Source organism: Delphinapterus leucas, chromosome 7, assembly GCF_059928025.1.
Source record: "Delphinapterus leucas isolate spDelLeu-1000000601 "Yukka" chromosome 7, BTC_Dleu_Yukka2, whole genome shotgun sequence".
Classification (NCBI taxonomy): Eukaryota; Metazoa; Chordata; class Mammalia; order Artiodactyla; family Monodontidae; genus Delphinapterus; species Delphinapterus leucas.
This window is the reverse complement of record NC_143135.1, coordinates 101604201-101888633: the sequence shown is the minus strand read 5'-3', so window position 1 is coordinate 101888633 and position 284433 is coordinate 101604201. Positions and strand designations below refer to the sequence as shown.

Genomic DNA, 284433 nt, shown 5'->3' with positions numbered 1-284433 from the left:
TTGATCTCTTTGCCCCAATAATTCCACCCATTATAACATCTGTCCATCCTTCTCACCTCATCTACAAGTTTTCTGGACACGACCCCATCTTCCTCTAGGATTTTCGCACCAGGCTCTCAGCCCTCTCCTCTCTTTCTCATCACCTCCTTCATCCTTGGTGACTTCTGATCCTTCCAAGCCCCTGACCCCTTCAGTTTCACGGCCCCTTCACTCCAGTGACCTCTGTCTCTACCTCTTCTGCATTTTGAAACTCACAACTCAGAATTACTAAACATTCAGATTTTCAATTGTCAGAACCTCTCTCTATCCTTACGCATTTTGTCACTCCCTCCTGACCTACTATCTGGTTTTCCCATAGCCTTCCATCTTTTCCATCTTTTCCTGTTTTCCCACCTCCCTCCCTGGCTTCACTCAGTCTGAACACAACGACCACACATTTTACCTCTAGCATTGCTAACATTCCAGAATTTCTCAACTTTTTGTCCCTCTACCTGCTTGACTTTGCAGCCCCCTATTCTCAGGACCCACTATGCGCTGGATCCACTTCAATTCAAGCACGCTCATCCCAAAACTAAGAGTTACTTTATCGCCTTCTCGCTCACACCCTTCCCCACGCTTTCAGTCATCACCCCTAAGAAGATGATTCCACATCCTTACCTCCAGTTCTAGACCATGCCTGGCCTTCAGGCGCATAGTTCCGGCTATATATTGAACATCTGTACCTGGGTTTCCTGCAAGATTTCTAACTGACCACCTAGAGCATAGCTTACCTTCCTTCAAAACCTCTTACCTTTTTCTGTGTTGCATGAACTACAGTTGATATCATGCTCTTCTCACTTATCTTTCCCTAAAGGCTCAGGGTCAGGTTTAATCCTCCCTCCCCCGCATTCTCTACATCCCATTGGTCACCAGCTCCTATTGACTCTGCTTCTCTTTCCTTTGCTTCTATTATCACTAGCCTTGTTAAGCTCCTCATTTAATCTCACTGAGGTTACTGCTGCCTCCAAACTCATCTCGCTGTCTCCAGTTAATCTCCAGTATAGTCCTACTCCTTTGATTGCCATATTGATTTTCCTAAAATATTGCCACTCCTTTCTCTAACATCTCTAATAATTTACTGTTGCCCAAGGGTCAAGTCCATACTCCTGAGCATAGCAATCATACGCCACAGTAGACCCTAAACTATACCTTTGGTCTTATTTCCCACTAGTCCTTGCCTCTCTGGTGTGACCTACTCTTTTCCACTTCAGTGTTCATGCTGTTCCCTCTGTCTGAAATAGCTTTTATCTACACCTGTCGAAATCCTCTTCACCCTTCAAGATCATCTCAGATACGGTCCCTCCCAACTACTGGTGAGCTTTCCCCTGTGTTTCCCTAACATTTTCTTTATTTATAATTCATTCATTCAGCTAATATTTATTAAGCATCTACTATGTGCAAAGAACTTAAATATACATTATCTTATTTCATCCTTACGCTAATCCTGTGAGGGAGATATCATTAATATTTTTGTTATATAAATAAGAAAACCAAAGCTAAGTGAGTTTAAATTTCCTGCTCAATATCATAAAGTCAGTAAGGGTGGAGCAGGTTTGCAAACCTAATTCTAATGCTCTTCACATCAGCCTGGAGTTACCATTCCTTTAGTACAATCTGCCTTGCATTGTATGGGAAAAAGAAAGAGAGAGAGAGAGAGAGAAATGGAAGGGAGGGATTGGAGACCAAGGTGGTCACCCAAGGAAATCAGACGTGTTCTTCTTAGACTGAGATCTTGCTTGGAAAGGGCAGAGGGGAGGGAGACAACAGAAAGAGGAGGACAGAGTTCACATTGCTGTGAGTCTAGCTTGAGCTTGGCCACATGGTAATCTGCTCTCACAGAGAGGCAGTTTCATTCCCCTCCTTTTCCCAGTAGGAGTCCAGAAGCAAGCTCAGTGTTATCTTCCAGGAACGCTTTGCCTCATGTGGGTGCAGCCACAGTATTTACAGGGAAACCTGGCACAAACAGAGCCGCTTACTGGTCTCCAAAGAGGGAACAGTGAGAACAAATCACCAACCCTGGTGAGACCGGTGCAGGAAAGAGTTTGAAACTAGGACTAAAAGGCAGAGGAGCATGTGTCAAAATCTGTTACTTAACCTGCTAACGAGATTATTGGTGTGCCCTCTGTTCCCATGGGTGGTGGAGATCTACCCTTTCTGGGGGGACTTTGGCTCTCCATGAACAGCCCAGCAGCTGCCCACTGGGACCTGAGCTCCAGCTGCAGCATCCAAGGACATCTGCACATTTCACAGGGAGGCTCCTCCCCACTGGACACCTGTGGTGAGGGGTATAATGAGCATCACTGCATGGGTCCACGCGGCACCTGGAGTAGCAGGACTGAGCCAGGGGACTCTGAGGTCAAAGGTCAAGGAGGGGAGGAGAAAACGGCAGGGAGAATAGGTCTGTGACCCAGGGGAAGATGAAAGGAGGGGAACCCAGGAATATTCTTTCTTGCTTGCCTGTCTCATGGGCTACTCCTCTCACTGAGCTGGGCATCCCTAAATACAAAGGCCCCCGTGGTTCACCCTGAGATTCAGGAAGAATTCAGCAAGAAGATGCCTCTTTAAGACCAAGTTGTGGTTCAGACGAAGTGTGACGGAGTGTGTTTATCTGACTCTTGGACCCACCTAGCCACACTTTTCAGGTGCAGGCAGCCCAGAAGGAAAAGCTGGCTTAATTCAGAGGCCAAATTCTTCCCTCGATCTATGCATGTAACATATGCAGCGAGCAGACTGGAATGATTTTGATGTGGATAATCTGACCTGACAGTCTTGTCTGCTAGTTCCAGATGAGGACATCTTTCAATACTCTGTGTGTCTGTATGTGTCTGTATGTGTGTGTGCGCGTGTGTGGTATGTTCCATCAGTCTTGACAGCCTTCTTTCTCAAACCAAAGTGGGACCCCAGGACCCCCACCCCTCCACTGGCCATGGCTGTTCCTCCAGGTGGCCCAAGCCAGTCTCCATGCTACAAATGACAAGAGCTCTCAGGGACCACTCAGCAGCTGAAGGGAAGTAATGGGCTCAGAAAAATCATAGAACGTCTATGCCTTGTCTTTCTTAGCACAGTGTGGAGAGAAATAAAGCAGTAATGGCTTGGGAAGGTGGGAGATTAATTGTCTTCTCTGGGCACATTCATTTCATATTCATTGTCACAGTACCGATCGTAATGAAGTTACTTAGTATTCATGCAGATGTCACATCAAGTTCCTCCATAGATGTTTTACTGTAATTTAGCATAAGTTAATGGATATCTATATTAAAGTGTTCCCAATTAAGCCAATGGCCTTTCTAGTTTACAGGCCAGATTGGATTGGATAGCCATGAAGTGTAAGCAAACTAAACCTCCCCAGATCCCAGCTTCAGAGGTCAAATCTGAAATGAGTTTAGCTCCTTCTTGTGTCTGTTTCACAAGAATCCTAGTGGCTCAAATATAGCTTTGTAATTGACTGATCCAGACAGATGAGCTGGAAAGTGGGTGATTGATGGGCCCAATATATTTGAGCAACATCAACACTGGGGAGAATACTAATTACACAAGTCAGGCCAGCCAGTAGAGCGGACACAAAAATAGAGTCAGGATTAGCGAATTGCATCTCCAGCCCACAGAGCCCCGAGACTTGCGGGAACTGTCCTGGGATGCAACTGGTGGTCATTTAGCATCTGTCTTTGAACTCTCCTAGATTAGAAGCTGCCACGTTAGAAATGGCTTATTGCAGTCAGCGGAGGTACTTTTCAAGGCTTTTCAAGGGATTGGGTTCCATTAAAAAAAAATACAAACAACTTTTAAATGAGGTTTGGTCAAGCAAAGGAACTTTTTTTTTTTTTCCTTTATGCTTACCCAGAAGTAGAAAAAGAAAAGGACCAAAACATTCAAACAGAAATACAAATAGCTGTCTACACCTTCACTGGAGATAGGACTGATTCAGTTAATATATAAGGTTTCTTTTTTTTTAAATGTTATCAAAAGGTCAGAGCCAGTGGCCTTTGAAGGCAAATCTCATCTGACAGAGGTGGCCTTCCAGAGCTTAAGTCTCCAGATCCGTTAGCACTGAAGCATTTCTTCTGAGTGGGCTTTTGGATGGTTGGGGCCCAGCCAAGTCACAAAGAAACTGTGGACTTTGGCAACACAGCCCAGGACCGAGAGACACCAGCGGGACCAATGGAGATTCCTCACACATTACTTGAGAATCTTAGTTCATCCAACAAGAAATTATTAAATGGCACTCTTCCAGGCCCTGGGGACACAGTGGTGAGCAAAACAGAGCTTACTCATTCTAGAAAAGGAAGTGGGTAATAAATCAATATCCAGACACTCCGCCTTCTGTCTGCGGAGAGACTGGGAGATGCGTCACCACCTGGCTCTTCAAGACTGAGGTTCTTTTGAACAGTGGTCCCCTCACAGCAACAGCTTTCTCAGCAAGGTTCCTACACTAAATTAATTTCAAGCCCTCAGCCTGGACTTCCGGTCACCAAGGCTGATCCATGATCAGGACTGGCTGTCCTGGCTGCAGGACATGACTGCAGTTATGAGAAAGTATAGGATAAGTCAGGGGAAAATAAAGAAGAGGGAATTATCCATGGACCACGGGGCTATCCTCCCAGGCCATCTGTGGCAAGACAGCTGCCCCACATCTGAGTGATTCTGCTTGAATCAACAGTGCCCCCCATCCGTACAATAATTGTTTCTGCTTATGTACACTCTGGGAGCCCAGGCCAGACCCAGCACAGAATATAGGACAACTCTCATAGCTTTGAGAGCCTAGTTGAAAAGGAGAGTTGGTGAAATATTGGAGGAATTTCTGGCTCTCCTAAGGAGAAGATCAACTATAGTTGCAGCCAGAGAACAGACAAGTAGGTTTTTCCAGCAACAGGAGATGGTGGAATGAAAGAGAAACATGGTGGAGCTTTGGATTCTTTAAGAACAAGAGAGGTGATTCTATTCCCATCTCTCTGGCAGCGTTTTCTTTTAGGAAAATCCTGTCAAGAGGAAGTCACATTACCTAAATGTTCTGAGTTCTCTGATTCCAAAGCGAAGTCAGTTATTGTTCCTGTCCTGAGCTCCCCATTCTCAGGACATTACAATTCTCCCCACACGTTGGAGCAGGTGTAAATTTTGTAAAGATTCTGGAGCTTACTGATCCTGGTACCACACGTGTGCCAATGAAAGTGAACACTGCAAAGCTCAATTCTCTTCATTCCTTGATCTTTAATTCAAGTGTCCCCTTCTTCAGAGCAGCTGTCCCTTTCTGCCCCTGACCCAGATGTCTCTCCTCAGGCTCCCATGTATCACATGGGAACATGTATCACACTGTACAGTGATCTCAGTTTAATTCCCAGTCTTCCCACCATCATCTGTGTGTCCCCAAAGCCGGGCTAGGCTTGGCACACTGTAGACATTCTGCAAGTATTATTAAATGAATAACCAGATGGATGGATGGATAAACAGATGTTGGAGTCACTGATTATTAGCTTCTGCTAGCCAAATCTTTCTCTGCACTTTTATCCTTTTTTAAGTGACTGACCTTCAAAGGTAGCCAGCCTGAGGGAGAAAAATAGGTCCCCATTTTCCAAGTAGGATTTTTATCAGCCCAGACAACACTAAGCCATATTTTTAATCAGGATTTAGACCTGGTTCTTTTTTTTTTCTTTTCTTCTCTTCCAGGAGTAGGAATTGAAATAAACCCATAGGTAGAATTCGCAAGAGGACAAGCTAGCTAAGTGTGCCTGCTGGTTCTGAGCAAACGGGTAGGCAGAGGCAAGGGTAGACAAACGGGTAGGCAGACAAGAGGCTGGAGAAGAGAAAAGAGGAGGCTGCCCGGAGACTGACCCATATAGTGCTAAACAGGGAATGTGGCATCTGCAGTGGGAACATGAGGCCAAAGGCCATATGAGGAGCAGACATTGTTATAAATGCACCTGGAGCCTTTGCATTCAGAGCAAAAGAGAGAAGAAGTGACAAGAGGGTGGTTGCAACATGATTCACCCATGCTGCCACTGCTAATTACTGAAATTTCCCAGGTACTCTGAAATCAGCCCATATGGAAGTCAAAACAGCACACCCATGAGGAAGTTCTGTCCTCCACCCCAGAAAACATGTGCAGCTAAAAATCTTCCTTTAGGCTGGATCTAGGTTTTCCAGAATATAATGAGGAGGTATCGTGATGCAGCGAGGGATGAGGAGTAAGGGCTGAGTCGTCTTGGAGGGGGGGCAATCTCACCACCCTGCCTTCCTCCCCTCCCCTAAGCAGGCTTCAAGGCCGGGGAAATAAGCGGAAGAAGGGAGGTAACCTGGTATTTACGAAGTACCTATCCTCCTAGGTGCTTTGACACATCATCTCTTTTTATCCCTCCGTAATGCCGTGTAATAGGTGTCACTCTCGTACCGATGAGGACACAGACCCGATGACATCAAGCGACTTGCCTAAGGTCACACAGTAAGTAGTTAAACCAGGATTCAAATTCAAGCTCAGATGATCTGGACTCCCTGTGGGGTGTCATCCCTGTCACCCCACTCTGAGGAGGCACAAAGAGCTCAGCCCGTCCGGCTGAGACCATAAAGAGCAGCAGAGCAAGGACCCCAGGCGGATACAGAGTGCTGCAAGAGCGCGCTGTAAGGGGTGTGGAAGCACCACAGACAGTAGTGCTGGGTCCAGGAGGGCGACACGGAAGACCAGAAACCAGCAGAGAAACCGGAGGGCCCAGAGATCTGGGAGGCAGGAGGAGGGGCCGACACTCGACATTCTGTTTGTGAGTATAAAAGCGGAGCTGCCACATACCCCGTGGCTTCATACACTTCTCCTGTCAGGGCCCATTCTAAGGTCTGAGCATCACTGAGCCCTCAAGAGGACAAGTACAGCAAGGAGGAAAGAGGAGGACAACTCATTTCTAGGGCTTCTGGGCTTATATGCCAGGGGGTCCTTACATTCTCCTCACTGATCCTCGCAGCTCTCTGAAATGGATACTCTCTCCCAATTAAGCAAAGATGCTTAGCTCAAGAATAAAATAACAACAAGGTCCACATTTATTAAGTACCTAGTACATGCCATACCTGTGTATACCTGTATATCCCTTATCCCATAACTCTGTGAATATCTAAGGATAATTCTATTACCATTCCTGTTTTTACAAATGAGAAAGCTGAAAGTTGGAGTTTTCTGTGATTTCCCTAAGATCCTAAAAATAATAAGCGGCAGAGCAGAGATGTCTTCCCATGTCTGTCACACGAGGGGGCGGGACTTGAGAGCTGATTTTGACTCAGGGAGATGCGAGTCTCATAGGAAATACATCACTTCCTTTGCTGATCCCTCCTACTTCCTGCAGGCCTGTCGAGCCTTCCCGTGACTTAAAAATAGACAAGTTATTCACAGAATTCTTTAGTGTTTTCACACTGGGAATGAGAAACCAGGGAGGAGGTCTCAGGGGAGAAGGCAGGGCCTCTCCTTCACCCCTCATGCCTGGGATATCCTCAGCTCTTTATAAGGTATTTTCATACCTGTTGGCTCTTCAGACTCTCACAAAAACCTAAGGTAGGTAGAGCAGGTATTTCCATCCCCATTTTACAGATGAGGAAGCTGAGGCCCCAAAAGGTTTTGCAACCTGACCAAATATCCAGTTGGCATTAAAGCCATGTCCTTGGCCTACGTCTCTCTGGCTCCTGACCCAAGACCTCTGCTGTCTCTGATCTGGCAGGGGTGCTCATCACTGGGACACACAGTGACCAGCTGAGAATGCATCCCAGCCTCCAGCCGTCTCCACACTCCCAGTCCCTCTTCTTCCAGCCATCTCCGGCACCAGGCCTTTGACCACTGTTCAGCCCCAGCCCCACTGTTCTGTGGCCCAGGAGCCTGGAGGTGCTAAGGGCCTTGGAGCCCCTCAGTCACACTGGCCCTTTTAATGAGGAAGCTTCTCTGCTCCTGCTAAGCCTTAATGTAACCCTCAAGTCCAACCTCTGTGGGACCAGGGAGGAAAAAACTGGGGACAGTGATTTGCTCTGGACTGGGAGGGGATATACCTCTGCGTTTGAGATTTAGAGGTTTTTTGTTTTTGTTTTTATTTTTTTGTTTTCCAAACCACCGCACCCTTTTTTTTTTTTTTTTAATAAGCAGATATTCATTTTTTATTTATTTATTTATTTCTGGCTGTGTTGGGTCTTCGTTTCTGTGCGAGGGCTTTCTCTAGTTGCGGCCAGCAGGGGCCACTCTTCCTCGTGGTGCGTGGGCCTCTCACTATCGCGGCCTCTCTTGTTGCGGAGCACAGGCTCCAGACGCGCAGGCTCAGTAGTTGTGGGTCACGAGCCTAGTTGCTCCACGGCATGTGGGATCCTCCCAGACCAGGGCTCGAACCCGTGTCCCCTGCATCGGCAGCCGGATTCTCAGCCACTGCGCCACCAGGGAAGCCCCTGAGACTTAGAGGTTTTTTAAGGCCAATCCTTCAAAGAAAAAGTGTTCGTCGTGCTCAATCTCAGACTTAGCATTATTCCTGATCGAGGAGAAGTTTCGGGTCAAGTAGGGCCCAGAAGCTGGAACTGGCCGCATTTCCTAACCAAGTACAGCAACTAATACTCTGGGCTACATGAGAGGCTGTGCTGGCTTTCTTCCCTGGGTGCACAGACCCTCTCCCCTCTGCTCCCCATAGAGAAATGAGCCCCTCTTGGAGACCAGAGAGGCAAGAGGTATAATGAAAAGAACACTAGCAAGGGCCGCCATAGCCAAGAGGGGCCAGACCTGTTGCCCAGGGCTGAGAGTGGCTTTTTTTTGGAAATCTGATTCTTTACTGAACAGGGAGCAAGTGATACTGACTGGGGGCTGGAAATGGGGTGTGAGGAGGGCTGGATGAGGGAGACTGTGATCCCCCAACACATTCCTGCCAGGTATACCCAGAGCCAGGCTAACCAAAGACACCTGGTTCCCTTTGGTACTTTTTTGAGAAGAAAGACCCAAGAATCAAGCCTTATTTCCCACACAAAGCCCCCCAGCCTCTCCAGCCCAGTGGTCTTTCCTCTCAACTCCAGAGTTGTTCCAGCGCAGCCATTTTACCTGCCCTGTGAGCCATCACCTGCTTCACCTTGATTAGGCCCAGCTGTGTCCCAGGCATCAGGAGTGAGGCCAGCATTCACCCAGGCAGGCCAGCAACTACAGTACTGTGACAAGCACAGGCTTGAGTGGAGTCTCCTGACTTGTGCCTAACCAGCTGTAAAATAGGGAGGAAAGAGGGCACCTTCCTCATTCAATTATTATGAAGACTAAGTGGAATCATTCATGTCAAGTGCTTATCACAGAGTCTGACATAAAGTACATGCTCAGCTGGGAGTACTCGCCACTCTCTCTCGGGCAAAGCAAAGTCAGGTCCAAGCCACCTACTTGTTGGCAGAGCAGAATAGGCAACCCATGCAAATCAGCTGCATGCAAATCAGCCTTCTACACTGGACCAGAGAAAGAGACTATTCTCCCTTCAAATAGGCCTTGGGGGAAACTAAGCCAGATCACCAAACCAGCTCTCCAGAGCAGGAGGAAAGGGCTCCCGGCGGTCAGGCCTGCTTCACTTGGAGTGGACTGTACTTCAGTCCACTGAAGGAGGCTGGAAACGCATCTGAACAGGGACATTGTGGCAGGAACGTGACTGAACCACGTGAAACAAGGTCTCTGTTGGATACAGCCATCCTTCCTGTCCTTTCCATATCTACGCCGTAGATAAATTGTTAGCGCTCGGGTTCTGCCTAAATAAATATATTGCTGGTACAAAAGTATGCTCTGATGGATGATGAAAAAGGAAGACAAGATAGTATGAATTTTACCATCTGAGGAATAATTTCTTAAAACATATTTAGACCCCACGTGGCATAGGAAAAAAAGGATCGGTGAGGGGTTAAGTATATTCCTCACACAGGCAGCCAATCTGCAACTGAGGAGGCTGAAAGAAAACAGAGAGCAGCCCTTAGCAAGCTGGGAGCTGTCCGAGGTGCTGACAACAACCGTCTGTAGCCTGCGTGCCCAGAGCACCAGGAGGCAGAAAGGCGGGGCTCAGATGAGTAACATGTTTCCCCAGAACTGGCCAGCTGGAGACAGAAGCTGATTCAGAAGGATTAAAAGGGGTACAAAATAGGAAACATAGAGATTCCTACCCTCAGCAGGATGCATCGCCCCGTCACAACACTGCAACAGCAACTGCCTCCCTGTATTGCCTGTGTGTCCAGGTCAGCTCACACCTGTCATGAAGCAGACAGCTGAGCTGTAGTGCACTGCCCCTGAGTGGACATACAAGGTACCTGGAAGAAATGGAAGACAAGGGAGGGTCCACGGAACAACGTGAACAAGGGTTCAAGCAAGTCCTACAAGGGCTCCAGCCAGGTTGGCCGAGGGGCCTGGACATGCTGCTCTCCCCTGTCTCCTGGGACCCACGGCCCGGCACCGCCGTGCCCCTCCACAGGTCTGCCCTGTAGGCAGAACAGAGAAAAAGTGGCACAGGAACGGGGCTGGCAACAGGGAGTGCGGTGAGCAAGAAAGAAGCAGACACAAGAAAGTAACTGCTCAGTGCTGAGAGCGTGAGGGGGATGGGGGAGAAGGTAATCTGTGTAATTGCCAATGTGTCAGTCACAATTACTCACCAGCAAGAAAAGTAATAAAGTTTCATTATTCACACCTTACGTGGAACAAGCTATTCAATGCTGCCTCCCTCTGAGCCAAATAATGTGATAATTTTGGAGATCATAACTTAATTGAACAAGGAATTAATAATCTCACGTGTGGACATTTTCCTTTCGTGTGTGTGAACCAAATCCCGAGGTTTTCTTCCCATTCTCTGGGCCACAGAGCAGTCAGTCATGGAAGCAAGACGCAGGCAGATTTCTCACCTCAGGGAGAGACCCACAAGGTGAAGTCTCTCTTTGTCTGGGGTTTCTTTAGCCCAGAATATGAGCCTTGGTGAGAGAAATCCAGTTAAATATCCATAAGACACTGCTTGATATTAGTGGTTCTCGAAGTGCATGGTCCCCAGTCCACCAGCACGAGCATCACCTGGGAACCTGTTAGAAATGCAGATTCTTGGGCCTCCCAGACCTCCTAAACCAGACACTCTAGGGCAGGGCCCAGAAATCTGTCTGATAGCCTTCCAGGTGGTTCTGGTGCCCAGTAAAATTTGAGAACCACTGTTTTATATAGTCTAGGTGGCCTGGAACCCAAGAATGAGGGGTTTCTGGGAGTCTGGGCAGCCAGCCCTTCCCAAACATGGCTCCAAATCAGAAAGTGATGAAGAAGAAAGTGAGGCATGTTGCACAGACCATAAGACCAGGGGTCAGGGACGCAGGTTTTCATCCAGGATCCCCAACTTGGGGCAAATTACATAACCTCACTGAGCCCGTTCATCTGCAAAATAAGGATAACAGTTCCTGCCTCTTCACAAGATTGCTGTGGGCATAAAATGAGCTAATGGATTTGAAAGTGTTGTGAAAACTACAAAGTGCTACACAAAATTGAGGGATTGTTATTGTGTCAATACAGGAAGAGGCTGTGACAGCGTGACACGTACTCCCTTCTGCTACGGATGCAAATCATTTCAGGGTGAACTGGCTCCGCCTGCACTGCCTCCTTCCCACGCTTCTCCCTCAGGGTTTTCTCGCCTCGTCTCTTTCCAGCTCCCTTTTTGTGCACACAGTCATACCTGCTCTGAGCAGAGCCCGTGGAAGTGTGACTTGGGGAAGGGGGAGAGAGGGGATCTGCTCAGGACCTTCTACTTTTACATATGAAGGATTTCTAACTGTCTGTGAATAGAAATATTGTGCTGAGGCTTGAGAGTTCACGTTCTTGTAGCATACTACCTGCTTCAAACCCTGGCTCCACCATCTACCAGCTGTGTGGCCCTCAGCAAGCTGCTTAGCCACTCTTTGACTCAGTTTCCTCCTGTGTAAAATGACAATAATAATAGATCATAGCTGAGGAATTCCCTGGTGGTCCAGTGGTTAGGATTCCACACTTCCACTACAGGGGACGTAGGTTTGATCCCTGGTCAGGGAACTAAGATCCCGCATGCTGCGCGGCACAGCCAATGAATAAATAAATAAATACATCATAGCTGATAGAGACATGTGAGGATGCTCAATAAAGAGCAGAAAGGATGAAGGAATGAACAGATGAATGAGTATTAACTGGATGCACAGACAGCTGAATAAAGAGTGAAAATGAAGTAGCCACTGTGTCATATATGAGAAGAAAGTTCTGTTCCATCTATATGAGCAGAAAGGTCCATTCCATATATATAAGAAGAAAGGTCCATTCCATATTTGGGTGTGGGGAACACTGGGCAGGGGTGGAAGCTGACATTTCAGGCAGGACACATCAAGGAGAGAGTGCCTGTCTCCCAGTCGGTCAGGGCCCTCAGAGTGGAGTAGAGTGGAGTGGAAAGTGAGGTATGTCAAGGGATAATCAGACCTGCAGTGCAGCGGGTCACAAGGTCAGGTCAAGGGCAGGCTCACCTTTTGGGGCCTCTGTGTGCGATAGCACTAACAGGAGTCTGGGACCTGGTGGGGAAGAACACCAACCCAAACCATCAGGCAAAAAGACCAATCAGGAGTCAAAGAAGAGCTCCTTGACTGGGGGCAGGGCATGCGTCTCAAAGTTCACCTGTGTGAGGTGAGGTGAGGCACCTGTAAGAGGAAGCCAGGCAGCTAAGCCAAAATCAGAAATCCTACTCAGGGGCCAGCTCCAGAGGGAGGTAGGGAGGTAAATCATCACTGGATAAGAAGGATCCTGGGGGCCTGGCTAAGGGACTGTATCTCAGTGGAGTCCTCTCTAGCTCTGGGTCAATGCCCTACTCACTTTCCAGCAAAATCATTGAAATGAGTCTTCACAGCCAACAGGGAGCAGATAAAAGATGGAAGGACTGAAAGAGGGAGAGGTTCCCATCAATTACTAGAATACCTGCTTCAGTTCTTCGCTAAATATTAAAGAAAGCACGCCCCTTAAATTCTTGTCTAGTTACTCAACTGCAGTGGCCTTATCTATAAATAAGAATAGCACCTGAATAAGACATCTGGGGAGGAGTGAACCCCACCCCCGCCTTGCCCCATATACACACACACAGAGGGCTTCTGTTCTACCCTACACAGACTTTCAGATAAGTTTAAGGACTATCATTGGGTCCTGGGAAGCTAACTCACTACCACTTTTCCAAACCCACTTATCTACCTTGAAATGGGGACCTTTATCATCCACAAAACTTTACATTCTGTTCCATATCAAAGCTGGCATCCCAGGAATAACCTGATGCCAACAGGATCCTTCTGACCATGTGTCCGGTGGGAAGGATGGGCCTGGAAGAGAACAAGGCAAAAAAAAGAAACAAAAAAAAAGCAGATGACACACTTGAATGGGGTAATCTGGAGAGAGTTTAATAAAGGGACTGTTTGCAAGACTGTGTTCAGGAAGTAACACAAGAAAAAAAGAGCCTGGGCTAGAAAGAGAGGTGGCCCTTACCGCCCCTGCCTATGGGAAAGAGGGGTGGGAGTGTGAGAACCAGGGGTGAGACCAAGGAAAGAGAGCATCTCCTAGAGTAGCCGCCTTAACAAGGAACTGCGAACTCCAGTCAAGAGACAGACCAGCCCCGATGATCTCACAGAGAAAGCTGGAAGAGGAATTGGCTCAACCTCGTTGTCCTACTTCCCTCTGATGTCCTGCTGAGGCCTCCTCATCGTCCAGACCCAATCCAAAGCCTATGGCAAGGAAGTCTGCTGATGGAGTCCACACACTTCAGATTCCCAGGGCAAAGGAGCAAACAGGCAGTTACTTTCCAGCACAGCAGTTACTCCATCCCCAGAGAAACAGGGCAAAGCCCTTTCTCATGGCTGCCTTTGCTCCCCACTCCATTTAGCCATTTGGAAAGAAAAGTGTCATGAGTGACCCAAGAAACACCCCTTTGGCCCAGAGGTCCCTCAGCTGGTCCCCGAGCCCTCACCCCAGAGCTTCACCCAGGAAGCTCGGGAGGCTGGAAGCTGCCACTCATTCACGAGCCCGTGTGGATCCCCGCTGTGCTTCCCAGGGTGTGGACACCTGCCTGGCTCCTGCGAGCACAGCCCTGATGCACCCCCACCCACATGTGCGTGTCCCCTGTCAAACCAAGTCTGCGCGGCAGGCCCGTGCTAGAGAAGAGCGCTACGTCCCCCAGAGAGCAGCTCAGTAGAAGGACATATGAGACACACACCTTTTGCACAGGCCTGTTCCAGAAGCAAGAAATATGCCTCATGGGGGTGGGGGCAGGTGCTAAGGAGGGGCAGAGATGAAAGGGGAAAACTGAAAAAAGAGAAGCCTTGGAATTAGAATCTGCATCCTGCCTCCCGTGGCCAGCCTCCCTGGCTCTCCCCTAGGATGTGCCCTTTAAATGCTCATTACCAGTGATTCACAAATGGTGTGGTTTTGATGCTTCTGCTGAGTCATCAAAGTTTGCCTCCCTGCTACAATTAGACACTTTGACAACATCCTTAGCCGCTCAGATTTTACGCAGAAAAGACCCTGCCCAGGAGCAAGGCGTCCCGACGGGGCAATGAGGAGGGGACCGGCTCCAGGCTGCAGTCTAGACTCCGGGCATCTGAAGACTGGGGGAAGACGGGTGTGCTCCGTATCACCCTTCCAGCATAGGCGGGGAGGATGGCCACCAAGTTTCTGTTTTCTGGTAGGGCGAGACAAAGAGGAAACAGATGCGCCCTGCCCCAGGGCAGATGCGGGTGAGCCCTCAGAAGGTCTACAGAGGGTTGTTGGAGGGAATTGTGAGAGCACCCACCACTGCTGTGAGAGCCGTGAGGGTGAGATGTACCGCTTTCCTGCTCCCAGGGCACTTACTAACTGCCCATTGTGCGCTCTCAGGGTCCAGAGTTTAGACATGTGCTCAGAATACAAGGGTGGGAGCAGAGGGGAGGCACGGGTTGAGTATGTCTACACTGTCACTGAGAGGTGAGCTGCTCCCCCCCAGAGCCCTGGGTGACGCTCCTATAGCCAGAGGAAGGAGAGTATATTTCCTTCTGAGATCTTCCCATGGAGAGGGTGAGGCTGGCTGGGCCTCGAAGGACAGGGAGAAGGTGCTGGCAGGATTAGAGAGGGGAGAGCAAGGGCTCCATGAAATGAGTGATCAGAGGATGCAGCCAGGAAGCCCTGGAAAGACAGGTGAGGTGTGTTCCGAGAAACACCACGGGACTAAACTTGCCTGAGCAAAGAATGCTCCCCGACGTCCCCAGGTTAGAACCATGTTATGGTCTGGTTATATCATAGTATTGTGGGGTTTTATCCCTCAGAATTTCCATTTTCTCATTAGACCCACTCAACAAGCCTGCGAGGTAGGTAGGGCTGCTACCATCCCCATTTTTAAAAAGGAGACTGGGCCCTTGTCTTAAGTCCATTTGGGCCGCCATACAACTTACCCCAGACCAACCTTGTGGCTGCAGCCGCAGGCACGGTTTGGCAGGCTGGAAGGCTGAGATTAGGGTGCCAGCGTGGTTGGATTCTCGGTGAGGACCCTGTTCCTGGTCATGGCCTCACATGGCCTTTCCTTGGGCTGTGCAGAGAGATCTTGTCTCTTCCTCTTTTTATAAGGACATTAATCCCATCATGGGGGCTCCACCCTCACGACCTCCTCTAAATCGAATTACCTTCCCAAATTCTACATCATAATACCATCACAGTGAGGATTACAACTCCAGCCTGCACATTTGGGGCAGGGGGACACCCAGCCTTGCCAGGTGGTGGGAGAGATAGCGTGAGGATCCAGGCCTCCTGATTCCTGACCACACTGCCACCCACCCTGTCCTGTCGCTACACCAAAGAGAAGAGCCCTCCACTGGGCCCCGCGAGTGCTCTCTGATCATCTGACATCCCTCTCATCCTGCCAACAGCCCCCAAAAAGAACATCCCTCCCCCCTGCCCAGCCGCCAATGCCATCTCCCTCCTCTTGAGCTAATGAGGCAGGAGGCCCCACTCGGTGTCCCAGTGACAGCTGCTAGGAGCATGTTTACCGAAGCCAACCGCTGGACCTGACAAGATGTGTTAATTAGGAGATGATGTAGTGCGGTAGGACACATCGGCCTCATGGCAGCTGGACGGGCAGCATCAGTCACCATGGAGCCAAGGAGGCTGCCACGACATCCCTAATTAAGGCGAAGCTTGTCCCCCTCACCAAGTGACAGCCCCAGACTTGGTGCCACTGGTTGTCCCAGCAAGGGCCACCCCGAAACCTGCCCGACCAATAAGCTTTGGCTACAGGGCTGCCTGTGGGACCACAGACAGGATAACAATGCTTCCACCAGGCTTCCAAGGCCCTTAGCAATCTGGCTTCAATCCTGCCACTCCTTCTTGTGCCCCCAGTGATTCTAAGCATCGTGCAATCAATCACCTTTCCCAAGCAGGCCCACTCACACATCTGTGAACTCATTCAGTTCTAAGGTCTGAAATTCTCTGCTCTCCACCTCCTTCTCCTTGTATGGAAATAAAACTAAAACTTAGGGACTTCCCTGGCGGCACAGTGGTTAAGAATCCGCCTGCCAATGCAGTGAACACGGGCTCGAGCCCTGGTCCAGGAAGATCCCACACGCCGCAAAGCAACTAAGCCCGTGCGCCACAACCACGTGCCTAGATCCCGTGCTCCACAACAAGAGAAGCCATCGCAATGAGAAGCTCGAGCACTGCAAGAAAGAGTAGCGCCCGCTCGCCGCAACTAGAGGAAGCCCACACACAGCAACAGAGACCCGACAAAGCCAAAATTAATAAATAAACTAATTTTTAAAAAGACAAAGAGTTACTTTAAATTTTAAAAAAAAACTAAAACTTAGAGGTTCAGCTCAAATACTGCCTTCTTATAAAAGTTTTGCCTCATTCCTTCACACACACGTACAAGTACACACACACACACACACACACACACACACACACCCCTTCCTTTGAAGGTGGGTTCAAACTTTTTGTTATTCTTTTTTTTTTAATTTTTTATTGAAGTAAAGTCGATTTACATTGTTGTGTTAGTTTCAGGTGTACAGCAAAGTGATTCGGTTATATACATATATAACTGACTATATATACATATATATATATATATATTCTTTTTCAGATTCTTTTCCCATATAAATTATTACAAAATATTAAGTAGAGTTCCCTGTGCTATACAGTAAGTCCTTGTTGTTTATTTTATATATATAGTAATGTGTATATGTTACTCCCAAATTTCTAATTTATCTCCCCCCCGACCTTTTCCCCTTTGGTAACCATAAGTTTGTTTTCTGTGTCTGTGAGTCTGTTTCCGTGTGTAAATAAGTTCATTCATACCATTGTTTTAGATTCCACATATAAGTGATATTTGTCTTGCTCTGTCTGACTTACTTAGTGTGATAATCTCTAGGTCCATTCTTGTTGCTGCAAATGGCATATTTCATTCTTTTTTATGACTGAGTAGTATTCCATTGTGTATATGTACCACATCTTCTTTATCCAAAAAATTTTGTTATTCTTTAATGAGACATCAGCAGGCTGATATGCACAAGTACAGCATTACCAGGGCCAGTTGTTAAAATACTGGAATATTTTCATACTGACAGATAAGGAGCTGCTGGCCCAAGCCCCCTCACCCAAGCTGCTTCTACTATTCCCAGACCCTCTTCCATGGCACCCCTAACTGTCCAGCCCCTAAAGGGTTAATTCTTGGAACAAAGGGCTCTGCTTTAGCCCTGTGGCCTGTGTCCACTCTGATTGGTCAATACACTTGCCCTGTCAGTTATTAAACATTTGAATATCAACCCCACTCATCAGCCTGCAGGATTGATATTCGGTCTACATCAAAGCAGGGTGTGCTCTTTCTTCCATTAGAATGTCAGTCTCTATTCCCCTAGGGGTCCATGGTTACACATATGCCCAGGGCCACTGTTTTCAAAGAACTTGGTGGTAAAAAGGCACACACACACACCCTAAAATCCCCAAAATGCTACTGAGTTGAGGCTCTGCTTTTCTGCCTCTAGGTCTCAGTTCCACGAGGGTCCATCCTTAGACCCAAGGCTGCAGAAATATGTCAGACAGGGCCAATGTATGTGCCCTAAACCCGACTGATGGCTCCCACCCCACAGCCTTCTTTCTGTTCCAGAACACAGTCCCCCATTCATTGGATAAGCACATAGAGAATACCAACTGTGTGCCCAGAAGTGGGATATAGAAATGAAAGAGGCACATGCCCTCACCACAGAAGTTCAAACTGCACCGGGTATAGACAAGAAAACAAGTACAGTACAACAGGAAGGCTGTTACAATAGAGATAAAATAAAGGCTGAGCGGTGTCCTGTGGAGTCTCAGAGGAGGAACTGCTCCTAATCCTGCACAGGGAGGTGGGGGTGGTTCTCAGAGTGGGAGAGAAGAGCTGGCTCTCTTTAAGGATGGGTAGGAATTTCCCAGGCAGCAGATGGGGGAAGATGTTGAAGACACAGGGAATTTCGTGTACGAAATATACAGAGGATACGAGGACACAGAAGGGTCAGCAATGACCAGAGTGGCTGGGAACAGGAGGGGCAGGACATCAGCCTGAAGACAGGGGGTGAGATTGAGGACCGTGCCAACGAGTTTATCCTGTCTGCAGAAGGGGCTGATGGAGGTCTTTATGCCAGGAAGTGACAAGATCAGATTCATCTTGTAGCAAGATAATGTGAGTAACAATATGGAGACTGAATTGGAATGTAGAAAGATTGGGCGGCCTGCAGAATTTGACTGAAATGGAATTTGTTTGTGAGTAATTGATTTCTTACAATTGCTCTGAGGTTTTTTACAGAGCCTTTTTAGAAGGAAATATCACTTGTTTCAGGTCATATATTCAAATAGCTTGCATCAGTCTACCTAAGGGTAACTGAGAGTAGACCTGGGTAAGAAATTCTGAGACCTAGATTCTAGCCCAGGCCATGAATACCTCGCTGTGTGACCTTGAATAAGAAACTTAACCTCTCTAAAAGCAGTCACTGGAATCATACACTTAAAGTAGTCCCGTGCTCAGATCATAGGGCACAGGGTAGGAGCTGCTACCCAGGGCCCACTGCTGCAGGACTAAAGGCATTATGCTTCAGTATTATCAGGGGCATGTAGTGCTTCTGGCTGAAGAGGTGGGAAAACCTACCCTATTCTCTGCAACAGGGTAGGGTCTGACTTCCCAGGGCCTGGCAAGCTTTCAAGATAAGAGTGTAGGATACCTGTGCTTTCTAATAATCAGTGACCTTTGTGATGAGTCACTAGGAAAGACTGTCATTTCCTAGTGAAATGAACAGTCGCCTCTGCTTCACCGCCACTACCCTATCCCACCCCAATTCCCAGCATCCTTACCTTGGTAGGTCTTGACAAAGTACAGGCCACCCCCCTAAGCCCTGGATCAGCATCCAAGGGCCCCTTCCGGCAGCCCCGCCCTCATGGTTGGCCTGAAGTCAAGCATCTTGTGGTTGCCCCGCATTACATCATGACAGACGCTATTGATGCTTGGGAATTACTCAGCCCTTTGAAAAATCACAGCCACTATATTTGTCTCCATTAATATCCATGGCAGCACCTCAGTGAATCAATAGGATACTTAATGCTGAATTACACGACATGCCCAGGCAGTCTGCCTCTGTGGAGCCTAATCTGTCAGGTGAAGAGCATGGGACAGTGTTCCAAGCCCAGTGTGACCGCACCCAGACTAGGAAGCGGCGACCTGGCATAAATATGCATGTGTTTATCTGCTAGAAATGAACCACAGATTCTTGGTCTTTCCAATTATAATTGGTTTTTTAAGCACCTGGTTGTGCTTTTCTTTCCTTTCTTGTTTAAGTGAATCATGCTTTGTGGTATAAGAAAGACCTGGAGATTGGCTTTTTTCCTACTTAGAAATCAGAGGAGAAGAAAAGAATCACCTGTTTAGGGAAAATAACAGATGACCCAGCTGCACAAACGTACCCCCATTCTCTGACTCCCCCCTCCAATGTTCATTCCGGCTCCCTCCAACCCCATGTCCTTGACCTTGATTCCTATTGATTTGACCCACGGTGCCATTTTCCTTGTTAGTAGCCTGACCTGTCCTCCAGGGATCTCCAAGCACTACATCACCGTCCATCACCAGTGAGGACAGTCCTTCCCAGGCTACGGTTATTGCAGGTGAAGGGAAGGGTAGCTCTTCTGTCCTCCTCATTTCAGTTTCTGCCTCTTCGATTCGGACCAGTTCAAGTATATTATTTATTGAATTCAGACAACTGCTCACTTATTTTCTCAATAGGCTAAAATAACTACCTGCCAGCCCCTCCTGAACTGAGGGGAAACAGGGGCATAACTTTTATTGCTGGGTTCAACACAGGCCCCCCTTCACGGCAAAGGACTTTTCCAGTTGGTTGGTTCACTTTCTTGAGGGCCTAGCATTTCACCGTACATCTTTGTCTGCTAGACTGATACTTCGTCAGTGACTTTCTCCTTGCCTCCTTTGGTTGCTGTGCTCTTTTATTTTAAGAAAGCAAAAGGAATGCCCTGCACACAGCCTAGCCCTGACCCCAGGCACCCTTTCTATCCTTTCTGGCCTATCCCTTAATGCCCCTTTTACCTTCCTTCTCACTCTAGTCTGATTTACCCTTCGTCTTCCTGATTGAAGGTTCACACAGATGCTTGTCTGATCATTCCAGTGGCTGCAAAATCTCATCAGCGCATCAGGCGGCCAACATCCCAAATTGCAACCCAGTCCCTTCAAAGGCCTTGAAATTATAGTACAGGAGCAACAAACTGAGAAGAGCACATTGGAGGGAGTGCCCATGGAGATGCGAGAGAGCGAAGATTCGTCGTCTTCCCCGCCCCCCGCCCCCGCTTTATCCATTTGCACAGAATCCAGGCTGAGTCCATTTGCTTTGGGGACGCTGCTCCCCGAGGGGCTTGGCTCGTACGCCACCAAGGAGGGGGCGTGTTTTCTGGCGAGGCAGACTGCGCATGTGCAGAGAGCCTTGGCTTCCCTTCCACGTGACACATTATTCCATCTTCCACCCTGGAGGTGGGTTTTAGAGAGGCAGAGAGGAAGCAGGCTGTCCCGCTAGCAGGTTTTGGCTGTGTCACCGTAGACAAATGACTACCTACTTCTGTTTTCTTATCTCTAAAATGGAACAGAGGTTGTCAGGAAGATCAAATGAGATAGTTAGTGGGTAAGACTTTATAAATTATAAATGTGATATAAATGGACTCTGAGAGTCACATTGCCTGGGTTTGAATTCTGCACCCACCTCCCTAGTTGTGTGACCTTGTGCAAAACAATCTCTCAGTGCTTCGGTTTCCTCATTGTAGAGCGGGACCCAGATAGTGCCTGCCTTGTGAGATCTGTTGTATGGATTAAAAGCAGTAATAGAGATAAAGCACTTGAAACAGTTTCTGGCATGTACTTAGCACTCTAGAGAGTGTGGCTGCTGTTATTATTTTCCCCTTTTAGAATTCTACCTCCTGGGAGTCAAGATCTAGCCTCCCCTAAAGTGTAATGAAAGTGCCAAGTTAACCGCCTAGGGACCTGATAAGGGTGTGTGAGCTCTTGTTGTGGTCACAGAGGGCACTGATTGCTGTCCTGCCAAGGGGTTATCAGTAGCGGCCCTGCCTCCAGAGAGACCAGGAGTATCATCACTCAAAAGCCAGACCCCGCTGCGCTCCTTCCACCTTCACCAAGATCCTCGTCCAGAGAACGGAAACTCAAGGTTCAACGTGAGATAAAATATGTCACCACTTTTAACAACATTTAGAAGGTGCCTCTAAAGAAGAGTAATTAAAACAGCACCCGAATTTGTGATAACTTTTTCTCTAAGAACACAGGGTTCTCCACTGGCCGGTTTAGCATGTGAACAATTATTGTATGCAAAGTACCTTAAAGATGCAATCCGAACCACAACTCCCAAGAGAGCTTAGCAACTATAGCAAAATAGTGACACAGACGCAATCCCAGACATGTCCTCTAATCTGTGCTGAGACCCTGATTCCCACACCTGCCAGCGCCCGGCCAGCACATGGACAGTACCTCAGAGCTGTCTACTCCAGAAAAAAACACAACTGACAGCCCCAGGGACTGCAACCCCAGGTCCCCAACTCCGCAGCCAAAAAAGAGCATTTTCCCCCCGTCTTGGACAAGATAATTATCTTCATAAAGTTTAAGAGACATGATAATGGATCTCATTGTATATAGCACATTAAGTTTAGAATTTAGTGCAAGACAGTAAAACAAATCTAAAAATATAAGGCACTACAGTAGAATCAATAGGGATTGTTAGGAGCAGAGTGTTATATCGGAGGCGATAAAGCCTTGGAAATCCAAGAAAACAATGTTCTAGTAAAACTACGGTAAATGACTGATTTAATTACTTGGTACATAAGTTGGTATCTCTATGGGTTTTATAGTTTCATGGTATAAAAACCATGCACATCAGGGATCCATCCAAGATAATTCTTATAAAGAGTATATCCAAGAGTAGTATCACTTTGGCAATTCATGCTTTTAAATAATAGTATATTATTTTCTCCATAGACCTACTTTTTAAGCCTCTCACATGCATTTAAGATTTCACTTACCATTAGATGATCGCTCTGAAGGTTCTCAAGTCTTTGAGCACGTGAAATCACATCACCCACGCCCTTCTCCTACTTCATAGAGCAGTCAGGCTCGGGAATTCCTACGGGAACTTGATATTCCGAACTACTTTTCATTTAGCTGGGTATAATTCCAAATGTTGGTTTAGAAAAATAGGAAACCATTTTACTTGAAGTTCTCATCCCCTGTTCAGATAAACCAAATCAAAAGGGGCTCTCCCCATCCCCGACTCAGAGTTGTTCTGAATAGTCAAACAAAGATTAAACTCTTGATTTAAGTAGCTACATCTGAGCAGTAATTAACATGTACATCAATTTTTTTTTCCTTTGATATGATGTGGTACTGGAATTTAAACCCTGATGAAGGTGCCAAAATTAACTGCAATGGGAAATGAATAATAATTATTTTAATATGACTTTGCCCTTGGCATTAGCTCACATTGAGCCCTTTTCCAGACTGTGCTCTGCCCTTAAGAAATCTGCAAGTCAGGCACACAGGTCAGTTCCAAGGATCTATGAGTCCAAGGGGAAAAAAAGGAAAAACCTTGGCTCTATGCCCGTGTCTCTATAGGTTCCCTGTTAGTTGGACACACTCGTCTCTTCTCTAAGAAAAAAGCAGAGGTTGTCTTCTCTGGGTTTGGATGATTTATAAGAAGTTAAGGAAGGAATTTCAAGTGGGGTGTGAGGTAGGAAGAAGACATCGAGACCTGTATAGGCATTTGAAGCAGGAGGGAAGAGGATGAATGTGGAACCAGAGAAGGGACTAATTGTAGCTTCTCCTCAGTGAAAACATCCGTTGATTTAACTTCCTAGGGCAGTGATTCTCTATTCCTGAGAGCAATGAAAATTTGAGACCTGAATGAAAGCCCTGGGCTCACTTCCCGGAAGCGCGCACACAACACACCTGTGCACACACGTAAGGACACCATTGTGTATGGGGTGTGTGGACCCATCCAAGGGCCCAGAAGCCCCACATTGAGAACTCCTGTACGCTAAGGACTTAGTCTAATACTCTTACTTAGTGACTGTCCATGGAATTAACAGTACCTCTGAATCCTGGGCTTGTCAAAAGTATGGGTTTTTTAGATCTCATCAAATTTCCCTTTTATGTACGAGCAATATTTCGCAAACATTAGTTTTCTGCTTCCCTTCTATTTGTCATATCCATTCACCATGTCCATGCCACAGTACAATACCTGTACCATTACTGACAAAGTTTTTCTTCAAACTAACTTATTCTTCAAAAGAATGTTTGATACTGGATACCACATTTCGAAAAGGTCATGGAAATGCAGGCTATGATGGTGCATATCTGGTGGCACAGCTCCAAGAGGCCCATAGTGAAGGCAATACAACTGCTGGACTGGATACGAAGGAAGGTACCATTGGAGATATGGCGATACTGCACATAACAGAAAGTTTCCAAGTGAAGCGACAAGCTCTTTGAAGTGCAGCTGAAGCAGCAGAGGTGATTCTACGTGTGCACAACATCATCAAGGCAGCACCAAGGAAACGTGTCCCTGATCACCACCCCCGTTAAGCATTCCCATATGCTGTTGAGCCCTGGACCAGTTCATAGTAAAGTTGTGTTTGAAAGACTTCGACCTCCTGAAAGAAGACTATAGAATTGAAGTTTACCTGTGACTGTTATATCCTTAAGATTGGACATTTAACTGACCTTCTATTTTAACATGGGTCTAATTTATTTGCTATTTCATTTTCCATAAAATTCAGTTGATTTAAAAGTTCATTTCTCATACTGTGCATCAAAGTAAAAATTTGAACAATTCAAAAAAGAAAAGGGGCTTCCCTGGTGGCGCAGTGGTTGGGAGTCCGCCTGCCGATGCAGGGGACGCGGGTTCGTGCCCCGGTCCAGGAAGATCCCACATGCCGCGGAGCGGCTGGGCCCGTGAGCCATGGCCGCTGAGCCTGCGCTTGCGGAGCCTGTGCTCGGAAACGGGAGAGGCCACAACAGTGAGAGGCCCGCATACCGCAGAAAATAATAATAATAATAATAAATTAATTAAAAAAGAAAAATAAAAGAAAAGGTCATGTATAAACAAGAGATCAGCCAATGAAGAATGATCAGGTGAAGAGGAGTCCAGAATCCAAAGTACTAATTGAAATAATAGGGAAAATTTAGAAAGAACTAAAGGTAAATACAACAGCTGATAACAAAAATTCCAAGAGGGAAGTAGCCTTGTTTTGGGTTTCGTGTTGGTTTTTGGTGCAGGAGTCATTACTAGAAGAACCAAGCGTGAACAGTAGGAAAGGGAATAATCTTCCCAACAATTAGGAGTGCCTCCTTGCAATCCAGTCTCCACATAGTATCTTTTTAAAATATGAATCATGTTATGTCACCTTCCCATTCAAGCCCATCTGATGGCTTCCCACCACACCTGGAATAAAATCCAAAGCCCTCACTATGGCAGGTGGGCCCTACACCATCTGGCTTCCACCTTCCTCTCTAGGTTCATCTTCTCCCCACCTTCCTCCAGCTTGATTGTTCTCCAGGCCACTGGCCTTCTTTCATGTGACAAACTCATCTCAAAGCCTTGCCATGTCCTGTTTCCTCTGCTTCAGATGCTCTTCCCTGGATCTTGGGAAGATGGATGCTTCTTGTCTTTTAGGTCTCAGTCCAGTTGTCAGGTCTTTAGCAAGCTCTTCCCTAACTGTTCAATCTCAAGTGGTCCCCACACCCAGGCACCCTCTGCCACTGTTTCATTGTCTCCAATGCATTTGTCAGCACCCGAAACTCCTGTTTATTTACTGTTTATTTTCTAATACTTGTTTCCCCTGCTAGAAATCAAGATCCATGAGGACCGCCCCTTGCCTGGCTTGCCAGCGTCTGGAATAGTGTCTGACACAAAGTAGGCATTTATTAAATATTCCTTGGGTGGACAGATGAGGAGTCAAACAGCGTAACTTCCTTGTGAAGTGATTCATGAGTCTTCCATCAGTAGAGGTGGGTGAATCCAGTCACAGCCCTTATCAGGGATGCTCTGAGAAGCTCCTAGCGTTGAGTAGGTAAATGAGTTGAACTCTAATTTTCAGTCCTGAGGTTTGCATATTTCATAGGCTCACGTCACAGAGGGGAAAGAGCATGACCAAGTCCGACGGGCCTGGGATTAAGTCTTAGTGTTGCTACTTATGCATGGGGGACTCTGGGCAGGTCACTTAATCTCCCTGGACTTCAATGTACTCCTCATGTGAAAAATGCAAATAACGAGACCTATCTTGCTGGGCTGTGGGGCGTATTTAAGAAGATAACACGTGTGATGTACCGAACTTGGTGTCACGTGCCTACTCGGGGTGCAGCATAGTTATGCTGCATAGCTTCCTCCACAACCTGTCAACCTTTGACAAGAAGCCTGATTTGTTAGCAATAGTCAAGCTGGAAGAATTTGTGGAGGGCATCTTCATTTCCTGAGAAAATAATATGCCGCTTCAAATTCTTTTTGAAAGTGAATAAGTGTCAATTCTGAAAGACAGACATCAAAATGAATGTGTGGCCTTGTATCTCTGACCCAAAAAACAGTTTAACCATGCTATTGATGTAGCTCTGAATTTCTCTGTGGTGGGTCTGGGGGTCCCCTCTTCTCTCACTCCTTCCCTGAGGGTTAAATGACCGACAGGGCTATGTTTCTCCCTGACCCACCATCTAATTGCTCATGGACCAAATCCACATCTGTTTGGTGATGAGAGCACACTTCCAACCTGCAAGGGACCCAGATCCACCCATCCTGTGGGCTGAGACTGTGGCCTCAACCTGGGCAGGCCAGGAGGACCTGGTCTGAGAATTCACTTGGTAAATCAGGGCTATTAGCCCAGGAACGCCTCCTTAGAGGGCATTCTCCTAAGTCCCCAACTTTAGTCCAGACGGCCCTCAGGCATCCCTTCTGGAAGAGAGCACCATATAGTGAAATGAACACAAAGGGTTAAGTCATGCTGAGATAAGACTCAGTCGCTCTAGTTTCTAATTTCATCTTCAAACCCCCGACCCGAGCCTCAGTTTCCTCATCTGTAATATGGGAACCCTGTCACCTGTCCCATATGTTGATCAGCAACTAATGGGATAGTGTATGTTCAGTGCCCAATTCTCGAATGTTTGCACCCGTCCTTCTCCTTACCATCTCATCACTACCTCCCCCCAACCCCTCCGGAGAAGCGGTGACACCTCTACGCCTAAGAAACTTAACAGGAGGGTAGTCACGGCAGCCTAAATCCCCCCTTTCCACGTGAAGTTTGATTTTGGCCATGTTTAAGAAGAATGCCACGACCTTTAATACTATGCACCCTGAGTTAAAGGAATCCCCAAACCCAGCAACGTGTCCCCCCCCCCCACCCCGCTTTCCTTTTCCTGCCTCTCCTCACCCTGTGCTGGTCCCTCCCATCCATTCTCCCAAGCCTCCATTTCACAGTGCTCCTTGTAGCCTTCCGCTAATTGGCAGTGCCATCTCAGGAATATTATGTCTCTGCCTTTGGCTATGCCGTCACTTTGAAGAAGGAATTCCTGGGAGCACTCGCTCCTTCATCTGCTGCTTCCACCCCTCCAACTTAGAGCCTGAGCCACGCGGTAATGCAATCACTGTGTCTATGAGACATGAGCGAAGAAGTAGCACAATGTTTCATGGCCAAAGCAGTTATGCATCTCCCCACCAAGACCCAGGACTAGTCTCTCCATTCTGTCCTGTCACCAGGGACATACAAAGGAGTCTGATCCCCAGACATGTGACCGTGGGCCTTAATGAGAAACGCAGGCGGTAGCAAAAGAGACCACAACATCCATTACCTGGAGATGACCACACCTACCAAGAGAGCATTCCATCCTGGAGCCTGTGCAACACAGGTAGTGAGGCTCTCCCTCTGGACCAGGCCAACACCTTGCTTGTTGGTGGAGTCTGGGTAGAAGGCTGACGGGAGAGGTAACCAGGTGACCTAGGACTTTAAATATCCACCTCCTCTGGCTCCATTATCATCTGGGAGCAGCCTAGCTCAATCTGTACTCACTGCCGTGGTATCATCAGTTCACCCAAATAGTTGTGCATCTTCAACCTGAGCACCTCTGGGACTGGGGAGCCCTCTATCCCCCAAAACAGCCCACCCAGGGTGCTGGCAGGCAGGGCAACACAAAAGTTAGGAGCAAAGGTTTTGAGTCAGACAGGCTTGAGTTCCCATCCTGCCTCTGCTACATGCTGGTGGTAACTTTGCACATTACCTGACCACCCTAAGCTCTGGTTTCCTTTACTCTAGACTGGGGTAATAAATAGACCTACCTCTTAAAACATTGGAAGAATTAAAGGAAATAAGAAGAAGAGTGCTTTGCCTAGTGGGCATTAATGACAGTCATCATAGAAATAATAATAAACATTTGTTGAAGACTGTGTCAGGAAGTGGATTAGGTACTAGGAATACAGGGGTGACAAAGACATGGTCTCAAGGTAGAGAAGATGGTCATAAAAGCAGGTGACAGGGAGTATGGGACCATAGCTCTGTATTACAGCTCTTCCTTATAATGCAACAAAATCAGTTTCCCTGACTCTCTACTCACTGGCTCAAGTTCAGCCCCCCTGGAACATCTAAAAGTCACTCCAAACCCTCTTCCACATGACAGCCTTTAACCTCCTGAAGACCACAAATCATGTCCCCCTAAGTTCCCTCTTTTCTAGGCTAAACAGTCCCAGTTCCCCTCTAAAAATAATAAGCCCGGCTTATCTTTCTACATGCCTTTCTCCAAGGAACAAAAGGTATTTTACCAGCTCATTCATCTTCTCAGTACAATGGGCCCACAAAGAAAGGAAGATTTACCTGCCCTACCCAGGTCTGATACCGAGAGAAATTTAATTCCATTTGGGATCCCTCCAGGGTCCTTCAGCTGAGACACGTCAGACCCCAGCTCAGAGGCACTATCCAGTGATTGTGGCCTTATTTTCTATTTCACCAGCTTTGGCTGGTGAGACATCACTGCTCAGCTCACAGCATCAGGCAACCAGAAACCCAGAGGAACCTTTGAGATCATCTGGGCCAGGGGTTATCTGCCTGGGCTTCATCATAGATTCTCCTGGGGAATATTTAATAAAGACACCATTGGACAGCCCCATTCACCCACAAGAAATACTTTTTTTTTTTCCTGGTCACACCGCGTGGCATGCGGGATCTTAGTTCCCTGACCAGGGATCGAACCCACGCCCCTGCACTGGAAACCTGGAGTCTTCACCACTGGTCCACCAGGGAAGTCCCAAGAAATTCTGATTTAATTGATCTAAGGGCCTAGGCATCAAAATAGTTTCCAAAGCTCCCCACGGCATTCTAATACACAGCCAGCATTAAAAATCCACCCATCTAGCTCACCATTTCCTTTTGCACCTGAGAAAACTGTCCAAAGAGTAGACATGATCTGTCCAAGGTCACAAACTAGTTAGAGGAGAAGGCAGGATTAGAAGTCCTGGCTCCTGCTTCCCAATCTAGTATCTTTTTCACTAGGCTATCTGGAGGTTAACATCCTGACTTCAAACTAGAATCCAGGAGGTGTGCCATGAGATGCTATAGAGAAGTAGACAATGGACCTTACTCTTCCAAGCCCTAAACCCACCGTGTTAATCCCGCCCTCTTTTCTAAGTCTTTCTTCTCCTCCCTCACCTCTGTACTCCAGTCTTAAAATGTGTTGTCAAAGTGACATCCACAAAGGGAGAGCTCTATTCAGTTTTCAGCCAAAAGAATTACACAGGAAAGAACCTCATCGTAAATCAAAAGCCAAAAGCAATTCTTAAAACCAAATTAAGGTCCTAAGCATTCAGCAAAGCCTCTTTAGAAATCAACCCTTCAGGTTCAGTCCTCTGCTAGAAAAAGGCTATGCAGGGGTGGGGGAAGAAAAGAAACAGTATTAAAATTCCAGAAATGTAATCTGAAATAAATAAGTGATATTTTCTGGCCAAGGTAATGCCAGGGTTTTAGTTTCCAATGTGATAGAGCTACTTTACATTTTAATAAATGCACATTGAGAAAATAATATTATTGCTCTGATATTAGGAGATTATTTGTGAACATAAAATATTAGAACTTGTCAGGAAGGCATTTATTTTCTTTTTCCTTCTTTCTCTACTGCAATATTCTTTCACCTAATAAAAGATGATTGCAAAAATAATTATATCAAACAGTAGCCAACACACACAAAATAAATGGGAAAAAAAAAGAAGGTTATCTGGCACTGGATTGCAAACACAAGAAGGGAAAAGCGTGTGTCAGAGCAAGGGAGGATAATTGCACATCAATCCGATTACAGAGTGGGTGGAAAAAATTAAGGCAACTGATTGGCTGCTGAATGTTCAGTTCCCAGATGGAAATCAGAACATGGATCAGAACTCATTAGTCAAATTATCCATTTCCTGTATCCATGTGGAAAAGCCAAAAATGTAGATGGAGTTCTGTGTCTGAGAAAATACTCTAACCTTAAAATGCTGCCACATGTGAGCCCGTAATCTTGGAACTTTGGGATACATAGCCAGTTTCCGATGGCTCTTGAACCCCTGAAATTATGTGTATTCATACATATACACTTACCTGCAGAGAGATTCTATGGTTTTTAATATACTTCTAAAAAAGCTGTTTATCCAAAATAATTAAAAATTAAGAACCACTGAACTGCTCTATCCCCTTCATTTGAAAAATAAAATAAAAATAAAACTGTTCCCAGAAAATAGTTGGGGAGTTCTGCAAAAAGTTAAACATAGAGTTACTCTGTGACCCAACAATTCCACCCCTAAGTATGTACCCAAGAGAACTAAAAACCTATGTTCACACAAAAACTTTACACAAATGTTCATAGCAGCTTTAGTCATAATAGCCAAAAGATAGAAACTCAAATGTTCATCTAATGCTGAATAAATAAACAAAATATGGTATGTCCATCATACATGGAGTATTATTCAGCCATAAAAAGGAATGAAGTACTGATACAGGCTACAATATGGATAAATGTTGAAACCCTTATGCTAAGTGACAGAAGGCAGTCACAAAAGGCCACATATTGTATGATTCCATTTATATGAAATATCCAAAATGGTCTTTTTTTTTTTTGGCTATGCCATCTGTCTTGCAGGATCTCAGTTCTCTGACTGGGGATTGAACCCGGGCCCTGGCAGTAAAAGCACCAAGTCCTAACCACTAGACCACTAGGGAATTCCCCAACAATAATCAAATTCATAAAGACAGAAAGTGGATTAGTGGTTGCTGGCGGGTGGGTTGGGGATTGGAAGTGACTGCTACAGGGTACAGGGTTTACTTTTAGGGTGATGAAAATGTTCCAGACTTAGCTAATAATAATGGTTTCAAAATGATGTAAATATACTTAAAACCCACTGCACCGTACATTTTAAAAGGGTGAATTTTATGTTAGGTGAACTATACCTCATTTTTTTGACTGTCCAAAACAAAAAATATATACTATCCCCATTAACTTATGCACAAGTTCACCAAGCAGTAGCAGAGCCAGGTCATCGGAGAGCACACTGAGAGCGAGTATGAGATAAGGAAGATTAACTCAAATTGATGTCATGTGTATTTATTCACTCAAATATTGATGGATGCTTATTATTTATACATGCCAGCACACCTGGGCCCTGCCGACCCCGACCCCATAGTGAAGCAATAGACATACTCCTACTCTCTTGGACTGACATTCTAGTGGGAGGGAGATAGTCCACCAAACTCACAACAAATTGTGTAATTACAATAGTGGTGCAAGATGTGAAGGAGAAGCACAGGTGACATGAGTGTGTAACAGACCAGACAGGGCAGGGGGCAGGAGGCCTCCTTGAGCAGGTGGGTCTAAGGGGGTAGGAGCCCAGCACATTTAAGGAACTAAAGGAGATCCATGTGGCCAAGGGCACCAGAGAAGGGCAGAGGGGTGTTTCAGGGTCTAGAGAGACAGCAGTGGCCTCTAGACCAGATAAAGGATTTGGGTTTTGAGCCTAAGCTGATGGGTCTAGCTGAGACGTGATCTGTTCCGAAAGCATCAGACCGGCCAATCTGGGGGGAACGGATGGAGAGAGGCAGCATCATTGTACAGAGGGCAGTTGGGAGGCTACTGTGGTCTTGTCAGCCAGAAAAAGGGTCCAGGGCCAATGTACCCAACATGCATGCAGGCTGGAGGGTACTGATGGCAAGGAACCAGGAAAACCAATTTGTGCAAATGCTGTTACAACATCTGGGCTCTGCCACACCTTCAAGAAAGATATGAGGGCTGCACATAGGAAAGTGAAAAATGGAGTTGATGAGGTGGGAAACGTGAAGATGCTCGGTTATCCGCAAAGTCCAGTTTGAAGAAGCACAGGCTGAAAGGGAGTGTAGCTTCCGTGTATGTGTGCTCACCAGAAGTGAACAGAGACCATGGAGTGAGTTGAATAGAGAACCACCCTTGACATTTGAAAGAAGCCTAAACCTGCAAAAGACGTTATCCCTGAAAGGTGTTAGAAGTTGAAAATGTATGTCGGTTATAGAAGGAAAGTAATGAGAAGGTTTCGAAGGTGGTAGTAACAATAACAGTAATAATAGCTAGTACTCACTGAGCATTTCGAGAGAAGAACTGGGCCAGACAGGTCACACGTGTTATCTCACTTAATTTTCCCCCGGGGACCTCCACGTGAGGGATGTCCTGTTACTATGGTGACCTCTCAGATGGAGCCACTGTGACCTCAGTGATGTCACTTTCCTGAGGTCGCAGGCCTAGGAAGAAGGGGAGCCAGACCTGCACACGGCAGCCTAGTCCTCCCATCTGGGCCTCCATCACAGGTGGTGGAGTCTATCAGATTCCTCCTGAATCTTAGAGATTATGGCTAAGAGTCCCAGCCTTCAGCCCCTGCCCAAGTCAGTCTACGAAGGCCAAGAAGACCTTAGGCTCTGTGAGGACCTGGTATTCCCTGAGGCCAAAGCTCCTGCCAGGCCTGCAGGGACCCGGCAACCAATGAAGCTGCTCTCAGGGAGACGGAGAGCCCTCCAAGTGACCACAGAGAAGCGGATTTCTCCAGCAAGTCCTGGTTCCCCTTTGCCCCATCTGCAGTCCAGGCCCTTCCAGGCTCTCCTTGTCTCCCCTGACCCCACTGGCTTATAGGGCCAGAGCCTCACACTTGCTTTACAGCCTGTAGCCCTTCTGTCTACACTGAGTAGACAGAATAGACAAGGTCAGCATCTCATTACCATGACCACCCGTTATCCTAGGGATACCCCCTTTGCCCTTGTACCCAAAGGTTCATTTGTTAATACGAAGCATCACTTAGGGAATTGTTTAACAAGATCCTCTTCCAGATGGGACCTCAAGATGCCCCACCCTCTTGCCACCTTTCCAATGACCTTCTGAAGGGGATATAGAGTGGCCTAACCGTCTAAGAGTGCAGGCTTTGGAGTCAGACCTAGATTTGCAGCTGAATAAATGAGTGACCTTGGGCTGATTTATTTAACCTCCTTGAGCCTCAGTTTCTTTGTCTGCAAAATAGAAATAATAGCATCTTCCAACAACATCGGACTGTTCTAAGGTTTCCCTGAAACTACCTACATAAAATCTTACCTTTGTGCCTGTCACATAGTAATACTCAATGAATGTTCGCTGCTCTTGTTAGTAATGGTTAACAGAATAAAGGATCACGATAGGGGGGAGTTAGAACAGCGATTCTGTGTGTTAGACTCGCCTAGGGAGCTTCTAAACCACTCAGTGGGAGATGCACCCCATACCAATTAAGTAGGAACCTCTGGTGAGGGAACCAGTTGTCAGGGTCTGTCAAAGCTCTCGGATGGGGCTTCCCTGGTGGCGCAGCGGTCGAGAGTCCGCCTGCCGATGCAGGGGACACGGATTCATGCCCCGGTCCGGGAGGATCCCACATGCCATGGAGCGGCTGGGCCCGTGAGCCATGGCTGCTGAGCCTGCGCGTCCGGAGCCTGTGCTCCGCAACGGGAGAGGCCACGGCAGTGAGAGGCCCGCGTACCGCAAAAAAAAAAAAAAAAAAGCTCTCAGATGATTCCAATATGCAGCCAAAGTTGAGGATCCCCAGAATAGGATGACCCGCGATCCCGTTCCTCCCCAGCTCTACCCAGATGAATGTAAGTCAAGTGAGCACCGGAGAGCAGGGGTTCCCCCAGAATGCCCAGAAGGTGCTGAGCTGAAAGTGAAGTCTCCCCTTACTCTAGTTTCAGACACACCCACCCACCTGTCTCTCCGAGCTGCTCTGGGCCTCAGAGTCACTTCAGGTAGGTTGGGAAGGAGACCTTCCTCACACGTCTCCCAAGGCAGGAAAAACTCTAGTCAGCCAGCCATGTTGTCCCTCTAGGATAGACCAAAGAAAATCATAAGAGATGCTACATAAACAATGTGCAATTAACCCTGCCACCAGCCCCGGGGAAGACACACATTAGCTGTCTTGGCACAAGGCTAAGCTGAGACCTGAAGGAAGCCACCTGGGGTTGCACAAGAGTGGCAGCTAAACCTCAGTCCTTCAGAAGCTGCCCCTCCCTCGCAGTCCCCTTCCTGGGGTCCCGGCCTCAGCAGGAGAGACACACACCCAAGGTGGACGGACGGCTGTCAATTTAGCCCAAGTAAATGTGGAGTTAGAGTTGGCGGTAACTTTAGCCCCATCTCCATCTCCATGCAAGATCTTTCTTGTTCTCCTACAACACTAATGGCATTTCTCTTCTATAACTGCCCCTCTGGCTGAGTGCTACCCACCCCGACAGTGATCATTTGTTTATCAGGGGCTCAACGCATCCTCAGCCTGTCTCAGGAGCTGCCCTACTGGCTCCCTACCGTCCTGCCCCAGGCTTCACATCCTCACTGTGCATCCTCATTGCCCATCTCGGCCTCAGAAGCACACTCCCTGCACCAGCGCAGTGAGGCCCCAGGAAACTGCAAATCACATGTGCTAGTTACCAGCTGACTAGCTCGCGGGGTACCCTGCCTCTGGACCAGCCTCCCCTACCGGTTGAACTCCCGGCCCCTCCCGGCACCGCCATCCCCTTAGGCAGGAGGGCTGAGGAGGGGCCTGTCCTTCGTGGCTGGATCCGTCCTGGATGATTACAGGCTGAGAAAGGAGCTCTGTGATTAAGGAAGCCATTTGAGGGAGGGGAGAGGCGGTGAGATCCTAAAACACCTGCCTGGGAACCACTCAAGTAAGGGCAGACATGCGCCTCCCACAGACTGAGGGAGGGCTCCAGGGGCTAAGCGCAGTTGAAAAGCAAGGTTAGTGAATTTAATGAGGTGATGTTAGGCAGCTTAATGCAGCTCGATAGCCTGGGGCTAGAGGAGGGGCCATAGCAGAAAGAAGTTAAGGCTGTGGTAATTAGATTTCACAAATGCCATTGTTATTGAGCCTGCCAGGTGGAAGGGAGGCTCCCCGAGGCCACTTCTGAGACGCCCCACCCAGCTGCCTCCCACCTCTCTCTCCCACCCGGCCCGCCCACCCTCACCCCAGCACGAGGTCCTGGACCCGCACCCGGCCCAGACCGCGCCCCCCGCCCGCCCCTTGGGGTGGTAAAGGGCGTCGGGGGAGCGGCAGCTACCACTCTTCCTCCTGGTGGTGAGAGGCCAGCATGGCAGGCCCGTCAGGCGGCAGAATGCCTCAGGGGACATTGTGACAAGGTGTCAGTCCCCAGCCTTGCAGGGCTTACCCAGCAGTGACTGTCCTGAGCTGAGTGGCGATTGGCCTCAGGGCTCCTATTGGTAGCAGTGCCCTCACTCTTCACCTGTGCACCCTGCAGAGCTAGGATGCAGAGAGGAAGTGGCCAGAAGGGAAGGGAGGGGTGGCCCGCCTTGGAAGGATTTGGCCTTCAAGCAAGAAATGGAGGGCTCAATTTCTCCATCTGTAAAATGGCTCATTGCACAAGGCCCCAGGATGTAGACTGCAGTAGTGAAGGCTCATGTTGACCTTGCTGCTGGAGGTTTAGTGCTCTGAGGACAGGGGAAGCCACCGGGTGCCCACGCGATAACAGGGAGCTATTAATACTGGCTGTGATAGTTCTTGAACCAGGAAAGCTACTTATCTCCGGGCGGGCGAGAGGGAGCCGAGTTCCTGCTCCCAAGGGACAGCCCCACCAGTGGAGAGGCTGCTCCCTCCAGTGGAAGGCAACGGTTATGGTCAGCGAGCTCGGCCCCCTCTCCTCTCCCTTCCGATCTCGTCTTCAACCCTTCCTCTCCCAGCCTGGAGCTTCACATCCCTACCAGAGAGCAATCCCAACCATCACAGACTCACAGGATCTGACACCAAAATTTGATAAAGGGAGTTGAGTTGATTGCCTCGGTTTCCTTTCCTGTAAAAGGAGGCGATGGGCCCACCTCAGCCCTGCTACCCCATTGTTCCCCTGTGCTGGGGGAGCCAGAACCCCGCCTCCTGATGGCCTCCTGGCGGGGCTGGTACTCCTGAGCCCATGACAAGCCCTGTGGCTGGTTCACAGCCGCCCGCCTGCCTGCCCTTGCTGGGAGAGCCCCCTTGGAAGCGAGCAACTGCTTATTGAGGTAAACACACGCGTGAAATTACAAAGCTCTGGGATCCAGGCAGGTTCTCAAGCGGCTTATTTCAGCTAGAAATTACCTGCAGCCTGCCCCCTCCCGACACATCCGGGGCCCTCCCCCAGCCCCCAAATCCCTCCCTTCTTTGCTCAGTCTAAGCTTTTAAAGGAGAAAAAAAAGGTGTGGAGGCAAGCAAGCCTGTTGATGCATGGCAGTTCCGGCAAGTTTTAAGACCTCTGCAGAGTTTGAGAATGTCGCTGGAATGTTAAACATGCCGCTGGGTTCCCTCCGCCACTGCCTTGAGCCAAGTCCTGGGGACTGGGACTCTGCAGCAGCCTTCCCTGCTGCCTATGCTGGAATGTCCAGGGCCTCAGGCTGGCATCAGTCCGGGATGTGTAGGCCCTGTGACCAACCGAAGCGGGTGAAATGTGGAAGATGGTTTCCAGGGAGCCTGGACTCTCCTCCCCCGTGGCCCTGTGAAATTGACAATGTTGATGGTAATAATCCCTAATGTTTCTTGAATCATTCATGTCTCAGACCCTGTTCTAAAGGATTTGCACATCCTAACTTGTTCAATGCCCACGACAACCCTATGAGACAGGTATTATTATTTCCCTGTATTTTACACATGAGGAAACTGGAACACAGAAAGGTAAGGTAAAGTGACTTGTCTAACGTCAGAGCCAGTAAGCAACAGACCTGAAATCTGAACCCAGGAATTCTGGCTCCAGAGCCCACGCTCATAAATACTATGCCAAGTTGTTTCTTCATAAAAATAGTATTTTTAAATTAGTATGACTGGCTCTGGTTTGAGCACTTTTATGCTGGGCACTGTGCAAAGACTTTGGCGTACCTCATGTCAGGGAATGCTCTCAGTAGCCCTACAAGACAGATGCTATGATCTCCCTTTCCAGATGAAGCATTGGAGGCTCAGAAAGATTAAGTAAGTAGGCCAAAGTCACAGAGGTGGTGAGTAGATGACGGGGATGCCTTCCCGAGTTTGTCTGAATTCAGAGCCCGAGCCCACTTGGAGACAGTACCTCCCAATGCTCCCTTCCAAAGGGGACAGTCTGAGTGCCTCTTTCTCCTGAGCTGAAGAACGAATGCAGGGTCTCTGGGTGTCCCTCTGCCTGTGTGCCTCTGATTTGACTCTGGAGAAAAAGTGCAATGAGAGAAATCTCTGCTTAACTCCCAAGAGGAACCATGTCCCCTGCCCTCCCAGCCCTTGGCTCTCCACCGATATGCCCTGTGCTTGTCACCCTCATCCTTTCCCCCAGCCCCCAGCATCCCTGCTCAACCCGGGCAGGGATGTGCAGCTCCAAGCAAGCGTGATGGAAATGTATGGCCAAGAATGGTGATGTATTTATTAAGTGAATCCGACAACTTTCATTAACCCAAGCAGACATTATTAAAACATGCCGGTTGTCTCTGGGAGGTGAAGTGCCCAGTGCAGGCTGGGAGCCAAGCCCCTACTTGTATGCTCCAAGCCACTGAGTGTGGGCTGGGCCTCCCTCCTGGCATCCTGCATCTCATCCATCACTTTCCATGAGGTGGGCCCCATCCTGAGCCCCCATGGTACTCCCTTACAGCAGTCACCACAGGACACCTCCGTCTGGCATCCCTCTGAGACAGGCATCCTAGACCCAGGTGGCCTGAGGCCCAGAGACCACAGGTACTCCATCCCTCCCACTGCCTGCACCTGAAGATGGAGCTGCCTCGGGGCCCCTGGGCGACTACATTAATGCAGCGGCTGAGGAGGCGTCACTGGACATGTGGTTTGGTGTGGTCCCCACTTTCTGGCCCACTAGGTAGAGTTATCCCTGGGGGCCCAGTAGGGGCAGGTGGGAAAGCAGGGGTGCCAGAGAAGATGCAAGAGGATGGAGAGGAACCGAGTAAAAAGAGCAGGACCAAGAAAGGCGGGAGACAGACTGTTGGGACGGGACCCCCCCTGCGCTGTGCGCCGCCTGTGATCGTGGGTCTTTGCTGAGGTGCAGGAAGTGGTGATAATCCACGATGCAATTTACAGCGTGCTGTTTTCATAGGCCATCTCCTCTGCTCCTCATAAGTCCTGCTGGGAGGGTGATAGATCGGCCTGGTTTCCCTCGTGTGCCGATGGTGAGAGGAAGCTCAGAGTGGTTAAGTAACACAGGCGAGGTTGCGAAGTCGCTAAGTGGCAGCTCCGGGACGGTGCCCAGGCCTCCGACCCAGCATCCAGCCTTGTTTCATGGCCTCACCTCGCAGACCGCTCCTTTTACTGAGTTCCAAACACTGGTGTCTGGCAGAGTCGAGACACTGTTTGGAGTCTGCCATTCTGCACAACCTCAGAACCACGCGCTGTGCTCCAGGCACTCAGGCCACGTGCTGTGCACACCTGCCCACCCACAGGAGCTCAGGCCGCAAGGCCAGCAAGGACCGTGCTACCCTGACTGGTCACCCGGCTCTCCATCACCTTATCTACACAGTGAATTCTCTACAGGCCCGTGGAGGAGACTAACTAAATGCTGTGCACGTGTCCAGCACAGCCTGACACACAGTAGGTGTTCAGCAAGCAACGGCTCCTGGCATTCTGCTAAAAGACCAGGGCAAAACCTATGCAGTGCGGCCAGGATTTATTGACTGCTCTGGTCTCATCCTGGTTTGGGAACAGCGTGTTGCAGACTTTCAGGGATGGTCTCCTCCCATAAGTACACTCACCCTTGTCACCTCCATGTCCTTGTTTTTGGTTGAGAAATGCAGTCGTCATAATACTGGACACCCTGAGGAGACAGCACAAGGATGGGGCTGTATCTTATTCATCTTTTATTCCCACTGCCTAACATCTTTCCTGATGTGACGGATTATCGATACATGTTAATAGGTGGATAGAAGGGAGGGAGGAAGAAAAACTGCCCAGTAAATAGAAAGTGGATGGATGATAAGAATCTTGATATTCTGTGGCTGCTCTACCATCTCAACAGATTCAGTTGCCTCTTCACAACAGGACAGCACAGGTGCTGCTTGGTCTCAGAGTCAGTGGGGAGAGGGGTATCCAACTGGGGGACATGAGTAAGAGCCTTGTGCTGGGGAGTATGGGTCCTATGCCTACTCCCTGGCCTGTACCACATTTCTCTTCCCATCAGCAGGCCTGGCCAACCCAGAGCTGCCAGCCCTCCAGAGCCAGGAAAGGTGACGGCCACAGCTCCCCTGCCAGCACGGTGGCTGCCTAACGTCAGGCAGCGCCCAGGGAGCGGCAGGGCTGTGCTGCTAGCAGCAGGCCCAGCCACCTTAATGCTGTGATACCTGGCCCAGCACAGCTGCACAGGTGGCAGAGACCCACACCCATTCCTTCCCTCTCAGCTTGTCTGTGGAGAGGAGGTAACTGAGGGAGGCTCCCCCCTACTTCCACACCCCTCTCTGCCTTGGCAGGGCTCCTGTCCCCACCCCACCCCTTCCTCCCGTGACCTCTCCTTCTCTAGGCTCCGGGGCCACTGCTGCTCCCTTATTTATGGGGAACCAGGGCTCTCGCCACAGGGGAGGGGGATATTACTCTCCAAACCAGCTGCTGTGAAATGCTGCCAGGAGGGAGCCAGAGCTGGCTGGAGTCCTTACCTGCCTGCTCGTTGGTATTCGCTGTGAATTTACTGTTTTAATCAAAGCACTAAGTGAAACAGGGAGCTCCGGTATCCTCACCCTGGCGCGGCGGGGCTCGGCAGCCGTGGAAATCTGTAGAGGATTCTGAACATCACGGCCCATCCAATGCAAAATGGATTCCCTAGTCGGAGTGTGGCCAGAGCCCTCCCCCGCTGGGCAGCAGCGTGATGTAGCTTGTAGAGAAAGGATCTCAGGCTGGTCTCTAGGTCTCAGCCACCCGGACTCAGTAATTATGTACTGAGACCCCTGCAGACACAGCTGAGTGAGAGAGGCCTGCATCTCCCTTGGCCACGCTTCCTCGGGCTGCCCCTCGCCGTGACCTTAACCTTTCCCAGAGCAGTTCTCGAAAAGCTCATTCTCTCTTACTTGTCTTTCTAGCCCACAAGGACTACCCCAGAACAGAACAGCAAGCTCAGGGTAAATGGGCTTCTCAAGACCATGGTTCCCAGGTCCAACGGAGGGTCCCAAATGGGAACCCCAGCTGAAGTGACTCAGGTCCAAGGCTAGGTGGAGGCTTCACGCTGATGGTGGAGCCACATTCCTGTGATGGAACTGTGAAGTCAGAACACCTGGATGCAGGCCCTAAGTCTGTCACTTACGAGCTGTGTGACTTTAGGCAAAGCGCTTGCCTCTCTGTGCCTGTCCCACGTGGTCAGATGAAGATGGCTTTGCAGGGCGGTTGTGAGGACGATCAAATGAAATAATGTACGTAGATGTTCTGTGTAATCCATGAGGCGTTTGACCGAGGTACGTTGTTATTGTGGCATCGCTGGCGCAGGTGGAAAGCACAGAGGGCCACAGGCCAGGCCTCGGAGAGCAGAGTTGGAAGGCCTGCTTCCTCCCCAGTAACCCCACGCACCACAGGCTCCATAACCCCCAGACCTAGAAAGCTCGGAGGGCTGAGGTCTCCCTGCTGGAGCCACCTCTGATGGTGCACACACAATGCTCCCCCTCATTCAGAGCGGCGGCTTCATCATTCATCAAAAGGCAAACAGAACGGCTACTGGGGCTGACCTCTCCGTCACCGCTCCTGGGGAAAGACTTTGTTTTGTGAGGAGGGAGGGGAGCCAGTCCCCATCTCGGTAAACAAACTCAGCCTTTCAATTAGCTCCTGTGCGGTGTTGATCCTGCACTGGGAAAGGCCACTGCCCTGCCGGGCCTCGCCAGGCCTCGCTGGTTGCTTCTGTGACTTTGCCAGGAGAATCAAAGAGGCAGCCTTGGGTAACCTTGTTTCATCTCAGATGCTTACAGGATCCCTTGTCTCCTGAAACGCGTGCTGTCCTGTGTGCACAGCTCTCGGGCTGAGATGTCCACTTTTAATACAGAGGCCTTAAGGAGAGCCAGATCCTGAGGAAGGAAAGATGGAGCTGGGAGGGAAGGATCTGGCCTTCGTCCTGTGTGCCAGTGTGGAGACCGCGCTGAGGGGGACGGCGTGGGCCACCCGCTGGCTATGCCTCGTTCTCTGCTCTTTCCTCTGAATTCAAACAGCTCACATGTGCATCTCGAGCGCACTATTTTAGAAGATGGGTCACATTTCGGGAGGACATCGGGAACAGAACTCCAGAAACAAGCCTAGCGGCAGAGGTTGTGGTTTGGGACTGAGCAGGAGACTCCAAACTGGTGTCCAGGACGTTAAGGGGGCAGGATGAATGGCATTGCAGGAGGACAGAGAAGAATGGATGGGCAGCGCAGACAAGGTGGGGAAGGCAGGAAAAGGGCAGGCCTGCTTTCCCAGATTATCCTTGGCGCCTGGGGTAGAAGGACTGGCTGAGCAGTGAGGTAGAAGGCTTCTGTTTACAGCCATCTATCTCCCATAATTAGCCATTTAGGAAGAAAATAGCCTTCAGATTCAAAGGTAAATTGACTTACATTGGGATAATAACGTTTGATTGAGCACGGGAAGTTCATCTTTAGAGCGTGAGAGCAAACAAATTGCTTTTCTTCCCTGGTGCTTGAGAAGAAACAAGATGAGATTGCAGGTGCTCCCAGACCTGTGTTCCCATCTCCTGTAGTCATTATCTGGCCCAGGGCTCGGCCACCGAACCGAGGGTGCCCACGGCTCAGTCCCCGCTGGTTGTTTCCTGATCCTTGTTTTGGAGAGTTTTTAAACTATATTGCATCACACTGATGCAGCAATCCCTTATTATTGTCTACAAGAGCATGAAGAGACATAAATTCCCTCCCTTAGATAGAGGCTGGTTCATAAATACATTTCTTTAATGCTTCCTAGATAGGAGAAATTGCTCTGAGCTTTGGTTTCCTGGAACACAGTGGGAGCAGGGGGAGGGAGGCAAAGGTTTTTAAACTTTGCTTCTGACTCTGGTTGTGAAATCTTGGGTGATTTTCTGTAGACGTCACTGCATTCTGAGCTTCTTAGGATGGAGGATTAGGGAAGGGATGAGAAAGTGAGGAGGGAGCATATACATCATGAAAATATGTATCTGATATAGATACAAACTGATTGGGACTCACGGAATAGGAGCGCTCCCTGGAGAAGTCAGGTAGTTTTTTGGGTATTTTTTCCAGAGGAAGAAAGTTTGAGTCAGCCTTCGAAAGGTAAGCATGGAAGTGAATTATCAGAGATGCACACAGACCCCCAGGGCCTCGTTGGTCAGGTCTCTTCTGGCACCTTGGTTTCTGGCAGAAATTCAGGTTATACTTAGGTTACTAAGAGAAACCAGGAATCACCTCAGTAGAGCTTCGTCTCAGCTATGTCTTTCTTCCACTTATTCTGATGATGTATTTTTAGAATAGGGGTAAAGGGATGTGAACAGCCCATAGATTAGAGCGTGTGTGCAGGTATGGGGGTGTGTGTGTGTGTGTGTGCGCACGCATGAATGCACTACTACAAGTGGATATGAAAGGTTTAATTCCTTGAGTCTAAACATGGAGGAGCAAAATAAAGAAACACATTTTTAGGCTAATAAAGACCTGTGTTTGTCATCTACTATGTGGAACAAAGTACCCCCAAATTAGCTTAACACAACACACACTTCTTATCTCAAAATCTCTGTGGCTCAGCTGGGTCCTCAGCTTCCATGGAAGCCAAGGCTGCAGTCAAGGTATCGGCCAGGCCTGCCGTCACCTCAAGGCTCTCCTGGGGGAGGATCTGGTTCCACGCTGAGTCCCGTGCCTGTTGACCCCATTCAGGCCTCTGCAGGCTGTCGGATTGACGGCCTCCACTCCTCGCTGGATGTTGGCCAAAGACCAACCTCAGTTCTTGCCCCATGGGCCTCTCCAACAGGGTGGCTTTCTTCTGCAAAGCAAACCTCAAGAAGACAAGACAAAGAGTATGTGTGCCACCTAGACACACCCAGAAGTTACAGTCCTTTATGACTGAGTTATAGCTGTGACCTCTCATCACTCTGGCCATATTCTCTTCACTAGAAACAAGGCACTAGGCCCAGCCCACACTCGAGTGGAGGGAGTACACATGGGCTCGAAAACCAGGAAACAGGATCATTGGGAACCTGCCTTGGTCACACAGGCCCTGGGCTTCCAAGTCAAAACCCCTGAATGTGGACCGAGACAATGCAAGCCCAGCCAGGGGTTGAATTCAGGAACAGAGCCCCAGTCTTCTGGTTCTCTCCCCACAGCCTTTTCAACTGCAGAGAAGGCCACACATCAGCACGGTGGTCAGTGGATGGGCTGGAGCCAGGGGAGTGTCCTGGAGAAGACCACCCAAAGCTTATCTACTCAAGAGCTGCAGTAGGTCCCCTGCAGAGGCCCGTGGCGATCCCAGAAGTCTTCCCCAGGCTTGACAACCCCCTAGAGGTTTTCATATGAAGGAAAAAAGAGGTTTTCTTTTGAAAAAAAGTGGGCCTCAGTTTCTACACAGGTCCCTATCTGCCTGACCCAGATCCAGCCAGATGCCAGGAGAGAAGGGGTGAAGCAGAGAGCCACAAAGCAGGTATAGAGGAATCAACAGCCCAAGAAGAGTGGCCACCTTTTCAGTTTAAGAATTCAGGCAACAGAGGAGAGTCAGGGGATGAAATCGCAGGCACAGCAAAAAGCGCCTGCCTCGGAGAGAGCCACCAGGGGCCAAGACACCAAGCAGGAACAATGCAGCTGAGACAATGGACGCGCTGAAAAGCCCTGGAAACAGGGTGCACAGAGTCCCGCTGCTGGGACGTCTTCACAGATTAATAAGGTTTTTGAGGATTTCCGAAAACGTTTCTATGAGTTAGAGCCTAAGAGGGGCCAATGTGGGGCTCTTTGAAGCGTCCTTTTCAGCAGCTTGAAACGGCAAATGTCTCTGCACCCAGCAAGGAGGGGCAAGGCCTGGGCGAGCCAGGAAAAGCTATTGTGTCTCTGGAAAATGGGAGCCCACAAGGGGACTTTATAACAGCCCCGAGCAAGCCATTGAACTTGGAAGGCGGGCACATGCCTTAGCCCGGGAACAATCCACCCCAACAATGCGAGGGAGGCCGCCGCTGCTCAGATGCAGAAAATGCGTGATCTTCAGACTGAGGGGGGTGGCATGCTCAGAAGCCTAGAGTCGGCCCCAGAAGGCCGAGATAACGTTTACAAGGCAAAGCAAAAATTATTATTCCCGCTGTAGAGGTACAGAAACTGAAGCTCAAAGACATTTCATGATTTATCCGAAGTCTCAGGAATAAGTGATAGAACAGGCAATCATTCTTTATCGTTGGCATTCAATAGTTAGTAGCAGATATCCAAAGCACCAGTGGCATAAGCAAGCTAGGGGTTAATTTTTCTCTCACATAACATGAAGTTTGGAGGTAAGTAGGCAGCCCATCCTTAGCACTGGCTTCCATACTTGGTTCATACCTCATGGTCCTAAAACGGCTGCTGAAGCTCCAGCTATGGCTCCACATTTCAGGCAGGAAGGAAAAAGAAGAGGAAAAAACAAAATAGATGTACCATCCCAGGTAAATCAGCCATCTTTAAAGAATGGTTTCTGATTATATCTCATTAGCCACCTCTAGCCGTTCAAGGGGGGCTAGGAAATTCGTATTTTTTAGTTTAGTTACATTTCCTCCTCAACAATATAAGGATTCTGATGGTAAATAAATGGGAGAATGTATATTAGATAGGCAAATTTTTTTGCTGTGAGATCCAAATTTCCTGAATCTAAATCCAAAATTCTGTCCACTACCTACACTGCCTGTGGTGACCATGGACAGAATGGCCCAGACTACTGACTAATACCATGTCCCCGACTCTAACACAAAATCGGTGGCTGCACTGAACTATCCAGCACCCAGAGCATCCCACTGCCCAGCACTGGTGTTGCACCAAGGACCCCAGGAAAATATGACTGTGCCCCCTAAATCCTGGCCCCGTTAGCTGTGGGCCAGCCCAGATCTCCTCCCGAAGACGTGCTGTCTCCTCCGCTCGAATGAACTCATATCTCTACTTCTGTTAGGGCCGTGCAGAACCAGGCACAGGCCTTTGCTGCCACAGGAGGAATATTGTGGGATGTTGTGGAGGAATGAAGTAGCTGTTGTGTTCCACTCTAGACAGAGCTGGATTTCCAAGTGATAACGGTATTGGCCAAGTTACATAGAAAGGTGTATGCAGGCATCAGAGCAGAAGAATGGCAGTCAGTTGCATATATGTTTATTAATTCCCCAGCGATCGGGGCAAGCTGCCACATTCTGCCCCATTGATACCAACTTGTATTCCATGTCAGGGAAGACAAGGGTCCCATTTTTCACTGGTGCAGCAAACAGAGAGCCCATAACCAGTCATTGGGGTAGGAACGTGAGCAAGCAGAGTGGGGCCACTTTGAGACTGAAATAGTTTGGAGCTCCCACTGGAAACAGTGACTCTGACGGGAGGACAATGTGACAGGGTCATTCTTCCCACCAGCTTCCTCTTCCCCCAATTCCAAATTTCTCCCCATGACATTTCAAGTTACAAGGCTCCCATCTCAGAACTTTGACTTTGAATGCCTTTTCATACTGGCCTTGAAGAAGATGGTGTCATCAGTGACCTTTGTAAAAGACCACGGGGACTTAATTAAAAACCAAACTTGGCCACTTAATTCAGACGATCCTGTCGACTCCTGGGTGCTGGAGGGAGCTCAGGCTTGTCGGCTTGCAGCCGGCTGCTGGCACTGCCCCTTGGTGTCCCCACATTGTGGAGCTGCAGAGTGACAGGCAGGCTCTGGCCCGGGCCCCAGGACCACTGATGCCGCTCTTGGCGAGAGCGGTGCCCAGCCACTGAGAGCTGAGGGGCTCTGTGGAGAAGGGGAGGAGCCCATCGGGGAGACCGAGGCATCTGTGCAGGGAAAGGGCCTCAGAGGAAGAGATTGGGGGCCACACGGGCTTCCGGTGATGGCGAGTCTAGAGCAAGGGCATTCCTCCTATGTCCTAGCTTTCCTCTGAGTGACTCAGCGGAGGGACTGGAACGCATATAATGACCCCATCCTGCTCCCTCCTCCTGCTTTGAAGATTCCAGCGATGGGCAGATGACTGTGCCCACACGTGTCCCCTGGGCCCTGGAAACCGTACCCTGGGCTCTGCCTCTCTCTCTCCCAGAACCCATCCCCAGAGGCCACCGAACTCATCTGGAAGGCCAGGTTGGAGGGTGGTTTCTGCTTTTTATACTTTATTGGTACTGGCTTTTATTCCTGCTTCCCAAAAGAGGAAAGCAGGGCACGTGGTGCGAGAGATGCTGTGAGGAGCTGTGTGCTCCTAGGAGAGAGTGGATGGAAGCATCTTCTCACCACTGCCAGTGTGTGCCTGCCGGGAGACGGGAGGCAAGTTCCTTCCCAGCCACATGCAATAACTGCACACTCAAGGCAACTAAGAAACATGGAAAGAGCTTCTCAGAGGTCAAATCAGCTGCTTGATCCTAGGTCCAAGGTCCTCAGGTTCCCATCTCTCCCCTACAGAAGGAAGAGCACGTAGGGAAAGGAGGCCTCCATTCTGGTACTTCTCCCCCCACTAACTGGCTGTGCAACCTTGGACACGTTACTTAACCTCTCTGGCCCTCAGGTGCCACCTCTGTAAAGTACAGCGAATAATATTCTGCAGGTGATGATCTTCTAGGTTTTGTTGCACTTAATTCATTCGTTTGAGAGTTTGCGAAGCATCTAGCATATGCCAGGCACACATTAGATCTGAGCATAAGACAGTGAACAGAGCATTCTTGCTGCACTCCTTCATGGACATAGATGCTGGACGTCAGAGTTACTGGGACTTTCTGGAAGGGAACCCTTGAAGTTGGTGAACAGCTTCTGGAGAAGACAGCTCAGCCCCGAGGCAGGATCCGCCACCTCTGCTTAAATGGCTTTCCCTGTGGTCCATCAGAGCCTAGGGCAGAGGGGTTCATCCTGGGAGGTTTTCCTGCCTTTCTAGGGGCCAAGACCTCGGCTGCTTCCCCCAGCTCCTAAAGGAAGAAACCCTTTGCCAGTCTATGGCTCTGGCTCTTAAATCATAGCTTATTACAATTCTTTATGACCACACACACACCAAAGAAAGCTTTGGAAAAGCAGGTGGTGTCTGTGCCTGGAGAAGCTTCTGGGAAGAAGCTTCTGGGAAGAAGCTCCTGGCTCACTCTGTTACTACCCGTCACCTAAGGCTTTGTCATTTCTTGTCATTCCCCTGTTACTCTCAAGGGGGCAGTGTGGCCTGGCTGAAGGGACTGAAGGGCGGGTGGTCAACGAGGTCTTTGGGAAAGGAAACCTCATTCTAGTCCTGTCTTTGTCACATACTGGCTGTGTGACCTTGGGCAAAGCACTTAATCTCTTGAGTCACAGCAGCGTCGTCCATAAGATGGTACTAACAGCATATACCTCTCGGGTTGTGGTGGAGATGAAATGAGATGATTTATGTAAATGCTTGGTAAATTAATGAGGCTCAAATCAAAGGTCAAGTGTTACGATAGGAAGACCCTGACAAGGGAGAAAGAGGCCGAGACTCAAGTCATCAGCTGAGCAGGTATCTATCCAAGGCCTCCCTGTCCAGGTGTCGCCTCCTGCGTATTCCCGTCCCTGTGTCCTCCCACCAGGCATGCCTGGACTCGGCTCGTCCCAGGGGCTCTGCAGCTGCCCCTGCCCTGTCCCCACCTCCAGTCTCTGGGGGCCAAAGAGGAGGCTAACTTGGGCTCCTTTGTCTGCCCGCAGTGGGCGTCCATCCCTGTCAGGCCCCTCCTCCCTGCTCGAGTGATTTAAGAGCCTTGGAGGGAGAAGAGGAGGTCGATGACGTAGCTCTCGAGTGCTCTCCAGCCGGGCTGGCAGCCCGCAGACCTTGTCATGGGGGCCACAGCTGCGGGGACACAGTGCCACGGGCAGCCGAGGGGACCCTGCGTCCACGTGCAGTGCCTGCTTGGGAACCACGTGCTACGACCAGGTTCTACAACGGGTCGACAAGGCGCTACGACCCGTTGGGCCCAGGGTCCCAGAGCAGCTGCAAAGTGGCTTTTGCCAGGAAACGCCTCTCCCCCAGAACCCGACCCCGCTGGCCCGGAGGGCTGAGAACTGCACGGCGGAAGGCTTGCAGAAAACACCACGTAGACCCTAAACGCAAGTTCCTTCTCTGTGGCTTCAGAATTCTATATGATCTTTAGGACAATGATTTTTTTTTCCTAGGTTCTAGTCAGGGCCTCTGTCTTTCTATGAGGACCCCTGGCTAGACAGAGAAGGGGAGTTAGCCAGGAGGATGTGTTAGAAATCAGAGAATTGTCGAGCTGGCAGGGGCCTTAGAGAGTTTCTGCTGCTGCTTCTTTCTACCCTTAAAAGTCCCAGTCATGAGGCCTCTGGGGCCCAGAGAGGTCAGCCGACTGGCTGGTGGTCAGCCTCCAGCGGTGGACAGCCGGGAAAAAGGACTCTCCCCGCCCTGTAGAGCTGAGCCCTACACTTCACCTTCCTCCTTAGCTATTAGCAACTCCCCATCCCTCCCAGCCCACCCCTCTGTCTTCCTCCTTCCCCATGTAAAGGAGTCCCACATCCTGGTATGTGGGAGACTGCACTGCACAGCACTGTGCCCGGCATGGGGGTGGGGACTTGGGAGTGGAAGGGACACACACTGTGCCAACACAAGACGGAGGGAAAGGATCCGAGGGATATGAGTTCTTTTCCCCTTTAAGGTAGAAGGAAAGACAGGAGTTCTGCACATGAGCCACTCCTCCATCTCTCCCTATGATTTGCCTGTCAGTCGATGAGCAAACACCTGCCCATCCACAGGGCACAGGTGATGAAGTGAGGACCTGGCCTTTTCCTCCAGAGGAGAACAGTCAGATTGCATCTCCTGATGCCCCAAGTACCACTGCAATGATGACAAACAATCCGGCGGGTTAACCTGCACAGCTTCCTGGGGGGACGGATGAGACCGATGACTTCCCAGCTTTTGTCGGGGGGGGTGGAGGAGCGGTCAAAAATCCTTTTGAGAATCTGCTAAAAGCTATGGAGACGATCGTTCTCCTTCCCTAAAGCTTTTATGCACATTCACTCAAAATTAAGAAATTGCACGAGTCCTGCAAATCACCCCATCTGTGCATGCCCAGACCCCAGCTGAGGACGCTGTTCTAGATTGTCTCGCGCATACAGGGCAGTGTGGCCACAGGGAAATGACCAGCAGGCACGCAAGTGGGGCTGACAGACAGCAGGGTGCAGGGCCAGGCGGGAGTTCCACTGCCCATCCTGAGCCCAGAGGGGAAGCGGCAGCCTGGCAAGTGTGGGCCTGCTGCCGTGTCCACTTAGCACCCTGCCCTGCTGCCCCCATGAGCAGTAGGGGCTGCGGCTGGGGCCGGGGCCAGTGTGACACTCGGCCCGCTGCCGTCAGCCAGAGAGAGCCAGCAGAGTGGAAATGCCGGCGCCCCTGCAGCCCCCCAGGTAACGGTGCTAAATAAAGGTAATTTTCACGTCACCAGCTAGCAGTGGCTGAGCGCACGAGCAGTGGCCACAGAGTCAGTCACTTACTGGGTTTGCTGTCAGGCAACCGCTCTGAAGAGCCACCTGGCCCGTGGTCCGCGTCCACACAAGGATAACCTGCAGAAAACAGCATCTTGGTGCCATGGAAAGCCTAGCCCACAACATTTGCTTCTTCAAAGCCCTGGCGCTTTTCCTGTCGGAGAACCATTCTCCGCAGAAAGGGTGGGCTCCACGGGCTTCTGGCCGGGGAGCCGTTTGTGCAAGCATCCTAACGTGGCTGGACCACATGCCTCCTCCCCTCGGCCCCTCCTGGCTCCTAGGCATCCACAAGGAAAGCCTGCCAGGCCCTCTGCTCTAGCCAACAGCCTGCTTCTCATTATTTCAGGCCCTTTGCCCGTGGCCACACCCAGCTCCCCGCAGCAGCTTTCACTTCCCAGAGCACACACAGCTCAACCTGGGACTGGTTCCAAACGCATTTCCTCCCCAAGGCCTCCACAGATGGACCTGCCAGGCCTAACTGCCCTGGTTCATTTGGCCCTGACCCAAACAAAAGGGCTACTTACGCCCAGCCCCGGGGAACACTGCTTCCCGTGCAGTAGGCTCACCTGCCATGCTTTCTTTGCCATGGTCCTTCCCATCCTCATGTGTTCTGTCTGCCTCACTGAACCAGACTCCTCAAGGAAACTGCCTCTTCTAGACCCCAGTCTTCTGTGGGAGGCCACACAGTGTAGGGGAAAGATCATGAGCTTTGGAATCAGCTGAGACTGTCAAATCCTGGCTCCCCCACTTCTTAGCTGTGCGACTTCAGACTTTGCTCTGCCTCGGTTTTTCTCATCCGTAGAAAGGAAACGAAGATGCATGCTTCACTGTGTTCTTTACAAGGAGTAAAACAATAACTGTTGGGAAAATACCTGGAACAGGGTCTGAGACATCATAGGTGCCTAGCTCATTTAAGTCCCCATCCAAGGGGCCTGACAGCTGTTCTAGAATTTTATTTCATGGCCCACCGAGGGCTGCAGACAAGCCCTTAGCCATCGCAGGGACTCATCTCTGGAGAGTCCAAGGCAAAGAGCCCCCAGCCCTAGCATGCAGGCCCCAGAATCTGTCAGTGCCCTGAGGAGGTGGAAGGGGAGGGGGTCTCTTGGCCCAGCAAGGGGCCTGGGGCTGCTTGGGCTCCAGGAATGGTGAGCTGTGTGACCTTGGGCAAGACACAGAACATCTCTGAGCTTCCTTTTCCTCATCCTAAGGAAAATCACCCTGTCAACTTCAAGCATTACTGTGAGGAACAATGTGAAGTAGGGCGGTGTCCCGGGCCGTATAACCAGTTGGGGTTTACCCTGCCCAGACTCGCTCCCTGCCAGAAACACATGGAAGGTCACCCTGGGATTTATGCCTGGAGGTTAAGGAATTCTCTTGTTAAAGTGTTTATACCCTTGGGTTACGGCTGGTTACAAGCGTCAAGCCAATTGCTAGGCTTGAACACCTTAATACTATATTAATGTATTAGATCACTTTCTAATAAGGCAAGTGCCCCAGGAGGTGGGGTAAAATGAGACACACAGGACAAGCAAACTGTGGTGAGAGAAGACACAGGGAGAACAGGGGAGGAAGAACCCGGGTGGGGTACCCAGCTCGGGAGGGTCCTGAGAAGCCTGAGCTCCGGGCTCTCTGGTAGGTGGAGAGAGGGGACGAGGTGGAGACCAAAGCCAGGGAGATGACAGGGCAAGAGAAGGTTTTACTCCCTTGAAAACTTCTGGCCATATGTCCTGCTTCACTCCGTCCCCATCTTCCTCCCATCCCCCACTCCACCTACACACTCCCAGGGAACATTCCTCCCATCCCCCACTCCACCTACACACTCCCAGGGAACATTCCTCCCATCCCCCACTCCACCTACACACTCCCAGGGAACATCACGATCTTCAGTTACCGGGTGCAAAAGCCCCAGTTGTTACTTCTTCTCCCCCGTGGACGTGGACAAGCAGGCACACTCCTCCCCCCTGCCCGGGAGGACGGAGACTACGGTCTGTGTCCCCAGCTTCCTTGAGCTGGGGACAGCAGCCCCCGCCCCCCAGGCACAGCTCAGGTCCTAATTACACCCTCCATCACTTTCCCACTGAGGCTGAAATGGGGACAGATCGCTCACCAAGCAGTGGCAGCGACCTTCACAGGCCGTTTCACCTCCATCCAGCCCCCGACTCCCCCGGGACCAAGTTCTCTTTCATCTAGAGCGTTCTATCTGTGCCACAGCAAAGCCAAGTGCAGCCATCAGAGACTAGGGGGCAGGAAAGGTGGGCTTTGGCCACACAAGAGGGCAACGAAAAGGGCTTTACCCACAGTGGCTCATTTCTGGAAGACCTGGGGACTTAGGACTGGCTGATAATTGCCAACCCGGGGACTTGGGGACCAGAAAAGTGAGTGCAATCTTAGACTGCATTCATGGCAAAATGATGCTCAAAACGGAGGGACGTGACGTGTCCCTCGCCTTTGTTCGGTCAGACCACATCTGGAATTTTGCATTCAGTTCTAGAAGTCGGTTTGAAAAGGGATGTTAACAAAACAGACCAGGGTGGTTTAGGTTGAAGGATCATGTCATATGAGGAAGAGGCAGGATATATGCAGTGGTTGAGAGCACAGATCTCCAGAGTCAGCTTCCTGAGCTCACATTTGAGATTCAATAAATGCTCAACAAATAAACCAGCATTAGTATTAGTATGAGTAATTACTATGAGTATTACTATTTGTGCCTGTATCAGTATTAATATCTGTATTTGTATTCATGCTCATGCTGGTACTGGTGTTAGTGTGGTCACGCAAGGATACCCTGTGCTGCAGTTGGACCCTGGTCGGGATTCGGGGGGAGCCCCGCTCGGAGGATGAGGTGCAGTGGAGAGAGGGGCTCTGGGTTGTAACTGAAACAGGACTCAGCTAGCAGCAGGGCCCAGGGATGGCACCAGCCCAAGCCCGGCGGGGTGAGGACACGGGCAAGGTGAGGCGAGGCGGCAGGACACAGTGGGCCGAGGTGCAGGGCGTTTCTGCAGAGCACAGGTAGCGGGTGCCCCAGTCAGGACCCTGAGGCTGGGGGGGTCAGGGGCTGCACTCCCACCCTCCAGGGAGTGTCCACACCACTCGGGGCCCAGAGAGGACACGTGTGCTTTAAGTTCAGAGACGTGGGAGTTCTTCCCCCAGCACTGCCACTTAATGAGCTGTGTGACCCAGTGCAAATTACTCAACCTCCCTGAGTTCCCGTTTCCTCATCTGAAACTGAGAGTGGCTGCTTCAGGGGGCTGTGGGGAAGGGGAGGCACTTAGCAGGACCTGCGCACTGCACCGTGATGGAGTGCCAGCTCCCTTTGCACGGCAAGCAGGGAGGAGCCCGAGCCGTCGGCGGTACAGCTGATGCTGCCCCCACCTGCAGGCCCCTGCCCCCTTGGCCAGAGTGACACTGGTCAGGGACAAAGCGGCCTGAAAGTCCTGCAAGAGTCAGAGGACAGCTGCGCGCCCCACGCGGGCTGGTGCGTCGGTTCCCTCCACGCAGACCCAGCCTAGGCTCTTCAGCTCTGGAGGGCTTGGAGGGCCCTTCATCTGCCGCTGGGTTATTTGTTGTCCCTGTTGTCTCGAGGAACAGAAGAGAAATATTGTCTCCAGCTGGAACTGCAGGAGGCAGACACCTCAAGAGGCATCGGCTCGGGGCGGCAGTAATTGCTCTGATTGGAAGGCGGTTCGTCAGGTTGCTAGGAGGGACGGGGAGGCGCAGCCAGGTTGCCGGTGCCCAGGGATTCTGGGAAAATCCTGGGGGCCTGTGGCTCCCTTGAAGAATGGGCACCGGGCTCCACGCACCAAATTGCTGTTATTTCTTTCTGCCTACAGCAAGCTCCCTGCTGGAGTGACGGATGCCCTGGGTTTCCTGGGCCTCCCTCACCTCAGTTATCTCAGGAGACAGAATTCTAGCCCCGCTCATAAATCCAGTCACTGGACACATATATCCTGAGTGCCTACTAATTGCCAAGTTGCGTTCTAGGTGCTTGGGATGTGCCAGAGAACAAAACAGATCCCTGAACTAAGGAGACAGACTCTAAACAAAACATAATAGATAAGTAAATTATATAGAATGCTGCAGTGTTTTAGGTGATGGGATACAGGGTAGACAGAGCAAAATAAGCTGGTGCGAGAGTGCCAGGGCAGGGCAGAGTTCCACAGGGCTCCTCTCCTTCCCTTCCCCTCCCCACCCAGGGACGCCCAGCAAGTTTCCACCAAACCACTTCTGGTTGCTGTTTCAGGGAAGGAGAGCCCCAGCCTCCTCCAGACTCCTGTTCCCACCCCGACCTGCCAGGGCAGCCCTCCCAGGTGGCTTACATTTTACAAAGCACTTTCAACATGGAAAATCCCATTTAATCCTCTCCCTAAGGACACCCAAGGCCAAGGGTGCTTATTCCCATTTTGTGGATTAGGAGACAGGGGCTCCCAGAAGCTGAGTAACAAAGACCAAGGTCACACAGGTGTAGTAAGTGCTGTTGCCCAAATATGGCCAGGACGTGGACTCACATCCCAGCTCTCTGCCACCCTTCAGCGTGGCTCTCACTCCCCAATCTCGTGCCACCCAGAACAATCCCATGAGCCAGGAATAATAAAGCCCATTTTGCTGATGGGAAACTAAGACTCAGAGAGTCTAAGTAACCTGTCTTAAGTCACACAGCAAAGCAAATGGCAGAGCCAGGACTTTTCCCAGATCTGCCTCCAATCCCAGGGCTCTCTCCCTGCCCCACAGATCCTACAGCTTCTTACATCAGCTTGTCCTTCCTTTCTCCGAGCCGTCTCTGCACCCAGACCCTGGCTCTCTTTGCATTCAATCACCCCCATGAACACTAAAAAAAAAAAAAAAAAGATAGATGGCAATAAGAATTGTGTTCAACTATTTTACTTAAGTCATAATCATTCCTAATCTAAATTTGCAGGAATGTATTACACAGTCTAATCATTCACATATATTGTACTGCAGCTTCAATTTAGTGAAAAGTAAAAGCCATTCAGAAGGCAGAAATACGTTCAATGAACATCTCCCAGATTACAGTCCTGCAGTTGACAAAGCACAGCCAGGTTTTTTTGACTCAGGGGTTGGTGCTGTCTGCTCTGGTTTGGGTGCGTTTCCAGAAGCTCCGCCATGTACGGTTAAAGGCTGAAGGAGTCCAGAGCAAGGTGAAGACGCTCCAGCCTGCGGGGTCAGGGCAAGGAAAGGGCTGTGGGTTTGGACTCACTGCCCCTGATGGCCCAGACACCCGGCTGGGGTGTGCTAACCACTGAGCATCACCGCCCCACCCCACCACTGTCCCTCCAGCTCTGCTCCAGTCCAGACTAAACGTGCCTTCACCTGAACAGAACATGCTCTTTCTGACCACCGGGCCTTTGCACGTGTCATTTCCTGAGCTGGGAACACTCTGCAGGCCCATCTTATCTGCCTGTCTCCCATTTGTCCCTCGGGTTTCAGCTTAGATGTCATGTCCTCTGTGAACCTTCTCCAAGAACCACTGTATCTGGTGGTGACTCTCCTGCACATCATCATGGTGCCAGGCTCCTGTCATCAGAGCAGTGGCCACTCTCTATCTGGCCGCTGTCTGGCTGTCTCTCCCACTAGACCACCAGCTCCCTCATGGCAGGGACTCTGTCTTGTCCCTAAGCCTAGTCCTGGTAGGAGCTCAGTGAATATTCATGGGGGGGGATCAACAGTCCTGAGCATTTGCACACCGATTTGCCCTCCTCCGACACTTTCAGAGACCTGGCCACACGCCTGCCTCGAGACTTCCCTGTGAGCTCGGCTGGGTGTCCTCCTTGTCTGACCGATTGACCTCAATAAGCCCCCAGCAGGTCAGTGGCCAAGTGATGTGAAAGCCGGGCCTGACCACTGGCTCCGAGCCTGCCCCTGCACTGCCTTGTGATCGTTGCCTGTCAAGACGGGGAAGGGGCAGCGGCCAAGTCCGCACGGCCCAGAAAAGGTGGGAAGGCTAGATGTGGCATCATAAAAATTGACTTTGAGGCCAAAAGACCCGAGTTCAACTCCCACTTCTGCTTCATCTGTCGTGTGACTCTGAACATCTGATTAATCTCTGAGCCTCTGTTGTCAGGTTTATAAAGAGGAATGAAATACCTGCTACCTGTCTCAAAGGGTTGTATAAAGATCGAATGACAAGCAAAGGGTGAGGAGGGTTACATATTTCAACGTGGCAGTGCCCGTGTGAGCATAGAAGCCACAAGACACCCCCCAACTCATGTACAACAAGGGGGGCTCAGCCGGACAACCTTGTACTTGATCGTGAATCTCCAGCTCCAGTCAGGTTACCTAGTTGCCCAGTTACTCCATAAAGATTTAGACCAGGGAGGTGGCAGTGCTCAGCAACGTGAGTCTTACTGATCTGGGCTCTGAGTCCCTCACGAACTGGGACACGTGGACGGGGGCCCCTCTGATTCAAGACCCTCAGGTGCCTCTTCCGGGCCAAACACCTTACTGTGTTTTCCCAAACACGCACTGTCACCTGAGCTTATCCCTCACTTCCCATCATTGAAATGCGGCCCCATTCCTGGGGCTGAAAGATGCTCTCCAACAGAGAGTTTGTTTTTAAAGAGAGGAAGTAAAGAATAATGTTCCTGTTCCAAGCTGCTGAGGGAATTGGGAAGGCAGACGGCCATTACTCAGGCCGGAGTCTTGCCAGGCCTTATGATATCATATTTATTTGCCAAGAAAAACACCTCCTTCACATCTCTCAGCCAGTGAGGGGGCGCTAAGGCCCGACCAGTCACAGTTTGGGCGGAAGGTTGAAGACACACAGACCTCGTGGTCTCGTGATAACAGCAGCCATTTCATTAATAAAGTACTGTTTAGCTGGATGGACCCCCAGAGTTTGCCAAGCATTGCGGACAGGTGAGCAGATGGGCACGAAGGACTAGGCCCAGATCCCTTCCTTCCCTCGAGCCCTTTTTGCCATTTGGCGTGAAGGTGGAAAATCAAGCAGTTTCCTACCCAGTCCTCTGCTTCTAAACACTGTTAAGAAAAATGGGACAGATGAACCTATTTGCAAAGTAGAAAGAGAGACACAGAGGTAGAGAACAAACATGTGGACACCAGGAGGGGAAAGGGAGAGTGGGATGAACTGGGGGATTGGGATTGACATACATACACTATTGATACTATGTATAAAATAGACAACTAATGAGAATCTACTGTGTAGCACAGGGAACTCTACTCAGTGCTCTGTGGTGACCTAACTGGGAAGGAAATCCAAAAAAGAGGGGATATGTGTATACGCATAGCTGATTCACTTTGCTGTACAGCAGGAACTAACACAACATTGTAAAGCAACTATGCTCCAATAAAAAAAAAAATAGATTGCAGGAAAAAAAAGGGATAAAAGCACATCCTGTGAATAAAGGTCCACAGACTGTCTTGGTAAAGGTTCATTCCTTTATGACACACTCCCAAGACCCCCACAAAAACTGAGTCCAGAGTTGTCTGATAGCTGATATATTGAGTTCAGTGGCCATTACTGGGGTCTGGCCCCCTGTTGGTTGTGAGACGCTCGTGGGACAGACATCTGGCCTGCAGCTGTAACAAAGTCATGATGAGATCTTAACCCAGATCTTAACCAAACCCCTCCTACATCAGCTTCTGTCCAGTGGGAGGGAACGGGGGGAGCCGGTAAGGCCGAATCTGTTATCCTGAGCACGTGGTACCGGACGAGAGTTGAGCCCATGTGGAATATTTGGAAGAGGCACCTTTGCTGTACTCTATTCTGCTGGCTGGACGGCAAGACTGGGCCAAGCCCGCGATGGGGGCCAAGGCAGAGAAACGTGCACAAAATGGGTTTTCAGGCCCCTGGGGACCACGTAATGGGAAGGGAGGAAGTGGGTCATCTGAGAGTCCAGGAGCGTGAGTTTTAACAAGCTCCAGGGTCAGCAGGAAGGGAGACCATCAGTAGGAGTTGGCCGGACCACGTAGACCTATTGTACAGGATCTAGATCTGGGCAGCAAAGGGGCGGGAACCCCAGCGCCTGGGCTCTGGACCACAGGCTGGATACTCTCTCCCTAGTAGCCAGACCGTGCTCCCAGGGTCCATGTGTATTATTTTTTTGCCTCTCTTGAGCACACAGCCCATGCCTGCAAGCGTGCACCGGACGCCCTGACCCCCGCCAATCTGCGGTTCTCGAATTTCTGTCACGAGGACGGCTTGGTGGCGGTTCCACCATCTCATTTTCCTGGAGGTCCTGAGGGGCAGCCACCAGTTTGCACACGCTAAATGTCAGCTACGTTAAACTAACACATTCACATCATTGAAAAACCCTGTTTACACATAATAAACATGGGGATAGACGCCACAGAGGAAATAATAGAGTATTGATTAAAACAATGGCCTGTAATGCCTTCTGAAAGGCTGGCGATCCCCAGCAGCTTCCTCAGCGGCCCGCTCACTGGCAGCCTCCCTCCCGGGCAGCCTCTGGCCGCCACTCCCCAGACGGAGGAGGTGGGCGTTTCCGTGGGCCCTTCCCTGAGGAGCCCTCGCTGCAGGCCAGGCGCTGTGCTCAGTGATTGATCTCGTTTTATTCCCATAGCAGCTCCTCCGGTGGGTGGTATTGTTATTTTCATTTTCCAAAGAAGGAAGGAGAGAAGTTAAATGTCTTGCCTGGGGTTGTGCAATTAATAAATGGCGGGGCTGGGAGTTGAAGCTGGGTCTGCTAAGTCCATAGCACATCCTATCCACATTAATTTAGCCTCCTTTGTGTATTGGTTTTATATCTAAGTATGTAGGTACGTAGACGGGAATGAGGGAGAAGCCCCTTGTGTTAGGCCGTACATTAGGCGCTGGGGGTCTGGACAAGACTGTTATCGCTGACTTGGCGGTGTAGGTGGCACGGCGGTCTGTGAGCAGCTCCACCTTAGCTATGATCCCAGATCTCCTGGGCTGGGAGGAAGGCCGGCAGTTTGGCAAACCTGGAGGTCTCAGAATCTCAGAAATGGAAAATCTCATTTTAGAACGGTAACTCGTTGCCCTAGAGCGGCTGGCAAGCCGAGAGCAAGGGCGTATTTTCCCTGGTAACCACAAACCCCCCAGCGCTGAAGGAGTCCACAGCCAGCTGGGGACAGCAGGAGGGTCTGTGACCACAGGTCGGTGGGTCAGATGGAGGAGGCTCCCGCCGAGAGGGCACAGAGCAGGCCAGAGGTGTCAGGGTTATTTTCCATGATGACGAGTAGCTGGTGTTGGGCAGCGGAAGATGGGGGTGTCTGGTGGCCAAGAACGGACAGCAGTATCCCCCTCACCCCCCGTCAGGCATCAGAAGCTCTTCTCTGTGCTGTCATTTACGGATTGTGTGACTTTGGGCTGACGCTGTCTGCGCCTCCGACCAGGAATAGGGATAATCCTACTTCTTTGTCAATGTTGTAAGGACTTAGTAGGGAAATAAGTGTGACCGCAAGAGGTGCTGACCTGTCATGCGGTCAGCTCTCGATGGACCTGAATGCAGAAGGGATGCTCGGTCCTCATGGGACCCAGGCCTGTGGAGACCCCAGAGACCTCTCTGCATTCAGCTTCCCCCTTCCCCACCTGACCCGGAGCTGAGGGTGTCCGCCTGTCCCTGCCGAGCAGCTGGATTTGGAAGGTAAATGCACAGAGTTTGCATCTGCCGAAATCCTTGCTTTGCAGTGTTTTGCTTTCTTCTGCTGTAGCGGAGGATTTCCACTAAACCCTTCAACTGGGTCTGGATTATTGCTTCCGGCAGCATCAGGGGAGCGCGTTCTGATACCAGCTCACACAGGCAAAACACGGAAAGCAGAAACACAAACCGGGGCTTAGGGAAGCTGGTGAAGGCAGCCACGGGGGCAGCTGGCAACACTCGGCAGCCTCGCAAACAGGCATCCTCAGAGCGGGCAGTCGTCGGGAAGGAACCCTCGTGTGACCCGAGCAGGGAGGTCACTGAGAGCTCAACCCCTGGTTGGAGAGATGAGAAGCCTGAAGTTCAGGGAGGTTCAGTGATTTGGTCAAGGTCACCTGGTAAGGCCAGACCAGGGCCAAATAAAGGGGAGAAGTCTGGCTTTGGAATCAGACAGACTTGGGTTACAACCCTTCTGCCACTTGGCTGTGTGACCTTAGGCAGTTTGCTAAGTCCCGAGAATCTGCTTCCCCATTTGTGAAATGAGACTATGAATACCTACCTCATAGGACCAGTGGGCCACAGGCCAGGTCTGGTCTATCATAGGCCCTCAGTAAGTGGGAGCCCTTTTCCAGAACACTCTCCGCTCTCCCTTGGGGTGTCTGCGTCATCAGGACACCAGCAGCTCTCCGTGTGAGATGCTAAGTGTCTTACTCTGGTCCTGAGTCCCAGTCCTGTCTCAAGAGGAGACTCCTGGGTTAGGCCCTGGCCAGGAGTAGGGCAGAGGTTCTCCCAGATCAGAAGGGCCCAGGGCTTGTTCTTCCTTCCTGGACTCAGAGAGGAGACCGGGCAGTGCCATCCCAGGCCACTTGTGGTTCCTCTTGTCCCCGGTGCACAGAGCCGTGCCGGGCCCTCCCTGCAGGAGGCTCGCCAGAGGGCCGTGCGTGAATCCCAGGAACCGTGTAGGGCTTTGCCTGGGCCGGTTGGAGACTCTCCATGGCAGGAGGAAAGGAGATTCCAGGCTCCATCCTCCACATTCGCAGTGCTCCACAGTGAGCCTCAGGCCACCTTCCCAGATTTCCCACAGACCCACCTCCCTGCCACACTCAGGGCCGCCTCTTGCCCCGCCCTACACTGAACCTTCGGCCAAGCCTCTCCTCCTGCCTGCAGTGCTCTTCCCTCCTGTACCGATCAGTCCCCATCATCCTCTGTGGCCCGGTTCTAGTCCCAGCTCCTCCACAAAGACCTCCCTGGCCAGGCCAACCACGATGGCTGTTGGCTACCCTTTGTGGGTGCCCCTGTGTCCCCAACTATGGGGACCTCGGGTGAGCTGAAATGGAGTCTGGTGCATCTGTATACTTTCAGCTTTTGTTCAGTGTCCAGCCCATTCAGTAAGTATGTGTTCATCTCTTAACACAGACCCGTCACAGTGACAAGTGTCAGGTATAAAAAGATGACGTGGCCCCCGTTTTCAAGGACTTTACCATCCAAGGAGACAGGCAGACACATGAGCAGATACCCGTAACACCGTGACAGAGGAAGGGCACCGGAGCGGAGAGGGTGTTACCACTGTTGGTAACCTGTGGGAATTGTCCAGATCCAGGTGCAAATCCAGGTGTGGAGAAAGACACTGAGGCCATCGTGCTCAGGGAGCTTCTGCCCAGGACTGAAGTTGCCCGGGCCCCCTGTGACGTGGCCCGTTCCCTCTGTTCCTCGCCCCCCCATGCTCTGTCTCTCTGGCCCACCTCTCTGGCTCCCTGCTTAATCCCGAGACCCACCCCGTTCACGAGAGAAGTTACTGTTTCAGTGAGAGCACAGGTCCTGGGGACTCGGAGCGCCCTGATGAGGAAGGCCCAGTATAAATCTAGTAAGTGAATCAGAGGGATGAACGCTCAGAAGCAAAGCAGGAGGGTCTGGGGAGGGAAGACCTGCAGCCCGGGCTACCTGGGGAAGTCATAATTGACAGAGCAGCCTCAATTCTCCCAGCCCCGGATGGAATCGTAGAAATTGCATTTTATACTCACCTGTGTTCAGGAACTAACTACCCTCCCAGATGATCAATTCCAAGAGCTCTTGGTGGAATCCGCTGGGGGCCACATTGCCATCAACTGTCTTCGTCTCATCCTCGGGGCCATGGTGGCTGGCAGGAAGGAAGGCCCTGCAGAGGCCTGGTGAGCTCTGGCACTGAGACCTCCGCTGGTGACCGAATCATGGCGGCTGTGCTGGGAGACAAGCACCGGCTTTGGGTTTGATCCAGATCTGGGTCCCCTGCCCTCTGGCTGTGTGGCTCCAGACAATGGTGCCCCTTTGCCGATCCTCAGTGTTATCCGAGTTAATGGAGATAAATTGCATGAAAAGAACGCAAGGGTACAAACGTGCTCGTGGATGTGGCTGTCCCTTTCCTTCTCAGAGTCAGTAAGCCCAGACCCACTGGGATACGAGAGGCTGGAACTTTCACAGTTTCTAAAGCGTGGGCCTGTTTTAGAGACAGAAGAAGCAGGACATGTGCAGTCTGAGGTACAGAAGGCTGCAGGACAGGAACAGTTTGTCACTGAATGCAGAGGACCCTCCCCGGGGTGGGGGGGGGCAGCGGATTCTGGGCCCCAGGAGCATCATTACAGCCCCTCCCCCAGGGCCTGAGAGCAGCAGACACATGCGCACACGTGCTCACTCACACACCCGCACACTGTCACACATGCGAGACACTCACTGTTCACAGCGTGTCCACCCCACAGGGACACACATGCCTATCTTCCCAGCCATCCTCCCCTCACGGGGGTGCACACACACACTCCCCCTGTGTGAGATGCCCAGGTGGAGGTCACACCAAGGTCAGATCACCGTCTTTCCTCTCCTACACGTGTGAAGCAAGGATTCCTCCGGGGAACTCCCATTTCGCCCTCCCCCTTCTTCTTGAGATGCTGAGGAAGGAGTAGTGAGTGAAAACAGGGCCCTGAATGTGCAGAGAGGCCAGGGGGCCCTTCCTGGGCTGCTAGCATCCCAGGTCCCAAACTCCCAAGGGTTGTTTCTCTTGCAGAAGAGAAAGACCGTCTGCTCAACTTCTGAGTAGTCAGTTGGAAAGGTGATTGGCCTTGTTCTGTGTGGCCCTGGGGGCAGATGTGGGATGAATGAGTCACAGCTGCAGGGCAGTGGAGGACATTTAAGCTAAATATAAAGGAACTTTAAAATTATTTTAGTTTTCCAAAAATGAAAAGCACGGCCTTGCAAAGTAATGAGCTGCCTGTCACCAAAAGGATCCAAGGGGAATCCATGGGACTACTCCTCAGAGATGCTATAGAGGGGTTCCTGCACCTGCTGCGAGGGTGAAGCTGAGTGACCTCAAAGGCAAGGAGTCATCACTCAGCATCTTGCCCAGCTACTCTCCCTGAAGGCAGGGATGAAGCCTAGAACAGAGGAAGGACGGCCAGTTTCTAGGATGCTGGGCTCCAGTAAGACCCTCCCCCACCCTGGGTATTGGACCCTCACTGATCAACAGGTGGCCCAGACCTTCTTCTTCCCTGGGTTCTGCCCCCTGCCCCCTGCCATCGACCTGAGTGCAGAAGTCCAGAGACTGAATCTGTTCCAGGTGATGAAATTTTGATGAATTTAGACCCAAACTCCCTCAGCTTATTGATCCTAGAGAAAACGTTCATCCTTTAAAGACCACCCAGCTGCGTACTAAATCCATGGGCCACACACCAGCTCGACAGAAAATGCTGCCAAGACAAACATGTTGCAAAACCTTTATGGAAAGGGGGCTTTATGACATCCAGGTCCGCTCTTCCCTCCAGCCGGCAGGACCTCCCTGACACGTGGGGAAGTGCCCACAGAGGCTGAAGGGCGGTTAGAGGCGGTCACGGTTTCTGAGCCCACTTGGCTGCTGGCTGCTGACAGCAGTAGGACTGGTAACTAGCATTTACCTGCCCTGAGCCTTAGTTTTCTCCTCTGAGAAATGGCAGACTAACAGAGCCCCCACCAGTTCTGTGTGGAGTAAATGACCTAACTGTGTGTCACGGCGCCCGGCGCATGGAGCAGCTCGCTAAGCCTGGTGCCTTGTCCTCCGGTTTACGTTCCAGCTCAGAAAACCTCATCTGTGGCTCAGAAGTCTCTGGCACGGCACCTCAGCTGATTAAAAAGGCCCCAGAAACAAAGCAAGCGGGAAGAGAGGAAGCAGACTGACAAGCACACATGTGCGTGTGTGCCCACATTCAGACCAGCGGCCACTCCGGCCCCAGCCTCACGCAGGGCCAGGTGTGGTGCCTGACACACACCCTGCCAGCGTGAGGTCAGCTCTACGGACAGCATTTTGCAGATGGTGTTGCTGAGGCCCAGTGACTTGTCCAAGTGATGACACTTCCTACCACTAAGTGATGTGTCTGAAACAGAAGCTCGGGAGGGCAAAGCATTGACTGTCTGTTCACCACAACATCAACAGCAAGCAAAACCGACTCAGAGTGAACGCTCAACAGATGTGGAAGGAAGGAATGAGTGAATGAATGGTGGATAGAAAAAAGAACCAGAGATGAAATTCTGAATGACTTGAAACTTAGCCACATAAGTCTGACCTCCATGTAAGGCTGATTCGGGCACGTTTCTGAAAAAGGAAGGGCCAGTGAAGGAAGAAGATGCACAGAGTCCTGTTCTCAAACCACCAAACAAACTCTCAGACCTAAGACCTCCCCTCAGCCCCCAAGACATAAGGGTAGATAGTCCCCACCATTTAAGTCACTCATATGTGTTTATTGAGTGCCTACTATGTGCCAAGCTCTGTGCTAGGTAGTAGGCTTGCAAGGATCAATGGAGATGGTCCCCACCTACAGTCAACACGGGTGGTGCAAAAGATAATAAACCATCCTTGCTTCCACACAAGTCTCATAACTACAATACTTGCAAGGTAGAGGGGTGCCCAGCTGCATGAATGGGTGAGAGAGGGCCACATGGAGAAGGAGCTTCCTGTGGGTGGGGTGGGAGGTCTTGAACTATAAGTGGGACGGGATGGATGTTTGCAGGGAGTACAGGAATCCCTAGTGGAAGGAACAGCGAGGTCCAAGGCACAGAACTAGTCATCACAACTAGCCCTTTGGTGGAGGAGAGGGCAGGTCAGGAAGCAAGACTGGGGAGGGACGCAGGAGTGAGCATCCCCGCCATCCAGGACTGAATGACGCAGCCCTGCCCCTGGTGGCTCTGGGCTGATCACTCCCCTCCTCTGAGCATGGGTTTCCTCCTCCATACAAGGTTGAAGGGGATGATTTCCAAGTTCCCTTCCGGTTCTAACATTCTATGACATTTCTGACTAATGCACAAGATCAAATATGTACACAAGACCAAAGGCATAAGAAAATACACAAAGAAACGTGGGTTAATCTAGTGCAAACAGAGTAAGACCCGAATAGTGTGGCTACGCTGGCAACTCCTGTTATACCTGTGGAGTCCTCCCCCAGGTGTACATTCTAGTTCCCAGAACCCTGTGGTCCCTCCCCAGCCCTCAAGGAAGGGGAGGTTCCCAGTTGTCCCCTGGGAAGTCTCACCCATGTGAGCCAGATGCCCCCAGTTGGTGGCACAGAAAGAAGCAGTCAGGAGGGCCTCCCCCTCTTCGTGTTTGGCCAGGGGCAGGTGCTGAAAGTACACCTCAGCCCACCGGGCTCCTGACACTGAGAAAACACTGCTTCGGTCAAGAGTAGTGGAACCCTTTCATAGCCCTCAGTCCCCTAGGGTCCGCATCAGCTCTAAGCTACAGTCTCCAAGGAAGGGGAGGTCTTCAGACTCAACAAATCCTAAAGCCAGAGGGCTCTTAGGGATCTCTTTGGTGAGAGGTTATTAGTTTGGACGGGAAAGCACCAGCCCCTCGGACAATACATGAAAGCCACAGTTTTCTCCCCAGAAAAAATGTCTGCTTACACCTCCAGAAGAGTGTAAGAGCCCCTGATGGAGGTCCCCTTGAGGTCCTCAGACACCAGCTTAAGTCTCCTATCCTAGTTCAAACTCTGTATTTTGCAAATGAGAAAATTGAGGCCCAGAGAGAGTAGGTGACTCACCCAAGATCACCCAGCTAATTAGAGCAAAGCCAGATCCCCAGGAAAATTGGGCCAGCGTCTGACCCAAGCAGGGAGGCTCCCAGCAGGGCACAGCATCACTGGTACCTGACCTGGAGCTGGGCCCCTAGCAGAGGCCATGGCTCAACTCTGGCAGGCAGTCGAGGAGAGGGGACCACCTGTCTCCCCGGTGGGCAGGTGCTCTCCTCTGGGTAATGGCCGGTCCCCAGAGCTTTCGGCTTCTGCTGCCTCTCTGTCTGTGGCCTTCCCTGTGGCCCTAGCCAGGAGAAGGGACTTGGGCCACGGCTCCCTGGCTCAGCACCCTCCAAGTATCCAGCAGGCTCCATTCCACTCTGCACACAGAATGCTCCTTAGGCAAAACCGGGAGAACTGCATCTCCTTGCTGGCATTTGCAGAGCTAGCTGCCCACATCCCCCCATAGTGTGAGCAGGAGACCTGGGCTTGTGAGTGCTAAAATGCTATGGGGTGGGGGTAAGGCGGGGGTGGGGACAAGATTTAATAGAACTCAGGCTGTGAAGTCAGACAGACCCAGATTCAAACCCTGGCTCAGCCACTATATAGATGAACTGTCATCTGGCAAGTTATTTAACCTCTCCAAGCCTCAGCATTCTCATCTGTACAATAGGATCACGATGGTACCTCTTCAGAGGACCGGTGTAAGAATTAAAGGAGATAATTTCTATAAAGTACTTAACACCATACCTGCTAAAACATTTTTGCTGCTTTTGTCACACTTCCCAAGGGGTCCTCAGTGTTGCAGAGCCTCACCTTCAGAACCTCACACCCAGCTACTGGCTGACACCCTGGTAACAAGGGTAGGGAGAAATTCCCCCTTCCCGCTCTTCGAAGTATTTGCTAAAGAGTGCAGCAGGAGGCCTCCACAGAAGTCTGGGAAGAACTTGCCACCCATTGAGAGGTCGTGAGTTTGCACCCACCCTTGGAGATTTCAAAGCAAGTCAGTCCTGACCTTTCCGGAACGGTCAAACGGCAGTCCCGCCAGGTGGCGAGAGAGTGAGCACATGGTCTCCCATGGCCCTCTGCCATGTGTTTTCTCTGCCTGGACCCGGCAGCTTCGGCTCAATGGTCAGCCAACACGGGATGAGGCCTGGAGGTGTGGTGACTCCCCTGAAATGAATCGGAAACCACAGGTGGAGGCCCTCAGTCACATCTATGAAAGGCCTGGAAGCCAGAAACAGGGTAGACAGCCCTCTCCTCAAATGTTAAGTCTCAGCCGGTGGTGAGCTGGTCACCCTGTTCTCGGGAAGGAGAGTGGGCGGGGGAAGAGCCCTGATGGTCCCTCTGCCGATTGCCCCGGTGTGAATACTCCCACCGTGGCCGATTTGAGGCTGCCTATGTGGCATCATGGAACACAGTTGTCGGTGAAAAAAATGTTGCCTGCCATACCAGTAAACAAAGGATGTTGCAACCATCAAGCCATCACATTACAGCTGCCCCTACAGTGAGCCCTGAGGGAACTCAGGATGGAAGCAGGATGCCCACCATCTAGCAGTCAGCCACGGCAGTCATCCCCGACGGTGCGCCCTGGGCATACTCAGGATGAGACAGCAGAGGATATGGGCCTCACAGAGCTGAGGTGCATATCAAAGGAATGAGCCCAGACTTTTGCATCTTCCCATATAGAGAAAAGCAGAAAAGTACTAAATTCCTTAACTTGAGATGTCTGGTTTCCTTTAACTTACTGTAATCTTTTGATGTTCAGACTACCTGGTCTTTTTTGCAAAAACTCCCAACTATACTGGCTCCCCACCGGCCTCTTCCGAGCAGTCTCTCAGAGCTATCTGAGGGGCTGTGTCTCAGGTTTAAATCTTCAGTTTTGTCTGCCAAATAAAACGTAATTCTCAACTTTTCTGTCGTGCATTCTTTTCAGCCAACGCAGTAATGGGAAGAGATACCCACGTCATCCCTCCCAAGCTGGTGCTAGGTCCCCACTCCACCGGCTGAATGCAGCCTATATCCCAGGCCCACAGGACAGGCCAGGGGACTAGGGTCCTGGGCTCCAGTCCCACCTGAGTCCTTGTGAAGAACAGGCCCTGGGCAGCTTGCCCTGAGGCCAGTTCTTCCTTCTACTGAGTTGCCACCTGCCTCCCTGTAATCTGCACCCGCGTCCGACCTCTTGCCAAAGCCCTGCTGTCAGTCTCCCCTCTCCTACCTGCCCGACCCTGATCCTCACCTGTGCCTCTTTCGGCCAGACTTCCAGTCCCTGGCTGGCCTGGCACCATCCTCCAGGTGCTCCCAGCTTTGTCCGTGTGCCCCTTAAAGGAGGGCTTACAGAGCTGCGTGCCACCTTCCCTGTGTTCTGAGCAGTGCCAAGTGGAAACTTCCATCCTCTGATTGAACTGGATGTGTCGTGAGAGGCTTTTTATCTGGGTCTGTCTGAATATTTGTTCTGACTCCTGACTAGTTTAGAAGACCCCCGAGAGCGGGTCTTAACCTCCTTTCCCTGCCCAGTTCCTAGTATTCACCCTGCACTCACTCTGCAGTTACTCACAGCAGCTGGCGAGGTTGGCATTGACCATCTTCAGGCCTTTTGCTCTTCTGATTCTGCACAGCACCAGCCTGGGACCTATACCACCATGCCAGCCAGGAGTGGCAGCCCCATCAGGACCACCACCACCCAGGGAGCTGGACACAGCCGCCCCCGAGCTGCTATGGGCATCATCTTTACAACAGTTTGGAAGAAGCCTTGATTCAAACTACAGAACCAGAGCCCTCAGGCAAACCTCCTGCCTAGAAAATTTTATTCTTTTTTTAAAAATATTTATTTGTTTATTTGACTGCATCAGGTCTTGGTTGCGGCACTTGGGATCTTCATTGCAGCACGCAGGCTTCTCTCTAGTTATGGCACATGGACTCTAGAGTGCACAGGCTTAGTTACCCCGTGGCATGTGGGATCTCAGTTCCCCAGCCAGGGATCAAACCCACGTCCCCTGGGTTGGAAGGAGATTTTTAACCACTGGACCACCAGGGAAGTCCCTAGAGAACGTTATCCTTGTCTTGACTTGTAGCACACCCCAGCTCTTTTCTTTTTGGCCATGCCGCGCAGCATGTGGGATTTTAGTCCCCCGGCCAGTGATCGAACCTGTGCCCCTGCATTGGAAGCACAGAGTCCGAGCCACTGGACCGCCAGGGAAGTCCGCCCCTGCTCTTTGTAACGGTATATTATGTTACTGTTCTAGCTAACTCTCACGTATGGGGCACTTGCAAGGCACCCAGCCTTGGTTGCGTGCCTTTGGACAGGTAATAGGGACACACCTCTCCTTACCTCCCAGCGCTCTTCATCAGTCTCCCATCCTCACCACAGGTCAGGAGGTCTGCATTCCACAGATCAAGGAAACGATGAAGGTGGACCCTCAGATCAAGAGCCCAGGGACAGTGGAAGGCTCCACACTACTGTGTGACAAGCCCCACGGACCGTGGGGTCAGTGGCCCAAGCTTCCTGGGCTGGCTTCCCTTGTCTCAGGAGCAGGGAGATGACCTGGCGGTCCCGTCCAAAGCCTGTAAGCCAGGACAGCTCAGGACTTCCTGCTCAGCAGGTCCCTGGGTTTAAAGGCCCCTCTGTGTCTTAGACTAGCCCACCTCACTGTGCCCTCTGGCCAGAGAACCTTCTCCAGATTAATCAGAGGTATAAATCCTCCTGCAGGTCAGATCTGAGCCACCAGCCTCCTTCCCATGGCTGTGATGTCCTCTGTGGACTGGCCGGAGCCCGAGTCAAGGTCCCTGGTGGTTTCTTATGGGCAACAGGTCACACCTGTTGGGATCATGGATCCCACCGCCCACGTGTACTGAAACTTCTGAGCTCCATTTCCCCCAGACAGAGGAGAAGTGGTCCAGGTCTTTCCTGGTACCACCCATGCCTGCTCCCAGAAGTAGTAAACAGCCCATGGGTGACCCAGCCAGCATGTGGTGAACAAATACCATTTTCTCTTGAGGGGAGAATGGTTTAGGTGTCAGCTGGAGTCTGGAATTCCTTCCCATTCTCCCACCTTGATATGCAAGCATGCGCCTTCCTCTCCCTCTCTCACACCGTCCCAGCGACCTCGCCCTCTCCCTGGCAAGGCAGGGTTGCCAAGTTGATAGCCCCGAATGGGGTCACCTCTCCGGGGCTTGGCAACTGATGTGTGCAGAGCTCTAGCAGCCCCTGGCACGCCTATTAGCAATCAGCCTCCTGCTGGGCTGGCCTCGTGATAAATAAACTTTCATGTTCTTACTAAGTGATGGCTGGTGGTTCAAAATCGCTACCCTGGAACTGTTTGAGGTTGATTCCTTAATCAAAGCTCTCAAGCTCTCCTCCACCCCCCCACTGCTGAAAGGTTATCATTAAAGAGAAGAAAGGCGCTTTGATTTCTGTTGCTGGGCTGCCAGCTTGGATCTGGGACTCTGGGGGGAGGTGGGGAGGCTTGGTTTTACCCCAAGCCTTGTGTGCAAATCTTAGCTCTGCCAGCACCAGCTGGGCGACTTGGGGCAAGTTGCAGAGCCTCTCTGATCCTCTGTACCCTCCTCTGGGGCTGTCTCAGGTATGGTGAGGCTCAAGGAGACCTTGTGTCTGACGGGTGCTTCTAAGCCTGCCAAGCCCTGTAAGTGTGTTAGTCCTGATACCCAGTCACAGCCATATTCTCAGACCCATGTTCAAGTCCCTTAGGGGCAAGGGGCTTCCATGGAGCTTTCTGGAAATAGTGGACCTTCCATAAGGCACCTTGGACAAGAACAGGGGATTAGAACCAGCCTGTGGCATTCACCCTAACCCACTCCCAGAGGTATCCCCCAGAAACGGCTCAGCCGGTGGACCTGCCTCACTCTGTCTTCCTCGCCTGCCCCTCTCCTGTCCACATCTGTGCTTTTTGACGGCAAGAGAAACATGGGGCTAGGGACCCCATGTAGCTAGATAAATAATTACTAAATAAATAAATGAATAAAAATAAACAAAGAAAGCCTCCAGGGAGCTAGAATTGCTGCCATGCTGACAGGTAACTGGCAGATTTGATTTAATTACAAGGTACAGAGCTGTAATGGGGTGTGTGGAGCTCAAGGAGGATTGCAGTAAAGGGAGGACAGCAGGGTTCCCTGCCGTCCCCGCCGGCTCCTCTGCAGACCCTACCATCAACTTTACTGCCTCGCTGGGTGGGCGGGAAGCTGGGCACTGCCTTAGGGGCCGAGATCTGGCCAAGCCTGACCCTCCCCTCCTCGCCAGCCTCACCCGCAAAACGGCCCAAGTCACGATGCGCTAGTGGACAGCCCTAGGTCAGAAGTGTGGACGGAGGGGCAGAGTCAGGAGGGCTACACACTCACCCACACTCTCCCCCTCTGCTCCAGGGGAAGGTGTGCAGCTTCTGGATGGACACAGCCCACGCAGGCAGGCAAGGCATGGTGACCGGACTGTGAACAAGGCAGCTGTGACTGGCCTGGCCTGGGGACAATAACGTGCCACCACCTGGCCTCCCCCCTGTCCTGCTTTTCTACCCAGAAAGTAGAGGAAGCGCCCTCCAGCTCACTGAGGCCTAGTCTACCCCCTTCCATCCCAAGACCCTAAAAGACCCTCCCCTCCCCGCACTCCTCGGACACATTTCCCTTCTCTCTGCCCTCTTCCCTTGTGCCAGGTGAGAACTGACGAGTCCCTCCACCCCAGCCCTGTCCAGTGGGATGTGGGCTTGAGGACAAAGTCTGGCCATCCCCGCCTGACTCCAGTGAGAAATGCTTTAAATCCAGCTCATGGCCTTTATGGGACCCTCCTGGTTCTTCCTCAGCCTTTATGATTTTATTTGGGCCATAAATGGGTGACGGGGGGGTTGTAAGCGCAAAACTAAACAGCAGCACTGCTCCTGCCGTCCTCCACCCCCACTCCCGCCCCTCCATGCTTCCCTGCCCTGCCCTCACCCCCTGCCTCTCTGGAGGCCACCCTTCCTTCTCCAGGCATGGACTCCCCAGGGACCTGGCTCCCATGAGGGCTTCTCAGAGCCCCCAGACCACCTGGCAGTTCTGACCTAATTGGCCAGCACCCTCTGTACACACGTGGTCCCCTTCCTCCCACTGGGGTCTGTGCGGGTCACCTGAGCTGTGTGTGCAGCATCTAGGCTGCATCCTGGCAGAAGGGCACAGCCTGGGCTCTGGGATCAAATGGATCTGGATTTTAATCCTGACTCCTCCCCTTCCCAGGTGTGTGAGTTCAGAAAAATTACCTAACTTTCCTGAGCCCCACCTGATCAATGGGGCTACGAACCTGTGTGAATAGCAAACCACAAATCAGTCTTACATTCACAGCCTCTTATGGGGGCTCTGCCTTCTGACTTTAGATCTGGTATTGAAGAGAAGGGCAGGGGACGGGGTGGGAGCACGTGGATGTGGGGAGACCTTGCAGGCCTCCCACTGCCCTCAGCCTTAGTCATTGGGGACTTTTTTGGTCCTACTAGAAAAAAGAGATGAGAGATGCCCTCTTTCTGCCTGGCCTCCCAGCGTAATTAACTGCATGTACCAGGCTGAGCATACCCAGGGGCAGGGCCACAGCTCTCGAGCATCAGCCCCGTTCAAACATTAGTCACCAACCCCCAGCTTGCTCTTAGGAAAAGTCTAAAAGCCTTCCAGGCCTATGGCCTTCAGCAGTCCCCGTTCCTCACAGCATAAGCAGATTGATGGCAGGCCAGGGCGTGGAGGGGTGGCCTTCATGATCTCGTTTCTCTGTCATGCTCCTCCACAGAGCAATTAAGCACTGGGATTAGATATCCTAAATCAGAGATGGCTGAGGTTTTCTTGTACATGTGATAAAACTGCTTCCCATAAGATTTCTCCACCAACATTATTAAACCTCCCCCCGATTCCCTGCACCTCTCAGGAAAAGATTATACTAGTAGCGCGAAGAACCTCGTTTATAGTCAGTTTTCTTGGCCTCCACATTTACTAGCTGTTTGACCCTGAGTGAATTCTTTTGGATTACCAGTTTCCTATTATTAGGAACAATAATAGTACTTACCTTACAGAATTTTTACGATAGAAAATAATGCATGCAAAGTACTCAGCCCAGAGACTAATCAATCATAAGTAATCAGTAAATGGCAACTTTAATTGCACTGGTGAATTAAGTGAGCTTGGCCCCACGGTGGGTGATACCAGCCAGTGGAAAGGGGCAAGGCGAGGCCATGCCCAGCCCCCAGGGGAGGGACGGGCAGCCAGTGTCCCAATTCCAGGGTGCAGAGGGGTGTGGTGGACCCTGCTGACCCTGGGGGCTGCACTGATGCCCAAGTGGCCCAGAGGAAGGCCACGTCCGGAGTCAGCTGGTGGCCGCGTTGGAACTCTAAGCAATTAATCAGCTGGGAGAAAGACCCCCCAGGCAGCATCTGAGGGTAGGTGAGGAGTCGTATCTCACAGAGAAGGGAGACCAGCATGGAAGCCACCAGGCACGGAGTCAGTCACACAGGTGTGCCCAAGCTTCACCACTCACAGCTGAGGGACCCTGGCAAACTCCTTACCCATCTAAAATGTCCAGTTCTTTATAAACAAAGACAGGAATAGTAATACCTAGCTTCATAACGTCTGTGTGAGGGTGAAACAAGAAGAGGAAGGTAAATGCCCAGGGCTGTCTTTTTCCTGCCCACGAGGTACAGACTCAGGGCAGTGAGCAGAGATTTGGAGAAGCCGGAGGACTGGGGACCACATGGGACCCTGCAGACACATGGGATCTGGGGCCAGGAACAGCACAGACAGTCATGGGCACCAGAGCTGGTGGTGAGGAATTTGCGGATATGCTGCCTGCCTTGGCCACACTGGGGTAGGGCCATGCCAGGCAGTAAATGGCATGGCGGAGGCAGCTGAGAAGGCGGGGGCTGGCAAAGGGCTGCCGCGATGTTGGTCCTTGCTATTGTAGGGAGCCGCATGGCACTTACCATCTGGGGCCTGAAGGAGCCTTGCTCCCTGCAGGAGGTAGTGAGGATGGGCTGGTGGCCACAAAAATATTTTGGAATTATCACAACGATTGCCAACTCTTCCTAAAAGAGGGTCACTAGATATGAGCTTTTTTTTTGGCGGTACGCGGGCCTCTCGCTGCTGTGGCCTCTCCCGTTGCGGAGCACAGGCTCCGGATGCACAGGCTCAGAGGCCATGGCTCACAGGCCCAGCCGCTCCGCGGTATGTGGGATCTTCCCGGACCGGGGCACGAACCCGCGTCCCCTGCTTCGGCAGGCAGACTCTCAACCACTGCGCCACCAGGGAAGCCTTAGATGTGAGCTTTTTCTGTAATTCATTGTTTTAAAAAATTTAATTTAAGACCACGTGTGTTTCAGATTTCTCTTAGAAGAATTTAATTGGTATGTAATAGCATAGTTAATTAAATACAAATCAATTGTTTAAGAGAACTAATTGATACTTAACATGAACAGTGAAAAACTTAGTTCTGATATAATTAACTCATTAAATAAGCAATGAAAGAGCAATTATGTCTTTACAACAATGTAAAGTTTATAGTGCTTTAATAAACTTAGCATTAGCAAGCAATCCAATTCAAAAATTATGAAACAGGTATTATTGGTCTATTAAACATGTATTACTTGTCCTAGAGGCCCAGAGCCACGCACTAGACAGGATTAATAAACCTTTACTATTCCACTCTTCAGGACTCTTTCCTAGAGAGGTTGATCAGAAAACTGTGATCTTTGCATGATTTACGGGCACCTTTATTGCCTGAGATGTGAGCAATTATGCTGAAAACAGGACTAGGCAGACCCGATGCAGAAAGCAGTTTAGCAGAATCATAGTGAGAACTTGCCAAACGTGAGACTCCAGCATCCTGCCACCAGGGGGCTACCACCGGGCAGAATGGCTTGTGATGAACACTTACGAGAGAGGCCATGGGTACAGACACCCAACCAAGGCAAACCCCAGACAAATCTGCAGCCCCCCAGGTCCTTTAGGAGGGCCACCCCACCACCTGAGCTCCTTTTTCCTCCTCGGGACCCCTACAGCAATTATTGCCGTTCATGTAGAAATGACTCCAGCCCTGCCTCATGACGCTTCTTTAACTGAACCATTGCTTGTCTTTGACTCTACCTTTTCACAGGTGTATGCCTTACATAACCAACTGGATCATAATCTCATTGGGAGAGGAAGCTTGTGTTACATACTTTTGTTTTGAGCATCGTGCCTCTCGAGTGTTTGTGGGTTGGATTTTATAGCTGCCACATTTTGTAAATACTTGCTGGTTATGGAGGGGTGGTAGCCGTACTATAGCAGAGGTTACCTGTATCATCCCACTGCTTTTTACATAATTCATCACATTATGAATTGGTCTACAGACCAAGATATTTGCTCTCTGAGGTCAGTGAAGCTGGTTAAAAATGCATTTCTTCGGATCTGAACTTGTGCTCATGTAATCATCCAGGACCTGTTCACTTGGGGATCCTTCAAATACAGGAAGTCCAAAATGCACTGTTGTCACATGTAACCTCATAGGCTTCCTTTGTCAATCACTTCCTTTTTTTTTTTTTTTTTTTTTTGGCCGCTTTGGGTCATCGTTGTGGTGTGTGGGTTTTCTCTAGTTGCAGTGAGCAGGACTACCCTTCGTTGCAGTGCACGGGCTCTAGGCACGTGGGCTCAGTAGTTGCAGCATGCAGGCTCTAGTGTGCAGGCTCAGTAGTTGTGGCTCACAGGCTCTAGAGTGCAGGCTCAGTAGTTGTGGCACGCAGGCTTAGTTGCTCCGCAGCATGTGGGAATCTTCCCGGACCAGGGATCGAACCAGTGTCCCCTGCGTTGGCAGGCAGGTTCTTAACCACTACGCCACCAAGGAAGCCCTGTCAATCACTTCTGACCCAGCCCCCTCACTTCCTGCAGTCTTCCCCACTAAAGACCTTGTGGTTGCCATTGTCCCCTTCCTCTGCCTAAGCCACTCTGATGCTTAGCCCCATTGTCTCGGTCAAGAACATCTCTCCGAGTCACCATTTCCTCTCAGTCGCCAGCACCTCTGGTCCTGTGACCTTGCCTGTGACACCCCCTGGCTGGTCCTCCTGACTCACTTCACTCCTCCAGCCCAGCTGACTTGTCTCTGCCACACTGACCTTCAAAGATGCCACCTAACAGCTCATTATATCACCTTGGACAGGGTATTTCACCTCCCTGAGTCTCCCCTTTCATAGCTGTTTAAAAAAAAAGAAAAAAAGGAGGGGAATTGATGATCTCTAAACCCCAGTCTGATATTCTGTTTCTGTTTCCTGAACTCTCCCTCATCAGTACTTCATTCGAGGAGGCCCTTTTCATCAAATGCTGTCTCATTGGATTTGCATGGCAACCATGTGAGAAGGGTTTTACTACCAGTATCCATATTTCGTAGATGAGAAAACTGAAGCCCGGAGAAGCCCTGAGGACTGTTAAGGGCTGAAGTGAGGCTCCAGCCGGCAGTGGTGGCTTTACAGCACACGTGGCCTCCCCTACCCCCCAGGGCTCCCCTGTGACTCCAGCCAGGTCCAGCTGACGTCTTCTCCACCCGCTCTCTGGAACCATCTGGGGAGCTATTTTCAGCCCCTGCACTGCTCTCCTGGGTCAAGGTGGTGGGGATGTGGAAGCTCGGAATGTCCCTCTGAGAAGCCCAGGGTCCTTTCACCTGCTTTCTCCTCTCAGGCTGTCTTGGGAGAGCAGGAAGAGGGGGCACATGTCAGCCCATCGCCTCCCGCCAGGAGTGTTCCACAGTCTCCCAGCTGCGCTCCCTTGTCTGGTCTTACCTTCTCCCAGCCACATCTGCCCCAGTGCTAATATGGTCTTTATAAGATGCAAGTCTGGCCTTTCTTCTGCTAAGCATTCTGTAGGAAAAGTCCAGACTCCTAGGCAAGGCTCACCAGGTCCTCCAGGTCCGGTCCCTGACTCTGTCTCCTGCCTCATCTCACTTTCTCTTCTCCCGAAATCTTTGCTGTATCCACACCAAACTGCCTACCCATCATGCTCTATTTCTTGTTAGGTAGGCTTCTGGGGACCTGCTCCATCTAACAGCTTCAGGTGGTAAAGTGTTAGTCCTCAGCAGGCACCCCTGAACCACTGTGACTGGGCACGTTGGGGGCAGAAGGGCCCCCAGATGCACCGAGTAGCCTCAGAAATGGTGAGGGATAGCCATAAAAAAGGACAAACTAATGCCATTTGCAGCAACATGGACGGACCTAGAGATTGTCATACTGAGTGTTATTGCTTATATGTGGAATCTAAAAAAAGGGTACAAATGAACTTATCTACAAAACAGAAACAGAGTTACAGATGTAGAAAACAAACTTATGGTTACGAGGGGGTAAAGGGAGGGAGGGATAAATTGGGAGATTGGGATGGACACACACACACTGCTATATATAAAATGGATAACTAATAAGGACCTACTGTATAGCACAGGGAACTCCACTCAATCCTCTGTAATGGCCTATATGGGAAAAGAGTCTAAAAAAGAGTGGGTATATGTATAACTGATTCACTTTGCTGTACACCTGAAACTAACACAACATTGGAAATCAACTCTACTCCGATAAAAATTTTAAAAAAGAAAGAAAGAAATGGTGAGGGAGAAGGACCTGGTACCTGTCCGTTGTCACCAGCTCGATCCGTGGTCACTTCACAGCTCATTTGTTTCTGGCTGGGGCAATAAGCAAGCACTCTTCTAGCCAATGTCATCCTCACGCTGGCAGCAGGAATGCTTGCAGCATCCCAGGTTGCCACCAAGACCCATAGCTGCCCTCCCTCCCCACCCGCCCTCTTTCCCACCCACCCCCATTGTCCCATCTTAGCAGCCCCTCTGGCCGCTCTCCAATCAGTTGGTGCCTTTCCCAAGCCTTTTGAGTGGTTGTGCGATGCTGCTCCCTGCATCCCCTGTGACCAAGGGATGGGAGTCAGAGTCTTGGCCAATGGAAATTGCCAGGTCCTATAGAAGACCAGCTTCTCCCCTCTTCCTGTCTATGTTAGCTTGCTAGGGCTGATGTGACAAAAAGCCACAGACTGGGTGTCTTAAACATCCAAAATGTATTGCCTAGGGGCTTCCCTGGTGGCGCAGTGGTTGGGAGTCCGCCTGCCGATGCAGGGGACGCAGGTTCGTGCCCCGGTCCGGGAGGATCCCACATGCCGCGGAGCGGCTGGGCCCATGAGCCATGGCCGCTGAGCCTGCGCATCTGGAGCCTGTGCTCCGCAGCAGGAGAGGCCACAGCAGTGAGAGGCCCGCGTACCGCAAAAAAAAAAAAAAAAAAAATATATTGCCTAACAGTTCTGGAGGCTAGAAGTCCACAAAAGATGTTGGCAGAGTTGGGTCCTTCTGAAGGCTGTGAGGAAAGGCTATGTTCTAGGCCTCCCTTCTTGGCTTACTGATGGCCGTCTCCATGTTTATATGTGTGTCTGCCCCAAATTTCCCCTGTTTATGAGGACACCTGTCATATTGGATTAGGGCTGCCCAATGACCATTTTAACTTGATTACCTCGGTTGAGTCTCTTTGTCCAGATAAAGGCACATTCTGAGGTATTGAGGTTACGACTTTAACATCGGATTGGGGGGGGGGTCACAGTTCACCCCACGGTCCCAGCCAGGACCACTGATCTCTGCTATCTCTTCTCTGTCTTGAATCATGGCATCAGCAGCCCTGGGATCCCGGAACCTGCCCTAAGAATTAGCCAGAAATCAGACCTGGATTCTAGCCTGAGCATTGTTACCAACTGTGCTTTTGCCTTGAGTTGTCATTTTACTTCTCTGAGCCTGTTTCTGAAACCAAAACGGAGGAAATCATTTCCGCCTTGCATGCTTCACAGAGCTACTGTGAACACCCAATAAGATAGTATGACAGCATCGTGAAAAAATAAGTATCCCACAAATGTGAGGTAATATCACTGCACTATCATTATGATTACTCGTAAGAATAAAGGAATCCTTGGGCTAGAAAAAGTCCCATCCTCACCCTCTGAAACTGAAGGAAAGCCGTTCCATTTAGGAAGCCATCCCTCTTTATTCCTCCCGAGAGGAAACCTCACGCTTCCCAGACTCCTGTTCTGATGAATTACGATGTTCATTCACTTCAGACCGTCTGCATCTACCTAATCCACAGTGCCAGGGTTAAGCCCTCTTGATTCCATTCTGGCCCGGGTCGGGGAGAACTGATTACTACCCATTATTTCTTAGTCATCTCTTTCATTAAATCAGACTTTTCCTGATCCGTTGCCACGTGCCAGGCACTGTGCTTAGGGCTAAGGACTCTGAGCCTAAAAAGGCACTATCCTCGCCCTTCTGTTGCTCAGTCTAGAGGCCGGGAGTTCCTGGGGTGCAATCTGGACTTCTCCCTAAGAAACACACCGCTTCCCAGGAAATGTTTCATTGTGTAGCAGCGTTCCCTAATTCTTTGTTCTCCTGAGACAGCGGCCTCCACATCCCCATCTGCAGGTGACACTGACCTTCTTTGCTCTGAACTGTCCTTCAAGCCAGGCTGACTCCATTCGCGCTCATCACTTCCCACGGGTACGTTCGGTGCATCTGGTGGTTCTGCTACTGAATAGTCCTCAGCCAAAGGCTGCAGCCCCAAAGTCTACGTGGGGAAGACCCCATCATCTTGCTGTTCTAAAATAGGCATCTAGGACCCTGACTCCACCATCGGTCCCATGCCATGTGACAAGGAAGGTCGCAGTCTGGTGGCTGGTCTAGATCACAAAGTGAATGATTGATTCACTTTTGATTGATTCACAACTAATTGATTGACAATCAATTCACAATTGATTCACAATGATTGTTCTTTCTATCACACTCTTTCATCTCTCCCATAATAGCCTGGTTGATCTGGCTTGGTGGCGTTTTCCCAAGAGGATGCCATAGGTTCCTGCTTCCCCCCAGCTCTCTCTCTGGTCAGTATCTTTGACCACACCCATCCTCCACACCTGTGTTTCTAGATTCTCCTCCCCTCCCTCACTTTGGGCCCTGGCCTGCTTCCTCATGTGGAAACAATGACCTCTAATTTAGCTCTGCAATATCTCTCCCAAGAACACCCCAAATTTTCATATATGGATAGCTAGATAATTCCCACTTCGCTGATCCCCCAACCTGCTCTTTCTTACAAAGATCCCAGTGGCTTCTCCCCACTTCTCAGTAAAGACTCAGTCAGAGAGCCCTCTCACTTAATAAATTTCTGCAGTGTGCTTATTAGGGCCTTGTAATGTAGCCGCCTAAATAATTAAGACTAACCCACAAGTGTCAAATTAAATGAGCCAAATACATTGAGAAATTGCCTGGTCCTCCATTTCTTTTATTAATCAGGTTTTTTTTAAAAACTTCTTTTCCTGCTCATTTGCAAAAGTCAAACATGGTCGGTGAGACTCTTACTTATAATAACCGTGCATATGTGCAGCCTCTTTCCTTGGGCGATTCCCCCTGCGGGCATATTATATATGACATAGGACAGGGTCGGTTGCAGTGGCAGAGACAGCCAGCCCAGATAACACAGAGTCAACAGGTTGTCCCCGGTCTCGAAATCTTTAGGAGAATCATGCTTCTTCCATTTCCTTGAGAGTCGAGGGGACTGTCCAGGAAGCCCAGCACGAACACGGGCCAAAATCCACCCAGCGTCTGCTGCCCTCCACCCCTCAGTGCCCACCTGGGCTCGTTCCTGGACTCGATGCAAGAGCCCAGGCTCCGCTTCTCATTAGGAGCTGCTACAGATGTGCTTCAGATGAGCATGAGAAGTCAGTGGAAAATAGAATAGGAACCATCAGCAATTGTATCATTGTGATGATGAACAATATGTGCAATTATAATGGGCTGGTTAACTCTGCCTGTCGTCAGCATGTTGAGGTTTCAATACAGCGCCAGGCAAGAGGCTATTGTCTGCTGGAGCTCAGAGCCTCCCCACAGCTTGGGCTTCCGCTGGCCCCCTCCTGGCATGCCGCATTCCTGCCTCTTGAAGGTGGTTGTTAGAAAGGATCCACAAATATAGTAAGTAAACATCAAAGGGCCTTTGATCCGCACAGCTTTCAACAGAGCAGGAGCCCCTGAAGAAAGGGCCAAGGCCTTGGATGAGGGAACTTAACATCGTCAATTTGAGCGCCTGAGATGTAAGGCTGTTTGAAGTGAGGGCGTTTTGGCCGTGCCTTCAGACAAGCGTGGAGGGAAAGGAAGAGAAGTGAGTGCCTTTGGAAAAGGCACGCTCAGATCTGCTTCTCTGCTCTTTACTGATAGTCAATAAACCCCTTTAAAGAATCAGGAGATCAAAGCCTGCGACCTCCTTGGGCCATGGCTTCTGCCACCGCCCACCACACTTTGTTTTCCTCTGGGGCTGGAGCCCCTGAGCTCGACTTAGCCGTGTCTCTTGGGCCCTTTCATCCTGCTGCCCAGAGAGGCTGGGCCTGGGCCACAAGAGGTGGGTGGAGGGGTAGGGGGCAGAACGAGCCCAGCCTCTCTATGCTCTGACAGCCTAGATGCAGACTGTCTAGGGCTCAGAGGAACACCCAGTGTCGTGGGAGAAGCTGCGACGTGACACACCCCTCAGGGGGAACCTCCTTCTCTAAGAAACCGATGGAGAGAGTATCTGGGCGTCCAGAAAGCTAGCAAAGCCTGGAAGGAGCCGCAGGCACGTCCCCACCTCCAGAAATCATACCCCTTATCCATTTACCCAGTTTATGGCAGCTGCCACATTTGTATGACTCCAAAGCAAAGAGGGAGGGGCGGGGAGTCTACAATAATCATGGGTAGTCACTTATCATCCTTGAACTTCAATCTTCTCATCTGCAAAATGTGAATAGTAATAACCGACCTGCCTACCTCATGCAGTCGTTGTGAGGGTCAAAAGAGAAACTTGGTGTGGAATTGCTTCAAAGCCCACAAGTGCTGAAGACAGGTGAGGAAGAAAGGATAAATACCAGAGAGGAAATCTTGCCCGGTTGGCTGAGGTACTCCAGTCCAACGCTCACACACGATGAGCACTGATTTACAAAATATCGTGGGGGAGAAAACGGTCTCTTGCTTTTGCTACCTGGAATTGTTGTTCCAACCTGTTGTTCCATTGGGTCAAAGTCTTGTGGGACCAGAGTCTATGTCTTACGTCTCTCAGCCATCCCCACCCCTGTGCTCTACACTGTGTTTACACCTCATAAGTGCCAGATGACAATGCTGAATTGCACCTGAATATAAGGATGAACAGGGATCCCCAGCCCCAGAAATTCACTCTCTCCCAAAAGATAGACTCCTTCTACCTACACCTTGACCCCTGTGTCTTCTTCCAAATTTACCCAATCACTCCTTTGGCCACTGTGTCTAGTTGTACTGTTCCATCCTGGACACCGCTGGTTGGACTCTGCGTCTTCTCTGGCTTGACAACAATCCCAGTGTGATCAGAGCATAGTCCCTATGCCTGGGATATATAGGGCCTCGTGAACCTATAGAGTAATGGTTATGAACATGGACGCTGGAGTCAGGCTGCCTGTGTTCAAAATCCCGGCTGTGCCACCTACCAGCTCTTTCACCTAAGGCTGCCTGCTTAATATGTCTGTAAATGGGAATAACAATGGCATATACCTCAGAGGGCTGTTGTGAGGAGCAAAGGATGAAATTATTGGTCTTAAATTATGTCTGGACCATAGTAAGTGCTTTCTAAATGTTTGTCAAGTAATTAAGTAGCCCTGTTTATAAGAGCAACAAGCTTTACATCCCTTGCACTGACCCCTGACCCAGTCCCGCCTCACCGACCTCTGCTTTTCTTCCAGAGCTGGGCCTCCAGAAGAGAGGATGCTGTCTGGTGCTGGGCTACATGGCCAAGGACAAGTTTCGGAGAATGAATGAAGGTCAGTGAGAACCCGCCCTCTCAGGGGAAATGGGGAGGGAAGAAGTTATGCCCTACAACTATGGTACCAGGAAAAGAGCCTGGGCCATTTCAGAAAGGACAGTGGGCACATCAGTTTGGTTTCCATGAAGCTGTTCAGATAGTAACACGGGGAAGAGCACCTAATGCCCGAAACACTGTGTGCTGATTCTCGAGCATTCTTCACACGCTACCTTCCCTCCTCCCTTGGTGCCCCCTCCTTCTCTTCCTCTCTCTTTGTTTCCTTTCGTTCCTCACTTACCCACCCAGTGCAATTAAATCTGCTTCTATTATCTTTTCTCATCCAGACGTCTCTGCCCTTTTCCTTAATCATTCACATTTCTTGGATGCTTATTGAATTAACGGCACCTCACGGGGCATTTGGGAGGATACTATACAAGAATAAGGCAGAGCTTTTATTCTCAAAGAGCTTCCCCTCGAAAAACTGCCCTCTTTTCTGACTCCATTGGCCCTACCTCTCCCACTTACTCATAGGCCATTCTGCCTTCCTCTAGCACTGGGTTTTTCCTCTGAGGTTTGACTGGGCCACAGAAGGCTGGAGGAAGGTATTGACATTGATGTGGAGGCTAGGATGTGAGAGGAGTGCTGTCACTTACGGGCCTGCTGTAATAAAGAGCCAATCTCCTCATCCCCAGCCATCTGTCTCCATGCAGTTCATAAGCCTCTCCATCAGATGCCACAGACCATTTGTCAGGATTCAAAAGTAGGTAAGCAATGGCTGGGGAGGCCACTTATTCAGTAAAGTCAGACAAATGAAACCCTGGCTTCTCACCAGCCCAGCTTGCCATGAGCTGGGCCCCTCCCCACTCAAGGACCAGGGTCCCTGTAGCCTCATTCCCATTCCAGGCATGGAAAAGGCAGCTCACCTGTACCATCTCAGCCCTAAAGTTAGGCCATAGCATGGCTCCCTCTTCCTATGGTCCTTAGCTGGCTCTCCTCCCAGCCCACAGACCATGACACTCACAACCCCATGTGCTCCCCAGACCTAATGCCTCACCCGCTGTAGGTTTGTTGCCAGCACACATCATACTGACAGTTTGACAGCCGTTAAGCCAGCACAATTAAACATAAAGACTATCACCTCCCCCGTTTCAATGCCTGTCTGTGTAAGAAGGCAAGAACCTCAAGAAGCTACTTCCTCTTTGTCGGAGCTCCGTGGCTGAGCACAGCCAGGGCTGAGGGTTGCATTTTCTGCATCCAACCAGCCAGTATCCCTTCCTGACTTTTCTCTTTCGCAGTCTACCCCTACCTTCCCAACACCACGTTCTTGAGAGCCGAGGCAGTAACATCTAATTTGTAGAAACTGACAGCATGCCTCTGTCCATGGTGCTGAATAGACACATTCTCTTGCTGGCAATGCTCATTAGAGAAGCTGAAATGAGGGTCACAGGGAACAGGGGTGCCAAAAAGTCAGGACTTGGACTGGATTTGAAAGCTCAAGCTCTGAGTGCCTGACCTCAGTAGAAGGATACTGACTCAAGATCTTGGGGCCTAAAAAAAATCATATCACAAGGCTGATGAACACGATTTGACTCCCTCCAAATTTTCACAAGTGACTTGGGCTGCCATAACAAAATACCATAGATTGGCTTAAACTCAGAAATTTATTTTCTCACAGTTCTGGAGACTGGAAGTGCAAGATCAGGGTGCCAGCATGGTCAGGTTCTGGTGAGAGCTTTCGTTCTGGTTTGCAGACAGCAACCTTCTCACTGAGTCATCACATGGCAGAGAGAGAGAGAGAGAGAGAGAGAGAGAGAGCTCTGGTGTCTCTTCTTACAAAGACGTTAATCCTATCAGATCAGGGCCCTACCCTTATGACCTTATTTAACCTTAACACTTTTGTAAAGGCCGTATCTCCAAATACAGTCACAATTAGGGGTTAGGGTTTCAACATAGGAGCGGTGTTGGGGGGGGGTGCAGCAGGGGAACACAATTCAATCCATATTTTTGCCATAGCAGAAATGTACGATGGTAATACTCTGAACCAGAGGTTAGGAAAATGGTAAGAAAAATAAATGCAGCCTTAATATCTCCTTAGATTTTGTTCAAGTAAAGAAGGAAGGAAGAAAGTCAGGGAGGACTAGAGGAGGACTTGGAAACACGACCAGCACCAGATGACTCCTGAGGACAGTTAGCCTTACTTTGTGCAACAACTAAGCTGAGGCGGCATTTTAAACTGTTTTTTTCTTGTTAAAAAGGGAAGATGCCAGAACAATGCCTCTTCTCTCTAAGTCCCCTCTTCAAACACACACAATCCATATAGACGGGTTATTCCTTTCAACTGACTGTGGTCGACCTGGTTAGGAATGCTCTACCCCAATGTATACCCTCCGCCAGTGAAGACAAACTGAGAATCAAGGAAAAGGCAACAGAGACAACGGCAATAGCCAGGAGGTAACAGAGCGGCTAAGCCCCAGCCCCGCCTTCCTCTGTGCCTGTGATTCTCGCCCCTCCCAAATGCCCCCACCACCCCCCCACACACACATATTCAGGCTCACACACAACAGCACATACAGTAGCTGCTTCTGCTTCTGGGTAAACAAGGAGACAAGGGGGTGGTAAGCAAGTGAAACCACCATGTGTGAGGAGTTACAAATCTCAGCTAACAGAGGAGACAGGATAAGAGGCGGGTGAGTCACTGGGACAGAAGGAGGGATGCCGGGGGGGTGGGTAAGCTTTGGCTCTGGAGGGGTGGGGGGCTTGAGGAGGGGAGGCGGGAGGGGCCTGGAAAGGAAAAGAATGTTTCTCTGCTCCCACTCCAGCCAGGCTTACTACCCCAAGTGCCATATTATACATTTTTTTCTCTTTCTAAAGCTCACATGCCCAAACTCCAACATGTTTGCACATAAGAAAAAAGCATCGGCAAGCATGGGGAGCTGTTTTATGGTTTATAATTATCTTGTTCCAATACTCAAAATGATTATAACTTCCACATATTAATAATTGAACTGGAATCGCAGCTGTGACATAGATCAAGAAACAGACATCTCTGTCCCCTTTGCACTACACTCCTTGCTGTAAACTGAACAATTGGTAGAAGAGTTTTAAAAATGATAATTTTTTCTCCCGGGTGTTAGAATTAGTGAGACATTGGAACAACTAGCTGCCTCTTCCATCAAAGGTAAGGCGGTGAGCACTATATTTGCAATTTAGAATAAAAATAAAAGACCAACTAGTGCTGTATTAAAGCACGTTTGTTCTGTTTAACAGTATCTAACAGGGTGTCTGTCACCCAGGGAGAAGTCGTCCCCTATTTCATTTGTTTCCTTAATTTGGTATCTTTTTATTTTCTTTTCCTTCCACTCTCCCCTCCTCACTACACTCCCCCCAAAAATAACAGCTTGAGAAGAAGCAAGAGAAAAATAATGAATGAGCAGGAACTTTATAGGTCTGGGGTTTCTCATAAGCTAGAGTAAACGCAACTGGTGCCGTTAAACTACAAAAAGCAATACAAAGAAAACACTATTCAAAGATCACTTAAGGGGCTTCCCTGGTGGCGCAGTGGTTGAGAGTCCGCCTGCCGATGCAGGGGACGCGGGTTCGTGCCCCGGTCCGGGAAGATCCCACATGCCGCGGAGCGGCTGGGCCCGTGAGCCATGGCCGCTGAGCCTGCGCGTCCGGAGCCTGTGCTCGGAAACGGGAGAGGCCACAACAGTGAGAGGCCCGTGTACCGCCAAAAAAAAAAAATCATTTAAGGAGACATGTGATAGTTAATGAGAGGTTTGCTCTATTTAGGAGCACGTAATAGCTTCTCAGGTAGAATTTGCAGCATTTGCAGGAATGGAGGTGGTTGGTGAAATATGTGTGTGTGTGTTCTTTCCTGTTTGGACTCAACACATCTGAGGCATCAAATGGAGATATGGACAAAAATCAATGAAGGGCTGTCAAGAAAGGTGCAAATAAAGACAGACTAGGCATGGGACTATTAAATTTGTTTGACATAATTGTCTTCATGTGATTAAGTACATGGTGCTTTAAGTAGGAACTGCTGGAAGGAGATCATTTATTTATTCATCAAACTTGCAAAGAATACCCACCATAAAAATAATACCAATCTTTCATAGTAAGTGCCAGCCACTGTTCTAAGCCCTGGAGCTTTAAAAGTAAATAAGACATAGCCTCTGCCCTCCCGCTCCCAATAGAAACACACAGGCGCATCTCAGTGTTCCTGTCACCTCCACAGGAGGTCCTGCCAGACCACCTTACCTAAAGCAGATACCCCTCTTCCCCCACCATTGTGCTCCGTTGTGACAACCAGCCTATTTACTTTGTGGCACTTACTCTAACTGGTGATTATTCATTAGGCTGTCCCACCTAAGAGTTAGCTTCAGGAAGGCAAGGGTCCTGCTCCCTCATTTCCTTGCCAGTCCCTGGGCTTTAGCCCAGTGTCTCGCACATAGGGAGTAATCAATTTCAATTTAAGTAATTAATTAGTGCCAGGAGTGGCAATGGAGGAATACCCAAAGCCACCCACAAGGGTAAGGTGGGTCTGGAGAAGGAACTCAGGAGGCAGAGCATCCTGACGTACAGCACGAGTCTCCACATCCCCAGCAGTTCCATAAGCCTTACCTCTCAGCCTCTCCTCCGAGGCCAGTGCTACAGTCCCTCCTGGGAGGCTAGGACCCGGGCAGGTCAGCCAAGCGGAGGGCTAGGAGGCGAGGCCACCAGTGGGGTTGTCCGTCCTGTACCCACTTGCCCTCCTTCCTCACCCCTCCTACTGCTGGGCCACCTTGTCGTCTGGGGCATCACTAGGCAGGTATTTCCCATGAGATATGCAGGGGGGACTGCCCAAACATGACACACACACACCCCATTCCCTTTCCTCTTTCCATCCTTCCCCGATTACCTGATTACCCATTTCTCCTGAAGAGCCCAGAACCACTCACCTGCTCAACGCACATTGCTTACCCAGGGCGGATCCTATCCAAGGGCAGAATAGGAAGCTCTCGCGTGGTGTCAGATGAGGGGCTCTGCTTGCCTCTCAGAAAGCCCAGTACTCCTCTCTGTCAGAACCGTGAGCAACTCTAGCGACTGTAGCACAACCCACCCACCCAGGGAGATCTGGGACCATGGAGGGACTCGCCCAGGGTCAGTAGGAAGTTGCTGGAAGAGCCAGGACTACAACCCAGCTCTCCTGACATCCAGTCCAGCCCTTGTTGAATTTGGAAAGAGGAGGCTGTGGCCATGATCGGAGGTGAAGCCCCTAAGGCTTTGACTTGAAAATACAGAGAAAGTGGAAGGGGCAGGAGAAAACGGGGGCAGAAGACAGGAGACACCCCAGCTGATGTGGGAGAAGATCAGGAAAGACGTGGAGAGGGAGACACAGGCCGGGGAACGCCCTTTCTTTCTATGGAACCAGAAAAGGCTACTGGGCCCTAGGACTCTTGAAGAGGGAAGTGAGGGGGAAGAGGATGCTTAAAGGAGGAGAGGGGAAGCCACGAAGCCCTGGCCTCCCTGCCAGGGCGTCCCTTTAAGGCCAAGGTGGGCCTGCGCATGAGGCTCTCGTCCTCCCTCCTCCGACTGCGCATCTGGTGGGCGGCAGAGTCCCCAGACCTTCAGAATCCCAGGGACCGGCTGCTTCTCCCGGCTCAGTGAAGGGAAAGCAGATATGCCTCCCAGCGCTGTCACTTTCATCTTCCCAGAAAGAAACAAGCGCAAGCTTTGTTGACGGGGGCGGGGGGCACTGCGGGAGGGGCGGGAGGGGCGGGAGGGGCCGAGGAAGGAGAAGGCCTGCTCCACGGCCACCGGTCCACACAGGCTCAGGCTGCAGCACAGCCCCTGGGGGCACCATCATCCTAGGCCAGGCTCTGCATGCCAACGTCCTTGCCTCTCAGCCTGTGAGGGAGGCAGAGCCCTGGAGGATGAGAATCCAGGCATCTTGAGCAGCTCGGAAGTTCTTTGGGGTGGCAGGGGCACCCACCCTCTCCTCCTGCACCCCTGCTCCCTAGTCCTTAAGAATGAGTCTAACACGTCCACTGCTCCCCGTCTGTCCCCTCACAGAGTGATAATGAGTAGAGGTGCCCCATGGGCCTGTGTATGGCCTGGGGCAAATCCCTAAACCCCGGGATGATAGATAACCTCCTTGTGGGCAAAACTGGGTAATGTTGGATATGATCTCCGTTCAATCTTTGAAATGTGATGATTCAAAAATCTACCCCGGCTCTCAACACCCTGCCACACCCTCTTCTCACCCCCCACCCCATAATTTTAAATGCATTGGTCACCAAAGAAACCAGCACTAGGAAATTCAGCAGCCTCAGAGGCAGATGTGTGTCTGTTTCTGTCTGTCCTCAAAGAATGAATTCGGGCCCATGTCAGCTGTACCCTGGGTGGCTGGGAGGCCGTCAAGCTGGCCTGCAGGACAAGCTGCACTTTCTTTTTTGGCGACGTGGGCAGGACTCCGGTGGTCTGGACTTGGCCCAGGGACCTGACACAGGGGAGGGTGGGTCGGCTGACACTCGAGCTCCTGGCCCTCTGCCTGTCGTCCCCCAGAGTCTGGCTCGTGCCGAGGGCCCAGCATCATTTTCTGAGACAGTCCCTTCACCGCCTGCCAGGGCGCCCCGGATACTGGCTAATACCGTCATTTTGTTAGTTGGAGCTTTTGGGTGCATTTCTTCTTATTTCATTTTTCTTACTGATGTGTTTTCTTCCACTGGGGCTGCAAAGCTCATTATTTGTATAACGTGCCTGTTTATTATTTATGGCAAGACTCAGGTTTCCAGGGCGCTTTATGATTGTTATTTAATTAGCTCAGCGCCTTGGAACAAGGAGCCCACCATTTCCATTCTCCTGCCTCCATCTGATGGTGGATTTCGGAGCTTTTCCCCAGACCTGTTCCTCCAACCACCAGCCCTCCCTGCTGCTCTAAGGCGAGCTGGGGGCCATCTAGACCACAGACCCTGCCAAGCTCCTTTTCAGACTTCAGTTTCCCTCACACCCCTCTCCAATCCTCCGCAAGACCTAGAAATGTTACCTCCCGACTGTCTCTCGAATCCGTCCACCTCTGCCCATCTGAGGGCCAGCGCCCTTACCCATCGCCAACGCCCCCTGACCAGGACTGCAGCTGTGCTCTCCTAGCTGGTTCCTTGTGTCAATCAAGCTCAGCCCCTTCCCTCCCAGTTCTTCTTCCATCCTTTAGCCACAGCAGTAGTTCAAAATGCAAATCTGAAAACGTCACTTTCCTCTTGAAAATATTTCAATAGCTTTCTATTGCCGGTAGGGAAAATACCTAAATCCTCGACATGTTTTATAAGGCTCTCTGTGACCTAGTTCCTACCAACCCCTTTGGCCTCATGTTGTCCCCTTAATACTCTGTACTCCAGTCACATCAGCGTGCTTTTGGCTCCTCCAACAGGGCATATTCCCGCCTGCCATACAGCCTTTGTCTACACTGGTCCCCCCTCTTAGGATACTGGCCACGCTCGCCACACCCCATCCCCAAACCCTTCACATAGTGACACCTGCTCAACTTTCAGATCTCAGCTGAAGTGTCACTTCTCCAGTGAAGCATCCTCAGACCCACCCCTCCCCAGTCTCGATCACGTTTCTGTGTTACATGCTCTCATATTTCTTTCCTTCCAAGGGCTTAGCTCAGTCTGTACATAGAAGTGCATTTTGCAATTATTTAGCTCAGACCTGTTTCCCTTCCCAAATCTGTAAGTTCTGCTTGGTCTCCATTATCTCCCAGGATAATGTTTCATGGCATCATGTTTGCACAAAGTAGACAATGAAAAGAGAGCAAGGACAGTGAACTTCTCTGCCCCTGGGCAGTGGCTCCCAAGATGCTGGGACTGGGCAACTTGAGAATCACAGAGGAAACATTAGAAATCGCCTGGAAAAGAGGAAGCCGAGACTCAGGACAGGGATGGGCTTGCCCAGAACAGCACAGCTGGCGAGCGGTACAGCGAAGGCTTGGACCCAGGCTCCTGAACCTAAGTCCAGTCCCCTCCCAGGTCTTCCATTTTTATTTTAGGCATTCAAGCTTTGCTGCCTAGAGCTTATGTTTACTTTATAGGTAAAGAGCTCTCATTTTCTTGGGCCACTTCTGCGGGGTGGGGGGGTGGTGGACCACGTTTTGAAAGAGACAAGAAGCAAGGACCTCTGGAGAAAAGGAAGGGAAGTAGGTTTTTTTGATACAGGGGTATGTTTTGACATGAAACATATCCCTATGAGCCCAGTACTGTGCTGGGTACAGGAGCTTCAGAGGCTGGATACAGCCTCCGTCCTCAGGAACTTCATCCTCCACTTGGAGAGATTAGACATATTTCATGTCAAGTTGATTTTGGGGTTGTTTTGTTTTTGTTTTTTCTCTTTAGCCTTGTGGCTAGTATGCTTAATGGTTAAGCACTGTGGCTTGGGAGACACAGAAATTTAGGTATCGTCAGAGCAGGTTTAGAACCATATCATCAGAGATTCTCAAGGCCAGAAGGGACCCAAGGTCATCTAGTCTACGCCCTCTTCTGATGGCTCAATATTCCTGCCAAGTACCATCCACGTAAATACTTTTGAATACTGTGGTGCTGCATGCTCATTCATTCACCAACCATGTATCAAGTGCTAACTTCATGCCCAGCACTGTGCTGGGCCCTTGGCATGTAAAGACACAGTCCCTGTCCCAAGGATATCACAGCAATTACAACACAGTGTCATAATGGCTGTAACCAGGTGTGTAAAGAGCTATCGGAGCAGAGAAGAGGAATCCAGTCAAACTGTAGGCCAGGTGAGCAGGGCCCAGGAAAGCCTCCTGGAGAAAGTGATACCTGAGCCCTGGGAACAAATTTTATTATAAGAGGCTATTGTAATACATGCACCCCAATGTTCACAGCAGTACTATTTACAATAGCCAGGACATGGAAGCAACCTAAGTGTCCATCGATAGATGAATGGATAAACAAGATGTGGTTCATATATACAACAGAATATTACTCAGCCATAAAATGTAATAATAATAACGCCACTTGCAGCAACATGGATGAACCTAGAAATTGTCACACTGAGTGAAGTTAAGTTAGGCAAAGAAAGACAAATACCATATGATATCACTTATAGGTGGAATCTAAAAAAATGATACAAATGAACTTATGTACAAAACAGAAACAGACTCACAGACATAGAAAACAAACTATGGTTTCCAAAGGAGAAGTGGGGGAGGGATAAACTGGGAGATTGGGATTAACAAATACACTCCACTATATAAAATAGGTAAACAACGAGGACCTACTGTATAGCATAGGGAATTCTACTTAATACTCTGTAATGGCCTATATGGGAATAGAATCTAAAAAAAGAGCTCATATATGTATATGTATAACTGATCACTTTGCTGTACACCTGAAACTAGTGCAACATTGTAAATAACTATACTTCAGTAAAAACTTAAAAAAAAATAAGAGGTCGTTGCAGCCTGTGCTTGAATCTCTCCAAAGACAGGAAACTCACTGCCTACCAAGGCGATGGGCAGCTCCTCGGCTAGGCTCTTATAAAGGAGTTTCAAATAGAAAACACCCCTTCAACCCCGAGAGTCTACAGTTTTGTCATTCTGGCTGCACTGGGGACAATGGGACCGAGTGACAGGTAGCAGCCACTGGCCAAAATCCCGGGGTCTCACGCCACACCACCTATGCCCTAAGTAGGCATCCTTTCCTCTCTCTGCCGCCCCTTGCCCATCCTCAGCCAGCCCCAGAGGCTGTGCCACTGAATGCTGAGACCCTCCCTCCACCCCCCTCCCCAGGGAGGGACAGTCTGAATAAATGAGGGTGCCTAACGGCCTGCGGTGCCATAAAGTTTTAGAGCTGTGTGCCGGAATGAGCAGGTTCAGGCTGAGATGAATTATCCAGCCCTTTTATCAAAGGAGAGTCAATAAAAACCTGACTCAGAGTGGCCGTGTCACACCACCGAGCCCCGTGCTCTGGAAATAGTAATCGGCGGGTGCGTCTCCCCCCAATCCATCTGCTTTCTTCCCTATACCTTTCCTTCTCCAAAGTATTTGTTTCCATGGTAACTGTGTTGTTACTGGTATGGGAGGAGTTTAATGACATTCAGAAGTACCAGATCAAGTCCATTTATATAATGGTTTGAAATACACATAATGGCCTGCGGCATATAGGGCACGGTGACAGTTTCAGTAACTGCGTACAGACTGTGGGATAAATAGAGCGATGTGACACTCCCCCCAACCCCCAAATGAAACGTACCAGGAATAACCACTATTCTTAGTACAAGAGCAGAACTTCTCAACCATTACTCAGGAAAGGGTCTCAAAACACAACACCGAGCCGTTCTCTCGTTGAGGAAGGATGCTGGCCAGACTGTGGGTCCTCTGCACCTGCCAAGGTTTGACCAGGTGCAGAGGAGAGGAGAGGAAGTAGCAGCCGTCCTGCCCTGGGACTCCCAGGCAGCCCCCTCGGCCAGCCCGTGCTAGGACATGGGCTTCAGGCGCCTGTGCTTATGGCTACTTTCTGTCTGATTCAGAAAAGATTCATCAGGCACCCACTGTGTGCCTGGTGCTAAGGGTGATGTGGTGATGAAAAACACGTAGAGGAGGCCCTTATCTTAGCTCGGGTTCCCCCAGAAGCAGACCCTAAGCACGGACTCATCCAGGAGGTGCCAACAGCGCCAGAAGGACGGTAGGGCATTGACAAGAGAAAGGGAAGGCGTCCAAAACAGAGGGTACCATCAGGTCCCTGAATGGGGGGCAGCTGGAGCCTCATCCCAGTGGGAGGCTCTGGGAAGTGCTGTGGAATCCATGCCTCACAGTCAGGCCACCCAAGGATCAAGGTTATCTACAGAGCACTCTTGCCAGTAACTGGCTGAGGGCTGCTCGGGTCGGGGTGTTCGCTCCCTGGCACTTCTGTCCTGCTCTTTGCAAGGACAGAGTGGCCTCTGCAGCTGAAGAGGAAGACCTCAGGAGAAGGGCAGCAGACGCTGGCAGCTGGGAGTCGACCTGAGGGATACAGGTGGGGCACTGGCAGAGTCGGCTACAGCCCCCAGGGAATTTTGAGTCCAATGGGGAGACAGGCACATAATGAAATAGCAGGAGGCAGCGTGGTGGGAGAGCTAGAGGGGTGTGCAGGTGAGATGCTCTTGGAGCACAGAGGTGGGGGGAGCCCTTTGCCTGACTGCAGTAAGACTGGAGGGACTTGGGGAGAGCGGGAGAAGGGAGGGGGCAGCTAGCCCGCAAAGTTGCGGGGCTAGGAAGGCACTTTCACACACATGTCGTTTAATCCTCATGACAGCACAAAGTGGGTGGTGTTAGCTCCATTTTGAGGACAAAGCAAGTGAGGCTCAGAGAGATTAAGTCATCTACCAAAGGCATAGAGCTAAGATTCAAACCCTGGTCTTCTTACGCCTACTCTGCTTCGGGGAGCTTTGTGTATTTGGGGAGATGGGGATGGGGTAATTCCTTCCATCACCGTCAAGGGCAGACGTGACCAGAGCCTGTTGTGTATCCATGTAGATTTCTCCCCTTGGCCATGGACTGCCCACTCCCGTATCTCCCCGCATTGCACTGTCCATGGACCCACACTCAACCAGTCAGACAGCCCCTCTGATCCCGCCCCAGATGTAAGCAGGACTGACTGTACCTAATATTGAGTGAATTATCTGGAACTCACAGCCCTGCGGGTACAGGAAAGAGAAGAGGCAGCCTGAGGGGAGGGCTTCAGTTCTAACGGCCCCGCGAGCATGTCTGCTGCCTGTCGCCCTCCCAGCCCTGCTCCAAACTCCACTGCCTCAGGAAATACGGCGAGGAGGGATCACGTACACGCATTTCCCTGGAGCAGCATTTCTGTAGCAGGTTAATAGTTTTTCTGTGAAATAGAGTCTGCATAGTTAAATAAGGTGGGCAAAGGCTGGGTTAACCCTGATTAAAGAAGTCTCTCCTACTGAACCTCTCAGAGCCTTTACTATGCCAAAGGGCCTGGTGAACCCCCAAAAGGAGGATATGGTTCTCGGAGTTTCCCAAACTTACTTGACCACAAAACGCTTTCCCTAGAGCACGTTTTAGGACTAGGATTTCTTGGAATCCACTTTGGGACATAATGGTTTAAGACCAGCTCTGCCACTGAGCTTTGTCAAGTAAGAATAAATGAAGCCTGCCTCATGAGGACCAGTAAAATCACAGGGATGAAAACTCCACAAACTATAAAGAAAATGGTGCCATTGTTTATTTACATAAAAGATGGTGCTATTGTTTATTCACATAAAACAAACACACTGAGTTTCCCAGAGAACATTTCATTCGGAGTCCAAAATAATAGTAATAATAATAATTAATAATGTTTTTAAGTAATAAGTTCTGCTCCTGACTAGGTATGTGACCTTGACCTTGATCTCTCTTGACCTATGTTTTCTCATCTGCAAAATGGGTGTACTCACGATGCTAGCCCTCTTTCCTCCGTGAATTTGTTGCAATGATAAAATACGCACAATGGTTGTACGGGTGCTTTGAGAAAGCATAAAGCACCATAAAATGCAAGGCATTATTATTAGTGTTCCAGGTTAATACCCTCAATTCAGTCCCACTTGTGCTCAGACTAAAACAGGAGACGTGTTGGGGGAGGGAATCGGCTAGTGGGAGACATAGCAATGACTAATAATTTTCATCCATATTTGTGATGTTAGGAGGCTTGTATGAGCATGTCGCTGAGGGGAGAGAATGAATGTTTCATGAGTGGGCACTAAATGTAGTATTAAGATGAGATGGACAGAAAGAGCCCCGCTTGCCTCCACCTCCAGGTACAGCTGGGAAGTCAGCACAGGTCCAGGCTCATGAGTGGCTCTGGGGAGCAGGGCACCCAGTCAGGAGGGAAGAGCACAGCCCTCAGCACAGATGGGGAGCCGTCCAGCTCGGACTGGCCGGGGGACTCCTGTCCGGGGAAGCAGGAGAGCCAGCACCCTCTCCATATCCCAGCTGGGTAGCCTTGGACAAGTGACTGTCACCAGCCTGGACCTCCACTTCCACACTGTAAAATGGGGTGATAAGATCAGCCCTGCACAGCTGCAAGGTCTCAATCCAAGCTCGATTGTTTGGAAGACGGCTTTGCAATGCACTCAGGTGGGAAGTGTTATTATTCATGGATTCGCTCGGCCACAGCTATTGAACACCTACCATGTGCCAAGCACTGCCACTGTCCAAACACTGTTGGCACCATGTGCCAAGCACTGCCACTGTCCAAACACTGCGTTCATCACTTTATACACATCACCTGGTTTAATCACCACCACGATCCTGAGAGGTATCTGTTATTCCTCCCATTTTCTACATGAGGAAAGAAAACCCGGGAAAGGTAAATAACCTGCCCAAAGCCATGCAGCTAGTAAATGGCAGAGTCCGGGGTGGTATGAAGCCAAAACCCTTCATTCTACACCGACGGTCCATCTTTGTCTGGACTTCTGCAGAACTGGTAGGTACTCAGCCTCCCCCCGCCAGCAATTCCCTATTCCATTCATGCCTTGTGCTCCCCCTACCTGCCTCGCCATCCCCTCTTGGCCCTCCAGGATACCCTCCCTTTGTTTTCCAACCCCTACTCCCTTTTTCCAAGCCTCTTTTAAAAGGTCTGTCTCCCATACGGTGGTCACCCTGAGGTTCTAATTTCCGTCCCCATCCATCAAGACCTTTGCCTCCCAAGACCCTGGGCAGCCTGTATCTCTTATCTGAACCAGCCATCGAGTGGTGTAAAGATTGAACACCTCCCCCTTAAATGTCCTCAGAAGATGAAGCAAGGACAGATGGGGCAGTGCCAGGGATAAATCCAGCCAAGTCTTCACCGCCTCCTGATGGATGCCTCTGGAGGAGGCTCCTGGCTCTCTCCATCCACCCCACAGCATGAGGATACCACCATCCCTGCAAATCTCTTCCCTATAGGGCATAACTTCCATGTTATCTCGGCTCAGCCCTCCTCCAGAGATGAAGAGATTGTTTTAAACCTGCCGCTCCACTACCTCTGCTTCTGACTTCCAACGTCATTAAGTTTCATTATAACGAATAAACACCACAATGACATTTATAAGTTACCACTGAGCACAGAAGCACAAATATGAAGCAGATAAACTGGATGTGATCCAAATAATTACTGCAGGCAATATTGGGCTTAGTTTGAGCTGGCAGCCAGGTACCGAGTAATTTATTAGATTGCATAAGGCAATGTTGCACGTTGCGTTTTTCATTATTGTGTCTCTTCCCCTCTCCGCAGTCTAAATAGGTTAGAGGAGTTTAGACAGTGCACTGCCAAACAAAGACAGACTTTGCTCAAGCAGATGGAGGCTGGGAAGTGTCCGGGAATGGCTGCTTCCTGACCAGCACAGCACTTGCGAGAGAAGAGAGGGTTTCAGATTATCTTGATGCTGCCAGCCAAGGACAGTTCCCTCTACCCCGCACCCACTGGCCCAGATACAGAAAGAGGCCCAGTGGAGGAAATAAATGGAAGGACTGGATGGAGCCCCCAGGCCTGGTTCCTGCTGCTGGCTTCCTGCTGAGTTCCTATGTGTTCAGCCAAAGACCCTCTCTACCAAAAGGCCCTCCATAGCCCCGGGCAGCCCCGGGCAGCCGCAGGGCCCAGTCCCAGACCTCTCCTGCTATAAAGAAAGGGGAAGGAAGCAGTCTGCCAGCCAACTCTGAGAAACAAAGCAACGAGAGCTGGCTACCAGCTGCCACCTCCCTGCCAAACCCAAACTCATAAAGTTTGATTCAAGGGGTTACAATACCTCCTATTCAGAGTCCCTCCTGCCCCATATTCTCCAGGCTTAGTAAATTACCCAATAAGCAGCAAGGACCCGTCGTTATTGTGCAGTTAAACGGTATTTGCCCAGTAAATCCTGAGTAGAGTACTAACGGTGATATACAGTAACGAATTACGGACATGAATTCTCTCCCCAAGACCCCAAGTGGTACCAGATATTGTTACATTTCGGGGAGGAGGCTTGAAAGCTGCTCTGTTCTCTCCAGTGAAGCCATGAGTAACTCTCCTATCAGAGGAGTCGGCCCCTCCAGGAGCACTTCAGGTTGGAAACAGAGACGTCCTGGGAGAGCCTTCTCCCAGGAAGACTCCCATTCGCTGCCCCCAATCCCGTGCCCAGTAGAAGGCCGGGCACCACCTGGTCCTCCTTGGGTCACCTTTACAACAGAGAAGACGCTCCACATCACAACGGCTGTTTCAAAGGCCCAAAGCTCCAGCCCTGTAGGGAATGGAAGTCATTCCTCACACGGCCCTGGATTGCGCTAAGAAAGCTATTTCAGGGGGTCGGCCTATGCAAAGGGCTTCTGAACAAGGATGCAGCAGGGTGGCCCGTGCCTCTGCCTGGGTGTGAATGACTTTTGCCCTAAACTGTCATTTACAGAGCTGATCTCAGGCCCAGGGGCTCCCCGGGAGGACCAGAGGTTTCTTGGCTGACTGTGGTCTGCAGGTGGGACAGGGCCTGTGACCAGCAGCGAGAAGCAGATGCCCCTTCAGCTTCCTGTGTTTTGGGGGCACAGCTGGGGGCAGCTGGAGGACACAGTAGCCAGCCTCTGCTTTCTGAAGAGGAAACCACACAGCTCAAACACTCTCAGGGCTTACCGGGGACTGTCTAGTAAAGAAAGGCCCATAACTGGAGTCAGATGGTTCAGATTCCAGCCTCCAGCACACGTGGTGACCTTAGATGGGTTTCTTAACCTCTCTGAGCTTCCGTTTCCTAATCCATAAAGTGGGATTGATTCTCTCAACCCCTCGGGATTACTGATGTGAAAATAGCTTGCCTGCAATTGAGGCTACTGCTTCCAAGGAGTAGCCCATCCCACCCCATCCTTCTGCAACGCCTGGGCTCAGTGACCCAGCCTCAGCCTCCTGGAAAGGAAGACAAGCCCTCAGCCCATCTGGCACCCCCAGCAGCCTGCACACTCCCTCGCCTTCCTCTCAAGGCGCTTCCAGCACAAAATCTCTCCTTTACCAACATCTCCACTTCAAACAATCAAAACAAAGACAGGGCAGTAATTGCAAGTTAGTTTTATTTTTGTTTCCTTTGCTGCTGCATTCTCAGGGTTGAAGCAAATAATCTGAGCCCTTCCCAGGGCCACTGTTAGGCGGTGACAGGAGAGGCCGTGTGACACAGAAGAGGGCTGGCATGGGGCATACACTTGCATTAGGACCTGGGCTTGTCATCACTTTGAACCTCGACATTCAAGTGTCTACATCAGGACTGATGATAGAATCTTTTTGACAGGGTGTCAGGGGAGTAGGTTAAGTAAAATAATGTAAGTGAAGAGCTTTGTGATGTATAAAGCATATACAAGAGTTAGTTGTGGTTAATATCCTAGAGCAGCCAGAAGACAAGACCCAGAATCCCAGGGCTGCGAGAAGAATCACCTTTTTAATTAGACACATATATAGTCAGCTCTCAGGTATCTTTGGCAAATATCCCCATTCCTGGCACATGCTCTCACGAAGATGCTTAATGAAGTCCTCTGTTAACATTTCACAGCTTCTTATTTTTTTCTTATTTGCATGCAGCCCAAAGGGAATGAAAGTCCTTTAAAGGCAAAATCAGCTAAGATCTCCATCCCCTCCTGAAGAAAGTGTGAGCCATAAAGACAGCAAGCTGGGGAGGGTGAGTGGACGAGTATCAGGGGTGATGTTTTCCACCCAGCTGAGCAGGAGGCCAGAGGGAGCTTCATCGCTGGGTTTTTGTGGCTTTTCATAAGTATTAAAAATTCCCTGGGGCTTCCCTGGTGGCGCAGTGGTTGAGAGTCCGCCTGCCGATGCAGGGGACACAGGTTCGTGCCCCGGTCCGGGAAGATCCCACATGCCGCAGAGCGGCTGGGCCCATTAGCCATGGCCGCTGAGCCTGCGCGTCCGGAGCCTGGGCTCCGCAACGGGAGAGGCCACGGCGGTGAGAGGCCCGTGTACCGCAGGAAAAAAAAAAAAAAAAAAATTCCCAGAACATCAAACACCTCCATATTCAAACATGAATACCAAAATGCATTCCAACGTTGAAAATAAATGTTACTTAGGATTATTCATTATTTTGAAATGTCCATCATTTTGGGTTATCCACACCTTTGCTCCTCTCCATTAACAAAGATCATGAAGAGTGGATTGTCAAATCTACAATGAGGTACCAACTCACATGAGTCAGAATGGCCATCCTTAAAAAGTCTACAGATAACAAAGGCTGGAGAGGGCATGGAGAAAAGGGAACCCTCCTACACTGTTGGTGGGGATGTAAGTTGGTACAGCCACTGTGGAGAACAATACGGAGGTTCCTCAGAAAATTAAAAATAGACCTACCATATGATCCAGCAATCCCACTCCTGGGCACATATCTGGACAAAACTATAACGCAAAAAGATACATGCGCCCCTATATTCACAGCAGCACTATTCACAATAGTCAAGACATGGAAACAACCTAAATGTCCATCCACAGAAGAATGTATAAAGAAGACATGGTATATATGCACAATGGAATACTAGTCAGCCATAAAAAAGGAACAAAATAATGCCATTTGCAGCAACATGGATGCAACTAGAGATTATCATACTAAGTGAAGGAAGTCAGAAAGATAAAGGCAAATACAATATGATATCGCTTATTGTGGAATCTAAAATATGACACAAACGAACCTATCTACAAAGCAGCAACAGACTTGACATAGAGAATAGACTTGTGGTTGCCAAGGGCGAGGTGGGTGGCAGGGGGATTGGGGGAGGGATGGACTGGGATTTGGGGGTTAGTAGATGCAAACTATTACGTATAGAATGGATGGACAAGAAGGTCCCACTGTACAGCACAGGGAACTATATACACTGTCCTGGGATAAACCATAATGGAAAAGAACATAAAAAAGAATGTATATATGTGTATAACTGAGTCACTTTGCTGTACAGCAGAGATTAACACAACGTTGTAAATCAACTAGACTTCAATTTAAAAAAACAAGAAGAGTGGATTGTATTTGGGCTCTAAGAGGGCACAAATTCAGGACGTTGCACTGAGATGATCTGCTTCCAATCAGGAAGGTCTTCAGCAGTCACAAGAAGATTCTTCCATAAACACCAGGTCTGAGTTGTTGTCGCTAATGCAGCGTTTAGTGAGTGACCCAGAAGTAACCCGTGCTTCAAGGCCAGGCTGCCTCAGCCACAGTGTCCCCTGGATCCCCAGGCCTGCTTTGCACCTGTCAGTGGGACACAGCAATGTTACCCTTCCTGGAACACCTGGAGACCAGCAAAACTGCCCAGGTCCTTCTGATTCCAGGAGCATTTAACAGAGGGACCTTGGGGTCCACTGCAGGGGCCCAAGGGGCCAGACTCTGTCCTTCCATCTCCACCCCAGTTCTGTCTCCATCCACGTTATACACTGAGGTTCCACACAAGATTCCATCAACGAAAGGGTATGTGCACTAAAAAAAGTGTGGGAGCTACTGACCTCATCCAATATCTTCACTGTGCAGCTGAGAAAACCACGGGATGCTCAGAGACAGACAGCAGCTTGACCAAGGCCACACAGGGACAGAGCCAAGATGGGAAATGATGCAGTCCCTCTGAGCCTGGGCTGTTTGCCTACAAGAGTGCTTCTCAGTTGTGGACCAAAAACCACCTGGGAAGCTGTGAAAATCCAGATTCCTTGGCCCAGCTCAGACCCACCATCTTGAAATTTCTGGCTTGATGCCCAGGAAACTGTATTTTTAGCAAGTTCTCCAGGTGATTCTCATGCATACAGAAGTTTTAGAACAACCCGCAACTGGCAAGGCCTATACCAGCATACAAATGATTTTTTTAAGATGTTTGTTTTTTAAAAAATGATTTAGGGGCCTCCCTGGTGGTGCAGTGGTTAAGAATCTGCCTGCCAGTGCAGGGGACACGGGTTCGAGCCCTGGTCCGGGAAGATCCCACATGCCACAGAGCAACTAAGCCCGTGTGCCACAACTACTGAGCCTGCGCTCTAGAGGCCATGAGCTACACCTACTGAGCCCGTGCACCTAGAGCCCATGCTCCGCAACAAGAGAAACCACCGCAATGAGAAGCCGATGCAATGCAATGAAGAGTAGCCCCCGCTCGCTGCAACTAGAGGAAGCCAGCGTGCAGCAACAAAGACCCAACACAGCCAAAAATAAATAAAAATAAAAATAAATTTTAAAAAGTGATTTAGGACATAGATATTCCCCAAATAGACCAAATGGTCTTAGGAGATTTGCTTTTACTTCCTTGTGCCTCAGTTTTATTCTTTTGGGCCTTAGCACCCCCCCCCCACACACACACACACAAAATAAGACTTTGGATAAATCAGAACACAGAAGATTAGGGCTGAAAGGGGGAACCTAAGGGATTGACTTCTAGTCTAAACCCTGCATTTACAGATGGGAGTTGAGTCTCAGAGATGGGAAGGGTCAGGCCCAAGAGCACACAGCTAAGAGATGGCAGACGCAGCACCAAGCTGGTACCTTCTGGGCCTGGGTGCTCACAGCTTCCTATGTCCGGACAGCATCTCTTATAAAAGGGAACAGGACTTGCTGGACTTCCTAGGGCAGGATCCGTGGCCCCACCTCCAGCCTAAGCCGGTGGCTCCCAAGCTGCTGTGCTCTAAGAGGGCACCATAGGACCTCTGTCTGCCTGTAACTGATGCCTACCTCTCAGGCTAATGACCATCACTGCTCTTCAGCCCCACTTTCTTTATTTCATGCTACTCCCTGAACCCAGCAATGGTTCAGTGAGCACATATTCCAATCCCAAAAACACAAGAGCCCGAGACTCAGAGAAATAAGCGGGCTTAGCCTGGGCCCCTGGCCAGCCAGCAGGAGGCCTGAGATGACCTCCAGCGTCCTAGCCTTCAGAGGCTGCCCAAGTGTCTCCCATCTCTACCCTCCCCCATCGCCACCACCAAAGCCCACACTGCTCTGCTCCTCCCATCTCGGTCAGACTCCAGGATGACCGCAGGCAGGGGTGGATGGGCTGCTTCACAGGCACCGACGCGCCAGTATTTCCAGCAGCCCTTATCAGTGTCTTCTTGGCATCCAGAACTTGGTTGAATGGATGGAGGTCACCTCTCCCAGCCACTAATGAACTCAGGGCAGGCTCGGGCTGGGGCTACAGGCTGAAAATCAGGGGGCGAAGGATTTATAGTGCCTTTGGAGTCACCCTGCCTCGGCCAGCCCCATTGTTTTTCATTAGCGCCCCATGCTGTCCAGGATAACCTTGGCAGACTGCGTGTCCTAGGGAGAGCCGTGTGAGGTTGGGAGAATCACAGGCTGCCCGGCTGCCCCAGCTCAGGCAAGGAACGAGGTGGGAGAACGTGCCCACAGTACTTCTGCCCCTCATCCAGCCCTGGGAAGAGTAGTCACTCTCTCCCGTGTAAGCCCCAATAAAAATTCAGCACAATTTTTGGAACGTTCATGATATTGGCAAGCTTCCCCTCACCTGTGTTTCAGAGTCAAGGCTACCAAGAGCTGCAAATGGCAATGCTGGGGTTGAAAGCGTGTCCCAGCCTCTCTCCCAGCAGAGGTCCAGGAGAAACAGACAACGGAGAGAAGGCTTGTCTTCCACCCCTGCCTATTCTTCTGGCTTCTCTGTATTTCCAATCCTGGTCCAAAGGAAGGAGATTGACCTCCTTCCATCCCAACAGGGCTCTAAGCCTGTGCAGACCTTGACAGGAGTTAGACGTGCCACCCGAGGCAGTTGCCCCCTATACTCCCAGCCTGGAGCAACCGTGTCCCTCTTAGTCACATCAACACCTGTAACTTTCCAGATTTGCAGATGAGTTCTCAGGTCAACACCCAACAAGAGGACACGTAGCGAAAACACTTCTCCCACTGCCTGAGCCATAGTGATGCTCAGTAAGTGTGAGTGAATCCCACCTTCTTCCGCCAGACGCAAGGATCCAACTACAACCAGGGCATCTTCTCTCTTCTCCTGAGTGATTCCGGGCCCCTCTCCACAAACATATTTACAACTGAGCTCACTGCCCTCCCCCAAACCTGCTTCTTCCCCTGAGACAGCAGTGCTTCCAGCAGTCACCCATTCACCCCGTTCTGCAGGCCAGGGAGAGGGGGGCCTTTAGCCCTCTATCCTCCACGTCCCACATCAAGTGCTATCAGCTCTACCTCCGTTGGTTCCTAAATCCATTTCCTTCTTTCCATGGCTGCCGCTTCAGCCTGAGCCCTTAGGAGCAAAATCCTTCTCATCAGTCTTCCTGCCCTCGGTTTATCCTTCCTCATCCACCCTCCTCACTGTGGCCACTGTGATCATTCTCAAACTCAGACCTGAGCCTGTGGGTCAAAACCAGTAATGGGGGCTTCCCTGGTGGCGCAGTGGTTGAGAGTCCGCCTGCCGATGCAGAGGACACGGGTTCGTGCCCCGGTCCGGGAAGATCCCACATGCCACAGAGCGGCTGGGCCCGTGAGCCATGGCCGCTGAGCCTGCGTGTCCGGAGCCTGTGCTCCGCAATGGGAGAGGCCACAGCAGTGAGAGGCCCGCATACCGCAAAAAAAAAAAAAAAAAAAAGAGTAATGATTTCTCATTAGTGCAAACTTCTTACTGTGCATTCCAGGGCCTACGCAGCTGGACCTACCACGTTCTCTCGATACACATCCTACATGCACAGAGGCCACGCGCCGGTCACACCAGGCTCGCAGTGAGAGGGCATGCAGGACCCTGTGCGCTTTCCTCAAAGCGTCCTGTTCATTCTCACAAACAACCCAGCAAGCATGACTACCATCCTATGGGGAAACTGAGGCTCAGAGTAACTAAGAAATTTGCCCAGGGTCGCACAGTTGTAACAGCACAGCCAGAGATCACGCCTGGACCGTGTGACGTCCGTGCTTTTATTCCCTGAACGCGTTCTGACCTCCTCGCTTTCCTTACGCCGTCCCCATCCCAGGGAACGTTTCCTCCTTGCCCTCATCTTGCTTACCCTTCCAGGCCATTTCCAAAGCCAGCCCTTCGGCAACTCCTTTCCCCATTCTCCCAGAAGGAAAAATCTTTCTTCCTTGGGACTTTCTTTTTTTATTATTATTATATAAGTTTCAGGGAAACACATAGTGATTCACAATTTTTTTATTATTATTAGTTTATTTATTTATTTATTTTTGGCTGCACTGGGTCTTCGTTGCTGTGCACAGGCTCTCTCTAGTTGCGGCGAGTGGGGGCTGCTCTTCATTCCGTTGCGTGGGCTTATTGCAGTGGCTTCTCTTATTGCGAAGCATGGACTCTAGGCGTGCAGGTCTCAGTAGTTTTAGCACATGGGCTCAGTAGTGTGGCTCGCAGGCCCTAGAGCGCAGGCTCAGTAGTTGTGGCGTGTGGGGCTTAGATGCTCCGAGGCATGTGGGATCTTCCTGGACCAGGGCTCGAACCCATGTCCCCTGCCTTGGCAGGCAGATTCTTAACCACTGTACCACCAGGGAAGCCCTAGTGAGTCACAATTTTTAAAGGTTATACTCCATTTATAATTATTAAAGAGTATTGACTCTATGCTCTGTGTTGTAGAATACATCCTTGCAGCTTATTTACCTTATCCACAGTAGTTCGCACCTCTTAATCCCCTACCCCTCTCTTGCCCCTCCCCCCTTTGCTCTCCCTACTGGTAACCAATAATTTGTTCTCTGTATCTGTGAGTCCGTTTCTGGTTTGTGATATTCTTAGGACTTTATACCTCACTTGCGGCACCTTTTATTTTAGTTCCCTGTGCACATATTTGTCGCCTCCAGACACTAAGCTCCTTGTCGTGCAAAATACATCAGTCCCTCCTCTGCATCCCCACACCTGGCCAGGGCTCTTGGAGATTGATGGGGTGGGACCTGCCCCTGTGTGTGGCCAATGGCACAACACTGGTACCATTACACCCCATAATGATCAGTTTTATTATTAGTCAGGGGGCTAGGACATAACCCCATAACCCCCAATCCCGCTCCCCTGAGTAGGTCACAACAGGGCATTCCAGAAATTCCCCAAAACTCATCGTCCTGCCTGTGCTGGGCCACAGGATAGCAGCAGAAGTCAAGACTTGGGCCTCCAGGCACTGTCTGAGCCACCTGCCCTGGTCCTTTCCCACCCGCCTGGCACTGCTGGTGTCAGCTGAGCGCTGGGCTGGCTCCTGCCTCCCCTCCCTTCCACCCATCTGTTCGCTTCTTGGACCCTGTGCAGCTTCCCTTAATCTCATAAGAGGCAATTTGCGTGCTCCGGGCTGGGAAAAACCTGGCAACAAATAATCCCCGGTACAAGTATTCTTAAGCTTTCCCCAATTGGTCACTAATAGCAGAACAGACGGTGACATTTGCGCCTTTTCTGCATGGTTGACCACGTAGCTCTGGGAGGCTGAAACCAGTAAAGGCAGGGCTGCAGGAGGCTCAGATGCTCGCCTCTCTCACCTGCATGACTCATGGGAAGAAGCAGATTCTAATCGGTCCAACTTCAGATTTGCAAAGCCTCCTTTCCCATCCCTGGGACCCCTCGTGGCTCCGGTTTTAATAGTCCTGGGCTCAGGAAAGACTCACGAATAGTGATGAAAATTAGAACAAACCTTTATGAAACACCTTGTGTGTGCCCAGATCATTTACACATGTGGCCCCTCAGCCTCACGGCAGCTTTGCAAAGTAGGTGTGTCACCCCCATTTTACAAATGGGGAAACTAAGGCTTAGAGTGGGTGAGGAATGTGCCCCACATCATACTGCTAGTGACAGGGCTGGAGTTCCTTCCCAGGCCCGCCTGGTTCTGTGTTTTTTCCACTGTCCAGGACCCAGACCCTGGCAGGTGACCCGTTAGGCACTCAGAGTGGGTCCCTGAGGTTACCCGTCACTCACACCTTTGCTTGTAGTTTCCCTGCCACAGAAGGACATTTTTCTTCCATCACATCCCCGTACCCTGATTCCTCCTCCAGGAAGCCCCTCTGTTTCTTCTCCCCACCCCTACGCTTGCAGCAGGCCTTTCTTAAAGCCCCAAAGAACTTTACGTGACCCCTTTAGGAGACCCACCACCTTCTCCCTCACGGTCTAGCAACTTGGGTCAAGTGAAGCCGTGCACAGACTCTCAGTAAGTTTCGCTGAATGTCCTGGGAGTTGCAGCAAGCAGGACTTCAGCCGGGCTGCCCCCGCATTCAGGAACAGGGGTGGCAGTGACGCCCCCCAGGGCATCAGAGGAGTCCTCACTCCACCTTCTCCTGGACCCCAGGGCATCCTCGGGGCATCACTCAGCCTCTCTCTCCTTGCCGTTCCCTCCCCGCTGAAGGAGCAAGTGAGGGTGGCTGTGCACTGGGCTCCATAGAAGCCAGGCAAGCTTACCAGGTGGCCCTGACATTCCTGTCCAGGTCTGGCTGGGATTAACGCTGAGGGCAGTGGTCACCTCCCCTCCACCTGCTACTGGAGCAAAGGCCTGGCCAAAGTGCCCAGAGAGACGGGAGGAAGAGGGTGAGCACACTCCACACCATCTCCCGAGGGGGGTGCAGGGGATATGAGGACATCAGCACCCCTCCTCCCCGCATCAGGCTTCAGTGCAGAGTTTGCCCCGAGGCTGTCTCTCCTGTTACACTAACTAACCCCACACCCCTTGCTCTCTGCGCTAGTGCATGCGGACCCCACAGAGAGCTGCCTCTCATACCAGCATGGGACCACCTGAACACCAGATCAGTGACTGGGGAGAGGCACAGACTCATATACCAGTAGGTGTGGCAACAGACTTACGACACTGAAGTACCAGAATGTGTCCCCAGAAGATCTGGGGTTGACAATTATCGGAGGAAGGGATGGGTGAGCGCCATGGTCCCTCTGAACCTGGCAGGGAGGACCCCGGCCACCTTGGGTGTGGCTCACTGGGCCCTCTTTCTGCCTGTTCTACACACACACACACACACACACAGGCACAGCCAGAGTCAGGCCGCAGCACCATGAGCTCCTGGAACCTTAAAGCCTTAAAGATTGTCCAGACCACAGTCCCTTCCAGGGGTCTCTACAGTGACCCTGACAGCAGAGGGAGGCCTTGGCCTTCTCAGCCTACATTTTAGTCCCAGAAAAAATTCCACCACGCCCCGCCACAGAATTCTAAACCAGAGGCTTTCAAAGATTCTGAAAGAATAAGAAGAGTTTGTTCAAGCAAAATTTTAAGTGGTTGACAAGGAACAGAAGCAGAAAAGGTCTGGCTGGAGAAGGAGTGAGGCCTACAAGTCAATTCATTCAGCCCCACAGACACACACACACACACACACACACACACACACACACACACGTGCATACACCATGGCAGCCAGGCCCCTGGAGCGCGGCTGTAAAGGCATCACTCAGGGTAATCTGGCCCTTATAACCTCAGCCAGCAAAGTGCCTCTTCCCTCCCCAGGAAGTAACTGGGAATTGCGGGGGGACCTCAGATCGGAGGCCATGGGTGTGTGAGCTCATAGAGCCTCACGGGGTCTTCAGCGTTTTAAATGTTTTCCTGGAAGACGGTGGGGACCTCCCCGAGCCCGATGGTGACGGTTCACTCCATGCCAAGGTGTGCTGCGGGTCCCCAGAAAAAGACTGAGGCGAGGGGCTGGGCGGTCAGGGGCGGCCCCTTCGGAGAGCCTGGTGGGCTGAAGAAGGCGAGGCAGAGAGCGGGGGGTGGGGCGCTTTGGAGAACAGTCTAGGGAAGTCAGAGAGAGGTGCTGAGCAGAAAGCAGCGGGCAGGGAGCAGCCGGCAGCAGGACAGGTTTGGAGAGAATCTACGCAAGATACTGCCCAGGAGGTTATAGAAAATGATAATTTGCCTTTCACCTCTCTGAGCAGGAAGTGAGGGAACCGGTGAGGAGATTCTCTGGACAAGAGCCTGCCCCCTTGCTTGTACGCCGCATCCCCAAGGGCTCCTGAGCCCAAAGAGGAGGCCTCAGGGCCTGTCCCACTGGTCCATCCCTCCACCTCCTCTCCATCCTCTTGCACTGCAGCCTTCATCTCCTCTAGAAGTGACACCTGACGTAGGCTCTGCTTGAGAAAGCATCTCATTGACTCGAAAGAGAAAAGTGTTTAGTGGCTTGTATTTAATGCACAAAAGTTAAAAGTATGCTGGGGACTTCCCTGGCGGTCCAGTGGTTAGGACTCCATGCTTCCACTGCAGGGGGTATAGGATCAATCCCTGTCAGGGAGCTAAGATTCCACATGCCGCCAGGTGCGGCCAAAAAAAAAAAAAAAAATCGTCAGAGCACTAACTACGCCCACCCCCCACATAATTTGCCAACCATGTCCTCTGGGGCAGCTTTATGAGACTATCCAGTGAACCTGTATCCCTCCAGAAACATTCTTTCCATAGGAAAGCCAAGGGGATGCAAACGAGCAAAATGTGAAAGCCGAAAAGTCTCTCTGAAGCCTGCTAGGATGGGTCGGGAGACTAGTCCCCTCGAGGCCGGCTCCTACCTCCCTGCCCCCCAGGCTCCCTTCCATCGGCCCCCACCCCAACTCCTGGCTCTGAGGCAGCCTCCAAGGTGAAATAGTGACCGCTTAGTGTCCACCTGCACGCCTGCTTCTGACAACCTCTCCTCCCAGCCCCTCCAGAGCCCGGTTTCCATGGTGACAGCCCCTCTTCTCCCTGGGGCACTGCCACACCCGTCACCCTTGGGCTTCTCACCCTCGCCCCTGCCCACACCTTGGCCTGGGGATGCTTCCTGCACTCCAGCTCTCCAGGCACTCTCACCAACACCAAGAGGAAGCAGGACTGGGGTGGAGGCGGGGGGAGACCAGGTCAGTTCCCACGGCAGGCCTCCCTATTCATGGGCATTCTGGGGGCTCAGGCTCCACTGCTGAGAGCCAGCTTATCCCAAGCCCCCGGCTCTCAGCTGACAACCTGATACTTCTCTCTGATCACACAATCTTTGGTAGCTATTGCTGCTGTCTTGACACTGTCCTTGCAAGGAAGATGCTGAGATAGAAGAATGCGCTGTGAAATCATCATTAGAGCCTGGAGAAGGAGGCTGGGAGAGGACCGGTCTCCCGCTCACTCATCCTCTCTGCATCCCAGCGTCTCCCGCCCCTCTTTCTCCTCCTGTTCTCCCTCTGCCTTCTCTCCATCTCTCTCTTCCTCTCCACTCCTGCTCTCCTGCTCTCCTCACTCCCCTCCCTCTCTCGCTCCTTCTCTGGTCTCTCCCTCCCTTTCTCCTCTCATCTCTTCCCTCCTTCTCTCTCTTGTTTTGGTGCCAGAAACAGTCTAATTACAACAGGGAACTTGAAGAGACAGAAAGGAAGAAAAAAAAAATCCCACCCCACCACACACAGCTGATGATAATGTCCTATGAAATCTAATTTATAAAGCTCAGATCAGAATAAAAAGTGTTACTCTCACAATTCAGGGCCAATCTGATTTTTAATGAGATGCCTCAGAGACCCAGCCAAGATCTCATCAGGTTGAAAACTCAGCTACCTTCCCGCCTGCCACAAACTCTCCAGTGTGGACCTCTGTCTCTCCTCCACTGCCATCCTCAGTGCCCCTTGGAGCCACACACCAGTGGCTCCCTTCTTAGGGCCATCTGCTGCTGAGAGCTTGGCCCTAACCATGGTCAAAGCCTGGGGCTCTGTGTCCCCAAGTTGGACAGCAGCCGGTGTCCAGGACCTCTGTGGCCACCTCTGACTCTCTCCAGGTGGAGGGGCAGCCTGCCCACCAGGTCCTGTTTTCCTCGGCTGTGTATCTGCAGAGCAGGCGGTAGGAAAGAATACAGGCTTAGACGTCATGAGCCCCAGGTCAGACCCCACTCATTAGCTGTGTGACCTTGGGCAGGTTACTTTGCCTCTCTGATCTGGGTGTCTTTGGTATAAAATGGGAATAGTCCTGCTCTGAAGTGTAATTACACGGTTACAGGAGGGACAGCATGGGAAGCACAGATGGTACTGTGGGCTGGGAGCTCAGTGGATGTCAATGTCCCATGTCCTGTTGTCCATTCAGCTGTGGCCTCCCAGGGAACGTGGGTCACATCACCCCCCTTCTTCAGCAATCCCTCCAGGATGAGACATAGGGACCTGAATGCAGTAGATGAGAACATGGTCCTTAGAGCCAGAGAGTCTTGGATTCGCTGCCCTGGTCCTGCCACTAGATGCTCCCTGGACAATTTAGTTAACCTCTAAGGCTCAGTGTGCTGAGTGCCTGTGAAAAGGGGTTAATAAGGCTCCACACAAGTGTTGTGGGGATGTGATGGCCACAGAGAAGGCCCACAGGGCACGTGGTGAGTCATTAACAGGCGCAGCTCCTGTTACTAATTTTTTACCTCCTTGGGCCTTATTTCCTCATCTGAAAAATGGGGATAAAAATAGTACCTGCCTCATAGGTGGTTATGAGGATGAAAATATTAACAGGCTAATCTTTGTAAATCTTGGAACAATGCCTGGCATATTGTACCCAATGTGGGTGTCTCTGTTTAATAAAATATGAACTGCCTACCTTAGATGGTTCAGGGAGGTGTGTATGGGCAGGTGTGGGTTCACACTGATGATTTGCTCCCAGTGACAGAGAGGCTGGCGCAGGGTCTGCTGCAGAAAAGAAAGGGACAGGAGACGATTACCTGCTCACTCAACCCCACCATCCCTCACACTACACCACCCCTCACCCCGCCAAGTTTGGCCCTAGTCCCATCCTGGGAGCCACTAAAACTATGATATTATTGATATTTCTTGGATTCTCAGGTTTAACCAAAGCACACCACGCCCTATGCCTGTTGCCCTCTTGAAGCACACCCCGCCCCCCCGGAGTGCTTCCAACTGGGGGTCTCTCTCCTGCCTCTGCCCCCTTGTGGAAGTAGGCACCAGGAAGCGGCGTTAAGGGGAAAGAGGAGTAACACGTGCCAAGTGCAGTAGTACATGGCCCGTTTTGGGGGCTGGAGGATGGCTGGACCACAGCATGAGTGCGCTGGGGATTGATGGGCAGGGAGCCTGCAGCCGGGGCCAGCTCCTGCAAGCAGGGGTGGAGCTGGGGGCAGTGAAGAAGCAGCAGCTGGGCCCCAGGCAGGTAGGGAGGTGCTCTGGGGGTCCTTGTCCCCCAGGGCAGCCTGGGCTCTGCTTCCATTGCTCGAGGGGAAGCCCTTCCGGCAAGTAACTGACCGTTGCATTTGTTTCCTTCCTAGGTCAAGTGTACTCCTTCAGCCAGCAGCCCCAGGACCAGGCTGTGGTATCGGGGCAGCCGGTGACACTGCTGTGCGCCATCCCTGAATACGATGGCTTCGTTCTGTGGATCAAAGACGGCTTGGCTCTGGGCGTGGGCAGGGACCTCTCAAGTGAGTATCCCCAGACCTCCCCAGGAAGGCCTAGAACCCGCCCCTGCCCTACCCACCCACCCACCCCCTCCTAGGGAACCCCATCTTCAGAGGCATTTGGGGATTAAATCTCAGCTTTCATTGCAGATTCCACGGGCAGAGGCAGGCGAGGCAGGCCCTGGGTCCAGGATGCATGGGACTTTGAGGGCCCCTCTGACTCCTGGTGATGAATTATGAGTAAACCCTCAATTCGGGCGGTCCGTCCTAAACTAACACAGTGTTGCCCTGGAGGGTCCATTCCAAAGTCAAACATGACTCACATAAAGTCAGCTTTCCAGAAGTAAGTGTTCCTTCTCCTGGTCCGACATGTGTTCCCCACTTAAGTCACAAGTTAAGTGCTGTTCTTGCCTCCTTCCAGCCATTAAAGGGAGCCAAGTAGATTGAAAACGCGAAGAAACCTGGTTGGGTTTAGGGGTCACCATGTGATGGGGAGAAAAGAAAACCAGTGTTTAAAATAAATTCCAAGCCTCGTTCAGCCCACCACCCAGGCTGGTATTCAGCAAAGATGCGCTGGTGGGCTCCCATGGTTGTTGATGGCTGACATCTGTGCTGTCTGTTTGGTGCCCACGCCCCATCACCTGTTAACTATTGTAAATGTCAACCCTTAAGCCCACACAGACGTTTTTCCAATCCATCCTCTCCTCTGGGAGAAAAAAGAATGAAATCATCCTCCTGGTCACTTGCCCATCAGCCAAGGCACGTGGCTGTTTGCTAACTCAGCATAAACTGTAAAATGCAGAATGAGGAATGTGGGTATCCCTGTGGTTGGGGAGTGTCTGGGGGTGGAGAAGGAGAGAAGAATATGTGTTCAACTGAGAAGCAGCTTGGCCTCTCTCATGGTGTTCAGCTGCAGGAAAATAAAAATCGAGGTGCACTCAGGAACATGATGGTTGGGAAGCTAATACTTTAAAATGTGAGTTATGTCTTGCCAAAAATGTGTATTGAAACATTATAGCAATGGTCAATAGTATCACAGGGTTTGAGTGCTGCAGCCCAGCTGAGCATGGGTAAAATACACGATCACATCTCCGAAACATACTATGCTCCTCTAAAATCTAAGTACTGTGGGAACCAGCCAATTTCAGGGACTCTGAACCCCCTTACCGCAGAGGAACTGGGGGAATAATACGATCTTCCCAAACCGAGTCCTTCACGCTCCACGAGGCTCTGAGCTGGCCCAGCACTGCTGCTGGTTAAGGAAGCTCTCTGGGTTCCCGGTCAGTGGCTTTCAGCTTCCATCAGGGACTGGGGTCTTGTTGGGTCGGTGAAGAGGAAGTCCCAGGTCACCATGGATGGTTCATAGAGGGGTCATCGCTGCATGGATAACTGACCCTCTGGCATCCACTTCCATGAATGGCTTTCCGGGATCCAGCATTGGGTCCTGCTAAGTGCTGGAGGGCAATGGGATCTGATGAACTGGGATCCGTTTCCTCTCCAACTTGACTCCATTGACAGAAAGAAGGTCAGCCCTCTCCTTGCAGAGCCAATAAACTCAAACTCTTGGTAACGTGTTTTCTCTGTATTTGATCACTTGTCCCAAAATAGCATCATGACAATAATGACAAATGTATGCTCAATAAACACTGTTTGCTTGCCTGATAAGAAAGTGAGTGTAATAGATCTCAATTCAGTTCAGGAAGTATTTGCCGAGCACCTAACACTGTGGGGGAGCTGGGGCCCGTGTTATGGGGTTTCAGCCTGCCACAGCTCTGCCCGCTTCTATTTTAAATGTGTAGCCCCATCCAGCCTACCAGAAATGATGCCTTAACTGAAGACCTTACTACCTTTCTGGTCACCAAAGCTGGAAAAAACAGTCGACAGAAGTGATTTATAAATACACTCCCTCATACTGATGGAACATTTTTCTTCTAAGAAGCTCAACTATTTCTCAGACATTATCTCATAAATCTACAATCATCCACGGGTAGAAAAAGAAGGCTTTTCCCCTTTATTTGGCAGGTAAATAAAATCACAGCTGAGAAAGAAATTGATTCAAACAAATACCCAATCCCAATGCATGGGACCCTGGCTCCTAACCCCAAAAGCCCTTAGACCCTCCTCAAAACAGGGACCTCTCTGGCTACCCTATGTCATTGTTATGTTCATTTAAACTAGCATTTATAGACTACTTACTGAATGCCAGGTACTTTACATAGATTATCCTATCTGATCTTCACCATAACTCTGTGAGGTACTAGCACTGCCCCCACTTTACTGACAAGGAAATGGAAAGGCAAAGGAGTTAAAGTAACTTACCCAAGACAACAGAGCTAGGCAGTGATAGAGCTGACATTGGAACCCAGGCAATTTGTCTGTAGAACCCAGACTTCCAATAACTTTGCCTCCCCTGGGAGTAGCAAGAGAGAGTATTGATGCTGTGGAAGGAGCTAGAACTTCCTCAGAATCTGTGCTTCTGGGCCTGTGCTTTGCGAAGATACTGCCAGTCTTTGGGATAGCATCACGGCTCGCTGCCTAATTATGCAAATACAAACCAACCCATCACTGATGTTTTCAGCAGCTTATGAGAGCGGAAGCCTGCTGTTGACGGCTTGCAAGTCAACAAAAACACAAGCTCCGGCCAAGACGCCTGCAGGAGACCAGGGGCTAATCACAGGACAGTGGGATCCAGAGGCTGGGCTGGAGGGCCTGAGGCAGTGAGCCAGCTACGTTGAGGACAGCCGCAGCACGCTGAGAGCTGGACTAGGAGGACCCACTTCCAGCCCCTCACCCGGCCCCAGGAAGAGCCAGCTTAACTTACCCGGGCTCCTTCCCAAAGCCCAGCAGAGGGCAGGCAGGGTGGGCAGGGGGGCGGCCGGGCTCTTGGGGGTACAGCTGCTGGCCTTGTAGCATCTCCAGCCAGGCCTGAACAGCTGTGGAGGGCAGGACCGCTTGATGGCATGATGGGGACAATTCTAGCACAGGATGCGCCTCAAAAGCATACTGGGGAGCCTGGTGGAGGATCACAGCCACCTCCACTGACCAGAAATGGGTGCTGCTTAACAGCCAACCCCCAGGGAGCCCTGCCCCACCTCTGGAAGACCCTTAGGTTATGGGGGGTAAAAGGGGCCTAAGAGCACCAACACTTCATCCAGGGTAGAACTCTCCTCTGCAGTATTCCTGACAGGCAATCATCCCATGTATGCTTGCATACAGCCAGTGACGGGGACCTCACTACCACCTCTGGCAGCCCAGATCTTTGTTGGACACCAGTAAATTGTTAACAATATTCTAAAGTATTTCCCCATGTTCATTCTGACCCTTGGTCCTAATGCCGTCCTTGGGGGCTACATGAACACATCTAACCCCCACTAAGAGACTTGGAAATATTTGAAGAGAGCTATGGCACGTCCCTCTGTCTCTGCTTCTGTCTCTTAAGCACTAGTCTTCTCTTTAAAAGGCCAAATGTGGGCTTCCCTGGTGGCGCACTGGTTGAGAGTCCGCCTGCCAGTGCAGGGGACACGGGTTCGTGCCCCGGTCCGGGAGGATCCCACATGCTGTGGAGCGGCTGGGCCTGTGAATCATGGCTGCTGAGCCTGCGTGTCCAGAGACTATGCTCCGCAACGGGAGAGGCCACAACAGTGAGAGGCCCGCGTAACGCAAAAAAAAAAAAAAAAGGCCGAATGTGCCCAATTCCCTCCTCCTATGGCACGTTTCTGAGAACTCACTCTGCCCTAGCGAAAGCCCTTCAGAAAGAGGAGCAGTTTGGGGCTGCTGGAGGCTGGATGGGCCTCTGAGGGGAGGAAGGACCCTGTAAGGCACTGGTGGGGGGAAAGCAGAGCTCTGGGAAGAGGACTGATGGAAAACAGGTCCTGCTGGGAGAAACTAAGGAGGTCGAGGGTCCAAGACCCGAGAGAGAGAGGCTCTGCCCGTCCCGGCAGCCACGACTCATGTTGGCATTTATATTCAACCCGCAGAGCGTCAGGAAAGCTGCTTAATGATTTATCATTCTCAAGCTTTTATTTATCTGTTATTCATTGCCCATGGTGTAAGAGGCCCCAAATTTTTAAGTATCCTGAGTGCCTCCTAAGTGTTTAATCAGGCCCTGGGGTTCAGGGGGTCGTAGTAGGAATGACCAGAAAAGAGCCACTTACAGTTCCAAGTGACCAGAGGTTCCTGGGAACTGGTGTGTGGGCCTCGGTTTCTACTTCCTGTCCATCCTGAAACTAAAGTTTTCCCCAAAGTGACTCCTGATCCTTTTCCAAGTTTTTTTTTCCTTCTTCTCTCTCCTTCTGACTCTGTCTTCTCGGTTTGTACATCTCAGCCTGGGTCTCTCTGTCTCTCTGTGTGTCTCCTTATTAGGAGGATGCATGTCTGCTTTGCAAACCACAGTGCCCAGTGCGCTGCTTTCCAGGGTGACAGCCCGCTGTGTCTGTCCACATTTAGCACCCCTATCTCTGCTGTCTCCTTCCCACTCAATAATAGCTTCCCCAACATTCCTAAGCTTAAAACCTACAGTATCCTTGTACACACACACACACACACACACACACACACACACACACACACACACACATGCTGCCCCAGCCCCCTGGGGAAACTCTCTTTTGTGCTCCTTATACTGAGGTCAGGGCCCTATGCAGTCACCTCCTACTCTGCCAGGCCCTAGGACCAGCCCCGGCTCGGGTGTCCCCCCCATCCCCCGCTGTGCCTGTCTGTCATGCCCAGCTCTCCACCCCCGCCCCAGCCCTCCTGATATGCTGATATGTCTGCCGTCTCCACAGGTTACCCACAGTACCTGGTGGTAGGGAACCACCTGTCAGGGGAACATCACCTGAAGATCCTGCGGGCAGAGCTGCAAGACGATGCTGTGTACGAGTGCCAGGCCATCCAGGCCGCCATCCGGTCCCGCCCCGCACGCCTCACCGTCCTAGGTAAGAACCGTCCGTACACTGGGCTGAGGATGCTATGGGAAGCACCCTGGGCTCAGCTCCACAAGCCAGGGGCCAGACTGGAGGGGCCTCCCCACTGGACAAAGCCCCCCAGCATTGTCCTACAGGGCTCTGACCACTGCTGCTCCACTGTGTCAGTCCCTCCCCACCCAAAGGGGGAAAATGAAAGTTCCTGCCCTGGACATCAGAAGGCCAGCACCAGCTGACCTCTGACTTTGCCCAACCCCAGCGTGTTTGACTGCCACTTAGGGAGTTAAAAAGGGCTCCTGGGTGCTTATTTATTGAATCAGGAAGCATGTTCTGCACACGTGATCCATGTGAGGTCCTGTGCTCGGTGACGGAGATCCAGAGAAGAAGGGGACACATCCTCGAGTCCCTTCTTTCTGAATTGCCCTCCCCTGGTGCTGACAAAGCCCCATCTAAAACCCTCCCCTGTCAGACTCAGCATGGAGCTCAGTTCTCTGCATGATTTCAGCATCCATGGGGACCACCCCGACCCTGCTCCTTCCCACCTTTGCTGCTCCCTGGGAATCCTGGCTCTCCGGTGGAGGACCGGGCTGCCTACATCATCCCCAGGAAAGGTCATTTCAGGTTCTTATGCTAAATCACACCTTTACCCCTTGGTCGTTCTCCATCTTGGCTTCCCAGGAGCCCAGCATCCCTGGGACATCCTCCTGAAGAGGTCCCCACTCCTTGACTCGGGCACACCTGCCTGAGACCAGGGGACGGGCTCATCTACCTCTCCAGCTGCGTCGTCCCAGTTTAGAGTTCAGCCCCTGTCAACTGCCTCCTCCGGCCAGATGTTAGCCAGGAGGCAGGCCCTCTGGGAACCACGCCGGCACATAAGTAATAATAGCTCACGTTTGCATAGCGCTGCACAGCAGACCTCTCAGCACCTCCACTTATGTTACCGCGCCTGTTCCGACGCCGGCCTGCGGGACGGGGACTGTGGCCCCCGGGGGAGGGTCTGAGGCTCAGAGAAGCAAAGGACACGCATGGGGGATGGCACACAGGCAGCCAGAAGAGGGAAGTCCCTCCCACCCCCGCCTCCTGCAGCTGTTGTGAAGTTTGACAACAGGGTCGGCAGCTGGGGTGCTGCCTCCTTGCCGCCGGCTGCTCAGAGATGAAATATTTACGAGGGTGTCAGGTTATCTTCAGATCTACACGGCCAGCACACGGGGTAGACTGTCTCAAGCACAGCAGCAGACTGACCCTGGAGGACCACTTACCCAGCTCAGAGCTTGGCTTCTTGAGACGGGAAGGAGGAACTGGGAGCCAACCTCAGAAACCCCCTCCCACCTCTCAGTTTCCCCCCACCTGCGATGGAAGGAATGAGAAAAATAAACCTGCTCTGGAGGGTCAGCAAGTTGGGATGGACCAGGAAGTGGGCCTCCTGTGTTAGAGGGAGAGGCTGCCACCTTCATCTCTCCTGATATGTGGCTAAAATGGGACCCGGTCTGTAATCGCTGTGGGGATTGAGGGAGGACAGAGGAGGATTTAGTGCCTAATATATTTTCTGATCTTTAAGTATTGCAAAAGGCCATACAGATTTGCTAAGTGGAATTGTAGGATCTTCATCTCCAGAGGTTATTTAGCACCACCCCTTCCCTTGTACCCCTTCTAGAGGGTCCCAGAGATGCTAAAATGAGAGGAACCTGAGCAGTGCCCACTCCTGACTTCACGCAGGACGGAAAACAGATGGAGACTCCTCTGGTTCTTAAGTTCACATCCTGGTATCAGAGCTTCAACCTGGTCATACCCAGCCAGTCACAGCCTCCTTTCCTCTCTACTATCTCAGTTAGGTGACAAAGTCCACATTATCCCAAATGTTTTACAGATAAGGAAGTTGAGGCTCAGAGAGGCAAAGGCTCTCATGGGAGGTCACACAGCTTAATTAGCCCTCAAAATAGACCCCAGATTTTCCAACTCCAAACCACTTATGTTACCTCGCCTGTTCCGATGCCAGCCTGTGGGATGGGGATTGCGGCCCCAAATGATGGTCTGAGGCTCAGAGAAGCAAAGGGTGCTCTCTGCCCGGTCTCCACATCCCTAAATGCCCTGAGGATTGCCTTTGTCTGGCTGGTTAAGAGCCAGGCTTCTGAGAGCAGGGCCTCTGGTTCTGATCTGAACAGACTTAATTTTGTCTTGGGTCACATCTAAAAGGCATTCACTCCCCCGTCTCCCTCTCCAGAGGCCTGAGCTGGCACTGGCTTCCGGCGGTTTGGGGTGGGAAATGTTTCACAAGTCTGGAGATCAGTTGAAGAGGGGGGAGGCAGAGTTTCCAGGAGACCCTAGCAGGATGGCCTGGGTAGAATTCCTGAGGCCAGAAAGGGAGACTGAGCTGGCATTTGTCCATCAGCCTTTCGTAAGGTCTCCACAAAAACCACTCCTCAAGCTTCCCCAGGCTCTGCTACATACCCCCCTGACTCCTCAAGGCTACCCTAAGTCCCTACCCCTGAGTAGTCCTGTGGGTCCCAGCCCTGGCCTGGCCCTGCAGGACTCTAGCTGAGTTTCTCCATGGTATACAGCCCCACCTACTGCCCTGGAGGGAGGCCCTACAGGCAGAAGCTGACCCAGCCTTCTGGAAAGGGAGCCTGGTCTATTCATGGTGGTGGATAGACAGGGCTTCTCCTGTCCCAGCAGAGAGAGGGCTGTTTCTACCCTGGGCAGCCAGCTTCCCAGCCAAGATCCCATCTGCTTGGCCGTGACATCTCAGCCTGGAAAAATGTCCCAGCCATATCCCCAAGGGGGGCGCTGCTTTCCCTATGTTCCAGGAATGAGAGAGCTTTCTTAATTTAGTCCGTATTTGGCCTGAGATAGATGTTTAATTAAATAAAGTAAGAGCCTGATTAGAACCTGCAGAAGTTGTAAGAGCAGAATCGGATGGCATTCCAGCAAAATTGCAAAGCAAACACTTTGGCTGGAACAGAGGGAGACCCCCAGGGGTCTTCCATCAAAGCACCAAGTGAGAAGGGCAAATACGAGAGATTATGTAGCCAACAGATGTGCACTGTTAAAATATGCAACTGCCGGTAGCCTGCTTAGAGGAGTCAGAGGGCCCAGCTCAGAGGCTGCCATGCTCCAGGGAGGGCATGGGGACCCGGGCCGGCCGCCAAGCCGAGAGTCACAGACACATTAATTAGCCTTGTGTTCCCAGCTCTCAGATGCAATCAGGCAAGGAGCAACTGTGAGCTGAGCATTTGCTACCTCAGGGAGACAGAGGGAAGGAGCCAGGGGACAGAGAGGAAAAAGGGGAAGGGGCAGATACTGTGAAGCTGAGCGAGGCAAGGACCGGGTGCCCTTCCACCCCACAGAACACCTCTGGAATCATGATGTCAGGGGCAGAGCCACAGGCTTGGAGGCAGCAGTCATGGTCCTGCCATTAACCAGCTGTGTGACCTTGTTACTCAGCCTCTCTGGGTCCCAGTGTCCTCACCTGTAAAATAAAGGCGGTGATAACTAAGATGACCTATTACTGTAAAGAACCATCCAGCTCCCAGAAAGCAACGACTTCTGCAATAAGGAGTCCAACTTGCTCTACCAGCTATTTTAGGAAAATCCCCCACTGGAACCCGAATTCATGTGGTGCCTGAGTCATAGACAGTAACCGATGAGGGTATTTTAGGCAACATCCCACTTTGAGGCTATAGAAAGGACCTTTCAAAGTCCTGCCCAGCGCTGGGATTCTGGCTGTACACCTTAGCCCCAGAGCCCGCCTCCACATCCAGCCTCCATGCACACCCAGCCAGCTCTGCCGGGATGCTGCCCGGGACCCCCAGCACGTGTGCAGAGCTGTGGTGCAAGGGGAAGAGGCTGCACCGAGAACCAGAATACCTGCCTGCCGCTTACTCACTGTGTGACCTTGGGCAAGGTCCTCAGAGTTCCCTCTGGGCCTCTGGTTCAACTCTATAACCAGTACTTAGTACAGGGTAGATACTCAGTAACGTTGGGGATTTTTAAGGAATGAGTGAATGAACGAATGAGTGATTGAATGAATGGATGGAGTTTCTGGTTCTTCATCTATAAAATGGGGATAATAAAAATACCAATCTCCGAGAATCGTTGCAAGCATGAAGCTAACACACATGCCACTAAGTGGCATGCACTTTCAAGTTACACACCCATGCACACTGCTGCTTCTCCCACCTGCCGGAACCCCTGAGTTGAAAAATACCACAGCGGTTCCAGGGCCAGAGCTGTAAGGGCGATATTGCATGATGTGATCCTTCTAACTTCCTGAAAACCCAGAAGGCAGGGATTTGGGGGACCCAGAGCAGGAAGACACGAGAACCAAGGATTTGATCGACACATATTATGTGCCAGGCACTCGAGATTCATTAGTAAATGAGAGAGAAAAGCACCCCTGCCCCGGTGGAGCTCGTGTTCTAGCAGAGAGAGAGAGACAGTCGATACATAATAAACATTAAGCAAGTACATTGTGTAGCTGTGTAGGATATCAGATGGTAACGAGTGCTATGAAAATGAGAAAGCAGAGCAGATGAGGGGGATTGGAAGTGGGGGGGGGAGGATAGTGGATGTCAGATTAATTATTAAAAAGGGGATTTTCCCAGTATTCCTATCCTATTTCCCTCTTCTTCCTGGTCCGTTCTAATATTAACTCAGCTGTCTTGTGGCTCCCATTAGAAATAAAGCTTCTTACAACCTAAGTGTCCATCGACAGATGAATGGATAAAGAAGATGTGGCACATATATACAATGGAATATTACTCAGCCATAAAAAGAAATGAAATTGGGTTATTTGTAGTGAGGTGCATGGACCTAGAGTCTGTCATACAGAGTGAAGTAAGTCAGAAAGAGAAAAACAAATACCGTATGCTAACACGTATATATGGAATCTAAAAAAAAAAAAAGGTTTTGAAGAGCCTAGGGGCAGGACAGGAATAAAGATGCAGACGTAGAGAATGGACTTGAGGACATGGCGGGGGTGGGGAGGAAGGGTAAGCTGGGACGACGGGAGAGAGTGGCACGTACATATATACACTGCCAAATGTAAAATAGATAGCTAGTGGGAAGCAGCCGCATAGCACAGGGAGATCAGCTCGGTGCTTTGTGACCACCTAGAGGGGTGGGATAGGGAGGGTGGGAGGGAGACAAAAGAGGGAGGAGATATGGGGATATATGTATACGTATAGCTGATCACTTTGTTATACAGCAGAAACTAACACACCATTGTACAGCAATTATACTCTAATAAAGATGTTAAAAAAAAAAAAAAGAAAGCAAGCTTCCTAAATCAACATGCATTATTTAACTCTGATGGAGAGTAAGTCAGTTTAAATGAAGAAGCCATCTTTAAAATGACGTCAAACCCCAAATACTTTGGGGCAAACGAATAAGGTCCAAATGTGTCTTCACTTTGTGCATTTTTCAAAGCCACAAGTGCTGTCTGCAACTCTTGCAGCAGGGGAGCTGCAGGGCAAGGTCTCTAAGTCCACACTGCTGGCAGCATCCCCCAATTCCCAATTCCCTAACCTTCTGGGTAGATGGGTGCAGAGAGAGATGGTACATAACTCAGGTCCTGCAGCAAGGGAAGGCAGAGCTGAAACAGAGCCCAAGAGCACTGGCTTCTAAATTCATTCTTCCAGAAGTTGGTGGTGAGAAAGCCACCCGGTCACACTTTCAGTAGGGGATAGTCTGAGTGGCTCTTCACGGGTGAGGAAGCATCTCCACAGAACAAAGCCCAAGCTCCCTCCGTGGCACGCAGGCCCTCTGAGGCCTCCCATCGGCTTGCTCTCCAGCCCCTGCTCCAGGATAATGACCAGCTCGCAGCGGCCTCCACTCACCACACTCTTCTCCTCCACTCACATGTGCTTCTGCCTGGAGTGCACTTCCCACCTTTCTTCCCTTGGCTAACTCTTGCTCACCTAACAGGATTCATCTTAGATACCACCTCCTCCAGGAAGCCCTCCCTGAACCCCACGTGGCCCAGCCATCCCGCTCTGCACTCCTTAGCCGTCCATCCCCACCTCAATCTCAACGCTCGGCACATTACATTGAAAGTCACTGTTCACACGTCTGTCTCCCCGACTGAGTGTCTAGGAGGCAGTGAGCAGCCCTCACGCCAGCACAGCTCAGACACATACCAGGGGTTCAGTAGGTGTCCATCAGGGGACTGTAGTGATAGGGGTGGGGCTGACTAGGGGGATTACACAAAGAACCGTGCCTGGCAGACAGCGCGCCCTCGGTACATGGGAGAGTTGTGCTGTGCTGTGTTTACAGAAGCAACACGGCTTCATGGTTAAGAGCCCAGACTCTGATAGCCAGCTTGCCTGCACTTGAAACCTGTGGCGTGACCTTGGACAGTTATTCAGCCACTCTGTGCCTCAGTTTCCTCGTGTGTAAAATGGGGGAATCGTTGTACCTGCCCCCTTACTGGTACAGAGAAGATTTCATAAAATAATACATGTAAGGCATTTCTCACAACAGTGCCTGGTATGCAGCAAGGCATGCAAGTGTTGGCTGTTGTTATTATCCCTCTCGTTGTTGTTGTTACTATTATTCCTGCAACGTTAAGAGACACCAACAAGCAACTCCTCCTTCCTGGGGGATCAGGTTCCGTTTTCTAGAGAAGCTTTTCCATCCAATACAAAGGCAGAAATCCACGAATCCTGCAGGCCTCTCATAGCTCGCATGCCTGGGAAGACAAGCAGAATTGATTTCCTTATCTCCTCATTAAGCCTGCTTTTCCTGGGGCCCAGCCTGGTCTTAGGTGCCGTGTCACATTTCTGCTGTGTGCCTGTTTCCTGCCACATTCATTATCCTGCCATCACCCGCAAATTGGGGCAGCAAACAAGCCAGAGATGGGAGAGAGTAACAAAAAAGAAGCATCCTTATCTCCCAAATTTCCAGACAGGAGATGTGCCTGAGCCGCTGTGCACCTCACCCCATGCACACCTGCCCCTGACGCCGGCTCTTTCCTCTCCCTTCCTGCTCCTCTGCCCTCTCAGGGACCCAGGCCACCCCCAAGGTCCCCTGGGCCAGAAGTGGATTCCACCCCTCCCCCTCTTTTTGGCCAGTGCCCGCCCCTCTTTGATTTCTTGGTTTAACTCTGTGCCCACCTGCTCGCGTAGCTTACGTGGTGGGCGTGGCTTGGGGTCATTGAGTTACCTGGAGCTGACAAATGGTCCCTCTCTTCCAAATTATATTATAAGCTCCCTGAGGGTGGGGTTCTGGTCTCTGAGGTCCACACTTGGGTTCAATGCCATATGGCCCCCGCGTGGCTGCCCAGAGTCATTGTTGATGGGGGATCGGGGGAGATGGAGGATATTCCTGGAGCTCCCTGTAGCCATTGGGTGGAGGTGCATTGACTTCGGAGCTGCGTCACGATGGACCCTCCCTCCTGCTGTGAGCTCACACCATCCCCACCGCACCATCGACAGTCTCCCTGTTCCTCTAATCGGCCATGTTGTGTGGAGAGGAATGGCCTCTCTGCCCACCCCCATCTCCCTGTTCTTCACGTCAGCCTCAGTAGGATGTCAGGAGAGGCCGCTGCTCCCTAGCCAGGGCCCATCCATCATGGTGGCAAGTGCGGGGTAGAAGGAGGCTCACAGATGCTGTGCGACTCCCAAGGCTCCAGAGGGGATGGGGATCCATCAGGGATGGAGGCGAGCTCAGCCTGAATGTAGGTGGCAGGGGGTAGGCAGGGGCCTCTCCAAGAAGGAGGAGGCCTGATACAAGGATGAACATCCCGCACCTCACCCCACCCGCCATCGCCAAGGGCAGTTGGAACAGACTCAGCCAATGATAGGAGAGCTAAGTGGTCCAAGTAAGTGGCCTTGCCGAGGTGGCCCAGATGCCCGACATGACCTTGGGAAGTGCTCACCGCTCAAAGCACCCACACGGCCACCCCAGGGCCAGCCCCTCCCCTCCCTGTTCCAGCATCTCTTGCTTTCAACAGCAGCACGAGGGAAGGCAGGGAGGTTTGCAGGAGCCCCGGGTCTGCTGTATGCAAGTCTCTCAGCCCCCTGCTCCTGGCCCTCCACCACTCCATTTCTAGTTCTGCTGACCCTCCCCTCAAGTCCCCCACCATCATTAAGTGACTTAGGCTGTCCAGGGCAGCCCGGCAGTCCTGAGGGTGCCTCCACCATGTCCAGGGCACCGCCATTTCTCCAGGTCCAAGCCAGACAAGGGCTCTGGCCTGGAAGTCAGGAAACGAGCATCGTTGCCCCACTCCTGCCACGGAGCAGCTGTGAGACCTGGGACCACGCTGCTTAACCTCTCGGGACCCACTTTCCTCTTCCTTGGGAAAAGCAGGAGCTGGAAGGATGGCATGCAGATCCACTCCACAGTTTGTGTTTCTCCCTCATTCCGTCATGGTTTAGGGATCATTGTTCCCCGAGTCCTTCCCTTGCTTTTATAGTGAGCAAGGGAAGAAGGACTCAGGGAACAATGATCTTTTTTTGACTGAGGTCAAAAAAACAAATACACTGGAGCAAGGATAATATGTCCTTCCACTGCTGTAACCAAGCATGACCCTGGGAGACGCTGAACAGGCTCCAACGCTCAGCAAAGGGGAGCGTGGGCTCAGACCAAGGAGATTTGCGAAAGTCAGGACCTTGATCCTCTGGTGTCAGCCCTTTAGCATGGAACCACCTGCTCCATGGCTACGCATGAAATTCCAGTCACTTCCCTGTAACTTGCAGAATGCAGCTGCCTTGAGGAGGCCCTCACCAGCTCTGCCATCACAGGGCTGCCTCCTCTGGCCTGGGCGTGGCCTCCAACATCCCTCCCACCTGAAAAAGCAAAAGCAAGAGCCCACCTGTCTCCGGGTGCCCCCCTGGGTCTTCAGTCAGGAAGTCCAGCTGGCCACTGGCCATTTACCAGGCTCCCTGTTTATGCATCCAGACACACAATGACACCGTGCATCAAGGACAAATGCACTGGTGTGCGCGTGCGCACACACACACACACACACACACACAAAGTTCAGACCTTGGCAGATCCATCAGTGCCTCCACGGTGAAAAGACACAAGAACCCTCAATCAAGACAATAGTAACTGTTGGGAATAGACAAATCTCGGCGACCCCGCTCCTTGTCAGGCCCAGAAAAGAATGGAGTAGGCGAAGCATGACACCCCCAGCACGAGGCCCACTTCTCCCCTGATTCCCCCTAATGAGGAATGAAGCAGAGGGAAGAGTCACAGCCAACTGAGAGGGGCGAACCCAGCCAGTCCCCCAGGAGCGAAGGGCCTTCTCCTGCCTCCAACCTGTGGGGCAGCATGGGTGTCACCCCCAGGACTCCGCCCGAGGCCAGCCCTGGGGAAAGCCCGAGAGGCTGGGGTGGACAGGGGGACCTTGAAAGGGTAAGAAGAGCCACCATTTCTCCTCTCCGACCTCAGCCCAGGCCCGGGACGAGGGTTTCATGGACAATTATGGATTTAAAACTAGCAGTGAATCTCCATTACAGCATGAAATGAGAAAGAAAATGCCACTAAGTGGAAGCCTTCCCCCAGCAGCCAATGGGCAAGGGAGGTTAGAGGTGAGGTCACACAACCCAAGGCAGACTCACGGGGGCGCTGCCAAGAGAACCCGCATCCCGGGCCAGCAGAGGAGCCCACAGTGACAGGATGCGATGCCGGCCAGCAGAAGCCGGGAGCCAGTCTCTCCCTGCAGGCAGTTTTCTGCAGAGGAAGGATGCCCAGAGCCACCTTGGGACTGGGAACGGCCAGAGCTTTGTTATTTTGCCGCTGTATTGGGATGAGCTCTCTGTTGTAGGTCCAGCTAGAGAGGAACATTTCGGGAATCTTCACCCGCTCAGTCATCCACACAGGGACCTTTTTTAAAATTCTCACCATCTCTGGCAGGCAGGCCTGAGATCTCCTTTTCCAGACGACACCCAAGAGGCCCATTCACTTGCCCCGGGTCACACCACAACAAAGAAAAAGAGCTAGAACCTGAACTCGGGTCTTTCTGGCTCGAAAACCCTTGCCCTTTCTGCTGTCATGCCCCGCCCCTTTCCCAAAACTCTGTTCACAGTTACTGCTGCCTGACTCCTCCCCTTAGGATCACAAGTCTCCTTCCAGCCCCAGGGAGCTCCAGGAGCCCTGTCTGAGCCCTCTCACTGCCCAGGCCCCCAGAGGCAGAGAGGGAGCCTGCACAACAAACCAAAGGCTCCAGAAAACCTGTCCCGACCTGTCCCGGCAGCCCTGTTCTCCAGATGTGCCATGGGAGCCAGGGCCCCTGGACCAGCAGCATCCATTTTCCATCCCAGTAAGTCTCATCATCAGGGGACTGCCCGCTGCTTCTTTTCCTGTCGCCCTGGGCCTCTAAATTATTCTGTGCCTGTGGAGGAGGTTTGCCTAAGTGGGAGGTTCGTAGGCTCCCAGAAGCCCACACAGCTGCCTCTGTCTCGCAAAAATCAATAGCTGAGCCCTACAGCCCACGAAGGCTGGCTTCCAAAAGAGTTTCACATTTTCACAAGTCCGTCAAGGTGTTTGTAAATGTTTGTAGGAAGGGAGAACTTTCCATATGTAAATATGTCAGGAAAGGTGTCAGCAGCTGAGAAATCACCCAGTGCCAGGAACACCACTGCAGCCTCCTGGGTGGAAGGGAAGAAACAGGGGAGCGGGTTAGTGGTCCCACAGCCATCCTCCCAGAAGAGCTGGCCATGCTCTGGCCGCAAACACACCCTCTACTCTCTTCCCCTCTGTCTACACACAGAGAAAGACACACGTTCAATAAGGTGATCAGGAAAACTTGTTTTGCAGATGGGTCGACTGAGGTCAAAAAAAGAAATAAACTGGAGGCTGCACAATGCCTGGGAAGAGAAAACTAGTCCTTTCTGACTCTGCAAGACAGAGAATGGCGGGCTTTGAGCAAGGGTCACCTGGGACTGCCCTGTCCCTCCTCCAGCCCCAGCCTCAAATACCAACTTGACCTGGGCAACAGTTCTACTAAGGACCAAGAGAAGCTCCCCCAAAACCAAACCTTGATTAGAGAATATTAGAGCTATAAGTGTTACCAAAAGCAGTGTCTAGCTGCTCGCTGCTCGAAAGCTAATACTCAAGAGGCAAGACTGTTGGAAAGGAAAGTTTGCTTTATTCCAGAGGCCGGCAACTGGGGGAGAGGGCAGACTCTTGTCCAGAGGTCGACTCCCCCCTGTCAATCAGTGGGCAAGAGCTTCTAAAGGGGAGTTTCCAGCATTTATAGGCAGAGGGAGGGGGCAACATGTAGAAACAGCACAGTCAGCTCTGACACTCATCTTGAAAGTGGTCATGCGGTCATCTGGTCAGTGTCATCTTGACTGTCTTAAGCACAATTAGTCTTCAGTTCCAGGGTCGGTTTGTTCCCATTTCTTTGAGGCCAGTTCTCAGAATTGTGGCAGCTTATGTCATGGCTACAGTCCGGTCACCATGCAGTTAACTTCTTCCACCTGGTGGAGGTTTCAGTATCGACCAGACACCTCACAGAATATGTCTCAGAATATTATCTATAGCCTTTGAGGAGGAACTAAAGGTCCTTAACTTTGCTTAGTGACTAAACTATTATTATTTTGTCCTGTTTGGCTGTTTCCCTTTGCTTCCGCATTTTCTCACTTCTCTGATTAAACTTCTTCTTCGGCTAAAGTTTATCTACAGACAAAGGGCAGGTGGAGGACATGGTGGGGAAGGACCACAGGGTCCTTCTCCGTTTCAGAAGGAACCTGCCAATCAAACCTTCTTCCCTCATTACGTTTTTCAACATACATCTGTGTACCTTCTGCACACCTGGCACTGTCCTAGGCATGGGGAATATACATCAGTAATCAAAACAGACTAAAATCTCCTGACTCTGTGGAACTTCTATTCTAGCAAAAAGTTCATCAATCAAAAATAAATACAAGAAGAAAATGTTATAGTTTATTAGAAGGTGGTAAGTGCTATCAAAAAATGTAGAGCAGGGTATAAGGAGTGGGGTTTCCTGGGGAAAAGAGCAGGTTGAGCACTCAGGGTAGACTTCCCAGAGGAAGTGTCCTTTTTTATCTTCCCCTTTATTTTTTAAGAGCTTTATTGAGGTATAATTTATATACAATTAAATCCACCCATTTTAAGTGCACAACTCAGTGATTTTTAGTAGATAGAGTTATGCAACCATCACCGTAATCCAGTGTTAGGCCATTTCCTAGAATGATCCCTTGTCCATCTCTGCTCCCACCTCCAGACCCAGCAACCACTGATCAGTTTTGTGTCTTCATAGGTTTGCCTCTTCTGGATATTTCATATAAATAGACTCAAAATATGTGGCCTTTGTGTCCGGCTCCTTCTGTTAGCATCATGTTTTTGAGATTCATCTGTGTTGTAGCAAGTGTCCATAGTTCCTTTCTTTTTAGTATCGCATTGTATGGTTTGACACATTTTGTTTATTCCTTCATCACATGATGGACATTTGGATTGTCTCCAGTTTGAGGCTGTTATGAATCGTGCTGCTGTGAGCACTCACATACAAGTCCAAGTGTAGGTATGTGTTTTCAGTTTTCATGGGTAGATTCCTAGGAAGTGGACTAGCTAGGCCGTGTGGAAAGTTTATAATTAACTTTTTCTAAAAAGTGCCAAAGTGGCACCAACCTTGAATTCCTGGGGAAAATCCCATTGGGTCATGGTGTATAATCTTTATTTATGTTGCTGCATTCAGTTTGCTAATTTGAGGTTGAGGGCTTTCAAAGTTTCCAAAGTGACTGCATCATTTTACTCTGTTCCCACCAGCAGTGTATGAGAGTTCCAGTTTTTCTACATCCTTATCAACACTGGGTGTTGTTTGGCTTTTCTGTTATAACCCATCTAGTGGGTCAAAGTGGTGTTCCGCTATGCTTTTAATTTGCATTCGCCTAATGACTCATGTGTTAAGCATCTTTGGATCTGATAATTATCCATTTTTAATTTTCTTTGCTGTGTTTATACAAATCTTTTGCTGTCTTATTATTATTGTGTTGTAAGAGTTCTTTACACACTCTGGATACAAGTCCTTTATCAGATATATAATTTGTGAATATTTTCTCTCAGTTTGTGGCTTGTTCCTTCATCTTCTTAATGGTATCTTTTGAAGCACAAAAGCTTTTAATGTTAAGCCCAATTTAGTATTTTTTTTCTTTTATGGATTGTGCTTTTGATATTCTATCTAAGAACTCTGTCTAACCCAAGGTCACAAAATTTACTGCTATATTTTCTTTACAAGTTTTACAGTTTTAGCTCTTACATCCAGTCTATGATTCATTTTAAGTTAATTTCTAGGTAATTTGTGAGGTAAGGAACTAAATTCATCATTTTCGCATAGAGCTATCCAGTTGTTCCAGCATTGTTTGTTGAAAAAGACTACGCTTTCCCCCACCAAATTGCCTTTGTCAAAAATCAACTGACCGGGACTTCCCTGGTGGTGCGGTGGTTAAGAATCCGCCTGCCAATGCAGGGGACAGGGGTTCGAGCCCTGATCCAGGAAGATCCCACATGCCACAGAGCAACTAAGCCCGTGCGCCACAACTACTGAGCCCGCATGCCACAACTACTGGAGCCCGCGTGCCTAGAGCCCGTGCTCCGCAACAAGAGAAGCCACTGCAGTGAGAAGCCTGTGCACCACAGCAAAGAGTAGCCCCTGCTCGCCACAACTAGAGAAAGCCGGCGCACAGCAACAAGGACCCGATGCAGCCAAAAATAAGTAAATAAATAAATAAATAAAATATTAAGAAATTTTTTTTAAAAATCAATTGACCAAAAATGTAAGGGTTTATTTCTCAAGTCTCAATTATGATACATTGATCTATATGTCTATTCTTATGTGAGTCCCACACTGTCTTAATTACTAATAGCTTTATATTAAATTTTGAAGCCAGGAAAGGAAGGTCCTCCAATTTTGTTCTTTTGAAAAATGATATTAGCTATTTTGAGTTCCTTGTATTTCCACATAAGTTTTAGGATCAACTTGTCAATTTCTGCAAAACGGTTGCTGGAATTTTTATGGAAATTGTGCTAAAGCTACAGACCAATTTGAGGAAAATTGTCACCTTAACAATACCGAGTCTTCCAATCCATGAACATAGACTACGTCTCCATTTAATTAGTTCTCTAGTTTTTCCCAGCAACATTTTATGGTTTTCAGTGTATGTCTTATATTTCTTCTGGTAAATGTATTCCTAAGTATTTTATTCTTTTTGATGCTATTCTGAATGGAATTGTTTTCTTAATTTTACTTTCAGATTTTTCATTGCCAATATATAGAAACGTGATTGATTTTTATATACGGACCTTGGATCCTGTAACCTTGCTGGACTCATTTTTTAGGTTTTAATAATTTTTGTGAATTTCTTAAGATTTTCTGAGGGCAGTATCATTTTGTCTAAGAATAAAAATAGATTTACTTTTTCTTTTCCAATCTGATGCCTTTTTTAAATTATTGGACTGGCTAGAACTTCCAGTAGAAAGTTGAATAGAAGTGGTGAGAGCAGACATCCTGGCTTTATTCCCAGTCTTAGAAGAAAGCATGCAGTCTTTCACCATAAAGTATAATGTTAGCTCTACTTTTTTCATAGATGCCCTTTATCAGGTTGAGGAAGTTTCCATCTGTTCTTACCTTGTTAAGAGCTTTTACCATGAATGGTATTGGGTTTTGTGAAATGCTTTCACTGTATCAATTGAGATGGTCATGTGGTTTTTGTTCTTTATTCTATTAATATGGATTATATTAATTGATTTTCAAATGTCGAACCAACCTTGAATTCCTGGGGAAAATCCCATTTGGTCATGGTGTATAATCTTTTTTATGTTGCTGCATTCAGTTTGCTAATTTTGCGTTGAGGGCTTTGATCTATATTCACAATGGACAATGGTCTGTAGTTCTTTTGTGATGTCTTTGTCTGGCTTTAGTATCAGAATAACAGTGGACTTGTAGAACGAGTCAAGAAGTGTTCCTTCCTCCTCTACTTTCTGGAAGATTTTGTGAAGGATTGATAATATTTATTCTTTAAATATTTGATAGAATTCACCAGTGAAGTTGTCTGGGCCTGGGGTTTTCTTTGTGGGAAGATTTTTCATTGTTAATTCAATTTTTTTACTTGACATAGTTCTATTCAGATTTTCTCTGTAGAAGGTGGCTTCTGAACAGACTTGAGAGGTGAAGAATTTAGCTGTGAGTCTTGGGGGGAAATCTCTACCTGAAGTGAAAAAGTAGAGTCATTGAAGGATTCTAAAGAGAAGAGCGACATGATCTGACTTACATTTTAAAAGCCCCACCCTGGCTGCTGGATTGAGACCAGACTGTAAGAGGACCAGGGAAGGAGACCTGTGAGAGACTCTTGCAGGGATACAGATGAGAGGTGAGGGGACTCGGACCAGGATGGTAGCAGTGGAAGCAGTGGACCGCAGTAGAAGAGAACAGCAGGAACCAAGGGCGATGCCAAGGATTTGGGAGTGAAGTCTTTTATCCTTATACAACTGGATGCAAATTCCTGAATGAAGATGTGCATTTCCAGGGAGAGGTTTCACATGTTCAAAGGAGTCAGTCAATAAGCTCCCCAAAATTTAAGAATGGCTAATCTAGACCAAGATCTTCATTTTTAGGAAACCATGGCTCAGAGCGGTTGGGTTATTTCCCCAAGGCCACTCAGCAAACTAGCAGTAAAGCTAGGGCTATCCCAGCTGCCTTGCCCACCACCTCGGGAGTTTACCTAGTGGTATGTATAATCAGAACCTCTCCCCACCAGTCCAATGAGACCCATTCACTCCTGCCTAGGGGCACCTATGGGAGAGAGCAGGAGTACAGAAACGGCCCCTTCTCTGCGCCCAGCTTCTGGTGCCCGCCTGCCTCCCGGGCCAGGGTGCACTTCCCAGTGCCCACGTCTGCCTTCACAGTCACCTGCCCTCCTTGCCCACAGCCATTGGTCCATCCAGGATCCGCAGGCTCAGAAACCGCCCCCCAGGACGATATGAGAGAAAGCCTTTCTGCCACTCCCAGCTCCCTTTCCACACAGAATCGCAGAAAAGCAGCAGCTCATCTGCCTAAGAGAATGAGGGCCCTTGGTTTTTATCTGTGCAGGAATCTTACCTGAACAGGTTCAGATGGCAAGAGTGAGAGAGAAGAAGAATTAAGGGGGAGGCAGGTGAATTGTTGACATTATTATTACTTAAGTGCTGTGATGCTTTTAGTTCATGTTTTCATACCTGTGACACCCAGTGAGGGGAAATCAGCTTGGCCCATTATCTGAGCCACACACCCACCACCTATAAATCTTATTAAAAGGGTTCCATTGGTAAGACAGAAAAATAATTAAGGCGAAGGGAGGTTCATTGTTGATGTTATTACTGTAATACAACAGTCTGTTCAGTTTCTACACCAATGAAATGCGGCCGAGGGAAATCACTTTTCAAGATTACGTTTCCGAGATGCAAATCGGAGCACAGAAAGCTGGGCTTACAGGCGAGCGTGTCAAACCAGGAAACATTTCCAAGTCTGTGCCAGACTCTTAGGGGCTTTTAAGCTCACAATTTACCTTTTGACTGCATTCCATTTTCTTGTGAATCCTTTATTTCCCACTTATTTACTGACCAGAGATACAGCACCAAAAGGAAAAAAAAAAGGAGAGTGATTCTCCAGCCCCTGGTCCTAAAAATCCATAGCAGGAGATGGTTCTCTGGAGGGAGGATGTTAGCACTCGCCACTGTGGACGGTGCTTAATTGAATCGCTTTCCCTCCGAGGTGTGCCCTCCCAGAGGGGATGGATTCTTCTAATGGCCACCAGACAGAGGAGCTGCCACATCTTATCTTGCCCCAGGGAGTGGGCTGGGTGCTGTGGACAGCATTCCCAGGACAGTGCCCCTGGGCCTCGCACACATGAGGAGTCTGGAACTCTGTCCAGCAAGATGTGTCACATGCCTCCTCTGTGTGAGGCGGCATGGCATAGGTCAAAGAATGAGAGATATCAGAGTGGGCAGGGACCCTAAGACTCGCTTAGCCCAGGCTCACGAGTGGCAGCTGGCAGGCCAGATCCGGCACACAGCCGCATCTGGTTGGCTCCCAAAGCATCTTTAGAGTTTCTTAAATTCATCGCCAACATTTCAGGTTCTGAAGGGTTATGTATTAAAAATACAGATCCTGGCTTCTCTTGCAAAGACCTGGCAACATCAGGCCCATTCGCCTGCTTGGCAACATGTGGGATGGCTGCTCCCTTTGGGGCGGTGCAGCTGCCAGCCCCCGCCCACCTGGGGCGCTCCCTGCATCCCGTTACCTGCACTGAATCTGCCGCCCCTGATCCTGCCAATCCCAGACCTGCCTTCAGGGAGGTCACAGGGAGAATCGAAGGTTAAAGGAGAAACAGGAACGGGAAAGGAGAGGAAGCAAGGCAGAAGGCCAGCCGCACCCAGTCGTGCCAGGGGAGTCACCAAGGGCAGGGTTGAACCCGTTTTAGGTGAGGTTTCAAGTGTGAGAAGAGTTTGGACGATTCAATCAGTTTGGCCTATAAGAGTAGAAGCCTATTCCTTCCCTGCTAACAGAGGATCTCTTGTAAAGAGCCCAGAGCTTGGAGCTGAACTCTCTTTGCCCCTCACTGCCTGGTATGGAAATGCCCCGTATAGGGTGGGGCTCAGAAACAGGACCCAGGATGGGCTGGAGCGGGGTCTGCTCCACAGGCAGTGAACTAAGCAAAATGACTCATGTTCCTCAACATGGCCAAGGAGAGGCTCTTCCCCGGTTAAGCTTGCATTCCAGTTATTAGAGTTATCATCAACATCGTACCCACATCAGCACCGAAAAAGTAAAAATGCATTAAAAATAGATCCCATTTTCAATTGAATGAATGTGAGTCACCAGAATAACTTGTGAGCAACCTCGTTTGATACCAAATGGGCTTTGGTTCCAGGCCTTTCGTGCTGCCTTGGACGATGGGTCTCTGAGGACTCCCAGTGGAGCCTCTAGATCTTGCTGTCCAATATGGCCACCACCAGCCACAAGTGGCTATTTAATTTTAATTTCCAATTAATCAAAATTAACTAAAACTACAGTTCCTCAGTGGCACTAGACCCACTTCAAGTGCCCAAGAGCCACATGGGGCTCTGGGAAGGCTCGTTTAAACAGGATTCAGGCGTTCCTGGCCAAAGGCCACCTAATCCTGCCCCCAAAACCCCACAGCATCCAACAGTAGACACAGGTTCAAAGGCTTGGACCTGGAGGCGTAGAGGTCAGCTTGCCATCACCATTTGCATTGATGTCATAATGCAGCCAGTGAGTGGAAGCTTCTCATTAATTCACTCACTGCCTTACTCACCAAGTCTTTATTAAATTCCTACTATGTGTAAAAGCATCACGTAGATGCAAAGGGGAGGTATAAAACATCGTCTATGCCCTCAAGGAGTTTATCACCATGGGAAAGAGAAAACATACAAACGATCTAGCAATCATACACAGCAGAAGGAAAGAAGTGTCTGCGTGTGTAAACAAAACACAGAGAAAGTTCGTTTCAACTGAGAAAGTCTGGGAGGCCTTTGTGAGGAAGTGACTATTGAACTCTCCCTTGGAAGAATGAGTAGAATTTTAGTAGACTAATTATTTAAATTACTTGGTAGATTATTTAAAAATAATCAGGGAATTCCCTGGTGGTCCAGTGGTTAGGACACCGCACTTTCACTGCCGAGGACGCAGGCTCAGTCCCTGGTCGGGGAAGTGAGATCCCGCAGGCCACGTGGTGCGGCCATAGATAAATAAATAAATAAATAAAAAGACATGCAAACTTGAGAACGTCTGCTGAGACTGGGAAACTAGAAAGAGTGATGTTGTTTAAAAGAAATAATCATAAGCGGGGAGCCATCGCAGGCGCTTGAGGAAGTTCATCACCAAATCTGATGGACCCAAGGAAGAGAACCACATGGTGTATGGGGCATGGATCTGGCAGGGAGGCACTGGCTACTTAGATCCTGGTCAACAGAAGGTAGGACAGCCAAGACTTTGCCAAAGCCGTCACTAGGGACAAAAAAGAAAGAAGTGCCCAGAGAGAGGGTACCGAAGTGGGGGTGAGAGTCACCCCCCTCGATTTTCGTTAGCCAGGGAACTCCTATGAAAGCCTTTCAATCCATTCAATTCAACTATGATTTTAACAGTAAATATTCCATGATGCCTAAGCCATGTACAGTCTCTTTAATGATCCAGAAGTTTCCATGCCTCGGGCTCCTGAGCCACTTACTAATTGGCATTTGCTGCACACCCGCTGAGGGCAGCCCTGTGGGGTGAGAGACCTCAGTCTCCGATGTGTGAGGGAAAGTGCCACCACAGGTGCCAGGTGACCCGGATGCCAGTCGGGCTCTGTCCCCATGGGTCCACCCACCTCCTGGCCTCTGAGCCACGGGTTCCTCTGAGTCTCTTTACTCAATGGAAGCTCAGAGGATGAAAACCACGGATGTGAGGTCGCCCACTCCTCACAAGCCCCTTCCCCTGTGTCTGTGGCTCTCAGCAGCCCCGGGGGCTATTAGCACCTCCCTGGGAATATTTAACTGAAAACAATTTCTAGACAGGAGCTGTTATAATTACTAATTAGATCTGATTATAATTACCTCTTGCTGCCGTCCCTTACCTGCCACATAAGGTAGGACTGGGCATAGTGACAGCTAGCGGCGAGGCTTTCCTGATACACACTGGCTGATTAGGGACACAACTGTGGGGTCGAGGGGAAGAGCCTGGCTTGTTAGAGGGAGGCTGCTCTTTACCGAGGAATGTCACGATCAAATTAGATTAGACTTAGTGCGGGGGGAAAGTCGGAGTGCAGAGATGCACATTTTTTCCCTCAACCATCTCCTTTGTGTCTCAGCTGATGACATCATTTGGAGGAAGAAGCTGAACTCCCTGCTGTGCTCCCCTTCTTTCCCCCATCTCGGGTTTTCGGGTTTCAAAGGCCACCCCCACTGCCCAGAGTGACGCAGCGGACATGATCAAAAGACACTAGTGTGTGACTTTGGGAAAATCACCTGAACTCCCTGAGCCTCAGCTTCCTCATCTGTGAAACGGGGACAACACTTGTCTCTGAGCGAGACACCTGCCGTTACCTGCAGGGCTCTGGGGCTGGGGGCTCACTGTGAGCCAGAGACCACGGCTTAATCATCTGGGAATCTCCAGGCTCAGCCCCAGGCTTGGCTCACAGAACGTGCTGGTCACTGAAGGAGGAGCCACACTAAAGTCCTATCCAGGACCCATGGCGGGGGCGTCTCCCTCCCCAAGAGCGGCAGGCACCGCCAGGAGAAGAAAGGCCAGCGGAGACAGGGTGACGCGCTGCTGGACACTCTCACCCGTGCGCTCGGCCGCTTCCTTCACCTGCTTAAAAAAGTGGCACCTTCTTCGAGTGGTTCACCATGAAGAGAGGAAATCTGGGCTTGAGTATCTTCATCCAAGAAGAGTCTTCTAGGCTCCCTGGGCAGAGAGACGCTCTAACAGCCCTGGAAGAGTGTAGTGTGGCCATTACACTATCAATCTGGTGGCGTGGGCTGGTGCCCTGGGGAGGCCCGAATGATTTTTTTTGAACCTCCCGAATTACCAGGCGGGTCCGCCCTCGACCTGCTCTATGCAGGTGAGAGACGGCAGAGGCGCCCGGCCCACAGAAAACAGCCCCTCTTGTTGTTTCGGCGAGAGGGGGACACTCGTACACGCACACACACGAGCACACACACAGCCAAACAGGCCCTAAGCTCAGGTACCTGCAGAGGTCAGCCCTGCCCCATCTAAAGTATACTAGTTTATGCAGCTGCTCCGGCTAAGTATTTGACTTGCTACCTGAAAGGATTCTCAGGGGAATCCAGGAGTGCTTTCCTCTGCCGTCACCCCAGCCCCAAGAGTGGGCCCTCTGCTCCCTCCTCCCTCGGTTCCTCACCAGCAGGACCCCTCCACCCTCTCGGGCCCCCAAGAAGGAGTTGTGGATGATCGTGGCACTCGGGTGAGGGCAACCCCCGCTCCCGGGGGGGTCCAGACAGAGTTTCCTGGACTTTGGATCTGTTTCTGTCCCCCTTGGCTGAGCCCTGCTTCTGCAGCCTGGACACCCATGCCTACCACCCCCAACTTTTCTAAGGGCTCCCTTTCAGGGTGCTGACTTGGAGGACATGGGAGTCCAAGGCTAGCCCTCGGGCCCTTGATATCCACCCTGGATTTAACCTCCTTTTCCAGAAACGGCCCCCCTTCACCCGACCTCCCCAGAGTCCTTCCTTCCTGCTGCCTCCATCACACCCACCCTCACTCCGAGCTTGGCCAAAGACTTGGGTTCCCACGTGGTGAGCTGTGAGTTGGAACGGAGCCATGAGTGGTAGAGAAAGCATGGACTTATTATCAGATCCCTAAGCCCTATAGTACCGCCTGCCCTTGTCCGCATCGCTCGGACTCTCTGACCCTCGGTTTCTCATCTGTAAAATGAGGATTAAGAATACCTGCCCTACCCGCCTTTTGGGTTATCACAGAGAGAAAGGTGACTGTGTATAGGCAAGCACGTGACGAGCAGCTCGGTGCCTCGTGATGTTCTGAGCACAGAGGTCCCTGCAAAGTCTCTGCCAGTTCTCTATGGCTGCATAACAAGTCACCCCCAAACCCAGGGGCTTAAAACAGCAGGCATCAGTTAGATTCTCGTAGTTTCTGCAGGTCAAGAAGCTAAACCCAGCTCGGCCGGTCTGTTCTGGCTCCGGCTGTGTCATGGCCACAGAGCCCAGTGGGGCTGGGTCATCTCAAAGTCTTCTCGATTTGCATGTCTGGTGCCTGGGCTGGGAATATGTGAGCATCAGGGGGCTGGAGTGCCAGCTCCTTGGACCCTCTCTCCATCTCTGTGTGGTCTCTCCACGTGGTCTCTCCAGCACAGTGGCCTCAGGGCAGTGAAGTTCTTACACAGCTGCTTAGGGCTCCAAAGCACATGTCCCACCCCCAGTAGCAAATGCGCCAGAAGTGCCCTGTTGCCCTGGGGCACCCAGAGCAGGGTGGGGTCTCAGCCACCCGGCCCTTGGTCAGCCATCTGCATGGGGAGCCCGTCTCCCTGACACACAGCCTGCCCCGCGGGCTCCCACCAGCCATGGCATCCTGTGACCAGAAGCCATGTGTGGGCACCTGCCGACCACACACCAGCCCTGCCCTCTGCAGGGAGTTGTTCTGGGGCTGGGGGCAGGGAGGGCAGGGCAACAGACACCTTTTCTGCCTCCAGTGGGTTACAGGGAGCCGGGATTTAAGACCGGCAAATAGGAGGTCAGTTTCTCAGGATCCCAAATCCAAATACGGCTTTGACGGGCTGACCATGCTGGCATCTACCTCATGCTGCTCCAGATTCTCATAGCAAACTCACAGAGTCTGAGCACGCTCAGGGGACACAGCCACGGAGCGGCAGAGCTGCAAAGGCACTGGGGACCAGGAGTGTCCGGCTGAGGACCTGCCTCCCTCCAAGCCCCGCTCTCCCCACTGCAGGGTACCCCCTCACTCATCCTCTCCCAAGCGTTAATCACACGATTCTCTCTCTTCCTCTGTGTGGAAGACGCCTCTCCTCGCCCTTCTCCACCCCACGTGCCACCCAGGCCCCTCCAGGCCTCGGCCTTCCCCGGCCTCTGATTTAGGGTCCCTTCTAGGTTCCCATGCGTCCTACGCTCCCCGTGACAGCCCTCACCACACAGTCCTGTGCTGTGTGGATGTCTTCCCACCTGGACTGCGTGTCTCCAGTGGTCAGGGCCTGGTCTCCCTGCCCTCTGCTCCCAGCACCGAGCCCAGACCCAGCACATGACAGCTGTCAGTAGAGTCCGCAGAACAGATGGATGACCACAAAGGTCACCTATTAGCTAAGGGAGTTTACCTTCCGCTGCAACTGTCCAGGTCAGCTCGGACTGAGGGAGGAGCGGCCAGAGGACTAAAACAGGCAGGGCGCCCTCCGCTCCTTTCCCTCCCGGCTGCCCTGCCTCGGCTTGGCCGGCATTCCCAGCAGGGACACGTAGCACTCCCCTCCCACCTTGAACAAATCAGTTCATCTCTGAGCCCGTTTTCTCATCTGATAAATGTGCATGGGCATAAGAATAGCTGCCCATCTAAAAGGTTGTTATGAAAATCAGACGAGCACTGAACGTGAGCATGAACTGTGAAGGTCTGAAGAGAAGCTCAGGGCTCTCGCCCTGGCACAGTGCATGCTGCCCAGAAGAGGGGTTGGCGGACGTCTCTTCCCAGCTCTGCATCCAGTGACGACACGTCGGCAGCTTGTAACTGGCCATAATGGGAGGATTTATACCCTAGAAATTGCCAAACATTACAATCAGGGTTTGCTTGGTGTGTTATGTAGTGTTTGGAGAGCAGGGTTTACAGCATGCCGTGGCCCTGGCCCCTCCCCTGTCTTAATCTGTAAAGTAGGAACAAGTATTCTTGTCTGTGCTCACTATTCAAAGAGGCTATTTGAAATGAATGCAAGCGCAGGAGGCTCTTCAGCAAAGCCAGGCTGGAGAAGCCCCAGGAGTGAGCCCTTATTTCCTGTAATCAATGTCCCTTAGAATAATCACCCTTCATCGTAAAACAGGCAAGAGCAGCGACAGAGCTGTGACTCACACTGGGAACCAGGCCCGTACTGGAGAGGCTGGGGATTTGCTCAGCAGCCTCCCCAGGGACTGGCCTGGACATGGGCCCCAGAGATCACTCATGATTCAGGCCATAGGCCACCCCAGAGGGCTGGGATGATGAGGCTGAGCCCCAGGGGGCATGCCTCTGACCCAGGGTCTACCCCTCACTCATAGGTGACCTCAGGCGCCTCACTTTACCACTTGAACCTCCAGGGATGGGCAAGAAGATGAAATGAGATCCTGTGTTGAAAGCCATTGGAAAAGTATAAAGTGCCAACCTAATGCAAAGTAGGGACCATGGGTGCAGAGGGGGCCTTCCAGCAGAGCATGAGAGCTGGACGTGGCCTGATGGGATGCAAGTCCATCCACCCATCTGCAGATGGGAGAACTTTATCCCCCATCATATGCAGCTAGTAGGCGGTAAGCCGTTCGGATAAGCACCTACTGTGTGCCATTGCTTTTCTGAGCACTAAAGATACAACAGTGACAAAACAGAAAAAGTCACTCTTCTCCTGGAGTTTCCACCAGGGTAAGGAGACAGACAGACAAACAAATACTGTAACGTCCCGAGTGTCATAAAGCAAAACGAAACAGGAGGAAGAAGAGGAGAGGGGTGGAGCAGAGGTGCAATTTTATATGGAGAACCAGGGGGGGCCTATTTGAGGGAGTAACATATAACCGAAGGCCTGGAGAAAGCGAGGGAGCTAGCCAAGAAGACATTTGGAGAAAAAGCATTCCAGACCTGGGGAGGGCAGAGGTGGGTACAGCAAAGGCCCTGAGGCGGGAGCGTTCTTGTCATCTTCCAGGAACAGCGAGGAGGCCTGCATGGCTGACCCAGAGTGAATAAAGGAGAGAGCCATGGAGATGGGGTCAGAGGGAGCCAGGTCTTGTGGGATCTTATAGATCACAGTAACGATCTCAGAGTTTACTCTGCTTAAGGGAGAAACCACCAGAAGCTTCGAGTAGAGGGGAGACATAATGCAAAGAGGATCGTCCTGGCTGCTATTTTGAGAAGAGATCATGGGGGACTGGGGGCGGGGAGGAAGCAAGAATGAATGCAGAAAACCCATGAAGAAGCCACTGTGTGGTCCAGGTGTCCTGTCCTGGTGACCTGACTGGGATAGCAGTAGTGCAGGTGTGAGAAGGGATGAGATCTGTGTATATTTCGATGGTGGAGCCACAGCAGTTGGAATGTGAGACAGAGAGCAAAGTCAAGGGCACACAAAGGTGTCTGGCCTGAGCTGCTGGTAGGGGGCAGTTGCCATTTGCTGAGACACTGGGAGGAGAATCCAGTGTCCTGCACCTCAGGCAGCGACGTCTTCTGTCAGGAGAACCCCGAGAGGGGCGGGGGCTCCCACACAGGCTCACAGAGGGACCAGAGCTCCACCAGCCTGACCGGGACCCTGATGGAGCCCTCCCTCAGCAGCCACCCCTGCCTGTACCCTCTGCACAATTTGAGAGCCACAGGCCCGAGAGCATTCACAGGGTCGTCCCACCCCCAGACATTGCTGCCAGCACGTGCGAGGCTCTGAGAAAGGACCCCGGGTATAAGCCATCGTCCAGGCCCTCAGAAAATTCAGAGTCTGCTGGGGGAGGCGACTTATGCACCCGTGAGATGGCTCCACGCAGAAACGAGGCCGGCAAGAACCAGTGGGACAGTGCGGACAGTCAGGGAAGGCTTCGGAGAGGACGCAGAACTTGGGTCTGGAGGAGGAACCATTGGGGGGTCAGCCGGAGAGGGTGGAGGGCCCTGCAGGTGGGCAGCAGAGAGGGGGTTCATGTGGAGGACCTTTGGTGGCTCGGAGGGCAGGAGCGGGTGGGGCTGCTCATTCAGCCCCGTTCTGCAGGCGGGGGGCCCCCCGGAGGTCTGAGCAGGGAGAGGAGGGTGTGCAGGCCACCGCTAAGCTGTCTGCCTCCACACGCGTCCACTTCCCCCGCTCTCTCCCCACACTCCCTCCCAGCCCCCAGCCCTGCCGGGGTCTGAGCAGCAGGGCGGAGGCCTGCCTGCAAGATGGGCGGTAAGAGGAGCTGGACCAAGTACACAGCATCCCTTGGAACCGGTCAGTGCCCAGCCCGGCCGCCCTGGCTGAACCTCACCCCTTCCAGGCACCAGCTCAGAGCCTGCAGGAGCCCTCTGCCCACTTGGCTTCTTCCTGCCTCCCTGTTCCTGAAACCTGGGGCCTCCTGGCCTGACTAGGGTGAGTGTCACTGCACTGGGAACTTGATGGATGGCCCCGGGAATGGATGCTCGTCTCTGTCTGTAGAGCCTCAGAGCCCATCCATCTTCCCTTGGCAGCCTGTTCCCGCCCCAGTGCTCACCTTCCCGGGGACTATTCCAGGCCTAGGTGGGTCCCAAGAGCCCGAGGGGTCGGGCTGTGTCTTGTTCCCACCAGGGACAGGAAAGAAGGGCAACTTCGCTCCCTGCAGAGCATCAAAACAGGTCCAAGGTTGGGGCGATGCACAGAATGTAAGGGGCATCCAAAAACTCAGTAATCTAGATGGTATTTTAAGGCAATACTTTAAAAAATCAAAGTTAATGCAAAAAAATTAATTTCTGAAAAAAGTTTCAAAATATTGAATAAAGACAGGAAACAGTAGCAACACCAAGCCAAGACATACTGGAGCCTGAGGCAAAAGGAAACAATGTGTGCCCCTAACTCCATGATTCCCTGTATTTTTAAATAGTTAATTTTCTTTTCAGAACATTAAAGTACTTGAAAAAATATTGAAACATTTAAAAGTAGATGTATTTAAACTCACAACGTTATTTTATTTACAGTAGAAACAGAGTTTATTTGGCTTTGATGGAAGCAAATACATCAATAATGATAATAATCTATTTCCCTTTGCTTCTCTCATTTTTCAGTTGAAAAAAAATGGCCATGTTTGATCATTTCTCACGACCAAGTGATCATCTTCAGTCATTTTAAATTAATTTCAGCTTCACGATCCTGTCTTTATTTAAAAACGTGATAGTTTGTTCATCATGAATACTTTTGCATTTGTCTTGGTAATTTTTTTTTTTTAATTTTCATTCAATTATAATTTATCTCCATTTCTGAGGTTCTGGGCACACCCATAAACTTCACGCCCGGCCTTGAGTTAGAGCAGAGGTATTGGACCACCTGCCCCCAGCCTGAACCAGAAAAGGGTTCCAGGACCTGGGGCTGGGGGAGGGGGCACTAGGAATAGGCCAGTTCTGGGGCAACCAGCAGTCACCGTGCATCTGTCCAGGCGAGGCCAGCTAGGGATGGTGAGTGCAAATTTTGGGCGGCTGCAGGGTGAGGTGCCGTAGGGAAATCTTCCTGGACCTGAAGTTCAGTTTCCAGCTCAGATTCCCGCTGTGTGATGTCGGGCAACTCTCTGATCCCTGCTGGGCTCTTTGCTCCTGAGTCCCAGAGGGCTGTTGAGACCTGCCCTGTCTGCCCACCTCTCTGGGTCATGGTGAGGTTCAAGGTAAATAATACTAATGATCGTCCCGTGCTGGGCAGCCAGGGCACCCGAGGCTATTCCACAGCCTCTCTGGTCACTCAGCACAGTGTCAGAAAGTTCTGCTTCATGTCTGACTTAATTCCTCCACCCTCCCTCCCTGGTCCATCTCTTCTGGAAGACCAGCCTGGAGCTCCTTATTCAGTTCTGCAGCCATTGGCTCCCAGCTGGGGCTCCGATGCGGCCACCTGAATACCCCTCTCCTGAGCATCAGAGAGGGGGTCCTGGGGGCTCAGAGCAGTAAGAGGCCAGAGTCTCCCCTGCACAGACCGCCTCACAGCCGCCTTCAGCACCTAGATACTTCACACCATGAACAGCTGTGAGGCATAAATCACTTGAAGGAAAGGCCCTTTCAGAGTCAATTTATCAAAGTTTGATAGGAAGCTGTAAACATTGCCTGGCTGCTGTTCCCCCTCCAGACCCTGGCCCTCCCCACCCCCAGTCCGGCCCCCTCCCTCCCCAGCCCTCGGCCCCTGCTCTCCGCTCCCTTCGTCAGAGAACCGGAGGGGCAGAGGCTAATTGGGGGCAGGGAAGAAACTCCCCTGGCTGTGGGCAAACTAATGAGCAAGTCTGGGAGCGGACACAGCCCACAGGGGCTTCGGGAAGCCATCAGGTCCACCATCTGCCTCGGGGCCATGTCGCCACACGTATGCAACTCATCCCAGACAAGGGAAGACCAAAAACAAAAAACAGTCTCTGGCCATTAAAAAGAATGAAATCATGCCATTTGCAGCAACATGGATGGACCTAGAGATGATCCTGCTAAGTGAAGTAAGTCAGACAGAGAAAGACAAATACCATATGATATCACTTATAGGCGGAATCTAAAAAAAATGATACAAATGAACTTATTTACAAAACAGAAACAGACTCACAGACTTAGAGAATGAACTTATGGTTACCCGGGGTGGAAGGGTCAGGGGGAAGGACAGATTGGGAGTTGAGGATTGGCATGTACACACTGCTATATTTAAAATAGATAACCGACAAGGACCTACTGTAGAGCACAGGGAACTCTGCTCAATACTTTGTAATAACCTAAATGGGAAAAGAATTTGAAAAAGGATAGATACATGTATGTGTATAACTGAATCACTTTGCTGTACACCTGAAACTAACACAACATTTTTAATCAACTATGCTCCAATATAAAATTCAAACAAATGTTTTTTATGTATAAAAAAAAAAAGTCTCTGGAGAAAGAGAGAGAAGCCCCCTCTCCCCTCCCTAGTTCAGTGCTTCCTCATGTCTAACCTCACTCCCTCAGGCTGCACTTGAGCCCCTCTTCCCTTTAAGTGCAGATGGAGAACATATACAGGCCATCCTCTATGTATCGATGACCTCTCTGTTACTGAAGGTCCATTGTAAGTTATCCTCATATATGATAAGCCCCAGGAAACTGAGTCAAGCAAGGATGGGAGCCACTGGGCTTATTTAAGGCAACTAAGAAAATAAAAAGTCCGGATTCTGAAATCACCCTTTCCAAAAAAAACCACATCTGCGCTGCAGGGCACCCAGAGAGATGGGTGCTAGTAACCAAGACCACAATTTAATGCCAGGTCTAACTCCAAAAACAGCCCTGCCTCCCTGGCCCAGTGGCCCATCCACGGAGGCAGTGTCTTAGCCCCCAGGAGTTCTGAGCACCTGTGAATCCCATGCCCCACCTCGTGAACAAGTCCAGGCTGAGGGCTGCTTCGTGCAGGGAAAGCCCTGCCCACCTCTCCCAGGACTGCGTCCAGTGAATGCAAATTAACTCTAACAGGAGTCTAAAGTAAACATGGTCAAAAAGGAAAGCCACCTTCCTCCCCTACACACACACACATGCACGCACAGTGTGTTCCAAAGTCAAATGCAAGTGATACTTTCAATTATATACCAAATTTGGACTATCCGTGCCTCTGGCCACGAATGTTAGTGGCCATCACAGAAGCCGACTGTGGCTTTAAGACACATCCAATACATTTCACCCCAAATCATCACTGAACACCTCACCCCAACAGCTCCTCTGAGCAGTTGATGGGCTGTTCCCCAGCAGCACTGACACCCCAGATTCCTTCACAGTAACAGTGATGTAGATCTGAGCTGAAACCCATACATTCTGATCCCAGGACACTCCCAGCAACTTGGTGCTGTCCCGTCTCTTTTTATAGAGTATACACCGTGCTCAGAACCCTTTCCACAGTGAGTCAATTGCTAATCAAAGGAAAGGGGAAGCCTTAGAAGGGACCCGGTGAAAAGAAGGATCCAAGGGTAGCTAGGCGTAGCTAACAGGTCCCAGAGAGAAGGGTGGTTGAAGGTGGAGAGTGGGGAACACAGAAGTTAAAAGACTTGTCCGAGGTCTCAAGAAATCCAGGGGACACCAGCTGTCCTGGGTCCCATTTGGTGACTCAAATCCCTGTAGCCATCTCCAAACTAGCAATGCCCTAAGACTGGCCAGTGAGTCCCACATGGAGTGCCAGTAGGGCCAAAGGGGACCTTCTGGAACAAAGTAGGTCCTCGATACATCTTAGTGTTTATTAATGTTTCTAGATCTGCTCCTCTCTAAGCATCCCCATCTGGAGGCTTTGTTTTTTCTACCCAACCCCCCTTCATGCGCATTTCTTCCTACCCTTCACTCGTTTACTCTGCGCTCACCTCTTGAGCACTGGCTCTGTGCAAGCTCTCAGCTGGGGCCGGAGAGACAAGGAGGAAAACGACAGGGCTGCTCAGGAAGTCACCCCCAGCCAGGCTCCTGGACTCAGCCACCTGCGAGGTGCAGGAGCTCTGCAGGAGCGAAGGGGAGGCTCTCAGCCAGCTCAACCCCACGGCACCGGCAGAGGCACTGGGTCACACAGGGATGAGCCTGTCCCCTGCCCCCACCAGTACCCAGCCACAGTGTAGTGGGGGTCACATGGGAGGCACTTCAGCAAAGCTTGCAGGTCACATAGGTGCCCACAAGTCAGAAAAGAAGGATGGGTGTTCCAGGAAGAGAGTGACGCCCCTCCTAGCCCACCCGCCCCCTAGGGACGTGAGGACGACCACGCAATGGGGTACCTGCAGGCAGGGAACCCAGCGCAGTGGCTGCACCTCGGAGGTGTCGGGGCAGTGATGGAGAAGGACTCACACACCCCAGAGGAGGGCCCCTCCCCAGGGCCAGCAGGGGTGAGGGGGGCCAAAGGAGACGGGGAGGAAAACATCACTCAGACTCGGAATAAAGAGAAATCTATCTTCCAGCTGAGGTCCGGGCACATACCAGTGAGTGGGATTTTTTCATCCTGAGGGTTCCATCAGGATCACCTTCCCCAAAGGGTGGAAGGGGTCTGAGTGGACTCCGGGGGGTCGAGGAGAGTGGGAGCCTGTGGGGTCCAGGCTGGAAGGAGACCCAGGAGTGCATCAGAATCAGGGCCGGGAGACAGCTGGCCCAGGAGGCTACCACCCAGCACGGGGGGGGGGGGGCCTCCATCCTGGGACCAGGTTACCTGAGCCCTCACACTGCCCCAGGCTGCCCAGCCCCTGCTGAGGAGCTGCCAAGTGGAAAGGTCTCTAGACTTGAGGTCAGAAAGGTGAGATTAAAATCCTCCTTCTTCCACTAAAAAGCTCTGAGGCCTGGACACCAGCTCTGGTCCCTCATCCCTGGAACGGCACCCCTCACCCACCTCTTAGGGACGTCACCCAGTGGGTGACTAAGGCTGCACCTTGTAGGTTTGTAATAATTGACATTTGTAAGGTAGAAAGTTAGTATAAACGTTATGAATGTCTGGGGAGCAGCCTTCTCCATCCCAGGCCAGAACACCACCCAATTCTGCACCTTGTCACACTTACCTGCCCCGTACAGCTTTCTGGGCAGATCTGATAAGTTTGTCCATGGCCATTGTCACCATGAGACATCAGGGCTCTTTCCCCGTTGCTTCCCTTACCTTGCACATAGCATTTTACTTGACCTTTTTTTCCCCACCTTTATTGAGATATAATTGACTTATAATAATATGTGAGTTTAAGGTATACAATGCATTGATTTGATACATTCATATATTGCCTGTGATTACCACCACTGCGTTAGCTAACACCTCCATCCCATCACATAATTACCAATTCTTTTTAGTGGTGAGACCTTTATGATCTACTCTGGTGGCAATATTAAAATGTATAATACAGTGTAATTAGCTATAATCACCATGCTGTACGTTAGATCCCCAAAACGTGTTAACCTTATAACTGGAAGTTTGTACCCTTCGACCAACATCTCCCCATTTTTCTCACCCTCAGCCCCTTGTAACCACCACTCAACTGTCTGTTTCTCAGAGTTCAGCTTTTTTCAGATTCCACATACATGATATCATACAGTATTTGTCTTTCTCTGTCTAACTTATTTCACTTAGCATAACGCTCTCAAGTTTCATCCACGTTGTCACGAATGGAAAAATCTCCTTCTTCCTCATGGCTGAATAGTGTCCCATTTTACATAGATATATATATCTTCTTTCTCTATATCGAAAACGTTTTGCAAACCACATATCTCACTTGAGCTTTGCTGGCACCCTGCCTCAACCCCAGGGAGCACCCCACAAATCAGGAGAGAGGGCAGCCGACCTCAACCTTAGCCGACCCAGCTCAAGGCCACCCCTGCCGAGGACCTGCTACAACCCGCACCATTCGTGTGGTCCCTCGTTCAGTCCTGCACCACGAGAAGCCCATATTGGCTTCACTTTACAGATGAGGAAACAGAAGCTCGGGAAATTTAGAAACTTGCCCAAGGTCACCACGTAAGGAGGTTCCCAGGTCTGTCTGAGAGCAAAGACGGTGCCCACTCTTCACCCTGACACTGCTTCCCTGGGGCCAGAGAGGCAGGGATTGGGTGGTCCCAAACCCAGCCCACCGACACCAGCAAACACAAGCTGTGGGTGTGACCAGAGGCAGACGGGGAGTCCTTCCCTTCCCCACCATGAATCGAACCCGGAGCACGGAGCAGGGCCAACATCTTCTCCTGGCCAACTACCCAGCTCTCCTCCGAAAGGGCGGTATTCTGATACAGAGCACGCTGGGGCCAAAACCACCCCACCCCACCGCAATTTCAATGAGGAAGAGGGGGCCGCTCTGGGAGAAGAGGCCGTGCCCCCCTCCTGTGCACACCGCCTGCAGTGCACGCTGTGATGGCCACCTCCCCTTCCCTTCCCCCTTCCAGGACAGAAGGACTCCTTGCCTCAGCTGCTGGGCTGTCGGGTGGCCAGCTCTCTGCTGAGTCCTCTCTGGGGATTACCTGCGGCCCAAGGGGAGGAAGCCCACTGCCAGTGACTGGGCCCTGCAGGGCACAAAGGCCAGCCTGCCCTCCCGGTTTCGTAGCTTCCTGTTGGGTCCGCTGAGATCTTCAAGGTGCCGCCACCACAGTCCAGACTGGCCCCTCTGTCCAGTGCCACCTCCCCAGTTCCCATCAGGGGTGATCCAGAGAGGCCTCCCCACTAAGCGTCCTGAGGGCTCTATCTCGGGCTTGGCCTACAGGACCCCAGTCTGCACCGCCCCCTCCTGCACCCTCCCCAGGACGAGCATGGCCTGATTTCCCTCCGGTTGCAAAGAGGCCTCAGCCTTGTCACGTTCCACATCGCAGCATCCTGGCAGATTGTAAAGAGGGAATGTTCACCTAGAAAGGGTACCCTCTCCGTAGAAAATGCCATGCAGTGCTCACCAGTTTCTGAGGAGGAATGTGCTCTCTCTCTCTGTGAAAAATGAGGAAGATGGGAGATTTTAAAAATATCTATAATGCTAAAGTACGGAGGAGCGGTGAAGCGCTTTTTGCAAGGAATTCTAAAAGAATTGCCCTTTTTCAAATTTAGAGGCTTGTGCTTTTCCAAAAACAGGCTCAGAGCAGAAAAAAAAAAAAACCCTTGACTTTCTTTCTCCTCTTAAGGATGCTGGCAGATACTGGATTTGGTAAATTTGCATAAAGTTGAAAGGTACGTTTAGTGGTTTTCTGGGATTCCCTGAAATGAATTTTTGTGGCGAGAAGCCCAGAGAAAGCGTTTTGCTTTTTTCCTTGCCTGGCACGCTGCTTTACAGTTCCCCGTGACGAGGCACAGTGTGTTCTGTCTGCTCCCGTTTATCATTTTCCCGAGTGGATGACTTGCCCATCGCTTGGCTCTGTCTCTTCTCGTCCCGCCTGTCTGACCCTGCGTGTCCCCCTCCCTGAACTCTCTCTGTCACTTCTCCATCCTTCCCTGCACTTCCTCAACCAGCTACCACAGGGAACAAACACACATTTTTATAATGCAAAAATCAGTGTTCCTAGTGTCTCATGTTAAAAGCCAATTATTAGGATTTCATGTGTTTATTTTTTAAGCCCCTTAAAGAGGCGACCTTTTCCCTGTGCCCCTCAGTCTTTGTGAGACTCCTGAGGCCCCAGGTGTTGGTCGGGGAGGTTGCACCAGCCTCACTTCCCTCCTGAGTGAAGCCACGGAGCCTCTTGAGGACCCGGATTTGACAGATGGGAGCCTGTTGCAAAACCGACCATATCAGTTCTGCTTTCTATTTACGGGACCGACCCAGACACTCCCGAGTCCCGCGGTGTTTTGCTGGGTCAGGATGGCCTCCTTGAAGCTGTTAACGAGCCAAAGACCCCGAGACAGCTTCTCGCGCAGTTGCAGCCAGACAGCACTGAGGTTAGGAGAGCACCGCCAGGCCCCCAGGGGCCTGAGCCAGAGTCCTGGGCCCCCTCACCGTGAGTTGTATCACTTGTTCCAAGTGGATCTGCCGCTTTGTGCCTCGGTTTCCCCATCTGTAGAATAAGGCATGAGGTTACCGTGAGGTTGAAACCAGTAAACGGCAGCCCACGCCACCACACTAGACTTCTCCCCCGGACCCAGCCATGTTGCACAGGAGAACCCCAGAGTCAAGGTCAGGACGAGCTGGAGAGCTTTGGGAGGCTCCGCAAAGCAGATACTGACCAGAGAAGGGCATTCAGCCCGCCCTGTGGCCATCTGCACGGCAGCCGAGCTGCAGAGGGAGAAGTCCCTTCCTCCGCAGGATGACCCACCTCCCACGTGGCAGGAGGGATGTCCTCCCCTGCCTGCCCTCCCGCCCCCCGCCTGCCCCAGGGTTCCACGTGCTCTCCCACCCCACCCTGTTCTCCTTGCTGCTGCTCTTCTCACAGGTCACCCTTTCCATCTGGTTTCTCCCTCTGGCCACCGAAGGGTGCTACACCTGCTCTCCACACACCATCACACATCACCCACCTGCGCCGTGAACACACACACAGACACACACATACGCACAGCCCTCTGCCTGCGTGGGGCCCGCCATCTGCGCCCTCCCCCTCCCCCTTATCTCTCCTTCCCTCTGCTCTGCACACATCCTGTGATTCATCTGTGTACTCGGGATTAAGGAAGCATCCGTCTCCTCACAGACAGCGCCTCACTGATGAGATGGCTCAGACACTTTCAGGGTTTCATCGGAAATAAACAGAGTGCACACCCTTCCTCATTTGAGGGGCGAAACAAGTGACTTTGTTTGACTTTGCCCCTACAGCATCTGTCTCCCTTGCCGCATCTCTCCTCCCTGGGGGCCCTGCCCATCCTGGCCTCTTACCTCCTGCTGTCACCGTCACCATGGTGACGGTTTTGTCGGTGCTTTGAGGAAAGGTGCTGACCAGGCCACCTAGGGAGGCTGAGGCCAGGGTGCAACACAAGGAGGTAACAGAGCAGGAGGTTGAAACGAGCAATTTCACATGTAACTGCTGCTCTCCGTGTCCACTTATTGAACAGACAGTAATCATTATCGGGAGCTAATGAGGGCTGAGTTCTTACTGTGGTGTCAAGCTCTGGGACAAAGCACTTGTATTAACCCATTTCATCAGCACACAGCCCTGTGAGATAGATACTGTAATATCTATGCCATCCATGCTATCTTGCCCACAGTCACGCAGCCAGGAGCCGGGAGCGTGGCACCTGCCGCCCATCTTTTCCCTGCATAACAGGAGCTCCAGGTGAAGCACGGACTTCCCAGTGTCCGGACCTTTGCAAGTCGCTGGAGTCAGGGACCCCTGAGCTCAGCTAGTCCAGGGCCCCCCAGGCTGGGGGCAGGGCCAGAGCTGAAATGCAGCCTCCAGTCCTCTCTCCTCCTGTCCTTCTGTCCCCAAGCTCCCAGGAAAAGTGTCTGGGCAATGGTGCCACAGAATCCGTGGATGACACATCTTAAAAAGACCCTATTTGCATCTTACCCCAAATCTTCTTTAGGTAGACCTGACTGGGAGTGGAGACGGTCTGAAGAGGGGGGAAGGCACTCACATTTATTAAATTACATATACCTAATTAACACATGTATAGCATTGCCAGATAAAATGCAGGATGCCAGTTACATTTGAATTTCAGATAAACATACTAAAAATTATTTGCAGTTTATCTGAAATTCTAATTTATCTGGGCGTTCTGTACTTTTATTTACTAAATCTGGCAAACCCTGCACATCTCCCAACTCCGCTGCTTACTAGCTGCGTGACACTGGGCAAGAAACTTAACTGCTTTGTGCCTCCATTTTCTTGTCTCTAAAATACGCATGACCACGTCTACGTGTATAGTGTTGTTGTGAGAATTAAATGACTACTTTTATGGCACTGGAAGAGCTCTGGAGTTCGGGCTGTTAACCATATTATTATTATTTGTTGTTGTTGTATTCTTATTACTACAAGGTAATATGCTAGGAGGTGGTAAAAATGCAAAGATGTACTAAGACTCCTCCTGGAGCTGTAGGGAACCTGAAACAGGTCCACAGATCAAGTAACATGGACCACGGTGGGTGCCAGCATGAAAGGCTAGTGCTAAGGGAGCAGGGGTTGTTTGCTTCCAGCTCAGACAAGGCACCAGCTAACCAAGATTTATTGAGGGTCACCCTGAGCTGCACACGGTACTAAGTACTGGGATAGAAAGAAGAACCCGGCAAGGCCAGCCCTCAAGGAGCTCACAGCGGTCGGGCAGCCAACGGCAATGGCACCAAGGGCCACACGAGCTCATGGAGATGGCACATGGTCTTAGGGCAAGGGCTGAGATTGAGTGAGGGCTTCCTGGAAGAGGTGACAGTAAAGAATGACCTAGAGTTAACAAGGCAAAGGTGGCCTTTGAGCTGCTTGGAGAGAGGATGGTATTCCAGCCTGTTAAGAATCGGGATGAGGACATTTTGGCAGAGGGAACTTCACAAACCTATGCATGTGGTTGTAAAGGTCAGGCTATCCTTGCAGAGAGGCGAACAGACCCGTCCAAGGAAAGCACACGAGAAAGAGCTGGAGAAAGAAGGCCTGGCTGGAGAGAGCCTTGGACGCGCTCCCTGCGGATGAACTGGGTTTTATCCCAGAGCAGCAGGGAGCGACGGACTTTGTGAGTAGCAGAGATGGAGCCTGTGGGACAGTCCCCGACCATCACGGAGGTGGAAAGGGTTGGAGCGGAGCGGAGAGGGTCGCGGCCATGGGCCCAGTGCTGGGACTACTACAGGAGCCCAGAGCTCCGAGCCATCTTTCAGGAGCAAACCGGACAGTAGGTTACTACTGAGTGCATCGGTTAGCTTTTGCAAACTTAATGATTCTGTAAGCCAGCGATTTGGCCGAGCCCAGAGGAGATGCTCACCTCGACTCCACACAGGGTCAGCGGCGCACGCACGCCTTTGCAGCCGTCTAGCATAACGGCCTCATTCTCATGGGCACAGGATGTGGGGAGACTGGAGAGGGAGGGGGGCCAAGCAGGCAGGGCAGCAGATCACCCCTGGGGAGCAGCAGGGTCTTCACCCCGTGTCTGGTGAGGACAGGGCAGGGAAAGCGGAGAGAGACCTCTGCTTCCCCAAGGAAAGAGAGCACCAGACTCACAAGCCCTAGGAACTCTGCCCACCATCTTTCAAGGGAATGAGCCCAGTCTGCTTGAAGAACAAATAACCTCTCTACAACACTGGACCATTGATAAAGTGTTTTCCCACACTGCATCTCACTTGATCCTGGGAGCTACACAGCAAATCTGGTTTTATTATATAGTCTGTTCTACAAATGAGGAAACTGAGGCACAGAGAGGCTAAGAAAGTTGGCCATGGCCGCAAGCTAGTAAGTGTAGGGCTCAGCATGTGAGCCCAAGCTGGCTGACTTTCGAGTTAGCCAAGGAAAGGGAAAGTGACAATTGGGGAAGAGTGACTTATTCCAGGAGTTGCAGGTGATTCTTATCCATAAGAACAAATTAGAAGTGATGGAAAATGAAGCAGAAGGGATTGGCGAGAGCCACGAAGTTCAGACTTTATCCAGACGGCAGTGGGGGACCTTTGGAAGATTGTAAACAGAGGACTGCTAGAAATGCAGCAAATGGTGAGTGAAGGGATGAGTGGATGGGTGAATATCAAACCTTTGCAAAGATCACTCTGGAACAGTGCGGAGGGTAGAGCAGGAGGTGTTAGGTATTGTAACCCAAGTAAGAAATGATGAGGGCCTGAGACAGGAAGACTGCTGGGGATGGAAAGGGAGAGACAAATCTGAGAGATATTTCAGAGAATTAACCAGGATGGTTCGTAATGCCGCATGCAGGAGAGTGGAATTCAGAAAGACGTGCAGATTTCTAGCTTCAGTCATCGGTGGTGCCATTCCCCCAAATGGGAGTTACGCCTATTTGGGATTTATCAACGTGCAGATGTTGGCTGAGTCCACAGGAAAGCCATGTGCTTCTCCACGGCTAGTGCCCAGGACGCACACAGGCCTGAGAGTCCCTGGGGAAGAACACCAGTTACGGGTGGGAAGAAGACAGAAAGTAGCAACCAGAGAGGCTGGGAGAAAACCAGAAGAGAATCCTAGAGGCCAGTTTAGGATTTCTCTATTCCCCCACTTGGTCTTTTTTTTCCTTAGTACTTACTACCAACCAACATTGTATTATGTATTTACCCGTTTATTGTCTGTCTCTCCCACTGGAATATAAACTCTACCAAGGCAGGAGTTTTGCGTCCCCGCTGATTTGAGCAGGGCCTGGCACATAGTAAATACTCAACATGGATTTTCTGAATACATGTCTAGTGAGCTGGGCCTCAGAAGCCAACCCTTAAAAGCAGGCACATCCCGGTCGTGTCTTTACAGACTGCGGTTCTGCACTTTGGCCATTAGGAGGCGCATCAAAGTGAGCGAGGAAGCTGGAGGCTGGGATCGCATGGGGCCCAGAACCTGACAACAGGGCAGAATGACAAAAGTGAGCAAAGCGTGGATCTGAACGGCAGAAATCATTCCTCCTCTCCCTTAGCAGACATCTCTGTCCAACACAAACTGCAAGTCAGGCTCGTGCGTCATCGAGCCGTCGGAAATCAGGTTGGGGGACGGGAGTGCGGGGTCTGAATGCATAGGGATAAAGAGTCAGGACTGGGGCAGGAGGGTTGACGGGACGGGCTGTGAGGCACAGCCCCAGCTTCACGGGCGGCTCTGGGTGCTGCTCTGATGCTGGCAGAACATATCACAGGGGAAAACAAACCTGGGTCTCAATCCCAACCCTACAGCCCTTACCTGCTGTGTTAATTTGCCCTCCCTGAGCCCCAGTTTCCTAGTCTATAAAATGGAGGTCCTAAGAGCACCCGTTTCGAGGAAAACTGAGAATGAAACAAGAGGGCCCTTGGCCCAGTGCCGTCCACATAAACAAAACTAAATGTCATTCTTAAAAATTGGACCTGATAGGGCTTCCCTGGTGGCGCAGTGGTTGAGAGTCCGCCTGCCGATGCAGGGGACGCGGGTTCGTGACCCGGTCCGGGAGGATCCCACATGCCGCGGAGCGGCTGGGCCCGTGAGCCATGGCCACTGCGCCTGCGCATCCGGAGCCTGTGCTCCGCAACGGGAGAGGCCACAACAGTGGGAGGCCCGCATACCAAAAAAAAAAAAAAAAAATTGGGCCTGATAATCAATATTTGTCTAGCCGTTTACAAAACTCCCTCCTCATTCTTCATATCATAAAGGTAATCCTCAAAACAGCCTGCAGGTATCTTTATCACCCCACTTCCCAGACAAGAGGGCAAACATTGTCGGATTACATATGTAATACAGCTTGTAAAGGGATGGACTCGAGCCAGGTTCAGCTCAGCAAAAATACATGGGATAACCCTGGAGCGTCAGGTGCTCTGCCAGGTGACGAGGACAGGACGGGTGAGGCTGCAGTCTAGGGAAAGACAAACACACTCAGATCATTTCCATAGAAGAGGTGAGATACTGAGACAGAAGGATGCCCAGGATGCTATGGGATCATAGACAAAAGCCACTTGGTCCAACTTGGAGATCCAGAAAGACCTCATGGACTGAGCAACCCCTTAGCTATATCTGGAAGGCTGGGTAAGAGTGATCCAGGAGAAGAAGGACCCCAGCATTCCAAGTTAAAGAACTGCCCAAGCAAAAGAACCTGTTATTTTTATTTTTTCGATGTGTTGGGTCTTTGTTGCTGCACATGGGCTTTTTCTCTAGTTGTGGCGAGCAGGGGCTACTCCTCTCAGAGGTGTAAGGGCTTCTCATTGCGGTGGCTTCTCTTGTTGCAGAGCACAGGCCCTAGGCGCACGGGCTTCAGTAGTTGTGGCGCTCAGGCTCAGTAGTTGTGGCTCGCAGGCTCTAGAGCGCGGGCTCAGTAGTTGTGGCGCACGGGCTTAGTTGCTCCACAGCACGTGGGATCTTCCCACACCAGGGCTCGAACCCGTGTCCCCTGCGTTGGCAGGCGGATTCTTAACCACTGCGCCCCCAGGGAAGTCCCAAAGGGACCTGTAATGAAACACATCCATACTGGGGTCCACCTCTAAATCTAGTGTCTAGTGAGCAGGACGCTACCCCCAGGAAGTCATGGAAGGAAAGGCACCAACCAGCACAGAGGCCCCCCCACGTGTTCTCACTGTCCAATGAGCCTTTTCTTCAAAGCACTTATCGGTTTGTAATCATCCTAGGATCCCTCCACAGGAGTGTTCCTCAGACTTTAACGCACATACCAGTTATCTGGGTCGTTTTTAAGCGCAGATCCAGATTCAGGAGCTCTTGAGGTGAAGCACAAGCCTGCATTTCTAACAAGCTCCCGGGTGATGTGGAGGCTGCAGCTCCATCCCGGGAACACGCTTTGAGTAACAAAGTTCACCCTACCAGCTCAAGAGGGCAGGCTGGGTCTGGCTTTACTCAACCACTATGGGCTCAGATTGGGGCGTGAAAGAGGCTGAAAGAAAGACGTGGAAACATCAATTTCAGGAGGGAAGGAAGGAACGCTGGCCATGCACCCGGGACACTGGGAGGAAAGAAGGTTCTGGAGTGTGGGAGGTGCTGGTTAGGATGAGCTCAGAGGCCCCTGGGGGTCCTCCCTCCCCTCCAGTCAGCTCCCCCACTCCCAGCACAAACTCAGTCCGCTCCTTTCCTGACTCCCTGGGGCCTGGGGCTGAACACTGACCCCTAAAAGCAGAGAAAAGCACCATGGAAGGCACACCTCATCTTCCCTCCAAGCCAGAAGCCCTCCGAGCTGCCACCCTGCTTGCAGCAGACCTCTCCCTAGCCTATGATCCAGAGAAATCAGACAGGGGTCCCTCCTCGACCGAGGGGTCTGGTGCTACCGAGAAAACAAGCCGAGAACCCCACCACCCCAAGCCCTCCCGCCTGGGCTCCTCCTTTCCAGAAACGGCAGGAAGCAACCACTCCCCAAGGTCCCACCATAGGGAGTTCCTGTCCCCGCGAGGTGTGGGAGGCACCTCCTCTTTGCCCGCCACCCCAACTCTACCCACCGCCATACACACACAGCATAGAAACTGCTGGCCTCGGAAGCAAACGCCCATGCCAGACCCCTCACCCAGGGATCTTTCATTTATTCATTCAACAAACATTTACTGAGCACCTACTGTGTGCCAGGCACTGATCTAGTGACCAAGAGAGACAAGGTCTTTCTTTGCTGTCAGGGAGCCTCCTTTCCATAAGAGGAGATACAAATGAACCCGGTGATAAAGAAGCAAGGGGGCTGGTGTGACAGAGAGTCATGAGGGGCTGTTACACAGGGTGGCCAGGCCTCGCAGAGGACGTGGCATTTAAGCTGCACCATCACTGACGAGGAGAAGCCAGCAAGACAAAGACACAGAAAAGAACATTCCAGACGGAAAGGCCCCGGGGCGGGGCGTGGTGAGGGCTGAGTGGCTGAGTGGAAGGAAGCCAGGTCCCAGAGGCAGGCCAGGACCAGGGGTGCAGGTGCTTATAGACAACAGAGAGGATTTCAAATTATGTTCCAGGGACAGTGCAGAGGCCCCAGAGAGCTTGGAGCAGAGCAGCGACCCAACCAGACTGTGTTTGAACAGCCCACTTGTGGAGAAGGCACTGCACATGAGTTGAACAGGACCCAGGCCTGCCCTCCAGAGAGCTTAGCGTCTATGAGGTGCTCCCGGTACTGATGGGGGCGGGGGGATGGCCCGCTGACCGCCCCACATCTGCCCCTGGCAACATAAGCTCCGTGTCCGGGCTGCTGGCCTCTGCTGGCAGATGTGTCCCATCCCCCATCTCTGGGCACCAACCATCTGGGCTGACGGAGCATCTGGGGAACGCTGGAAGCCCAGCGGGCTGGAGGGGGCCACTTAGGTGACCAACTGGACTTTGGAGGAGACCCCACAGCGCTGCCCATGGCCTGGAACCAAGAGGATTTTCCCAGCCTGTTCGGGCAAAGTTGACCAACCGGGCAGACCAAGACCAAGGAGTCAAATGAGCTGGGCACAGAGTCAGTGAGCAGTTCCAGAACGAGGCGGAAGCCCTCTGAACCCAGCTCCACTCTACTCTCTGTCCAGCCGATGTCCTGCAGGAAGGAGAGTCAGATGGTCTCCCCTAGCACATGCTCTAGTGCAGGAGGCCTTCTGATCATAGGAGCACGTCTTAGAGATAGCTGTGGGGCTGGGGATCGGTCCCATACAACTTTTAGCCACAGAATCTCTTGTTGCTGTAAAATGGTATAAAGAACCCTAGTACATAAAACAGGTGAAAGCTTTGCCGCCCAGGTGGAGCCAGGCTGCACTTCCCCATCCTCTCTTACCCTCGCTCCCCGTGACTCTGGGCAGCCACCATGCTCTCTGGCCTCATACACCTCCCCTGTGCCTCCCTGCCCGCCGCTCCACTGAAGCCCGCTTGCTCTGGGCAGCAGAGCTGGGAGAAATTCCTCAGGGGCTCCCTCCCACACAGGGAGCACGGGTCCTCTACACTGTACACCCACGCACGTGGCACTGTCTACACGGCTGATGGCCAGAGATGGGCAGAGCAAGGAGGAAGGCCCCCAGCCGCCTGCCCAAAGCCCGGATGACAGGAGGGTAAATGGCAAAGAGCCAGGCGCCCCCCGCGACTGTAGAACCCTAATTCGCATGATGTGCCCCTTTCAAAAGCAGCGCCCCAGAGCCAGCCCCTGTCCCAGGGAGGGTGTGACCCCTGGGCTGCCTTCCAGCTCCCGGCACCCACTCTGCCCGGGCTCAAGTCCTCCCAGGTCTCAGTCACCCAACAGCTAATGCACTTTTCCTGACCGACAACAAGCTCAACACCAAAACCGTCAACTATTTTTATCTCCGGATTAATCACAAAAGGCTAACGCTTCCACCTTCCCTGTGATTAAAAAATTAGGAGACCAAGCTCTGTAGTGGTTCAGGATAATAACGAATCCTGGGAGGGGGATGGATGAATAATGCATCTCCAGGCTCGGGCTGCTCGAGACTTTCTCCCCTCCTGGCCCCCCAGCTCCGGGCCCGGGTCTGAATGGAGAGGTAATGAGTCACCCCCCTCCTGTCAGGACCACAGCTGCCAGGAGGGAGCGACTGTTGATTTCTATTCAGCCTGCGGGCCCCAAACCTCCCCCCTCCTCCCCCTCCCACCCTCACCTGCCCCAGCCCCCATCCACACCCCCTCCTACCCCATCTGGTGTGCACCGAGGCGAAGGCCGATCCATAATGCATGGTTACGTGAACAACTGGCGTGATAACCACTTATTTGGGAAGATGTGTGCGCGTGCGCACGTGCGCCTAAGCGTCACACAGCACAGTCCCACTCCCCTCTCCCCTCCTCTAACCCGACATTCCAAACGCAGCACTAGCCGTGATCACAGGTGGTTACACTGAGCAAAGGCCCAGAGACACTATGTTCTCAAACCTGGTCACACAGCAGAATCCTCTGCGAGCTTTAAAATGCCCTGATGCTCTGGTCTACCCCCTGAAATGGGGATTCAGCTGGTCAGGGTGTGGCCTGGCGACGGGACGTTTAAAACCTCCCCCAGAATATTGTAAACTGCAGCGAGAACCGCTGTCTCGGGCCCAGCAAATGTCAGTGCTGGAGGAACGTTCCAGATCCCCTGTTGTACTTTCACATGTTATATCTGAGGAAATAAAACTGGGCAAGGGACTGCCTTCCCGCTTCGGTCTCTGATTTAGGGCACTTCCACAATCTCGCCCCCTTGGCTCAGCACTGGGGAGGCCGCGGACACAGGATGGCCAGGTGTTGATTCTGTTCCGGAAGCTTCTTTCCAGTCTCCCTGGCCTTCAGCAAGCTCTGCCTGAGCACATCCATCGAACAGCTCACGGGCAGAAAGCCGCCACCTCGGAGGGAGGGGCCAGGAGCCCAGCGCAGCCCTCCCTGCTGGCAGGGCCCGCCCAAAGCAAGGAGATAAAATCCCCTCCCCAGCACTATAAGGCCCTCATTAGCCTCCCTGTGGCTCTCTGGCCCACAGCACCAAGGAGGCCTCTGGCACTAATGAGGGGGTAAAGGGAGGGCAGGGTAGGAGGCTGTCTTTACTGTCCGGCCCACACCCACCATCTGCCTGTACCCAGGTCCCCCTAGGAGGCTGGGCAGGGCTGAATGAGGCCGACTTTCTCCCTGGGCCAGGATCGCAGTGGAGTCCTGGGGCTGATGAGAGCAACTTGGAAGCCGGGAGGGTTTTTTTCCCTTAGGAAATAGAAACTTGGGGGATGGCACTCGCCTGGGCTGTAGTTCTGAACCAGGCGTCCTGGAGGCCGGAAAGGGAGGGGGCAGAGCCACTAGCTGGAGGCATGCTGCTTCAAGTACTTACCTGGCCCCAGGGTCTCCTGGAGTTCCCTGAGGAGCCTGGCAGGTGCCAGGGCAGGGATGGGCCCTGGGGAGCGGAGGGAAGCCAGCAGGCTGCTGGGGGTGCCCTGGGTGGGGAGGGGCTGGAAGGCAGAGCTGCTGGGTCTGGACGTGCCTCCACTGCCTGGAGAGGCTGCCTTCCTGCCCACGGGCCCAGAAGGTCACACAGGGCCTGGCTGGAAGGATGGACTTTCTCTGGCTACTGGGCAAAGAAGGCCCTTTGCGTGAGGACCCCAACTCTCACCTAATGACCCATTCACTGAGCAAACACGCAGCTCAGCCCTCCTGACCAGCCCCGCCTTGGGGAAGAAGGCCAGGGATTCCTCAGGTGGTCTCCAAGGAGCCCTGCCCCTTCTGGTTTGTCCAGGGAGGAGAGACAGGGAAAGCAGAGGCCTGAGACCCTCGTGCGTCCACAAGCACAAATCTCAGAAGAGGCTCTGTGACCTTAGGCCAGTCACTTAACTTCTCTGGGCCTCTTCTCCCAACAATGGTTATCCATCATCGTAACTGCCCATCCCGCATCCCATGGTCATCATGGGGATCAAAGGCGTGACTGCACTGGAGTTAGCAAACGTGTATGGAGCTTCCACCAGGCACCGGGCCCTGTGCCGGGCGCTACGGGAGGCGTCACTCTCCCCCTGGCATTCCCCGTCTCGTGGCGGGGACCACGCTGCTATGAAATGGGGTGGAAGGACCAGGCAAGAGAGATTCATTCTGACTCTGGGATGAGGGAGAATAAAGTGCTAAGGAGATGCCCAGCCCTCTGAAACACTGTCTCAGCCTTGAAAGGTCGCCTGTCACCTGTCCCCTGCAAGGGAAGCAACCAGCCTGGTGCTCCAAGTGTCAGGGGACCTGCTTCTAGCCCTGGCTCTGCCACTCATGCACTGTGTGACCCTGAGCAAGTCACTTGGTCTTGCTGAGCCTCGGTTTCCAGATCTGTGTAATTGGGATAATAATGTTTACCTTGCAAGATGGTTGTGAGGATTAAATCAGACGACAGATGTGACACTGCTTTGTTTTAAAAGAGGGAGAGAGAAGTTAAAAAGAATGATCTGGGCTTCCCTGGTGGCGCAGTGGTTGAGAGTCCGCCTGCCGATGCAGGGGACGCAGGTTCGTGCCCTGGTCCGGGAAGATCCCACATGCCGCGGAGCGGCTGGGCCCGCGAGCCATGGCCGCTGAGCCTGAGCATCTGGAGCCTGTGCTCCGCAACGGGAGAGGCCACAACAGTGAGAGGCCCGCGTACCGCAAAAAAAAAAAAAAGCAGTCCAAGAAGCCGTGCCGTGCTTCCCGATCTGCAAATCACAGCTAATGACACCTGCCCTGTCCCCTCACGGGCTGCCGCACGCGGGGTGAAATGATGACATGAGAGTCCTCTGCAAATAAACACGCGATGCCTGTGTCAGGATTACTGCTGTTGTTGCTGTTATTGTTATCCTACAAGGGGATTATACATTTTATTAAAGAATGATAATTACTGTTGGTCATCGGCTCCATAAAGTCCACCCAGCCCTGCCCGAGGGGAGGGGCGCCCTCAGCCTGACCTCTCCCCTCCTCTCCCCGCAGTGCCACCTGATGACCCCGTCATCCTGGGGGGGCCTGTCATCAGCCTGCGGGCCGGGGACCCCCTCAACCTCACCTGCCATGCAGACAACGCCAAGCCTGCAGCCTCCATCATCTGGCTGAGGAAGGGAGAGGTGATCAATGGAGCCACCTACTCCAAGGTGAGGCGGGGTGGAAGGAGGGGAGGGGCTGCAGGAGGGGCCGGCTCTCCCCATCTCTCTGCAGCTCTTGCTCTGCCTGTATGATTTTCTGTCACCTTTTGTTCCTGGCTCGTTGTCTCTCTCTCTCTCTGTCTTTTCTCTCGTGCGCACACTGTCACTTTTTCTCTCTTTTTCTCTCTCGTGCTCTGCCTCTATTTATCTGACCTTTTCTGTCTCTCCTCAACTTTCTCTCTTTCCTGGGGTAAGGCCCTATGTCCAAATATGTGCCATTGGCGGTCAGAGCTTCACCATATGAGTTCGGGGGTGGGGGGGACACAATTCATATACAGCAGGGACCTGCCGGGTCTGACAAGCTTTAAACCTGTGACTCGGGGCACACGGAGAAGGCTGGATCCTCCAGCCATACTCATATGGCATCTGCTCCGGGGGCTGTCAGAGCCCAGCCCTCTGCTGCCCCCTCTTTCCCCAGGACTGCAAGTGCCATTGACCTAGGAACTTCTGAAGTCCCAAAGGCAGAGCAGCCCCAGACAGGCTATGCAAGAGAAGGGGCCAGGGACATGAACATCTGAGAGAGAGACAGAGACAGACAGACAGGGAGAGAGAGAGGTTGAGAGGACCCACGAGTACACAAAGTCAAGGAGGGTCCACCGTCTACAGAAAAAAAATCCCACAGGGCGGCCCTGAAAGCCCTCATAGCTGAAGCCTCAGTATTTATCACATGGTGGGTGGTTAAGCCCGTGGACCCAGGGGGCTGGGAAGCCTGAATCCAGGCTCTGCCTCCTTCTAGCTCTGTGACCACGGGCAAGCTCCCTAGCCTTGCTGTGCCTGAGAGTCCCCATCTCTACCACAGGAGCCACGGCACCTGCCTCAAAGGCTGGTCGCGAGGCTTGAATGAGCAGAGTGCCGGGCAGAGGGAAGCAAGGCTGTTAGGATCACTGCCTTCCCTCACTTGATCCGCAAGGTCCCCACTGTGCACCCTGCCATCCATATTTCCTGGGCGAGTGTGACAGTGTCATAGTAGAGCAGGCCCCACGATCCTACCAACTTGGTTCAAACCTGAGCCCCATCGCATATTATGGTAACTTCAGCTCTCCGCCTCAGCTTCCCCATCTGCAAAATGGGAGGATGATAACTGCGGACCCCTGTTAGGATTCCTTTGAGACGTAGAAAGAATAATGCGTTGAAAGCACTGGGTAAAGTGCCTGGCGTAGAGTCAGGGCTTCGTAAAACGTTCGCTGGTATTACTGGGCCCTTCCTGCCCTTCCTCCCAGAGCCCCGTCTGGCTTACCCTGTTATCCCTCCCCAGAGGTCACACAGCAGCCCAGGTTTCGTGGGGTGTTCATTTTGCTCCTCCACCGTGCAGCCAGCAGGGGAAGGATGGGCTGGTGGGACTGAGGATGGCATCACAGAGGATGGCTAGGTCCCTCGCCCTGGGAGAATCCTCGGGAAGAGGATGCACCAGCACAGGCTGTGGTGCCTCTCCCTGGACCCACGGCCGCCAGAGCCCTCGCGGCCCGGGTGCTTGGGTGAGGGACCGCAGCTCCCAGCAGGTGTCTGGCTGCAGAAGCAGGGGAGAGGATGGCGGGGCCTCTCTCCAAGTCCTCTCTTCCCGGACACCCAGCCTCAGGCCGTCTTCTCCGGGCCTGGCACCAGAACCGAAGCCACCTGGCATTCATCGGGAAGGCAGACCAGGGGACGCAGGACAGGTTGTGGAAGAGGAGAGGAGACAGTCTGGGCTGAGGCCAGAGAGAAGTCTTCCCTGGGAGCCAGATCCCCGCTCCACCTGCTACTACCCCAGCAGCTGCCACATCGGGGGTGAGGCCTTGACCCGGATGCACACAACAGGGGGAGGGTCGCTTGGCCTTAGGATGTACAGTTGTGTACATCTCTGCCCTCCAGCCCTACCCCACTGCTTCCTCCAGCTTCAGACTGCTGCCTGCCCAAGGGGCCACCCACCCACCCCCAGGACCAATGAGCCTCATTAGGTTCCACGCTGGGCCCTCACTGGAGCCCAGCTCTGCAACCTCTCCCCTCCAGTCACCCCAGTACTCCCCATCTCATCTGTCCATCTTAGGGGCCAAGAGTCTCTACTCGGTGTGCAGCTGCCACTCATCCTGGCCTTCTTTGTGAAGAGCATCCTTCCTGGCCCCAGGGAACAAAACTGGGGTTGGTCCCTGAAGACACAGGGTCTGGGGCAAAAGGCACCATGCAAACCTCCACCTTCCCTGACAGCCCTCATTCAAACCACATAACAGGCACCGATGGAGTCCCCAGGCAGCTATAAGAAGGGGAGGCAAAGAGAGGATTAAAAAAACTTGAGGGACATGGCAGGTGGGCGAGGTGAGTGAGGAGGGAGAAGAGAGGAGGCCTTGTTGCCAGGCAATCAGGCAGGCTCAAGCCCTTTCCAGGCTGTTTGCATATCAATGAACATCCTATATTCAGCACCAGGTTTGGGCCACCCACCCAATGCATTCCCTCCAAACCTCCATCCTCCCTCAACTGTGGTCACGAGGCCTCCCAGCTCTTGGGGCTCAGCCTGGCTCTCCACTGCCCAGCTGAGGCTCCAGGGGCTCTGGAAAGAGCAGAGTGGTGGCAGCTGCCCACACTGGATAGACTCACACAGGGTGCAGTCTGCCCCTGGCCAGCCCAGCTCCCCCACTACCGCTGCCAACTGAATGCCAAGTGCCTGCCCTCAGGGGTGGGACAGGGGGGCTGGATGCACAGACAGGAAGCAGCACAGCACAGGCAGGGTCCAGAGATGAGCCCTAAGCCTCCCACAGACACTGGGACAGTCAGGAAGGCTCTTTGGAAGCAGTTAGTGGACCAGAGGCCGGTGGACACGCACACAGGCCCTGGCATGTTCACCCCAGTGCAGGTGAGGTATATAGGCCCCGCTCCTGGTCCATATCTGCACACACAGGTGGCACCCGCAGGAGAGGCCATCAGGGTCACACTAGTGCCCACCAAGCTGGAGGGAACGCTGCCCCAGGCCTTGGAGGTGGTGGCCCCAGAAACAGTGATTCACCACTAGTAACCCACTTACCCTCCTGAAGCTGAGTGCGTGCTTCTGAAGGTTTCTCAAGCAGAAGGTGGCGGCCTGGAGGTGCGTCTCCAGAGCCAAGTTCAGGGGAGGGAAGGGGCAGGGAGGACGGGGAAGTGACAAGAATCAGCAAACGAGAGAGTGTCCACCTGGCCTGGACCTGGAGGCCACAAAGTCCCAGGGTTTCATTTGCATGTGAGGACAGCGGAGGTTTATAAGACAGGAATGATGGAAAAGAAAAGAGAAAGGAGAGGTGAGGAGATGCGGAAGGAACGAACAAGGGACGGAGGAAAACCAGGGTGAGAAGACCAAGGCCCCCTCTTCGCCCTGCGCTCGGCTCCCTCCCCAGGAACGCGTTGTGGCCTCGCCTTCACACCCCCCCGAGCGGCGTGGGGAGCGGGCGCTGAGCTCTCCCCCGGTTTAATGAACACATCTCCCCTTCTCTAATTAGGCGGAACAAACAACTTGAACCAGAATTTTTATTTCCCAGAAAAGCACGCGCCCGGACACAGTAAATGTGTCATTAATCATCACTCTGGACGAGGAGCGCCCCGGGTGCGGGGAGCGGGCAGCAGTCGGGGCCTAATTAGGAGCTCGGCCCGGCTCCCCTCCCACCGGCCCCGCACCCCTCAAGTAGATCAGTCTGAGGGGTGCCGGCAGAGTAAAATTTATGTAAATGCCCCTCGTTAGCACCACGGAAAAGTAAAGAAAAAGAGAGGGGGAAGAACAGTACGATCTCCCTCCCTCCTCAACCCCAGCCCCGAGGTCTTTTTTACATCCAGGAAATTGTTGATTATCGCTTGGCTATTTATAGACGCGGGAGGTCAGCAGAGCCGGAGCCAGCAGGTTACGATGGTGCGGCCGCAGCTCCCTGCTCCGGCTGGGCGGGGCTGCACCGCCCGCGCGCCAAGCCCTACCCCCGGGGGCCGGCCTCCAGGTTAGCGCCCTGGCCCTGAGGCTGAGCTCAAGGCCCTTACCCCACCGGCTCCTGGGACTGACCGTATCACCCTCCCCCAGCCCCTCTCCAAGATCCCTCTGCCCAGGGCTGAGACCATCACCCCACGTCCCAGGAGAGAATATGGACGGGAACAGGCCTGCGCCCAGGCCGTTCTACAGCAGAGGAGAAACAGGCCGGGACTACTGCCCTGCTCTGCGGATCTCTCCGGCATCTGAGTCTGGCTTTGTCTACAGCAGGACGCGCCGTTCTGGACCGAAGCTCCCGTCCTGTTCTCCTAGTGTTGGAGGGTACTGAACTGAGGACCTAGAGGCAGGGTCCAGCCGCCTGCATGTCACTGCTAAACTCGGAAGCTACTTAATCATCTAACTGTTCCCACCTTTAAGTGGGGATCACACCACCCGGCTTCCAGGTCCTCAGGAAGCTGCAGTGGGAGGGTCATGGGCTCAGGGCTCACCATTCTCAAGTGCAAATCCCAGCCCTGCCCAGCAAGTTCCTGAGTCACTTTGAACTCAGTTTTCTCTTCCGTTATTTAGGAGACAAGGCTCCCTTCCTTCCAAGGTCCTGTGAGGATTAGAGAGGATGTCATGGTTATTTTCAGGGAGGTTTTGAGGAAGTAGAGTCTGTCCATCTGTCCCTTGGCTCCAGTCATGGCAAAGTAAGACTGCATCCGGCACCCCCTGCTGCAGGATCAAGTTCCTTCCTGGGGTGTACTGAGCAAGTCCAGTCTCCCCACCTTGTCCCCTGAAGTGACCCTCCTGCACACTGCACCTCCCCAGTATGCACCCACCTTCGTGGGCCACCAGGGAGCTCAGGGTGCGGGGCAGTAAATGGCTGGGGAAGTAGCTGGAAGGGGGCTCAGAGGAGGGAGGGGGTAGCGGCAATGATGGGGAACAGCAGCTGTGAGGAATGACCTCGTGGTCGTGGGGAAGACAGGAGACCTTTAGGCTTGCGTTAGTTTCTAGGGCCACTGTAACCAAGTACCACAACTTGGTTCTTCAAACAACCAAAATGTGTTGTCTCACACTTGTAGAGGCGAAAAATCAAGGTGTGGGCAGGGCTGTGCTTCCTCCAAAGGCCCCAGAGGGAGAATCTTCCTGCCTCTTCCAGTTCCTGGGGGCTCCTGGCTTTCCTTGGCTTGTGACAGCATCATTCCAATCTCTGCCTCCTTCTTGCCATGGCCCCCTTCCTTGTTTCTCCCTGTGTCTTTTCCTCCTCTTACAAGGACACCAGTCACTCGATTTAGGGCCCACTCTACATCCAGGTTGATCTTGTCTCAAGAGCCTTAACTAATTACTAGTTACTTAACTAAGTTGTGAAGGCCCTATTTCCAAATAAGGTCACAGTCTGAGGTTCTGGGTGAACATGAATTGGGGGGATAATATTCAACTCACTCCAAGACCCTCTTACTTATATTATCACCAACTTGAAGTGAGTTTGATCAAGCTCCATAGCCTCTCTTGATCACACCTGTTTTCTCACCTGTCAAATGAAAGACGATGGCATCTGTCCCGCCTGTGGCTTGGTCCGAGCTCTAATGAGGTCAGGAAGTGAAACGATTGAAAAGTTGAAAGGGTTTGTACAGGTAAAGTAATGAAATGGTCAGTGTGCATTGATTCTGCCCACATCCCTCCCAGCCCCGCCCTTACCCCCACCCCCCAATCTGCACCCCCTTCTACAGCCTGCGTCATCCCCAGGGGCCACAGCACCTGCATGTAGCCCCCCATCTCAGAGCTTCCTGCAGACCCAGAGACACCCCCAGACCAGAGGCAGAATAGTTACAAGTTCACTTCTACATAGAACCTGGTTTCCGTCAGGCCCAGCCTGGTTTCTTTTATGTGTCAGGGTGGGCAAGTCCAGGCTGATTTTCACACATGCTGGAAAACTTTCCAGTTCCTTTTTCCAGCCGAAGCCCAGCACTCATCTGGGCCAGGGAGCCAACGGTAACCCCTGGCTCTGCATGGAGACGGGCTCCCCTGGGTGTGTTGAGCTGACCCACCTCCATCCACAGGGCTCCCTCCTCCTCTCCAAGACTGGCACGTGACGCACCCAGGCCATCCCAGCTGAGTGACAAGTGACAAGGGCCTTCTCTCCCCCCTGCAGACCCTGCTTCGCGACGGCAAGCGTGAGAGCATTGTGAGTACCCTCTTCATCTCCCCCGGCGATGTGGAGAACGGGCAGAGCATCGTGTGCCGAGCCACCAACAAAGCCATCCCCGGAGGGAAGGAGACCTCGGTCACCATCGACATCCAGCGTGAGTACTGACCCAGCCCAGGGTAGGGACCACCCGGCACCCCCTGCCCGGAGCACGGGTGGGGGGATGTAGCCAGGCCAGAGCCATACCCCTGCAGGAGGGCTGGAGACAGGACCTGGGTCAGTCAACCCTGGGGACTAGCGGATTTGTATGGGCACCCAAAGGACCATCTTGTCCTTCTTACTGTCAGAGATGAGGGTGACAATCTTCTTAAAAACATCACTGGGGACTTTGCTGGCGGCCCAGTGATTAAGACTCTGCGCTTCCACTGCAGGGGGTACGGGATCGATCCCTGGTCAGGAAACTAAGATTCCGCCTGCCACGCAGCGCGGCCAAAAAACAAACAAACAAACAAAAGAAAACATCACCGATGAGGGTCCTTTACAAACGACAAGTTGAAGCCCCATTTCCATACCTGTATAAGGTAGAACTTCCACACCGACAAATAGGGTGGTCAGCCGTGGCAGTGCCGCCCAGCCAGGAGGCCTCACACCCTCCCTTGGAGAGGAAGCCAGAGCAGAGGTGCTGGGAGCAGAAGGGGCACCCAGGGCTCCAGAGTGGAGGCACGGCACCAGGCCCTGTCCTGGCAGCGTCGGTCAGGGAGAGAAGAGGAAGAGGAAGAGGAGTCATCACTCAGTCAGCTCGTACTTTGCCCGTATCATCTCATGTAATCTTTTTATTTTTATTTTTTGGCTGCATTGGGTCTTCGTTGCTGTGCACCGGCTTTCTCTAGTTGCAGCGAGTGGGGGCTACTCTTCGTTGTGGTGTGCGGGCTTCTCATTGCAGTGACTTCTCTTGTTGCGGAGCACGGGCTCTAGGCGCGCGGGCCTCAGTAGTTGTGGCTCGTGGGCTCAGTAGTTGTGGCTCGCGGGTTCAGTAGTTGTGGCTCACGGGCTCTAGAGCGCAGGCTCAGTAGTTGCGGCTCACAGGCTTAGTTGCTCCGCGGCATGTGGGATCTTCCCAGACCAGGGTATGACTGCGGTCCCTATCTGGGAAACCGAGGGCCCCCAGTCCACACGGGTTTCTGAGGTGGGCAGCCAGCTCTCCAGAGCCCACGCTGGGAACTCTTCTTGTAGGCGTCCACACCGGGAGCCCTCAGCCAGGGTCAGTTATTACGACGAGCATGAACAGTGACACTTTAAAGCTCCTCCAGCATTGCATTCCCAAAGTCCCTAAAGGAGACTCCTGAAGGTCTAAAATCTCTCTAAGGTACCCGTCGGCCTCCGCGAACAAAGGTGAGCTCAACACAGGGCCCCAGCAGCTTTGCTCTCCATACTGGACTGACTTAGGTTGGAAGTGTCAGCCCCCGGAAGTTGACTCTTCTTCTCTTAAACCCCCCCTCCCTGCCACAGAGCATGAGGCCACCATGAGCTGGTGGCTTTGGTTGGAGTCTCTGAAGGACAAGGCCAGAGCTGTAGGTCGGCATTTGTTTCTTCCTTGTCATTTTACTCATTTTAATTCAAATCCACCTAGAAACACCTCCCAACAGCCCTGGCTCATCTAAGTGCCTGCATTCTGTGCTCCACGTGGCTCTCCAGGGATCTGGGGTCTGCAGGGGCCGTGTCCTAGGGCTTCCAGAGCCTGTCTTGGGAGCCAGAGAGCAGACTTCTCCCAGTGTCTGGAATCCTGGCAGGTGACCTTTAGGTTCCAGAGGGCAGAAGAAACTGTTGAAACCCTCAAATGGGCTTGCTCCGGACACCTAGACACAACAGCTGAGGCCTTGGAGAAGGGTTTGTATTTGCCATTTTCACCAGCTGTTAACACCCCCCCACCCCCACCTGTACCAGGCAGAGGACTCTGGCCAGGTCTAGGACCAGGGCGTTGGGAGGGAGGCCCTCGCTCTGAGGGTCATGTAAGTTCAGGGTCACGCTGAGAGGGATGCCTCCCTCCCCAACGCCAGTCCAGGCCTTGGCTCTCCACAGCCGCCTGCTTCCTCCGTGCAGCAGGCGTGGCATCAAGCAGCAGGCCCAGCTACGGAAAGGAAGCAAGATGCTGGAGGATGGAGTGGTCCACATCCAGAGAGGCTCCACCACCCACGAGCCATGCGGGCCTAAGCTGGACACCTCACCACAGACATGCCAGTTCCTTGTCTGATCTGATCGAATGACATCCGAGTTCTCTTTTTGCCCTGAGATTGACCGTGAATCAGAGCTTTCTCCAGATACAAGCCAAATGTGGGAGGAATGAGGGTGGGAGACACAGACATCCAAGCCTCCTATAACAGGCTGCCAGTCGTGGTCACTGTGCAGTGCCTCCCTCCTTCGCCCACCAACCCCCCAGCTGGTCAGGAGACCTATGCCAGCCACGGAACCCTCACAAAAGAACCACCTGGGTGGCTCCTGGGCCCTGGCAGGAGAGACCCAGGGCAAGGGGTGTTCCTGCTTCCTCCAGTCCGCTATCCGTCACACAGCAGAACCTCTTCTGTCAACAAGAAAGTCATCATCATGACAACAGCCCACCAACTACTAAAACACATTCCTCTAAACACACTCTAATGAGATGATCAATTTACCAGGGCACACAGATGACAGTCTGCACAGGAGGAGGTCGCCGGCCTTGCCAGGTCTCTGGACTTTGCTGGCCTTCTTTCCAGGGACAACTCAGCCACCTGAGGGGGGAGGCATCGGGAATGAGGTCGGGCTGAGGTTGAGAACCCAGGTGCCCGGTTTCCTAGGTGGGCCCCGTCCAAGGCAGTCTAGCGTCGTGGTTAAACCCATAGCATCCTTCCTGGTTTGAATTCTGGCTCTGCCACTTACTGAGTGATGCCAACCTGGTCATTTAACCTCCTTGTGCCTCGGTTTCCTCATCTGTGCGTGGAGGTAGCAGCGCTTGGCTCACCCGCTGGCTGCGAGGATTACATTAAACCATTCAGGTGGCGACCCTAGCACAGCGCCCGGCACCTGTCAGCTGCTGTTACCGTGCACAGTCATGGGGGTGCAGCTGCCCCTCCCCGATGCCCCCAGCCCCAACAGGGGGAGGTCTGCATCCATTTGTCCCCTCTCCTGAAGGTGTCTGCGTGCGCATGCCGAGCAAGAGAGCACGCTCTCGCCACGCCCTCCCTCCTGCTCTCCCCCTGCCCCCGTGTATCCCTTTGTTCATTCAGTAAGCATCCAGCTGTTCACTGTGGACACCACGGGCTGGATCAGAGCTGCCTTTCCAAACCTGCTCATTTTCTCAGTCAACCAAGAAGCAACCAAACTCAGCAAAAACACATTTGTTGTTTGTTTCCCTTGGTCTTTAGATGTTACCCAACGGAAGACAAAGCCCCCAGATTGAGTAATGGGAGAGAAAGCTTAACACCCCCAAAGCCTTGCTACATCTGGACTCTGCATACAGCTGCCAAGTTTCAAATGGATGTGCTATAAAATCACTGAATCATGGAGTTTCTCTTTTCTCACCCCCTCCTCGATGTAATACTTCCCCTGAAAACACACACACACACACGCACGCACACACACGCACACACACGCACACACGCACGCACACGCACGTGCACACACACACACACACACACGCACACACACGGGCAGGTTGCTGATGGAAACACTAACAGACTCTCAGCTGTGACATCTGTTCAGTGTGATCTCAGTTCCACCAGCTACATCAAAGCGGCCCCCCTGCAACTTACTCAGCTGACATCACAAATGGGATTAAAATCATGTTTAATAGTCGGATATGACATAAACTATTTATACCTCTGGAGCATGGTAGACTACTGAGAATTCATATCCTGCACATGCAGAGGAGAGGGGTGGAGAGACGAGCATGGGCACCTCTGGGCCTGGGGTGGAAGCACAGGTGAGACTGGCAAGTGTGGAAGCTTCCCAGGGCCTGTTCGCTTGGGTACCGAGCATGTTGCGAAGAGGTAGGGAAGCTGCAGGAGAGTGGTGCCCACAGGATAAACTGAGAAGGGCAGCTCTGTGGTGCAGAAGGGGAGCAGGCAGCCCGGAGGGGGTCCTCCATCAGGTGTGTGCCCCATCTCCCAGCCACCAAAGCCTCATCGCTTTATAAAGCACATCCAGGTGGGGGCAGACCTCCTGCAACTACCCCGCAGGTTCTGTGGCGGGTTTCTAGAGGCCATTGAACTAGCCCTGGAAGCCGGTGGTCCTCGGCTGGGTGGGCCGGCACCAGGGTGACGGGCAGAAGCCGGGATGAGGCTGCAGGGTTCTGGGGGTGCAGCTCTCCTGGGAGGTGTGGGGAGAGCTCTCACGGAGAGTCCTGGCCACACATCTTTGGGACCACTGGAATTACGCTTTAGAAACCAAGATTGAGATCACTGAAGTACTTCCCCGGTAATTAACTCTCCAGAAAAAGGCAGACAAGACAGCTGTTCCAGTAGCAGAAGCTCGTGGTCCCCAACCAGAACCCGGGGATAATGTGGGGAGAACAGCCCCAGCTCAGTCTCTACCTGCTGCTCAGGAGCCAGCATTCTCTCCCGTGTCTTAAGCTGTCTGCAGACCCCAGCCCAGACCCTGTGGGTCATCTCCCTGCCCCGGTGCCCCAGCACTGGCAGCTCGAGCACCAGCAGGGCACAGGGAGGCCAAGTGGCCAAAGGATCCCAACTCCGGGAAGGGGGGGTGAGGCTCCGTCCACGGCTGGGCGTCTGCACAGACGACTCTCTGAGGGGCTCGGGGACCACCCTGTCGTCTCAGCCAGGAGCTGGGCCAGGCGGCTGGGGTCTCGCTCCCCCGGTGGTACCCTTCACATGCACTTAGAGGGGTCAGCGTTTTCTCGATGGTCTCTGAGAAACCGACTTCCTCACTCCTTTTTCTGAAAATGGGCTGAACCCCTGGAAAGTTCTCATGCCCTTCCAGCACATTGCCGTGCTTACTGGTGAGGTCGGGCTAGAAGACGTGGCCCCAGGGCCTGGCTAGGACACAGGGACCAAGCTGCCCTCTTCAGTCAGCCTGGAGCCGAACTCCAGCCGGACCTCCAGGACCCGACAAGGAAGAAGGGCGGGCACTGGCTGTCATCGCCCCTCCCCTGAAGCGCAGATGCCTGGGGTGCTGGGGCCTGGGCGCGTGCCCAGGAGCTCGAGGATGCCCAGCTTTTAGAGCAGGTGCCGAGGCTGCTTCCCTGGAGCTCAGGAGGGCCAGGCTGCCTTGACGCCTCTCTCTGGGCTGATTCCCCACCTCTGATCTCTGCTGTCGATCCCTCCTCCTCTTGTTCCCATCTCCAGGTCACTCTGTGTCTGTTTCTCCCTCTTTTCTCAGTTTCTCATCATTTTGTTTGGTCTTTCTCCCCAGCACCCTATCATTTTCTGTCTCCATCTGTTTAGTCTCCCTTGGTCTTTTTGCCTTAAGTCTAAATTTTTTGTCTGATTGTGTGTCTCTGTGTACATGTCAGTCTCTCTCTGAACCTGTCCATCTCTGCTCTCTGCTTCTCTGGGTTTCTGCCTCTTTTTCTTAGTCTGCCTCTGCACTTTCTCTCTCTCTCCCTCTCTCTGTGTGTCTCTCTCTCTGTGTATGTCTCCCTCTCTCTATGTCTCTCTCTCTCCCTCCCTCATCTCCATGTCTCTCCTACGTAGGCGTCTCTCTGCCTGTCCCCCCCCCCTCCCTTCGGCACGGATCTGTGTGTCCCTGTGTCTCCCTGTCTCTCTCCCCCTCTCTGACTTCTGTCTCCTCTACCTCCGACCATTTCGCACTTCAGAGCTGGGCTTCTCCTCATGTTGAGTGAGAAAGACGAGCCCAGCCTGGGGAGCTGAGGGCTGGGTGACACCAGTCAGCACTCAGCAGAGATGATTAGGTGGATGAAAGGGTGTAAATGCCACTTTCAAGGCAACAGATGCACCAGAACCTTTACACAAAGAGACACGAAACAGATACTTCAGAGACAGAAAGTTAGTATTTAAAGGGGCTTAGTGTCCACATCCCCCTCTGGCCTCTGCACCCCCTCTTCCCACCTCTCCTTTCTGCAGTGGTTTGTTCTCCCAAAGCTGGAAGGTGGACAGTACGCTCTGAGGCCCAGGCAGCCCTGCTCCCTGGCTGACCGTTCGTTTAAACACCGGCCTTGAATCCACAGCGGGAGCCCTGACCCCACCGCCAGACGGCCTGAAATCCGGCACTTCCAGGGAGGGAGGGAGCCCCCTGCCAAGGCCCCCAACTTTCTGGGGACCCCCAGGGGAGTGGCTGCTCTGGGGGTCCCAGGTGGTGGAATCACTGGCCTTTACCCTCATGTTCTCCTGGGGATTCAGCCCCCAAACCGTGAATGCAGCTCCCCACCTGCAAGGACACCTCTTCTCTCTGCAGACCCCCCACTTGTCAACCTGTCGGTGGAGCCACAGCCAGTGCTGGAGGACAACGTGGTCACGTTTCACTGCTCTGCAAAGGCCAACCCTGCCGTCACCCAGTACAGGTAAGAGCCCTGCTGGGGAGGCCCACACCGTGGCGCCCTGCACACCCCTCCTTGTCACAGGGGCATCACCTGTGGTCCTGGGCATCCAGCACGGTGCCTGGTCCACTGTGGGTGTCCTCAGCACACCCGTTCACCCCTGGCCAGGTGGACTTCTCCTTTCCTTCATGAGCACACACTCCCCTCCTCTGAGGCAGAAGATTTCACTCCTTCTGTTTGAACAGCTTGTTTACCCCTTATTTCTGAAAGGAGGGAAAGAGGCTCAGGGAAAAAAAGCTGAAACAGCCATGAGAACGAGCATGATCAATCAGCATCTGGATTCTAGTCCTGTGCTCACCAAACCGTTCTCCTGGGGGCGTCGGGTCTCCGGGGCAGCCAGCCCTGAGCGGCGGGTACCCAGAATCCGTCATACCCACCGCCCCTGTGCAGCCTTTGCTCACCACACTGATAAACGCATCACTTCTTTGTGCATGCCTGTCTTTCCCTGTTGACTGAGCTTCTTGAAGGCGGGCCCGCAGTTTGGTCACCTAACAGCTCTCAGTGGAGCACTTGTGTGGCAGGCACTCGGCGCTCCAGGACATTAGCTCGCAGACTCCGTAAACACGTAGAGCAGCCCCTCTGGGCACCCTCCTGCCCGGGCACCATCACCACCCAAGACTTCCAGACACAGAGTGGCCTCAGAGGTGCTCCGGGGGCTGACTCAGACACTCCCCTCCTTGAGGCATCTGTGCAACTCACCATAGCCCTCACTCTGCCCCGTCCCTTCCCCCAGCCCACACCTGATGGAAGAGCCTGGTGTCGCCTCCACTGTCGAGATGGGCTATGAAGCCCCAGCATGAGCCAGTGCCAGGAATGCTGATGGTCCCAGACTAGGAAACAAGCCTGCCAGTGGGAGTGGAGGACAGGGGAGACGAGAGGCAGTGCGGCCCCAGAGGGCAGAACTCGAGGAAGTGGGCCAAAGAGGCAGCCAGAGATTCGGGCTGGACATAGGTGGTGCCCCCTGCAGTGCGGATAATTAACGCTGGAACCGGAGACCAGGAAAGGCTCAGAGTCTTTATCCTTGAGAATATTTTTAAGTAGGATGAAAACTCATCTGTCCTGTCGATCTAACCAGTCACTGGGCTAGAGGCAGGAGAAAGAGCAGACGGCCTTCAGGCTCCCTGGAGTCCTACAGCCCCTTAGGTCCAGGGGGCAGGTCTGGTTTGACTGGGACAAGTGACAAAGGTGCAGAAGGAGATGCCCAAAGAGTCTCTGTTTTTTTTCTGAGCTTCCACCCTGTACCTGCAAGACCTGGGCTCCATCGACAGGTGGGCTTCTCTCTGTTGTCTGCTCTCTGCTCACAAGCACTAAACACCAGGCACCATCTGCCCAGAAAAGACCTCTAATGCCAGTTTCCCTGGGCAGCCCTTCTCTCCCACTGACCCCCCGGGCAGGCACACCCACATTCACCCTCACATCGTTGACAATAATAAGGTATAAATCTCCGTATGGAGAGGTCATCAGAAAGCAAATGTGGCAAGATACTAACAACTGGTGGATCTAGGTGAAGGGAATATGGCAGGTACTTGGGCCATTCTGGTGACTTTTCTATAACTACAAAGTTATATTTAGCTTCCTAACTAAAAAGTGAATGAGCCAGGACGTGCAGGTTTCCCCAGGCTCTGGGCACCTGTGGTTCCCCTCCATCCGCATCCTTCCCTGCAGCTCAGAGCCTGGGTCAGCTCATCACACACAGAGGAGGAGCCAGAGGTTCAGGCAGGGCCCCTGCAGATACGCACCTGTCCTTACTTGCCACCTTTCCTCCTGAGCTTCCGATTAGCCACAGGCCCCAAAAAGGCTTTGGTGCAAATCAGGCTCCCTCCAGGACTCCAGAGGCTCTCAGGGAGCCCTTCTGGGCTCCAGAAAAATGTGGGAGAGCTGGGGTGGCCCGGGAGGAAGGGGGTGCAGGGGCCATGGCAAGCGGAGGCAGACGTCTGTGCCCACCCCCAACTGGCTCAGCCCCTTGGCCTCAGGAAGGGCTCACCCAGCAGGCAGATGGTCCTTCTAGACGTGGTGTTGGGATCCGAGAGGAAAAGCCTTGAGCAAATCTTGGCACGTAAGCACATCGATTTTTCCCAGCTGACTTTGACAAGACTAAGGGGTCTTTTTTTCTTAACTTCCTTTGGTCTTGATTGCTTCCTCCTGTTCCGCATAAGAGGCTGTAATCTTGGAAATTAGAGATATGCCCTCGTCCGCCCCAGCACCCAGCAAGGGGCCCTGGGAGGGTGGGGGGGGCAGGGGAGCCCCTCCAGCTGGATTCAGCGGTCACTTCGGCTGCCGCACTGGACCAGCGGCCCCGGGGCGAGCAGAGCAGGCCCACACACACCTGAAGCGCATCTCTTCCGGCCTCTCTGCTCCCCTCTGAGGCTTTCAGGGCCACCCCACCCGGGCAGGTGACAGGGCGGGTCCCACCGCCCAGAGTGGAAGGCAGGGTTATTGAGAACAGCCTGTCAGCCTTGACACACCAGCCTCCCGATTGTGTGATATAAATAATTAATCCTCTTACATTCGCTCTTGCCAAATTAGACATTGATTGGGAAAGGTTTAATCTGACGCCTGTTTCGAGGCGGTGACAGCAGCAGTGGCAGCAGGGGCGTAGGTGGGTGGTGGGAGAGGGAAGGGACAGGAGGAAAGAGGAGAAGGAGGAAGTGAAGCTGGAAAACAGAAGAGAGATGGGAGGCGAGACGGGAGCGGGCGGGACTTGCATCCCGGCTCCCCCCTGGTCGTGTGACCAGCTGCTTCAGTGAGTGGTTTGAGCTGCTGGAAGGGATGCCTACGAGGGACTTTCTGGTGCGGGAGGGGAATAAACATGGGGAAGAGAAAGACTGGCTGAGTGGGATGTGAGCAGGGCACTGTGGGGCGCCCCCCAAGGCTCAGCCCCACAGCTGGCCTCCTGTGGCCCTGGGAGAAGATGGCCTAAGACTTCCTTCTGCCCCCCCTTCACCTCCAAGGTGGAGACGGGCCCTGGGGGCTGAGAGCCGCAGCCACACAGCCATCCGGCATCCCTGAAGTCTCCCTTCTTTGGCTCTGAGAGGGCAGGCCAGCCTGCTCTGGGGAAGAGGAGACCCGTGTGGCCTGGATCACTGGGCTCCGGTCCTGAGGATGCCCCAGCAGCTCTGAGATCCTCAGGGCCCCAGTGGTGGAGCTTTCACCCTTCTTACACTATGAGAGGCCCCAGACAGGTGGGGAGAAAGCCCCCTTTGCCCCAGGAACCCCCCGATAATGGAAGAGGACTGCCCAGCAGAGCCTGCTCGCTGGGGCCAAGCCCACCCCTGTCCCAGCATCTGGAGCTGTGGGCAGGCAAGAGCAAGGGTCCGGGCAGGGCAGGAGGGGCTCACCCGCCTCCCCCCAGCCCAGCCAGCTGCCTGCCCCACCCCTCAGCATCCCACCGCCTAAATCTTCACTGCAGCAGGGTAGACGGAGTAGGGGCTGGACACCGACCCCCGACCGTGTGTCTGGGACTGAACTCAGCCACCCCAGGCGGGAGCTGTACCTGACTATTAAGTCTGGTCATTAAATTAAAGTTAGAGATTGAAATGATTCATGAATAATTCATAATAGTTTGTCGGGAAGCTCCTTCGGCTCTCGGGGAGCTATGGTTTGCTCTGTTGTTAAACTATAATTGTTATTATTAATTGTCTTCTTAATAACGACCCGATGTTAATTTGAGATAATGACCACATGGTGCCAGCCTGATGCTCCCTGCTGTGCCGGGAGACGGGCAGCCTCCGGCCAGACGGGCAGGCTGAGTGGGGGCCGGTGGAGGGAAGGGCAGGAAGGGCAGGAGACGGGCCTCTGCGGCCCCAGGGTAACGACTACAGGGCCAAGGTACCTGCCCAGCTCTGGTAAAGACATGCACCCCAAAACAGGCCTGAGCCACAGTAGGAAGAGCCTGGTCGGAAGTTCTGTGAGTTTTAAGAAGTCTTATCCACAACAGGAGTAAAGCAGGGGAAGCTCTGAACTCTCTCTCCTGAGGCATCTGTAAGGAAACCCCAGCCGCAGGCACACAGGCACACACCCCCCTGGCCGCACTGCCCCACAGGTAGCAGGCTGCCCAGCTACCAGTCCAACGCGGTGATCACCGCCCCTGAGCCGGGTCCGAGACACAGATCAGCCAATTGGCCCAGCAAAGAAGTCAGCACAGCTGTCTTCCCATCCCCCCTCCCCCGCCCCCATCAAACCAGTGCAGATGGAGCCCAGGCCTCTGAGGGGCGGAGCCTGGGTGGGAGGCAGAGGCTGGGCAGGAAAAAGAGCAAGTGCCATGGGGGAGGCTGAAAGGGCTTTCAGAGAGAGAGGGACACCATGAGGGGACCGCCCCCCGCAGGGACAGGGGTCAGGACAGGGGGGACGGAGAGAGCTGACCGAGTTGGGGAGGGAGCAGTCAGGACCACTGCTCACACCTCTCCATCAGCTTCTCGCCTCGTCTGGAAATCAAGCTTCCTGAGCCCCACGCGTGTGTACACACGTGTACGTGTGCGTGCGCACAGGAGTGCACGCGTGTATGGGCACACACCATTAGACCTGGGCCCCTTCGGTCATGGATTTGGCTTCCTTCTTTTCCAATGTGGCCCAGGACGGTCCCCCGCCACCCCCGAGAGAGCTCAGAGCAGCAAGAGGGCCAAGCGGTTTGGGGACTGACAGCTGGGTTAGCCATCACCTGGCCAGCCAGGTGCGCTGACCCACTGAATAGTCAACCCACCTCCCTCCAGAATAACCCACTAGTCGAGTGCTGCCGGCTGCCTGGTGACCCACGGACCAGAAACCACTGCCCCCGTCACCAACCCCACACCCCTAGCCCTGGGAGTAACCCCTCTGCAGAGGGTTCCCCTGAGGGACCGCTCGGAGGCCTGCCCCACGCCGCCCCTCCCTGGGCCTCGTTTTTCTGCGGGATGGATGCGTCCGGCTCCCAGAGAGAAGAGCCCCCCGGGCGGGAAGGACGCCCTCGCCACCGGAGGTCCACATCAGCCCGGGTGCCTGCGTTGCAGGTGGGCCAAGCGGGGCCAGATCATCAAGGAAGCCTCCGGGGAGGTGTACCGGACCACCGTGGACTACACGTACTTCTCAGAGCCCATCTCCTGTGAGGCGACCAATGCCCTGGGCAGCACCAACGTCAGCCGCAATGTCGACGTCTATTGTGAGTGGCTGTTTAGGGCCTCCCGGGCACACGGGCACTGGCTGGGCGCTGCTCGCGGCAGGCGGAACCGCCGTGGCCTCGTTGCACGTGACAGAAGAGTGCCTCAGAGGCTCGTAATCCGTGCGCTTTACGAAAAGCTTCCCTCATGTTTATCTCGACCCTCATAGTCACCGAGGGAGGGGACTTCCCTGGCGGTCCAGTGGTTAGGACCCTGCACATTCACTGCCAAGGGCGCGGGTTCAATCCCTGGTCAGAGAGCTAAGATCCCACAAGCCAGGCGGCGTGGCCAAAAAAAAAAAAAAAAAATCACCCAGGGAGGCTGGACTTCTTATTCCCAGTACCCAGATGAGGGGATGGAGGCCCAAGGTCACGCAGCGAGCAAGTGGCAGAATGAGGACTGAAAAGGGTCCGCCTCTCATCAGGGGCTCCCCCTCTTCCCCAGTGGCCAGGAAGGGACCCTCGGGGAAACAGCCCACAGCTGTGTTCACAGCGTTGAACATCAGCTCATCCACTGCCCTTTACAGATTTAGAAGCACTTTTGCAAACTTTATGCCTGACCGCCCCCTCGCCCGTCCGGGCCTCAGCAGAAAGTGCTATGACTCCCTTTTTGCACCAAGGGACTCATCTGGGTCTCCTGACCCTGATTTCACACCTTCTGCTCCCTGAAAACAGCTGTCTGCACACCCTCCCGTCACCACCCCTGAAACCCCAGGGCTGCACCCACTCTGGGAAGCAAGGCTTGGCCTGCAGGGCACTCGGGTTAGGGCGGGTGTAGGGCAACAGGGCCAAAGGCCACCTGCTTCGTGGATTGAAAAGGAGGTGGGGCGGGGCTGGACTAGAGAGTAACCTGGGAGGGCGGCCGGTGCGGGGGGGCACCTCCAGGGGGCCTGGCCTCCCCACTCCTTATCTCAGAGCCCTGCAGTGGCCCTGCGGGGCCCTGGGTGGGCCCAGGGAGCTGGGCCAGACGCACAGGTACCTTGACTCCCGGTCACGAGGCTGAGGCCTGCAGGAGGTGGCCAGTTGACTTGAAGGCAGACACAGAGAGATTCTGGGGTGGGGGAAGGACCCTCTGCCCCCACACTGGGGTCCGGGGGGCTTCCTGGGACCAGGACAGAGGGAACGGGATGGGAGAGCCCTTGGGGGCAAGTCCAGGCAGAAATTGGACCAGAGCCGCTTTTCGGGGCTGGTGCTGCCTACCCCCATGGTGGGCCCGAGGGAGGCTGGGCTGGGGGAGAGGGGTCTCCTCCTTACTGCCCAGACCCGGGCCCAGACCGGTAGAGGACTGACGCGGAACGGAAGGGAATGGGCCGGAGCGGAGGGACGTGGCACCAGTGGTTCCCCCTCCCCCAACCAGAATGGGGGAGGGGAGGCAGCAGCAAGGAGGGTCCCCAGAGCTCCCAGCCCACGAGAGCCCTGTCTCCTCCTTCCTCGCATCGCAGTCGGGCCCAGAATGACCACGGAACCCCAATCCCTGCTCGTGGATCTGGGCTCCGACGCCGTCTTCAGCTGCGCCTGGACAGGCAACCCGTCGCTGACCATCGTCTGGATGAAGCGGGGCTCTGGCGTGGTGAGTCCGCAGCTCAGACCCTGGAGGGCCCTGGAGGGGTGCGGGGTCCACAGTCCAGGAGGGAACTGCCTCCCGTGGCCCCTCTCACTCTTAGGTTGGGGACGTTAGCCTCCCATGTAAACTGAAGGACGGAAGGCCCCAGAAGGAGGAGAGGGAACCCCAGGTACCCACACGTACCCACCTTGGGTCTAAACACATTCAGCCAGTGCAGTTCTGCTTTATCCTGAGCCTTATAAGAAAAGCAGGTGGTCACCAAGATGCTGGGGCGAAAAGTCACTAGAAAGGCTTTTTAGCTTGCCCCAAATAGTTGTTACCCTTTAACTTTGGGGTTAAGCCTTGCTTTCTTCCTGTGTTCCTCTTTTAAAGCGTATGTGTTCTTTAGTGTGCCTAGGAGTTTCAGACATCCCTCCTCCCAGGAGGACCAGTGAGAGCCTTGGGCAGGGAAGCAGGGGGAGAAGCAGCAGAAAAGTGACTTCTGTGTGCCAAACACTGCACTGTCCTCTGAGTGTCACTGCCCCCATTACAGGGATCAGGAAAGAGCCTCCGAGAAGATAATTAACACCCCAAGCCACACAAGTAGGCACCGCTGAAGCCGGAACTCCCACTCAGAGCAGCTGTTGCCAAAGCCTGTTTTCTTTTCAACACGCCAAACCTCATCCCAAAGGGATATTGCAGATGACTCAGGAAGCCAGACCTGGGACCCTCAGGGACGCTCAGCTGCAGGATAGCTTCACCCCCGGCCAGCCTGGTACAGGCTGGCCGACAGACCCCCTGGATGAGGAAGCCCTGGGGGCCCCAGCCAGGGAGGGCCCCTCCTTCTCTCTCACCCCACCCCTTTGCATTCCCACCCTTCAGGGCTGCCGCTGGGGCAGAGCATCTTCAGCCTCACGGGGTGCTCTGGGCCGTGGGCTCCCGCACCCGACAGCCCGCCGGGCACACTGTGTAAGAAGACTTCTGGCTCCCACCCCACCCCCTGTTGTTGCTGAGATGCTGGAGACCGTGTACCCTGCCACCCGGCCTGCCTCTCAGCCTTTCTGGTTCTGAGACAGAGAGCGTGGCCCCTGCCCTCGGGGTCTGACCCTCCCCACTCCTCCTAGGTCCTGAGCAATGAGAAGACCCTGACCCTCAAAACCGTCCGCCAGGAGGACGCGGGGAAGTACGTGTGCCGAGCTGTGGTGCCCCGGGTAGGGGCCGGGGAGCGAGAGGTGACCCTAACTGTCAATGGTAAGACCCCACTCGTGCCAGGGCAGGGCTGGAAGGGGGCCAAGAGGGTCCCTTGTGTTGCCCCAAGGGGCACACGTGGGTTCTGGGCCTCACATCCACCTCCAACTGTGGGTCCATAGTGATTACATCCACCTGTTCCAGTCCGTGTCAGAGCCCAGCCCTAGGATGACAAAGGACCTGGGTGGTTCTCTGGTCACCTCCCTCCTCTGTGTTCCTTCTAAGGGGTCTCATCCCTAAAAGTGATGGCTGATGAATTTATTCCTGGCCTGGAAAAAGGGTCCGAGAGCTACTGGGCAACCAACATAGATCCCATATCTACCCTTTGTCCATGACCTTGGCCCTGGCAGAGAATTTAAGGGGGCATCTCTGTGACTCCTTGTCTGCCTCCTCCCATTTTTAGAGCCATTCAGTGAGGAAGACCTGCCACCATCCCCACAGGGCCAAGTTCATGGGGGTCCCCTGAGGGCAGGGAACTTGTCTTATTATACGTAATAAGATCACCACAGCAGGAGAGTATTGCCATCTCTCTCCAAGAACACAGTGTGAGTTACCAGATGACTGGTACATGAGACATTTAGGGGACGGGGCCTGGTTGATGGGATGTAGAAGGTCACAGAGAAGCTGGGACCTAGCTCAGGTCAGACCCGAGAAGGCTGTGGCACCAGGATGGAAATTCGATGTCCCTGCCTTTATGTGTGCTTGGGCCACGCCGGCAACCGACGCTGCTGGTCTGAGAGGGTGAGTATGCTAAGACAGCTCCCTCTGTGTTTCGAAACATCCTCCTTCCGCTGGGTTTCGGTTTCCTTGTGAGGCCTCTGCTCCCGCATAGTCTGTCTCCCGATCAAGGCTCTGAGCCCCAAGAGGAACCAAGCCACAGACCCATGTCTGTAGGGCCTCTGCTTCCTGTTCCAGACCAGGGCCCTAGTGAGGGGCTGAGCCAGGGTCCAGAAATCAGCCCAGGTGGCGCACAGCTTCCTCTAGTCTCCGCTTTGCTAGAAACTAAAACCAGCTTGGTGCTGTCCCCATGAGCCAGCCCCTCTCCATCTCTTTCTTTGCCTCCCCCCTCCCCAAGAGTCGTGGCAGCCCCAGAGGGAGGGTGAATCTGCTCAGACCCCGGAGCCGTCTGTCCAGGGCAGATCCCTGACTCGGAAGCCTTCCTGCCTTTCCTACGTGTCCCCAGGACGCCACCAATAAATTGGCGCTGCAGGGCTAAAAATAACAGCATCTGATCGCACCTCCATGTATCCATGGCAACGTGGGCTGCAGCCTTTTCCTGCCGGCTCCAGTGTCTGACACTCAGCTCAGGCGCTAGGCCCTGGTGAAATCAGCGACCTCCCCAGCTGCCCGCCACCCGCTCTGGGAGGGCGCTGGGAGTCGTGCTGGCCCATGACTACGGCCAGCTCCGCTCCGATGGTCCTGTCACCAGCCGGGCTGGGGACCCTCAGACTCACGTGTGGCCCCCGGGGTCCCCAAGCCTGAAGCTTTTAAATGAGCATCCTCATTTCTGGGGAAAACGCGATGGATAAAGGAAGGACTAAAATCCGTTGTCACTTTAGACTTTCAAGCATTTCCCAACAGGGATTCAAAGCGGTTTCTTGAGGAGGGAACGCACACCTCAAAGGGACATTCCTCTTGGATGGGACACCCCAGCCTGGGCCCTGGTGTCTATCCAGGGTTTAATCTGCACTCTCCAGGGTCGTTCTTTCCAACCCCCGCCTATGCCTCCAATCCTCTGACACAAGCTCCCCTAGGCTGCTAGGAAGAGAAACACCCAAGAGATTGGAGTGAAGGGAGGAGGCAGTTTGCTTGTTTCTGAATGAGGGTCATCATGCCCTGAGGCAGGAGGATGCAGGAAGTGGCCCACAGAGAGGAGCCTGCCAGCCGGCACATGCGTGGACTTGGGAATGGACTTGTCTATACCTGTGTCTGGAGAATAGGTGGGGAGGGGTGGTGAAGCCCTTTGGGCAGGCCTGGACTAGGCTGAAGGAATCAACACTATGAACAAATCCAAAATGAGATGAGGTTCTCATCAAAATGCATCCCGGCCGGGAGATGACTGCTGGCCATCGCCCTTTGGGGAATAAACTGGCCCATGATTTGGCTCAAACCCGGGATTTGCAGGAAGGGGGAGATAAACCATACTACTGCTGTGTCCGGACTCTCGCACCCCCATCTACCCTTACCCCGATTCCTGTTTTCTTTTAAGAAGCCCTTAAATGTGTGTGCATTTACCTGATCGTTTTAGAACAGCTAATGACACCGCCCCCCCCCACACCCCAGGGAAATCCTAGCTCCTGGGAAGTGAAGGGGAAAAGGTTTTACAGGATCATCGCTTTCAGCCCGGCAGCAAAACAAAGCGCCAACCAAGGTCCTAAAACATGAAGCCCTCCTGCCTTTTGGCCAAAGGCTTCTTGCAGCTAAGGTTCCTAAGAGAGGAACTCTGAAGGCCCCCTGAGGGTGGAAGCCCTTATCTCGAGGGTCCCTCATGTCTGCCTCTCCCATCTCCAAGACGTTTCCCTTCCCAGCCTAAATGCAGTCATTTGGGTTAGTTAACAGGCAGAACTGGACAGGAAGCACTGCTGGAATCCTGGTGGACCCTCCAGGCTGTCCGAGGTGGTAAATGAGCCAGGTGTCCCCAGAGACATCCATAAACATGACCCATACACGCACGCACGCCCGGGCGGGATAGGATAATGTCGGGGTCAGCTTTGGAGCTGTGGTCCCACCTGGGTTGTCCAGGTATGTATGTGGCGTGCAAAGCGATGAACTAAGGGATCTCCTGAGACACATGTGAGATGAAGTCTGTGAAGGTGCCAGCCCAAGCCATGTATGCCAGGTGGGTGGGGGAGGGGGGGTGATTCCCCGCTTCCCCGCTTCGTGGAGGAACATCTTTTACTTCCCTTCCTGCCTGGTTTTCCTGTCCTGCCGAGGACACCGGTTTGTTAGGCAAGCGCGCCCTCTACTGGAGATACAAGGGAATGGTTTGAAATCCAACAGCTGGCTGAGGCGGAGGTGACCTTACAGTCCTTCCTCCCTGACACCTCCCCCACTCCCTTCGCAGGTGTACCGCCTCCTTCATAAAGGTTTCCCCACCTGCCGGGTAGAGTTCTTCTCTCCTGTGAAGTCGGTTAGCACTTTGCCTGGTGCTCACCTCCCCACCTCCTGTGACAGCTCTTGATGTCTCTGGGCGTCCTGACTTAGAGGCACTCACTCACAATCCCTTGAGACGTTTATGACTGAAGCCTCATCTATCTCTGAGTCCCCTGCCTCTCCCTTCACCTTGCATATACAGGCCTCCAGTAACTGTTTGCTGAACGACTGAATGAATGTATAAACTTCTGAACTTGCCAAGAGGGGCCCAGCCAGTGCCCACCCCCTCCCAAATCCCTGATGTGATGCTGTCTCCCCAACAGGACCCCCCATCATCTCCAGCACCCAGACCCAGCACGCCCTCCACGGGGAGAAGGGCCAAATCAAGTGCTTCATCCGGAGCACGCCGCCACCCGACCGCATCGTGAGTGCCCCGGGGCGAGCAGGGAGGGCCAGTGGCACGGCCTCCAGGCTGGGCAGCCTGGCGGGTCATCTGTGCCTGCAGCCGCTCCACCATCCAGCTGGTCATTCTTGCCTCTGCATTGCCTTTCCCCGTTGGGTAAAACTATTCCTGCCTTGTGTCTCTTGGAAAGGCATCACGAAGACAAAAATCATGGGCAGTCTCCTTTCTCAGGACAGGCTGTGCTCCTCGCCCGCGGGTGTATTTAACTCTTCTCTGCCTCTCAGCTGTGTGCCAACACAAATGGTTCCGACCAAATTCTGCATCTTGGGGGCAGAGGGCAAGTGAGGGCAGCAGAAGGGAAAACACGATTTCTTACCTTTCCTGGGTTCAAGGCCAGCCTTTAGCAAAATCGTAAATAGGATGCAGCTTATAGTCAGCAGACCTCTCTCTGCGCCTCCACAACCCTCCTCTGCTTTGATGCCCATGGAGAGCGCTGCCCCAGTTAGCAAGTTTTCCCTCTGAAAGCATCACTCCATTCTCCCCGCCCCTCCCTCAAAACCCTTGTCCCCGCAGTGCAGCTTGGGCCGCCTGACTGGCTCACATGTAGCCCTCCCAGGTATTTGCATTTGTAGAAGTGGGGGTCTCCCACCCAGGTTCCGCTGACACTGGTAGAAGCTGGGGCGGGAAAACAGAGAGGTGAGCATCTCCCCGCACTGTTGGGTGTCGGGGGAGGGGTGGAGACACTGTTGTCTGCAAGCCCAGTGCCCAGGCGGTCCTGCCGAAAGGCCGCCCAGGTCAAGTTCACAGGGCAGTCTCACCTTTCCCCAGGGCGGCAGCACCTGAAGGGGCGTGGGAGGCACACGCCAACAGCTAAGGTGTCACCCTGTAGATGGAGACCTTGTTAGAGCACTGGTGCGTTACACACTTCCTCAGGCATTCAGTTCATTCACTGTCTGAGTCACACAAAAATGGCAAGGGTCCACGCGTAGAACTAATGCCTACGCCTCCCTCTTCCCTTCACTCTAATCTTTTTAAAGTGTAAGTGTAACACGTGCTGGTGTCGATAATATCCTGTTCACTACTGAGCCTATTCACACTGTCTTCCTCTTCGTGGAAATGGAACTCTAGGCCAGGGGTTCTCAACCTGGGCGGTTCTGCCCCCAGGGGACATTTGGCGACACCTGGAGACATTGTAGGGTGCAGCTAAACACCCCACAGAGCCCAGGGCAACACGGTGGGGCAGGCGGTGACAGTGTACGGGAAAGGGCTCTGAGAAGAGGTAAACGCTCACCGGCCGAAACCAAGCTGCACTAAGGTTCTCACAAACGCAGCTCTCAGAGCGTAACGTTTGTACAAAGACACGCACAAAGTAACCAAACCAGACTCAGTCAGCCTGGGGCTGGCCTTCACCACCATCTGTCAGGGGCCCCAGCTGACGGAGGGGCTCCCATCGCCGCCCCAGAGCCCCTGCTTGCCTGGGAATATGTTCCAGCAAAAAGCCGCGTAAGGCCCCGTGTCGATGGAAATACCCTCTGAGGTGGCCCAGCCTCTGTGTGTGTACGTGTGTGTGTGCTACGTGTGGGGCGGTAGGTGTACCCGTGTTGTGACATGTGTGTGTGCTGTGTGCACACGTGTCTGTGCTGTGTGTTGGGACATGGGCGTACTTGTGTGTACACATGTTGGCACTGTGGGTGGGGCGGTAGGTGTACCCGTGTCGTGATGTGTGTGTGCGCACACGTGTCTATGCTGTGTGTTGTGACGTAGGCGTACTTGCGTGTGCACGTGTTGGCACTGTGGGTGGGACGGTAGGTGTACCCGTGATGTGGCGTGTGTTTGCGGGCGCTGAGCTGTGCGCGCACGTGTTGTGGCGTGCGCGTCGACCTGTGCCGTGTGGCGGTGAGCGTGAGCGCGGGCCTGGCAGCGTCCGCCCGGGAGCAGGGAGGCAGCACGACGGCCCGGGCAGGATGTCCTCCCAATTCTGTGCACCTGGGCAGGCCTGGTCCTGGAAGGAGAACGTGCTGGAGTCGGGGACATCGGGCCGCTACACGGTGGAGACGGTCAGCACCGAGGAGGGCGTCATCTCCACGCTGACCATCAGCAACATCGTGCGGGCCGATTTCCAGACCATCTACAACTGCACCGCCTGGAACAGCTTCGGCTCCGACACGGAGATCATCCGGCTCAAGGAGCAAGGTGGGGCTGCCAGAGCCACGGACCGCGGCCTCTCCCCGCAAGGGCAGGGCCCAAGCAAGGTCCTCCGGGGCCCTGGGGGGACAGAGCGCCTGCACTTGCGGGCGGGCCGGAGGCCCTTCCTCACCTGCCACACAGCCGCTGCCGGTCAGCCAGGCCCCCCGAGCCCAGGGGCACTGGCCTGCTCCAGAGCAAGCAGGAGGACAGCTGCCCAGGTGCTGGCCCCTCAGGAGGCGCCACGTTGACTAAAGGCCCTGGCTTCCCTGCTCTCAGCGGTTCCCTGGGGCCCTTTGGGGGCATGATCTCTGAGCAGTGTCCCCACGGGGATGCACCAGGATGCGCGTATTGGGGAACCTGGCCCAGCCCATTAAGCCAAAAAGCCAGTCCAGTTGCCCCAAACCCGAGGGTGCCCGTGCTAAGCTAAGGAGTGGCACTTGAGCTGTCCAATCCCTGGTGTGCAGGGGACTGGCCTCAGGCTGCCTGCAGCTCCCCATGGGGACACAGGAGACACTTGGAGCACTGTGCTCTGAAGGAGACCCCAGCCAGCAGGGCAGCGCCGGGCAGAAGGGCTCAGAGCTCGGAAGGACTCAGGCTCGGAGGGCGGGGGTCTCAGAGGGGCATGGAGGGGGTTCCAGAGAAATGAGGCAGCCAGCCAGTGGCACACCAGGTCCTGAGATGGGCTGCAGATCTAGCCCCTTGGCCAGCGGGGGTTAGTCCAAGACAGACAGGAACAGTCCAGGGGGCCTCGGCCCTGGCAGTCTCCGACCCCTCCAAGCTTAAGGCCCACCCACAGGCTGTCAGGCCTTGGAAGAGATCCTGGGCCAAGCAGGTGGTCTCAGCTGGGCCCCTGGGGCCGCAGTGCTACCCTGTGGATCACGCATTGCTCCCAACACCTCTTCCCTAATAAGTGCTGCTTTGCTAATGCTTTGCGCATAATTTGCATAATATCATCGACACATCATCCCAACCCTCCCAGTCCACCATTGCTTCCCCTCCGCGTCTTCCCCTCAGTGCCCCACCCCTCCACCCGCCCCTTAGTGTTCTCACCCCCCCTCCTCAGAGCCAACTCCCACCCCAGCCTTGACCTCTCTCTCTGGTCCCACCTGTCTGGAGTCCCTAAGTCAGTCTGAACGAACTCCGGGTTCGGTTCGGCCAGGCCGGATCTGTGGGGCATCCTGGAGATGTGATGCAGGAGGGAGCCCCCAACCACCCCAGACCCTCCAGAGGGCCGCCCCCGCTCCCATTCCCACCCCACCCTGGCCAGCCAGGCCCTGGCTGTGGACTCTTGCTTTATTTCCAAACAGGTTCGGAAATGAAGTCGGGAGCCGGGCTGGAAGCAGGTACGAAGGAGACATGAGACTCCCCGGGATGGGGGAAGGGGCTGCTGGGCTAGAGTGGGAGGGAGCCCAAAGTGTGGGTCGGGAGGCCAGGGCAGCCGCTAACTTCTCTGCCCTCCCCCATCTTGAGGCTTTAGTGCAGTCAGAGCAGCAGGGAGAGAGCCTCCAGGCAGCACGGGTCTAGAGACCCCGAGACCTGTCTCCGTTGTTGCTGCCCCCCCGCAGGCTCCTGGCAGCCCAGGGCACTTGCTCCTCCCCCGTCTTTCCTCCTACCCCTCCTCTTCTGAAGCCCTGACTCCTCCCCCTGGGGTCAGCTCACCCCCACCTGACTCCGCTTCTCACCATCATCACCAGCTTGGCCATCGCTTCCAAGAACACCTGGGCCGCCCAGCCCGGCTGTGGCCTGCGTAATCCATGCTGACCCCGTGCTTTCTGCTGGCTGGCTCCTTCCCGCACTCCTGCATTCCCCGTGGAGCTGTCATCTCACCACCGGGCTGAGGCCGCTGGGCAGTGCCTCTCTCCCCGGGGATTTGGCAGCAAAAGGGGTCACCAGGCTCCCTGGGTTGAGTTGCTCTCTCTTGGGACCCCACAGGAGACAACTGCCCCCCACCCTCCAGGGAGAAACCCAGAAAAGAGAATCAGGACATGGCAAGCCAGACCCTACAGGGTCGGCAAAGGCCATGACGAAGATGAGGGGCCCCCTGCCCTAGTTCTCCCGCCACACCAGCCCAGGAGGCGCTTCAGCAAGTCCCTGGTGGGTCCCGCTCAGCCCCTCCCCTCTGGGCAGGCGGCCCCTTAAAGAGCAACAGGCCAGGCACAGGCCAGCTCAAGGCGGGCACACAATATCAACTCCTGCTGTGTTCTCCCTGACGCCCCTCAGGGCCACTCCTGGTGCTGAGCTGGTGTCACCCTCTGTCTCCATCTCTTCTGTGCCTGCACCCTGGGTCCCCCGCCCAGGACCCTCTCCCTCTGCCCCCACCCACCCACTCAGGACAGTCCTCCAGATAAGATGGCTACCACCACAACCTCCCAGCTGTTAACAACTTAAGGAAATGCAGACGCCAGAGGCACAGCTGCCTTAGATACCGCTTCCCTGGTTCTCTGGTTTCACAGACCTTGAGGCCCAGAGAGGTTAAGGACCCTTCCACCGTCATCCTTTGGCTCTGAGCTCAGCTGAGACAAGACCCGAGTTTTCCAAGGAAATGCCCTAGGAATCTCGGAGAAACTGAATTCAACTCAAATCAATAAAATTCAAAAGCATGGAAGCAACGAACTTCCAACGCAGCTTTCCTTTCCTAGAGAAATTCAAACCTAGAGACAGGGCCGTCTCAGTGTCAGAGCAAGCCCGCAGGGCTGGCGAGGTCAAGTCCATTGTCTCACCCCTGACTGTTGAGACCAGCCCAAACGCCTTCCATTTTCAGTCCCCGAGTGTTTGTCGCACCCACCTCCTCCCCGTCGCCTCCCGTGCGCCCCCTACAGGGGTCTCGGGCTCCAGTAGGCAGGTGATGAATGCACCAGTGTGCCAGTCCTGGGCTGGAAGGAGAGCCCCAGCCTGACGGCCAACACTGCCAACCGTTGGACACGCGCTCCTTCCGGGAGAGGGACCACACCCCCTCCCAGCAGCATCTCCAGGGGCCAGGGTCTGCGGGGTTCTTCCTTTCTTTTGCTCTTTAAAGAAAACGACAGTGAGAGGCGAGAGGCCAACCTCCAGCTCAGGACCGATACCTGGAGTCCCCAGTCATCCACACTGAGAGCGTGGGGTAGGGGCAGCAGCTGAGTCTCAAAAAGGAACTTTCCTATCCTTGTATCTGCTGCGGTCCTCCTTCCCACACAGACACGAGGGCAAAGGCTGGGATCGGTTTGGGTGCCAGGCTCTGTGCCAGCCTTTACCTGCCTGCATTCACCCATCTAAACCCCAGACGCGCCCCTGAGGCAGGCACTGTAATTATCCTATTTTACAGATAAAGAAAAGAGAGGGTAAAGTACGTTGCTCTGGGCTGTACAGAGGATGTGAGATTTGTAGGATGCCATGGGACGCAGTGTGTGGAGCTGGGCAGGATGAGGGGGGCAGATAAGAGGAGACGTGGATTTGCACTGGCTCTACTGTAGCTGTGTGTCCTTAACCAAGTCACTTGACTTCCCTGGACCTCAAGGTTTCCATCTATAAATGGGAGGCTTGGACTCTCTGAGCCCTAAGCTCTCCTGCCCCTGCATTCTCTAGTTCTAACCCCCCATGGACTACTCAGGGTCCCACATCATATGCTCAGGCCCCCTCTGCAGACACAGAAGGGTCAGGACTGTCTGGAAGAGCGCCCACCCCAGCCTAACATCACCCTCCCCACCCCCATCTCTACTTGGCTAGGGCAGGAGACAGAGTACAGGAACTCAGCAGGGAGGGAAGCTTTGCCTAGCTGGAGTTCCAGGTGCCTCTCTGGCGGGGTGGGGTGCCGGGATTCCTGCCCAGAGGACTGGCCCAGGAGAGGAGGGGGCAGGACTGGGCATCTCTCCTTAAAGAGGTGGGGGGAAGGACTTCCCTGGCGGTCCAGTGGTTAGGACTCCGCGCTTCCACTGCAGGGGGCACAGGTTCGATCCCTGGTTGGGGAAGTGCATGCCATGCAGCGCGACCAAAACAAAACAAAAAAAAAGAGGTGGAGGGAGCTGTGATCCTGCCCTCCGGCCCCTAAGACGTGGCCCCTGGCTGTTACCACCTGTGATGCCCAGGTCCGGAGGGGAAGCTGCCTCAGACCTGAAAACTCTCTAAAAGCTGCTTGTCCATTGTCCACCCTCTGCACCTGGGAAAGGGAAGCGAAGGAAAAAGCGAAGCGAACAAACAGCGGCAGTGACCCTGGTCATTTTCCAAAGAAAAGCCAGGACTTAACGACTCTCCTGGTGTATCACCTCGGAGAGCTCAGCGTACCAACCTTGCCTCTCACCTCCCACGCTCCCCTCCCCTCCCTGTGTCTGCGTGCCTCTCTGCCCCCACCACTGCTGCCATCTTTCCCAGGTCTGCCCGCCCTCTCCGCCACACCGTGTCCCGCCCGAGCTGACCCCTGTTGGACTGTGCCCGCGCCTGCGCAGGCCCCTGTGGCCTTTCCCAGGAGCGCCCACGCGCCGTGGTCTGGCCCCAGCTCGGCAGGGGCTGCGCCCGAGGAGCTGGGTGAGATCTGGGGGGAGAGAGCGGGCTGCCCCAGCTCCCTCATCAGCCTGCTTGCTTCTCTCCCACAGAGGCTGTGCCGATGGCCGTCATCATCGGGGTGGCCGTAGGAGCTGGCGTGGCCTTCCTCGTCCTTCTGGCAACCATTGTGGCCTTCTGCTGTGCCCGCTCCCAGAGAAGTACGGGAGGGAGACCCGGGAGCTCAGGGAGGGGGGCAGAGAAAAAGGCCAGCTTAGACTGCCCCGGAGTAAAAGCAGGAGTACAGCGAGCAGGGGCCCTACCAGTGCTGTGAGCTGCTGGGGCAGGGATGGGCCTCACGCATCTTTTCACATGCAGCGCTTTGCTCGGCATCTGCTACAGAGCGGGCGCTCCACTGCTGCTGAGCTGGACAGAAGTGAACTTCATGCAGCAGGGCCGTCAGCTAGCACCTCAAATTGAACATACATAGCACTCTCCACCCATCGGGAACTGTACTGAAACCCGGGGGTGGGGGGGTGGGGGGAGGTGATCTTTGCCCTCCAAGATCTGCTAGTCGAACCAGAAAAGCAGGCCACCCACACAGGAAAAAAAAAAGGGGGGTTCAGGGAATTGCTTTGGGGGGACTCCTAAAGGTCTTTTAGTTGTTAGCCATAAAGTGCTGGTGTTGCGCTTTTTTTTTTTTTTTAACATCTTTATTGGAGTATAATTGCTTTACAATGGTGTGTTAGTTTCTGCTGTATAACAAAGTGAATCAGTTATACATATACATATATTCCCATATTCCCTTCCTCTTGCGTCTCCCTCCCTCCCACCCTCCCTATCCCACCCCTCCAGGCGGTCACAAAGCACCGAGCTGATCTCCCTGTGCTATGCGGCTGCTTCCCACTAGCTATCTATTTTACGTTTGGTAGTGTATATATGTCCATGCCTCTCTCTCGCTTTGTCACAGCTTACCCTTCCCCCTCCCTGTATCCTCAAGTCCATTCTCTAGTAGGTCTGTGTCTTTATTCCCATCTTACCCCTAGGTTCTTCATGACCTTTTTTTTTTTTCTTAGATTCCATATATATGTGTTAGCATACGGTATTTGGTTTTCTCTTTCTGACTTACTTCACTCTGTATGACAGTCTCTAGGTCCATCCACCTCACTATAAATAACTCAGTTTTGTTCCTTTTTATGGCTGAGTAATATTCCGTCGTATATATGTGCCACGTCTTCTTTATGCATTCCTCTGTCGATGGACACTTAGGTTGCTTCCATGTCCTGGCTATTGTAAATAGAGCTGCAGTGATGCACTCTTCACTCGTGTGTGCCTGGAGTCTCCGTCCTGGGCGTAGCTCTGAACTTACGTCTGCTAGACAGACACGTGGAAGGGTAAATGGGAGGGTGGAGACGGTGGGAACAATAGAGACTGTCTTGTGGTCCCGCCTCTTCGACCCCGTGACCCTGGGCAAGCCACAGCCACTCCAGGGCTCGGTTCTCTCCTGTGTAATAGCAAGGGGCCGGCTGATGTGACTTCCAGGGCCCCACCCGGCTCTGACATTCTATGAGCGGAAGGCACAAAAAGAATAATCAGTGTAAGCCTGCTCCTCCCTCTGCTTGGCAGCCTTCACATGTTGAAAGAAAGTTGCCTGTGTCCTCCCCTCCAAGCTGAGCAGCCTTGCTCTCTTGAGGGCCCCCAGTGATGCGGTCTCAGGCCCTCCCTCACCACCCGCTCAGTGGACATCATGGGGGAGCATATTTCAGCAGGAGTTTTCTAACAGAGCTCTCCAGGTATAAACCGGCTTCTTCCTCTAGAAGCCGTAAGCTCTCCATTACGGAAGCTGGACCACTAGTGCAGGGACGTTTCTGCTTTGGGTGGGAGGTTGACCATGGGATCTCAAGGTCCTTTCTAACAGATGTGTGATTCTCTGAACGGAGAGATCAGAGCCTGGTAGAGTAGGTCAGGGAAGACTTCTAGAAGGAGGTGAGAATTTAGTAGGATGACCAGGTGGCCGAATGGTTGGGGATGACCACCCATGCCACGGGAGAGGCAGGGAAAGCCTGAGGGTCGTGCAACCAGGAGCCAGCAGAGAAAGTACTCTGAGGTCCCAACAGCCCACGGCACGTCCAGACAGGTTCTATTACCAGGTGGGCCCTGAAACTGCTGAGTTCAGGGGCTGGAGGGGAGGGGAGAGCTTGACATCTCAGGCCCTAATGCCTGAGATGACAACTGATTCTGTCGTCTACACTTTCCTATTTTATGGCCAGATCTCAAAGGTGTCGTGTCAGCCAGGAATGACATCCGGGTAGAGATTGTCCACAAGGAGCCTGCCTCTGGCCGGGAGGCTGAGGAACCGCCCACCATCAAGCAGCGGATGGTGAGAATGCCATCTTATCCCCGCCCCGCCCCGACCTCTGCGCCCTGAAGCTCCCAGAACCAGAGGCTTCCTGATGCTCTAGATGCTCCTGACAAGCAGAGCATCAGGCAAGATGTGCTTCCCCCCCCATAACAGGCCAGGCACCTACAGGCAGACCTAGGAGACACTGTGGGTTGGGTTCCAGACCGCAATAAAGCTAGTCACGTGGAATTTTTGGTTTCCCAGTACATGCAGAAGTTACATTTACACTATATACTGTAGTCTATTAAGTGTGCAATAGCATTATGTCTTTAAAAAGGTACCTATCTTAATTAAAAAATACGTTATTGCTAAAAGCTGGTAACCGTCATCTGAGCCTTCAGTGAATAGTAACATCAAAGATCACTGATCACAGGGACGGTCCAGTGGTTAAGACTCTGCGCTTCCACTGCAGGGGGCGCGGGATCCCACGTGCCGTGAGGCGTGGCCAAAAAGAAAAAAAAAACCAAAAAGATCACTGATCACAGATCCCCGTAACAAAGACGATAATAATGACAAAGTCTTAAATTCTCAAGAATTACCAAAATGTGACATAGAGACACAAAGCGAGCCGCAGATGCTCTTGGGAAAATGGTGCCAAAGGACTTGTCCTCTGCAGGGTTGCCACAAGCCTTGGATTTATAAAAAATGAAATATTTGTGAAGCGCAATAAAATGAAGCGTGCTCGCATTCTCAGCCAACAAAGATTTATTGTGTGTCTACTATATTGTGCTTGGGGTTCTCGGAGACTCAAAGGCATCTAAGATGCAGTCCCAGCTTTCAAGGGACCCATTGTCCAGTAGGGAGAGAAGATGTGTATAATTGCCGTAAGATGTTGTGATATAACATATAATCCTCCACACATAGATATATTATCAACATCCAGTACATGCCCTGCTCCCCCCATCTCCCCAGAAGTCTGCAACAAGCATAGGCTCCTCTTTGGGGACTGGATAGCTTTAAACTCATAATTTCTCCAGCAACCCCAAGGCCGCTTCTCCTCCCGAGCCCCCTCGATGGACCGTCACCCATCCATCTGTCCAAACAAAATCCCGGAAAACTCTGGTGCCTACTGTGTCACGGTTATAATATGTTGGAGTAGCAGCTGCAAGCAGGTCGGTCAAGAGCATGGGCCTCTCTGTGCTTCAGTCTCCTCTTCTAGGATAGGATGAAGGTCATGGTACATGGGGTCGGGGTGAGGGCTCAGTGGATGAACCCCTGAAGAGGCTGGAGCCAGTGGAACACAGTGAGGGCTCAAGGAACGGTCGCTATTTGCTTTGCTGTGAAATCACCTGTTTCCTTATCTGTCTCCACTAGATGGTGAGCAAGCTGCCTTACTCATCCCTGTGTCCCCAGAGCCTTCCACGTTCCCTGGCAGATGCTCACCAACGTTTAGTGAATTGAAATGACGTTTTCTCTGCTGCTCTTCTTCTATCCAGTTGATTTTCAGGTCCCGACAATTCCACTTCAGAATCTTTTCAGAGCTGTGCCCCTGCCTCTTCTCCACTATAACTCCTAAGTGCAGGCCTCACCACGGCTCCCCTGATCGATGACGGCATCCTCCCAAGTGGTCCCACATTCTAATCTTTCACCACTTTACTCTCCACCCTCCAGAGTCCCACAAAGGGTCCTTCTAAGATGCAAATCTGATCCTGTTACCGTCCTACTTAAAGACCCTCGGTGGCTCCAGATCTACCTGATATTCCAGCACCAGGCGGGTCATCAAGACCCTTCAGCAGGAAGCGGCTTCCGGCCTGTCCAGCCCCATCTTCCTGCCAAATGCATCCAGCCCTCCAACGCCCCAGAGAACTTGCAGTTCCCAGCCCTTGAGTCTTTTATACCTCGGAGGCTTTGCACTGCTCTTCCCTCGGCCTGTTGATTTTGTCTGTTGAATTTCACATTCTCCTTCGAGAGTCAGCTCAAATGTCACCTCCTCCACAATCTTCCAGGCTTGCCCCACCATGGCTGGCAGAGCTATGCACTTCCTGGTGCTCTCCCCAAACACTCTGCATGTTCCTCTTTCATAGTGCATTTCTCTAATTACACGTCAGCCTCCCCAAGTATCCCAGCGTTCCTCAGAGACAAAGGGACAAATGTCTACTTCGCCCAGACCTAACATAGTGTCTGACACAGATGAACGGTCAGTCCAGACCTGGGCAGGAATGGACGTCTCTGTTGATGAGATTGATTGAGTCTAGTGTGAAAGTACCCACGCCTGTCCTTCATCCCCTGGGGACCTTGCATTCCCTCTCACTGGGATATTCTGACTGCCTCTGACTGTTTCCACACCATTCTCCAGTCCAGACCCTCAGGGAAGGGGTGGGGGTCACTCAGTGGTCAGTTAAGAGTGGGAGATAAGAAGAACCCGCTGAGGGCTCCCCTTGGAGAGACCTTCGTCCAGCCACTCCCTTCACCCCCGGCACCGATACAGCCCCAACACTGAGGAGAGGCGGGCTGAGAAGCTGAATCTGGTGGAAGAGAAGAACTCAATCCAGATAGAGCCACAGCATTTACTGGAAAATGAAAAAAGCAGCATTAGTGGGGAAGTGACAGGATGGAAGCACGCTGGCTGATTCTGTGGGGCTCCAAAAAGAGATCAGGAAAGTGAGTCACAAGGGAGAAGACACAGCCCAGTTCTGAGAGTGGGTGGGAACCTGGCCCAGATCATGTCATGTGCAGAAGGGATACATGGGAAGAACATTCTGTGCCACAGGACAAGAACCACTGTGGCTGTTCACATTCATTAATAACCCCACTGTGTGCCAAGTGTGCTTTACTTTTCACCTTAAGTCTAATTATTTTTTTAATTTCCAGTAATTTAGCGCCATGCCACTTCATTCATTCATCTGACATAAACATAACAATTGTGACAGTCCTACTGTATGGCACGCACCACGCCGGGCACCGGCAAATCAAAGAATGAATAAAACACAATTAAATATGATTCCACTCCGGAAGGATTTTGGTCGATGACCACAGTGTGTAAGGCGCTGCACCAGGTGTGCTGGAGAACCAAAGAGAAACAGGAAATGATCTTGTCCCCAGGCTCTCTGGCCTCTGTTCGGGAAGATAACTTCGAATAATCTAAGTCCTTGCTGTGAATGGCAGGTGAGGAGGCCCTAGTTGCCAGCACCTCAGAGGTAGTTATTCACTGATTCCTTCTCAAGGCCGTCATGAAGCCTAGCCCCGCTGAGGAGCTGCGGGCCCCGAGCCCTGCCCAGACGTTCTGCAGTTATTTATCTACAAGCCCAGCTCCCTGATGAGCATAGCTGTTCTGTAATGTCTCCTGACCTCTGTTTGCCTGGCCCTGAGCACAATGCCTGGCCTGAAGTCAATAAAGGCTCACTGAATTGAACCGAATCAAAGCAAGATCTCTGGAGGAGATAACCCTAGCCCACGGGAAGGAAGACGATGGGTCTTAGAGACCTGCCCTGCACCCACCCACCCACCTCTCTGTCTCCGGCTCTCAGGAGGGGTGGGGCTAGGGGTCCAAGAACAACAGTGAGATCTGGAATCTCCTCCAGGCTCTTGTCACCTGCCTCCAGGGGCCAGGCAGCGAGAGGTGGCGGGGAGGGGAGGCGCAGATGGCAAGCATCTTCTGAGCGCATTTCTCCGGCTTTTCCTTGGGGGAAGTGGACGATTAGCCCACCTCCTACCCACTGAGCAGCGATTTCTGGGTTGTAGATGGACCGGGGTGAATTCCAGCAAGACTCAGTCCTGAAGCAGCTGGAGGTGCTCAAAGAAGAGGAGAAGGAGTTTCAGAACCTGAAGGTAAGAAGGGCCCCGGGTTATGACATGCCTGGTCTTCAGCTCTGACGACCCAGGCCCCAGATCCAGGCACAGATAGAAGGGACAGTCCCCCACAAAGGCACCTGCTCTCTCGCCCCAACACCAAGGGGCTGAGAGAGTTAAGGTTGAGCTCTCACGGTTCTCCCCTCCCACGACCTCCTCACCAATAACGTTTTTAATACCGTTTCCAAGTTCCGGACTAAAACAAAAAACAATGAAAGCCTGGCTTTCACATGGCCTTGAGCTGCCCTGAAATAACAAAACGTACCGGTCAAGACCCCACTTGAACACCTGCCAGCATCCTGCCCAGGCTGACCCGACCGACCGACGCCCCCCCCCCCCAACGCCTCTCCCGCCGTCCCCTTCCTCCTGTCTGTCCCTGGCCCTCCCCATGGACGGCGGGACTGGCTCCCGTCCGGTGCTGTGACGCCGCCTTCCCCCCGGCCCCCCAGGACCCCACCAATGGCTACTACAGCGTCAACACCTTCAAGGAGCACCACTCGACCCCCGCCATCTCGCTGTCCGGCTGCCAGCCGGACCTGCGCCCCGCGGGCAAGCAGCGAGTGCCCACGGGCATGTCCTTCACCAACATCTACAGCACGCTGAGCGGCCAGGGCCGCCTCTACGACTACGGGCAGAGGTTCGTGCTGGGCACGGGCAGCTCATCCATCGAGCTCTGCGAGCGGGAGTTCCAGCGGGGCTCGCTCAGCGACAGCAGCTCCTTCCTGGACACGCAGTGTGACAGCAGCGTCAGCAGCAGCGGCAAGCAGGACGGCTACGTGCAGTTCGATAAGGCGAGCAAGGCCTCGGCCTCCTCCTCCCACCATTCCCAGTCCTCTTCCCAGAACTCCGACCCCAGCCGGCCCCTGCAGCGGCGGATGCAGACTCACGTCTGAGGATCCCGGGCCGGGGAGGGCGGGGCCTCGGCCTGGCTCTGCAGAGACTTTGCAGAGGACCCCGGAAGCAGCCCCGATCAAGCACAAATGCGGGCCCAGCTGCAGGGCATCGGGGCGTGGAGGTGGGGACGTGGTCAGAGGATGCCGCTGAGCGCTGTGTGCTCCGTGCTGGCCGCCCCGGGCCCCCGGCCCTTTCCTGGCGGCCCCTCCTCTACCTGCCCCTCCCACAGGCTCCAGAGGCAGCTATAACTCTGCTTTCATGAAACTGCCGTCCATGCTCCGTCCACGCTTCGGAGGAGCTCTGCCCCTTGCCGCCCTCAAGCCCTCCCCCGAGTCCCACCGTGCCTGTGCTCCTGTACGGCCCCGGGGAGCAGGGCGTCAAGTGCTTGCCGGCACGGAGCTGCCCCAGAGACCTCAGCGCCCCCTGCCCCTCCTGGTCCAGACTTCAGAGGCTGAGAAGCCAGAACGGCCCTGGCTGACACACTGGCCCGGAGCCCACCCCCAGTTTGTTCGGTGTTTTGTGTCCATACTCGTACAGTTCTGTCCTTGGACTGGATGCCTCTCAACTCTGAGGTGGGACTGGCCCAATCAGAGACTGGTGTCTGGGAGGGAGGGGGAGGGAAGGAGGGGGGAACGTGACACTCGGGGACCCCTCGCCAGGCTGTGCGACTCAGAGCCTCCCCACGCGCCCCTGCTTCGTGTACTCCCCTCCTCCCCTCTGCACATTCGGAGTCAATATAAGGAGTGTGAGCTTCTCTGGTCAGGGTTCTTTAAACAGCCGTTGGAGAGACTGTGTCCCAGGATCTGTGGGGTTTGAGGGGACTAGCGGGCAGGCCTTTAAGGTGATGAGACTCACCTTCTCAGCTGAGCCTAGATTCACACAAGGAACCATGGTCCTGTCCTCAGTAAGGCTCCTGGGGCAAGAGAGAAAGCATATCTGCACCTCACTCCTGCCTGCCACCTGAGAATAAAGGTTAGGGGTCCTTCCTCCAACAGATGCGTTCTACTCTTTTGTTCCTGCAGAGTCACAGCAAGACCCCAAGAGCTCAGAGGATGCTTTGGGAACGCAGGGTTCCTTGCCCTGCTTTGATTTGGTTTTCCCAGACAATGGAGAGCTCTGGTCATGGTGACAATAGGACCTATGGGCAGACTCCTCTCCTTGCAGATGTGCCCAACCCAGAGGGCGCACGAAACCGGGCCTCACCAACCACCTGACTCATGCCAAATACAGCTCAGGGGCAAAGGGGTCAGACTGCACATTGGAGGGGTCCTTCTAGGCCTTTCTCTCAGCAATATTCTGCAAGGGCGGCTCCCTCCGTTGGGGGTTCATGGGAGGAGGCCCTCTTCAAAGAGCCTGTGCCACCAAGCAGCCCAACGCTCTGAGACTCAAATGATGTTCTAAGAATGGCTTTGTTTGGGTGGAAATCTTGACGTGGTGATGGCAGACAGGCTGGGGTGGATAAACAGGGCCAAGTTAGGATGCTACCTCTGCAAGTAGGATTCAAATAGAACTCTGGAGAACCCACACTGTCCCAAAGGTTGGAAGTTCCTCCTCAGATTTAGACCCTTCTCCTCCAACCTTCCCTGGGAGTCCTTACCCACCATGGGAACCTTCATCACAAAAGCCTGTGCTTCTTTCCTCCACTGATGCCTTGGATGGCCCCAACCCACAGATGGTATACATAGCCTTCCTAGAGCCTCCACCCAGAGGATGTTTCTGCTTCCACCATATTTCCTATTGCTTCAAAACCCTCCACCTCCTTGGATATCTTCCTTTGCAGCACCCAAGCCTGAGGTAGTAGAAACTGATGAGAAATGTAAGTGTACATCCCAGCCCCACATCCTGCTCCTGGTACCATTTCTGGCCCAGCACAGATGCCTGTGGGCTCCAGGTTAATCTTGACAAGTTCTCTTCCTTCCCATACACGTTTTGCCTTTGCCAGCAAGGAGTAAGGATCTAAGATCAGACGCAAAATGCCTTGGTGTGCTAGAATAAGGAAGAGGATGACCTAAGAGGATCTGTCCATTCATTTCTCCTAGCCTTCCCCACCTTGGAGGTGGGCAGGACATCTCCTTCCTAAGCCTCACCACAGCCTACCTTGTCCCTCACCCCCTGCCCACATCCTCCCCCCCCTCACACACAGCACTTATAATAGGATGGAGGTACCCATTCTTTCTTGGAACCCAAGGTTATGGCACAGAATAACCTGGAGAACAGGGAAGAAATCTGATCTCCTGGAGAACAGAACCCTCTTCTCCCTTGGGAGCCTCAGACACTCCCAGGGTGGGAACGTGGACATCACGGAAGATGGGGCTGCACAGTCAAGACTCGGCTACACGGGGCCCACTCCCTGAGCTCTCTCCGAGGCACAAACACAGCAAAGAATTGCCGAAAGGGTAGGAGATCACAAGTAAGGCCCTGGTGAAAGAGATGAACATAGGCAGGGGAAATCAGTAGGCTCTGGTGGCCTCTGGACCGTTGAGGCACTGAGAAGGATGCTGGACTGAGTGTGAATCCTTCAACCCCTCTGAGTCCATTTACTTCTCACGTAGGAGTGAGGGGACAAGAAAGCTGGTAAAGGGAAGTGTTAAAAAAAAAAATTAAGGCAGTGGGAAGCCCTGAATTTCCCTGTAGGTGATTTCAAATTAACTGAAATGAGTGCTTCACGTTTGTAATCATTTAATTCTCACAATTCTACCAAGTATTACCATTTTACAGACGAGGGAGTGAACTTAAAGAAGACCGGCCCAAGGTCACAGAGCTAACAAGTGACAGCAAGAGATGTAAACATATGATTTCCTCTGTGAAATGTTTCCATCCTACAGTGCAAACCCAAGGCCACTTTCATCCTAGAATAAGATGAAAACGGCCGACGCTGAAGGCCATGAGCTGGGACCCACTCGGGGGCAGGCTGAGCAAGGACAGGCCACAGCTCCAGTAGGAAAACAGGACTAGCATCCTCCACCGCCAGTCCCCAAATGACCTGGAAAGACCACGACTCCCTGGGAAAGCTCATCTGTGTATCAAATCCCCCCCACCCCTCCCAAGGCCGGGATCCAGTTTTCTGATAGCTTTACAATTCGTTACTGGCTCCGAGTCACTGGATGGGGGCCCAGTTTCTGACTCTCATGCTCACCGTCAGTCTGGGAAGGCCAGGGTTATTTCCATCACGTCTTCAACTTTCATGGAACAGGAAATGGTGTCATACAAAGCACTAGAGCACCACAGCAAATCCATCTCGGATGGAGACTACTGAAACAGTGCTCTAAAGGAATAGGCCTTGAAGCTGCCTTTGAGCTTCCGGAGTAGAGAGGAACAGGGGGAAATAACAGCAAATGTGAAGCAGCCCTTGGGAGATTTCTCAGAACAGCAGAAAAGAGCCAACAGGAATTCCGCTTCTCGCTTCCTATATGGTGGCGGCATACACGAGGCACCGTGGCCTTTGCTATTACGGGATCAGAACTGAAATCGCCAGGTACACACTCCAGGAGTCCCATCAGCCCTTCCCAGGTATTGTACTCTGTTTATGATGGCGCCAGAAAAAAAAGACGAGGGGGAGTCCTGTGATTAGTCTCTTCTCTAGTAAGTTTCCCTATAAAATCAACTCTTTATTAAAATAAAGGTATAAATATTTAAATAAAAACTATCCTAATTTGCATAGAGATTTTTATCTAAAATACCACTTGGGGTGCCTGCTTTAAAGAAACATGAATGTTTAGACATAAACTGATGACATCTCAACTAAATCTTGACGTTTACTTTCCCTTTAAAAAAGCCTTTTAGAAGCCTCTTATGGAAGCTGTTTTTAGGAGCTGTAACCACAGGCCAGCTTCAGCATCGAAACTACAAGCGATCTCTGAGAGTCACTGATACAACATTCCCTTGCTCTGACAGTTACTTCTTACACCCAGTAAGGCTCTAATCATCTTTTCCCCAACCCGCTATGTTTCCACCTTCCTAACTCGGTCATAAACTGGGAAAAAACAAATAAGGATTTGTTTTCCTGGATGAATCCATTTGTGTTTTAGGGAGAGGACCACCCACTCTTTCCCTCTCTAACTGCTGTTCTTCCTGGATCTGTCTCCTCCTTCTCTTTATCGGCAAAGTCTTGGACATACACCGAAAGCTTTTGGACCACAGGCCCTGTGGTTTCATGCCTACCCCAGCCCTCATCTTTAAAAGGCCTTCTGTGAACACATGCCATTCACAGGATCCATTGTTGAGTTTTGGTCTACATCCCAGGTGCCCATATCTGCCTGCCATTCCATGTTCCCAGAGCTCCTCTCTGGACCAGCCTGCTCGGCCCACCCACAGGGCCGGAACAGCCGCAGACCTTGGGCCAAAAGCCTCCCTTGAGCTCACTGATCAGGGAGCCCCGGTCACACAAAGGAATCTCCTTCCACTGCTTCTCAATCTATGACCCTTGGAAATATCTTGGAATGCTACGAGAACATTCATATAATGCTCCTTAATAGCTGTCTTCTTTGTGGTGAATCTAAAGTATTCATGTTCAAAGACAAGGTATGTGAAGTCTCAGGAAACAGGTCTTCTCAGGGAGAAGTGGGGTCTTATTAAATAGACCTTCTCTGAAATCTACTCCCCATTATGCAAGAGGAAAAGTGCTACTCAGGATAGGAGCTGAATATAGGGATTCATTCCCCCTGAATGGATTCATCTCCCCTCAACTAGGCAAAGAAAAGTTCAAGGGGACTGAGCTCAAGATACCACCTTCACCACCTTTGTAAAGAAATTAAAGGGCCACAGCCTTGCTGCCCAAGGACTAGAAAACAAATTCATGACACTAATGGGAGAAATACGGAATGAAGAAGGCATTAGAGATAAAGTGGTACAGGTAAGGATTCAGGACTTCTACAGCAGAATTTTCAGATGAGAATTTCCTGAGTTTTATTTAAAAGTTTCCCTAGCTCTCTTGCCATGGAGGGCTGCAAGTGGAACAGAAATCTACAGAGAAAAAGAGCAGAACTGGAGAGAATCTCCCTACCGGACTTGCCCTCTTGTGATATTTTTCCTCAGGAGAGAAACACATTTTTAAGCAAGTGAAGACACTCCTTAAGTGTTAAAGTTGGTGATGTACATAAGTAGTGTTTTAGGAAACCTCAGAATAACAGACGGTTCTGGAACAGCTTAGTTCAGTAATTCCAACTTCGATTCCCCTGGGGTGATTTCTCTCATTCACTCTGCCAGCTCCACCCTCCCAGTCTTGCAAGATTCTCCAGAGGAAACAGCGCCTCTGTTGAGGGGTGCAGTACTTTCAATTGGTCTTCCCCGGGAACCTGAAATCTGGCTCCCAAAGTTTAGTTTTCCCTAAAACCTTTTGTCAGATCCTCTGTGCTGACCCTCCTAGACAGGACTGTGGTCTTCCCAACCTGCTCCCAGCAATCCCTTTACTTTAAGAGGTGGAGCCCTCCAATACATTTGGGCTCCCCCCAAATCTGACATTTAATGAGACCCAAGGTTCATCTCCCCGCTTCATTTCCCGGGTGCAGGATCTCCACAAACTCTAACAAGAGAGGGAAGGTCCCTGAGGAAGAACTGGACAGGAAAACAGGCTATAACTACTGACATACACACACATAGATCCCTCCTCAAACTTTTAAGTTGGAAAGATTTCCTGGAACCACGTCTGGTACAAAACCATGGAAATGCTCAAAACTAACAACAAATAGTTTTCTGAAGCTATAATTAAGACATCAAAACGGTCAGATGGTTTAGCGGAGAGCTTACCAACCCTGAAGATGTACTTCTCAACTTTAGTTTAGGAACGAACCTACCCTGGTATGCTGCATGCCATGGAAACGGGATAATGCCACCCAAGAAATCCCTTTCTCCAAAAACCCCTAAGAGCATCTGACTTCAACTTGAAAGCCACTGCCAGAGGGCAGTTTGAACTCACAGTTCTTTGTTGGATTCTGCAAAGCCTGCATTTGAGTCCTCTCACCAATGTCTTAACCTTCCTCTCCTTAGCTTGTGGGTGACTTGAAGACAAAGACTTTTCTGTAATTAGCCATACCTGGGCGTACGTTTGGCCCTTCAGATGGGCCTCAGTTGTTCCATATGCTTTCCGGTATTTTCCATTATGCAAGGTAGCTTTCCAATCTAATGTTTATGTCATACTTTACAGTCTACACAATGTTCTTCCAGACATATTCCCACTAGATCCTTAAAGCTTCATTGTGAGACAGGCATGCGTAATCACTAGTTTACAGATTACGTGGCAGAGCACGGTTGTGTATGCGCTTACACCTAACTGCCTCACAGACAGAACTGCTTCCGAGTTCAAACTTTTCGCAGGCTGGCCAGTCTCTGGGGTAAGGCAGTTGGATGTATCCATGTCCTCGGAAAGTGTAAATAAAACCCGAAGTGTTCAAAATTAAGACACGCCACTTGATGTGAATATAGAATATCATTTCAATGTGTTCCTGGGCTAGATAAAGACCTAAACTCTGTCTTGCCCAGCTAGGTGGTCGCGCTGGGAGTCCCGCGTCTTCTCCAGGCCTCTGTGGAGGAGAGAGATGGACCTCACAGTCTACACTGCACGGAGCAGAGATCCTCCGCTCCCTCCCAGTCCTAGTCTGTTTCACCCCCGCCCCTGCGGTGAAGTCAACGTAAGTCACGTGACCGTGGCCGAGCGGGAGCTCAGAGGAGCCCAGGGAGACACCCGCTGGGAAAACCGCGTTTCCGCTGCAAACCGGGCAGACGGGCGAGGCCTCAGCGGCCGTTGCCAGGCCCGAAACCGGTTGCCAGGGAGGCGCCGGCCTCTCAGCGCGCCGAGAGGTTCCCGGACGCTCCGCGCTGGAGCGCCGCTCTGAAGGGGTCAATCCCGCGCCCGCGCGGATGACGCATGCGCGCCCGCCTCCGCCCCCGCCCGCCGAAGAAAACCGCGCGTGCGCCTAATTAACGCAGCTCAAGGGCTTCGGGGATTAGGCTGGGCTGTACACGCAGACCGTTGAGTTGGAAGAGGTTCGTGAGATCATCCTGTAGTCTAGACGACCGAAGCAGTGGTTGCGGGTGCTTGTTCGAATTCCAGATTCCTGGGCCGTACCCGCAGCGGCCTGGGTAAGACCCGAGAATCTCCATTCTTAGATTATGCCCAGATAATTCCGGCAGAGGTGGTCCTCATTGGCTGGACCCTCCCTCTTGTTTCAAGGGATGTAGGAATTGGAGCAGAGACGTGGAGAAGTGATCAGCCCAGGGTCATCCAGAATTAAGTGACAGAGCCCGGTGGAGGACCCGGATTTGTGGGCTTGCACCCAAGTGCCTTCCCTCTGCTGTGCCCTGCTTCCCTGCCTGTCTCCTTTTCGGGGCACGGTTTAATCAGGACCAGACAGGCTGGCTGGCAGGCGGTTCATTCACATCGGTCGGGCTAACTGAAGAATGAAAGTTCCTTTCTCAGACCGCCAAAAAACCCCATCCAGCAAGTCCACATCAAAGCTCCACTGCCTGCTCTTTAGCTGAGCGATGCTGCCTCCATCCACCTAGATTGGGGCAACCTGGAGAATGCACACCCCCCAGGGAACGATGGCCAGTTTGGGGAGTATACACCCCCTCCCCATACACACTCATGTGTGGCTGTGATTAGTCTGCATGTGGTGTCACAGGCTTCACGCAAGAATGTAAACCGCTCCTGTGTCTGCATGCGTGTGTGTGGAGTTTGGGGCGGGGGTATGAGTTTGGATTCTGGCTCGAGTTCAGGCACATTCAGTAACAGGCAGTGGCCCCAGTCCAGCTGGATCATATGTGCTGACAGCCACTTTCAATGGCCTGGACGGAGAACTGGACACTCCCATGCATACCCTTACGAGAAGCAGCTGGAGAAGCAACAGGAATCAGCAGAGCTGAGATCCCCGAACATACTCACGCCTGTGATGCCTGTCGGAGTCAGCAAGGCCCCCCAGGACAAAGCCTGGGGGACGAAGCTGGCCCGTGTGGTGGAGAGGGGAGGGGGCTTGGGGCTGCAGCCCAATTTGCTTTCAGAATTCCCTGTCTCCCCTGGGGGGAGAGCAGCTAGCAAAAGTGTTCTGCCAGGCTTCTGCCCATCCATTGCAATGGGTCCTCTGTTGCTCCCAAATCTCTGCCCCTCTTTATCTGTCCTGTCCCAGCCCTGCTGTCTCAAAACCTCAAGGCCTCAACTCTTTCCAAGAAAGCCAGGAACACAGCTGTGAGTCCCTTTCCCTCTGGGGGAGGTCCAGCTCTCCCTTCTGGCTCCAGATGTAAAGGAACAGCTGTGAGAGTGGCAGGAAGCCCACTTGGCAGCTAAGCAGGGCCTGGGGAGATGAGGAACAAAGCAAGGGTAGAGACAGGCAAACAGCAGGGCTATATCAATTCTAGAGACTGGGGGATGGCAAAAGCATTTCATCCTGTGGCTCGGCGACTGGCTGACAGGCCTTGCCAAGCCCTCAGACGCCCCCCATGCCCTGCCCATCCCAATTCTGGCTGCCTGGGCCACTGGCAGGACTTTCTGTAAACTCCATTTTATGATTCCCACTTAATCTGAGAAGGGAAACTTGGCTTTCTTTGTGTGTCTCCACCCCTGTCCTCAAACACACACCTCCCAGAATGAGATTTTGGAAAAGAGGCTGGTGAGGGAGAGGAAGGGAGGTGGAAGAGGGTGCTGGCACTCCACCCTGGCATCCTCCTGCCCCTCCCTACCTCTGGAAAGTAAACCAGGATGCAGATGCCAGGCTCGGTGTCCAGCAGAGAGGGCTGCTTGGAGCACCACTTGCTCGCCTGCTACGCCAGGGTGACAAAGCACAACCACCAAGCACTGCACTCAGTAAATGATTATTTCCTGAATGACCCTGGCCCACCCTGGGTCTCAGTGGGTCTTTAACAAGCCTGTCCACTGCCGGGAGAGGGACCCACTGCTGTGGCCCACTACGCATCCGTGTCTTCTTTACTCTGAAAGGACACGGTATCACAGCTGCTTCTGTTTTAGGAAAAATAGTTTAATAAGTCTGAAACCCCTTTTAGGTCCTCTCCTCCACAGAAGCCCTGTGCCAGTGCTCTTCCCATGCCCGCTGGGAGGGAGCAGCCCTTCTCTGGAGGGCACCACCCGCTCCGGGCACCGCCCGCTCCAGACGCCTCGCCCTCCTGGGAGGCCTGCTCTGGGTCTAGGCCGTAGTGGGTCCATCACTTCTGTGTAAAAAGTGAGCAGAACACTGTAATGTGCCCCCTTTTCTGGACGCCATGGGGCCAGCCCACAGCATGTTCCTACCCCTTAATTAAATAGCCCGTTAAATAATCTCCCGGCGCTGGCAGAGAGGGGATGCCACAGCAACAAGCCCCGTGCCTGGCCGGGCTCCTGCTGCCTGAGGGCCGCCACCCTGACTCGATCTGGCCTCCACCGGAGCCGCCAGGGACACAGCCTCGTCTCAGACCTGGCCTCCTCCTACCCACACAGGGGAGGGTGAGTCCAAGCTGGCACCAGGCACCCCCCATAGCCATGGATGGGGGCACTCAGCAGGGTGAGCAGACGGATGGGTACAGCTCCTGCCCCGTCAGAAGTACGTGAGGTTCTTGACGGCTCCGATTTCCAGCATCCGCTTGATGGCCAGGGCCTCTTGGGAGACATTGTGGCCTGACCACTGTGGAGACAGCCAAGGAAGCCAACTGAGGAACTCCTAGGCAGCTACCTGGCCCTCCCCGTAAGCCCACACCCCGGGAGCTCCATTCCCCACGCCAGCTCTCAGAAGGAAGACAGAATACAGGGGACGCTGGCCTGGGAGTCCAGATGCCTTGGTTCTAGTTCTGACTCTCTGTGTGACCTCTCGGTGAGCTATCTCTGGGACCACCCTCACTCCCTCAGTGTCCCCAGTTCACCAGCAGGGACCACTTACCACCATGGACTTGAGTGTGATATACTCATAGTAGTGAATGGACTGCTTTTTGTGGTGGGCGTCTGGGTAGCCAAAGCCAGCAATATGCACCAGGTCACAGAGGTGGAGGGCCAGGGTGATGGCCAACAGCCCTGTGGTGGGCTTCTGAGGGACAAAGCGTGGGGAAGGTATTAGAGGGAGCCTGCTTCTTTCAGCACCTCTAGGCCAGCGTTCTGCAACAGAACCTTCTAGTATCATGGAAATGTTCTGCATCTGTGCTGTCCTGTATGGCAGCCACGAGCCATACGGGGCTCATGCAGCTAAGGAACTGAACTTTTTATTTTATTCAATTTTAATTTAAATTTAAATAATAGCCACATGTGGGGAATTATTCCCTGGTGGTCCAGTGGTCAGGACTCCATGTTCTCACTGCCGACGGCTCAGGTTTGATCCCTGGTCGATGAATGAAGATCCTGCAAGCCGTGCGATGCAGCCACAAAAAACAAAAAAAAGCGCCACATGTGGCTCGTGGCTACCATACTGCATACTATAGCTCAACACGTCTGGGGAGGGTTTGGGCCTTTGGGGATGATGATGGCAATCAAGATGACAAAAATGATAGTAATAATAACATCTACGATTTTCGGAGCACCTGCTATGTGCCAGACACTATGCTAAGTATTTCATCCCATATGTCACCTCATCCAGTCCTCACAAAAACACTGTATTATTAGCCCCATTTTCCAGATGGGGAACTGAGGCTTACAACCATTAAACAAGTCACTCAAGGAGTGGAAAGGTTCTGCTCTCCGTCTTGGAGAAACTCACCTCTCCTGGAAGCCCCGAGGCTCTCACATTTCCCGGCTGCGTGCCCTTCATGAGGGTGGGCTCTCCCTCCTATAAAGTGGGGACAGCAGTACCTCCCCCACCCCCTACCGTATGGGCTGCTGTGAGGACCTCACTTTCTCCACCCCTGAGCCATCCACGGGGATGGGCCACCTGATATTCTAACCTCACAAACCGCCTTCCTCAGCAGGGATGACCTGCCTTCCACTCCCCAGACCTTGTCAGATCCCCTAAGGCCAGGTGTTCCCCAGCTTCCCTTTCTGAGCTCTCCTATCTTTTCATGTCACTGCCTGCCCCAGCCTTCCAGTTCAGCCCTGTTGCTTTTACCACCACTGTGTTATCTCATCCGGTTCAGACCTCTGCCAAACCACACATGTGTCACCTTCTAGCAAACTCTTCTCTCCCCGTGTATTCCTGTAATTGTTAAACACATTACCGTCCACCTAGTTGTGCTGGAAACCTAGAATTGTCACAAATCTCTCAATTTCACCTTAAAAGAAATGCTGTAGCAGAAGGATTCTAAGATGAAGCCCAATGACCCCTTGCCCTTGAGAGTGTGTGTAACCTACGAATATGACGAGATCTATTACATTGTATTATATTGCTTAATGTGGCACAGTAGACTGTAAAATACATAGTCCTGGTGGGCTTGACCTAATCTCATGAGCTTTTATATCCGGGTCTAGAGATCAGCAGTGGAGGAAGTGCGAGGTGTGAAGCACAAGAGGGTTTATCATGCATTGCTGGCCTGAAGATGGAGGGGACCAGACAGCAAGGTATGCAGGCAGCTCTTACGTGCTGAGGGTACCACCCCTAGGCTGAAAACCAGCCAGGAAATGGGGACCTCGGTCCTGCAACCACAGGGAAGCAAATTCTTCCAACAACAAGAATGAACTTGGAAGCAAATTTCACCCCCCGAGCCTCCAGACAAGAACGCAGCCCAGCTGCCAACTTGATTTCAGCCTTGTATACCCTACGCAGAGAACCCAGCCATGCTGTGCTGGACATCTGACCTCCAAAACTATGAGCCAAATACGTGGGTGTTGTTTTAAGCCTCTAAACTGTGGTTATCTGTTAGGCAGTGACAGGAAACGCAAGTTCATCCCTTCCTCTCCCTCTTCCTCCTGCCACGAGCTGGGTTCTGGTCCTAATCTCTGGCTTCCCTCTCTAGCCTTCACCATCTGCCACCAGGGCCAGAAAACTCCTCTTTGCTGCCCCCCACCCAACTCCATGTGCACTAGAACTCAGTGCCAGGGGCGTTGTGTGGTCTTTTGCCAAATGAAATACCTTTCCCCAACTCTCTGCTTGATGGGCCCCACGACCCCTTAGGGCCCAGCTCCAGTACCACCTCTTCCGGTGGCACCACCTCCAGACAGCCCCAAGCAGAGTCCCGCCCCTCCTCTGAGACCCCGCAGCACTGGGAACAACCCTTGATCGGAGCGCTTTGCCATTCCAGGCTGCATCCTGCGTGTCTATTCTGCTAGACTGAGTTTCCTTAGGGCAGAGGGCATGTCTTATTCCCCATGCATGCAAACTTGGGGCCTGGTGCTGAGCAGTCACAAAAGCAGGCATTCAACACAGGAAGCTGAATCGTAGTAGATATTCAGTAAAGAATAAAATCATGGGGAGCTCCCTGGTGGCCAAGTGGTTAGGATTCTGGTCTTTCACTGCCGTGGCCCAGGTTCGATCCCTGCCTGGTTAGGGAACTGAGATCCCGCAAGCCATGCAGCACGGCCGAAAAAAAGAAAAGAAAGAATAAAATCGTTTATTCAAAACTTGGCAACTATTTATCGAGCATTCACTGTATGCCAGTCTCCGTGATAAGCACATTACGTAATTATCTTTTTAAATTCTAGAATGGCTTTAAAAGGTCAGTACTCCTATTTTCCCCACCCCACAGATAAGAAAACCAAGGCTCTGAGTGGCTGACTGGCCCAAGGCCATACAGCAGGTAGCACCGTGAGTCCTGTCTATGTCTGATCATTGCTTCTTTTTTTTTTTTTTTTTTTTTTTGCGGTACGAGGGCCTCTCACTGTTGTGGCCTCTCCCGTCACGGAGCACAGGCTCCGGACGCGCAGGCTCAGCGGCCGTGGCTCACGGGCCCAGCCGCTCCGCGGCATGTGGGATCCTCCCAGACCGGGGCACGAACCCGCGTCCCCTGCATCAGCAGACGGACTCTCAACCACTGCGCCACCAGGGAAACCCAGGACTCCACGCTTTTACTGCCGGGGGTGCGTGTTCAATCCCTGGTTGGGGAACTAAAATCCCACAAGCCGTGCGGCCCGCGGCCCAAAAGAAGACTACTGACTGTCCCAGCAAATCCCCAGTGTACAGATTCTGATCAGCGCCTGCCAAAGGCATCCTCTTCCTCTAGCCCCCAAGCCCTAAAAATACCCTTCCCTGACTCCCCATTTTGGAGATGCCCCCGAGCATCTCAAGAGTGTGTGCCCTCCCTTGCTGTAAAAGCCGGAATACCTGCCTCTGATTACAGGTGTGTGCCTGGGGGCCGTGTGCTGCCGTCTCTGCTATTGTTTTCCCCTTGCCTGGGGTCCTCCCTGGCCTTCTGGAGCCTCTAGGCAGTCCCTCCTACTTCCCACAGAGAACCCCAACCCTCTGGCTTCCCGTCCGTCTGCAGCCCATCGTCACCTGTTTAATCTTGTATGGCTGCTGTATCGGCAGGCCCAGCAGTTTGTCAGCTGCAATCTCCATGAAGAAGGGGTTGAGAATCCGAATCTGTTTGGGGTTGACGTCCCAGATGAGGGGAGGCTGTTTCCAGAAGCCCTTTCGCACCTAGGCGGGTGGGGTTGGGAGGGAGAGAGCCAGTGGGTTGAAACGGGGAGGTGGGGAGGGGCTTCTCCAGGGGACGGGGCCCCTGTGTTGATGGCACAGGCCCTCGGGAGTGCGGGGTGACGGGAGGGACGCGGAGGCCTACACCAGAGGTGGGAGAGGAGACCAGAAGAGAGGAGGAGGGAGAGAGGGGAGCGGGGCACCCCCCAGGGGAGGCCAGGTGACATGGTGTGTAGAGTATGGGCTCCAACCATTGCCCGCTTCCAAGTATAGCCATGCAGGTAGAAGGGGCCAGCTGAACACGTGGCAAAAAATGGACAGTCGGACAGTTCAGCTGTCAACTGGATGGCAAAGAGACAGAGCGGACTTTCTGGAGTCCACCTAGGACAGAGATCTCGACTGTTCTAAGTGCCTCCACCTGGAGATGACTACCAACTGGTCCCTCTGCTGCCAAGCTTCTCACCGGCAAACATACTTTGGCAGCTTCTCTGTCCCAAGCAGCCTCGAGCTTAGGGTGCCCTTCGCTGCTGCTGTCTGACCCCTGCAGTAGAACACTTCCCCTTACTGGCTCCTGAGGACCGTGGGGCACACGTGATGGAGCGGCAGGGCCTGACCCGGGCGGCGTCCCCATCCCCAGGCTGCGACCTCACCCCCGCCAGTCTCTCCACTTACGCGCTTCTTATCACTCAGGATGCTCTCAATCCAGTGGAAGTCCATGGCCTTGAAAGCTACCATGACAAGGAGTGTGTCAGGGTTGTCCTCCACTTTGGGGTTGAAGTGGGCGGATTCAGGGTAGAAGAGACGCATGGTGGTCTTGGAGCCCACATCATGCTCGTAGCCAGCCACCGGTGCGCTGTTTAACCTGGGAGGCAGGGAGGAGGATGCCCGTCACCTAGAATCCCACTGGGTCTGTTTACCATCGCCCCCAAACAGAAGAGGGAAGGGCGCTCATACAGACCTGATGACCACGTCGTACTTGTTGATGGCCTCTCCCAGCGAGCTGTTGCGCAGCCGATGCCCGTTCCCCACCACCACGCAGCGGCGGCACTTGAGGCTGCCCCGGGAACAGGGTGGTAAGACCCAGAAGGAGCCCCTGCTCCTGCCCCGGTCTGCCCAGGCCCCCTCAGCCCCTCAGCCCCTGGCCCCCGTGGACCAGGCATCTCCAAGGAGTCCTGCTTCTGGTCATGCCGAGCCTGCAGCCCTGGGCTTTCAAGGGGGAGGAAACTGAACAGAGCACGGAAGAGAGAGAGGAGGAGGGAAGGTGCCTGGGGAGTACCAAGAAGAAACCCCATTTCGGAGCCCCCGACTGCTGCCCAGGCCTGCCTGTTACCACGGCAATACCCCCAGCAGCCTCTGCCCACTCCAGCAGCCTGATACCCAGGCTCAGCTGCCGTGGGGACTGGCATGCCCGCCTCCCCTGGACACAGGCAGGCTCACTGGGAGGTGCTGGACCATGACTGTTTCACACTGGGGCAGGAAGGAGGGTCTCCTCACCTCTGGATGCTCTCTGGAATGGAGTAGCTGGTGACGGCCAGCACCCGGAGCAGTAGGTCTTCTACAAAAGAACCGCAACGAAGGGGCTGATCTCCAAAGGCTGCCAACCCTCCCTGCCCTGCCCCCAGGATCTAGGCCTGGCTGAGAACCTGGGCGCTGGGACCACGGACAGCAGAAAACGAGAAGCTGTGTGGCCAAGGTGAAGCCAGCGTTCCCACCTGACCAGGCGGATACTTACCACTCCCCTTGGTCCCGTAGGGCAGCTCGTAGGCAGATGGCGTCTTGACCCAGAAATAATCCTTAAGCTGCAGAAAGACGGGCTGTTCTCGGGAGTAGCTGCGCCGAGGTGAAGGCAGGTTGGGGATGAGAAAGAGATTAATCTTCATGCCAGAAACTGGGTCAGACCCCTGACTCACATTACGTATACACACCAAGGCCTCTCCCTCCCTCACAGGCTGCCCCTGGCCCACGTCCACCAGCACGGTTCCCTCCATCTAGCCGGCACCCAGGCCCACCCCGCATCCTCACGTACTTGCCAAAGAGCTTGGAGGCTATCCTCTCCGCCTCACCCTGGAGGCATGGCTCCTTCTTCCCTGGGATGGGAAAATAAAAGCTGGAGACAGAAAAGGAGAGAGGCAGGCGTGCCAGTCAGACCTCCCGGGCCCGGGGGCCAGCTTTCCAGGCAGCCCCCACCTCCTCCCAGGGCACGTCGGCCCCAAGGCCCTGGAGAGCGACTCTCCGGCTGCAACGGTGTCAGCCCAAGTCCCACTTTGAAACCAAATCATTGCAAAGCCAGTTCTTTGTTCTCCTGAACTCCCTGGGTGAGGACCCCGGGGAGTCATCCCAGGTCCTACCCCCCAAAACCCACCAACTCCCCTCACAGAGGATTCTGGGCTAGTAGTGTATGGGAGAGGTCATGCCCTGGCTCTCTGAACCCTCCTGTCCCCCCACTAGGTCCCCACCTCATGACGCTCCATCCCTGAGCCCGGTTCCCAAGAAGAACCCACGGAAGGACATGAAAGGTGGACTCACAGCTCAATGTACCTGTCTTCTCGGGAGATGGAGTACCATACCATGACGACCAGGACCAGAGCCAGTGTGGCCAGGAGTTTCCAGCCTGCAGGGCGAACGCACGGAAGAGCTGGAAGCAGAAACAGGGAGGCACAGCCCCAGGCCACCTTCTCAGCTGCCTCAGCTGGGGCCCCTGCAAGGCCGGCTCCCAGCAGGCCCTCGCCTGGCCCTAGTTCTCCGGCTCAGGGCTTGGACCCGAGTGTCTCTGCCGTCCTTCAGGATGAAGACAGGGGCCCCTGGCTCCGTGTCGGTCCCTCCCCAACCCCCTGCTTCTGGGGAGCCCACCCCGCAGGGTGGGGAGCTCCTGGAGAATACTCACGGGACTTGCTGATCATGTTTCTCAGGTGCCAGGGTTCCTGGGGAGAGCTGTCATCCCGGCTGCCTCGGGCCACCTAGGAGGCAGGAGTCACAGGTGTCTGGTCAGCACCACAAACACTCTCGCCTAGACACCGGAGCAGGGCACACCCACAGCCTGCCTCTTCCCGCCTCCAGAAAGCACCAAGCTGCTTCCAGGGCGGCCATCCAGGGAGTGGGCCTCCTCACCCTGGGCATCTCCCTAACCCCTCAAAGGCAGCATCAGCGGTCCAGGTGGGGCCTACGCCCCAGAGAGGGAAACCAAGTCCCACCCTTCACGAATTCCGTCCCAGGCCAGACCAGCCTACCACAGCTTCCCCGGCACGGTTCCCCCCACTGTGTCCTATCCCTCACTTGGACCTCGGAAGGGTCAGCTCCAGGAAACAGATGTACCTCTACCCATTTTCTACATGAAAGTTAAGCTAACTGTACAAGGGCGTGACTCACATTTTACACAACTGAAGTTTATCTTTTCTCCACATCCAATGCATTCCCTTGGCTCTGGCCACCGTCCACGCCTCTATCATCAATCTCTCACTATTCCACCCGAACAGATCTGCTCGGGCCAGGCCCTGGGGTGACTGTGGGACCATCAGATGGTCCACAAGTTCTCTTGCAGCCCTTCTAGACTCTGGCTGAGTACAGTGTCCAAGCCCTCACCACCAGGTACATGGGGGAAACTCAACGGAGGCAGGCTGTTTGAATAGGAGCACGGAGAGTGAGAAGGGTCTGGTTGGTCAGAGGAGAGAAAGGAGACCCTTTCAGGTAAGGGCAGAGGCTGGCAAGGTAAGGACAGGGCTGTGGGAGGGGTGAGTTGCTACATGCACATAAACAGCGAGGTCCCTCCAGTCGCAAAGCCAGCCAAGGACCATGCTTCTGAGTCACCGGGAAGAAATTTCTGCAGCTTTCACAGCCACACAAAGAGGCACGGGATGCGCGCAGAGCGCCGGTTTCTTCTCTCCATGACTTCCTCCCCAATGATCTGGGTTGTAGGAATCAGATGGGCCACATACTAAACACAGATTCCAGAGCCCTTTCCTGGGATAGCTTCAGCCAGCTGGGGTGGGACCTGGGATGGGCATTTTCACAAGCTGCCCACGTGATTCTTTTGAAGGATCAGGAAAGGGAGGGAAGCCCTAGTGTTTGTGCTCTTTGGGGGAGAAATGAAAAATCTCAAATTGTTTCTCAGTGGTGGGGGACCGCATCTGGACGAGGTCTGGTTTGGGTTAGAGATCATAAATTGATTATCCTCCATAACACTGTCCTGTTATGGAGTCGATGCTCCGCTCCCAGGGGCACTCCCCAGGCTCCACCCTGAGTCCGCAAATACCCAAGAATGAGAGTGTTGAGGGAAAGAGAAAGCCGGGTGGGGGAAAGGGATAGGGGTGGGGACCAGAGCCAGATGTTTTCAGCAGGGTCAGGAGGGCCCATCTCTGAATCCCAGTGGGGATGGGGGATGGTCCCGTCCAATAAAGAAGAGCTCTAGAGTTGTTATCAGCAGACCCCAGTGAAAGTCAAGACCTACTGCTTTTCCGAGGGGGGCCTGCCTCCCCGACCTACCCACAACAACTGCCAAGTCACGCCCTACCACGTTATCCCCTTCACACGCTTCTCCCGAGCTGTAATTCGTTTAGTTACTTGCTCACTGTCTGTCTCCCCCACCGCACATAAGCCCTGTGAGGGTAGGAATCGGGTCTGTCTTATTCCCAGCTCGAGCCCCAGCATGTAGCACACTGCCTGACACACAGCCAGCGCTCAGCAAGTATTGAATGAATAACATGTTGGGTTATCTTGGGGGAGTCACTTTTCCCTCTCTGACCCTCAGTTACTTCAGCTGTAAAACTGGGAATCTGGCCTAATAAATGCTTGTGACTCAAATATATTTATCAGATCTGCAGCCTGAGCCTCACCAGGGACCTTATTAGAAAGGTATAATCCCAGGCCCCTCCAGAGGCACAAATCAGAAACTGCGTTTGCGTAAGATCCCCTGATGACTCACATGGACATTCAAGCTTGAGATGCGCTTATCAAGATGGATGTCCTTGACCCTGGCTGGACAGGAGGATTGCAGTATCTGGGTCCCATAACTGGAAATTCTGACTTAAGTGGTCTGGCCTGGCACTGGAATTTATTCAAGCACCCAGGGGCGATTCTAACCCAGCCAAGGTTGAGAACCACTGGTCCGGATAATGGCGAAAGCACGGTTCTCAGTCTTTGATGTGTACGTTCTGATTCAGTGGGTGTCGTGGGTCCAACATTCTAACCGGCTCCCAGGTGGTGCCCTGCTGCTAGGCTGGGACCGCACTGAGAGCTGCAAAGCTCTAAACAAGATCCTTCAGGCTCTCACATTCTTTACATTATGAACTGCATCCTCTCCCACCCTCCGTGCTCTCAGTCCTTTCTGATCAGGATTCAGTCCAGCGTACTCCATCTCCCTGTAACAGTAGGTCACAGCACTCGGGGCACAAGGCAATCACCTGAGAAGCTGAGGCATTTACTGACATCTAGACCCCACTTTCCAAGTCTTATTTAATTGGTTGGGCATGGGGCCCAGGCATTGGCCAGTAAAATACCAACCAAACAAAAAAAGCTCACCTTTCTGGTGATTCTAACATGCGGCCAAAATGGAGAACACTACAGAGAGCGTGGTGTGCAGTAACTGAAAGTCAAGGACTCAGCTGTCCTCAGTGAAGGAGAACTTTGGTGGTCGGAGGTGATGGGTCCTGAACAAGACAACTACTCTTTTTTTGACCTCTTCCCCAGTAGAGTTCTGCACTTTCCTCCTAAACTGTGCTGGTCTTGTGCTAGGCAGACTGGCTAGTCCTGGGGTCTGCTCCGAGAGACCCCTAGGGATGTCATCCACCCACCCACCCCCTCCCCTTGCTGGCCAAGCCAAGAGGATGGCTCAGCCCCCAGGATTCCAGGGGCGCGGGCTTCTTGGGCTGCCTGCTGCCTCTGGACAACAGGGGGCCTTCTCCCAGCAGCCGTCCCATAACACTGACAGCCCCCCCCCCTCCGGGGACAAAAGGCCAGAAGAAAAGTCACAGCAGGGTACCTGGGCAGGAGAACAGAAATCTCATCCACTCATGTCCAAGGTGCAGCAACCTCTGCCTGCCACCAGCTGCCCAGGAGACTGGCTCACCCGACCCGCTAGGTAAAGCTGACCCCAAGGCAGGAAGGCTGTGCGCCCTCCCGGTGCTCTGCTAAGAACCACGGCGTCCCCCGCTGCAGTGAGGCTGCTGAGCCCTGCCTCGGAGTCGCCAAAGGGCAGAACTGGAGGACGGGGTGAAGAACAGAAGCCTCCTGCTGCCTGGCGCTCAAAGCCTCACACAGCAAGTACTCAGTGGGTACCCGCTGTACCAAGATGAACAGAACTGGACGTCACCCATGGACATGGCATGACGCCAGGCCCCTCCAAGCCCTTGGGCCCATCAAAGGGCTGTGGCTTAATGTTCCTGAGAAGGGGGATGGGAAAACCAGTGGGGCAGAAGCCGTAATCCATGTCACTGTCCCTCAGTCCTGTGGGGAAAACCCGGAGCTGCCTGCCTGCCACCTCTAGACTCACCTGCCACTCCTGGCCCACCCGGATACTGGGTTGGGTCCCCGCCCACCTTTCCAGCATTGTTCCCAACCAGTGATCCCCCTCGGCCTTGCTGCTTCCACCTCTCCCCACTCCTCTACTCCCTTTGACTCAGAAACATAGTCAAGTCTCCCTGTGCCTAAAACAAAACAACCCCCCTCTCTGCTTCTGTCTCCTCCTCAAGCTACCTCTGCATCTCCATCTTGAGCTCCAGTGGTCAGACTCCTTCATCTGTGCTACATGCTCGCTTCCCACTCAACCCTCTGCCCTACTCCACCCCTGATCCTTGTCTAAGCTGAAATCGCTCTTGCCAAAGCCTTCAGTGGCCTCCTAATGGTCAAACCTGAAAAGGATCTATTTTCGCTCTTCCCCGTACTCTGAAGCCTTTGCTACGAATAGGCCGATGCTTCCAGGTCAAGACTCTCTCCAGGTTTCCTCCAAACTGGCTCCACCTCCTTTAAGTGCTGGCATTCTCCAGGGAGCTGCCCTTGAACCTCTGCTCTTCCTCTACTTGTTTACACAGGCCAGGTTCATTCATTTTCAGAGGCTTAACTACTACTCAGACCCTGATGATTCAAGCTCTTTTTCAGCTCTGTAATTTCTCTCCCAGATCCTGTCCTAACATTTCTAATTTTCTATTGCTCATCCTCCCTGGATGACCTTAAACTAGTCACCCGTAACACGTCCACAACTGGACCCGCGTCTCCCAGCTCCCCACCTACCCCACATTCTCATCAGCTCATCCGCCCAACATCTCCTTCGCCTTCACACCATCCCTACGAAACGCTACCCATTCTACCCCCAGTTCCTCGTCCCAGCAAATGCTTGCTGAACTCCCACTAAACGCTCGCCATTATAGGAGGCACTGGGATGTAAAGCTTGATAAAGTTCAGTGCAGCGTGAAGGCCACGTAGTCTAGAGCCTCAGAGGTACTTCGGAAAGCAGCCTGCGTCTCCTCTTCTTGAGCCGCAGGTTGATTCCAGATCTCACCCCAATTTATCTGCTTCCTAACTGGTCTCTTCACCACAAGTCTTACCTCACTCAGGCCTCTTCCTCAGAACTGCCAACACGGTATCTTTCTCAGAAACGGTTTGGATCAAACCACCCTCCTGCTCCAATCACTCCCCATTCCTTCAATGAAAAACCAAAGCTTTTTAGAGGCGACCAGGGCGCTTCAGTCCCAGGCCCCAAGGCCTGCGTGTGCATCTCGGAGCTCCTGCCACGTGCGCTGCAGGTGCCGTCTTCTTCCACAACGCCACCTCTGCACGGGCTTTCCTCCAGCAGGAAGACCCTACGCAGCCCCCGTTAGCCTCAACAATCTCACTCCTTCTGCAGCACCGGCCCCTCCTCTACGAAGTGTTTTCTGACATTTCTAAACAATGTTTTTCTTTCCACAAAAAATTGTTTATATCTTGATTTTAGCACCTAATAGGTAGTAAACCTTTTGTATTATATAATTACTGTTTTCATGGCTTGCCCACTGTCCTCTGACCTCTGACATTGGAGGCTTGTTTATACCAAGAGTCTACCAGAGCACCTAGAGAAGATGCTTTCTCGCATAATATAATTTTATATCACATTATTATGTGTGTTCGTATCTCGCCCATGAGACTACGACGTCTGTGTCCAGGCCTGCATTATATCCTCAGACCCTATTACGGTGCCTAGAACATAGCAGATGTTTTATAAACATCTGGCACACAAGTAATAAGATGAGGCTAAAAATGTATTACATCCCTTACTGATCCTGAAATGTATTGTGCACCTACCACGTGCAACACCAGGGGGCTGCCAACCTCATTGCCATTGCTTTGGGGACCAGGGGAGTCATCGCTGTGGAGGCTATCCTGTGCACCGCTGGATGGTTACCAGCACCGTGACCACTGCCCACTAGAGGCCAGTATGACCCCCACTCTCCAGTTCTGACGACCAAATGTCGCCAGACATTACCACATGTTGAGAGCTGCTCTGCAAGGTACTCTTAAGGGCTTTCCAAGTATGATCTCAACCCTATGAGTTAAACACTATTATTACCTCCATTGTGGAGACAGGGAAGTGAGGTGCAAAAAGAGTCAGCAACTTGCCCAGGGTCAACGAGCTGGTGAGGAGCTTAGCTCCAGAGACACACTCCTAACTCCTGCCCTCCGCCGCCCCTAAACCATCCTGTGAAGACGCCAAGATCCTCAGAGGGCCCACCTGCAGCCCTCTGGAGCAACAGGAGGAAGCTGCCCTCCGTCACATCAAAGTCCTTCAGAGGCTTCTGACAGCTGAGAGGAGCCTCCTGCGCTCCTTCCCAGGCGAATCGCCTGGCCCCCTGGAAGCCCTCCAGCATGTCTTCAAAACCCGCAGCTGTATTCATGGGATTAACAGTGCCCTCCATCTGGACACCAGACTTCCACAAATGCTGGCAAAGACCGCGTTCACTTTCTCACGGCCATGCCGCTTCACTGGCAGGGAACCAACATCCCTCAGCTGGTAAGCCAGGTCTCCTGCGCCCTGATCTCGTGTGGCTACCCTCCGGAACCAAAGAGCAGGACTGTGCTACTACAGCTGCTTGCAAACGTCTCATCTCGGGAATCGCCCGCCATGTTTCCAGCCTGTTGAGGTGTGTGAATCTCGACAGTGCCAGCTAACCCACAGCGATTCCTCTCAGCTTAGAGTCCTCTGCCGTTATTCCAGGGGCCCTTGAGCTGGACGCTGAATTTAAAGTAACTAATACAACTGCGAGGCGAGGCAAGGTGAGGACACAGGCCACTGGAGTCGCACTGTGTTCTGATCAGCCACTCTTGGGTGTAGTCAACTAACCACGATTCTCCAGAATGGATCACCTGTATCACCTCTCCTCAGCTCAGAAACCCTCCGTGGCGCCCATCCACTCAGAGAGAAAGGCCAAACCCTTGCTCTGACCTGTAAGAATGCGTGTGATCTCCCCACCAGCACTTCTCTGCTCTCCTTCCCCATTTCCCTCATTTAGTCTGCTCTACTCAGACGGGCCTCATTGTTCTTGACTGGGCTAGGCCCACTCCCTCCTCTCTGGCTGTTCCTTCAGCCTGGAATGTTTTTCCCCTAGACACAGGCTTGGTATCTACCCACTCAGCTCTCCACTCATCTTCTCCACCTCTGGTCAAAAATCCCCCCTACACCTCACATTTCAGATCCCTCTCCCTGGCTTGCGAAAAACTTTGGCTGTCGTTTTTTTCGATGCTGTATCACCAATGTCTAGGACAGTGACTGGTACACAGCAGGCTCTTGACACAAGCTTGTTGAATTAATTTACTCATCGGGAACTACACCGCCACAGAGCAGGCAGAGCAAGAGGGGAAGAGGTGGTAGCAATAGGTCAGATACCCACTCCAGCCCCTCTGGCCTGGCCGCTGGCTAGACACATCCTGAACTGCACGGCGTGATCCGCAGCCCCAGTAGGGAGGGATCTGGTCTTGGCCCGGGGCTCTTGTGAAGCGGCAGAGGGCAGAGTAACTGACCAACTGCCTCAAGGCCCACCAGTGGGCAGATGGGGCATCTCTCCAGCCATCCAAGCTTGGAGGAAAGGGGCTGCAGAGGCTTCCACCTGCAGGGCAGGAAGGCTCTCTGCTCCCCACCTTGGGGGTCCACAGGATACCCTCCACCCCCAACAGGCGTCTCCAACAGCGCAGGCCTGCAGTCTCCTGCAGAGAAACACTCTGTATTCTCCACTTTAGCAGCTACCAGTCACAAGACACCGCAAAGAACCACGTGAAGATCATACTTCTGGAGTTGGCCGGGGTGGGGCTGGAGCTTTGAATTCCATTCGCTGGGTAAAAGAGCTTAAGTGTAGTGACGGGCACATTGCTATGCTCACAAACACACCCTTATACCAGGAGGGTGTTGTTTCTCCAGAACTGGCGAGGGTTAACCTTTGACTCCCTTTAATCACTACCAGCTCCAAGGTTGCTGGACCACACGGCGAGCTGATGTCAATATACTCTGTGGGGTCCCAGGAGAGCTACAGGCCTGGGGACACCCTATTACCCAGTGTAGAAACAGTACAGGTTCATGCCCACAATAAATAAAGAAAAACTCCGGTGTGGCCGTCGACCTGCGCCAGGCTCCCGGGCACGATTCCCTCCTCATATCTCCCAGACAGGGGCCAGTGAATCTAGCCCCAAGGAGCCAAAGCTGAAGGCCTTACAGGAACTGGGGCTTGAAACCACCAGTATGGCCAGTCCCCTCCCTCCCTCCGGCCTCCAGATGACCCTTCTGAAGATCGTGGACTGCACCTGCCCCGCCGTGCCCCATCCGGTGAGGGGGCCGCAGCCTCACGTGGCCGTGGAGGACTTGCATTGCGGCTAGTCAGCGCTGAGGAACGCTGTTTGCGGGGCCCATACACGGGATTCCAAAGACTCACTACAAAACAAAGAAAGTAAACTATCCCCTTAAAAATTATTTACATTGAGGCGGCAGCCATCATTGAAAAAACACTTTTTCAGCCTGTTTTGTGACCAGAAAGCACAGCACTAAGGACTGAACCTTACATGGAGCAGAACTGGGTGGCCACTGAACTGAAGAGGTCCCGGGTGACCCCCGAGGACTCACCACACTTCCTAAACACACCCTCCCCTCCCCAAAGATAAGAATCTTAGCTCACATGCCCCCATCTGCACCCCAACCCCGTCTGAGGATGGAGGACGAGGCAAGGTCAGTGCCAGCAGTTTCACATCTGAGTCCTTGTCAGGGGGGTCGATTACAGTATAAATGCTGGGGGGATCTGGAATCATTGTTGGGACCCAAGCCCAGGCTGCTCTCCCCAGCCAACCCTCAAGGATCCTGGCACTCACGCTTCCATGCTTCCTCTTGGCACCGGGTCCCAGATTACCCAACCACTCCCTCAGTCTGTCCCACCCGGTCGCCCTGTTTCATTTCCTCTGTAGCAGGAACACCACAGCGTCTCCCGTACTCACAAGATCACAGGACCCAAGAAAGCGGGGACTTCTTGTGGCCCACAGTATCTCCAGCACCAAATGAAACATCTGATGTGTGGTAGGTAACTGACGAATATTGAAATGAACAGATGTCTAAATGAATGAGCAAATTAGCAGAACAAGTGTGAACAGAAGGTTTCGCCAAGTTAAAAATTTCCACACACTTACTTTGCCACGACCTGGTCAAACAAGGGGCCAGGGGCTTGTCAGAGGTCAGCCCAGGACCTGGCAGACCCAACCAGTGCCACATTTGTTGCCAAAGGCACATTGCTATGCTCACAAACACACCCTTATACCAGGAGGGTGTTGTTTCTCCAGAACTGGCGAGGGTTAACCTTTGACTCCCTTTAATCACTACCAGCTCCAAGGTTGCTGGACCACACTGCGAGCTGATGTCAATATACTCTGTGGGGTCCCAGGAGAGCTACAGGCCTGGAGACACCCTATTACCCAGGAAACCTCCTTTCCTCCTTACTCGCTCAAGAGGGCCAGCCTGGGCTAAAACCCCAGCCAGCAAGCCCCAGACCTCCAAGTACCCTTGGTCTCCTGGAAGCAGAGGAAAGGGGTTTGGATGCAGACCTGAGGTCCAACCCAGCCTCTGTGATCACGGGCCGGCTGTCCCTGGACAAGGTCCTGTATCTCTTGGGCCTCAGATTTCCCATCTGTAAAACGGGAGTAGCAAGAACAAGTTCTGGGAGGTGTGGGAGCCTCAAAACACATCCCAGGATTGAAAGCCCGCAGCCTTAGCACCGGCTGAGCCCAGAGCAAGCACTGGGCCCCTGGAAGCTGAAGGTGACTCCTGGTCTGGGCCTCCCCCCGGTGCGTGGCAGCTCCTCTCCACTCCAGGTCTGCCCCAGCCCAGCACGGGGAGCAGTCCAGAGCTCCCACCTGACACCACAACCACGACTGCACTCACCTCTCCTCCCAGCCGCTGGGTCCACTGCACTCATGGCACACGCGCAGCTGCCCAGGCAGACGGGGGACTGCCACCCATGCTCTGCCTGCACTGAACGTGGATCCCACGTACTAGCCAGGTTCAGGGTTGCATTGCTGGGGTGGGGAGGATCATGGGATGGAGGAGAGAGATGAGGCTTTGTTGGAGAAGCCACTCTCCCTTTCCGGGTACAGCACCTCCTAGAGAAGGTGCCCAGACCCCTGATCAGAGCCCTCTCCTGAGTGGTGCCCCCTTTGCCGAACAGCTGCTCACAAAGCTCTTCGGCCACAGGCAGAGGCAGTGGTACAGTGGTGCAGAGTTCCAGCCTTGGACAAGTCAGAGATGGCATATCATCAACAAATACCTGGATGGAGCAGTAATCCTTCCAACCAATTAAGAAAAAGACCAAGGAGCTGAAGAGAATATAGCAAAGGACAGGAAAAGCAATTCGCAGCTCAAACCCACACACCTAACAAACGTGGAAAGATGTTCAGCCTCATTCAGTGACCAGGGAATGCAGGTTAAAACCGAATATCACTTCTTGCACATTTCGCTGGCAGGCGTTCATTGACATAAAGGCTTAGAGTTCACTGACATAAAGGCTTTGTTCATTGACAAAAAGTACTTCATAGTATCTAGTAAGACTGAAGGCGTGCATACGCTATGAGCCAGCAATTCCACGTCTAGGTGTATCCCAGTGTGACCTGCCTTTGTACGTGTACACACACTAAGGATGTTTATTGCAGCACTGTGGCAACAGCAAAAGAATGGAAACATCTTAAATGTCCAAGAGTGGAGGGATGGCTGAATAAACTGTATCATCACACAACTGAATACAGCCATTTAAACTGAAGAAAGAACTCGCTGTGGACCTATTAGGATAAACCTGATGTTTAAGGTTTTCAAAAAACTGTAAACAGATACTTATAGTATGGTCTCATTAATTTAAAAAACACACAAGACTATATATAGCGCGTGTGGGCTAAAAGAATTTAAAACAAAACAAAACATGGAGGAATCACCCAACTCTTGGTGACCATTACATTCTAGGAAGAGATCAAGTAAACTGGGATGGATTGTGAGGACGGGGCTTAGTTCTATTCAGACAGAATATGCAAAAACATGAGCATTTGTAAATCTGGCTGTCACATGGGATTCTATTATCTTTTATATTTTGAAATCTTTTTATACTGAAAAGAGGGAGTACAGATTTTAAGACAAAAATTCAGAAGCTATAAAAGATAAATTCAACAACATAAAGATTTAAGAAGCAGAGGGCGGCAGGAGAAGGGGGAGAGAGAGGATGAACAGTTAAAAAACAAATGACAAACTAGGAAAAGTATCTCTGCAACATAATATGTATCAGACCAATGAATTCCCTTAGCCTGGAATGTGCTCATGCAAGTCAATAAGGAAACAAGTCAACAAATCAGACAGAGGAATAGGCAAAGGACATGAATGAGCAGTTGACAGTACAGAATATAAAGGCACAGAGGAAAGACCCATTCTTCACTGATCGTAACAGCAAAGCTCCAGAGGCCTGAGAGCACACGCTGCTTGGGGAGGTGGGGAAACCGGCCCTCTGTCAGATCACAAGTGGATCAGGGCGACATTTTTGGAAGTGACCTGGCAATATCTGTCAAAATCCCCTTAGCCTGGGAATTCCATTGCTAGAAGTTTATTCTACAGAAAAGTCTCCTATATTTGCATGAACTTTTCTATCACAGTCTTTACAGACAGCACTATTTGTGACAGTGAAAGATGTAAATGACTTGAAATTCTACCGAAAATCCACAAGGACCTGTTTAGAAGCATAACCACACAAACAACGAACGGAACGCTACACAGCTGTGAAAAAGAGGATGCAAATGCATGCACGCTGACACCAGATTATCTCCCAAGTACATGATGAAACTTTAAAAAGGTGGGTGGAGAGCAGTGTTCTGTGTATCTCCAATGCCCTTTTAACAAAAGACTTACACGCGTATATGTGGATATGTCGCTAAAGGAATAGATCATTCAAAGGATGCGCAAGAAACTAAGGGGGCAGGGGTCTAGAATGGGGGAAAGGCCTTCTTTATATCATATACCGTTTTATTTATTTATTTATTTATTTATTTATTTCTGTCTGTGTTGGGTCTTTGTTTCTGTGCGAGGGCTTTCTCCAGTTGCGGTGAGTGGGGGCCACTCTTCATTGCGGTGCGTGGGCCTCTCACCGTCGCGGCCTCTCCCATTGCGGAGCACAGGCTCCAGACACGCAGGCTCAGTCGTTGTGGCACACGGGCTCAGTAGTTGTGGCTCGCGGGCGCGGGCTCTAGAGTGCAGGCTCAGTTGTTGTGGCTCACGGGCCTAGCCGCTCTGCAGCATGTGGGATCTTCCCAGACCAGGGCTTGAACCCATGTTCCCCGCATTGGCAGGCAGATTCTTAACCACTGTGCCACCAGGGAAGCCCCATATACCCTTTTTATGTTTAATTTTTTTTAACGGGTGAGTGTGATACACTTTCAACTAAAATTTTGCTAAAAGGAAAAGAGGAGAGGAAAAAAAAAAAAAAAAATAGGAATGTAAACTCTGGAGTCTCACACACCCGGACCTGCATTCCAGACCGACCACTTATTGGCTGCACAAGTGTTGGATCCTCTCTGGATCTCAAGTTTTCTGCTGCATCAAATGGAGATAAAAACAGGGCACTTCCTTCTAGGGTGGGTGGATATGCCAGGTAAGAGGGGCTCTAAGGTTGTTACCGGGGAGAAGTAGAAGCAGCTGGTCTCAGACTCCAGAATGCGCTTCATCTTTCCCCCTCATGGATCCAATGGACACAGGCCATTCTTATCTCTCCTTATGTTCCACTCCGCAGACAGGGAACAGCAGGGGCAGGGCCACCAGGCACAGCTATGCAGACTGGGTGTGTGTGGCCAGGCCTGGGTAGGGAGTGAGGGCTGAAATCCAGCCCTCCCTTGGCTTGTCAAACCATCACCCTCGTGCAGGGCTGTGTCCAATCGCAGGGGTCATTCATTCTGCTTTCCATAAAGGCTCTGTACAGGCTAGCAGCAACATCATTTACAGCAGAGCAATTTAACCCTTCTCCAGAATCCTTGCCAGGTTATAAAGAGGCCAGGGAAAAGATCTGGGGGTACACAGACCAGGGGCGGGGCGTAGCCATTCGGAAAGTTGGTAGTCACCCCATCCGTATTTATCTTTTCATGTGTCATTTCCTCTGAATTCGCAGAAACACCCTGTTTTACCAGCAGAAGTGGTTTCTAGGGAACGAGTCCTGCCACCTTTGGCCCATCGACACCCACTTCATATACCTTGGGCAGCTGGGTGATGTTCTAAGTGAGGTCACCCTGAGACGAATCCTGAGTGGGGGAAGGAAAGCCAAGGGGACACCCCCCTGCCCTGTCTGCCTGCTCCTCAGAAGGGCTTGTCTGCAAGAACAGCCCTGTCCCAGGGCAGGTTTGGGGTCCTGAGGCCTCCAGGGACACGGTGAGGCTGGGCAGTCCAGAAGAAACAGGAGCTGACAGGGACTGCGGGCCTACTGCACCCAGGGCACAGCCTCAGGCACTGAACTACAGCAGGAAACAAGGTAACAGGCCTGTGCTCCTGGAGTGCACACCTGGGGAGCGGGGGAAGGGGTGGGGGGAGACACCTGACAACCACATAGATAAATAAGAAAACGTGCCATGAAACACACGGTGAGGGCTTCCCTGGTGGCGCAGTGGTTAAGAATCCACCTGCCAATGCAGGAGACACGGGTTCGAGCCCTGGTCCGGGAAGATCCCACATGCCACGGAGCAACTAAGCCCGTGCGCCACAACTACTGAAGCCTGCACGCCTAAAGTCCGTGCTCCGCAACAAGAGAAGCCACCGCAGTAAGTCTGTGCACTGCAACGAAGAGTAGCCCCTGCTCGCCGCAACTAGAGAAAGACCGCGCGCAGCAATGAAGACCCAACGCAGCCAAAAATAAATAAAATAAGTAAATTTATTTAAAAAAAGAAGAAGAAGGAACACACGGTGAGGCCATCAGAACAGGGCAGTGGAGAAGGAGATGGGGCAGCACCTTGGGATGGAGCGTTGGCAGGTCCCTGAGGGGCTGACTCTTGACCTCAGACCTAAGCGAGAGGCGGTCATGGAAAGGTGGGTGGGGGAGTGGGAGCAGAGGTTCCAGCCCAAGAGAAGAGCAAAGACCCTGGGGCCTGTGGGGTGTAAGTAACAGAAACAAGTCCAAAGTGACCGGAGACAGTGAGGAAGGGCCAGTGGTGGTGCCAGGGAGACCCGCTGGCCGGGTGGTACAGGACGTCACAGGCCACCCTGGAGCCTGGACGTTACTCAGGGTTCCATGAGAAGTCACTGGAGGGTATGAACAGAGGAGTGACACTCTGGATTCATTTTTTAAAGATCCCTGGGGCTGTTCAGCAGCTCTTGTGCAAAACCTCATTTAATTGTTTTTCTCTTATTTAATTTTTAAAACACTCTGTGTGGTAGTCCTCTTTCATTCTCATTTACAGATGAGCAAACAGGCACACAGAGGTACATTAAGGGCCCCGGGGTCTCCAGAAATAAAGAATTCAAGCAGTCTGAACTGCTCAGAAGCCCTACACTCTCTGGCACCCATGAATTGCAGGGAGCTGTCTGGGGTGGATCTAGAAAAGCTCCTGCATCTCTTGGGCCTCAGATTTCCCATCTGTAAAACGGGAGTAGCAAGAACAAGTTCTGGGAGGTGTGGGAGCCTCAAAACATATCCCAGGATTGAAAGCCTGCAGCCTTAGCACCGGCTGAGCCCAGAGCAAGCACTGGGCCCCTGGAAGCTGAAGGTGACTCCTGGTCTGGGCCTCCCCCCGGTGCGTGGCAGCGCCTCTCCACTCCAGGTCTGCCCCAGCCCAGCACGGGGAGCAGTCCAGAGCTCCCACCTGACACCACAACCACGACTGCACTCACCTCTCCTCCCAGCCGCTGGGTCCACTGCACTCATGGCACACACGCAGCTGCCCGGGGACCGGGGGACTGCCACCCAGACTCTGCCTGCACTGAACGTGGATCCCACGTACAGGCCAGGCTCAGGGGGCGTTGGAGTCCTCAGTGGCCAAGCCGCTCTCCCTTTCTGGGTACAACCCCTCCTAGAGAAAGTGCCCAGTCCCACGGGGCGTGGCCACAGACCTCCAGCCAGCGCCAAGCTGTCCCCCTCCCCCGGCAGCTCCAGGGGCAGCACCCGCTCCACTCTGAGCAGTGCCTCATTTGCAGAGTGGTGTCCCCTCTCCAGAGCTGGTACTCCCAAAGTCCCCCAGCAGGGACGCTACAGGGCCAAGTTCAGTGCACGCCTGAATTTCTATCAGGAGCCCACCAGGGCCAGAGTTGCTGAGGGTGGGATTAGGGCAAAAGGGGAGGATTGTGCATGGTGGTGTGCGGCGGGGCAGCGCGGCCTCTGGGGTGGGGTTTCTGGAGGAGAAACGAAACTGCGGAGAATGAAAGCAAGACCTCCGTTTCCTCCATCAGCCTGTCCCCTGGGAACAGCGAAGCCGATAAGAGAGACCCCTTTGAGATCGTTTCACATCAGTAAGATGTTTCCACAGATCAGCTGTTTATACAACTCTCCTGGAGGTAAAGGTTACCAATGAGGGAAGGGGAGGGGCGGCTAGCATTCTAGGTGTTGCTGGGGAAGGTGCAAACCTTCCAGTCTGACCAGTGGTCCCTCTGGGGCAGGGCCAGGGCAGAGCAGGTAGGACTGCTGGCAGGAGGGCTGCCAGGTCATCAGGGATGACCCAGAGCCTCCCCTGCCAGGGGCTCACACAGCCCCTGTAGGGAAACAGGGAGGCAGATCTGAGCACGCACAGAGCCGGGAGGCACCCAGAGGACACTCTGAGCCCCTTCCCAGGCCAACTCCGCTCTGGTCCACTGAGACCCTCCGTGTTGAAAACCTACAAACACACCTCTGAGCACAAACACACGAATCCCTGTTCAAACACAGGAGCACACCCCAGAATAAACATGACCCCTACACACACACACACACACACTCTCACACACACACACACACACACACACACACACACCTCTCCCCCTCTCCCCCCCGCCCCCCTCTCTCCTCCTTCTTCCTCCTCCCTGCTGGCCCCACTTCCCGCCACAACGGACAGCTTCTGGGGCCTGCTGGGCCTCCTCTGCCAGGGCGCTGTCTTCCCCCATCTTTCGAGAAGGGCACTGCCCACCGGCTTCCTTCAACTTCAGCTCCGGCTCCAGCCAAGTTTGTTTGTCAGGTTGCAGGTCCCTTGGGCTGTCAGCCAGGGACCTTGAGATTTGGGAGGGGCCAGGAGTGGCTGAGCCAGTCCTCTTGTCATCTCCAAAAGTTGAGAAAAGGGGAGCCCTGGGCTCCTGGCTTGGGGCGGCCAAGCCCAGCTCCCGGGAAGGGAGCCCCACCCCAGCTGTGTTCAGAGGTACCCGGGAAGATGGGTTGTCGAGCAGGGGGCTGCAGGAAAGCAAAGGGCGGGGGTCACTCGGCCTTGTAAGCGTGTTCCCGGGGCCAGGGGAGGCAATGTCAGGCACGGGGCAGAGGCCGCTGCCCCGGGGCAGGGCACCCCCTCAGCAGCAGCGTTCACTCACCATCCTCCTGGCCTGTCCTAGCCTCTCTGCCCCTGCACCTGATCTTCATCTTCCCGCTACCAAGTCCAGGAAACCCCTAGGCCTTCCCCTGCCCACCTCCCACCCCATTCAAGCCCTTTGGGGCTCAGGCCCTGAGGCATTAGCAATTCCAGACTCATCCTGGCTCCCAGTCCTGGGGGAGGCGGAGGAGGGCAGGACTGGGGCAGTCTGGGCCTGGGGACTGAGGATTCCAGTCTCGGGCTTGCTCAGCAGGTTTGGGCCGTGCCCATGCCGCCTCTCCCCAGAGCTGCTGGCCCAGGGTCATAGAGGGTGCCCCTGGGCGGGCACCCTAGATCTCACGGAGGACGGTGCCGGGGGTCAAGCCACGAGCCAGAACCCTGGGCTCTCTACCACTCACGCCCAGGAAAACCCCGGGCTTTGCCAGCAGCTCCTCCCCTCTGCCCTTCTGGGAGCCGTCGTGGTTCTCAGGCTGGAAGGGCAGGAGCTGTCGGTCCCCTGCGGCCCGCGCATGAGCACCACCCTCAGGGCCAGACCACTTCCTCTTTCTGAGGAAGCCTGGTGCCAGAAGCTGACTCAGAGAAACCGAGGCACAGAGGAGACCCTGAGAAGGCCTAGGAGACTGAGCCACCGCGGGGCCCTGGCCCCGTCTGAAGGTGGGAGGCCAGACAGGCGTCCCCATCCATCCTCTTGGCCTCTTCCACGAGCCCTTCCTCCTGCCTAGAAGCTGTCAGGATCAGGGTCCTGGGACAGGGCCCCTCCTGCCCCCAGGAACACACCCAAGCCTGGCCAGTTCACCTGGCCTTCCCGGCCTGTCAGTCCAGCTGTTCCGGAAAGAGAACATTTTCTTCTCACTCTATTTGGACAGCTGCGGGGACAGTGACAGTGGGAAGAGAGTGTCTGATTATTGAGGGGGGTGGTGTGCAGGGGACAGGGCCACAGGGCCTCTGAAGTGGCTGAGGGTCTGGAGCTGGGGAGGCCCCAGATGGGGGGCTACGTGAGGAGCTGGGAGGCCTGGGGCCACCCGACAGGGTCAGCGTCCCTCAGCAGCACCATCAAGAGAACAGCTGGAGGGGCTTCCGGCCCAGGTCCAGGGCTATAGGAGGAGGGACGAGAAGCCTAAGGCACCAGGGAGACCGATTTCCATCTTTAGGGAATGTGCTCGGTTACAGGGTGGGGTAAGGACGCCTCTCAGGCCCAGCCCCAAACCTCCTCTGGCCTCGCTCCTGGACTCTCAGGCCCAGCAGCCCCTCCTCTGCAGGTCCAGGGCTGACAGGCGGGGCTTCAGAAAGGAAGACAAGGCACCCACAGGACAAGGCCAGAGGACCTGGAAACGGAGCTTCTTCCGCCCTGGGAGGCGGGAAGTAGGACCGCGGGGTCAAGCCAAGGCTCTTCCTCCTGCCGCTGCCCACCCTCCCTCCTTCTCAACAGTCGTCTCTCTCCCTCCCCTCCCGGCCCCTGTCCCCTTTCCAGCCGCCCCATCCTGCTGTCACCTTGTCCCCATCTCCAACTCCTCCTGCCTGCCTTCCCCGCCCCGGTTATGTAAGGGGCCTGAGAACACACAGAGGGAGCTTTGTTGTCAAACCAAATCCATACGGAGCCGGGATCGGCCAGCGCAGCTGTTCCCCATTCCCTCCGCCTTGGCAGGGGTGAGGCACCGGGCAGGAAGCCCCCCCACGCCTCCACTGGGGGAGGTGGGGGGCAAAACACACTGGCCCCAGGGCCCCCAGGCAGCTGAGTGGGTGGCCCCGGATCAGCCACCACCACGTGGGACCACAACAGGGGAGCAGCTGGCCCCCAAGACAGAGGAAAGCCTCAGTGCAAAGCCGGGGCCCCAAAGCCCAGAGAGGAGAGCTCTGGGCTAGCAGCAGGGCTGCACAATGAAGGCCTGGAGGGGGGCCCAGACCCACACCAGTGGACCCCATTCTTGTCCACATGCGGATGCAGGCCCATGTTCTCTCTGCCACACAACCCGTGTACATACTCTCCCGCGCGCACACGCACACACACACACACGCGCGCTGTGTGTGCTCACCTGGAGGCATCTGAGCAGAAATCTCCTCCCTGCTCTGATCAGCCTCCTCCATCCCAGCAGGTACCTCTGGAGAGAGGAGGGTGGAGGGCAGAGGTCAGAAGCCAGAGAAGCTCCACCAGCCAGCTCTTCTTTGGAGGCCCTCTGGCTCCGGGATGAGATCCTGCCTTCCCGCCCAGGAAGATGTCCAAGAAGGGAGGTGAGGGCCCAGGAAGCTGAGCTTAAGATCAGAGCATCCACACCCGGGGCAGGCCCTGTCCCTTCACCCAACCCGACTGCTGCACGAGCGTCCCGCTCGAAGATGCTGGGGCTGCCAACAAGAGGAGGCGCTCCTGAACCTCCACGGCTGCAGGGCACCCACCCGAAGTCCAGCTGCCACATCAGGCAGGACAGCAAGGATGCCGAGGCCTGGGTGAGGCGGGGGCAGAGGCACAAGGGAAAGAAGAGGAGGCAGACACAAAGGAAGAGGGATGGCTGGGGGAGGAGCTGAGAGAAATCTGAAGGAGAAGGGAAGGAAGGCAGGTGGGTCGGAAAAAGAGGAGAAAGAGGAAAAGGACCAAAGAGGGGACAAGAGAAGGGGGCGTGTGGAGAGAAGGGCCCACACCTCCTGCAAGGATGCTTGCACACCCTCTCAGCCTGACAGGCGGGTCAAGGAGAAGCAGCACAGGGCGGGGGCGTTTCCAGAGCACTGGTCCCAGCCCACCCAGTCCCACCGTCGGCCACGCCCCAGGGGTTTCAGCCTCAACAATCCTGGATCATTGGAACCAGAGGGCAAACCAGGACCTTGGAGAAAGGAGAGACAGGGGTGGGATGGAGCACAGGAGAGGCAGCCCCTGTCTGGGGGAAAAGTCGCTCTGAGATCTTGAACAGTAAGTTACTTTTTTGAGTCTCAGCTCCCACCTTTGCAAAAAGAAAGAGTTACCAAGAGGCTACCACGTGCCAGTGCGGTGCCGGGTGCTGGGGACACGATGGGGAGTCAGACGGTCACGGGTCCTACCCGACAGTCTAACATCAGCCGGGACCTCTGAGGCCTCCCGAGCTCGCCAGTGTCTATCATCTGTGCTCCGAGATCCATCCCATGAGCTGCACTGTGGCAGACGCTATTAGCCCAGTTATCGGATGGGCTGATGGAGAACCAAAGTCCCAGACCTGCCTGAGGTCACACAGCTGGGGGCGGACAGAGAAGACAAAGGCCACCTGCCTGGCTTCCTGGCCCCGAAGGAAGGCACCCTGAATCACAGAAAACCCACCAGCCAGCACTTACAGAGCCAGGCCCCAGGTGCTGGGACATGATCTGAAACGCACTCTGGTTCAGAAGTGAGAAACCGAGGCTCTGTGTCAGGCCCAAGGCTGTGCAGCCCTGCCCTCTCCCACCCGTCTGAGCTCACGGGTGGTAGGGTCCCCTAATGTCACAGGCTGGGACCTGTGGGAGGGTGGGGTAAGTGACAAGGGTGCCCGGCTGTCAGGGGAGCCTCAGAACAGGCTCGAGTCGGATGCAATCTAGGAAGGGGACTGCCAACGGCGCCCAAGCCACCGTCAGGGGACAGTGGGAGCAGAGGTGGGGAGGTGAGAACACGCGGCTGGGGAAGTAGAACAGTCTGACCGGCGCCCAACGGAGGTTTTCAAATAAAAAGGGTTTTAAGCCGAGACACCCTCTCTCCCACTTTCAAATGAGATTTTATGTGGAAACCCAATATGTAGAAGGAATAAGAGTGGAGTCGTTTGGGGTGAAGCAAGAATGGGGGCGAACCCCTCTTGAGCCCTCACTCCTGAGCTGACACCCCAGAGGGTTCCACCCCTGGGGAGCTTTTCGTGGACCCGGATAAGGGGAAAGCTGACACTGGGCAGGAGGGGAGGTTAGGACCAGTCTGTGCAAGGACCCAAAGGCAGGGCTGAGGAGGGGATGGGGGCAGGAATGTGACCAGCTGCCCCCGGCATGGGGGAGTGGGGGGCTGCCCTCCCGGTGGGCAGACTCCTGCCCACCCCACCCCCAGGGCTCCTGCCTGCCTCTCCTGTGTCTGAAAAGGCTGCCAGGCCAGGCTCCAAACAGCTCAGCTGTCAAAAGGGAAACTCTTCGCCCTTCGCCCCAAGAAAAGGGGGAAGCAAAGCAGGGACACAGTGAAGACACTGTGAGCACTTATTATTTGTTAGACATCATTCCAGGCATGAAGGACACGGCAATGAGATGACAGGCTCCTGGAGCTTACGTGAAAACCCTAAAGAGTCAGGGAGGAAAACGCCTTGAGAGTTTTCAAGCCCATTTCACACCACACACGTGCCCCTCCAATGCCTGCATCTCCTCTGGACCGTCCCTGCCAAGGTCACGGGTCCAAGCTTGAACATCTTCAGCCGCAGGGCACTTGCCCCCTACACAGGCAGAGGCCTGCTCCTGAAAGCTCCAGATGGCCACACTGAAGACCCTGGGTCCCTCCCCACCCAGCCTAGGCAAGGGAGTCCACAGAGCACTGAACACACCGTTAAACGTGCAAGTTTTACTTTTGATCACGACAAAATATGAAGCTTCATCTCGAGTTTTGCTGGTTCTGAGTCAATTGCTCGGAACCAAAGGAAATGAGCCGTCTCCCTTCTCACCTGCCCAGAGTTCCCAGGTCCCTGGGTCTCTGGCACCACCCAATTCCCCTGCTTTGCTCCCCTCCCGTGACCTTCAAGCAGTGGGTTGCCAGGGTGGGCCCCTGCTGGCCCCCACTTCTCTCCTGCCATCCCTTCCAACCAGGCCTCCCTCCTCCTGACCTGAGTGACCTCTAAGGAGCAGAGGGGAAGCAGGTCTTTGAAGAGCCTCTCTGGCCTTGAGCCAGGCCAGGCCAGGGTCCAGGAGAGCCCCAGAGCAAAAGGTACTGTGGCCTGGCAGGAATCTGCGGATGCCAGATGCCAGGAGCAGCCACCTTGGCCGGGTCCCCGCGCTCAGACCCCCGGAGGACCCCTCCCCTTCCCCACGTGTCGCCGTGGTTGCCGGATGAGGCCTTGCAGCCTTGTGGGCGGCAGCGGGGGAGCCGCATTTCCAAGGAATAGGAGCCGATGGGCAGGCCAGATGGAAGCAATTACCGGAGGGAAAGGGGGAGAGGTGGGGGCCGGCAGGGGCTGGGAGGGGCCGCAGAGGGGAGGGAGGAAGGAGAGCCCAGCCCTGCCCAGCTGAGAGAGGCAGGGGATGGGGAGGCAGGACCGGCAGGGCCAGACGTGGGCTTCAGGGCCGCACAGAGCCCTGGGCTGCGAATCAGGAGGGCTGTGTTCTCGTCACCCACACCCGGTGGCCTTGAGCAAACCCTGTCACACCTCTGAGCCTCGCCCTCTTCATGGGTCACAGGGCAGGGGAAGATGAGCTTGCAGAGTTGCAGGGCAGTAGCGAACTGGGCTGAAAAGTGCAGGTTTTGGAAACAGGCCTGGCTAGGAGTCCCAGCTCAGCTGCTTAGGGGCCGTGTGACCTTGGCCAAATGGGTTAATCTTCCAGAGCCTCCATGGCTTCATTTACAAATGGGCTTAATGAAAGGGTCGTGCTTACGTGAAGTGATGTAAATAAGTGGACAGCACTTTTTTTTTTTTTTTTAGGTTTATTGGGTCAGGCTTTTAATAAGTGCTCGATAGATAAATCATAACTAGTTTTGTTATTTACTAAGCCCCTTTTTACTATTATAAGGACAGGTATTTGCAGAGGCTGCACGGGCAGAGGATACAGGGCAGACCACGGACACAGGAGCATCACCGGAGGCCCTGGACCGTGCACCCCGGAGGAGGGTTTGGACCCACGCAGAACAACGGTGCGCGAGCCTGGCACTCTGCACACTGCTCCATGCCCTCTTTCTAGCAACCATGGTCCCCACCCTTCCCAGGAAAGCAAGATCCTGGGGCCCCTGATGCACTGGGGCTTTGAAGTGAAGCTGCAGACAGGAAGAAGGGGCCATCCTACGGCCAGGCCTTCCTCACGGCCTCGCGGCCCAGGTGGACACCCCCCCGGCCACCCCCCGGCCCCAGCAGCACCCTCCTCCCTGCTGGGCTCAGGGCAGAGGCCAGGGCTTCAGATTCTAGAACGTTCACATCATCTCTCTGCAGGATGGCTTTGCGGGGTGTGGGGTGGCAGAGATAAGGCAGTCATCCGGCTGGAGGTCTCCCGGTCCCAGGCAAGGGGCCAAGGTTAAAGTAAAACCTGCAGCTTGGGATGGCCTTCCTCACGCTGAAGAGCGATCAACCCAGCGCACCCCCTGGCAGAGTTCACCCCGTGCCAGCCTCAGGGGCACCAGTCGGAGGCCCATGGCACCTGGCTGGGGCCCACGCATCACATACAGCTGCTCCCACTTGTAGCTACATTTGACCACTTCCTCTATCCGTAGAATAAAGAGCGTCACTCACACACACACACACACACACACACACACACACACACTAGGAATGTGATACAGGTCAGGAGTGAACGTGAGGCCAGGGGTGGCCGCAGCCCCTCCAGGGGCACTCAGAACACTCGTGTAGAAGTGCTGAGCACCTCTGGGAAGGGGTGACAAACGAGAGAGGGGAATTAATGACTAGAGGCACCCAAACCTGCCTGCCCTAGTCATTTCCTCAAGGAAACCAAAGGTTTCAGGTCAAGGCCAAGAGTCGAGAAGGAAGGAGGACCTGAGGTCGAGAGGCATAAGAAGCCAGCTCGTTTCTGCAGGGAAGTGTGTAACCCCAGGGCAACTGAGGAGTCAGGAGGGGGAGGCAGGCCCTGCATGTTTTCTGGGTGTCCCCCCACCTGACTGCCCTGCTCCCTGGCACCGAGGGTCCAACTCCCAGGGCCTGGGGACTCAGCTGGCTTGTGGTGGATGCCTTGGGCACAATCTGTAGGTCTGGCTCTCAGACTCTGGGACCCTCTGGGACATTGATCTGAAGGGTCCCTTTCAGGAAGCTGGAGGTTCCCACCCCACCATGGGCTGGGACCCCTTTGTGTCATTCTGAGGTGGAGGGATCCCTTCCCCACAACGGTGGGGGCAAACCTTTGAGCTGCTCTGAGAGGAAGAATTCACCCAGAGAACATACCCAGGTAGGGTCTGGGCGGGCACCCTGTGCAGGGCAGATACCAGGCCAGTAGGGGTAAACCACAGACGGCCACAGGTTAAGCTGGGGCACAGGAAGGGGGGTCTGGCCTCTCTGCTCCAGTTGGTGAAGGGTAGGGGGGCCCTTTCCAGGATTTGTTATATAATTCTGAAAGGAGCAGATTCTCGGTTCTCTCCAGAAAACTGGATCCCAGGGATCTAAGAGGGCTGGCAGGGTGGAGAGGCTGAGCAAGTCTGTTTCTGAGGAGTGGGGACTGAGTCACTGCTCTGGGTAGGGAAGGGGTGAGGGAGGGAAGGGAAGACGGCCCAGAAGACGCCGAGGGCTTCCTTGGCCTGGGCCTCCACTCACGCACGGGCCAGGGGCCTGTGGCTCTGAGCACAGCCCACTCCCAAGCCACAGATGCCTCTCCACCCACAGTCCAAGCAAGAGGCTCCCGCGCTACTTTCCTAACTCTACCTCCTGTCTACCCTCCCCTCCTAACCCCTGACCACCCGGACTCTGGGGGAAAGCCCCCGACTCCTGGCTCTCCCTCAGCTGCTGGGAGGGAGACCCAGGGTTCAGGGGACAGACTAAGATCTCCCGCCCAACACATGGATGCTGAGGGATGGAGGTACGAAGAGCATGTGCAGGGGAGACACAAGCAGAGCCAGGAACAGGCTAGAGGGACCTGGGCCACCTCGGCTCGGGCAGGGGTTATTCACAGATGAGCTCCCGGCAAAGAGAAAAAGTCCCAGAAGTTCATTTCTAGGCCCCAAACAGCTGGCGCCTCCCAGACACCCCCTCTAGAATTATGGGGCAGCTTTGGTGAGTGTGGAGAACTTTGGAGAGTGCGGGAGAACCGCTGCTAATAGCAAACACTCACATACCTCCGCCTCTGTGCAGGCACCTTCCACAGTACCCAACGCCTTTATGATCCCCCCTCCCTGCCCCCCGTGGCACAGCAAGGCTCAGGAGAGCACGGTATTGGTTTGTGCCTCTGGTGACACCCTAGCTGTACCAGGCCCGTTCCCAAGGTTCCGCAAAGAATAAGTCTGCCTGAACTTGGCTTCCACACTGTGCCTCCCCCCAGCGGTGGAAAGCACAGGCTTCTGTGAGAAGCGCATGGGGGTGCCAGCCTGTGGGTGGGCATGAGGTCACATGGGCACAGCTGAGCACCCGGACGGTGCCTGTAGCCCCAGTCCTCTGGCAGGAGCCCCCAACCCCAGCACTCGGGACCCAGTCTGCGGGACAGACGGAGGAAGTGGCAGCAGTAGGTCAGGCCTCCTATGCCCAGAAGGAGCCTCCCCCAGGACTGGGAATGGAGGCGGCAGTGCTGGCAGACATGTTGGCAGCTCTAGGCTGCCTGGGAGGTCCCAGCCAGCAGGGGCCCCAGGGGGGCACCCAGCACAGATGGCTGAGCCCAGCGATTCTGCCCCCAGCTGGACTCCACCTTCACCCCAACCCCATCCCATCCCACTGCCCACCAGCCAGGCAGCTCTGTGGCCCAGTGGCCTAGGCCGCAACGTGGACTGGTGTATTGGCCACAGCCAGCCTGCAGCTAGCAGCCCCACCTTTGGGCTCTGCTTGGTGACCTTGGATCTCCTGCACACAGCCGGACCCAGCAGAGCCTGACACTTGCAGGCAAGCCAGCCCAGGATCTCCTGGACTCGGTGGGGCAGTTGTGGCCAGAAGTCGGCTCAGAGGATGCGCAGGGGTGGGGGCTAGAAACTTTCCAGAGAAGAGGACCGTCCCGTTTGCTCACTCCCAAGGAGCAGAAAGAATCGGCTTCCCGCGAAAAACTGGTCCAGGGCAAGGGATCCCAGGGCTGTGGGCTCCCCACCCGGCCCCGGCCCCGCGCGGCGCCCACGTGCCCGGCCCGACCACCTCCCCGGCCGCGGCGCCGGGCGGGGAACCGGGCAACCGGGCAGCCGGGACCCGGAGGCGCTCCCCACCCTCCCTCGCGGGCCCCACGGGGACCGGCCGCCGCGTACTCACCCTCGCGGGTGGCGCGGGGCGAGGCAGGACAGTTCCGCGCGCAGCTCCGATCCGCTAGGCGCACGGGCTGGAGGCGCGGCACTGGCGCGGTGGCTCCGCTCGGCCCGGTCCCTGTCCCGGGCTCGGGGCCGGCCTGCTAGCGGGTAAGTCCGCCTGCTGGGAGGCGGGGGCCGGGCACAGGCGGGGGGCGGGGAAGGGGCCGGACACGCTTGCGCACACGGCCGGGGAGACGACTGGGGAGCGGGCGGGCAGGAGGAGGAAGGGCGGGGTGGGGGAGGAGGAAGGACTCGACTCGGGAGATCCTGCTTGCGGGCGGGGCCGATGCCGGGGGCTCGCGATGGTCCGGGAGCCGCGGAGGCGGGCGGAGAGGGCAGGCGGCGGGGCCAGGAGCGAGGGGCGCGGAGGGTTCGACCGACCTGGCAGGCGCGGAGGGGCGGGAGAGGAGGCTGGTGGGGTGAGGGTTGAGTTCTGGCGGGCGCAGCCTGTGAGTGGCACCAGGATGGATATGCCCAACGCAGCCTCTGCACACCCTCCTGGAAACAATGAGACCCAACAAAGGGTTCTCCGCTCTCCCACGCGATGAACCGTGTCCTTCCCTCGCTCGGGAAAGTGAGGCACAGAAGAGGGAGGACCACCTGCCCTCCCCATGCACGGTGGCCAGGTGCCCTGGACGGAGACCTGGACCCTCCCTCTGCCTTAGTCTCGACCTGCCACCCCCAAAATGCTCCCTCTGCAGCCTCTTTGCACACCTTCTCTTTGGCCCTGAGAAAGCTTCTCAGTTGCTGTTCCTTACTGAAGGCGCCAAACATCCTGTCTCCAGGGGAAACCCCATCAGGCCCTTACCCTGGTTCCTGGGGCCACCCACCCCAATCAAACCTGGGGACTACTCAGGCCGAAGAATAGTCCAAAAGTCACCCGCAGGACAGTCCCCATCCCCCGAGACACTCTTTCATAGGTGCACAGCGTTTACTGAGCACCTAGTGTGGACAGCCTGATGCTGGGGGCTCCAGGGCTCCAAGGAAAACCGTAAGACACCCCCCGCCCCCCCGGAAGCTTACTAGAAAGAAGGCTCACAGTGGACTCCCACTCAAAAATAAGTTAGGACATAAAAGCTTTTGCACAGCAAAGGAAACCATAAACAAGATGAAAAGACAACCCTCAGAATGGGAGAAAATATTTGCAAATGAAGCAACCGACAAAGGATTAATCTCCAAAATTTACAAGCAGCTCATGCAGCTCAATAACAAAATAACAAACAACCCAATCCAAAAATGGGCAGAAGACCTAAACAGACATTTCTCCAAAGATATACAGACTGCCAACAAACACATGAAAGAATGCTCAACATCATTAATCATTAGAGAAATGCAAATCAAAACTACAATGAGATATCATCTCACACCGGTCAGAATGGCCATCATCAAAAAATCTACAAACAATAAATGCCGGAGAGGGTGTGGAGAAAAGGGAACCCTCTTGCACTGTTGATGGGAATGTAAATGGATACAGCCACTATGGAGAACAGTATGGAGGTTCCTTAAAAAACTACAAATAGAACTACCATACGACCCAGCAATCCCACTACTGGGCATATACCCTGAGAAAACCATAATTCAAAAAGAGTCATGTACCACAATGTTCACTGCAGCTCTATTTACAATAGCCAGGACATGGAAGCAACCGAAGTGTCTATCAACAGGTGAATGGATAGAGAAGATGTGGCACATATATACAATGGAATATTACTCAGCCATAAAAAGGAACAAAACTGGGCTTCCCTGGTGGCGCAGTGGTTGGGAGTCCGCCTGCCCTTTGCAGGGGACGCGGGTTCGTGCCCCTGTCCGGGAAGATCCCACATGCCGCGGAGCGGCTGGGCCCGTGAGCCATGGCCGCTGAGCCTGCGCGTCCGGAGCCTGTGCTCCGCAACGGGAGAGGCCACAACAGTGAGAGGCCCGCATACCATAAAAAAAAAAAAAAAAAAAAAAGGAACAAAACTGAGTTATTTGTAGTGAGGTGGATGGACCTAGAGACTGTCATACAGAGTGAAGTAAGTCAGAAAGAGAAAAACAAATACCGTATGCTAACACATATATATGGAATCTAAAAAAAAAAAAAAAAAGTGGTCATGAAGAACCTAGGGGCAAGACGGGAATAAAGATGCAGACCTACTAGAGAAGGGACTTGAGGATACGGGGAGGGGGAAGGGTAAGCTGTGACAAAGCGAGAGAGTGGCATGGACATATATACACTACCAAACGTAAGGTAGATAGCTAGTGGGAAGCAGCCGCATAGCACAGGGAGATCAGCTCGGTGCTTTGTGACCGCCTAGAGGGGTGGGATAGGGAGAGTGGGAGGGAGGGAGATACAAGAGGGAAGAGGTATGGAGACATATGTATATGTGTAACTGATTCACTGTTACAAAGCAGAAACTAACACACCATTGTAACGCTATTATACTCCAATAAAGGTGTTAAAAACAAAAAATAAGTTAGGACAGGATGTGACCAAGTGTAAGGTGTGCGTAACTGACAAAGAGGGTTCACGGAAATGCCAGCTCAGGCTCACTTCAGCTGAAACTGGAGGGTTTATCTGCTAAGAACATATAACAGAGGAAGCTCTACCCTGCGTAAGCAGTGGAGAAGGCAGGGTGAAGATAGAGGGCTTCAAGTGCTTCCACAGGTGACTCTCTGTCCTAAGTCCCACCTTGCGTGGTCAGAGGTTTTTCCTACATTTCCCCAGTGTCTAAATTATGCTTGAATAGTGCCTTTGGCTTTGTCAATCAAGCATTCATCCAACAAATGTTTATTGTGTATCAGCTCCAGGTGTGGTACAGTGACTAAAGTCTCTGCCTGGGTCAAGGTTAGAGGAAGAGGAATAGCCTCCCTGGTACGTGGGTGGGAAAAGTGGCCCACAGAGAGTAAGCAATCACCCAAAGCGACTAGGTGAGTCTGGCAGAGCTGACCTGAGAATCAGCCCAGCTTCTAAACTTTGCAAACTCTTTAATGAACTAGATCTAAACACAGTTGGCAGTTCTTGTTATGAGCCATGTAAACTTCACTCTGTGGGAAAACAGAACTGAAGGGCCAAATTTTGCTCCTGGAGACCTGATTTCCAACTCTGCCTCGGTCACTAAATAGCTTTAATTTTCTTACTAGAGAAAAATGGAAATAACTGTGCTTATTCAAAGGGATGTAAGTTCAAATGGATACACACTTGCTCTGGCAGTATAAGGTGCTGTATAAGTACGTGCTTTTATTATGCACACGGAACCAGTAAGCTGTATTCAGATCTCCTCCCTTCCCCCTCCCCCAGCTTATCCCAGACCTGGTTACTGGGTGCCCAGAAGCTAACTGAGATCCTGACTCCTCCCCTTAGGCCACAATGTGCTTAGAATCTTTTTTTTTTTTTGGCGGTACGCGGGCCTCTCACTGTTGTGGCCTCTCCCATTGCAGAGCACAGGCTCCGGACGCACAGGCCATGGCTCACAGGTCCAGCCGCTCCGCGGCACGTGGGATCTTCCCGGACCGGGGAGCGAACCCGTGTCCCCTGCATCGGCAGGCGGATTCTCAACCACTGCGCCACCAGGGAAGCCCTGTGCTTAGAATCTTTTCCCTCCAGTTTCTTAATGGCACAGCCAGATGCTTAGCTGGCTGCCTAGAACCCATATCATCTGTGGGGCAGGAGGAAAGGATTCTGGTACTTTTCACCTGGAGCCCCTCCCAGCTCCACTGCCCCCCTTGCCCATCTACAAGGCACTGGGATTTGCTTAGCAAGAGGCAGTGTGGCGGGACAAGCGGGGCTTCGGCTCCTAAAACTGTTCCTGTCGGAGACCAGCTGTGCCAAGGGCGTGTCAAGACACCCTGAGGGTCAGTGGTCTGGGTCCTGGTCCACTTCCAAGCCATGCTGCCTCCATTCCCACCTCCTCAGCGCCCCCTTTACCTCTCTGGTTAGGAGGTGTGGAGGAGGTGGCGGACAACACTCTGCTGGGGCAACCAGGGGGCTTCTCTCTCTCTAGGGAGTCTCTCTCTCTCTAGGGAGTAGAGGGAGGAGACAGAGGAGCAAAGGGTGAGGGAGGGGCAGGTGCATCTGGAGCTGGGAGGCCCTGGACTTGTGGCCCGCCCCCGGGCAGGCAGCGGTGTGTGTAGGAGGCGTGGCGCCTGTGTCTCACAGGCTTTTGGCTCCTGTCCTTCACATGTGCCACGTTAGCATCCTGCCGACCAGGAGGAGGGAACAGCAAGATGCCGTTTGAGGAAGAAATAAACCCAATCCAGCATCTCAGCCGCTTTTAAAAATAGCAACTCCGGGATGGTGTTTCAGCTCCTATTTTTATCAGATTTATATGGCTGGACGCTGGAGCTGAGCTGTTCCCAGGGTTCTCAATAGCAGCGGACATCACTATTGTAGTCTTAGAAACCTGCCGTAAGGCGAAGGCTAAAATGCACTCCAGGAACCTGTCGGCTGGACGGGATCCTTGAGAAGCCACTGCACACAGCCCTTGTCTCTTTTGGGGCCATGATCAATTAACCACAGTTTATGGCTTGCTTTTTGCCTTCAAGTCTCTTGGTTACCATGACTTCAGTGCATAATTGAGGATTCACTGCCTTCTAATCCGGAAGTCCTTTTTAATGTCTAACCCCAATATATTGGCTGTGTCCTTTAGGCCCTTCTCGCGGTAGAAAAATGGCAGCTAACATTTATAGGTCTTACCATGTCCACAAAATCCTCTTATTTAATCCTCACAAAGCCCCTCGGGGTAGGCACTGCTATCACTCCTAGCTCACAGACAGTTACATAACTTGCCCGAGATCGTATCTGGTTATGGTGCAGGTTCTATGCCAGAGTCACCAGACCATGCTGGCTCTCAAAGGAGGCGGTTCCGAACATTAAGCAATTTCCCCTTCGCCTTGACTTTCATTTCTTCCTCATGATCTTGAAGGAAAAACTGGTCAGGGTACTACTGGACGTATGTGCCCCATGCTAGAAGCCGAGTTCTAGGTCCCGGCCGTGCTGAGCCACTGTCTCCCTGCCTGCTGGCCTTGGCTTGTGCTGGCCACTCGGCTCTCAGGCTTCAGCCCGGAAGCCTGGCTTCTCTCGACATAAGCCGCCACAGCCCCCCCTGGGTCTCCTCAAAGCACTCATGTCCATGGAGTTACTTTGCAATTATGTCTACGTGTCTCACTAAATTGTAAACTCCAGGAGAGCTCTAGCTCCATGTTCTTGTCTAAAAACAAAAAGTAGGGTAGATATTCAAAACCTTGTTGATTGAACTGAAACACTGTAGTCCGTGCTTCTTTTTTAAGTGGTTAAAACTTGGTAACTTCAAGTTTATAGAGACTTCGGAATCCAGTGTAATTTCAGTAAGAATATGGAGCGAACACAGGGCTGCCAACATTTATTTTGCTAAGTGAGGATTTTTAAAAAACAACTACTGTTAATTATCAGCATCTTCTTACAAAAGAAAGGCCATTTTAGGGTTCAATATACGGGTCTGGAATAAAGATTTAGTCCTTTCTGAGAAGGCAGAGTTAGCAGACCCACGTCAGCCTATTCAGAAATAAAATAGATACATTAAACTATTTTGGAATAGAAGCATTACAAGAGAAACATTTTCAAATATTACTTTGTACGTAATCGTTTCTTGATTTGTTTCTCCATTTGGGGATCTGTATCCAACAGAGTCAGGCAATGTGGAGCTAACTGCCCAACTCCTCCTGAAATGTTATTTTTCTCAGTGTCCTGAAGGAATGCTGACAGAACACTCAGCAATTCTGCTCTATGAGGAAACCTCTGGGCAAACAGAGAGGAGCCGAGGAACAGCAGTCCTGTCTCCAGTTGCTCCCCTCCCTCCCCAACCACGCCGGGAAGAAAGTCGGCCAAGAACTGGGGCCTGGTGGCGGTGGGGAGCCCTCCAGGACTTATCTGGGAAGGTGACATCTACCTCCAGGAGAGCAGGGACACAGGCGCGCACACCGAGGGCACGCGGCTAAACACTCAAGGACGTCCACGCTGCCAGAGAGGGCTGGCGCTGCTCGTCTTGCTCAGGACGCTCTCTCCGGGGCGGCGGGATGCTGGGTTCTGCTAAGGGAAGGCAGGAGGAAAGCCAAGGCAGAGGAGGGGGTGGTTCTCATTCTGCATCCCTCGGGCTGAGGACCGTCTGTCCGCCCACTAGCCCGGAGGCTGGGAGCTTCTTTTTAGTCATCTCTGCTTCCCCAGCACTTAGGACACTGTCTGGCTTGAGTCCATCAGCGAGTCAAAGCTTTGGACTCCACCACAACCATGTCACTTTGCCCTGTTGGTTTACGATCACCCAGCACATCACTCCGTAGTGGATCCTCACCCCCGTTCCCCTTGATAAAGAAATAGGCTCAGGACGCCTCGGGTGGACACCAGGAAGAGACCATTTACCACTATCTAGGGCAGTGCTTGGCCTGTAGTATGTGTTAAATAAACACGCAAGGAACAAATGAGTGGCGCTCGGCTCTGACTCCAGTCTCCTGGCTCTCAGTCCAGGGGATGCAGAATAAGAGCTACCCCCTCGTCTGCCTCAGCTTTCCTCCTCCTTTCACTTTGCGGGACACACATCCTGTCTCCCCTGAGAGTGTGTCCTGAGGAAACAAGACCCAGTAACCCACAGCCCCATGCTAAGGAGCAAACGCCAGCCCCTCTCCAGCAGTGTGACACATCTGTCCGCTGGGCTGGAAAGAGAGCCTCATGTGTTTAACTGCATGCCGTCAACGTCTGCACCCGAGTCCCTGTTCTGCTGGAGCAGTGGTAGATGTCACCTTCCCAGATAAGCCCTTGATGGCTTCCTACAGGCCATAGCCTTGGACACTTTGAAGTCCCTTCCTGGCCTCGTGATTCTATGGACATTCTATTCTATTCTGTGATGCTGGTCATACCTTGCATCCAAGAACCTCAGGGCTTTCAGACTCCACTGCAACCGTGTCACTTTGCCCTGTTGAGACACTGTTTGTATTTGATCTTCTGGCTGCTCCCTGCGAGTTGTTTTATCTTCCTGCCCAGATAACAAACTCAAGGCCACGGGCTCCCTGACCAAGAAGCCAAGGCAAAGGCAGGCTTCTTGGGCTTTGCAACATCTGACTCTTATTAAGGCCCTCCCACTTCCAGGAGCGGCCATGCTCCATCCTCGTCAACAAGAGTATATCAACAGGATTGGCTCACACATGGGAAGTGTGACCTCAATGTTGGGGAGAGAAAGAGGAAGTACTGTCAAAAAGACTCTATCGATTACTTCCACCAGACAGGTGGAGATACAGTAAGTGGGAAGAAGGCAGAGGGCCCCGTGGTTGCAGTGCAGGAAGGAGTGAAAGCAGAGGGAGGCTCAGTTGGATTCCGGATGTGAAGACAGCCAGGACGGGTGCACGGGGGCCTACAGAAAGCCCCAAGTCCTCCGGGCCAGCTGGGGCTGACCCCCAGACACTCACCCCCTTCTTAAGACCTTCCCCCTAGGTTCTGCCCACTCCGCTTCCCCAGCAGCCCACACCGTGGGTCCACACCGAATGAGACCAATAGTTTATTCTCATGCTGGAAAGAAACCAGTAGAAAATATATTAAAAAAAAAAAATTCACTTGGTGCTAAAATCCGGCTGCCCTTCCCCCCCCGCCCCATACACATCAGTGCTCTTCTCCGACTCAGCTTCTCTGGGCCTCCTGCAAGAGCGCGAGGAGGGGGTCATCAGCTCTGAGGGCAAAGGTGAGGGTGCGGCGGCCGTAGTGCTCGGGGTCCTGCTCCAGGTTCTCGATCACCTCGGCCAGCAGGTGGGCCCGCTCCACGCCTGTGCCAGGGGCCTCGAAGCCCAGGGCAGTGAAGTGCACGTGCAGGTGGTAGTAGGAGGGCAGGTAGTGCAGGTACACGCGAAGGCGGTCTCCCGCCACCTGGTAGCGCTGCAGGATGGCTTCCTGGCAAGAAAGGGGAGGGGCGGGGAGGCTCATCGTGCTGCCCACACACTGGCGCCAGAACCCCCTCCTGCCCACGGCCCCGACCAGCCTCTCCACCCGCTGTTGGCTTCGGATCCCTGTCTTCCATTCTTGGGAGTCAGCAAGTGCAGGGGACAGCAGCAAAGCGGAGGCTCTTTCTCCCAAGGATGGGGACGGTGGCCTCGATCAGGCTTCCCCGCTCCAACCTGGTAAAACACCTGCTTCCTCACAGTTGCCACTGGGCCTCTAGGAAGTCTCGGTGCTAAGGACAGGCCCAGGTTTCCAAGACTGTGGGGACTATCCTGCCCTGGATGATTTACCAGACTTGTATCATCAAGTAGGTGGGAAGAGGCCTTGTTCTCCTTTTCAGCATAGAACAGAGTGGAGCTGGGCTGCGGCAGAGCTAAGGGCTTGGTGGCAGAGAAAGGATAGGGGAGGGGACGTGAGCAGGGCTGCCCTGGACAGACCAGGGAGTCATAATAGGATCATCAAATTCTTGCAGGATTCCTGGTGGAAGAGGAAAGCATCACCTTCGGCCCTGGCTCCCTTTGCCTGCCCCAACCTTGCTCAGGCGGTAGAGCTTTTTCTACCACACCCCCTTCAGGAGCCTCCAAGGCTTGGAATTAAGAGGAGACTTAATTTCCACTGTAGGCAAATCCCTGAGGCCGCAGGGGTGAAGAGAAAAAGACAGGGCCTCAGCGTGCTCAGAATACATCCTGGAATTGTATTCTATTCTGCATTTGGCGCTCCCCCAGGGATCTCGGCAGCAGGGTGACACCAGGACCAGGGCACCCGAAGGGCTTCCTGGGAGGTGCCGCCGGAACTGTCAGGGCAGGCGCAAGTGCTGGCCCAGCATCTCCCAGGGGCTCTGCATCCAGAGGCTGTTTCAGCAGAGAAACGAGTTACTGGGAAAAGAGAAAGGCAGCCAGGGGGATGGGGACGTGGGCATGCGGGGCAGAAGGCAGTCGGCACAGGACAGGGAGGGGCCGCAGGTGAGGGGAGAGTGGCCCCAAGCACAGCCCCTCCTTCAGGTCTGCGGCAGAGCCTCAGAGCAGCTCTTGTTGAACCTGACCTGGTGGGGGGAGCCTCTTCCCCGCTGGGCACCCTGGTGACAGCAGGCCTGCCATGGAGGCCGCATCTTCTAATGTCTCAGGCTGAGACCAAGCCCACAGAATAATGGAATCAGAAGGAAGAAGGACCCCCTCCAGACACCGAGGCCCAGAGAGGTGAAGTGACCTGCCTGAGGTCATCCAGTGGGCTAAGGTCAAAGTGTCAAACCAGGACCAGGACCCAAGACTCGAGACTCTCTTCCCCCATCTCCCCTCGCCCCCAGGGCTCCTTTCAGCAACGCTGTAGTTTCATTCGATTCAGCAAATCTCCCAGAGAGAAAGTATCCCAGAATGCCAGGTGCTAGAGGATTCAGTCTCTTCCCTCAGGGTAGATGAGGGGACACAGACACACGTCAGGTCGTGCACCATCTACCCGAGAAACACGTCTGGCATGATGTGGCTGTCGTGAGCGGGGCACGTAACCCTGGGATGGGAGGGCATCCCAGACGTGACCTGCAGGACACAGGCAGGGAGCAAAAGCGGGAACCCGAGCTGAGGAAGCCCGTGTCGGGTGAGGCAAGGGGGCTAAGAGTAGAGCTAGAGGGCAGGGCAGGACCAGGAACAGGGGCCTCGTGAGGCCCCCTAAAAGCCTTCATGGGCCGCTGCACGGGCATTCAGAGAGGAGCCCTTTTCACGAGACGGACTTCTGGAAGGGGTGAGGAAAGGGGCCCAGGAACGCAATGGAACTGGAGTGTAACTCCCCTGGGCTCCGGCATAGATTCGGCCCCGGCAGCTCACCTGCCCCTCCTGGAGGATGTTCCTGAGCAGTGGCAGGTGCTCTGGAGTGAGGTCCCGAAGCGACTTGATGTCCCGGCGATGGCAGATGGCAATCAGATACAGGTCATCGAGCTGTGCGGAGACAGGCAGGGGTAAACCGGGCTCAGCAGGGGACAGGGCCGGGGAGGCTGCCAATCGTGGAATTCCGCCCAGAAACCAGGAAGCACCCACACCCCAAGGCCTGCAGTGTCAGCCACAGCCAATCCCAGGGACCCCGTGGCAGGACCAATCCCCAGGCAACGTGGGCGTCCTCGTGGCCAGGGTGAGTGGGACAGTCTAAGGGACAGAGCTTCTGTTTATTCTTCCTACTAAAAAATACCATATGAGAGTATTTACATACTCACAGCTGATGGGGAATGAGCGGCGGGAAGGAGGTTCAAGAAAATGCCAAGCACAACTCTTATGGTCTAATCGCATGTACAGAAGTAACTGCTGTAAGACATAAGGTGATAAGAGTGCAGGAGGAAGAAGGACAGACTAGCTAGGGTGATCCCGAGAGGCTTCCTAGAAGAGAAGGCAGGGCACCCGGGTCTTGAAGAAGAGGTAGGGTTTGGAGAAAGGGCATTGAGGTAGAGGAAAGCAAAGGCTCAGAGGCAAGAAAGTCTAGGGCATCTAAGTGGGGGAGTAAACAACTCCATGTGCCTGGAATCAGAGGCAGGCGAGGAAGTGAAGGGGCATGTGACGGGGGGAAGGGAGCCTCAGGCCAGCGGGGCAGTGAGCTCCACCACGGCTTCACCCTCTCCTCCCTTCCCCTATCTCACAGGGCTCACAGACGGCCCTTCCTGCCATCCGTCCTGAACAGTGCCTTGCTGAGGACCTAGAGTTCACAACAGTCCTGAGACCCAAGGCCAACAAGGTCTTGAGCCAGAGAAGAGCAAACGGACTCTTCCTCTTGCCCAGAAAACCCTCCCAGCCGTCTCTGCTTACCCAAACCCTGGCCTTGGCCAGTTTCACATCCTCGTGCGAGGCAAGCCCCAGGCACCAGGGCTCCAAGGGCCGAGGCATGGAGAGAATCCAGCAGCCCTCAGCCCTGCAATCTGAGCTGCTAGATTCCTCAATGAGATAATTTGGGGACCATGAGTCACCCAACCAAATCCCCAAGGGCCCCAACTTAAAAACTTAGAATGACATTTTCCATATGGTGCGGGATGTCCAACTGTGCCTCTTCATGCCAACAGTCTCTCCATGCCATACGCATTCTTCTCCTCCAGGGCCCTAAGAATCCAGGCTTTCTGCCCCAGACCTGCTACAGATGGGCCCAGTGGGAACCTCCTGGCAGGTGGCTAAGCTGTGCCCACCCAGGCCTCCGTTTTGCCTTCAAGTCCCTTCTGGGCTCTTCCTTCTCATGGCCTGTGTCCAGGACTCTCGCACTAGCTAGGGGCCCAAGGAGAAGCAGGAAATAAAACTGCTTGAACCTGGGGTGTGTGTGCATGTCTGTGGGTGTCTTCAGCTGTCCCACGTGTCACTGTCACAGGACTTCCTGTGAAGTAGGAAGTAGCCTTTATTTTAGATGGTACCTGCTGATGAATGCCAAACATGACATGAAATCACACCTCTCTGCTCCTGGCATCGAGTGAAGCATGAAGGCTGTGCCAGGTATCAGCTCACGGGATGGGCGAGGGAAGGAAAACAAACCCATTCTTTGGCATCAGACGTGACCCTGCGTTTCCTGCAGGCAGCCAAAGGGCCCCGGCCCAGAGATACCGGTGACGGGCCTCACAGTGAGGTGAGGAAGGAGGAGAGAAGGCGGCCAGAGGCTGCAGAGGACAGGAGGGGCGGTGTGAGTGAAGACGGCTCCCGGGAAAGCTGCTCTCAAGAAGGTCGGGGCAGGGGCCGCTAGGGGGCCAGGCAGCAGAGCTGAGAGGCTTGGAGGAGGGGGGTGGCCCTGGACCACCGGAGGCCTCCTCTGTGGCTCGGGTAGTGCAGGGGACTCCTCGGGTCGGTCACCCTACTTTCTGCCGGCCAGTGTTGCAGACCGTGGGCCTGCCTGGATCTGCCGGTATCCAGGGCACGGGGAGAGGGTGAACCGTACACCTCAGGGCTCCAGGTGCTCCTGGAAGAGAGGGTGCAGCTCCCCAGCTTGGCTGGTAAAGGAACAGCCCGCGAGGTCATGGATGCAAACACTGCCCCATCCTCACCCCCAGGGTGGGAGGTGAGCCAGAAAGAGGCTTTAACTGGCCCATTAAAGTGTAAACATTTGTTTTATGTGCTCCCACTGCAGAGAACTCAGGCCTCCCCTTTGGTTAATTATAATCTTCTTAGAGAGAGCGAGCAACATGAGGAGGAAGGGCAGGATTAAGGAGGCCCAGCAGCCTGGAGCAGGGCACTCAGAGACCAGAGAGGCCCAGCACAAAATCCCTTACCTGCTGCTGGTTCCACTTGAGGTCGGGGATGAGGACAAAGCCATCAGAGGGATCTGGATTCTCAAAAACAATCCGGTCAGCTTCAGCCTTCCTGTCGAGAATATTGTACACCCACTGGAAGGAAGGGGAGAGAGGGGGTTCACAGACCAGTCATTTTCCCTGAGAGACACCCCACAGTGGGCCAGGTAGGCTCTCAGGCCTCCCCAGGAAGGACAGCCAAGTCTGAAAGGGCCACTATGCTCGGGGGACCGACACTCAGGCTGTCCTGTTCCGGGGAGCTACTCTTGGGGGTCCGGAAGGGACTTCCCCTCTCCCACTACAGCCATCCCCACAGGGATCACGGCAACTCAGACAGGGCCATCTCTTCAGGCAGTTCCTGGCCGGCACTGTGCACGTGCTCTGCTCTGGCCTCACAGGCCTGGTCTGCAGCCGCCCCTTCCACTGCCCACAGGACTCGGGAAAAGCGTCCCATGGGCGGGCCCTGTCCCACTTTATTCAGGACCACGGGCAGAGAGTCAGGCTGGGAGTTTCTTCTGCAGAGGAAGTCCGCTACACACCAGGGTGGGGAAAGGCTCAGGTTCTAGAAGTTAGTGTGCTGGGTTTCTCAACCTGCTGGGATCCTTGTGAGGGCTGGGGTTAGCACCGCTGCCCCACCTGGGGACCCAGCTGACATGCACCCTTCATGACAAAGCAGAACAAACGCCACGTGGAGAGGCGATTACACAGACCTTTCCTGTTAACCCCAGGCTGCCAGCTCTCTCACGCCCTTTGATTAGCTGCTGTCAACAGTCTTCAGAGGACCCATCCTTGGGCGCTGTGTGAATCCCAAGGGCATCACTTTACCATTAAGGTCCTGGAGGCCTCTCTGAAGAAGCCAGCCTGCAGGGAGGTTAAGATAAGAAGGCCCCTGTTCTCATGGGGATCCAACCCCCCAGCCCCGGCTCTTCTCCACTTCCCCAGAGGTCTGAGAGCCCTTTGCCAACACGACTTCCTTCCAGGCCAGTGAACTCTGTGCCTGAAATCCGAGAGCGAACCCTGCTGGAGAGCCACAGAGAGGGCAGGAGCTGGGCTCATATGGCTGCCCCTTCCGCCCCGCAGTCACGAAGGGCCTCAAGCTGCCCGAGCGGTGGATGGGAGGCCAGGGCGCCGACACGGCCAGGCCAGCGGAGGGCTCCTCTGCCCACCACCAGGAACGCTGGTGCAGCAGTGTCAGTGAGGGCCAGGGCTACACACATCCTCCCCCATGCCCCGCCGAGTCCACATCCTCTGCTGTCGGCCAGCAGGGCCAAGGCCAAGTGCAACTGTCTGAGATGCAGAGCGAGGAGGCAGAGAAAACCTGCCTGGGACAATCTGGGCCTCCCAGACCCCCTGGTAAGACCCACAGCCCGGTCACAATACGGTCAAGAAGAGCCTGGCAGTGCCACTTGTTGGGTGGAGTCTGGGGGCCGCCCAGCAGTGGCTTCCTCGTGCAGCACTGGGGCCAGAGCGATGCACAGCCCAGCAGGTGGAGAACATTCCAAGGAGGGACATTCCAGTCAGAATGTCCTCTCTGACTGGAACTCTCTCTAAGAATGTGCTACTGGAGAAAAAAAGCCAGCTGGATCCTGACCTGAAACCTCCCAAAAATAAATGGGAGGGAGGAGATGGTGTCCCTGCGTGGAGAGCCCTGGTGTGGCCCAGCCTCCCTGGGGCCCTGCTTTTGCCCACAGATAAGCAGCTGTGCCTCCGCCTGGAAAGCAACATGTCGTCTGGGAGAGAATGAACAGGCTCTGGAGCCCAACAAGCCTGGGCTCATCTCTCACTCCCACCACTAACTAGTTGCATGCTGGCAAAGTGACTCAACCTGGGCTTCCCTGGCGCAGTGGTTAAGAGTCCGCCTGCCAGTGCGGGGGACACGGGTTCGAGCCCCGGTCCGGGAAGATCCCACACGCCGCGGAGCAGCTAAGCCCGTGCGCCATGGCTACTGAGCCTGCGCTCTAGAGCCTGCGAGCCACAACTACTGAGCCCGCGCGCCTAGAGCCCGTGCTCCGCAACAAGAGAAGCCACCGCAGTAAGAAGCCCATGCACCGCAACGAAGGCCCCCGCTCCCCACAGCTAGAGAAAAGCCCGCATACAGCAACGAAGACCCAACGCAGCCCAAAATAAATAAATACATAAAGAACTAGCATCTTTTAAAAAAAAAAAAAAAGTGATTTCATCTCTCTAAGCCTTGGTTTCCTCCCTCCTCAAGAGGATCTAATAACACCCCCAAGTGAGGGTTGTGGTGCGAACTGTAAGTGAGAAAATGCGTGTGAAATTGCCCAACACGGAGCCCTGCCCAGGGAGGCAACCGAGAACAGGGAAGGTGCTGGGAAGGCTCCAAGGGGAGGTCAGGCTGGGCTTGCCCGAGGCTACAAGACCGACTGTGGAAAGGCAAAAAAGAAAGCGGATGAGAGCAAAGGAGGTGCGCTGAGGGGACCACGTGCGGGGCTGGAACGGCACGTGAGGGCTGGGAAGGTGTGCTGTGATGAGCCTATCTCACGGGACCACCCTGTGCGGCAAGCCCGTAAGGTGGGCACTGTCGGGGTCCCCATATTGCAGGGAAGGAAGAGGTAGGTGCAAGGAAGTTCACCCAAGTTCACACATTCCGACCCAGAGTCCGGCCCCAGAGCCCAGGCTGCAGGCCACATGGGTAAGCCCTCTGGGAGAGCCGGGAGAGGTCTGAATACACAGGATGTCTCAGCCCAGATGAGAGAGGGAGGAGAGCCAGGGAACAAAGTCCACATGAATCATAGGGGTGACATAAGGGAGAGTAACACGCTGGGAAAGCAAGCCCGGGAGCCTCGGCCCCGCAGACAATATGGGGGTGCTGGCGGCTTCTGGACGCACCCGGCACGACTTCTTCCCTGTAGGTGACACTGGCAACTGACCCAGGAGCCCCCCTCCCCGAGCCCCCTCTTCGCTCTCCTCCTGCTCTTTTTTGCTGGCCCCTCTCCTCCAGCCGCCCCTCCCCTGCCTGCGTCTCAGCCCCACACTCTCCCGTCCTCCCTGGAACCTGTGTGGGCAACGGCGGCCACCACTCTGGCGCCTTTTCTGCGCTGGAAATGGCAGCAGGCACATGATATGTGGCACGGCTCTCAGCTTCCACTGGGACCCCAGGAGGGAGGTGCCGTCGGTCACATTTTCCAGACAAGGAAACTGGGACTCAGAAATGAAGGATGAGATCGCAAGGCTCCGGGGCGGCAGAACTAGAGTCCAAACCCTGGACCGAAGCAGAAGCCCTGATCAGATGACTCACAAATCAGTCTCCAAGGATCCAGATGCAGACACCCCACCGCATTTTTTTTACTGGGAAATTACAAACACCTCAAATTTGAGCAGCCAAATAGGGTAGTTGGCTTAGAGCACAGACGCTGGGGCCAGACCGCCTGGCTTTGACGCCAGTCTCCAAAGGCCTGCTGTGAAGATACGATGCCTGTAAAATGCTCAGGACAGTCGCTGTTCTGTCACCTCGTGAGTTCCAAGAAGCGCCAAACTAACTCACCGTCCTCCACGTAAACCACTCCGCTGCCCACGCCCCCGTGCTGGCTAACAATCCGACTCTGTACCATTCATCGCCCAAGCTACCCCTGGACTCACCCCAGGCCCTTCCCTCACTGCTCCAAATCACCCACGTCTACGCCTTAATCGCAAGGGAAGCTCCCCGCTGCCCCTGCCTCGGTTCAGTCTTCCTCCTTCTTCTACTCTCACAACTTCCAAATGATTCTTTAAATCTGATCACGTTACCCACATGCTTCAAACCTTTAACAGGATGCTCATCGCTTTGGCAATCGCCCACAAATCTGACGATCATTAGAACAAAAAGATTTTTTTAAATGTGGATTTCCCAGCTCTACTCCCAGCTTCATTCTGACTCAGTAGGTATGGAGGAGGGCCCTGTGCTCTGTATTTAAAGAAATCTAACCAGGCCATCCTGACGAGCAGCAAGGTGTGGGAACTCCTGGTCTCCTGGACGAAGTGCACAAGCCTCTTTGTGGCCCCCGCCTGCCTTCTCCTACCCGTTCCCGAAATGCATCAAATGGGTCCAGTCCTCTGTGCCCCTATACTTGCTCTTCCCTCTGCCTGGAGTGCCCTGTCTGCCTCTTCCAGCTGGCAAACTTCTCTTTGTCCTTTAAGACCCAACTGGAGGATCCTCTCCCCTGTGAAGCCCCCCACTGTCTGGGCTGATCACTCGCCCTCTGTGTCGATACTGTACCTCGTGTATAGACCGCCAAAGTGCTCATCCCATTATACTGCAGTTACCAGGTTGCATGCCTATCTTCCTTACAAGACTGTGGGGAGGTTATCAGTGTTCATCTTGGTGACCCTCCAGAGCCTAGCACAGGGCCTGGTACATAGGGGATGCTCAATAAATACAATGACTATTGCCCATTAAGCTGAGTGCTTGTAAACTTGCTAGAAACAGCCGAGAAAGAATACATGGGAAATTCCCTGGTAGTCCAGTGGTTAGGACTCGGCGCTTTCACTGCTGTGTGCCTGGGTTCGATCCCTGGTTGGGGTACTAAGATCTCACAAGCCATGCGGTGCGGCCAAAAAAAAAAAAAAGAATACATGAATGCTCATGTCAAGCAGAAGCTGGTAGAGCAGAGGGGTTATTATTTCCCAAGAGGATATGCATAATGGTCTATAAGAAGGTATATATACGACTCACACCAGCTGTATTACAGGCTTCCTCTCTTGAATCCCACATACGTGCAACCAGTGCAGCAGAACACACATTCCAGGACATCCCCCTGCAATCTTAGACACAGTCTAGGAAGATGGAGACATATTTCCCTTCTACTTAGAAGACAGAGCAAGTGCTGGGACTTCTTTAAAAAAAGGAAAAAATCAAGCCACTGTGAGTTAGAGGAGCCTTGTGCAAATAATGTGCAGGGGACCACGGCTAACAGCTGGGTTGGGTCTTCCCCAGGGGACCCCCTGCAAGCCCTGTCAACCTCCTGTCCTTCCTCCTCCCAGGCACAATCCACATCCCGAGACCCCACATACAGGGCACCCTCCCTCCTCCGGGACAAATGGCTGTGAACTTCCCACACTAGGACGTCCCACACCACCGTAGCCTGAATCTTGGGTGGAGTATGTAGAGATACTCTACAGGAGAACGCCTGATCCATCACATTATCTCTGAGTGTGCACATGGGACCAATTCCAGGCAGAGGCTCTGGCTCTGACCCAAGAAGTCGGATGTCTTAGCGAAATGGCCTTGCACCTGGCCCAGTTGCTGAAGACACTTCGAAGATGCTCTCAACCCACGGCCATCGCCCTGGGAGAAGAGGCCCTGCACCAACCCCCGAGCCTGCCCCCTGCAATGGATGCAGGGGAGCAAGGGAAGGGGGTTTCTACCCTGTGACTCAACTCCTGGAGGCTGGTTTGCTGTGGGTGAAACCAGGGATAAGAGTCTGGATGAGGAGGCCTAACCAGCACCCGTCTTCACCGTTCACAGACCCCCAGCCAGGGCAAGCCATTCTGAGACCGTATCAAGGCTCCTGTAGCGTACTTAGAGATTCTTTCCACGAACTGGACTGCTCTGAGACCCCCGAGTGCCTCGGCGGCGTGCCCAAGACCGCTGTCAATTCCCTTATCAATGAAGGTGACTATCCTCTATGAAAGAGCGACAGCCTCAGCCAGCCCAGCACTGTCTATGCCATCTATCCTGCTTATTCTTCTCCACAGCACTCACAGTCTCACGTTTTGTGTGGTTACTTATATATTCCCGCGCTGACACCTGAACAAGGAGGTAAGCTCCGTGAAGGCAGGGGCGCCGTTCTACTCTCTGCCGTGTCCCGTGGCCTCTGCGGCGGGAGAGCGCTGGACCCTGGCACCACCTCGACAGGTGTCTGAGAAGATACACTGGCCGTGGGGACAGCACTCCGAATCTGACCCGTGGGGCTGGCCCAGGCCTTGGCAGCCAGTACCTGGATGCTGAGGCTCTGGGACTCCAGGTGCGGTAAGGTGATGTTCTTGTAATCGTCGCCCGTCTCCCGGACCAGGCGGAGGTCCCGGTGCAGGTACTTTTGCAGGTGTTTCTCTGTGGCAGGGTAAACCACGGTTGTCTTCACGTCTGCAATGACACAACACAGCCCGGGCCACAGTCAGCCGCTCTCTCCACACAGTCCTGCCACACTCTGACCCTGACAGGCACCACGGAAAGGATGGGAACGGTCTCTCTTTGGTTCCCCAGTGAAGGGAGCCAAAGACTAAGAAGTTATGTTCACCCACGACCCACTCCCACGAGGTGCCTCGTGCCATTAAATTCATGACCTGAACCACACTCGGAATCTGGAAAATGTACGGTTTTCACTGATGGGTCACTAGGTCCCTCATCACCCTTAACCCTAGCCCTCCCCTCTTATTTTCTAGGCACAGGAATAAAACGTTTCTGTGGTTAAGACTCCGCGCCTCCACTGCAGGGCACACGGGTTCGGGGAACTAAGATCCCACATGCTGCGCAGAGTGGCCAAAAAAAAAATAAATAAATAAAGCCAAGCAGCCTCCTTAACGCAGAGCGGTGCAGCACAACAGTGGCTGAAGGCACAGACTCTGGGGCTGGACCATCAGGGTCCAAGTCCTGGCTCTGCCTGCTCCTCACTTGGGACCCCTGCCCCAGTCCAGGTGTTTACCCTCCCTGTGCCCCTACTTCTCCATCTGTCAGCTGAGGGTGATAATAGCTCATATGTCATAGGGTTGGGAGGATTAGCAAGTTAATACCTGTGGAGCTCTTAGAACAACAATGTCTAACACGTAATAAATACTGGCTATTTTCAACCCAGGGTTACCCAGTCTTGACTTTGGCACCATCAACATTTCCACCCAGATAATTCTTTGCTGTGGGGCTGTCCTGTGCATTGCAGGCTGTTTAGCAGCATTGCAGGTTTCTACCGGGATGCTAGTTAAACCCTCTCTCCAGTTGTGACAACCATAAACGCCTCCAGACATTGCCAAGTGCCCCTGGGGGATAAAACTGCCCCCAGTTGAGAACCACCGTTTTCATCACAAGGAAACCTGGTAGTGTCCCTAAAGAGACTCTAGGCTAGGGTCCTAGTAAAACACCACCCGGTTTTGGTTAAGTCCTTTTTCCTGTTTCTCTTAACATCTGCTACAACAGCTTCAACACAGATCTTAAAAGCAGGGAAGGAAAATGTTGTCTTAAAATCAGTTGGGATGTTTCTCAAAGGATCCAAGTCCTCCCTGACTCTAGATTCAGATGTGCTCTCCCAGAGAGGTCCCTGAGAGGAGCGACCCAGCATGGGCATCGGACACTCCAGGAAATGCTCAGACTCACCTACGTACCCAGAACTACCAACCTAGGTCTGAGGACATAGGCGATTTTCATGCTCATTTCACAGGTGGGTAAAAAGACTTCACAGGGATTCCAGACTCATTCGACACCACGCTGTGGGATGGGGCAGAGACAGGACTGGAACCATGGTCTTCCCGCCCTGAAGCCTGCTCTTTCCACCTCTGCCTGAAGGCCCATATCGTCTTCCAGCAGCTGAGTGCGAGCGTCCAAAGGCGCAATGCCAAGAGCGTGATGCCTGGTAGAACCAGAGGCCCCTGGCCTGTCAGCTCTAGCAAGCAGAGCAGCGCAGCATGGAGACACAGGCTGGCATACGACTCTCCCCTTCCTGGCTGTGCCACCTTGGGTGTTATTTAACCTTTGAGTCTCAGCTTCCTCATCTATTTATGGTGCTCATAAAATCTAATTTACAGAGAGTCGTTGTTATCGTTAAACAAGGCATGTCAACTGGACCCACGTAAGCGCTAAATAAATGTCACCCCGCTTCCTAGGAATCTCTGGATCTGACCTGGAACGGGAGGCACAAAAGTCTCCTCGCAATCCTCTGGGCACTTCTCACTCCCACCACCCTCTAACAGCCCAGGGTCACAGGCCAGAGATCAAAGGTCAAGCACACCAAGCTCTCAGGAGACAGGAGACTGCCTGAAATAGATGGAATGTCAGCACCTTGGCCCTTGCAGTGCAGCCTGCTGGGGAAGGACGAGATGCTGGCACCAATCAGCCTGGGTTCAAATCCTGGCTGTGTAACCTTGGGCACGTGAGAAGCCAGTGAGCAGCAGGTGGGAAACCTCTAGAAGCTGCCCTCCACCTGCACCCCCATGGAAAAGTGCTCCTCCAATGCTGGCTCTTACTCTCCTTGTGTCGCCTGGGCGGGGCAGGCGGAGAAAGGCCCTCCCTCCGGGTGGGGAGACGGGCCGGGACAACCTAGAGAAGAGCCCGGCCCCACTGGCAATGCACACACAGCCCTGGGCTCCCGGCCTGGGGGCCCCTGGCCGCTCCAGACTGGAAAGCCACGGGGCTGATGGGCATGCCCGCCTGCCAAGGCGGGCCACAGACCGCCCCCGCCACAGAGCCCTGGGAACCGGCCCCTCCTGCCCTCCCCCCAGCAGCAGGGAAAAATAAAAAGGCACTTTCCGGGGCTTCCCTGGTGGCGCAGTGGTTGAGAGTCCGCCTGCCGATGCAGGGGACGTGGGTTCGTGCCCCGGTCCGGGAAGATCCCACATGCCGTGGAGCGGCTGGGCCCGTGAGCCACAGCCGCTGGGCCTGCGCGTCCGGAGCCTGTGCTCCACAATGGGAGAGGCCACAACAGTGAGAGGCCCGCATACTGCAAAAAAAAAAAAAAAAAAGGCACTTTCCAACTGCTCACTTTCTGCTGTCCTGTTTCCTTTCCTGAGACCCGCCTGCCTGGAGGAGGCGCACCTTGCTGCACTCTGAGCCCTGCCAGAGCCAGTCACCCCTTGCCCGGCCTCGGTCAGAGTGCTGGCATCAGGGTGGGGATGCCCCTCCAGTCTCGCCCAGGCCCTGCTCCAAGCCCACTGACCGCCACTCTCCCCCGGCCGTCTCTGCCCCAGCCACAGAGACCCCCTTACACTCCCCACCGACTCCCACCTCTAGGCCTCACACCTGCTGCCCCGTCTCACTCCCTTAGGCCTCTGTCCAAAGGCCAGCTCTCAGACGGCCCGACTAGAGAGGCACCCCTTACCTCCCCACACCCTGCCTCCTTCACCCCTCACTGCCTGACGATGGAGGACATATTTATTGTCTGATTTCCCCATTAGACGGACTCCCCTGGAGGATAGGGATTTTTGTCTACCTTAAAATTTTGTTTTATCATTTTATCCCCAGCACCTGGAAGAGCACCTGGTATACAGCAGGTACTCAACAAATACTGAACAAATGAAAAAATGAATCTGGTCTTTTGAGACTTTAAACCCAGGAAGAGCATTTCTTGTCCCAAATGGAATAAAACCTCTCCGGAAAAAAAGAAAAAAAAGGTCAATATATTTCCCAATGCTGAGTTTCTCACTGGCAGCCAAAAGCAAACTCTGGTGTTTATCCAAATGACCTGCAACTGAGCTTCACGAGGAATCTGGGCGAGAGTCAATGCCCGATAAATGCTCAAACCATCGGATGAAAATACGTCGGGGAAGAGGACATCCACTCAGGGCCTCAAAAACATCTCCTCAGAGATTACTTATTAATTACAGAGGTGGACACAAAGTGACTGGAGTGAACATCACTCCTCATGGGATGAACTGACGCCCTGGGCCTCCTGGGCTGTGCCGTGGTGTGCCCGACAAAGCGCATAACCTGCATCCAATCGCGAGGCGACATCCTCCTCCCAAACCCAGGGACGCTCTACGGAACAAGTGGCTTCACAGCTCTTCCCAAGTGTCAAAGTTAGGGCTGAGGGACTGCTCCAGATTACAGGACGCTAGGGACTGGACTGGATCCTGGACGGGGGCAGGACGGGGGTGTGCAGGAGATTCCTGCTTGAAAGGTGGTACTGAAACCCTGGCAAGATTTAATAATGGTCTCCACATCACTTAATGGCTTTGTATAAATGTGGAAGTTCCCAAAATTGATCATTTTACTCTGGTTCCTAGGAGACACACACTGGCGCGCTCAGCACTGAGGGCACCACGTCTGCAACTTACTTTTCAATAACAGAGCGAATAGCAACAAAATATTATTATATGTGTATGTGGAGAGAGAAAAAGGAAATGTGGCCAAATGTTAACAAGAGGTGAAGGGCTTTTTAAGGGAGTTCTTTGTACTATTCTTACAGCCCTTCTGTAAGGTTAAAAAATTTTTTCGAAATATAAAGTTACATAAAAACGTGTTGGTACTCTCGAGACCCTGGGTGCTAACTGCCAGTGGAGGTACCAGGCACTGTCCTAAGCCCTGCATGCATATGTACCCACTCACTCCCCACAGCCAGTGTGAGACGGGTATGACTTTGGTCCCCGCGTCACACACGAGGAAGCTGAGGCTCAGCGCTGGGCTTCAGCCTCGGCACCACGCACCAGCCGCGCAGGTCAGCAGACGTGGCTTCACCCTCCGCCTGGCGCCCTCTCTGCCAACCCCAGTTTAGCAAGTTGACTTAAGGGGCCACCTGCCCAGGATGAGAAGTACCTGGCACCTCCCAGCCCAGAAGCTTCTCCCAGTAGCTAGAGAAGGAACAAGGAACTTCCTGACCCTGCCCTCCTCCTGGCATTCTTAAAAAAATCAACTCCAAAACCAACAGCTCAAGAATGTTCACAGCCTATTGAGAGCATCCCTGACATTCCTTACAAGGGCTTCCTATTCGTCATGCTTCTTCAAACTTTGTTTTTATTTTTAGTTTAAGGTGTGTTTGCACATAGGTTAAAAGTCAAACCAAGCTTGTTTTTATGTTTTCTGCTCCTTTCTGAGCACCATTTTCAACTCTTCCGGCCATTTCCTTGCTTTCGTACTTCCATAGTTCCAAATCACAAACATTTTTATAACTCGTTCCACCTTGATTTTTCAGTTTTATTATTATTTATTAACCTCCCATCATGGAAGGTAAGGATTTAGCTTTTTTACCAACTCTATACCAGAAGAGCGCGAGTACGCGTGTGCACACACGCGCTTTCTACCCCGCCCTCACAACACAACCAGATCACAATTTTGGATAAATCGGTACTCAACATCAGCGCCGTTACGATGACGTAAATGCTGTCTACTGCTGAAGGGCGCACTATGACTGTTTTTCCTTTTCAGCACAGTTTTTGGGATACAGAGTTAGTATTTACTTTTTTTGTTCTCTTTTCTATAAACTTGTCACTAATTCATCCCCACATCCACTTCCCTTTTTATAAAAATCTCCTCTTGATGTTACAACTCATCAGGCACAAGAGCAACAGTGTGTTCACGGAGCCTGCAGGTGCCCCGTGCAGAGCTGTGGCCTAGGAGCTCCGAGCACTGCCCTCGCCCCCTCTCTTGTGCTGGGTACCTTGTTTCCCGGGTCCATTATCTTCCTCTTTCACATGTATGTCCTCATTTTACTGAAGCAGTGCTTCTCAAGCTTTAGTGTGCATCAGAACCACCTGACTCAGGACGCCTGGGGTGCGGTCCAAGAATCTGCATTTCTAACAAGTCCCCAGATGCAGCTGCTGCCGCCGGGCCAAGGACCATACATCAAGAACCACGGCCCTGGGCTTCCCTGGTGGTGCAGTGGTTAAGAATCTGCCTGCCAATGCAGGAGACATGGGTTTGAGCCCTGGTCTGGGAAGATCCCACAGGCCATGGAGCAACTAAGCCCGTGCGCCACAACTACTGAGCCTGCGCTCTAGAGCCCGCGAGCCACAACTACTGAGCCCACGCACCTCAGCTACTGAAGCCCGCAGGCTCTAGAGCCGGTGCTCTGCAACAAGAGAAGCCTGCGCACCGCAACGAAGAATAGCCCCCTCTCGCCGCAACTAGAGAAAGCCTGCGCGCAGCAACGAAGACCCAACACAGCCAAAAATAATAAATAAATTAAAAAAAAAGAACCATGGCACTAAAGTACAAACTCAAGATGCATCCAGAGATATAGCGCAAGGAGGAACATTTAGAGACTTGGAACATCTGAAAATGTCTTTATTCTACTGTCGCACTTAATTAAGCGCTTGGCTAAAGAATTCTAGGATGGGGGCTTCCCTGGGGCTTCCCTGGTGGTGCAGTGGTTGGGAATCCGCCTGCCAACGCAGGGGACACGGGTTTGAGCCCTGGTCCGGGAAGATCCCACATGCCGCAGAGCAACTAAGCCCGTGAGCCACAACTACTGAGCCTGCGCTCTAGAGCCCGCGAGCCACAGCTACTGAGCCCATGTGCCTAGAGCCCATACTCCACAACAAGAGAAGCTGTGACAATGAGAAGACTGCGCACCACAATGAAGATTAGCCCTGGCTCGCCGCAACTAGAGAAAGCCCACGCACAGCAACAAAGACCCAATGCAGCCAAAAGTAAATAAATTAATTTTAAAAAAAAAATTCTAGGATGGATAGCAATGACCCTCCAAGTCTGAAAGCACTGCTCTGTGACCGTCTAGACTGCAATGCTGCTAAGAAGCCTGAGGTCATTCTGATCCCCAAACCTTTGTACTAACCGATTTTTTCCCCGCTGTCCCGCGTGTCCTGATGGTGCTGATGGGTCTTGGAGCGGGTTTATTTTCATCCATCGAGCTGGGTAAGTGTCAGGCCCCTTCAGTCTTGAAAATCATGTTCTTCAGTCCTGGGACTCATTTTTTTGATTATTTTCTTCCCCATTTTCTCTGCCCTTTCCTTCTGGAACACTACTTGCATATTTAACTTCTTTGATTCATCTTGTAGTTTTTTTCTCTCCCATTTTCCAGCTCTATGTCTTTCTGCTCTACTTTTCAGGAATTTTTCATCTTCTCTTCTGTTTTCATTTCTGTTGCATTTTTAAAAATATTTATTTACTTATTTGGCTGCAATGAGGTCTTAGTTGCGGCATATGGGATCTTTAGTTGTGGCATGCAGGATCTAGTTCCCTGACCAGGGATCAAACCCGGGCCCCCTGCATTAGGAGCATGGAGTCGTACCCGCTGGACCACCACGGAAGTCCCATTTCTGCCGTAGTTTTAATTTCTAGGAGCTTTACCCTTGCGAGTGCACCGCGGGAGCAGGCGAGACGCGGGGGCTAGGGAGCCCTCACCGGCCGGAAGTGGCTGTTTTGGGACTGAGCTGGCGCAGCAAACTTCCGGTCCAGGTCTCCTACTTCGAGTTAGTCCACAGAGCGTGTCGGAGCCGAGCCCTGCTGATCAGCATGATCACGGACGTGCAGCCCGCCATCTCTGCCAACATGCTGGGCGTGTCGCTCTTCCTGCTTGTCGTTCTCTATCAGTACGTGGCCGTCAACAATCCCAAGAAGCAGGAATGAAAGTGGCGCTTTCTCCGCCCCAGGGTTCCAGGACATAGTCTGAGGCGAGATGGAGGGTGTGAGGGGCCTTCACACTTCACTTCATCCCTTCTACCCATCACAACATACAAAGCAACTACACCTGGATTTTTCCAAACAACTTTTATTTCCTCAAAGTCTTCCTTAACCTTATGGAACAAGAAGCTGCCACTGAATAGGGCCCAGCATAGGGCTACTTTATTTTCTACTCCCTCCCCCCAATATAAAAATATAGATTTTTTTTGTGGTCCCCCCCCCCAAAAAATAATAAGAGCTTTAAAAAAAACTTCCTTATTGATAGTATCTTGTTCTTTTGCTTTCTATATACCATAATCTCTCTCTGAGATTATAGTCTTTGAAAATTCCTTCTCCCTGCGTAGTTTCTGTCTCCTCCAAGTCTCTTTCTTTTCCTTCCTTCCTTTTCCTTGTCCTTTCTTTTTTAACTGAGGCATTACTCAAAAGTCTGCCACCTGGTTTGTCCACTCACTCATATGTTAAGAGTAGAGCACTAAGTCGCTGGCGGCAAGCCTGCGGACACACGAGCGCTCACCTGGAGCCTCCTTTTAGGATCATCGGGCTATTCCTTTGCATGATGGAGCCCTCAAGAACTTAAGCCTTTTCTCTTGGGCTGGTCAGATTCCCCACACGATTCTTCCAGTTTCCTGTGTGGAGGTAGGAACCTGGCAGGCAGCATTCTGAGCGATGAGGAAGAGAAGCAGGTGGCTGGAGGGAAGGTGGCCAGGGGTCATCTCAACACTAAACGTGCTGACTTCCACTTAACCTTCTACGTTTTGGTACCATCACCCCACGCTCACCGGCACCTAGAATCTCTAGACCCATCTCTGGAAGGAGCAGTTACCAGTCCTGTGAAACGGGAAAGAGGATTTTGGCAGCCGTGGCTCAGATTCCCCTCGGCTGGCTCAGGTTTCCCCTCTCAGACCTGCCACGTCAGTTCCTCCTCCCTTCGCTTCCTTGGTTTGTCTCCTCTCCCTCTAGTCTTTATGGTAAAGGTAAGTCCTTTCATGCCATTTTTCGTGAGGGTTTTAAAGGAAACAGGTGGGCACTTGAACTGCCCCCTTTTAACTGGAGCCCAGGTCCCTGTCCTTCTATCTCCCTTCTAATGCTTTATTTTTCTTCTTAGCCGTTTACTGACTCTTGACCTATTTGTTATTTACGGTTCCTCTCCTCCAACTGGACATCAGCTCCTTGAGAGCAAAGACTCTGTTCTGTACACTGGGTGTACTTTGCCTGAAACAGCACCTGACACGTGTTGGGCCCTCACAATACAGTCTACAGAACACAGTATATGCCACTTTACTGATAAGAGAGTGTGTGCGTGTACAACTGCATACACATACGCACACACAGAAAAAAGTCCGAAATTCAGGACATATTCCAAGATGGGACGTTATCTCTGGGCAGTGGAGATGTGTGTAATTGTAATTTTTAAAATTAGTTGTTTTGGGTATTCATTACATTTTCTAAAACAAATATGGATCACTTCATAACAAATATATTAAAAACAGAAAAATAAGCCACCCCTTAAAACTGAAGCCCAGGGAGGTTAGTAACTTACCCAAGGTCATACAACTAGTTAAGTGGTGGGGCTGAGATTGAACCTAAGAAGTCTGACTCCTCTATGCAATAGTGCTTTCCCTGCTACAGGGCCATCCTCTTCCAGGCCTTCTCCTAAGAGATCTGTGCTGCAGCCACTTTCTCCAAGAAGCAGCCCCATCAGGTAGGAGAGACACGATTAGTTCCAACCCCTCCTGGAGACACGTAAACAGCTGTCAGCAAAACCAAAGAGCTCAGTGAGGTGCCAGAGCGATTGCAGCTGCAGACTGGGAGGTCCGGGAGGACGTCAGAGCAAGAGCCCAACAACGTGATGCTCGCTGCTTGCTGCAATGCCCCCTGGGAGTGCAGGGAAGCAGAAGCTCGCTCCCCTCAGCGCCGGGGGCCTGTCTGAGGAGCGGCCCCAGGGGGTCCGCTGAAGCCAGATGCTGGGCTGGAACAGGCTCTGGAGGGGAGCACAGAGGGATGAAGACGAGCCCGCGGACAGCCAGGAATGATGGCTGCTTCGACTTCCGTGGGTGGTACCAACCGCCCTGCCGCCCACCCACTGTGACAGTGATGGACGGTGGGGAAGGAGGGCTGGGGCAGGGTGGTCGCCGCCCTTGTGGGGCTCAGGGCAGCAGCTGTTTCTCTACAGGGATGCTGTGGCGGCAGGAACGGTCACACCAACACACCCCAGATGACAGCAGCCCCATCCACACCCGCTCCCTCTCTCCGCAGCCTGAGGAGCAGGCTGGTGTGCCCATGGCTAGCACAGAGCTCCGTCCTGCCTGTCAAGACCCTTAATTAGGGTCTCCTGAACATCCTTCTCCAACAAATAAAATCAACCCTGTCCCCCACCCAGACACGAAAGCCCAACTGCTTTCAGAGGCAGGGCTACAGACAGGAAAGAGCAGCTGCCTTTCTTGCTCTCTGCCAAAGCTAGCTTAGCCAAATCCCCAGGAAAATGCTGTTGCACATGAAACATGAAAATGCAAACCACAGACAGTCTGCTCTCCTTCCCACACACATGTTCAAACAAGCCTGCTTTCCAGCACTGCTGCTGACTTCTCCCCGATGAGGTCATCGCTACGGCCCAGCCTGTGGCTTCTGCCCTCCCTCCATTATCATGAGCTGGTTTCAACTTACCTGACCCAGATGTGCAGGCTCAGGGGAGCAGGGGAGAAGCAAGAGCAAAGCGTGAGTGGGCTGGGAGGCCCACCCCACCCTCCGTCCACAGGAGCCAAGCAGACCCCCGGGTGATGGGCTGCCAGACCCAGGCTGGCAGGGCACCCCATCAGAGCATTCCTAGAGAAGGCTGGCAAGGGGAGAGGCTGCGGGGGGGTCTCCCAGGACTTGCGTTTTCTTTCCTCCTCTTGGGGACCTCCCCCCGGCCAGACAACACCCTCCCCAGCCCTGGTGTCATAGAGATCAGGGAGCAGGCCAGAGGCTGGAAGAGGAGGCCCGGGGCAGGGTGTACACTGTCCCACGCTGCGGGACACTGAAAGTACTCAAGTGAGGCCTGAAAAGACCTCCAGATCAAGGATAAACAGGGCTGAAGGGTGTGGTCAGGATCCTACTGGAAAGAAGCTTCAGCCGCCCCACAGCAAACCTCCAAACAGCTAATTACCTGTCGCAAGGAAAGCACAGAGATGCCACTGGAGACAGAGGAGAGGGAGATGCTGATTTTAGCAAGACCCTGGCTCCGGCAGGCTCCTCAGCGCCCCCTCTCCTTGGTCCTCCGAGGCCCGGGAGGGTCAGGAGAGGGTCTGACAGGACCTGACCTGACGGCCCAGCCACAAATTCAGTGACTCTGAATGCAGCCCCAGGGGTTACATCCTTTAGGGATGGGAACTGCTGTGGCAGGACGGGAGTTGCATCTGAACAGAAGGATGAGAGCAGATATCTAACGAGATAATGGAGCTGCCATCGACAGTCCTGGCGAGACCCTAACCCCACACGCGGGAAGAAACTGTTCTGGGGCCCAGCGGACCAGACTCTAAGAGCTGTTAGACTGAACACTCAGGAGTCCCAGAAGACGGCCTCAATCTCAACTTCCGGTCTCAAGGCATCTCCTTACTTCACTCTGAAAGGAGCAAAGATGCCAAGTCTCAGGGCATCCTGCGTGTGCTGGCGCGAGGCGAGAAGGTGGAGGGCACAGGACACCCTGCCTCCCGGGGACCCACGACGACCGGAATTCTAGGCCTTCGCTCACGGAGAAGCACGGATCAGAACCAGGCCGCCCAGGCTGAAGTGGAACCAGCGCATGGGTAATCCACCCTCGCCCACTGGTCCTGAGTAAGCTGACTTTCTGCTGACTCGAGCCTTAAGACTGCCACAGGGTCTTGCTTGGTGCCTTGCCCCATCTGAGAGACTGAGAGAGTGCGTGGTGGCCACATTTCAGGAGCTCAGGATCTAGCCACTTCTAAATAGGCTCTGAACGCAACAGCTTTTCCCAGCCTCGCAGAAGCCACAAGTCTAAACAGAGAACTGAACAGAGGCCTCTGCTCCCAGCTGGTGAAGGAAGAGATGGGGGCACGGAGGAGGCCGCACCCGAGGGCTCTCGGAGCGCAGCTGGCAGGGGAGGGGCAAGCGAGGCCCGTCAGACAGCTGAGAGGAAGGCAGAACCCAGACTCTGGGACAAGAATTTTACTCTGGTGGTAGGGACCGTTCCGTCTTGAAGATTCTGCTTGCTGTTATTCCACTGTCCCTCGAAGCCCCAGAGAGGGCCCTGGCTTGCTGGTGTCAGAAGCTCTGAAGCACCCAGGGAGAAAGGTAGACAGAAATCTGCCATCTTTAGGCGGGCTCTGCTGATGAAGAGAGACTCCTGTGGGCTGGCTCGCCTTTCCCCTGCCCCATTAAAGAAGCCCCATGTCAAAGCCCAGCTAGCTGAGTCCACTCCGCAGCTCTGTCCACACCGCTGTCCTCACGGGGAACAACCTGCCTTCACGTCTCCAGGTGTGGGAGGAGCTAACTGTGCACGGCCCACCCCGCCAACTCCCAGCATCACCCCTCCACGGCCACACACTCTTGACCAGTATCTCCCAGGTATGTCTGTGCAGCTAAGTGTAAATCTCCAGAGTTTGGGGTCTGCGTATTTGGGGGTACACAGCGTTGTTGATGAACTGACAAGCCCCATGCAATGAGGGTCATTCAGGCTGTGAAGTAGGGACGTAGCCAGAGGCCCCAGTCCAGGCTAATCTTTTGGGCTGCTTCTTTGTTTGGTTTGCTGGGGGTGAGGTTAACGTCCTAAAAAATCTCTAGCAGAGCATTGCATGATTATATTCTCAAACAATTCAGAAGTCTAACCCCTAATCCTTCTCATTGGCGTAAACACCAATAATAGCTCGGTGCTCATTATTCCAGTCTTTTCTTGAATGAATTTACATATACACGAACACATGTACATAGAAATCTATTTTTTAAGCACAAGAGGGATGGGTCTTTAGGGGTTATCTGTGACCTCAGAGATCTCCCATGACAGTCCATACAGACCTCCTCCCTCCTTTGTAACAATTGCGTTGTAGCCTAGGCTGCGTACGCACCATGCCTATTAACCCTTCACACACACAGGGTCACTCAGGTTGGTTTTGGTTTTATTTTTCATTTTTTCTATCACAAATGATGCTGCAGTGGACATTCTGGCCCCTCTTTGTGACGTGCATGAGTGACTGTCTAAGTCGGACACCTAGAAGTAGAAACACTAGGTCAGAGGGACACAGGTTTCAATATCTCATGGATCTGGCCATGTCTGACACCCCACCCACTGTGCATGAGCACCTAGGACTCGCTCTGTGCAAGGGAGTTTGGGAGAAACGAGGTGTCTGTCTCAGCTCACCAACACTGGCTCCATCTGGGCACAGTCTCAATGGGGTAACTTCTCTATGGCCTAAGCTCCCTACACCTACAGAGCCCCACCCAGCATACTGAGACATATGTGGAAGGTCCCCTTCTCCTATTTAATAGTGACTCTCAGGCCGTTTCAAAAACCCACACAATGGCACCACAGGAACCAGAAGAGGATGTGGGCTCTAAACAAGCAGGGACAGAGGACAGGATGGGAAACGATGCTGGAGACTGGGACCAACTAAAGGCCCCCTCTAGAGAAGAGCTGTACCAACTGGCTCCATCCATTGCCTACCTTCATCCTAGGGGCAGGCACTTAACGCAGATGAAAACAGAGGAATGTGCTCCAAAGATATTAATCCTTGGGCTGGAGCAGGCGTAGGAAAACTCTTTTTAGTTTTCTTTTCTTTTTTTTTTTTTAAACAACTCTTGAAAAATGTAAAAACCATTCTTATCTCATGGGCCATACACAAGGAAGCAGGCCAGATCTGGCCCATGAGCCATGGTGGACAAGAGAGCACGCAGGCTCCGGAGCACACACTGCTCAAACTGCACACTCAGGGAAGGCCAGATGGCCGACAAGCCCCACTCCCCCCCCCCCGTCTGCACAGCACTGGGCAGCTACCCACCCAACAGGGGCCTATTGTGGAAACAGACCTACCTATCAGCTCACTAGACTGTCAGCCTGGTTCTTCATTTTTAAATACAAATGAAGCAGGAATTCCCTGGCAGTCCAGTGGTTAGGACTCTGTGCTTTTGCTGCGGAGGGCGCAGGTTCGATTCCTGGTCGGGGAACTAAGATCCCACAAGCCACATGGTACGGCCAAAAAACATTTTTTTAATAAAATAAATACAAATGAACTAACATTCACCAGACACTGAGGGAAAAATAGCTGAGGGAAAAAAGAATGACCAAAATAAACAACCAGAACCAGATCCCAGAGGAAACGGGATCACTTAAGGGTCAGGAGATAATTTTTAAAACAATTCTAATTAGTGTGTCAGAGAAAGTCAACCCAGTTTTGGCCTCTGTGAAGCAAGAGCAACACGCTATGAAAATGAAATAATCAGAGGACCAGAAGAAAGAAAATTAAAATGGTGGCTCCCAAATGAAAACCTGCTCTAGGAGGTCTGGAGGACAACGTCAAGACCATCTACCAGTCTACAGAAAGAAAAGACAGATGGGAAAAGGAAGAGAACAGAAACAGCACATGGGACTGAAACCGTGCACCTCAGATTGGGACTTGAACCCACGTGGCCGGGACTCAAACCCAGCCAAAACCCACGGTCTTCCAACTGAGATCACACACCTGCTTTCAGGACTTAAGGAAGCTCAGGTTCTTGATGTCTCATCACAGAAAGAATTCAGTGAGAGAAAAGTGATAGGTAAGAAGTGGATTTATTTAGAGAGAAACACACTCCACAGACAGAGTGTGGGCCATCTCAGAAGGTGAGAAAGGCACCAGGGTATGGGGCTGTCAGTTTTTACAGGGGTGGGTGATTTCATAGGCTAATGAGTGGGAGGAGTATTCCAGCTATTTAGGGAAGAGGCGGGGATTTCCAGGGATGGGGCCACCGCCCACTTTTTGATCCTTACGGATCCTTGGAACTGTCATGGCGCCTGTGGGTGTGTCATTTAGCTTGCTGATGTGTTACGGTGAGTGTATACTAAGGCTCAAGGTCTAGTGGAAGTTGACTTGTCTGCCATCTTGGACCCATTTCGTTCTAATCAGTTTATGTCATGTCCTCGGGCTATATCATTCTTTCAAAGGCTGTGCCCTGCCCCCTTCCCTCCTGTTTCAGGACCAATATAGGAAGTCTAACAACTAATAGGATTTCCAGTAAGAGGAAATAAAGGAAACAGAGAGAAGGAAATTATCAAAGAAATAATAGAAAAAATATTCAGAGTGAAAGGCTAACATAAGACTTTAAATTGAAAGGGTCCAAAAGTACCCAGCAGAGTGAATGAAAAAAAAAAAAAATCCAACCTAGACACAGCATTACAAAACCCCACTACACTAAAGATAGAAGACATCTTATATGCTTCCAGAGAAGGAAACTAACAGAGCAAACAAATGACAACAAAAAGCGAAGTTAGCTACAGAGAAATGAGAATTAAACTGGCATTGGATATCTTATTAGCAACAATGCTTTATTTAAGAGATCAATGCCTTTAATATTGGGAGGGGAAATAAATTTAAATTCTGTATTCAGTCAAATCATAAATTAAAAGTGAGGGCAGGGACTTCCCTGGTGGTTCACTGGTTAGGACTCCGCACTCTCACCGCCAAGGGCCTCGGTTCAACCCCTGGTTGGGGAACTAAGATCCCCACAAGCCACGTGGTGTGGCCAAAAAAAAAAAAAAGTGAGGGCAAAACAAAAGATTCAAAGTTTTCCTCTCATTTATTCTTTCTGAGGAAGTACTTAAGAATGTACTTCAGCTAAACAAGAGTAAAACAAGAAAGAAAAAGACACAGAAGACAGTGGATCTAACCCAGGAAAGCAGCTGTGGAAGGGAAGTCTGTTGGGAGCTCAAGGCACGCCTTAAGAATCAGCTCTCCAGATCGGAGCGAAAAGAGAAGAGCATTTTGGAAACAGTGTTTCCGGAAGGAAGGAAGGAAATACATAACAAATTATTAATGTAAATGACTAGGTAAATTCAAAAACAGAGTACAGGTCCTCCTCACCTTATGATGAGGTTACACGCAGATAAACCCATCCTATGTCGAAAATGCATTTACTACACCTAACCTACACCATACCTCAGTCTAGCCTACCCCGAACGCGCTCAGAACACTAACGTTAGCCTACAGCTGGGCACCACCATCTAACACAAAGCCTATTTTATAATAAAGTGTCGCTATCTCACGTAATTGAATACTGTACTGAATGTGAAAAACAGAATGGCTGTCCGGGTACAGAATGGTTGTAAGTGGTTTGCCCTCGTGATCTCAGGGCTGCCTGGGAGTTGTGAAATACAAGTACAGTACAGCTGACAGAGAAGCTGGGGGACAGCAAAGGACAGAAGAGGTGCTGGGAAGGGAAGGCCGGAGGCTTCTCACCGATACTCTCCCCCAGCACAGTGATACAACCTATAGTACATGGAATAAGGACTAAAGATTTCGATATATTTAGGATTCCAAAGGCAATTAAGAAAAAAACCCTGGAAATAATAATATAAACATCAAAAATTGGGAGGAGGAGGGAGGGAGGGAGGGTGAGGAAAATGTAAAGGAGCTAAGACTTTCATCTTCCACTGTGGGAAACTGATAATGTCAAAATTGATAAATCAAGAAAGAGTTGCATAAGCATATTACCCAGTTAAGTGTCTAGAAGAAATCACCAGAAGCACTAAGCCCAGAAATTGTCTTAATGGTAGTTACTTCTGGAAGGCAGAACCAGGGTGGGCCAGACAGGCCAGAGCCTGTCTCTACTTGACCGTGTGACTGCACGACTTTGATAAATGCCCCAGCCTACCCCAGACATTCTTATTCAGTAGGTCCAGACTCTGTATTCAAGAAAGCTCCTCAAGCAATTCTGATGACTAACCTCTGCATCCCATTCAGAGCTGAGAAATGATGATTTTATGACCTCATCTGATACCGAAGCCCCCTGAGGTAGGCTAGTCGGCTACTCGATTCCTCATTTCTCATTCAGAGAAACTGAGTCTCAGAGCAATTCCGTGATGTGGCCCTGAGCCTGGGGTACTTGTCGTGTTGGGTGACGCTGGCGCCCTTCCCCACCCTGCTCTGGTGCTGTCCTGGCCGAGACCTGTCTGGCAAGGCTTCCCCTGCTGGTCACGGTTCAAACTGCACTTGTCCTTCAGCTCAGCTGTGCCGGGAGGGCTGCGGAGGACACCCGAGGGGACGGGGTGAGAGGCCTGTGCCAGTCTGTGCTGAAGCGCAGCCACGGAGCCTGGCACCGGCCCTGTCCTCCAGTCGTTGGAGGAGGCCACATGCCACCCTCCCTCTGCCCACTGGCACTGTCCCGAGTGGGCACCGCACAGCACGGGGCTCCCTCGTCCGCAGAAGGCAGAACAGAAACAAAAGTCTGCTAGTGCCCCAGACCCAGAGGAAGGCAGGAAGCCTTAATCAAACACTTTTACTTGCAGCAACAGTGACTAGAAACCAAACTTGAGAATGAGGGCAGAGCCCTACAATGCACCTGGGGAATATTCTTAGTTCTTCCAAGGACTTGCCAGTTTTTCTTAATTTTTAATTGGGAAATATACTGTAAATATTAAATGTGTGTGTGTGTGTGTGTGTGTGTGTATATATATATATAAAACACATATATATGTATATATATACACACACACATTTTACATGCACACATATACACACATATATACACACACATATGTACATAAATATAAAATATATACTGTTTAAAGACCTAAAATAAAAGAACATCCATGCATGGAGCACACAGCCCAAGAAACAAATATTACCCGAAGTCTCTGCCCTGCCCCGCCAGGGATAACTACTTTGCTGAGTTGGGGGTTAATCATTTCTCTTTTTGTCTTCCTAGTTTCATGAGGCATGAATGCATCCCCAAGCAGTGTATTGTTTAGTTCTGCTTGTTTTTCAACGTGATCTAATCGGAATCAAGGAATCACACGGTGAGTATTTTATGTCTTGCTTTTCCGGCTCTATGCGTGTAGAGCCTTCCTTCCTGATGTGTGTAGCTGGGTGGAGAAGTAGTCCAGTGCAGGATTTACTTACTTACTCTTATTGTTAGTTGTTATCTGGACTGTTTTTAGTTTTTTCTATGCTGCCAGGAAAACTCTAATGGGAGTGGCTGGCCTTTTAAAATGCCCCTCCTCCAGAGCCCCAGGTTTTGCCTCTGTACAGAATACCGGGCCTGTAGCTAGATAGCTAGAGCTCTGGGAGTTCCCTGCAACTATGAGAAGATGGGATTCCCAGGGGTCCCTCTACTCCCTGGCCCGGCCTCACTCACACACAGAAGACTTCTGCTCTGAACCTGAGATTCCACACCCCTGCTCTAACAGCAGGGAAAACAATGGCCTTTTCAGAGGCAGTCCGGATTTCTGAGTCACACCCCTCTCCCTACTACCTGCCCCCTTCTTCCCCAGGTAAGAGAACAGAGTTCTCAATGAAAGGGCTCCATTGATGGGCCACAGGGCGTGAAAGCGTGAGAGCCGGAGCAGGAGGGGACCAGGCTCTGCCCTGCCATCTGGCCCACAGGGTCCTCACATTTGCCACATGGCTACAGGGGGAACAAAGGAAACCGGACCGTGGTCAGGGCCAGGCGTGTTTCCCTCTGTTACATATATTGCTCCATTTAAGGCTCATATAACTTTAAAGGTGGAAAAACAACAACAAAAGATGACTAACACTTCTGAGTACACGCCATATGCCACTGTGCTAAGTGCTTTAGATACCTTATCCCAGTGGGTCATAGCCCATGACAGTGGTGAGGAAATTAATTTAGGAGGTTAAGACCAGCATCTAAACAAAAGGAAACAGACAAGACTGGAATGAAGATGAGAATACTAGAGCGTGTCCCATAAACTAAGGGTAAGTACTGTTTTGTGAATTCTTTCTGTACCTTATATTCACATATATTTATCTCCCTGCACTGGGTCACAATGTAAACTATATATCTCTCACTGTGGATAGAGGCTAAAAAATCTCAGAACACCCTTTCTTGTCTCATTTATTTCATAACCATCCTGACGTAGGTTCAGTTACTAACCTAATTTAACAAGGAAATAACTGCAGCTACTTCCTCGGCTTCATCTGGGCCACACAGCTCGGTCACCAACCACCCACCAGCCTCCCGCTGCTCTGTTTCTCTTTCCTCCCCCAGAACACGTGCTGCAGCCTCAGCCCAGGGCATTCTCCCCGCCCCTCTCACCAGCTCTTTGCACAGCTGGTTCCTTTCCATCCTTCAGGCCTCAGCTTGGGGGTCGTGTCCACATAGCCCTGGTCCCCAGCCTGAGCAGCCCCTCTCCTGTTCACGGCCGTGTCGACGTGTCTCCTTGTTGCCGTCTGACTTCCCCACTACGACTCCAAAGGAGGTAACGTCTGATGCCCTCGCCTGTGTGTACCTGGCAGCAGGCACTCCCTAATCTGTTGGTTGAATACAGACACTCAAGTTCTCACAATTGGTAAATGGCAAAGCCAGGATCCCAGCCGGGAGAGGGCGGACCCCTTGACCCCTGCACTATATATGAAAACTACGAAACAGCACCAGTAAGTGTTAGCGCTTGGCTGGGTCGGACTCCGACGTCTGTGCTCTATTAGGTCAATGGGGTAGGGGGGCCATGAGGGCCTCGCTGAACAGCCTTTTGTGGTCGGCTGAGAACTTGGAAGGGATAAGTGAGGAGACAGCAAAACCTCAGGCTAGAAGAGAAGAAGTCTGCCAAAGAACAGAGAAATACCAGAAGAAGTCCTCAGAGCAGCCAGCTGAGAAATGAGCTGGTGACTGGGATTGGAGAGGCGGGGCCGAGAAGCCTGAGGACCAAGGCCAAAGGAATAACCTGGCCGTGCTGCCACCTCGTGGCTGTGGAATGCTTGGCCCACAGGAAAAAAAAGAGAGGTGGGCTGGTCTGTGGGTTCATTCTTCAGGGGTCATTTACTGAACACCTGATGCAGGCCTGGCTGCTGGGGCCTGGAAATGAGTCTGACACGGCTCCAACGTCCAAGGACCGCTGTTCCCTACATCCGGGCAGTGACCCAACCCTGAGAGGTTTACTTCCCTCTTTTCACAGTAGCTTGTGGGGTGCCCCCTCCCCAAAACAAGACTGAGAGGGCAGAGATGACCTCTCATTCATCTCTGGAGCTCCAGCACCCAGCACAGGGCCCAACACATCAGAACAGTTACAGTGGCTACAATTTAATAGGTGCTAAGTGCTTCTAAAGACAGCACATCAGTTCCCACATTTTACCTCTGAGGTACTTACGAGATCACCAAATGGAGATGTCAAGTCAGTGTTTATTTCAGTATGAGCCTGGGGTTCTTGGAGAGGTCAGAGATGGGGAAATAAATGTGAACATCACCCACAGATGTGTTCAAAGACCAGGACCTCTCAACGAGTTTCGTGTGCATGTGACTCACCTGGGGTTTTTGCTAAAATGCATATTCTGATTCTGCGGTCCGGAGCAGGCTCTGAGAGTCTGCATTTCTAACAAGCTGTCAGGCGATACCAATGTTGTTGGTCCACAGACCACACTGTGAGTGGGAAAAATCTGGAACAGAAGTTGACAAACTATGGCCAGAAGGTCAAATCCAGCCTATGGCCTGTTTTCCTACATCCAGCAAGATAAGAGCAGTACTTTTATTTTTAAAAAGGTTAAAAAAGAAAAGAATATGTGACAGAGACCACTAGTAGCTCACAAAGCCTAATATATTTATCTCTGGTCCTTGACGGAAAAGGTCTGCCAACCCCTGATCTGGTATGTCATCCAGGGACAGGAGGCACAGCGAGATGAGAGAGGGATGAGGGGGGAGCCCTGAGCCAGGCTGTTATGACTTCCACGTTGCCATGCCTAGTTTCAGTAGGAAAAATAAGAATATAATGCACTGTTTGTGCGCTTATGCTAAAAAGACAGTGAGCCCTGGAACAGGTGAGCTAAAACCTGAGGCTCCCAGGTAGGAGTGTACAGCACTGGGGAAGAGGTGCAGACATCTTCGGGGCTGAATGGGGACGAACACCTGTCACCTTGATAATCCACTGCCTCTTTCAGCGCTTATCCTGGAAAAAAATGACAAAAATAGAAGGACGGGGCAGTAGCCACCACCCACTGTGTGCAGCACCACAGAAGTACATGTGCTGAAAAAAATAATATGAAAGGGAGTTCTACAGGGTTGCTCTGTGGAGCAAAACCTTCTGAATTTTGGATGAGGGTGGGGAGGGTGGACAGAGAAAAGGGTAAGGCAAGGGCAAGGGGTGCAGCAGAATAACAGCTCCAGAGCCTATAGTTTGGGGGCTGCCCCACGTCGTGTTTGACTACAGTGTTTGGCTACTGTCATGCTTCGTCACGCTGTGTTGATGACTATGTCTGCTTAAATGTCAGTGCCTGAGAAAGCAAATACAGCCGTCCATTTCCGTCAACGGGAACCGATCAATCTGGCCCTCTTTCAACAAAGGACCGGGCTCTTTTGCTTCCAGCCGTGAAAAGTTTGCTTGTCTCACATCAAGCATTCACATATATTTCCGAAGGACAACAAGAGAACCCTTTCTCGGGGGTGCAGAAAAGACTAAGTCTATCCAAAAGACTGTGGCAGGATATCTGTAAAGCCAAACTGTTCTTAAATGCTGGAGGACAAATAAAGACAGAAGGATATTATAAAACTGTCCTGGGCTGCAAAGCACATTCCAGAATTTCCTGGTTGGAAGGAACCTTCAAGGTCAACCAGGCTGCCTCATGCTTCCCACGAAGCTGCCTCCTGAATCTAACCGTCTAAAGGAGAAAAGCTCACATCGCGTCTGGCTTTAGGCACGGAATATTCTTCTTCTTCCACTTCTTAATAAATTAAAAAAATACTTGCAATCAAAACCAAATCACTGCCTTTTAACCCACAAACTCCTGCCCTTCTCAAGTCCTTCCTCAATCACACTGTCTCCCCCCTAGAAAGTGAGTTCCTTCAGGGAACTAACTGATCTTGCGGCACCCAGCACACTGCTCATTCCACAGCCGCGTGGTGAGCAAGTCCTCAGTCGACTAAAAAGATCTGTTTTTCTGCCACCTTTTTGCTGTGTGATCTTAGACACACAGCATTAACCTTCCCAAATCGCATTTTCCTCACCTGTAAAGTCCTATCACGATAGGGCTATTTTGAAGACTAAATACAATGACACGTGTAGAGTACTTAGAATGGTGGCTAGCACAACAGTAAGGGTTTAATAAGTGCTGACAATCATTATTACTCAATTAGTAGATGAAACCGTTCTATCCTATGAATCACACTCTCACCCCAAAACACATCACACCAGAACTGGGTTTCTCAACCTCGGCACCATTGCCATTTCTTTGTTGTGGAGGCCCATCCTGTGTTTTGTAGGATATTTAGCAGCATCTCTGGTCTCCACCTTCTAGGTACCAGCAGCACCCCACCTCCCCAGATCTGACAGCCAAAAATGTCTTCAGAGATTGCTTCTTCCTCCATAGGGAACCACTGCACTAGAATATGCAAATCAGTTGTGGAGTGGTCACCACACCCCCTAATCCCCCACCATCCCACTCTCCCCACAGGCAGCCACCTCCACCCCACGTGCTCACCACTCAGTTGCCTTGGAGGGAACAGGTGATAGGTGCTGTAGATATCATTGGAGAACTGCAGCTGGAGCTCAGGGCTGCCCTTCAGGAGCTGGGCAACGTGGTCCACCTGAAATGGTGTCTTCTCCAGGATCACAATGGCATCCTCTCCGTCCCCATCCCCAGAAGCCTCATTAACCTGTGGGTGAGACACCATCAGTGGGCCCAGGGGCAGAACCACAAGTGAGGCCTGGAGAGCAAAGGTAAAAGATGTAAAAGCTCCCAGGGCCTCTGCAATCCCAACACCTGGGATTTCCTTCCCTGCAGTCTTCCCTCTGGGGAAGTCTAGCCGATAGCGCCCATGTTTCTTCTCCCAGAGAAGGCATCTCATCAACCCAAATCCTTGTGGCAGCTCTCACATCCTCCTTCTAAACGATGCAAAGCTTCTCAGCTGTCTTCTATTTTAGGCTCACAAGGCCTCTGTCAAATTCTCCCCATTTTACAGACGAAGAAACTGAGGTCCAGAGAAGACTGCTTGCCCAAAGTCACACGAACAGTCAATGTTGAAACAGAAACTAGAATCTGGGTATCCCAACAGGCTTCTAGGTCAAAGGTTCTCATGGCTAAACTCTCCAGCAGGTGCTGCAGACTGAAGACAGGTAGGGGTGAGAGAACCAGACAGAACCTTGTAAAAAACAAGTTTCGGGGACTTCCCTGTCAGTCCAGTGGTTAAGACTCCACGCTTCCAATGCAGGGGGCGTGGGTTCAATCCCTGGTCTGGGAACTAGGATCCAGCACCGCCAAAAAAACAGAGAGAGACACAGAGAGGCATGGAAGCCTCGGCCAGGTCCCCCTGATGCTCTCAAAAGTGAGAGCTCCTGCCAGGAGTTCTGGAGAACCCTTGGCCAGCGTCCTCACTAGTTCTTGAGGTGGCCTCCAGTCTCTCCTCAGCCCCTGCTGGAAAGCTGAGCACATGGCATTAGAGGCATTGGTGTCTGCCTACCTGAAGATACTCTGCTCTCCTGAAGACCAAGGATGGTAACTTTCATCACTACGTCCCCCGCACCCGGCTCAGTGCTGGACTGTCAGAGCGTGATATGTGGAACTGAATCACCAATTTAATAAACTGTCTCCTCGGCTGGGGCTGGAGTTCTTTATAGCAAGGATCAGACCTCCCAGTCTCTATGTCCCTACCTGGGGCCTGGATGAGCAAGACCGTCCGGCAACACTTGCTGGGTTCCTAGCAACTTACAGGTTTAATGAATGACTGATGACTGCTTAGGGACTTCAACATGTGATTATGAATCGGCAATACACTCTACAAATGTTAGTTTTTTTTAGTAAAAGAGGAATTAGGAAAATTAGCCCTACGCGTGTTAATTCCCTTAATTTCACAGGTAGTCTTGCCTCCTCCACGAACTAACCCCCCTGCATTTTAGTGCACTCTGCCTTCCCCGCTCCCCACCGAGGAATGTGCTTGGTATTTTCCGAAGAATCTAAAAAAAGAAAAAAAAAAAAAGTCCGCCTCCGAGGCGACGATTGGGTCACTCCTTCCCGCATCCCCTCCCCAAGGCTGCCTAATGGTACCTTCCCGTGTAGGAAAATGATTTTGTCCCGCGCAGACTCCCTCAGCACTTTTTTCACTCTAAAGCCGGAGAAAGGTAAGCGGACAGGGGCAGAGGTACCATTCCCAACGCCCGCTTCTTTCCCCTCTGTGCTGAGCGCCTCCGCCTCCTCGTCATCCACTTCGCGCTTCCTCTTGTTGGGCTGCGGCACTGTGTCCGCCATGCTGCCCGGCGGGAGGTGTGCGCCTGCGCGAACCCGGCCTCTGCCCCGCCCCTCCCGGCCGCCTCCTCCCACCTCAGCCAAGGGGCGGTGACTACAACTCCCGACGTGGTCCGCGCCGGAGGCCGCATCCCTTCCGGCCTTAGGGAGCCTCGGAGCGCTGATCACTGGGATGCACCCGGAACGAGCGTTTTAATTCAAGTTACCACCCCTTGGTCTCCTGGTGCTAGCCGGCCGGAGTGGAGGCCGGTGCTGAGGGCAGCGAGAAGGCAACAAGTCCCTAAAGAGGCGGGCTAGAGAGGCTGCAGGGGAGAGGGCTGCCCCAGCCTCCCAGGGGCAGGAGCCAAAAGATGCCGTTTGGACTCAATGCGTTGACACTTTGGTTGAATGCACATTTTAATCAGAATTACACCCACATTGATTAGAGCGGAAGGGATGTTTCAGAAATAAATCTGTTGAGCCAATCTATTTCTTGGTCAATTTGTTTTTAGAGCGAGCCCTTAAATCATTTCCAGTTTTCACCCGTTTTCATTTTACAGAAATGTTCATCCTATTCAGTTCTCAGTACTTTTGGCTGAAAAGAAAGGTAAGTGAACAGGGACTGAAATACATTTCTAAAGCCTCCAGCCTGGAGGCTCCTGCCCCTCTGTATCCACATTACTGAACCGAGCTTGTGTGTGCTCCCCCCAGCCCGCCAGTCTACCCACCCTGGGTTGTGGTGAAGGAAAGTAGCAAGGCTCTCAAGGTAGGGCCAAGCAAGGAGAGTGGGCAGCTCATGCTCAGAAGACTTGAACTCCCTGATGACTTTCAGGGATGCGATTTTAAAGACAAGATGAGGGAGAGAGTCATGGGGTGCCTGATAGCTCCTGGACTTCTTCTGATTGGTTGGTGGTGATGTAACTAGGTGGTATTTCTGGAGTCAACATCAACCTTCTGGTTCCAGAGAGGCTGGGAGTCTACGCAGTTATGGTCAGCACGCGGTTTGCAGTTAACTTCTTCCACCTGGTGGGGGCTTCAGTCTCTGCAAAATAACTCAGGGATATGGCTCAGGATATTATCTCTAGCCCTGGAGGAGGAACTAAGGGTCCTTGACTATGTTTTATGGCTAAACTATTATTATTTTTGTCTTGTTTGACTGTTTTCCTTTGTCTCTGCATTTCCTCACTTCTCTGATTCAACTTGCTCTTTGGAACTCTGGGAAGGCCTAGGAGGCTGAAGGTTTTCTACAGACTTGAGATGGGGGTAGTGCTGAGGTCTGCTCCCAGGAAGGCCTCACAGTGTCCTGCTCCATTTTACCCACTTTGACCATGTGTCCACTGTGCTACCAGGGTTGTGATTTGCAGCATGAATATGATTCATCCATCAGAGTTTCTTTTCTTTTTTCGGC

General features: G+C 52.7%; 4 protein-coding genes across 12 annotated transcripts; 2 read left to right on the top strand and 2 right to left on the bottom strand.

Moving 5' to 3' along the window:
* The first annotated feature begins 115972 nt into the window (after positions 1-115972).
* KIRREL3 (kirre like nephrin family adhesion molecule 3) lies at positions 115973-198611 on the top strand. Its single transcript, XM_089915899.1, has 15 exons — positions 115973-116141; positions 161758-161915; positions 168014-168164; positions 174413-174518; positions 179540-179688; positions 181128-181255; positions 182353-182479; positions 185893-185993; positions 187967-188309; positions 189467-189502; positions 189814-189906; positions 192504-192656; positions 192725-192832; positions 194882-194991; positions 198555-198611. Exons 1-15 carry the CDS (start codon positions 115973-115975, stop codon positions 198609-198611), a joined length of 1989 nt encoding a protein of 662 aa, XP_089772025.1.
* Positions 193303-241324, bottom strand: ST3GAL4 (ST3 beta-galactoside alpha-2,3-sialyltransferase 4). 8 transcript variants are annotated; one of them, XR_016393949.1, is made up of 11 exons: positions 216049-216121; positions 215691-215799; positions 215191-215271; positions 214897-214994; positions 214659-214719; positions 214123-214218; positions 213837-214026; positions 213024-213167; positions 209553-209696; positions 200551-209300; positions 193303-198774 (listed from the first exon to the last, which is right to left on the bottom strand). XR_016393949.1 is itself a non-coding variant. In XM_022556239.3 (11 exons), the coding sequence occupies exons 2-11, from the start codon at positions 216062-216064 to the stop codon at positions 209214-209216; spliced, it is 1026 nt and encodes a 341-aa protein (XP_022411947.1). In that variant the 5' UTR covers positions 216065-216121; positions 241196-241324; the 3' UTR covers positions 208641-209213. The 8 variants fall into 8 exon arrangements, 6 of the variants coding, with proteins under 6 accessions (XP_089771919.1, XP_022411947.1, XP_022411948.1 ...); XR_016393950.1 differs by having other exon boundaries at positions 215691-215775; positions 216049-216115; XM_022556239.3 differs by lacking the exon at positions 193303-198774 and adding an exon at positions 241196-241324 and having other exon boundaries at positions 208641-209300.
* Positions 241325-248714: 7390 nt separating this feature from the next.
* On the bottom strand, positions 248715-283093 carry DCPS (decapping enzyme, scavenger). 2 transcript variants are annotated; one of them, XM_022556176.3, is made up of 6 exons: positions 282849-283076; positions 281286-281460; positions 259337-259482; positions 253383-253496; positions 250981-251091; positions 248715-249115 (listed from the first exon to the last, which is right to left on the bottom strand). In XM_022556176.3, exons 1-6 carry the CDS (start codon positions 283047-283049, stop codon positions 248849-248851), a joined length of 1014 nt encoding a protein of 337 aa, XP_022411884.1. In that variant the 5' UTR covers positions 283050-283076; the 3' UTR covers positions 248715-248848. The 2 variants fall into 2 exon arrangements, with proteins under 2 accessions (XP_022411884.1, XP_089771928.1); XM_089915802.1 differs by lacking the exons at positions 248715-249115; positions 250981-251091; positions 253383-253496; positions 259337-259482 and adding an exon at positions 259489-262042 and having other exon boundaries at positions 282849-283093.
* On the top strand, positions 266409-266881 carry LOC111165469 (dolichyl-diphosphooligosaccharide--protein glycosyltransferase subunit 4-like). The gene has a single exon (XM_022556177.3). It carries the CDS (start codon positions 266509-266511, stop codon positions 266620-266622), a length of 114 nt encoding a protein of 37 aa, XP_022411885.2. The 5' UTR covers positions 266409-266508; the 3' UTR covers positions 266623-266881.
* Positions 283094-284433: the final 1340 nt, after the last annotated feature.

What these genes read in the sequence shown, in the direction of transcription:
- KIRREL3 (XM_089915899.1), top strand. Translation starts at nt 115,973, where the DNA reads ATGTCTGCCGTCTCCACAGGTTACCCACAGTACCTGGTGGTAGGGAAC. An exon ending in CGCCGCCACCCGACCGCATC is followed by an intron (nt 185,994 to 187,966) that starts GTGAGTGCCCCG and finishes GCACCTGGGCAG; the next exon opens with GCCTGGTCCTGGAAGGAGAA. An exon ending in CCAGCCCGGCTGTGGCCTGC is followed by an intron (nt 189,907 to 192,503) that starts GTAATCCATGCT and finishes CATCTTTCCCAG; the next exon opens with GTCTGCCCGCCCTCTCCGCC.
- ST3GAL4 (XM_022556239.3), bottom strand. An exon ending in GCCTCCAAGCTCTTTGGCAA is followed by an intron (nt 214,995 to 215,190) that starts GTACGTGAGGAT and finishes ACCTCGGCGCAG; the next exon opens with CTACTCCCGAGAACAGCCCG. An exon ending in TCACACTCAAGTCCATGGTG is followed by an intron (nt 209,301 to 209,552) that starts GTAAGTGGTCCC and finishes CTGTCTCCACAG; the next exon opens with TGGTCAGGCCACAATGTCTC.
- LOC111165469 (XM_022556177.3), top strand. Translation starts at nt 266,509, where the DNA reads ATGATCACGGACGTGCAGCCCGCCATCTCTGCCAACATGCTGGGCGTG.
- DCPS (XM_022556176.3), bottom strand. Translation starts at nt 283,049, where the DNA reads ATGGCGGACACAGTGCCGCAGCCCAACAAGAGGAAGCGCGAAGTGGAT. An exon ending in CCCTCCAAGGCAACTGAGTG is followed by an intron (nt 259,483 to 281,285) that starts GTGAGCACGTGG and finishes GTGTCATTGCAG; the next exon opens with ACGTGAAGACAACCGTGGTT. An exon ending in ACATCCTCCAGGAGGGGCAG is followed by an intron (nt 249,116 to 250,980) that starts GTGAGCTGCCGG and finishes CTTTCTTGCCAG; the next exon opens with GAAGCCATCCTGCAGCGCTA.